The 271,448-nt window shown below is 39.6% G+C and overlaps 4 protein-coding genes and 1 long non-coding RNA gene across 5 annotated transcripts; 3 read left to right on the top strand and 2 right to left on the bottom strand.

Moving 5' to 3' along the window:
• Positions 1 to 4,629: 4,629 nt before the first annotated feature.
• Positions 4,630 to 7,704, bottom strand: ovca2 (OVCA2 serine hydrolase domain containing). Its single transcript, XM_085175597.1, has 2 exons — positions 7,297 to 7,704; positions 4,630 to 5,394 (listed from the first exon to the last, which is right to left on the bottom strand). The coding sequence occupies exons 1-2, from the start codon at positions 7,448 to 7,450 to the stop codon at positions 4,871 to 4,873; spliced, it is 678 nt and encodes a 225-aa protein (XP_085031723.1). The 5' UTR covers positions 7,451 to 7,704; the 3' UTR covers positions 4,630 to 4,870.
• Positions 7,705 to 46,172: 38,468 nt separating this feature from the next.
• Positions 46,173 to 160,967, top strand: rtn4rl1a (reticulon 4 receptor-like 1a). The gene is made up of 3 exons (XM_085174151.1): positions 46,173 to 47,112; positions 148,097 to 148,551; positions 150,705 to 160,967. Exons 1-3 carry the CDS (start codon positions 47,100 to 47,102, stop codon positions 151,602 to 151,604), a joined length of 1,368 nt encoding a protein of 455 aa, XP_085030277.1. The 5' UTR covers positions 46,173 to 47,099; the 3' UTR covers positions 151,605 to 160,967.
• Positions 160,968 to 216,320: 55,353 nt separating this feature from the next.
• LOC146510022 (replication protein A 70 kDa DNA-binding subunit-like) lies at positions 216,321 to 260,633 on the bottom strand. Its single transcript, XM_085174664.1, has 17 exons — positions 260,476 to 260,633; positions 259,951 to 259,998; positions 258,247 to 258,325; positions 257,971 to 258,079; positions 257,786 to 257,877; positions 257,593 to 257,694; positions 250,964 to 251,171; positions 247,105 to 247,207; positions 246,911 to 246,979; positions 241,128 to 241,320; positions 237,130 to 237,266; positions 236,390 to 236,538; positions 233,335 to 233,464; positions 224,868 to 225,044; positions 224,623 to 224,730; positions 224,419 to 224,505; positions 216,321 to 217,083 (listed from the first exon to the last, which is right to left on the bottom strand). Exons 1-17 carry the CDS (start codon positions 260,506 to 260,508, stop codon positions 216,982 to 216,984), a joined length of 1,926 nt encoding a protein of 641 aa, XP_085030790.1. The 5' UTR covers positions 260,509 to 260,633; the 3' UTR covers positions 216,321 to 216,981.
• Positions 229,925 to 252,269, top strand: LOC146510023 (uncharacterized). The gene is made up of 2 exons (XR_014876444.1): positions 229,925 to 232,096; positions 252,240 to 252,269. It is a non-coding gene; the product is annotated as an uncharacterized LOC146510023 (long non-coding RNA).
• smyd4 (SET and MYND domain containing 4) lies at positions 260,042 to 270,396 on the top strand. Its single transcript, XM_085174663.1, is given in 12 exon segments — positions 260,042 to 260,193; positions 261,345 to 261,681; positions 261,883 to 262,027; positions 262,481 to 262,570; positions 264,828 to 265,797; positions 266,378 to 266,644; positions 266,747 to 266,766; positions 266,768 to 266,935; positions 269,287 to 269,434; positions 269,533 to 269,649; positions 269,815 to 269,938; positions 270,206 to 270,396. Coding segments are annotated over 11 exon segments (2,307 nt in total). The 5' UTR covers positions 260,042 to 260,193; positions 261,345 to 261,547; the 3' UTR covers positions 270,330 to 270,396.
• Positions 270,397 to 271,448: the final 1,052 nt, after the last annotated feature.

The following is a 271,448-nucleotide window of genomic DNA, read 5'->3' as shown; positions in this document are numbered from 1 at the left end:
TCCCAGACGTAAACACCTGCTGTGCGTTGTTTGGGCCTCAGAATCACACGACGCAGCTTTCGTCACTGTGCTTTCATGTCGTTAACGGACAACAACTGAGTGGCAGCTTTCTGTTCTTTAAATAGCAATTCAACTGACAACTCTAAATATACTCCCTCTGTTCCCTCTTTAATATGTCAGCACACGTGACAGGCATCAAGCACACCACTTCTCACATCACAAGGGTCCCTATATTGAAATAAAGTATAGTAAGCATGTATGTTTTATATGTATACCAGATCTTTTAAGATTTGCATGTTTCATGCTTTGATTTTCCTATAAAGGTATCACCTTTCACTTTTCTCCTATACAATATGATCTCAAATAAACATTCCCATTAATGAGAAAACTGCAAAAGAATCCACTTTCATGAGTAAATCATAGTATGATGAGTCTTATAGAACTCACATATAAAATATAAATATTTAGTTGCATTCAAAAAAGCTGGAAGTTTTCTTCTATTTCTTGTTCACAACAAACAAGAAAATGGACACACACCATATCTCTGGAACACATCCAGTGTTATATCACCGCGTTCTGCACTAACATACCAATGTAACTGTGCAAACACACATGTAAACACATGCAGACATGCATATATTTATAAGAACTATATTTATAATAATTCAACATCAGATTTGATTTTCACAGAGGAGTGAAAAAGTTAAAAATCCAAACTCTTCACAAATCCCTCTGTCTTCAGCATCTTCTCATTGTCGGGATCAGAGCAACTGAGATTATAAAGATGATGAAAACAAAACAGATGGTGAATGGCTGCCAAAAGAAGGGGAAAAAAGATGTAAATCCAAAAGTTGGAAGCCAGATAATAAAATCTCAAGTCCTCAGCTGAGTGTCTAGTAATCACAGGTTGTTCCACGCAGAGCTGTCAGCGGTGGAGGCTGTAATAACAAGGCAGAGTTGGTCAACTTTGTCAGTCTCTGGATGAGCATGGGCCATGGGATGACCAGGCTCTTTGGAGTTTAAGTACAAGTCTTATATAGGGGCCACTGCTGTCCCGCCCCTTCTTCCGTCTCCCATAACAACAAACGCTCCATAATCAAAATAGAGCCCCATCTGTGCTATGACACACCCCTGTGCCCCCTGCTCCATTCCCCCAGCCTCCGCCGAGGGAAAGAGGGAAAAAGTGATACTTAAGTTGTGGCAACCCCCCCCCCCCCCCCCAAAAAAAAAACAACAACAAAAAAACCCCAAAAAGCCTTGAATGTACCCTCACTCTCCCTTTTTAACCGCAGTGGCCAGAGTAGGGCCGAGTAAGAGAGGGAGATGAGGAGGCAGAGAGTGTGGATGGCTCCACCCTCGTGCGTCTCTGTCTCTCATTCCATTATTTTCCGGTTGTTGTGCAACAGGGGGAACGGATTCCTGAGACGAGAGTCACGGCTCTGTTGTAAAACTTACTGGCAAGAGTGACCCTCTGTGTTTTTCTTTTACTGTTTCCTTTGCTCACTCACTCTCTCCGTTCATCTCTACTTGTTATCAAAACCATGTGTGTGTGTGTGCTGTGAGGTCTTGGAGGGACACAGGGGCCACAGGGGAGCACGGGAGAATGAATATGAGGACTACAGTGGTGAAAGGAGCTGTGTGAGAGGCTGTAAGAGATCATCAGATGCTTGATGGAGGTGGTTTGTTGTAAACACAAGGCTGATTGATTAAGAGAGTCAGAGTGGGGTTTTTCTTTATGAGAAGAAGCCGAGGCTAAAGATAAGTTAAGCAGTTTTAAAGTGGAATTTAATCTCAAAGAGGCAATTCAGCGCTTACACGAGCCCACGTGCCTGGTGTTTTGGGCCGAGAGGAGATTTCCGAGACATCCAGACAAACAAAACTATTTTTGTCCATGTCATAAATGTAACAGACACGGCGATAGGGTATGTTGCACCCAATGCCGATGACATACAGGATGTGTACGGGAGGAGGATGTTGACGAGGTTTCGAAGCGAGGAAGAGTCTGGTGGGAGATGAAAGAAAAGGGAAAGGAAGGGGGCGAGAGAGAGCAAGAGAGGTAGAGAGGAGAGAGCGCACATCTGGAAACAATTGAACGAGCACAGGCTGACATGCACATGCTTCTGCTATAAAAGAACAACATGTCCTTGTCCTACACATTTCCCTGTGCGCATAAACCTGTCTGCACGACACCTTCATGCACCCCGGAAAATCTGAAACAACTAAACCGATCACTGAGCTACATCCTCTGCGGATGATTTCTTGTTAATTCCTTCACAGACGTGTAGCGTTAATTAAAAGTGGGAGTAAAGCATTGTCCAGTTCACCGTGGACCTTTCTTAGCACAAAGGTCTTTTTGTAAGAGGGAGCTTTCATTGTGACACAGCCGCCTCGATGCAACACAAAAGGGAAGAATTTGCGCAAAGCTCTTATGCAAAATATTTCCCAAACATATTAAACTGAGGTTTCTGCTGTCACGCTGATATAAAATTCCTGTCATAACTTTCCAGAGTCATGGCGGAGTGTACCCAGATCCTAAAAATGTCAGCCCTCTTTTGGTGTAGTGTTGGTTTTAAAATAGTTGTAGAAGAGGAAAAAATGTTGCAGAAGTTATTCTTGAATTTACTGGCGTAAAAAAAAAGAAGTATATCAACATTAGTGTATAGTGTGAAATTTATAACGTTCCTTACTTCCCTTTATATGCTCTTAATATAGCCCATTAAATGTTAACATAAAGGCCTTAGTGATCATCAAAGTGACTTTTGTGTCACCTCAGTGTGTGGAACGTCCCTGCTGATTGCAGCATCTGCAGAGGACTGACATCTGAGGGTTTGGTAACTTTCATCAAATTCTATACCTACAGCTTACATATAGTCATGTGCATCAAATCTGCTTCTATAGGAATTAAGGGGGTAAGTTACAGCCAAGGAATGCTGTTTAAATGTATTAACTGAGCACCACTATACAAGCAGATGTTTTGGCAGTTTGCAGGTCTGGAGCAATCAGGTGTGTGTTGCCACAATGCCAAAGAGGAAATACGTCAGCAAAGGGTCTTAGAGAAGCAACTGTTTCTGCTCATCACTCTGGGAAGGGCTATGAGGCCATTTCCAAACAATTTGAAGTTCATCATTTATACAGTGAGGAACATTATTCACAAGTGGAAAACATTCAAGAGTCTCTAAACTTCCCACGAGTGAACGTCCCACCAAATTCACCCTAAGGTCACCCCAGGAGATACATCTCAGACTCGACAGGCCCCAGTTAGCATGTTAAATATTAAAGTTCATGACTGCAAAGTTAGAGAAAGACTGAACAAGTAAGGCCTGTTTGGGAGAGAGCCTCATCTTTCTAAAAAGAACATGGTAGCACAGCTAATGTTTGCAAATTGCACAAACCACAAGACTTCTGGAACAATGTCCTATGGACAGACAAGACCAAACTGAATGTTTGGCTATAATGCAGTTTGGTGGAAAACGAACACAGCATTTCAGCACAAACACTTCATACCAACTGTCAGCACAGTGATGAAGGGATGATGACTTGGGTTTGTTTTACAGCCACAGGACCTGGGCACCTTGCGCTCATTGAGTCGAGCATGATCTCCTCTGAAAACCAAAGTATTCTAGAGTTAAATGTGAGACTGTCTGTCTGACAGCTCGTCTGAAATTGGGTCATGCAACAGGACATTGATCCCAAGAACAGCAGCCAATTTCAGAATGACTGGGGGAAAAAAAAATCAAGGTGATGCAGTGTCCCAGTTAAAGTCCAGCTCTCAACCTGATTGAGATGCTGTGCAGGGACCTTGAGAGCTGTGCATAAATTGATGCCGGCAAACCTCATTGAACTGAAATAACACTGTAAAGAAGGGTGGGCCAAAATTCCTCCACAATGATGTGAGACAGTCATTCAGAAAACTATTATTTCAAATTATTCCTGATAAAGGGGGTCCTACAAACTTTTTTTTCACACACTGGTTTTGCATTTTGACCGGTCTTATTAAATAAATAATGTGCAACTTTAGATGACACCTTGATATGAAAACTGTAGAATTGAAAGAGGGTAAACGTCCTTTTTAATATAATAATAATAGCACATCTCATATCACCTCAGTGTGGAACATACCTGCTGACAGCAGAATTTGTAGAATAGTGTCCAACAGTATAATAACACCAGGGATAGACTCGGCTACTTGTGTTTTTGCGACCCCCATCTCACCTACATCTGTCACTCTAAATAATCTTTAGAGTGCTTTGTAAATAAATTCAAAGTCATTTTAAATGACAAGGAGGCTGCTGTATGAGACTGTTTACGTTTATCTAGCTTTGAAGTTTATCATTTTGGTTTGCATTTATGTATTTCTGTATGCATACTGTGTATTATCAAGTAAACACTGCTCACTGAACTCCTGTGCATCCTGGCTAGGACACTTTCATAAGGAATTGGAGAGTCAGATGTCCCTGGTTTAATAAAGAATAACTACATAAAATTGTACCGACTTTAAGGAGTGACCAGAAACTACAATATTTTAGCTAAAAAGACAAATATAATAACCCTTTACTTGCACAAAGCCATGCTGCTAATCAGATTTAGCTTTTTCAATGCTGGTGAATTAAAGCGCATCTCAAACATATACAAAGACATAATTTCATCTTTATTAAGGCAATAAATTTTCACTGAGGGTTACAATAAGGCTGTTGCTTAGCTCACAAAAAGAAACACAGAGCAGAGTAGTTTAAATAAACAGTGTGCATCTGCAATCAATTATTTTCTCACAAGATGTTTCTGAACATTAAAAAAAAATCAACCAGCCACATTTTAGAGTTTGAGTCGACTTCTGTTAATCTTCACATAGGCTTCCTGTGGCTGTGATATCTCACTGGAACCTCTTGAGGAAGTCCTGGTACGTCTGCCTGTGAGCAGATGCGGCAGGAACAAAATGACCACCAGGATGAATGAGGACCTGAGGGTCTTGGAAGGAGGGGAGGAGCTCCCTGCTCATCTTATCAGGGATCACTCTGTCCTCCAGTCCAAACACATGCAGGGAGGGCACCTGGATGGGACAGTTGTAAAACTTCTGGTGTTGCGTACATGCGCTGTGGAAACCGGCGACGATGATGGCAAAGCGAAAGCCGAACGCCGGCTCCAGTTTTTGCTCCTGAAGTGAGCACAGCATGGCGACAAAAGCGGCCCCCTGGCTGAAGCCCAGGATGCCATCAAATGGACCCTGGTCCTTCACAGCTTCTCTCACAGCTGTCACGCTCTCGTCAAGCCCCAGGCTTTCTTCACACTGCTGCTGAGCGTTGAAACTCCGAGCCTTGATGTCAGAAAACCACCAACCCCTGGGGTCCTCCTCACCTCCAGACTTAGGAGCTGAATCATTCTGTTTATCTGCAACTTCTGAAAGGACAGAAGAGGAAAGTGGCTACTTTCAAAGGAAAGCAACAGAGATTTGAGGTTGATGCAGATGCTGATATTTCTGTGGGTATTTGTTTCTACTTTTATAGTCTCTCAGTTCTTCTTCAAAACATCTTTGAACATTTAGCGAGCACTAAATTGATGTGACATAATAACTCGGGCCACTGCAACAGGCTGACAGCAGACAACAAAACAGTGACTAACAGTGATATCTGGCACATATATTAGATTACATAAAACCAGGAAGGTATATTCAGATTAAAGAAACATAAAAATTTGTTTTCAGCCGACCTGTCCTGAGCTTTCAGAAAATTCCACAGATGACCTGGTCAACAGTGGAATTTGACCTGTAGAATTTAAAATGAGAGCATAGAACAGGTAAAAAACTCTGATCAGATATAGATCAGTTATATATGCACCTATTGTAAAATCCTGTGTGAAAGTCTCAAGCCACCTCTCATTTCTTTATATTTTACTTCCAAGCAGCCAGACTTTCTGCTTTTTGAAGGTCTTGCTGCAACATATTACTAAACGGCCCAGCCCTAAATTTCCTGTTATGCAAAAGTGAGCATCCTGAATATGGATGACAAAACACAACAATATGGTTGTATCTGAAAAATAACAAACTAATATAAATAAATCATTAACACATATCAAAACCAGCATTTAATCTAAAACCAATACTATAATGTTAAGTATTTGAATTATTGCCTGAAAGAATATACATACCCGTGTCAATTACTCATAAAATACATACTGATATAATATTCTGTACTGTGAGTCACCCCTTATTTCTCTGTTTTGCTCTCAAGAAGCCACACATTCTTGTCATTTTTAAAGCGGTCTTGAGCAATAGTTCTCCAGTTCTTATGAATCATTCAAGAATAAAAACAGGCACCTAACTCAAGAGATGAACTAGTGTTGTATACACATATGAAAACAATTTTAAATTGTATCTTTAGGCACTTTGTCAGAAGAAAACATAATTTCTTTAGGTGAATTTTTGAAAAATTGCAAAGACAACAATGTTTGACAGAAATAAAAATTGTATGTTTTCACCGACAAGGTGATTTCTGAAGTGCTATTAATCTAAAAGTTATCATGATGTGCGTCCTTAAAATTTAGAGGAAACTAGACAAGTGGAGAAGAAAAGAAGCACCAGGACTAAATAAAAAAATATCTACAGCAGTAAACAGTACCTAAAAGATCCAACAGAAACTCTTCAGTTGATCAATCTTCCCTCTAGAACCTTGAAGTGACTGTTGTTGTGATTTGGCACTATATAGATAAACCTGAGTTGAACTGAATTATTGGTTACTGTAGCCTTATTAGAAATGTTTTCAGGAGTTCTTAGAGATGGAAACAGGGAGAAACGACTGAGGTATGGCAAATCGCACAAGAACTGGACTGAAAATGAATGGCAACAGGTCTTATAGAGCGATGAATCCAAACTTTGAATTTTTGGTTCAATTAGACATCAGTATATAAAGAAGTGGTCAAGAGAGAGGTGCAATGTGTGTCTTTAGCCATCTCTAAAACATGGTGGAGGCTGTGTCATTGTTTGGGGCTATATTTTAGCTGTCTTGTTAAAACTCAGTAGAGTAGAGTTTTAACCACACCAAATATGGCCATAGCAAACATTGAGTTTGAAGCATGTTAGAACTGAACAAACTCTGCTTTTGCCTCATATACTGTTTTTCCATGTCTCCTTGCACGTTTCAATAAATCACTGCACCCAATATCTCATTTTCGTAGAAATCTTGAATGAGAGATAGCCCAAATATTTACACAATTTACTTTAACTGGGTAATAACAACTATTAATTATTAAGCTCTATTGACACACAGTTAACTATAGGCTCAGCAACAGGTGTTGGTGACCCACCTTCCGTGTTAGCTTGCTGCACACTGAGGGGTGCACTCACGTAAACCAGCTCTACGTGTTTTTTCAGCAGCTTCCGCAGAGCCCCAGTCTTCTCACGGAACGAGGTGGCGTTCTGACGGTATCCATGGATACACAAGACCCGGAGAGGTGCCATGGACAAGTCAGCCGAGCTAACTTGGCTAAAGCTAGCCCGAGAAGTTAGTTTCACTTACGGGGTCTGAGGATATTGACGTGGCTGATGAATATATGACAATAATACGCCACGATCTTATAGCTTAACCACTGTAACTCGTCTGCTGAAATACACAGCCAGGAGAAAACAGTTAATCAGTTGTTGAAATCAATCAAATGTAATAAATAGCTACAGTGTTCACGAGCGTAGTAAGAGCAGGAAGGAATGATTATTACTTCCGTTTAGTCTTTTCAAAATATGACTGTTCATAGTAACCAATGGGATTTTTCTAAGAAATAATAAACAAACAAATAATGATAATACATTAGCAAACAAACAAATAGCTTTTTAAGTTGAAAGTTTAGCAAAAACACACTTACTCTGTCACAAACTACATATATATTATCCACAACTTTATGTTATATCGTCAGATTAGTTATTTTCATAACTTTTCAGAGGTGGTATGGTACCATCTAAAGGTTTTTGAAAATACAATCATGGGGTGAATGCTATAGATAACTGGAATAACAAAAAGAAGAGCTAACCTAGGAAAAAACTGCATATGGAAATTCCTATGAGAATTTGTACTGAAGATTCTGAAAAAAAGAATACTGTTGATGCATAACTAGGTAGTATTTGCCACTTTTTAGAGCATCTGTTTGAAGATAGAAGATCGTGCTGTTAAAGTGATAATAAGTGATGAACAGTGTTCATGGTTTTTTCAAAATTCTCTAAACTAATGCACCTGAAAACAAGGCCTGAAGTGCACAAGCACCTGCAAAAAGCAGGTAGGACAGAGAGGAAAAAGCATCACCTGGAAGTATTTTCCAGTTCAAACGAGTGTTTCGTTATCGTATAATTTTGTTGATCTAATGATGGTAATCATATCTTACTATGTCAATATTAAATATATTATGTTAGGGTCTAAAATGCTTTGTATAGACTGAATATATTACATTATTACAGTGACTGTAGTGACTAATGCTTTCATAGCCCATCAGATCACCCTTTCTCTCCCTCTTACTCCCTGCCTGCTTTGCTCTCCTTTGGTAGGAAATGATTTCTGATGCATACTGATGACACTTCAATTTACCACCAGCTCCCTGGTTTCTGTGTGTTGACTTCTCATGACTTGAAGAGTTAAGTCACATGGTCAGGGATTTAGGGTTTAGGAAAAAAGAATGCTAGGTCACCATTAAATGCTACTTGCATCCCTTTTAAAATAGCACATTAATTAATTGCACATTAATGCAAACGTGTTAACAGTCAACTCTGATAAGTCAAGGCAACAGACGTTGTCTTCTTAGATGCTGTTTTTTCTGTGCTGATCAATGGCCACAATCATTCAGCGCTAGATATTCTCCTTTTGCATGACTGATCAGTTCTTCGGCAAAAAGTTAAATCATAAGACCTTTTATATTAGTTTATGGATCTTAAAAGCAGAGGTGAATTGCAAAAATTCTGAGAGCTGCCTAGAGTAAATTGTGGGAGCCCGACCCCTAAAGACACAATGACAATTTCTTTTGCTGCAATGTCTCGAGCAGCTACTGTAAAAGTCAAGAAATTTGTGAGAACTGCAAAAACACAAAATAACAGCAAAGAATTTCAGCACAGATAAAAGTGAAATTCAAATGTGAGACTGCAGGAAGCTTGCTTATCAGAACATCTTTGAACTCCAGTGGCAGTACCATTCTCCCAGCGGTCTCTGTCAAAAATTCTGGCATTGTCTTTGATCCCGAGTCTCCTTTAACAAAAAATATGAAAGGTAATAATTTAATCCAGTTTTCCCAGTGGAGAGGCATTATTTAATTACCTACTGATTTCTTAAATCCCTAGACAGCCAAAACACAAATACTGTGTCCTTTCTTATTAATTTATCACTGCTACTTTTAATTAGTAAATCTAAAAATAGTTTATGTGGCCCTAGAATATTTACTAGGGTGACTCGTGAAAATTTGAGAAATCTCTGTATTCAGGATTTTTTTCAACTAGGAAGTGATTGTCTGTAGGCACTTCTGATTCAGAGCATGTATTTTCACTCCTTCTGTCTCCTCATAGGGTCTTTATGGGGAGACAGACTGGCAGATTGTGATTGCTCTCTTTGATGATGATGTTGTAGTTTGGTCTTTGTCCTAGTAACGTTTTGTTGTTGTTGTTGTTGCTGAGAAAGTCCATATGTTGCCTTGCTGTGATGCACATGCCACTTAGGAAATGTAAAAAATGCACATTCCCTTTCTCCCTCCCTCTCTCACACACGTGCACACACCCACTCAGGAGACAAGGCTGCTGCTGATGTTCACCAGCACTGGTGAGGAGCCATGTGCTCACTTTGTCCCTTATTGAGACAAAGGGAGGGAGTAAAGGGGAGAGCTTTGCAAACTGATCTGCTGTTTTTCATTTTTTGCTTAACTTTTAATTCATTCCAGAATGGCTGCTGCAACATGTTACTGACTATCCCAGTGCCGCATTTCCTGTTATGCAAAAGTGAGCATCCTAAACGCAACAATATGGCCGTATTTGCAAAAATAACAAAATAATATAAATACATTCAAATAAATTACCACATATCAAAAATCACATTTTATCTAAACTATCAACACTATGTTGTTAAGTATTTCAATTAGCTCATGGAAGAATATGAATATCAACCATAAAACACATTGACGTAATATACTGTCATATTCTGGAGAAGCCCTGTGACAGAGTGGTGACCTATTCAGGGCGTACTTCACCTCTCTAACTATGGTAGCTGGGCGGGAGGGAGGGCTGGATATGCTCCAGCTCTCCCGTGACCCTGATAAGGATAAGTGGAAGAGAATGGATGGATGGATTTTGCAGTTCCTTATAATTTTTTAAAGTAGTCTTAAGCAATAGTTCTTCAAGCTTTGTAAAGGTCTTTTAAAAAAGTTTAAGAAACTGGATAAGTAAAGGACAAAAGAAGAGGTGTCAGGTCTAAAAAACTATCAGAAAGTCATGTCCTTAAGAAACAGGGAAAAAAAATCCAGCAAAGACCTGGCACAGATACAGCTCACCCTTCAGCTGATCCATCTACCGTTCACCAAATGAAATGGTCTCAGTGGAAGAGAGACTGTCAGAAAGTTAAATAAGTGAGAGCACATCTGCAGTCATGACTCCAAATTGGAAAGTTTTATTTATTTATTTATTACAACATTTTGTGCACAGAGGTAGTCAGGAGAGAGGAACAACTGTGAGTGTCTACAGCTATCTGCCACCTACAGACGCTTTGCATTTTAGCCAGTGGAATTCTGACTGCAGAAAGTGACTAACTACTTAATTACGATTTCTCTGGGTGTTTTCTGAGTTGAATTTATTCTATTTTGATACCAGTTTTATGAATTTTGCCTCCCAGAAAATTTAGAATTTTTAAAGGTTTGGAGCAGTTGTCAAATCAACGCAGTCCCTACATCCTTACAAACACATTTTTTAAATCATACCTTTTATTCATATTAACCAGTTTTCAATATGTTACAGATGAAGTGATGAACCCCCCCCCCCCCCCCCCCCCCTAATCTAACCAGGCTAATAAATTTTACCAAATCAAACAATATTCTGCTGGATGTTGACAAACTAGATTTAATAATAATAAAAAAAAATCCTGCACACCATCATGTTTTACTGTTTTCCACAGGGGGGCAGTGGTGCACCATATGTAGAAGATGCAATCGAGAAGCAACGGGGAATCATTAGCATGTGTGTATGAGGAAACAGGCACATAGTTATTGCACAGATACATGATTGATGTGGATTGATTGAATATTTTAAAACAAAATAAAAAAAAAAATCCACCATGATTCAGAATGAAAGCCTTCACAGTAAAATGCCACATCAACCCTACAGATCTAGAATTGTAATACTTGCAATGTGATGATTTTACATTTTTTCTTACTGTACTGCCAACTGCTGCTTCTGATGGCCTGCTACACACCCTGATTAATAGGACATAGAGGTTAAACTTCACAGCCAGAGCCAAGAGCCAAAACAGGGGGAAGCAGTCATGGTCAGAGAGGTCAAAATGGCCTGCAGCTTGTTTCCTACAGCAGAAGAACTGGGATGCTGTCCTCTGCAGCAACATTATTAGAGACGCTGTCATTCTGCCGTGCGATCCTTGAAGTCTGTGGGCACATAAAGGAGGACAGGGAAGAGTATGACGAATGTCCTGTCTGTTCCGGATCCTCACTGGAGCTGGCAATGTAGGCCATACACAATGTACATGTCCTTGCAGGAGAGCAGATGGATTATCCAAAAAAGCATCTTTATGCTTATTCACAGTGTTCATCGTCAAGTGTTTCCCTCCATTCAGGGTCTCGCCACTATGGTTGTTAGCGAGACAAGCATAGTGCAAAACAATGTAATAAAAGGCTGTTTTGTTGTCGGGTTGTTGACAGCTGACAGTTACTATTATGGGGTAGCACAAAGTTGACGGGCGAGATGGCAGAAGTTCTAGACCTGTCATTTCAGGTACTTGAAAATGTCAGTTACTTCAGGTGTGACACTATTATAATTTGTTTGTTAAATAATAGGAAAAAAACAAACAAAAAACAAGACAGCTTTCTTACCGGGCAACGTTTCCAAAGCTTCCCATTCGTCCTGAAACATTTCAGAGCTTTCATCTGTGACGCATTGGATGCAGACTCATGGTTGCTGAAATTGTGTCTCCCCGTGTTTCTTAAAAAAAACCCATAAAAATCCCATGTGCTTTGATTGACATGTTTTCATTCATGAATACATCACATATGAAGTATGAGCGGCAGAATGACATTACGATGCTTTTATTTTGGGAAAATTCAAGTAAACAGGTGCCCCCGTTCAATTAAAGAATAAAGAAGTCACACAAAGTTTTATCACTAAGATCTTACAATTCAAAAAAATCTCTAAAACATTCCTTTAACCTTCAGTGCAGTCTGTGTGAAAGCCTCTTATCAGGTTTAGATGATACGTTCAGTGCTCTGAATGAAAATCCCCACACCTTGTTCATACAAGATGATGCTTGAGTTTACTCACTCACTATTTCTTCTCACCAGCTCTGACATCTAAGTGCTACAGGATCTATTTTAAGCATCAGTCTGATTGTGATTGACTCATACAGGAAAGACTCCTCATGAGCCTAGCTGTTTATGTTTGAATCATGCTGTAAATTTGCTAAGATTTGGACTTCCTTTGTTAATTTTATCAGAAAGCAAATTGACAATAACTGTGCAATTACAAATCTAGAAAAAAAGATGGCATATGTATTTATGTGCCCCCACTTAATGTGGCTCAAATTAAATTACCTTTTTAATGATACTCATCGTACATCCCTGCTGTGAAAATGTTTGTAGTACCTTCAGAGTATTAGTTTTATGCTAATTCACACTTCTGCTCCATTACATTTTAGAGGGAAATAATATACTTGTTTCATAGCAATTATTGTAGTCTATTAAAAAGCCTCCAAATGTTACACAGTCACACAAAGATAAAGGTGATCCATCCATCCAGGCTCTGGCTGTGAAGTTTAACCTGTCCTATTAATCAGGTTGGTAGTAGACCATCAAAATCAGGAGCTGACAATGAACTTGTGAAACCTCAGTGCTTTTGAAATGTTTGCTTCAAAGACAGGGACCAGGTCTGTGACAACTCGCAGTCAGCTGCTATCTTCAAAGCAACTCTGGTGCAATGATAAAGCCACAATAAGACACTCAGTCTTTTTTCAGTTTTCTATTAGTTTTTTAGTTGAATGGGGTCAAGCTACCACTTCCTGCAATCCCTTTCCTATAATTAACTGCAATAACTTGGTGAAAATCTCACATCTTTTACCTTCTGTTGAAAATCTGTTGCCATCTGTTTCAAAACTGTTGCCATAGACATACACAGAAATTCACAGAAATTCACATTAACTACTTAAATTCAGAGTGCAGCCAGAACCTCATAGATCTGATAGAGAAATGACTCCACAAATAGCAACATATTAGCTGCAGCACAGTGATTTTACTACAAAATGACATGGGCAACTTTGCTTTTATATAGTAATATAACCGGAATGCAACCAGTTGGCAATCTGTTGAACTCAACTGCAAAGAGATTATACTGCACACAGGTGCTTATCAGCTCAGACTGATTGCAATATGTCAACCATGCTGATAAATTAGACTGCAGTTAGTTGCAAACCTTTGCCAACCTGTCTAAGAGTGATTGCAGTCAGTCTGAGTCGGACCACAATTGTTTGGAGACACATTTTTGGCAACTGGGCAAACACTATGTGATCAGAAGTGATCTCCCAGAGATTAGAGGTGTTGCATGTTCAACCTCTCGGTGAGTACATTTAAAAATATATTTTTGCTAGGTATTAGACAGGGAGGTTGTCTATTTTTACTCTAGTGTGATGTGATTAATCATTAATATGGTCATCTAAACTCTTTAGCCCTTATGTTTGAATAGCGGCTAATCGGAAGAAAGCTTTGTTTCAGACAATGGATGAAATGTGTGGCTGCCCCAAGGCCCACTATTAGTAAATAGGAATTATGCTGAATTATAAAGTTTTAAAGCTAGTCCAAGTACAAGAATATCACTATCTAGCTAGGAATGAGCACATAGCTTTCTGTCATGTTGCTTTTTTATCTACGTTATGTGATGATGGTGGGTGTTGTTTACACCGGAAACATGTTCACCTGGGCTTTCTTTATAGCAAGTGCAACAATACAAGAAAAGAAAAATCAAAAAAGCAACACATTCTTTGTCTTCAGATTTTCTAACATGTGGGAAGAAGAAAATCTGTGTATCAGCAGGGAAGATGTTTTTCATTGTGGGAAGCTACCCAGCACCGGTCTCTGGTGTATGTTTCAAAATGATGCACTGACGCCTCACTGTTCAAATTCACAGTCCATTAGCTGCTGCCGAGCTAGCAGAAGTTCAATGGATTGCAAGTGGTCCTGATGCTTTTGGCTGCAGGCTTTCATTAAAATATAGATCAAAGAGATCAAATTGATAAAAGTCTAGAAGGGGGGGATAAACCGTGTCGCCACCAGAAATTAAATTTTATGATCAGGCGCACGGGAATCAAACACTGAACATAGGAAATCCCGCTCTTTTACCCTCACGCCATCATCCATTTCACATGCTACTCAGCTATTTAATTTAATGTCACAGACATTTGAAGATCAAGTGACTGAAGTCCAACCACTGCTATCTAAAAAAAACATTAACCCAGTCCCAATTCTCTGCTAGCATAAATCAATGACTTGAGCTGGTTTTGATGATCTCCTCGCAAAAGGTTTGTCTATTGTTTTCTCGACAGAGCCCCGGCATTCAAAGAGACAAATGACTCTGAACCTGCACAGAATCGCATATGAGGGCTTCTGAGCTGCACAGAGAACTTTAACCAGCTTGTAGCAAAGAAAGTTGCAGCAGCATACGTATCCAGGGAGGGAGAAGAGCAGACATAGTGGACACTGAAGATGAAGACTGATGAGAGGAACTGACATGTAATGGAGATAGACGTTCCTGTCGAGCTTTTAGTGAAAGGCCTACTGGCATTTCAATTGCCTTGGGCAAATGGAAAACTTAATGGGGGCTCACAGAAGAGGCCTGGGAAAACGTTACACATTGTGTTTTCTTATATTTTCTCACCCAAAATGAGTTATCTCAATAGCTCTTGGTTGAAAGACAAAAGAAAGCACAAAAAACAATTAAACCGCTTCCCCCCCCCCAGAATTTCAGAAAATGTGAAATGACCAGATGTTCAAGTCCATAAACTAGAAAGTAAAAAAATTTCCAAAGTTCCAGACAGATTTTCTTTCTCTGCTTAAACCATTTAATGTTAAACGTACTAAATATTACCTCTATATTATCAAACTGTTCAGCATTTTTTGGCTACACTGTACATTTTTCCATATTTCTAAGTGAACACAGGTCTATTCCTTTAGTCCTTACTTTTAGATGTACTACTTCAAGCACTGACACATATGATAGTTTTTTTTCACATACACGTGAAATGTACAGTCACTGGTGTCAGAAATGTCCCCTGTCACATAGAACACAGCCTTTTGCGCAATGGAAAGGTTTAGCTGAGGTTTTACTGCCCAAGGCCCACTGGATAGCTACAAATTCACAATAATTAGACTTTGTACTCAGGTATTTGCATACTAAAAGCTTAATCCTGAAATTTCAGTCATGAGTCACAGATTAAAATTGTCACATATAGCCCCTACAGGTAATGTCTAAAAAAAAGTTAATGGCTGTGATCTATGTGTTAAAACACCTTTGGTGATGGCATAAAGTGAATTAACACCTGATTGAACCTGACACCTGTGGTGAACTTAAAAAGAATCTTGTGTTTAAAACATCACTAATGTTGTAACAGAACTGGTGCAATCAAACTTTTATGTGTTGGTAACATTTTCTTTAACTTTAATATTAAGTCAAAGGATTTTAAGACTATTTTGTCTTGTGTGAAACAAGTTTTCTAAGCATGTTGTGCTGAAACCAGTGGAAAGCAGACTTCCTGCTGACACTCTGGCTCATTGTTCCTTCATAAGAAGGTGAAGAGAAAATCATCCACCACATTGCACGTCCTTGTCGCCTTCAATATCTCATCTGTCCATTTTTGACAGGCCACACATTTTTAGGAAGGAGGGCTTGTATGTTTAAAGAAGGACCTAATGTGCCTGACAGCTGTATCCTGCAGGCACCCTGTATCTTGTGAGCATCTGCATGGGTTAATGATTACCCAGCTGGGACCTGGTAGTTACGCAGGGATAGCACCAACTGTTTAATAAGTGTGGTCTCTGGACCTGCTTCAGGGCAAGGCAGCTCCCAAATGAGAATGTGCTTTCGGTGCCTCTGTCCTCTTCCCAGCAGACATGTGATTGTTTTCCTCTTCGAGTTCTTTATTCATAAGTATATGATGCTGGTTTTGGATAGGTGTCACACAAAGGCTATGCTAGTTAGATTTACTAAAGGTCTTCTGTAACTGTAAAAGTGCACACAGGAGAACTGTTGTGTCATGATGCACATGCCAATTAGGGAGAGCTAAAAAACACACTCAGGGGACAACACTGCTGTTGATGTTCTCCCCGCACTGATGAGGAGCCATGTGTCAGTCCTCGAGGGAGTCAGAGAAGAAGCAAGAGAGAGTGAAAATAAGGAGTGTGATAAAAAGGAAGAGTAGAAGAAAGAAAGCGGGGAGTTCCTATACTCAGGTGTAATGTGGCCCTTCCCTGTCACAGTGATTTATGAGGAAAAGAAATATTATAATATTCCTGCTGCAAATCAGAGAAAGGGGAGCAAAGAGGGAGGGAGTACGGAGGCTTAAAGTGTGTGTGTGTGTGTGTCTAAGACAAACAAGTCAGGCAGAGGGGCTAATATACATTAGCCAAAACCAGAGAGAAAACTACGGCAAAACAATATGTGGCACGCTGTTCCTCTGCACCCACACACCACTTCTGTGTGGATTTGATTTGTTGTTATATCCCGGCGTGTGCATACACACTCATGCTACAGCTAAGGTAAGACCACACCACCATGTTTAAATGCATGCAATGTTTGCTTTGCTCTCTATGCAGTAAAGGTGGGACTCCTCCTAATGGATTTTCACAGCAATAATAAAACTCAGTGGCCTTTTGCATTTGAGCATGATCCTCTCTATAAGTCAGAATAAAGACTGAATATTTTTGCTCAAGACTTCCTGGTCTGTGAGTGAGTGCTGCACACGCCCTAATGTGAGGTTTCATCTCCCAGCAGGTTCACAGTTCAGTTTGCATGCACCAGTGGAGTTGCGTAGGTTACATGTATCCATCTCATATTATGTGGCTTTAATTAACCTTATCATAGTGCAACATGAGCCGAGAGAAAAGGACGACAGTATGGAAAGAGTGATAACCCTGACAGCAGGTTTCTGTCTACGTCCTTCTTCCTTCTCAGCAGGTAGAGCAGGCTGTCTACTAAGGCAGGTCGATGGTTTGATCCCTGCCTCATCTAACATGTTCTTGGGTAAGATACTGAACCCTGAGTAAGTGTGCGTGAAGGTTAAAAGTGCAGTAAGGAAGTGCTTTAGAGTCATCAATTTAAGCAGATGAAGCAACACACACACATACAAGTATGTTCTATTGTATACATCCTAGTTTGCTAGAAGGCTTGATACATTAGTTTCATACACATTCCTTATTAGCGTTAAGTACTCTCCAACACGGGAGTGGCTCTTTCGAGAGTTAATTTAATTTTCTGTAATACAGATTATATTTCATAAAGAAATACTGGCACTGGCATACACAGATTGGTTTCCCCTGCCCATATCAATTAATGAGAATACCCAGACCCATAAGCTCAATCAGTAATTCACTCTGGCAGAACATTTACATTTACGTCTATAGTGCTTCATTTTCACTCGCACCTTTGGGGGCTTCTCCCTTTTAACTTTTATTTTCAAAACCTAATTTTCACACCTGTGCCAAAGAAATGTAGGCAATGTGATTTTCGTTGTGCTCCGTGGGCCCACTCGGCTTGTTAGCGGTTGTCCAAAGTGAGATGAAGCGAAAAGAAAGAATCTTTCTTAAGTTTGCAGAAAGGTTAAAATATTCCCACAAAGCAAAATGTCACTTTCAGCTCAGCGGGGGCGGCACACAACGCCGCTTATGGGTCAGCCAGTCTGACTCCCACACAGGTGTGACTCGTGTGCGGTGCACAGAGCGACATTAACATACCTCCCGTCACACACACCTCACAAGTAACTCCACTTCAAGCACAACATTTTCCACTTGTCAGTAGTGATGGATAATAGTTAAGGGGAGGGTAACGGCAGGAGGACGCTCAGGGCCCTCACATCTGATAATAATGGCATGGAAAGTCACAAAGCTAAGAGATGCGTGGAGCGATGCAGGAGGAGGGGAGCGTGATGAAATGAAAGGGGGCAGAGAGGGGATTAGCTACAGCTATTAGCAGCTTCTAAAGTAATCACACTCATTAGCTGCTATCAGATTGGGTTAGATGGTTATAAAACAAAAGAGAGAGAGAGTGAGAGAGAGAGAGAGTGAGACAAACAGAGCATACTCCAACCTACTTTTTTTGTGCTTCTCCTTTTCAGCACATTGCAGTACATGGCGACATAGTTTGTCTGTAAAAATAACACTGCACGGGTCCTAGAATAAAATGCATTTTTACAACAGCAAATGTACTTGAATTAAAAAAGTATTTTGCCCTTTGGGACTTGAGGTTACTCCAATGTGGCGAGGTAAAGCTTAACAATGTGGCGGTCTCTTAGGACTTTATTCTAATAATGTTTATCAAATTTAAGTGTGTAGATTATTCAAAAAAAAATTGTGCTTTGAATTTTTCAGAAAAGGATAAAATTGACTGCAAAGACCAAAACAGTTTCCTATACTAAACATGTTTGTGTGTGTGATTAAATGTGGGGTTTTAATCTGGGAAGCTGCTGTCTACGTTGGCTTTATTTGTTTAGTTGTATTTTTCGCCTCAAACCCAAGTGGTTGTGGCAAATGGCTGCCCCTCCCTCAGCCTTGTTCTGCTGGAGGTATCTTCCTGTTAGAAGGGAGTTTTTCTTTCTCACTGTCTCCAAGCAGTCTGATTGTGTATATGTGGAACTGAACTGAATTGAACCAAAGGTTACTTCTTGATAACCGATTGAACAACAAATGCATTCTAAAGTCTGGCTAAATTATTATTATTATGATGATTATTATTCACAGAGAAAGAAAAGTTTGTCAAAAACAATACCCCAAAGCTCATGCGAACACTGGACAGGTGGTTGGTTGCTGCAGTCTGTCCTCCTGTCAACAGTGGCAGGAAAAGGATCCCTTTTAGCGATGTCATTGTTAGGATGGGTGACAAAATCCACAGTCATGAAAAACATACACTCTATTTCAAGTTTAGCCAAAGTGAATGTCCCCAGTTAGATATCTCACAAGGATGTCTTTCAAACACACAAAGCAAAGCATGAATCCCTGTTGGCCCGTGTTCGTTTGGTCCACGGATTCCTGCTGAGCCACAGCTCGAGGCCAGTAACAAAACCAAAACCAGGGCAAAACCAGGCAGGCTGTGAAAAAGCCAGTAGTTCAGGTATAAAGCTGAAATCCTGATTATCCTTCATTACAGGGGAAAAAATATTTTCACAACTTCTGTAAGAACAGCAGGTTAAAGTTAAATGAGGATCCTGGTGTCTAAATTGTGATGGATGTTTACATCTGACAGAATGGCTGATAATCTTACGTTTGTTCCTTCACTCTCTTTCAGAAGAAGTTTGCCTAATTGCAAGTTTGCTCAAATAGCATATGGACGATTTTCCTTCTCCTTAGCAAACGGGAACATTCACTGTAGTGTTCATTAGTAGTATTTGTTGTGTTTTTGTGTTCTGTGGAGAGGATTGAGAGTCCAGAGCTGCTGCCGCTGTTGCTGCTGTAGAAATTTTGAGTGACCGTGCATTATACAACTGCATAAGGCAGAGAGGTTGATTGTTTTTCATGAATAATTTTTGCTTTTTTTCTTACAGTGCAGACAATAAACTGAAGCAGGCTGAGAAATAAAGCAAAGAAGCTATAGGAGCAACCTATAGGTATATCGAGGAGATATGGGTTTTTCAGGTGCAGCAATTAAACTCCTTTTGTATTTGTTGGCAGGCTACACATTTTTTCACACTGCATCTGACAGGAATTTAGCTGACCTAGCTGTCTTGGTTTAGCTACAAAGTAGGCATTTATAATGACAGGCTGTCTGAATTCATGAAATTCATGCTGTCCAATATTTTCAGTGATTATCACTCATTTGTAAAATAACATTTTATCCAAAGAGGCATGAAGTGAATGAGTATTTCAATGTACCAAAGCAATGGGAAGGGCATATGTATTTGCCAGCAGAGGAACATTGCCTTTGTCAGAGCTAGCTAGCTGCCCAACCCACAGCTGCTGAGTTATTCACATTAGTGTCGAACTGGGATATGTGATTTCAGTCTGGGGAGCTAACATTCCCAGAGCATGCTTTGGAAACTTAACTGAGGTCAGATGTGGCACTCACATCAGTCACCTGCAAGCAGGTGAACCTATTAGAGCTGGTGGTGTCCTGGGAGAAACACATGGAGTGAAAGGAAGAGGTTCAGTCATCAGGAGCTGGTGGAGCGTTGCAGGAGGAGCAGCTGGAAAGCATTCTGTGAGCCCATCGAAGGGGGATGAAGAGGGCGCACTCGTGCAAGGTCTATATGCTGCTTTGCATCACAGGAGCTGCGAAAAGGAGAGCCATCAAATCTACCATGGAGGTGGCAGAAAGGCCCTCAAAATGGCTTTAAATGAGGAAAATCATGGCCCAGTGCTGCTGGGGCACAAACAAAGAAAAAGAAAAACTCATCTGAGTGAGAGTGTATGATAATCCCGAAACACCCAAAACACCCAAGAACATCAGGTAGCTCATTGAGGATCATTGAGGATGTGTTTCCTAGCATCCTAGCATGTGTCTTTTACTATCCTGATAATCCTTATACAACTTCAATATATGATATGTGTGTGTGTGTGTGTGTGTGTGTGTGTGAGTGATAGACATTGTTTGTCATTGTTTAATTCTGCAGCTTCCCTCAGCTCTGTGAGCCACAATGTGTTGTAGCTCATTGTTTTAATGTTATACTTAAAATTCTGATTCGGATAAAGATGGATAACAGAACTGGTAAAATGAGCATTTAGTACCAGATTGTTCCTTGCTACATATTTCCTGTGGAGACTAAAAAAAGAGCAAACATTGGACTTCTCTAACAAGAAACCCAACTTAAATTAAATGTTACTATGGCTTTTATGTGTAAATAATGTGATTCTGAGGTAGTTACCAACACTTTGACTTCACAACAACAATTATCATTTGAACATTTGCTTAACATAATATATTAAATCTCTGTCTGTCTGTCTTTCTGTTTGTTCACCAACTCCTCCTATAAGACATCTTAGGCCTCTGGAGATTATTTTCTGTCAGACATTATGGTATGACATCATCATATAGCAGCCACCTACCAATGGGCTAAAATAGTATACACCTTCAATAACCTATAAAAGCATGATATCACTTTTTTGTCATGACAATAGAGACTAGATAAAAAGTTTACTGTCAGATAAATCTGTATAAATCTGGAATTTGAAGCCATGTAAATTATTCTGGACTCATTTTATGCATGCCATTAACATTTAGATAAACCATAAAGCATGTACATATAGAACCACAATGAAAGTTATGGAATCCTATTGTACTATATTTATGTATGTTTAATCAAACATAATATCGTGTATAGCAACATTTCATTATACACAAACGGTCGACAGTGTCTAGCTGATAAGTATACACTTAGTTTTTAAGCAGTGGACAGTTGATATATTAGAACAGTGGTTCCCAAACTTTGTTTTACAAGAAAAATGTAAAAACACATCCTCCAACACACACACTGCATGGCTCTGCGGGGGCGGGCCCCCCACTTTGGGAACCTCTGTACTAGAAGTACCAGGAGTATAAAAGTGAGTCCACTGCTATTTTCAGGCACAAAGTTATGAGTCAAAAGTCTGAAATTGTGACAAACAATGCTCCCCACAGGCTTGTCCCTGGCCTGAGTGGACTGGTAATAGACAATGCAGCTGTCAAAGACAGAAGTAAGAAAAAGAGCAAGATACCACTGAGTACAGTGAGAACTTGCTCCTTAGTCACCTTCAGTTTCACTGCTGGATGCTTTAAGGTCTCTTCTCCACCATCTTAGGACTCCACTAAGAGTACTTTTATCTGTATGCGTCCCGAGTCTTCTCTAGACAGAAAACACAGTGTTGATTACATTAAATATGATACAGATCTGGAGCCAGTGGCACTCGGTCAATACGACTGACAAATGAGAGGACTGAAGACAGTGCGGTTCTGGCCCCTTCAGCTCTCATCTCTCATTTTCTTGGAGTTTCCAAACACCTCATATGGAGTCTCCGCAGTAAAATTCTTTAAAATGTGGCCATACCTTGATTATATTGATTGATTATATTATATACAGCTTTAATTCAAGGGCTTTAACAATAATGTTTGCACTGTTTGGGAATTACAGATATTTTTATACATATTTCCCCCATTTTCTCAAAGGTAACTGTACAAAACAAACATGATTTCCAGTGAAAGGATTGTTTTCAATACTTTGCAATGAATGACTTCCTAAACTTTAAAATCCATGGGCATCACCAAATGATCTCCTTAGATGCTCTATTAGGCCTTCACTTGTTTTTGCATTTGTCTATGTCTTTAGCTTTGTCATTGATAATTTTGAATTCTTTTTTATTTAATAATTTTAGTAATTTTTCCACAACATTAGGATGGATAGTGAGCATATGAAATGTATGACTTACACCAGAGCTCAGCTTTCCTATCCACAACCGTGTTTGGTTTAAAGCAACAAAAGCACTCTTCAACACATACATGTTGCTATTTGCTCTGATGGAATGGTGTTTATGCTTTATATTTATCTCCTTATTAAGACATGGTTCAGACTGACAGATGAAAAAATAGCATGCTCTCTGTAGCCAAGGATATTTTAGATCAAGACAAATTAAATGGCTGCGGCAGCTCGTTTGCTGAGGGCTAGATGACAAGATCAATACCACTCTGATATGTGTCTGTTAAATATGAAGCTACAGCCAAGATATTGTTTCCACTAGCTTAGCATAAAGATTAAAGGCAGGAGGAAAATGTTACCCAGATAAGTCCTCAACTGACAAAGAAATATATTGCCACAAATTCCTTGAAAAACCACAAATTATCATTTTTCTGCGTTGTTTCTCTTATTGAGTTGTTTACATATTTAGGGCTAAACTAAACTACTCGACTCCTGGCTGTATGTCTAGCATAGACAATTAAGAGTTTTCTTCCAACTCTCAACGAGAAAGCGGATTTTCAAGTTTAGATCTCAGTAATAGAAAGCTATTACATTTCTGGGGATTTCACTTTTATTGAGAAGTGATTAAAGTACTGGGAATGTCAAGAAAAATGTCCTCAAAAATTGCAAGCCATGACTTAAAAGCTGTGCTTTTTGTTGGTTAATGGCACAGAAACACACGAACCAGCCAATAACGCATAAACGGAAAACAGCACACCTGAAATGAAGCAGGATTAAAGCTTAGCGGGGTCATTTCAGGTTTAACCCATCGAAAGTCACCACGGTAACAGCAGACCTCATCTTATGTTTGAAATCGGAGATCAATAAGTACAAAACCACTGAGTACTGACCAAACAGTTCTCGGGAAAATAACAACTCCATTCCTGGGAAATCTCATGTACCCCTGTGCACGGGGTTGTGAAAGGGTCTCTAGTAGACCTTAAAGTTTTTCAATTTCCCCCATGAGCATCTAACACATATAGATTTTTAGGAGCAACTTTATACCTTGCACTTTTTCTCGCTGCATGTGAAGCTATTTCAGTCTATACGACTTCACATACGACAGTACAGCCAGGGCTAATCTAAAGAAGGGCATCAAAAAAGCCAAACACCATTACAAAAAGAAGGTAGAAGAACACTTCTCCAACTCCAACCCCCGACGCATGTGGCAAGGACTCCAGACCATTACAGACTACAGGACCACCAAACCCACCCCCGCATCCTCTGATGTCTCCTTCCTCAACGAGCTCAACAACTTTTATGCTCATTTTGAGCGAGGAAACCCCACAACCACAACCAAAACAGACATGACGCCAGACCACCAACCTCTGACTCTCTCCCCCACCGATGTAGGAGCGGTGCTGAGCAGGATCAATGTCCACAAGGCTGCAGGTCCTGATGGCATCTCCGGGCGTGTTCTCAGAGCGTGTTCTTGGGAGCTTGCAGGAGTGCTCACAGACATATTCAATCTGTCCTTGGCCCACGCTGTGGTACCGGCCTGCTTCAAATCCACCTCCATCGTCCCGATACCCAAAAACTCCAACCCATCTAGCCTCAATGACTACCGCCCAGTAGCACTCACCCCCATCATCACTAAGTGCTTAGAGCAGCTGGTCCTAGCACACTTCAAATCCTGTCTCCCCCCCACCCTGGACCCCCACCAATTCGCATACCGCCAGAACAGGAGCACAGAGGATGCAGTCTCCATCGCACTGCATTCTGTCCTCTCACACCTGGACAACAACAACACCTACGTCAGAATGCTGTTTATAGACTTCAGTTCAGCATTCAATACAATCCACCCCTCACAACTCATCAGGAAACTGACAGACCTGGGCATCAGTTCCCTCATCTGCAAATGGTTACTGGACTTCCTGACCAACCGCCCCCAACATGTCCGGCTGGATAACTGCTGCTCATCTACAATCACAATGAACACCGTACCATCACACAGCCTTGTACCACAAGGCTGTGTGATGAGCCCTTTCCTCTACTCCCTCTTCACCCACGGCTGCAGACCTGCTGATGGTTCCAACACCATCATTAAGTTTGCAGATGACACCACGGTGATTGGCCTCATCAGTGACAACGATGAGGCCGCCTACAGGGAGGAGGTGGATCGTCTGGCTGAGTGGTGTGACACAAACAACCTGCTGCTTAACACTGAGAAGACTAAGGAGCTCATCGTGGACTACAGGAGGAATGCTGATCCACATCCACCCATCCACATTAAGGGGACGGCTGTGGAGCGTGTGAGCAGCTTCAAGTTCCTGGGAGTCCACATCTCCGAGGATCTCATCTGGACGACCAACTGCTCCAAGCTGGTCAAGAAGGCTCACCAGCGCCTCTTCTTCTTGAGGACTCTGAGGAAGAACCACCTGTCCTCAGACATCCTGGTGAACTTCTATCGCTGCACCATCGAGAGCATCCTGACCAACTGTATAACAGTCTGGTACGGGAACTGCTCTGCCTCGGACCGGAAGGCGTTGCGGAGGGTCGTGAAAACTGCCCAGCGCATCGCCGGAGCACCACTTCCTGCCATAAAGGACATCTACAGGAAGCGGTGTCTGAAAAGGGCTGGGAAAATCATCAAAGACCCCAGTCACCCATCACATAGACTCCTCACCCTCCTGCCCTCTGGGAGGCGCTACAGGAGCCTCCGGACTAAGACCACCAGGTACCGGAACAGCTTCTTCCCCACAGCTGTCAGACTCCTGAACTCTGCCTCCTGACATTTGACCCACGTTAAACTCATGGACTGGACATACACATACCCACAACCACCTACACACACACAATGGACAACTGTACCCTCAAACACACAATAATAACATGGATTGAACCACCACTCACAACCACTAGCACTTTATATAGCCTCTGTATAAATTATCCACATATCTCACTTATCTTAACTGCACTACTGTATAGTTCTGTGTAAATAATCATTCTGTACATACGATAATTTTTAACCCTACAACTGTTTATAACTTGCATAGTTCACATTTCTGTATAACTGTATATCTCAGATTCTGTATAGTTTTTTATTTCATATTTATATCCTGTTCATAGCCTGTACATAGCTTGTACTCACTACAGCCTGTACATACTTATAGTTATAGAATACTCATAAAATACTTCATACCGTGTCCATTATAACATACCATAATAGACCCATTTCTGTAATATACTTACATATCTATATTATTGCTAATATATATTGTAATATATCTATATCATGGCTAAAGCACTTCTGGATGGATGCAAACTGCATTTTGTTGCCCTGTACCTGTGCATGTGCAATGACAATAAAGTTGAATTCTATTCTATTCTATTCCTCTTGTTAAAATATCTACTTTTTTTTGAAAAGTGCATAAAATAAAACGTAATTATTGTTTCATCATATTTCGGTGTCTTAAAGATAGAGCAGTGATAAGGAGCATTTTTTATTTTATTTTAGGCGACTTTTCCAACTTTCCATCCTTCCCTTAAATAGACTCTAGGCTATAGCAAACTTTTCAAGTCTTACTCACCACGCAAAGCTCTTAAAGCACACACACACACACACACACACACACACACACACACACACACACACACACACACACGCACACACACACACACACACACGCACACACACTTTCATATAATGCTTTTCCTATAACACACCCACACATGTGCTGCTTTGGCTGCAGCAAGTGTGTTAAGGTTAGCCTGTTTTTAACATCTCTAATATAGTTTGCCTTTTGTTTCTAAATTGGGCTGCCAGTAGACATATGTACATTTGTTATTAGAAATACTGCCAGCAACATGTAATTCTTTCTCTTTACTTTAATTTATTGAAGCTAAAAAAAAACCCACAAAAGCCACCGTTTCACAACTTCCTTACTTTTTACAATAGTACTTGTTTGTTATAAAAATTTAATTAATTAAATTAATTAATTCACATTTTTCCAGACAAGATTAGTCCATATCATTAAAACCTTGTGTCACATTTACTATAACCTCATTTTGCAACTACTACAAATATAACCACACACTGCGAATACAGTGGTTATATTTGCAGTAATGGTAAAAAGAGTACAGTATAGTATCCAGGGATCTCACCAGAAGTCTGAAATTCTCACAGAAAGAGAAGATTCAGCTGAAGTGTTATGAAATCCTGGGTGGAAAAACTAGGAGAGGACATCTTATGTAATGATCTCAAAAAACTAAAGTTGCACAATTTGACTAGAGGAATATTACCATAAATTCTTTTCATGCATGATTTTGCAAGCCTACACACTTGGCTAAAATATTTGGCTTGCATAATAAAGGGATTGTAACTTCATTGATAAAACCTAAATACATCATTTTTTAAAAATTTATAGAAATCTGTGTGAAATCTAAAGCTGAGGGAATCAGCTGTCAGCTTTCAGTTTACACATAGATTACAGACTCAGATTGGTGAGACGGTGACAGCGCTGAAGCTGAGCTTGACTTATGAACTTGAAAACTTGACCCAAATTACACAGCGTCACTTATTCATAAAGCGTTATCTTTATATCCCAAGCAAAAACTTTGTGCATACATGTTTCTACAAAGGTTCTCAAAATAATCAAAAGCTCAAATTTTTCCATCCCAGCCACTATTCGATAATTTGGAAATTTTTGGAACAGGTATAGCAACTTAAACACTTTTTGAAGGAAACTGACTCACAATCACGCAAACACACATAGCCTCCTAATGCTTGCAAACCAAAGATCATTTCCTGTGTATTTTTGTTTGTTTTGTAAGAACAACACGTGATTTCAAATCATTTGCATTGGTTCAAAAAGTTTGGATGTTTGGAAGTTTGGATAAATGTCCGTCTATAATTTATGCACATCCAACTAAGTCCAACAAAGTTTACTTTTACTTTAGAAGTGTCTTTGTTTCCGTGTCCAAACTGTGTCCAAAGGAACCTAATATGGATACGGAGGATTTGTTGGTACTCCGCACTCGAGTCTTCACCAAGATGTTCCAGACAAAACCACTGGATTGTGGAAAACATCTAAAGATAACCTCATCGTCGGAGAATGTGGATACTAAATGAGCGAGTAAATAAGCCAAAGGACCTCTGGATAAAAAACAAAGAAACAAACAACAACAACAAAAACAAAAAACATTAGTCACAAGGAAGAACTTGCAAACTTGAAGAAAGAAATTGATAATCAAAAGCAAGATCTGCAGGAGGACAAAGAAATGGAGAAAAGGTATAAGGAACTATAAGAAAAGAACAGGAGAATGAAAATAGAGGAGGAACTGTATAAACAGCTGGGTGAAGTGAAGGAAAAAATGACAAAGACATTCATAAAACTGAAGAACAGGAAAAAGAACAAAGAGCAGAAGTATAAAGAATTAAAGTAAAAGTATAAATACACAGAAGAATGAGAGAGTGGAGAATGTGTAAAGAACTGCAGCTTTATTAAAAAGCTTTTTTTTAGTTTTGTAAAAAAAAAAAAAGAGAGACAAGCTCAAATTGAAAATCAGTGAGTTGTCCATCTCCTTGATGCTCCACCCACACTCTATTAAAGTCTCTGCCCTCCCCCTCTTCTCTCACCTCTCTTCCCTCTCAGTCCACCCTGACCGAGCATCCCTTCTTCCACACAACCTTCCCCCGGCCTTTCTCCATTAAACCTTTATTAAACCAGAATGTCCCTTAAGATTTAAATCTCTTTTTCAAGGAAGGCCTGACTGAGGAAGCACGGCATCACAAGGCTGCACAAATGATGCAACAGACATACAACCTAATAATAGATAACAGATTTTTACCAGAGGAGTGGGCTGTCAATGGGTGGAGTGGATAGGTTCAGTATTTGCAATGCAAACAATGCAAAGTAAAATCCTTAAACATTAACATTAATGTTCAAATTACCTTAAAAGTGGTGTGCTGCAGAAAGAGGATTACTGCTCAGTAAAGCAAAGATTTGAAATGGCAGATATGCATCATCCTCTCTGCATAAAGAAGAGATTTCAGGCAGCCTTGCCAACAATCTACTCCAAAACACCCGAACACTAAACAGAAATTAGGGATAAAAGCTGATAGGAGGCACGCATCAAAAAGAGCAGGTTAAGAGCAGATTAACAAAAGTTAACATTCACATAGTAACATGCAAATTGCAGATTCTTTTAAAGGTTTTATTATTATGACTATTCTGTCAAAATGTGTACTCTTAAAAAAAGCTATTACTGTAAATGTGTTCATAAGAGCTTCAAGTTCTCCCACTAAAACCTGTACTAAAAATCAGTAGTTCCAAAATAATAAAACAATAGGCCATAAAAAACAGAACCGTTATCAGGGATGTTGTTATGTGTTTTGTTTGGTACTGCTGGCTTCTAATTTCCCCGTGGTATTTAATTAAACATTATTTATATATCTTTGTACTGTTGAATTATTCATGAAGCCTATTATTGCTAAAATGTTTGAGTCAAGACTATTATCTTATTATGTAGGAAGTTTTTACATTAAAATAAAGCTAAACATTAAGATGTTAAGAGACGCGCTGTTTAAAACAATTAGTGAGACAGCACTGCATTCTGGAAATATTAAGTACTTGCAGAGGAGGGAATGGTGGGGGAGGCTAATTACTGGAGGGAGATGGGAGTTATGTGAATTATAGTTGTTTGCTCTGGTCTGTGATATTTAGCTGTTTATGAGTAGAATAAATGTGTGGAGCTGTAAGGGGCCAAATGGTCTCCTGGCAAAGAAGCACTGCGCTCAGTGGTGGGTGATGTACTCGGCTTGCAAATGTTTCCTTGCAGTTTTCATACCAGTAAGATAATTGCGTCGCCCAGCAGTCTTTCTTCAGCTTCCCCTGTAATGGTGACACTGTTGCCCTGCGAACACTGTTTTTACAAGTCTTGCAGAAAAGCCACAACAAATGAAAACAACATGTAGTAACAGAGTAAATGTGGTGACATTACGAGCATGAACTTAAGATTTCTCATCCCCTCTCCTTGAATAAAAATTACAAATGATCATAACTCATCACATCCTAAAGACCTTGTAGTATAACATTATCTCAATAACCTCATCGCCACAGGCTTGCTTGTGGTCCCTACAAAAAGGTCTAATGGGATTCACGGCCTTCAGTTATCAGGCTCCTCTAGTGTGGAACAACAAGGGTTCAGGAGTCAGATACGCTCCCTGTAGATTAGCTTCAAACTTTCCTTTTTGGTAACGTTTATAGTTGGCGTGACTCGGAATCATCATTTAGTTATGCTGCTTTAGGCTCAGGCTGCAGGGGGACCTCCCGTGATGCACTGAGCACTTCTCCTCCACTCCCCTCTTCTCCAGTCCACATGTATTTATACACCACTCTTGCATGTCATTAACTTTTGTTTTCTTGTGTCTGTTGCTTGTGGTCTGTCTGTGCTTCTCTCTCTCCTGCCTTCTCTTTCTGATCATCTCCCAATCAGTCACAGCAGATGGTTTCCCCTTCCTGTGCCTTGTTCTGCCAGAGGTTTCCTGTTTTAAACGAGAGATTGCCAAGTGCTTGCTCACAGGGAATCGTTAGATTATTCGGTTTCTCCCAGTAATATTGGTGGGTTTGTGCCTCAGAATGTGAAGTACATTGAGATGACTGTTGTTGAGAACTGCCATTACATGAGTGGAATTTAACTGTAACTTTGCATAAGCATCCAAAATAGGCTTCCAAACTGGATTAAAATAAATTACTGTAATTACTTTACTTGAGAAACCTATTCTATAAACTTCCCTTGTCCTGCATGTATATGTCACAGTGTAGTACTACGTGATATTCATAATAGATTATGCACCTCGAATTTATTCATGTGAAATGAAATGAAAAGTTCATTACTTGCAACCATGTGAGGAAACATCTTTCGTAGATGGTTTTTGAAGTTGCTGTAATTTAAACAGCTATTTTAACTAATTATAGACTGATATCTGACCTTCCTCTTATTTCAGAAATTCTCAAAAAAGTTTTTATAAATCAGCTGTGTGATCGTTTGGACAGGACTGGTTTGTTTCAACAGTTCATCATAGCAGAAAAACAGCCCTAGTGAAGGTTAGTAATGATCTTCTTATGGCCCCTGACAGTAGACTTGTCTCTGTACTTGTCCCTGGTAGACTCCAATGCAGTATGTGATACAGCATTTAACAAAAGAGAGTATAATCCATCTGCAGGAGAACTGTATGAAAGGCTAGTGTTGCGCTGGATGGAATTGTATTTATTTGATACATTTCAGTTTGTTTATACAAACAAGAAATCTTCTTCACACACAAAGGAGTGCCACAAGGTTCTGTACTGGGACTACATTATATTGTACCTGCTTCTCTCAGGCACTATTATTATAAAACACTGCATATTCTTCCACTGCTGTTATATTTAGCTGTTAAGTCTGTTAGCTTCCTCTCTTCCCATAGTCACCAAGTGTTTCCTCATTGTGATTTGGTTTTTAATATCATATGGTTTGTGACTGAAGGATGGCAGCAAACATGTATATTTTTAATAATCTTTTTTTTTTAATTAATGAGTTATGAAATATCATAATTTTAATAATATAATAATTTTAATAATAACATATTTTTATGACTGCCATTTGTTTTATTACTTCCTAGGTCATACACCATTTTATTGGGGTCATAAATCACTCGTTTGGCATAAGGGGTATAATATCGCTCCTCCTATCCTACAGGACACACATAGGGTTTTTCTTTAAGTATTTAGGTACAAACCCAAAGCTGAAAGCATAAAGTAAATCAGCCCAAAGACACTTCAAAGCAATCACCACAGTGATACTGTAGAAACATGAACAGGTAGAAACAGGCTGCAATCCTGATTGAGAGGCTTACCAGCGAAGGCTATAGGTCTTGTTCTCTCCTCAGCAGCTGGCACCAGGATAAGACAGCACCCAGTCCATCGTCCATCTGTGGAAGTATCAGTAGAAAGGATAAATGGCCTCTCAAAATCAGGATGTGCCAGCACCATGTAGTTCAGGAGTGCACCTTTGAGTTCCTTTAAATGCATTCATTCTAGCAGTCATGAGGGGTCAGCTCACAAAAGGTTCCAGCTTTCCTGCGACTATGGCAGCCCTTATTCTTCCTCTTCTGACCAGCTGTTAGAGCAAAGAGTGGCTTTAAAATGCTGGTAAAATGTTACCATGCCAAGGAAGGATCTCACTCTCCTCTCCTCCGCAACCATAACATTCATGAGGTCAGTCTTCTGAAAACTGGCCATAACGCTCCCTTTATCCTGATCAACCGAAACACCACCAGCATCCAATACATGACCCAGAAACCAAACAGCATGCATGAGAAAATGAATTTTTTTCTGCACCAGTTTCAGATTGCTGGTTCTCAGGCAAGAGAAAACAATTTCCAGTCCTTTTAGGGCTTCCTCCTCTGAAGATGCAAATACCAGTAGGTCATCAAGATAACACAGGAGACTGGAAAAGTCCAAAGATGCTGAGCAGTGAGCAATTAGAGTTATACATTACATTGTAATGTGTTACACCAAAGACTGGTAGTGAGACCTGCTATGATGTATGGTTGGAGGCTGTGGCACTAACTAAAATACAGGAGACACAATTGAAGATGCTCTGATTTTGACTGACCAGATTGACCATTTGACCAGAATGAATAAGATTAGAAAAGAGTACATCAGAGGTAAAGCTCAGAAGGAACAGTCTGGAGACAAAGTTATGAGATATTTTGGACATGTGCAGAAGTCAGGTAGTAGATATAGTGGATTACCTGAATATTGAGTTGCCAGGTAGTGAAGAAGGATTCAGAGGGGTTGGTGTGACGGAGGAAAATGCTAAGGATAGGGTGAGAAGTAGACAGACGCTGCTGTGGCAACCCCTAAAGAAGGCAGCTGTAAGAAGAAGAAGAAGCTCTTTTATGTTTTAAAGCCTTCACCTTAAAATATAAAGCATTTTTAGGCGAGTGTTGTTGTGAATTGGTGCTTTATAAACAAAATTGAGCTGATGTGAGTAGATGGTAAATAGATGGTAAATGCTACTCTCTGTTCACAAGGACATCATTGTTTAGTTCAGTGCAGGTTGTTTACAGTCGACTTTCAAGCTCATTCCTTTCAAAATATTTACAATGAGTCCTGTAAGAGGGAACCTAATCGGTTAAGTGAGGGAAAAGATAACCGAACAATGAGATAAAACTGGAGATTCAGTATAATTATCTGTGGGGCATCCACTTGAAACAGCCTCTTTTAGATTTTCAAATTGTTTTCCATTATTGTTTGATACATCGTTGTTATCGGAATTTTAGGAAGCAATTCCATGTTAACTGAAAAAGAAAAAGACATTTTAAGTCTTTTGAGATTCACGTTTACAGTATCTATAACCCAAACTGTTTTTTAGTGTCCACTAACATCAACTTCAATGTTTGAGCAGGAGCATGTTTATTAGTATGTGCACAAACCAAGGTGGAGGCCAGCAGGCTACCCCACAGGGACCAGCGAGTGCATATTGCTGTGAAGCTTCACAGTAAACATATCACTTTGTCTTCTTCTTACCCTCGCTCTCGCTCTCTTTCTCTGTATCTCATTTCCCCAAATCCCGTAAAACAAGATCGACAGGGATAAAGTACAACAGGGAGAAAAAGATAAACGAGAGGACAAGTGAAAAATATGGATTTAGGAGATAAAATAACTCATTTGGGGGTAGTCTTGGAGGAATAAAGGCAGTGTGTGGGCAGACTTTGCTGACAGTGTACAATCTAGCCAATGGTAACCACTTTATATAATCTATTGAATATTTCCATCTGCAACTGTGCTATTGTTCCCACCTGAAATTGAGTCTAGCCGAACTGTTGATTGACCACACAGGATGAAGTTGCATTGAGAGCTCCGTTGGTGGTCTTTGGATAATGTCTTGCTACCTGTGCTCTGGTTTCTTCCTCACAGTCCAGCTCCCTGCATGTTTGTGGTTTCTTGAGTAACCTGTGAGCTGAAACTGTCACTCTTTGCCGTTTGAAAGTAACAAGAAAAGTGAAAAAAAGAGTGATTGGAATCTTGCAAATGAAAACAGCAGGAGGAAGTGAAGAGTAATTGAAGAACATACTCAGGACAGAGTCCACAGTGAGGACACAGTGAAATGTAGGAGAACGCAGCTACAAATTTTGCTGTGGTTAACAACACGGTGGTCGATAAGTCTCATCATGTTACCCTTCAGAAGCAAAAAGGGGAGATAGAAGATGGGCCTTTGAGATTGAGTGCCGAAGTGTGCGTGCATGTGTGTAGTTGTGCAGTACTGCAAATGAAGGCAGTGTAAAAGACATATGAGTGTATGTAGAGGGAAAGCAGAATAGGGAGCAGACCTTTCAGCTGAAAAGGTCATCCAAATAGCTCCAATTTTCAGGCTAATCAGAGAGGGACGTGGTGGACACTAATCGGCTGGTCAGAAGGTTGTGAAAGGTCACTAAAAGGTTATAAAGGTCACGGTAACCCAGCACAGATCACCTGTCTATCATCCCTGTAGATGACCTATCCTTGCAAGGTGAGTGAGAGAGTGAGACGGAGGAGAGCTGTTAATGCCTCAGTGTCGAACACATTTCTCTTGGGTGAGGCTTGCACAGTATTTACTCAAAATAGGCACAGCTCATCTGGCCAGGATAGAAATTAGCCTCATAAGAGGAGATAACAAGAAAGGAAGAAAGGAATTTATAGCAGCAACGCAGGACTGCAGGAAAGACAGATGGAAGCGAGATGGAAAAAATATGTTTGCAATTAAAGCAACCCAGAAGACTCCCTCTCTGGATAACATGCGGCAATATGTATTTCTCTGAAAAGATTAACAGAAACAATAACAGACTGCCTATTAGAAAAAAACCTCACAAGACATAAGAACCTTATATGATATTAAATATTTAAATATTTTGAATAAAATCCCACATCACCTTTTTACTGATGCAAGCAACTTCTATGAATTATGAGGAAAAGTCACATTTTTCCAACAGAAAATATAAAAAAGCTGTGTTCTAGGTCAGAGTGCCGACTTTGACATTTCCTAGTATTTACTCAAGACTGTGATTGTTTTACCCAGCAGTCGGTTTTAATCATGGAATAAAATCCCCAAACAATGACTGGTCACCTGCCAGACTTACCAGTAAGTAGATACTAAACAACATTTGGCAGATGAGTGAATGGGCAGACAGATGGTGGCTGACCGGTGTTGACATCTAAAGCAGGGAAAAAGACCATATTTGGCTAGGAGATTTCATAGGAGTCAAACCTGATATGGTGATAATTTATTCACTTTTTCATGTTACATAACTACAGATCTTATTTTGATAGCAAATAGCAGTCGACAGGAGATGTGGAAGCCATGAATTATGGATGAGACGCTCTGTTTGTTTTATGTGAGAAGCCCCTTTTTGACTCTCTGACGCTCATATCAGGTACAGAGAAGTGGATGTTTAAAAATCCCCTCTAGACATGTTTTAAGATATTTAAAAATTATTCGGCTGTGAATCACAATTAGTGTCTGACGTGAATTTTAAAAAATGGAATCAACCCATTAAAAAAATCATCAAAGGCAGCAAATTGTTCCTTATGAAAAAATATTCTGAATATTTAGTTTCTTCACTGTTCTAAGTATACACGTTATTGGGCAAGCACTGGTTTTTAATACAGGTTAACTCTCAGGCTTTTCTCCCAACAACAAATCAAAAACACACTTGTGACAACATAATGACCTTCTAATGGCAAACTGCACAAACATCATCTTGCACAGGAAGCTGTTATGAGTGTAGGAGAGGTTAAATAGGATGTGACTTCTCTGATTGATGCTTTTTCACAGTCTCTTTACAAGTTTTTTCTTCATATTGGGGTGGCTGTGGCTCAGGAGGTAGAGCAGGTCGTCTAAGGCTACACGGTCAGTGGATCGATTGCCTGGCTACTTTTCATGTCAAACTATCCTTTGACATCCAGACTGAATAATGCATAAAACAAAATGCTTAGGCACAGATAAAGTTCTCATGTGAATGAGGCTTGTAGTAAAAAGTGCTTTGATCACTCAGTTAATGTAGAAAAGTTCTATATAAGTCCATTTACCATGTTATGTCTGAGATTTCCCACAGCTTCTGTAAGAGGCTGGAGCATGGCACAGCAAAGCATCTTCCACAGAAGAAAGATAGAAATTACACTAAATCACTCTTATTTTAGCTCAGCTGCACTGAATAACTATTAAGTTTGGAAAATATATATTTTTTAAATACTCCATGGATTAGCTTGCAAGGTATTACAGATTTTTTTTTAATGGTGTATTTTGCCTCCAGGTCTCTGAGCTCATCATCACAACTTCTCTTAGTCCATTCTTCTCACCTAAAACCTAAAGGTCACCAGGACTTTGCTCTTATTGCCCCCAGGCTCTGCTATAGTCTGGCCTCCCATGTGAGAACCTGTTTTAACATGTGACAATTTGAAATTGGCTCTGAAGGCCTACCTATTTTCAGTTGCTTCAACTGTAGCTCTCATAGTTTAGTCGAACTCACTGTAAATGTTTTTCTATTGTTCTTTTTATTTGACTGTTTGTCAGATTTTAGTTAGATTTAATTTGTATTTTTTGACATTTTCTTCTTTTTCCTTCCAATTATAAATGCTGTTATATTGTCTGTTTATGGGAGTTTTGTATTTTGTAATTGGGTTTTGGAGACCAGGATTGAAATAGGAGTGTGTTAGGAAATTACCTTGAGTTAACATCTGTTGTTTTAATGGGCTTTATAAATCAAATTTAACTTAATTTACTAGCAACCAGTCCCAACAAAAGTTGCCTCAAGACGCTTTATAGGTAAAAGCCATATGATAATTGACTCCAGCACTTACACGATCCTCTGTGACCAGTACTTGGGGTAAAAAGAACTCCCTTTCATTACGACCATGCTCAGAGAAGTGCAGCCATCTGCAGCAAAAGGTTGTGCTGTTATGGAAAATAGAAGAGAAGAGCATAGAGACATGAGGACAAAACACAAACTTTATTTTATTGACAGGTTGTACTGGAAGAACAGAACAAAAACAGTAGCACAGCTAAGTGCTGGATCAGGGTGACCTGATCCAGCACTAACTATAATTTTGATTAAAAAAAAAAAAAACCCATTTAGGCCAATCTTAAAAGTAATGGGTACTTTGGGTATGAAAAGGAAAAAAAAAAAACACTTGGACACTGCGCAAACATCTTTCTTGTAAAACAAAGGGGGCCTAGCAAAAAAAGTTTGGGAACCACTGGCTTAACTGGTTTATTCTAAATAACCCAAAAGTGTGAATGTGAGTGTATCTATCTCTCCGTGTTAGCCCTACCTCATATTAGCTACCTGTCCAGGGTGTACCCCAATCTTGCCCTATGGTGGCTGGAATAGGCTCCGATTTTTTAAGTATGAAAAATTATACTTATGCGGGTATTGAAAAATATGTATATACTCTGTTATTGTAATGTATAAAACAAAGTCTTGGCAGTAACGTGTATTTAGACACATATAATTCCCTATGTGCCTATATGTTGTCAGTACAAACAATGGTAGTAAGAAACAGTTTTACAATGGTTTTTAAAGCATTATCACCACTTTGACTTTCAGATCAATCTATTGACCTTTAAGGAGAGGTCAGAGGTCAAGTGTGACATAATATCTTTATACGGTACTTTTTACATGTTGGAAATGCATACCACACTTATAAAAATCATAGTTTCTAAGTTATAAGGCCTTTTGTCAATTTTTAAACAACTAATCATTAAGCTGATTTTGAAGACCTTGATGGATGTAAGCCAAATTTGAATGGATTGTTAAGAATGGAGTTATATGCACGCACGCACATGGTACTTGTTAACCGTGTGGTTGCACTGATGCATGTACACAGTTAAAGTTTTAGCTGTGCAGTAGCAGCTTTATTTACTAATTATAACAATAAATATGTAGTTAATATGTAATTATAATTATAATACATAATTTTCTTCCCAAATAAGCATGGTGTTTGTACAGTGCTCAGGTGGGATGTGGTAAAGAAGCTGAATCTGATGGCTTTTTTATACCAATATGAATAATTGCATTAAACTTCTTTTCCAAAATTAGAACCTCTGGGAGAAAAGAAAAAGGTTCTTAGATATTATTTTTAAGCAGTTTTGTATCTGATTTGACTTTTGGCTCCATAAACATTATTTATGTCTTAGTGACACAACCTGATCTAGTTCCCAGAGCCATAAATACTGATGTTTTGTCAAAGTCGCCATATCATGCACAAGGTGAACTCAGCTACTTGTATTCGTACCTCAACTAAGTCCTGACAACACATCACCCCTGGCCCTTATGCACCTCCACTGGCTCCTGGTAAAGTCCCATATTTCCTATAAAATCCCTCTCGTCACCAACAAATCCTTTAATGCCCTTGCTCCACAGTACCTACTGGACCTTCTTCTCCTCTACACCCCATCTCAGACGCGGCGTTCTCCATGGGACAGAGGCTGCTGCTCCCACTCTTGAAACATGCAATTCCCCATCTCTGGACATTTTCAAAAACCAGCTGAAATGTCACCTATTCACTCTAGCCTTTGGGCTTTGACTCTTTCCTTGTGTAGTATATTGGGTTCTTTAAAATATCCTATATAAATACTACTACTATTATTTTTCTTGCTGAAAATGAATCCATTGATGCATGGAGATTTTTGAGAAATACAGAACATATATATTTCTAGGACAACATGCATTCAGATATCTAAGTATAACATAATCAGAATAAATGCATCATGTTGATGCCTTTCCTCCATGTAGTGCTAGACAAAAACTCATATATATATACATCCATATATATATATATATATGTATATATATATATATATATATATATATACTGCCAAGCAAAGACTCACAGCCTTGGCCAGCCGCTTGAGGAGGTACACCAGAGAGATAGAAGGCAGGAGAATAAACCAGCTGTTCTCCACAGAACCAGCAAAGGTGTACTCTCAGTGGCAAGGGAACAATAATAAGAGAACAGCACCACCAAGGCTGGAGACGGAGCAATACTGGAAGAGCATATGGGAGAAGGACGCAACCCATAACGGCAATGCTCAGTGGCTAGTGGATCTGAGGGCAGACCATAGTGACCTCCCTGAACAGGGTCCAGTAACCATCACAGTGGCAGATATCCAAGAAAGGGTCTCCAGTATGAAGAGTTGGACAGCACCAGGGCCCGACATGGTTCATGCCTACTGGCTGAAGAAGCTGACTGCACTCCACGAGCGTCTGGCAGCACAAATGAACCAGCTGCTAGTTAACGAGGGACACCCGGAATGGCTAACCGAAGGTCGGACGGTCCTGATCCCCAAGGACCCCAAGAAGGGACCAGTCCCCTCGAACTACCGACCAATAACCTGCCTCAGTACTACATGGAAGCTCCTGTCAGGCATCATATCGGCTAAGATGAACAGGCACATGGGTCAATACATGAGCGGGACACAGAAAGGAATTGGCAAGAATACCAGAGGTGCAAAACACCAGCTACTGGTAGACAGAACAGTCAGCCGAGACTGCAAGACCAGACTAACCAACCTGTGCACTGCCTGGATTGATTACAAGAAGGCCTATGACTCAATGCCCCACAGCTGGATACTGGAATGCCTAGAATTGTACAAGATCAATGGGACCCTAAGAGCCTTCATCAGGAACTCAATGGGGATGTGGCGTACAACACTAGAGGCCAATTCCAACAACAAAGAGAGGGAAGGTAGTCAGAACTGAGGGGATTGAACTACCAGAAGGCAACATTGCAGACATAGAGGACATTTACAAGTACCTGGGGATCCCGCAGGCGAATGGGAACCATGAAGAGGCCGCTAGGAAAGCTGCAACCACCAAGTACCTGCAGAGGGTCAGGCAAGTCCTGAGGAGTCAGTTGAACGGTAAGAACAAGATCCGGGCCATCAACACGTACGCCCTGCCCGTGATCAGGTACCCTGCTGGGGTAATAGGCTGGCCAAAGGAGGAGATAGAAGCCACTGACATAAAGACAAGAAAGCTCCTTACCATGCATGGAGGGTTTCACCCCAAGTCTAGCACCCTGAGGCTGTACGCTAAGCGGAAGGAAGGGGGTCGGGGACTGGTGAGTGTCAGCACCACAGTCCAGGATGAGACAACAAACATCCAAGAATACATCACGAAGATGGCCCCAACTGACAGCGTGCTCAGTGAATACCTCAGGCAGCAGAAACCCAAGAAAGAGGAGGGAGATGAGGAACCATCATGGAAGGACAGGCCCCTGCACGGTATGTACCACCGGCAGATAGAGGAGGTGGCTGATATCCAGAAATCCTACCAGTGGCTGGACAAAGCTGGACTGAAAGATAGCACAGAGGCACCAATCATGGCAGCATAGCGTAGTGGTTAAACTACACGCCTTTGGAGCAGAGGATCGCAAGTTCGATTCCTGCCTGGGGTGTCTGTATCCAGTAAGGGTCCTAAGGCTAGACCCCCTATGCTAAGCGAGCCTACCGCACACATGAGCAAGACAGATAAATATGAAGGCATGCCGGCTTGGACGTCGCCTGGATCAACAAGGTTGGATCAACAAGGTCCGCGTCAGGTGTTGAGGAACCAGGGCACCCTGACGAGAAGTGTCCTACTGGAACAAGAAGGCATCGGTGGGCAAGAGATGAAAACAGGGCGTTGTTTTCATCGTTACTACGCAAGTAACCCCGGCGGAAGGGGCTACATGAATAGGATGAGGGACCTATGGAGATATATATATATATATATATATATATATATATATTCCCTTTCTTGTGTACTAATAAATACTTGTTTGTGTGATATTTCAAGCTTAAAATAGAATCTTTGACCTGGTCTTGAGATTAATCTTTCTTCAAATTTTCTGGTTGTTTCATAAAGGGCAATCAATTTTTCCATTTCTCATTTTGAATATTAACAAAACAAAACATTGTTATGCTCTTAAAAAGCACATTTATCTGTATTTTATTGCCATGACCGTTTCCATTTCTTCCTTCCTTCCTTTTTTGTGATTGTTGTGTTACTCAATCACTCAGAGTTGATTTGGTTCTGGTCTGGCAATTTAAAAACACTGTAAAAGTTAAATTAACTGAAGTGTTTACTTTCACATCTCGGGGTGAAATTAACACTCATGATTTCCGTCCCATAATATTCCGGTGCCAGTTAGAACAGTGTATATGCTTTAGAGTTGCTTTAAAAAAAAAAAAAAAAAAAAAAAATCATATTGCAATGTAGAAAATCAGTATAAATCAGGCATCTTTTTTTTAAAGTATTGTTGAGAGAAGGAAAAGATGATTAGAAATAAATAGATATTGGAGAACATAACAAAATTATAAAGAAAAAAACAGAGAAATACTGATATTATTTCCATGATGTGATCCTGCTGTATTTACTATATTAAGCAGTAAGACAAACTAAGGCAACAGTCACACAGGCCTTAGCTGAGTCAGTAAGTAGGAAAAATATGGATTTCCTGGCATGTAGGCAAGTGGGAGCTGGATGTTGCTGGGTGAAATTGGTTGAGATTTGTCTGCAAAAACTCACCAACTACTTAGTGGAACATGGAAAAGTGAACTGGACAAGCTCTGCCTTAAAAGTAAAAGTTGTGCCTTAATAAAACAGATTCGATATGATTTAAACAACCATTTCTTCAAACATAGCATCTAAACAAGGAAAAACTGGTGTTTATGATGGACAGTAGAGCAGATAGTGAAAGCAATTACCTTTCAGGCAGTTAAAAGTAGGAAAAGATTTCATATTTTAGTGTTGGCTTTATATTTCTATTAGTTTAGTCACTAGCTTTATGTCTTTGTGTCTGGGATCTTAACACTCACGTAATATCTCTGTGATGGATCCAGGCGTTGCCTTAAAAACTAACCTGCACACCATTCCTTAACTTGGACTAAATATCCTGCCATCAAGTAATCCGCTGGTTCCTTACTTCTTCGGTGAATGAAACTGTTATCACGCTGGCTTTCTCTCATCAAATGGAAAGCCATGTTATATGATACCACAGGAGTCAACTGACAATTTAGAAATTTACGACACAGAAGTGATGCTCCGTGAGAAATCGTTTCTAAAGACCTGACCTTTTCCAAGCTCGGTCCACCTAAGGCCTCAGTCTACAAATCTGATATCAATAATCATTAACACTGAGTTGTTTGTTGTGGAAAATTGATGAAACTGTGAAAAAAGTGGAGGGCTATGTTATTAAGTACTGGAATGCACCAGTAAAGCTCAGGGTTGAGTTGTGAGCTGGGCAGTATCAGACCACAGGTTTTTGTAAACCTGTAAACCAGCTCAGGCTTGGCCTGGCTGCTGGAGTCAGAGCCCAACGGTGAGCAAGATATCCCACATGTGTATAGACTGATTGTACAATATTACAGCTTTGACCATTTGCTTTGCTTTCATAAATGAAATCTATGCACATTGAATTTCAACCAAATTACTCCAAATGTGAATAATCTAATTTCATAAATGGAGAAAAAAAACTGGCAGATAGTCCAGTGCATTGATAAAAGAGATACAAGAGGAGTTCATTTCACATTTCTAGCATGAATTGCTAGCTAAGCTAGAGCACAGAATCACAGTTTAAATACATAAATAAGTGAATTAGTAACTGCCTGATGAATTTAACTGATATTAAGTGAAAATGGTAACATGTTAATACACCCGCATGGAGCTTCTGCTTCCGACAAGTCCTCCACAACTAAACAATCAAACACATTATTTTTCCTGCTAATCTAAAACGACTCACATAAGTCTTCCTGAAAAAACATATTTGAGCGTTTCCATGTTAAACGACCAAAAAACAGTTAACATTTGTAGGTAGGTGTGGTGGCAAAAGCACAAACACATCTGCCTTTAACCAGGAGACTAAAGCATAAGTGGTATTGGGTACCTAGGAATATCTTGTGAAGTATAATTCTTACTAGCTGGTTGCTAGTTAGGCTATGGCACAAAAGTAGTTGGTATGAATTAAAGGCGGGGGAAAATCATGGTTTGTGTAAATAATCACCTATTTACATATACCAACATGTTATAAAGTTTGTAAAGGTCACTGAATATTAAAACATAGGTCCTGACGTGTGGCCGTTTCTGTGCGTGGCAAAGTCTGTTTTGTTCACTGATTAGCTCTCCTCTCCAGATGACTGACATCAGCCTCACTCGCCTCTTAGTTTTGTTGCACCTGTTAGTGTGAGACAACTTAGACTTTTATGCTAGTACAAATCCCCACTGAACTATAATACAGTAATCCTTATTTAATCTTTGAGCTGCACGCAACCTCCACACAACTAAAGGTCTAATCAGCCGGGGTAATTGAAAACACCTGTGTGTGTGTGTGTGTGTGTGTGTGTGTGTGTGTGACCTGTGAAGGTCAGGGATTTGTTTTATGTAAAAAAAATCAACTCATATTCTAGACATTAATTTAACAAAATAATGCCATTTTGATCACTCAAATTCTCTTTTGTCTGAGTGTATGATTTATCTATCATTTTTGATCATGTACATTATTGCCAATTACATAGAAATTTACATCTTGTTTTTTTAATAATCCACGTTAAAAATATGTGAAAATATTCACAAGCAAGATTCAAAAATAGATAATACGATGCTGATCATAATGTTTACCATGCTCACCATGTTAGTTTAGTATTTAATGTAATGAATCTCCCCGTGGCCCTGATGCCCACAGACACAGACCTGTCTGTAATATGTCATTTAACGAGACACCAATAATGAATACAACATAAGTCTGATAAAACATTAACAGAAGCTAAGGTTGTGTATTTGGCTTGCAGCTGTTTGTAGGAGTCTTCTTCTGCGTTCATTAAACAAATGCATTTTCACTAGCTTCCCTTTAGCATCAGGATTTGTGATGAGAGTCTCCAAAGCAAGAGCGTTGCAGACATTTATGCATGTAGCACAACAGGGCTAACAAGTATCCACTACTAGTTTAAATGATTTGTTACACAGTGACATCATTGTCCATCAGAGCAAAAATATTTTTCATGGGATTTTTTCTTCATATTTTTGCTTTAATTGAAGGTCAGTGGGCATATTTACAGGACTAATTATTGCACCATTGTTCTGTGGATGTACGTTTCCAATAATCATACTATAGAGGATGAGGCGACCTCTTTGATCCTACACTTGCCTGGCTGGAACCAGACCCGTGTCAGTTGTCAAATTAGCAAATGAGTCACATTTGTACCAACCACACCTGGAAGCTTATGATCACAATTCAATTAGTGACTAGATAGTGAACACAGTAAACTGTTAAGCATCTAAGGAGCTAGATATTTTTCACTGGAGTTCATAAGGTGAGACCATCACAGTCTTTACAAGAGAGCCGGATAGAGAGCAAGGATAGAAACACTAATCAAAGGAAATGTTTATGTCTGCTGGGTCTGTAACCTGTAAACTTACATGCTAACAGTAACAACCTTTTTCTTTTTTTCAGCTTTTTTTCTATCAAGTGGGGGGGGGGGGGGGAGCAATTTGTAGTCTTCTGTGAATGCCTTCCTGTTTCTAATGCACACAAATAACACTAAGCAATGACAAAACTTGCATTTACTTTTAAAGAGGTTCAGAGAAGGAAATGCAATCTTGCATGTCCAGATAATGGTTGCAACAAAACTGAAGACTACTTTGAATTCATACCTATACATGAACTCTCATACTAATTATTCATGTTAATACTAGCATGGTCAGAATACAGGAAAACTATATAGACTAGTAAATCCTCTGATCAAATCAAAATGCAATGCCTCCTGTGAGAGAAATGCTCCCCAAAGATCAGTCCACACTACAACCAAAGAGAAATATCATTTAAGAAATGCAGGAAAGCTGTAATTACTTTCATCAACGTTTTGTCCATTTGTGTGATTTACATAAATGTAATGATTCTATTATACTGATCTGTTACACATTCAAATAAACATTCGGGGACACTCACCCATACAAGTTATCAACATCATTCATATAAGAGTTAGCTGTGGGTTATTGCTTTGACAGGTTAATAGTAAGGATCATTAAATTTCAAACCAGAGATGAAAACTGGAGAAAATGATTATTATAGTAAGAGCACAGGCCTTGTACAAAGAGGACCAACCAAAGGGTAATGAAAGCAAGTGGATTCTCCTTTTGCACTTATTAACATGTGTGATATAGATGTCAATAACTGATGTACAATGACTAATTTGTTATTGTGCCATTACGTTATTACTATTATTATATAGCTAATTAGTTATTGTACTATTTGTATTATTATGAGTTAACCCATAGTCATTCAAAAGAGAAATCCCTAATACCTGTAAGCATGTGTTTAATTGTTTGCACACAAAAATTCTTGAAATTTTTGGACAAACTTAGTGTATGCTTATGTCTTGAAGTAATAACAAACTGCATCTTTACTATGTTGTGCAGTTCTTGCCAAAGTGGATTTTAATATTAAATGAATTTGCCTTAAAACTGCCTCAACATAACTGATTCTCTCATATAAATATAGAAATTGCTATTACTGCATACCTAGAATATCTGTAAAGAACTTTATAGAAGCATGGGCTCACCTAAATTGAACAAAAGAATATTGGAAAAAACGTTGCCGATGAGTCTCAATTTCTGCTGTGATATTTGGACAGTAGGTTCAGAATTTGTCATACACGACATGAAAGAATGGATCCATCCTGTCTTCTATCTATTGTTCAGGCTTCTGCTGCAGGTTTGGTGTGGTGTGGGGGATGTTTTCTTGTCAGACTTTAGGTCCCTTACTACCAGCTGTGCATCACTCAATCGCCACAGCCTACCTGAGGATTGCTGCTGACCATGTCCATCTCTTTCTGATCAGTGCACTGTTCTTCTATCGCTGTTTTTAAGTATTTCAAGCTAGTTTATTGTACTTGACAATCAGTTCATTGTACTTAAACTGCCTCACTTCAGTAGAGGACCTTTAGGATGTGGTGGAACTGGAGATTCGCAACATGGATGTGCTGCCAATAGCAGCAACTGTATGATGCTATCTAGCAAGGTGGACCTAATAAAAAGTCTTGTAAGAGTATATCTCAAATGTCCATAGCCCTTTGTCTTCTTCATGTGATAATTTCCTTGCAATGTTTTTCTTCTTTTCTAAGTACCAAACTAATTCATGACTTTTTATTTTCCAACCCACTAATTCAGAATGTTCAAATACTCATTTTAAACTACTTACTTGTACCCAATTCCATTATGGTTTGGCCAATAAAGGAATTTAAAATTTGAATTTGAGTGGCAGTGCTACAAAGAGACGAGACTAAAAGGAGAGAAATCAGAAAAGGAGAAAATGAATTGTAAAGGAAGCTTTTGTAATAATGTTTATGCAGCGTGTTGGATTGCTAAAAGGAAATTGAATTGGGGGAGATAAAGAAGCAGTGCAGACATAAGTGAAAGAACGAGAGGGTGACTGATACAAGGAGGATTTTAATATGATAACCCATAACTGTTTCACAAACACACACTCCTCTGTCATGCCAATAAAGCACATCATACAGAGAGAGAGGGAGAGAGGGAGAGAGAGAGAGATGCTCTGGGTTTCATCAGTCACATCTCGCTGTGGGAGGGGGATTGAAGCGGCTGCCTCGGAGCTCTCCGGTAACAGAGACAGTAGACGGCACTGACTCACGCTGACGATCCACGGACAGCACATTTTAGACTTTACCTGACCTGCAGTTGAAGATCCGACAGGAGGGCGATTATGAAGGCATAAGATAACTTTCCTCTGATTTTTTAGGGGGGGAGGCTGTTTCACCATCTTTCCCGTAAATTCGGACATCAAATAAAGTCAGAATGTACATCAGTGATTTATAAACACCAGATGGCGGTGAGCTGAAAAATCACTAAAACACATCTGAGTGTGTTGGGACGGGACACGGTGTTATTCTTCTCCCCTCCTTGTCTTTTATTACACAGAACTTGTTTTCCACTGGTGGCGGACCTTCTAGGCTATTTTTGTCCTTAATTTTGTCAGACATTATCCGACCCCCTTCTTCTCCCTCCTCCACTACCGCCTCGTCCTCCTCCCCCCGTTCCTCCTCCAACCGTCTTCACTTGGTTTAAAAAAAGAAAAAGAAAAGAAAAAGAAAGCCACCAAGGAGACACGACTACACTCTACCCGCCAGCGTTCAAAGGGAATCAAAACAATCTAATCAACATCAGCACAGGACTGGACCCTGACAAGGATGCTACTCCAGCACAGAGGCTACTAGACGGTCCAAACAGCCTTTGCCAATATGTTCAGGCCAGGTAAGGAAAGAGGGCTCCACTTGTTTTTGTTGCTGACGAGGATGTGGAGCGCGCGCAGTCAGTGTGTGCGAGCGATACATTTTTTGTTTGTTCTTTTGAGAAATTAATTTAGTTAAATTTGGGGCAAATTGAGTCACAGACGAGGCTCTCGGTGTTTCTCAAACTTCCCAGTCGTCTCTTATCCGCCGTGGTGGCCGCGACTGGGAAGCAGATTAAATATTTATTCACTTCATGGAAAAATTATTCTTAAAATAGCGAACCGCTGCCGCACTGCAGTTTGTAGAACCTGTCTGCACGAGGGTGGCTGGTGCTGTTGCTACGCGCGAGCGAGAAACGGGTAGAGAGCACGTGAGAGTGAAATTGAAAAAAGTTTACAATTTGACTGGTTTTCTACAAAAGTTTCCCCCGTTTTTTGTGTTAATCCGCGTGACAGAAGGAGGCGCTCAGCCCGTGTATTTCTACTCGTCGCTGAAGGGAGGGAGACGGTGGGTCTCCCCACGGGTTCCGCGGGCCCAGGGAGACTAAAAACAGGTGTAAAAGTGTCTCCCAGAGAATAGCTGTGCGCTGTTTACTCTGACACTCACAGGCTTCCGTGTTACGGTGAGAAAAGGTATTAAGTTTTACCACGATGACCTTGCCTGCTCATGTGTTGATAAAGGAGAGCTCCATTTCCCTCCCGCCACCTCTTTCTCCGTGCGTGCACGAGCATTGACAATTAAAAATCACGACTGACAAATCCAGTGAAAAAAATTTCACAAATTCATATCCGGTATTAAACAACATACCAACCTTTCTGAAATTATTAAATAGTACTGTGATGCAAAGTGTACGGAAAGTACACGCACACTTACACACATTTTAAAAAAGAGTATTTGTGGTGTGGAGTGGTGACTCATCTGCCAATCGCCCCCCCCCCCCCCCCCAAAACATGTATGCATGTTGGGCTCCAGTGAAAGACAGCTTGTCTGAGAACTGTTTGGAAATGAGTGCAGTCCGCGGCTGACTGAACCCCGAGAACATAATGGAAAAACATTCTTTAATAGAGACACTGGATGTTTGTCATTTGTCATTTCCATGCAGCTCAATGCAGAGCGGGGAAACAACACACATGCATCCATGCACATCATAATCTATTAGCTCACTTGGTTGGCCTGAGTCAGGGCACAAGCTGGGCGATCTCCTCATTAAGGGTGAGACCTAATGGGCTTGACAGAGGGCTGATTAGTGCTGTCACTGTGTGTGTGTGTGTGAGAGACAGAGCACAAGAGAGAAAAGAGTTTGCTGGCTAGAGGGAGACAAGCTTTAATTTTAATCTTCCTGTAATTTCAGATGGATAGCATCCACCCACCCACCTACCCGCACACACAGCAAAAAACACACAGTGGTGATGGCTGATGCGCTGCTTTGTATCTCCTCCTACAAATATGTGACTGTCAGTCGCAATAATAAAATCCAGAGTAATTGTGCAGTCTGCCTGAGATACAGTTATCTTTGTCTGTCACCTTTACCCACAGTATCTCTCTGCAGTGGGATAAAACAAGAGCGAGGGAGTGAGGAGAAAGAGGATAAGTGTTTTTGTGTAATGAAAACTCCCTCTCTCTTTCTCTCCGTGTCTGTCTCTCATTCTTTCTCTCTGCTTGGCCAACCAGCTCCTGCTGCCAGCCTCAAACTGAGAACGGCCTGGCAGGCTGATTGGCTACTAGCTTGCTGGTTTGGGTGGCTGCCGAAGCTTTGTTTCCCAGCGTGTTTGAAGCTGGATTTGTCTCCCTTACTTGACTTTGCCTCTGTTACCCAACTTGTCAATTTCCCTATTTATCTACATTTTCTTTCCTGCAGTAAGATGTATACAGGCACTGAACAAACCAAACCAAAACAAACCTTAAAATTAGTCACAAAAAGAATAATGGCCACTTAACAAAAAAGAGAAAAAAAGGCTTTGCTATGTTCTGCAAAAGTGTGGACCGGTTTTTATTGTCAGCTATTTAATGGATGCTCATGGCTTCTGAATAAAACAAACAATCAGGGAATTATTCATATATCAGATCATTGTAATAAAATAAAACCCCACAAACTGAAAGACCCTTTTCTCACACGCAGCTAGGAAATATGTTAAATTCTTACATTTTAGTGGGTACATTAGTTAACAGTTGGTATTTTAACTAAAACCTAAAATGATTGGTCAATTATCAGCTACAGATAATATTTTTTTATCAGCTGATTCATCACATTTTGAAATTTAAACTATTTCAGAACCGGTGCTAATGTTGCTAACCAGTGCAGACTTGTTTGGATAACCATTTAGCAAATTCGAAGACATATTCTTTTTTGTTTTCCCTCTGAGAAAAATTGGATTAAAGCACATCGGATTAACCCTCTCAGGTTTAAGACATCATAGGCGGTAGACCTAACTCTGTATTTCTGGAGAAAGGCAAATTCATTACTCTGGGAGAGTTAGGGCTAGGATACTTGTAGATGATGACTTAGACCCCAAAGGGTTAAGTGTTTGTCCACCTAATAAGCAATTATACCCATAAAGCACAGGTAAGCCCATTCAATGTTTAGCACAGCTAAGCACAAGTAAGTACTTTAGGAAGCAATTTGTATCTCAAGTCCTGAATATCAGGGGGGCAGCCATATAATTTGGCACTAAAATGTTCACCAATTTGAAAACATTCTGTTGAAGAAAGAAACTTTCATGCTGTTTTCTTGAAAAACAAAACAAAAAAACAACCTGCCAAAATTTACAGTCAGTGAGCTGTAGAAGGAAATTCCTGCTGGTGGCTTAACTGGAGTGAGAAATACATATAAATGTTTTGTAGGTGTAGAGTATAGTTTGCCAAACAGTGCAGTGCTGTTTCAAGAATTTAGAAAAATTGTTGTTAGCCCATCAGAAGCTATTATTTTCTGTTAAATGAAACCTCTTTGCTGCACCTTGGTGCTAGCTATGCCATTATACCAGAAATCTTACAGCCCAAATCAATATTAGTAGAATTACACAACTCTCAAAACTGATTTGACATGACAATAAAATAAAAAATCCTTCATTAAAAATTAATTTGAAGTCACTGACCTGGTGTGGGCAGAAGATTTATTTAAAAGGCAGGATTAAACTTTGTTTAAGGGACACAGACTGAAATGGCCTCACGTTAAATACATTATGATGGCTTAGACATTTAAATAATGTTAGCCACTTCTAACGTTCGGTAATGCTAGCTTCCTCAAACAAAATGATACCGTGTAATTCAGGATAACATAAGAAGGAATTGGGAGGATTTCCCTATTGGTGTTGTTTGGGTAACCACTTAGCAAATCCTAAGACATATTATTTTCTTTATCCTTTGAGAAAAAATGGATTAAGCACATCTGATTAACCCTATGAGGGTTAAGACATCACTGGCAGTAGCCCTAACTCTGTATTTCTGGAGAAAGGAAAAATGATATCATTTGCATTATTTGCATTTTGCCTTTTGTGAATCAGTATAATCCATTGGTCATTTCCCTTAAATCCAAAGTACTTCCACATGCTTACTGACCTTCTTAGCAACGAGCTGCTGCAGCTGCACTAGCTGCACTAGCTGCCGTGTCAATCATGTAGTATTTGTGGGCAGTCTTCTTTTTCTAAATATGTGAGCATGGACAAAAACATGCCCACGTTGCCTACAGTACAAAAAACCAAACAAACAATACTGTTGTGTTCCTACTTGGTACCACGAAAGATGAGAGGCTTGCATAAGTAACTATTAAAAGTACTTTCTTGGAAGTACCCAGTGATGTACAGACAACTATCAGTCATAGACAGAAAAAAACTACAAACGTTTCCCAACAAATTTTCATGAGCATCTTCTTTTTATGATTTCTGTGCTGATTTATTCCCATTTTTTCCAAGTGCACATCAAACATAATGATATGATCGGCAAAGCTAAGTCTTCATCTGTGTGTAACATTACTCTGCGTGAGATTTAAATGAGTAATGGTTCAGAGGAGTAAACATGTCGATGCGCTCCTTTCACCTGACGCAATATCTTTGCCTCACGTGCCTTCCTCAGTGGCCTTCTTCCTACGCAACTCTTGAAGACTAAAAGTTGCTGCCTGGATTGGATGGACAAGTTCAATCTATATGGAAGAGAGCGCGGTCGTGCAGCTCCTACTTGAGCTGTGACCTCCTGCCTTTAAAAACACGACACCGCGTCTTCCTTGCTTCTCATCACTTGCAATACGATTTCATCCTCTCACTTTTCGTCATCATTCCTGCCGTTGGATACACCCTGTGATCCAGAAAGAAAAAAAATTGCAGTATTTGAAATACTGAAATGTTCTGTGTTACTACATTCAGCCATGATAATCTATAACGAACGTCAGCTCTGTACTGAATTTCACTGATCAATACCAATATATGATGTTAAAATTGCAAGTCACTGTTCATACAGGCTATAGCCTCAGCCTCGCTCCAGGCTCTCTCTGGGCCCCAGTGTGAATAAAGCCCTCATCTGATTAACAGACTTTTTAGCAGCGTTATGAAATTTAAGTCGTTCCTGATTAAACCTCCAGTTTTTATTTGCATACTATACTACGGATTGCTGACCATCATTTGTCACCTCCGAGCCTGCTTTCTCTTCGGATAAAGCACAGTATCACGAAGTACATCTGATGGCATTGTGACAAAAGACTAATGCCACATCCTTACTTTCTCTGTGAGATGACAGTTGCACTGGCACGCATACATTTTGCCTGCAGGCCACTGTCAAGTCTACAGTCACACAATTAGAAGCTGCTGTTGCCCGTTTGCTTTGTTATGCATGCGTGTGTGTGTGTGTTTTGTAGATGAGTGCTGTGGTAGATGATAATAACATATGGATTGGTGACAAAATGTTTATTCGGGTCGTGAAGCACCAAATGGTGCAGTAATTGAGAGCTGAGATTGATCCAAATTTGCTCTTGCTGCACCGACATCCTGAGGCAGCAGACAGATTTTACAGATTAGGACAATATAGGGAACATTGTGCTTTGTGCGGATTTTGTGGATATATTGTATTAGAGAACTAAATCATCTTGGGATTTGATTACAGGAATGGAAGTCATATCATAATCAATTACATCCCTAATGCAAGCCACAGTGGAGAGCAGGATGAAACGCATCGCCACACACACCGCCACGCAGCGAGTGTCCATGTGATGGCTGTGCATATCAATGACCTTTGCACATCTTTGCACCGCTCCTCCTGCCTGATCTCAAGGTCACTCATCGACTCCTTTCTTTCTTCTGCTTTATCCTGAGCTCAGTGTGGTCCGCCTGCTGAATTCTATTTTATCATTATGTCTCGCCACAATTTTCTGGAACGTGCACGGCATTTACAATCGACGTGCCGCGTAGAAATGCGTAGAAATAATTACACGGGCTGGTGTTTTACAGCTCCGAGCTTCTAAAGTGGCAAACTCTCACAAACACAATGCAAAAAAAAAAAAAAAACAACCCACAAAAAACCTTTAATGAGCAGAAATTGTTTTGATGCTAAATAAACAAACACAGAGTGCTACAAATTATGCAGTACAGAGCATGAAATGGCATTTCACAATGGCCCTGTGATGTTTTATTCCAACTTTCTTGCCAAGTAAAGCTTTATTACACATTTATTTTTATACCAAACATACCCCTTTTTGCATCTTCTGTATTTTTGACTGGGGTAAAGTGCAAGTTAAGACAGCTATAAGAAAGGAGCCATTTTTCTGCCTTAAAAAAACCCATAAGGCTGCCAAGCAGAATGAACAAAGCTGAAGTGGTTTATTCCTCAGTTCCCTCGAATTAGATTCATACTACTTCTTTAATTGGCAGTGCAGTGAAGTGGCTGCTGATTGTTGGTAAATACGGTGCACTAATTTGCTTATGGATCTCCACGGTTTACCTTGAGGGCTGGCGGCACACACAGCAGGAAGGTCCTGTGTGAATTAAGTGTCCAATCAAAGAAGACATTACTCCCTATCAGGAGTCCTGTGAAGGCCTCTGATTGCAGGTTCACTTAGCAACAGCTGGGGCTAGCTCTGCATTTACTGCATGTACTCTCTCTCTCTGTGAATATGTTTGTGTGTGAATGAGCATGCACATGGAGGTGCCTGCATATGTGAGTGTGAGAACGTTTTCGGATGAAAGTGATGCAAATGCCAGTGATCACATAGTCAGAGCATGGTGCTCATACAGATTTTTAAGTGTGTTCGGGCCTCAGGAATCATTATTGTAAATGTCAGAGCTGATGCATGAGAGGGGAGTTATACTGTGCTGATGCGGCAGGGAGAACAGACACCACGTGAAAAGGAGTGGTTATCAGGAAAAAGAATTTACATGGGATACACACAGAGCGAGCCAGTGGCAGGTAAAGGTAGTGGAGCTGATATGAGCTTACTGTGCGGATGTGTGCTACGGGTGTCACCCGTTTTGACGAAGTAACTTTGGTATTTTCTCGTCTTCAGAGGGAGAGACAGTTGGATGAAGCAGCCCTCTCCTTTTCTTACTGAAAGCGAATGAGACGTAGACATTTTGGAAACATTTGTGAGACATTTCTTTCTGAGACTGACATGAAAGGAAGGATGTACATCTCATGTCTGTGCATTAAGTACAGTGAAGGAGAACCTTGGCTTAGCAGTAAAGCTGGAAGCAGGGAGAAACATGAAGCTTGGCTCTGTTCAGAGATAAAGAAAAAAGTACACCAACCAAAATCTCTAAAGCTTACTAAATAACAGGTTGCATCTTGTTTGTTTATCTTGTGCACCAACAGAAATGTAAAAAAAAAAGGGGGGACTGTATGGGGAGTTGTGTGTGTGTGTCTGAGGTATTTCTTAAGAAAAAGCAGCTCATCCACCTGGCTTTAATGCAGGTTGTCAGATTTATGAGGACTGTTTTTGGCCCTATACAGGCGCAGTGATACAAAGTGTTCCAACTTATTCAGGAAGCAAGGCCAACAAACAGATCCATCATTTAACTCCCGCTAAAAAGTTGTTGTTTTTCTACATCTCATCAAGCATTTGTCATGCATTTGCAAACATACACTTGAACACATACAACTCTGAAAATTTAAGCCAACACAGAAGTGCCTTAACCCCAATCCTATCGACATTTTGAAATATATAGACTACCAACTGGGGACCCCAAGAATAATTTACTGCGAGAAGCATCCTAACCCAACCCAAACAAAAAACAATATCATTGTTATTAATTTCGCAAAGTTTTAATTATTTGCACATTTTGTGAGATTCTATACTTTTCTTTGATACAACCTACAACTTTTAAGTTAAGCTAAAGGTTTACTGTATTTACCATACCTTTGCTCTGGTGTCACTTATTTTTCAGTAGTTTTAAACAAACACTATTAGTGTTAAATTTTTATGATGAATCCATTTTGACCCCAATATGAAAAAACTCAAATAGACATAAATTCCTAGTATCATGAGATGTACTCTTTCCAGCTCTGCCCTGGGGCCTCCTCACGTCCTCCTCCTAGGACATGCCCAAAACACCTCACCTAGGAGATGCCCAGGAGGCATCCTGGTCAGATTCCTGAAGCACCTCAGTGGCTTTCCTTTCTATGCAGAGGATTACTCTACTCTGAATCCCTCCCAAATGACCAAACTTTTCTTTCTCACTACCTCTAAGGTAGAGTCCAGACAGCCTTTAGAAGAAGCTAATTTCACCTTGTATCCACAATGTCATTTTTTCAGTCATTACCCAGAGATCGTGACCTATGAACTGACAGATTGAGGGCCAGCTCTCTTGTCACCACAGCCGAGCGTCTGCAGAAGCAGTGTCTCTGTCAATCTCCTGCTCCAATTGAAAAGAGGCCACTCCACTCTTTTTCAGCCGAGAACCATGGCCTCAGACTTAGAGGTGCTGATCCTTATCCCTCGATTAGCTCTCCCCTTAACCCTTGATAAAACTAATGGAATCACATCATCTACAAAAAGCAGATATGAGATGCTGAAACCATAAAACCGTCCACACCTGGGCTGCACCTAGAATTTCTGCCCATAAATGTTATTAAAAGAATGAGTATGAGTGGACCAGAAGCAGCTAAAGATAATTAAAGCTAAACAGACACAATAGCCAGCTATAGCACCCAAATTCTTTCATGCTGTGCTCAGGTCCTGTGACATCAGTGGGAGCTTTGCTCATTCCCAGGAGGGTCATTGCAGCTCAGATCAGGGCTTGTAACACTGCAGCATCATCATCTCTCTCAGGTACATCAGAACCAGCGACCTCTACAACGATATCACACCTTCCAGTCTGGGAAGGTACCCATCAAGCTGATGAAGGCAGGGATGGCAACAGTTTTTCTTCTTTATGGCAAATATTAAGTGACCCAATCGTTGAATTTATTAAAACTACATAAACAATATTGAGTTCCTTTTACTGTGGTCCCCTGAGACTGCAAACGTGTGACATCATTAGGAACAAATTGATAGACAAAGTAAAAAAAAATGGAATGCAGTATCTTTGCTGTTTCCAGGACTGCGGTCTTCTCGACAAAGATCTCGGATCTCATTCCTGGGATCTGAACTTGAATAACATCCCACTCTTAATCCAAATGATGTCGGCCAACCTTTGCAGCTATAACAGCTCTGCTCTAATTCATCCCAAAGGTGCTCTATCAGGTTGAGTTCAGGACTCTATGCACGTCAGTGAAGTTCTTCCATGCCAAACTCGCTCATCCATGTCTTTATGGACCTTTTACTTCAAAATTTCTCATAGTTGTATAGAAATCTATGAGAAATTTGAACCTATGATGCTTTACTGTTACCCACCTAAGTAAACACTTCCCTGAATGTCTTGACGACTAGTTTGAGGACTTTTTGAATGTGGAATGATGGTCATTACATAAATTATGGGTTAGAGGAAAACAGACCATGAAGCAAGGTGTGTTTGGGAAAATGTTATGATTGACAAGTTGTACCACATGAGCACGCAGTGTCCCTCAACCTCTTAGTCAGATCCATCCCTTAATCGTGATATCTGGTTTCAAAACAAAATAAACAAAACACTGGGCAATGTTTCGGTGACTGCATCTGTTTTTTACATATAGTTTATGGAAGCAGGAAGACAAATAGAAAACTTTAGAGGTAAAGCTTCCAGGCTTATCAAAAGTTGAGAAACAAACAATTCTTTAAGCTGAAGCCATAAACTTTCTCACAGTTTCCAACTAAGTGACTTCCTGCATTCGTTCACCGTTACTGATGAATTAGTCAAAAAGTGCAAAATATGACAGCTGCATTATCAATACGAGTACACCACATAGTGTATTTCTGAACACACTGACATAAAATAAAAAATTTAAATCCTTTGTGTCTAACTCCCAGGCTGTATCTCCTCCATCCCTCCTCTCTCCCCTCAAATCTCCTCGCCTCCCATGTCTTCTCCTCTGTAGCTGGTTCACTCTGTACCTGTTGAATAATTGATAGCTGTTTTGGTTTCTGATAAGGCGTTTGGGGTCCACAGCTCTCAGCAGTATGGGCTTGCTGCTTTCCTCACGGTAGATCACACAGTTCAGTCCGTCCTTTTACTCCCTCTCTCTTCCTCTTCTTCACTGCCTCCCTCTTTTTCCCCCCCTCCTTGTCTTCTCTTATTCCCCATCGCAGTTATTCTGATAACATGCTGGCGTGCATGTCGTAGCCAACAGCTCAAGTTCCAGGTTTTATTTTTGATAAGGCCTTGATATTCATCTTCTTCTGATTACAAAGGAGCATGTGAACATAAATAAATGTAATACTCGGGATATTACCATGGAAACAGAAGTAGTAGATCCAAAAAAATAAGTATAGGAAGGATAAGCTATTTAAAATATGCTTGCATGAAGCAGCTCACAGTGCAGCAGCCCTGCCATCATATGCTGGTTGTTGCATAGGATCTAAGGTACACCCTACTGTTTACAGAGGGTAGTCAAATTAACAGAAACACTCTTTGGAAAAGTTTCAACTTAGGTGGCTGATTCATCAAAGCAAGCACGGAAATGCGCGTAAAGCAGGCTTCATGCCCAGTGACAGAATTTAAGGACGTCTCCTATACTGTCAATCCCTCTTAGTTTCAAGATGACACTATAATTAGTAGTGTCCTGAGACTGTCCTTGTGAGTAAACAGTAGGTTTAGTTGTGTATTCATTTCCCTCAGGTCGTGTTCTCTGTTCATTTGAGTGGGGCTGTGCAGTGGGGGTGCAAACGCAGAGGGCTCAGGCAAGAAAACGTTGCTCAGCATTTGCCAGAATACAAAACAATCCAACAAGGCCCAGCATAGGCCACCATTGCATCCACACAGGGAAGCGTTGTGGTGTTGTCGCACAGTCTGGTCACATGGCAAAGAAAAAGATAAGTGCCGAAATGCATTGTTGCTTTTGACAGTGAGAACATTTCACGGCTTCAGCACATATGTCTTTTTCTATTCTCCTCCGTGGGGATGTGTCACCAAGGCGGTGATTCTGTATTTTAACCTAATCCACTGTCTTTATGTAAACCTCACCAAGAAGTTTTTTCTTTCTTTTTTTTTGGTGACCAGTAAAGTGTCAAAACATCCTGGTCCAGGGTACAAAGTAGAGTATCTTGAGTGAATGATAGTAACCTGTGGTGTTACCTCAGCCTTCTACCTCCTAATATGGAGTTTGCTGCTCAGCCAGTATGGAAAAACTGTAATTGATGTCCTTGAGCACAATGAAAAGACAACTTCTCGGTATTTCACAAACTGCTCTCAATTTTAAAGACAAGAGAAAACCTTGTAAAACGGGTCAAGGTCAAGGATGGTCAGCAAAGGATGTTTTCTTTTTTCAGTTTTCATGCAGAACATTTTTATTGTTAAGTCCTGGCAGACAAAAGGTGTTCTTTTTTTAATAAGGTTAGTAAGCACAACCATAATTCAAACATAAGGTGCACTGTCAATTTTTGAGAAAATTAAAGGATTTTAAGTCTGCCTTATAGTGTTGAAAATACGTTTTACAGAAGAAAAGAATATATCGAGATATATGTCGTTGCCGTACGTGCTTCAAATTATACCGTGATATGGATTTTAGGCCCAGCCCTAATGCAAATAGATAAATACTCACTTGTAGCATGTTTTTAAACAATTAAAACTCCACTAGATTTACAGGAACCTGTTGACCAGCCACAACCCATATGACAAGATTGCCACAGGCTAAAGCACCAATATAGGGCTAAATTTTGCTGGCAGAGGCAGTTTTCACATCAGGAGCTGCTCAGTACATCTCATTTCTCAGACATAGTTTTGACAGATATTTGCAAACAGTGACATCAAGATAACAAACACTGGGAGCAGTGGAAATTTACGGTTGTTCTTAATTGTGCCATTGCTTAGTTCTTTTTGTGTTCAGCTGTGATACTCAGCCTGTGTCATACATTAAAAATTGTCATGTTTTGATTTCAAATTGAACAGTCTATTTTTTTTTTTATGGTTAACATATGCTGCACATTGGACCTCATTCTGTATAATCCACTCATGCTGAAGCAAAATCTTTTCCTTAATTTACTTCATAGTTGTTTTTCATAAATTATTTATGTTGTTTTGTCTATACACCTAAAAACAAATCTCAGAGTGCATGCATATCCCAAAACATATTTAACGCATTAATATGCATATACTGAAATTCTCTTGCGATTTTTCTTTCTTTTTACTTTTCCCCTTCTAAGCTCTCTGCTCTGGTCTGTCATCCCTGCTGATACAAGAGTGCAGAAAATGTTAAGTGGCTGTATTGGCTGTTACCCAGAATGTGAGGAATTGCAGAAGATGGGTTAAAGAGGGAGAAAAGTTAATCAAACCCAGGACAACAAGTCAATTCCTCTTGATTTACCACATCAATCTGTCCCACACACACACAGGCACGCACACAAACATGTGTGTGGCGGTAATTGCTCAGACGCTCGCCGACTTATAAGCTCTGTTTTACATCTTCTGCCTCTCTCTTTCTACTGCAGCATAGAAAGAGAGCAGCGGCAGCAGTAGCAAGTCTTACATAACTACATCACTGCATTAACGAGCCCATCTGCCTCTGACTGGTGCTTAGACTTACTGTTAGGGGGCTGTTTAAATGACACATTATGAATATATGTGAACAGACACCAGCGTGACCGCCTTAGCTGTCCTTTTAAGCAGACTGACCAGGTGAAAACAGGCTAAAGATGTCCCGCTTCCTCCACTGATTTTTTTTTAATGTGCACAGTTTATTCTGGAAATGTTTTAACGGTTAGGGATGTAGGTTTCTGTAGTGCCCGACTGCCAGTTTAATGCAAATTTGAAATTATGATAGGAGGCAAAACCCAATCAGTGGTTGAATAGTCAAAAATAGCAACACATTTTACTAAATACCGAATGTTTTTGTTTTGTTTGTTTGAATTGCAGAAACCTGTGTCCTAGATTTGAACTCCATAGCAAAGTCCTCTACTCTCATCATACATATGCATACAAAGTCATTTACCAAGACACCCCCATTGGTTTGTTGTGATCCATATGAGTAATGCTCAGTCCAAGTCTTGAATAAATTAGCCTTTAGGACAACAAGTAGTGAAAAGTCAAACGTGACTTCAGACGAGAAAGCCAGGAGCACACAAAGACACACATTTAATGAGTGAAATTAGACAAAATATTTTGTGGGAGTCTGTGTTTGACATGTACTTCAGAGTGACGGGAGGAAGTAAAGATGGAGTGATGTGAGAGAACAGGAGATGAGGGACGTGTGAGAAAGTGTTGTTTGTCGGCTGCCACAGCTTGTTTGTGTCTTCAGTCTGAGTCTCATTATAAAACTGAAGCATGGTGTTTGTACGTGTGTGTGTGTGTCACACTTAGTCTTACATAACAATCAGTTGCTCAGCTGGGGACACTGTACAGATAAATCCCAGGATGCCTTTTTATTGGACTGAGTGAGGAGGCCGTCTGGAACACAGCTAAAAAAAAAAAAGTAATCAGTAGTCAACTTTTACAGACCCGGAAAAGTCATAAATGTGCACTCACACTAATATTCAAGTAAATCAGCATCACTGCAGACATCGCTGCACGAACCTGCAGTCATTTTCATGACATTGCATTCATATTTTAGGCATCACTGGTGCTATTTTTCCAGAATGAGAATGTCAGATGGGCTTTTATACATTTTTTGTCTAGCAAGTTTTTTTCTTGACATATTGAATTCAGGTGTGAAATTTTCTTTTAGTAGGTGTATATTTATCATTTTTAATTAAATATATCTACTAAAGCACTACATGTCATTTGGACATTTTTAGCACTCCCAACAAATCTGGATTCTATTTGTGGCCCTTTTTTTGGACTCCCAGGCCTTGGACTGCAGCTTGTTGTGTTTGCAGGACAAAAGGACACAAATGCAGCACTCACAAGGAGGGCTTGAAGAACACAAAACTAGCCTTTAATAAGGTTGAGTGGAAAAGTTAAAATGCCAAACAGGCATGAAATGGCACAATCTAAAAGCAAAGTGTGTGGGGATAACACAACAATGCTCAAACCAATCGAGATGACGATACAAGGGAAAGTACAACTAATGACAACAGATGATCAAAATAAAACTGGAGACAAGCAAGACCAGGATAAAGACTCAACAGCAAGATACAAGAAGCCAGAGAGGCTAGACTGAACCAAATATAAGCAACTGTAAACATTGAAGGCTAAACAGAGTGACTTATTATAAAAGTAAGGAAAACCTGGACTATAGCTAAGCTAAAGACTTTAAATGATGAACCTTAAGACCCATAACTGGACAGAGATATTAATAAACGTGAATTCAAAGTCCAAGAATGATAAACTCAGAGTCTATTTCCAATTCCTTGTTCTGCTTTGCAGTGGCACTGGAGTGGAGCATAGCAGCACATAAAGCAGCTCTACACCTGCTGCAGGATCTGGATAGAGCTGCTCTCCAGCTTGTAGTGGATCTAGAGCAGAACAAGGAGTAATATTGCCAGCTGCCGTCCAGAGGACTTTGAATCTGTTTGAGACATAAGCCTCACTGGAGAAGCAGCAAAATGATGGATGGCATTCTCTAAAATAGCATTCACCTGGATGAATAAAAAAAAATTGTTACAATGAGTCTCCAAATCAGAGTCACACTGGTTTGATTAAAGTAGAAGAAATATGTTAGGAACTAATATTTCAGGGGATTCAATTCAAAATGCCAAACTGAACCTGCTGCTGTCGGCTTTATTTCCAGCAAATTAGAAATGATTTGTACATGATGGGCTCAAGGTAGTGGCTGTAATAATCCATAGTGAATATTTTTTTTTATGTAGCGAGCTTTGATTTTATGTCAGTCATCATTCAAATGGTGGATTGTGGCTGAAAATGAAAGATCTAATTTATGATATGTTAACAGTGGTACAGTACATTTGCTTTTTAAATTATAGGGAGATCATTACAGGTTCATATCATCATGCGAATGGACCTGAGTCTTTGCACAGAGCTGCATTACATGCTGAGAGAGAGAGAGACAACATTTAATGTAGTGAGCTTTAAATAAAAGTGCCTGTTGTTGATAGAGCTGGTTCATGGGAGTGCTGCTGTCCTGTGTAAGTGATGCTTATGGGAGACTTATCCCTGCAGCATCTGTGTTCATGAGTATCAGCACAGTTAGCGTTGAGGGTTAGGGTCTGTTAGGGGGTGATTATCACAAAACATACACCAATGTTAGTTTGGCCCACAGGCCCACATAATATTACAGTGGTTAGAGGAAGAATGGGTGAAGACATCGAGAGTACACAATTTGAACTGCCTCCCCTTTAACCAACACTGCATTAATCTTCTTAAGCTGTCAACATGACCTAAAACTCATGATGCACAAACACGCTGAGGAGAGGGGGAAGAAAAATCCTGCCAAATAGACAACAGATTGTGACTAATAGTGAGTTTAGCACAGCTCACCAAGTTCATAACTGAGTTGTAGCACCATCATCTTGGCACAAGTTTGCTTTCAGAAAGGTGCTTGCCTCAGTTGTTTCTGCTCACTCATGAGTGATTCAAGCTCTTCACCTGGAAAGCGTGACCTCTCGGTGCATCGGGGCAGCCAAGAGAATGTCACCTTTTGAGACATTTTTTTTTTCGTCCAGATGTGCAATTTACCAGATGGCTCCACTGCCTAAAAAGTTAATGTCAGCGCGCCCCCGCATGACACCAGGCATCCGTGTGGTTATCATGCAGGTGCGAGCTAATGAAAGGTACGCATGCCAGAGCAGTGTGAAGCAAATGCTGTAACACTGAAAGGAAGTGTGAATGAATAAGGAAGGGAAAATGACACAGAGGATGAAAAGGGTAGCCAGCAACAGAAGCATTTATTCTCGTGATCTTCACAGGAAAGAATTTTTACACCTTGGCTTGCAACCGTTATTTAGCCATATAATGACCCAGGAGATAATCGCAGCACAGCAGATGCCTACATAATAATACAGTGAGTCCCAGAAAGCCTGTATGACCCGTGTTGTTGTTATGATTACTACAGTGCTACTGCCCCAATAAGAATTTGGCAACTACACTGCAGCACAGCTGTCATGAAGATGGGCTGCCTGCCCAACTACACCAGCTGTGCCAGCCCAACCATCACTTAATCACCCTGGGAGGGAAGCAGGAAAGTAGGGACAGAGGGGGAGGGAGGAGAGGAGGAAGCGGTGAAGGTTAGAATGTTGCAGTCAAAAACAAATTGCCAAAGAGAAACTGCAAAAGCTCAAAGGGATAAAGAAGAAGACAAGTTTTGGGTGTTTTTTGTAACGGGGGATAGAGAGGACCGAGCAGGGCTTGCAGATGTAAAAATCAAGCAATTCAAGGAAGGGGGAATGGGTGGCTGAGGAAGACAAAAATTTATGAGACACAAGAGGATGTGGTACCAGAAGTAAACCGAGGCGAAGGCTAGATAGATGAAGATGGGGCGGAAGGTGAGTCTTGTGAAAAGAGTGATGGCAGCAAGAGTGAAGAGGAAAGGTGAGAGAGTGATTTGTAAAAGGAAATAAAGAACTGAGGTGAAGGAAAATGGCCTACACTGTAGAATGACAAAAAGCACGAAGGGCGAAGTGTGAAAGAGATAAACTGGGGAGGAGGGGAAGATGATGTCAAACATATTTTAGGTCGATTTCTCAGCTGACTAGATCAATACAGCTGCAATCAGTCTTGTAATAGCAAGAGCAGTATGCAACCACATTCCACTGTATTTAGCAGACAGAAACTTCTGAGAGGCTCAAGCACTTGCATCGGTACAAACACCAAGGCTGGACTGCAGTGAAATCTCTGTTTGAACAAATCCCAGTAAATATTAAACTGCAACCTTTAATCTGAAGCAAACATAAGTCTCTCTGTCTCTGCTACCTACTGACCCATGTAAGCTATGTGAAAAAATAATTAATCGCATGGAAATGTTTTGGTTTTTTCCATTATCATACACCACCGCAAAGAAAAAACACTTTTTCTATTATTGAAATTGAAACAGTTTGTGTTTCTCTCTTTAGCAAAGTTAACTAGGGCCTATTAGCCCTAATGTTTCAATTTACATTTACTGAACTTTCACTCAAATAACTGACACTTTGCTAAGCCTCAGTTATACAGGCCTAGATGCCAGTCGATGACTTCCAGGGAAAAATGTAGAGCCGATAGTTTACATGGAAGGTGCCGGATCATCTGTGCGTTTTGAAATGTTTTTGTTACAGCAGTAAGACACGTTTGCTTTGAAGTTTCTGTTTCCAATTCGCATAAAACTTTTTCTAATGCTCAGACATTAAATGGCAAGTATTTGCAGACCAGTATTTTTCTTCTGTGCAGACTACTGGTAGCTGCAACCGCCTCGCTGTCACCAATTTTCTTGCAACTATTTGCCAGTCAGTTGTGGATAGATAGAGGTTTTTTGGTTGACTACATAGCTAAAACTAAAACTGAATTCTTGTTGGTGTTTTGCAGATTTTCATCAGTCCCCACTGAATATCAACTCCTTGCACTTTTTCATGGAGAATTCCTGGAGTTTAACAATGTATATCATTTTTTATGCATGAACATGTCAGTGGCTTTACCCAGCTACAGCTTCTCTATTTCTTCTTTTTGAGTCATTGCGTTATGGATATGATAGTGTTCTTATGACCAATTATCCTGTTGAAAGGTTCACTTCTGGTTCAACTTTAGCCTTCTCACAGATGGCCTCACATCATCTTCAAGCACTCTTCGATCTGAAGTATATCATAGCGGAATGAGTGACTGCAATCTGACCAATCCTTGAGATGGTGAAGCGATACCAAACCGTAACATTTCCACCACAATGTTTGTCTGAGACAGTCTGTGCTTTACCTTGACACTGCCTGATTATGAATCTGTGCTAAGGGAAAATAACTAATTCAGGAATATTAAAGTTAAACATAAGCATGTCTTGATGTATGCTCAATCATCCAGGTAAGTAAATCCCAAAAGGTTGATTCTGTTTATCTGGACGTAGCGTTTCCCACTGAAGCATGAATGATAAAGTTAGGTATTAACATAAACATGTTTTTTTTTTGGCAAGATAAGCATGTCTCATCAGTTCAAGGGAGCCTTTTGCCTAACCTAATCAGTCAACAGGCACTGGTCTGATAACACAACTTTGTGTTGAACACAATGGTCTTCCAAAAAAAAAGAAAGAAAGGGAACAAAGACGGTCCTTTCTGCAAAACACATACAACCAAACTATATTAGATTAGTCTGTTCAGGATAGAGACTGATACTAATTTTTGCTGATTTAAAAATCCAATAGTGCAGCACGGTGGCACGGTGATTAGCACTGTTGCCGCACAGCAAGAAGGTCCTGAGTTCAATTCCAACATCAGGCCGGGGTCTTTCTGTGTGGAGTTTGCATGTTCTCCCTGTGTTTGCGTGGGTTCTCTCCGGGTACTCCGGCTTCCTCCCACCGTCCAAAGACATGCAGCTTGTGGGGATAGGTTAATTGGTTAATCCAAATTGCCATTAGGTGTGAATGTGCGAGTGAATGTGAGCGCGAATGGTTGTCTGTCCCTGTGTGTTGGCCCTGTGACAGACTGGCGACCTGTCCAGGGTGTACCCCGCCTCTCGCCCTATGACAGCTGGGATAGGCTCCAGCGCCCCCCGCGACCCTGAAAAGGATAAGTGGAAGCAAATGGATGGAAAATGGATAAAAATCCAATATTAATTTGCTATATATAGTTACTTATTTACTTGTTTATGCTAAGCCCGACTTTGCTCAGATCTGCTGGCTGTTGTTTGTGGAGTCCAAACCGGAGAAGTGTGACATCTGGTGGAGAAACTATGCAACACTAACACTCATAACATGTTTGAATGGTGTTTCTCCCTTCTCTTCTTTACTATTTGATCTTTATATATCATCATTTGTCATTTATCATGTATAAGCAGATAGTTTACAAATAGTTAATATCAGCTGATAATATCGACAAATTGGTAAATCAGTCAGGCTTTAGTCCAGGGCAAGTTATTCCAAATGGTCTGGTCTGATAATTGGAAAACTGTAGTTTTAATTTAATGTTCCCTTTGGACAGCAAAAGCTCAGCCATCATTTAAAATCTGCTTTAGCTTGTAGATAATTGTTCTTACAGTGAAATTATTCAAGTAATTTTTTTCCATGTGACTGAGCTCGCTATCCTTTTTCTCATTGGCTTTTACTATAACAAATAATAAGGAAATGTCAGTTACATGTGTCATTTGTTTGACATTACACTTTTTGTCAACCAGCGGTATTTCAGAAAGGATCAAATGATTTTATTTGTCCAGATATGTCAGAAAACAATTTTCATGGGATGTACTTTTTTTCCATATGACTGTATCTAACAATCTATCATATTCCTCTTATGCCTTCCTCCTTCTCTCCTCGCTCTGTGAATATGTGTGACTAACACCATGTCAGGCAACGACTCTCAGAGCAAATCATTCATCCCCAGGGCAGATTTGTGCCGCACTGCTCAAGATTTAGGGCAACCGAGATGAGTACGTTTGTCTATATTGTAAAAAGACAGGTTATCCTTTATGTTCACATTGCGTGACTATGAATCTTTGCTAAAGGGGGATCACTGATGCATGAATATTAAAGTTACATATTAACATAAACATGCTTTATTGGCAAGATAAGCATGTCTCATCAGTTAAATGAAGTCTTATGGCTAAGCTAATCAGTCAGCAGGCATTGATCTGACAACATTCAGTCCTGCAAAACTCTTTGTTTGTATTGAACACAGCCAGTGACTCTTGCATTCATTGACTCAGAACTCACAAGATTTAATAGATATGGGCAACTCCAAGGAACTAATGTTGTGCTGCAAAATTTAGTTTTATTTATTTACTCGCTGCATGAAATACAACAAATAATATTGCTGTCTTTGCTTATAATGAGAATGAAAATAAGTACAAAGCAATTTTTTGTATTGGAAAACAAAAGACTAATCTGTTTTTAGTCACTATTATGAAACGCAGGAGTGGGGAAAAAAAGCAGAGAACAGAACAAATGAACAGTGAAATAACACGAAGCATGAAAAATGTAATGAAAGTTAATAACAGATTTCTGTAGTCAATCACAGGTGTAAAATATATCAAACCTTTATGAATATGACTTTAATGCAGAGTGCCAGTGTCCCTGCCTACCTCTCAGAATGTGTTTTGGTCTGCATTTCCCTCTGCCTACCCCTACCTGCCCCGTCTCTTCCCATCTGTCTCCTTTGCTAGTGTGGGGGACCTTACAGGCTCGTCTCAGCAACAGATCGAGACAGCTACATCATCTCCAAATGTCATTTCACAGGCATTTCCCTTGACACGTTTATGGAAGAGGTTTTTCATGTAGTCACATGTGCATGTGTGCGTCTGGTTGTACACCGAGTGGGAGTTGAGTCTGCTTCCAGAGATGTCACATTTTTGTCTGGATCAGCTGGGGTATTAACCAATTAAGTCTCGTGTGTATGTCATCAGCGTGCCTAATAGATTACATGTGTTTTCATGCCGAGAAGGGAAGTGGGATGTGGGGTAAATAAAGTATTGTGTTGTTTAAATGGTGGAGTCAGAGATGGATGGACTTAATTCCTCCTTAATCATCCTGAGATGTCACCAGAAAAGAGGGTAATAACATGTAATCCACTCTTTCAATCCCCTCCTACTACTGCTGCTTGTTTGGTGTTTTAATAATATAAAGGGCACCTCAGGAAAGGTAGATAAATTGGATTAAATGTGCACTATGGATACTAAAATACACAATGTGTGCACAAACTCTGTGTTTGGTTCGTTATATTTTCCCACTTAGGCTTGTTTGTACATCCAAAACACCATTTACAGACGGGTTTCTCTTTCCGACTTCAATTTCTGCGCGTTAACCCAGAAGCCCCCTGTGGTCCAGAGGCGATGGAGCACGGACTCACCTTAAAGAGTTGGCATGGTAATACCTCCTGGAATCGGAGTCAGTCAGCCAGGCCAGAGTAGAGTTAAGCCCTTGCTCTATACTCACTTCAAAGGGGATGGCCCATCCACAGCAGCCTCAGAGAGAGAGAGAGGGGATAGAGGGGGGGAGGTAGAAAGGAGGGAGGCTGTCATATATTCCCTTTATCACGGGGAATTTTACGGTTCAGACTTGTGATTCTGAGGGGAATTTTATGGGCTGACCAAAGATGGGCAGCTTCAATTCAAAAGCAGAGCTGTCTCATCTGTTCCACAGGAGTGTGTGTAGCATCTGTGTGTGTGCGCGCGCGCAGTTGTGTTTTTTGAGTTTGTGCCAGACTCACCTTTCTTTACTTTAAATGCATATTTTATCATCCTGACAGCTTATTGTTTATCAATCCCACTTTGTTACGAGCTGATTCATGCACTGCTGTTGCCTTCCACTCAGACCTGCATTTTTAATTGAATGCTTCTCCAGGAGGGCAGGGAAAAAATGATCAATTAATCAATTCATTCTGGGGGACAAAGTCGTGTTTCGGGTTGTTTCTCTTTTCGTGGATATATGCTGTGTCACTTTAATAGGCGCACCTTTGGCAAAGGTATTGCTTTCACAATGAATTTGTGAGCTTTGTGTTGAATCAGACTGTGTGCTCAGGAGACTGACACATATATCATATCAGCATGACACAGATGTCATTATGTGACCAAAAAACACACTGCATTAATAACAAAAAGTGTTCTCTAGAGATTATTCAAACATTGTTTTAATTACTAGATGGCCTCACAACACGATAAGCTCCTTATCTGATCTGTGTGCATCAGTTTATTTCCAAATGAGCCACTGATATCCGCGTTATGTGTGTGTCCACAGATATCGGCTCCTAAAAGCAGACCCAAATGGACTGGGTGCACACAGAGCACCTAATGCAACGGAATCTCTTGAGAAACACAATTATTTTTAAATACTTTGGCAACCCTGAAAACCTATTTTCTCTTTCAGCTTCATGCAATGAGTAAGTTCTTATCTCATGGGCAGATTTCTCTATTTGTGTTTTTGTCCTCATGTCTCTAATTTGTTTACTGACTGTAGGGCACAGTTTAACAGTGTTACGTATTTCTGAACACCCATCAGATTGTGGTTAGATTTTAGTTTGCTCATGTTGCCAGCCGCTGTCAGTCAAATCTGATCAAACTCCAGACTCGCAACCCTGATGGAGCTTAAGCGCTTAATAAATAATAACCATTTGTTTTAATTGAAGTTTAGCTTTGATTCTTGCTCATTTAGTCGTGTATTTAATGTTGTACAGAAATGCCCTCTGAGAAGATTTGAAGATGTATTGTTTTTTCTCATTTCCAGGAAAGAAACATGGCAGCAGATTGATTTTAATATCTTAACAAAAAATATGCAAAACACATTCTTTTTGTGTACATAAAAAAAGATAAAAAAAAAATCTTTAACACCACTTCCAGAAATTCTGCATAAATGTTCATGCAGACTCAATGCGAAGAGACAAGGAGATGAGTGGCTGGGAGAAGGGACTGCCCGATAGACAGTTAGTCACACGGGAACACAATGTGCTCGCTGAAATGTTTGCAGTCATAAACACAACATTGTTTTGAGTCCTTATAGCGCTGTTATGTCTTTCCCCTCATGATAAACAATATTTCACTAGCTGGGACCACATCCTCATTTAGATTTGATTTCTAGGAGGTAATGGCAGATGGAGTAAGCATAAATTGAGGTTGTGATTTTGGGAAGGTCCTCAGAGGGGACTGGCGGCAGCTCTGGGCCAGGCAGATCCCTATGTACTAATGAGAGGTGAATGAATTGAAAAGTGGGTTGGGGGTGCAGCTTGTATTGCAGGAGGTATATATAGACAGAGAACTGGAAGGGGAGTGCATGAGGTGTGGCTCCACTCCTGAAATTCAGTACTACAATTCAAAGTGTAGGCTAGCATTAGCTCGGCTCTGAATGTATCCCATTAAGAATTCTGGTTGGTTTGTCTTTAAAATTGTGTCTGCTTCACATATGAGACTGAGAGATTGTCTATTTATGCCATATTTGGGAAAAATCTTTTGTTACATCAGTTGAAGTGATGATTAATATAAACAAAATAATAATAATAACATCATTCAAATACCCACCATATAGACAGCTATGTGGTGCATGTGATATGAAAGATGCTCTTATACTTGTCCTGCAAGTGGCCCTGATGGATAATAATTTGTTCAGGGACCTTCTTTCCACCACAGTTTCAAAAGCACCCAGTCTGAAGCTGCCAATCACATTGTTGGCCTTCCTGATCAGTTCATCCAGTCTCTTGGTGTCACCAGCTGCACAACACAACAATGTACAATGTACAATCACCCCTGAGTGATGGAAAATCTCCATCGTTTTTCTGCACACATTGAAGGATCTCAGCTTCTTTAGGAGATATAGCCTGCTCATCCCATCTTGTACACAACCTTGTGTTGATCTCCCAGTTCAGTCTGTTTTTGATGTGTTTGCTCAGGTCCTTGAACTCATCCACCACATCAACATCCAGTCCCAGGATAAACATCCTCTTCTTACTGAAAAACACAATACTATGTAAACTGATTTATAATATAATGAATTTAAACTTGTTCGATAAAAGCAAAGGATTTGCAGACAACTACATTATATTCCTCTAATATTTCATAAATGCAAATTCACGTGTCTCTGTTTTTTTTTTACCACATGTGATTGACATTTGATTGGTACGTAAAATTGTGGTGATCAGACCACCAAACAACATCCACTTCACGCATGCAGACTAATGTTAGCAGTCGGTAATTTGTTAGTATGTGTGTATCAATTTTATATATGTAAATTATGTTTTTCCGCAGGTTATGTCTCATTGCGTGTTGCGTGGTGAGCCCATCATTGAGGGCCTCTGCACAATCAAAGCCCATTGTTCCCACACGCTAGGGCGGCACAGTAGTTTGTGTTGCTGTCTCACAGCAAGAAGAGTTGCTTGTTGTTTGAGCAGTATGCAGAGGTACTGAAGTGGAAGAGTGTCTTTTCACTTTTTATACCAAATTTAAAAAAGAAGAAATAAAAGAAGTCTTTTCAATGAATTGAAAGAAAGCTTTTCACTTTTCACTCATTCATGCAAAAGGCAAAGTCATCTTAAAAGTCTTTGCAACATCTTTTTCAATTTTGTCCTGTGTAAAGGCTAATAAGCTTAATTACTGTCAGACAACACTTCACAGCTATTTAGTGCAGTTTGTGCTCTTCATATGGACTGCAAACTTTCATGCTACTAAAGCCGCTCAATTGTGATTGTTAAGTAGTGTCAGACTACAACCAGAAAGCTGCCTGTTTACAAAGATTATCCTGTAAATAAGCTATTATATATCTTAATTTCATGAAGTTTGCAAAAAACATTGTGAAAGTTGTGTAGTGAGAGTAGCGAGCAGATGGAAGAGAGTCTGGAGAGGTGGAGGTATGCTTTGGAGAGAAGGTCAGTAGAAGCAACACGTGTGTGAATGAGAGGGAAGCAGGGGGAAATGTAGTGCAGACAGGGTGGAGTGGGTGCAGACGAGTGTAAGGAGTGACAGAGGGAAAGCAACAAGAGTGAAAGGGAAGATTTACAAGGCGGTAGTGAGACCTGAATGGCTGGAAATGGTAGCAGTCACAAAAACACAGACAAAAAACAGGAATATATGAGAGAAAAAGCTCAGTTTCAGTGGACTGGAGATAGATGCAGAGGAAGAATCGTGGGTATACTGGACAAAGATAGAGCTGCAAGGGAGGAGGAAGAGAGGACGACCACAGAGAGGATTCATGGATGTAGTGAAGGAGGATATGTAGAGGGCTGGTGTGACAGAGAAAGATGAGATAGAGTGAGATGGAGGCAGATGATCCGCTCTGGCAACCCCTAAAGAAAGCAGCTGAAAAGAGAAAAGAAGACTGTCAGTTGTCTGCTAGTCTTCATAAAATACTGTGATGGAAAACCAATTTTTAAATTGTTTATAGGCTATATAAAGCATTCCATTCCTTAATTACACTAAATATCAGTAGGATTTCATTTTATAGCGGTTTTTTAACTTCCTCTCTATGCTAGCGTAGCAGTTACATTTACATTATGCAAATGTATGACACGTTTAGCATCATAAAACTGAGAAGATATGAGGCAGTGCAATTGCACAGTTAGAACTGAATGACAGGGGCTGAAGAGGATTTCTAATGAGCTTATAGGTTCTGACATAACTGACTGTCCTGATGGTCATTTGATCACCAGAGAGTTAAAAGGCAAAATAGATCACAGTGAACGGAGCGAAAACAGGTCACGTCACTCCAATGTTTGACAACCCACATGTGCTTATGACAGCAAAGTGCCATTGAGGAGTCCAGTCAACCATAGTGCTAATTGCTAAGTGCGAGGACTTAGTAAATATAAAATGTGCTGAAGTATTCTCAGGAAAGAGCAGTTCACTGTGCTACTTTCTATTATAGAACAGGCAGAACCCAAAAAAGTACAGCGTTATTTTTAGTCTCCCAAACTGTCTGAGAGTCTGCGTCAGCTTCTCTCTCTCTCTCTCTCTCTCTCTCTCTCTCTCTCTCTCTCTCTCACACACACACACACACACACACACACACACACACACACACACACACACAACAGAACCATAGCTATACTTAATGAAGTTCATTCCACTAAGTATGTTCATTGACTGTGTCACCATGGTATCTGGAATAAACCAATCAATTCTCCTTCATCTGAAAGGAAGCTGGAGAGGCTCTAAGCCTGTCTATGGCATTATGCATTATGGACAGACCAATTAAGAGTCGGAGACAGAGCCCCGGATGGGAACGAGACACTGAAGCAAAAGACTGAAATATGGGCAAGCGTCTGCACAGAGACTACGCATAAAGTCAGACTGATGGCACTGAACAAAGTAGAAATGGAAAAAGAATGATTTGAATAGATGAAAAAGAGGGCAACCTATCAAGCAAACTGAAAGAGATCGATGCAAATGAACAACTTTCAAGTCAAGAGCGTATTGAAGCAGAGAGTGGGTTTTTGCAGTGATATAAGCTTGGTCCAATAACCATAACTCTTCCAGTAGGTGGGAGGTGGTGGAGTGAAGGGGGATGCTGCTGTTTTAGAATCTATAAGCACAGCTGTCGCCGACAGCTAAAGCAGAACGATTACAGCTTAACTCCATAACATCTGCCGCTCCCTGGCCAGGGAAAGCTGGTCGCCAGAAAATACCTTAGAGAGAGGAATTAAAAACAAGGGTAGGTGCAGGGCAGGGGTTCTTTACGCTGTGTCACCGTGTCCATCCTATCTGTGTCACCTAAACTTGTGATCTGTGTCGTCCCACTTTCCTAAGGCTTTAAATCTCAACAGGGACTTCTTTGCTGGTATCCCCAGAGAGTGGTGGAGATGAGGGAGTAGGAGAGAGAGTAAAATACAGACAGATGGAAAGGAGATTTTGAACCTAAGCCAATAAGGGGCCTGCAACACCACCCTAAAAATGCATGTGAATGTCTGACTGTGAAAATGAAGGTTTGGCCTCATTAGGAGCTTGTTTGGGTAGGACTGGGCGATGCTACTGTGAAAGGGAGGATCAAGAGGGAGCTAAAAGGAAGCTTGAAGTTGGGGGAAGGGGGGGATTGAAGTCAGATTGAAGGCTAGTTTCTAAAAAACACTGCAAGAGAAGGACATCAAAGAAATACAAAGTTAATGGGCTCACTTATATGTGCACGGCCATTCACGTAGCCTTGGCTGTACAAAATCTTTTAAGCAGGTGGAAAAGCAAAAGGGATTCAGAGGAAATTATTTTGTTGATAATGATGTTTTCCCAGGATAAATGCATATTAAAAGAAAAGATTAATTATTTCAGTCATTGCACATTTGTTATTAAATGCCACAATTAGAAAAGAAAAACAACGTTTGCGAAATCCAAGTAATTAAATATCAAAATGCAGAAATACTTGGCATACTGAAGATTTCATGTTTCAGAGGAACCAAGGACTTTCTGTTAAACTGTGTATATCAGTACCAGAAGGAAGGAACAGTGGGCGAACAGGTTTCTACAGCAGTTCGTTTTAGAACTGGTTCAGAGACAGTTCATGATCCTCTTCCATTTGTCTCATGCCTTTGAACTTACACACAAGAACACTTAGGTAGGCTTTCATATACCCACTCACCACAAGGTTATGCGATTGCCTGTAAGTACTTTTCAGAGGGTCAAAGGTAAAGTGTTGCAGAATGTCGACACTATCATTAAATATCTAACATCACTACTGCACATGTTCTGAAATGGACACTTCTGTTTATAATTATACCCACCTTACAACTTTATGTATGTTTTGAAAGCAGTAGTTTGTGAACTGAAAGAATGAGTAAGAATCATAAAAAATGTGATTTTAAAAGGGCATTAAAAATATTTTCAGCCAATATTTCTTTCTTTTTTCTTTCTTTTTTTTTTTTTAGCACATGTATGATTATATATGCTGATTGTATTGTGTTCATGTCACATTTAAGCTATTATCCATTGTGCACATAATGCTTGTACTTTTAAGTGCAGCGATATTTGAGTCTAGTAGTGTCTGTCACTGAGGCTAAGTGGAGGGTGAATTAAAAAACGCTGCAAGAAAGAGTGAAAAGAGGAATTTGGAGCAGAATTGATGAGGTGTAAAAAGAAAATGGGGCTGCAGTAGCTTTGATGTTTTTCGCACAGCATCCCTGACAGCCATGCTGCTATGGGACTCAGAAATGTTCCCTTTATTTAAGCTATAAATGTCTATGAAAGTAGAGACTCTACCTAGTTAACATGGAAGGAACCAGAAAATAACCATGTAAAAGTGAGCAGAATTCAGTGTGGAGCTTAGTTTTTTTGTCTATTTTTAAAACAATTAATGTTCATTTTGAGAGTATCACATCTGCTTTATTAAATCTGTGTACACCTTAGAGTGTTTTGAGTACGGTTGCACTAGCATTGCATTATATTTGTTTAATTAATTTTAACCAGTGGCTCAACAAACATTTCCTTTTCCACAACAGTAAGAAGTAACATGTCAAACAAGTCATGCTGCACTCAAAGCTGTTATGGAACGGCTGTGTGCAGGCAGGAAAAGGACCCAAAGTGCAGATTCCGGAGACAGATGTGAACTCAAAACAGCTTTAATGCTGAACTCAAAAGGTAACAAAACTGAGACTCCAAAAAACAAACGCAGGCAAACAGACAGAACACACAGCATAGTAAACGGTAGATCACAACACGGACAAACTGAAACACAGGGCTTAAATACACAGAGGGAGCAATCAGGGAATGGGTAACAGGAGGGAAACACAGCTGGGACAAATCAGGCCTAACGAGACAAAGGAAGCACAACCAGACGCAGTTACATGAGACACGGACTTTCAAAGTAAAACAGGAAACATAACACAGACTGAACTTACAGACACAGACTCACAGGCAGGCACTGCAACAGAGGGAACAGAGACGTGGGACCAGGGCAGACACAGAGACATAAACCATAAGATAGAACTCTAACAAAGAAACCAAAGACTAGAAATGATAAATAATATAATAAACTCAAAACCCGGGTCAACGACCCAGGCATCCTAACAAAAGCAGGGAGAACAGAGTGAAGTGAGGAGATTTTATATCTATTTAACAACATGCTGCTGTGTAAACAGATTAAAAGGTAATAACACAGTGGCACTAAAATAAATGCCACCAGAAAACTTAAAAATGTCACGCGTGTGGTTATTATACAGCTGATCTAGAAACTTTAAATAACTTGGCAGCTTGATAGTTTAAACTATATAACTATATATAACTATATAGTTTATACTATATTGCAAAGCTTGATTATAATACAGTTTAAACACCTGGCAAATGGCTTTTAAGGAATTCTCTAACCATGTTTAGCATATCTTAATCTTAAATTTATGACATTTTTCTGATATGATAATGAGCCAGAAAACCTATGTTTGGTATGACCACATTTATTCTTCAAAACAGCCTGAACTTTCTTTAACCGGTCTTCAGGAATAGTTCTCCAGGCTTCTTGAAAGAGATTCAAAGCTCTTCTTTGGATGTTGGCTGCCGTTTGTTCTGTTCTCTTGTGAAGATGATCCCACGCTACTTCAATAATTTGAGGTCCAGGCCCCGGGGGAGGTCAATCCATGATTTACTGTGTTCATTTGTGTTTTTCTATCCATGTAAGCTTTAATGCATTGGTAGTGTGTTTGGGACCATTGTCATGCTGTTTCCAATCAGATGCTTGCTACATGCATGGTACTGCATGGCGGATTAAAATCTAATGGTACTTTTCTGGGTTCATAATTCGATACTTCTTGACAGGACAAACAATGCTTTGGAAAATACTGAAGGGACTGAAAATAAAATGAGGGAGAAAGCAGCCAGTGTCCAGAAACACTGAGAGCTCTTCACAGAGCCTGGAGAACTATTTCCCAAGACCACTTAAGCAATAGTTACAAGAAAGTCAGGCTCGTTGGAGACAATATATAATTAAATGAGGGGTGGCTAAAACTTTTGCACAGTACTGAAGCTGTAACTTCATTATACTGTATATATAACAGATAGTATACATGAATAGGTGGGAAAAGCTGAATAGCCCTTTGTCGTGATCAAAAAGGAAGAACAAAAACCCACAAAAGTGTGCAATGTCATTATCAGTATAACCTTAGTTTTTAGTTACATGATTAAATTTGTAAAAAATTAAATTTGGTCAAATACATTGTTTCACAATGCTAAAGGGCAGCTGACTGCTTTATTTAATTACTAATTATCATATTGTTTTTGTGCTGGTACTAGATGACCACGATTCTTGCGTGCCTGTGAGCTTAAAGGCATCGTGGAGATTTTAACCAGTAATGAATGTACTCATTTTTACATGAAAGATATTTTAATGAATCATTTCGCAGGCCCTGTGCACACACATGCACATGGCGTGATGAACATTACTGCCAACAGTTTCACATGCTCCAGTAATGAACAGGTGGTGGTAACGTCACAGCAGCACAGTGATAGATGCAGGTAAGAAGAAGGCAAGAGGGATTTTTCAAATAGTGAATTTTTAAATTTGTCTAAGTGTATATTCATAGTTGAATTTCCAGGAACTTATGTATATATATGACAATGTAGATTCATGCCTAAATATGAAATTATAGAAGACAGATTGCACATTTTAGCCATCCTGGCCACCCTTTGGTTAGATAACGAATTTCTTTGAGTGATAACAAAATAATTGGAGCTCCACAAAAACCCTGCTGATGGTGCATTTACCCTAAAATCCTGTCCTGCCATTGAGATGCCAGCCAGTATTTTGGGAATATAAACTTGACAATTGCCTTCTTTCTGCTCAGCTTATGCAGTTGGAGATAATTTGGGAAAATAGGAAATTTTAATAATCAGCCTTTTGTTCACAACATTTCTTGGAAAAAGACTGGTGGTTGCTGTGCCACTGAAAGGCGTACTTCATTGGCTGACAGCATATTCTTTATAGTGCTTGAATGTGTATTTGTGTGGATGCGGGAGCATGTTTTCTTGTACACAGATGCTTAACAGAGCTCAGCTTTCTGCAGCTGACTGAATCCTCCTTATGTAACCCCGTTTCATATTTCATAGTCTTCTATTTCAGCTCTGTGCGCTTGACATTAGATGCTTCGGAGATAGAGGATGAAGAAATGCCAGAGCTGTGACAGACATGTTGAGCGGGAAGAAGGGGGAGGAAGGGGGAGGAAGAAGCAGTCGGCAGACATGGGAGTGGGCTGAAGTGACTAAATGCAATACTCAGGCGTACACACAAACCTGGGTCAAACCGCATTTACAGAAACTTTTCATAGTTTGCTGTGACTTTCTGAGATGCCAAATTTAGGGTTTTTTTCCACTCAGAGGAAAGCATTTGAAAGCCATTTCACTATGACTGACTACTCACCTGATCTGACCCGACATTTTAAACCCCAAACAGTTGGTGAGGTTAAAGCGAATGCTGGTATTACCATGCAGAAGGCTGATTTGTCCCAGGTCTTCAGGCATTTTAAGTGCCAAAGTTTTCTATATGATGTGACATCTTGCCTGTAATCCTATAAAGACACAAGCAGGAAGAGGCGTAACATTCAAACCCTCAGTGAATATTGTTCAGCTGTCATATTTGTCAGAATGTGATCCCATTTGCGAGGATCAACACCCCAGGAACATAATCTCACAATAATCTCTCTCTGTTTATAAACACAAGTATCCCAGCGTTCATAAATAGTTTTTTTTTTTTTTTTGTAATACAACAGAAGGGCCTTACATTTTATTTCACATGTTAGTGTCCATTCCCTAATCACAATAGCACTTCTCAAATACTGTAATATTGGCTATTTAATGCCTTTTGTGTGAGATGCTTTCTCATCATCTTTTAAGGTCTATCGCCTGGAGCTTCACATTAAATCGTTTTCCCATATGCCTTAGACAACAGCCAGCACACACACATACACACAAAATCAGACACAATCTAATCCTCCTTTATTGTCCCAATCCACATCTCCTTTTGGAGGGGCCGCAGGAGGAAGGCATTTATGCAAAGCAGGCTCAGCGCACCAACATGGAGACATGGAGACAAATGCATTAAAGTCTGTGCTTGCAAACTTTTTCTCCCCCATTGTGTTTCAGATAGTAAGGTGTCAATTATTAAAGCAGTTTTACATGTATGTATGCAAATTCCAAATGTAACCCCTAACGCCTAGTGGTAGTGTATCATATGTAATGCTGTAATAGTTAATGTAATATGTAATAGTTCTGGGTGCTTCTTCAACATTAGTGTTATCTCTTAAAAATGTTCACAATAATGTTTTAAGTAATAAATAGCAAAAAACAAAAAACAAAAACAAAAACAGATGTAGCAAATATGATACAGACCAAAACTCATGCAACATGCAAATTAATGTAGAATTATTTTTGTGAAAATTGTCAGGTTTAATAAACAAACCTGACAAAAATAAACAATTTTCAAAAATTTTGATTTTTCTGGCAATTATTTCAGGGCTTTACAGGGCTATGTGCCTTTCCCATCATAAAATTATTTGCTTACCTACCCTACCTCTCTCCTTATTTTGTCACACGCACTGGGCTCCACAATCAGAAAACCTCAAGCATGCAAGTGCGTCAGCAGTGACAAATGATGAGAGGTAGCAGCAGTAAAAAACAACTGTCTAAACTAAAAAATGATAAGACAGCTGTGGCAGCACATCACAGCACTGCAGCACACTCAAGTAGCCTGCAGAGACACTCAAAAATGTGTGGGATCAGCGTGGACATAGAATATGCATGCACACAGGTGTGTTTTGGGGCTTGATAGGAGACAAATGTTCATGGTTGAAATTTATTGCAACAGGCAGAAATGGTCACAAACACAAAACACTTTTCAAGGGTTGGAAACAAGGCAATTAATGAGGAAATGACAGTGTGCAATCAGATACAATCAAATGTAATTTTAGCATCAGAAATTCTTTTTACAATTTTCTCACTATTAAAATTTCCCTCCACAGATGAATAACAAATCTAAAAGTACGAAAGAGCAGGGAAATCTCTAAATTCAGAGCTGTAGAGCCATAATAATTATTGAGGTCGTTTCTGTCACTCTGCTTCTGTTCATCAAGTGTTTGCATGTTTTTTTTTTTTTTGTTTTTTTTTAACTCTGTGACTGCCAGTTAGTTAATTATAACCTAACACTGTCCCTGAAAGGTGTTGGGCAGCTTGAGATCAAAATGTTCCATGACATCTGTTAAAAACAATGTTTCATCAAGGGTACGTTTTGCCTGGTTTTTGGGAAGTCCAAGGTCTGAATCCCGGATAAGCCCCCAAGTAATGAATTGAACAAATGAGAAAGCTGCCACACAAATGACAGATGCTTATTAAACTATAAATAACAACTGATTAAGAAATGTACCTTTACATTCATTGGTGGTGAAAGGGCGAGAGGATGAGAATGGTTGAGAGAATAAGAAAATACCAGCCATATGCAACAATCACAGAGACAGAAGGTTTTTTGCATCTCCCTAATTTGTGCCTCCTAGTCTCTAGTGTCCTCTGTGCTCCTGTCTGTGAAAATCACTCTCAGTACATCATTTTGAAGGATGTTTCAATTCCTAAAACACATCTGGAGCACAGCGGAGGGAGGAGACAAGAGGCTCGAAGATGGAGCTATAATAATGGATACACAGGTGTATGCTTTACATAGGTATTTTTACCTTTAGTGCATACAAGAGGCGTGATACATAACTGGAATATATAAATCATGGCAAAAAAGAAAAGTACTTATAATGCAGTTGAGCCAAATGTCATCTTTAACTTCAGTTATGTTAAAATGAGACTCCAAGGTAAGAATGTCCCATGTTGTTACCTCAGCTCTTGTCTTCTTCTCGATCTCTGCTTGCATCATTTTGGAACGGACTGATGGGTGATTTAGACTTCTGTGGTGAATCTTTATAGAGCCTACACGAGTGACTGACTCCATTATCAGCATTCATGCTTTTCAATGTTTTTTTATGTGTTATTTACCTTATAGCTGTATCTCTGTGTTTGACATGTGGTGCCAGCCATGATAGAAAAAAATAAAATAAAATGCTGGGACTTTATCTCTCCTGGGTCCCTTCTCTTTGTTGTGGTCAGTTTAGATTTTCTTTTTAAATTTTGAAAGCAAACATATTTCTGCCTCACATTTTTCCCTTGCTTTGTAAATTCCCTCACATTAATTGCAGTCAGTTTTGTCAGTCTCCCTCCAGGTATTTGCTAAAATCTATAAATCCTTATATTGAGGATTTGATTGGTATTTTCTTATTGATAAATTCACAGGAATGCACAAATGTTGCGAGCTGCGTTATTGTGACATGTAGTTACATTTCCAGGAAGTTGTGCATCGGGTTAAATTGTAGGGTTTCAGAGGGCAAATTTTGCCCACTGGCTTTTTGTCTTTATTCATCTGTTCGTTTTATGTCGCTGACAGACCTCTCCTTTTCTCAAATCTGTGAGAGTTCACCCACTGACCAGGATACACTGGCTGCAGTGAATGTGAGGAATGTGTGAAATACAGTTGTGCCCTTAACCACATGAGTCACATATCTACTACCAGCACCTCTGAAAAGAAAGAGCAAAGAAATTGAAAATTCAACCTTGAAGTGACTGGCCAAGTCCCTCAATTCAGCTTCTGCTGTCTGTCACGCATCTGTGCCCCCAGTAAACAGTGACCCATTTCCAAAATGGTTGACTACATCAACCACCACTTACTTAGAGATTGAGTTCCTCTTTGAACACGGGTTAAACACACAAGACAACAGAACCTTGCTTTTTTTCACCATGTTCACTGGCTCTCCTGGGATTTAAATCGCTTGGAGAAAAAGTCAGATATACAACAACAATAATAACATTAGTAATATTAGAATACTTTGTGTGCTGGGGAGGAAAAATGACAGCTGCTGCACAAACAATAGTGCAGCAGCTGTGTTTGGCAGTGGCCGCCTGAAGTGTGGGAGGTGTTAAGTAGCTGATTAAACTTTTTTCACACTTAAGAAAGCTAGAAAACTAAACATTTAGAGCTAATAAATATCTTACTTCCCTACAATGGCTCCAAAAAGACTTAACTGAGGTGACCGACAACCTCAAATTCAGCTGTACAAAGCTGTCCATTGAAATGCTGCTGTTTACCTCTGCTATCCATCTACCTGGATCCCTGATCCTTTTGGGTTGGGGTTCTGTTACAGAGCAAGAGGAGGACCCTGTAGAATCCGTCTATTATAGGGCTGCTAAAAATGTAAGACACATACTAATTGGATATTTCACTTTGACTGTGTCTGAAAAATAGTTCAAATAAAGGAACAATGAGTTAACATTAAGAATATGGATGGATGAGCCTTCGGGTTACAAAAGCGCATATTGCAAACAGTGGAAAAACCTCTTTGATGATGATAATCAAGATGATACATCTTTCAGCATTCAAGGGTTATGCACAAGGCTAAACCCATCTTGGGTCTCAGACTACTTCAAAATGACCTTTACATCACACAAGGAGAGTTTCATCTGTTGGGAAAATTGAAAGCCAATGAAGCACGAAGTCTAAAGTAGACAATGTAAAATAGTCAACTGTAGATCAGTGGTGCTCAATACATGACACCCTTGGTGTAAACAAAAGGGGATAATTACCACAATTTGTTTGCAACACAAACGAAAGTAGTATTGACTCGGCGCGAAGGTGCAGCTGCTATACAGCACTCGTTTCGTGCATTCAGATCATCAGCTTCCTATTCAGCTCATGCTCAGCCTTGTCTGGCATTCGGGTGCAAATGTTTCCAGACGCTGGACTTGCAAAGTTTTATTCATGTTGCGGAACAAAAACAGCTTCCCTTTCATGTTTTGGTCTGTCATCTTATTTTAGAGGACAGCGACTCAGCTATACAAAGTTGTCAAGCGTGATGTCATATCATTTGAAAAAGGCTTAAGCAAAGTGACACCGTCTGAAAAGATGGTTTTGCAGCACCTCAGTGTTAAAAAAACGAAAGGTTGTGTCCTGGATTCAGAGCTTGTAAATTTGCAGTAAAGTTTACCTTCAAAATGTTCCTATAACAAGAAGTTTTTTTTTCTTTTCTCAACACACAGAAGTCCTGAAGACTCAGACATGTTAGAGCTGATCAGGTGTGGTAGCCAAGAATAGATGCTGGACGATACAATATCAAAATATTCTCAAGCTGTTGCAGCAATTAATCTGCATTTAGTCAAATCTGGACAAAGGATTCACATGACACAATAATGCATATATTTCAAACTGTTTATATGCATATATTTATATCAATAACAGGCTCCATCATTGATTAGCAATAATACAGCTAATTAGTGCTAATCCGAATGGAACATTCCCTGCAGCCATTGCATTACAATTACAAACACTCACCTAGTTATTGTGTCTGGTCACTGCAGTAAGTTCTGACCTTAACTGTTTATCAAAAATTTCCTACAAGACAAAAGGAATTTCATGCATTTTATCTGAGCAGACACATTTTTTAAATATTGCAGGATGTAATGGATGAATAAGATGCCCACTGCAAATAGCTGTTAGATGAGTAGTTGCAGGTGCACAACTCCAACTCCTCAGCATGGAAACAAACTCTATAGTAACAAAACAACAGGGCATTCTGTTTGGCTGCACTGTAATTAGATATCATAGCAGGTCTTTTTTTTATATTTGTGACAAAACCTGCATTTGTTTTATTATTAATTTGTGGGTGAGGGGAGATAGCTTAAAGGCTGTCTTTTCTATAGGCTGTATATGAAAGATGATTGTAGCCACAACAATATCATCCGTTGGTTGGCAAAGTTCTTTATGGATTTGATAAGTGGGTAATCTTACTGAGAAACTATTGTCTGTTCATGTGGTAGCAACTTGTCAATCATTAGGAAGACCTTAACCTTTTTGACTCTTAATGGCCTTCATAATTACAAAACAAACTTCCTGTTGTATTCATTGGTGCTTGAAGGTAGAAAAAGTGATAAAAATTACCAAAACAAATTACTGATAATTAAGGGTCAGATTCACTAAGTATTACATATGAATGTAATCCCCAAATAGTGGTGACAGGTGTGGTTAGTTTTTTCAAGTGATTTACAAAAGTTGTACTGTTTTTTGAACAAAGAGTCTCTTCATTTCAGTATAACATGTCTAATCTTCCAAGAGACAAACTAGAGATGATATTTGGCTACTTTAACTAACAGGATAGGTACAGTTTGTTAATTGTAATAAAAAAAAGTGTATAACTGTAGGTCATATTTGGTAAAATGTAGGCCTAAGATGGCAGTCTGGCATAGAGATGTGTTATAATGGAAAGAAGCTCCAGTAAATGATAGGCTTCAATGAAAGGACTGTAAGCTGTGTGACAATATTTAGGCATTATGTTCTCGTATGAGGACAGGTTACATCCCTGAAAGCAATAAAACAAGCCCAATATGTCTGACTGTATATTTTTATACTGCAACTGGCGGCTTTAACAGTATCACCACAATTCTTCTATTGTTTTGAGAAAAAAAATGTAAAAAGATTAGCAGATTTTTGGGGGAAATCATATGTGTGTGTGTGTGTGTGTGTGTGTGTGTGTGTGTGTGTGTGTGTGTGTGCAAGGTACTAACTTTGTGGGAAAACAGTTTTGTGTTAGAGCAAAGCTAATGAGATCACAGTGAAAACCACTTACGCTATCCATGGTGCTGAAATTGCAACAATATTTCATCTTATTTAATTTTATTTAAGGAAAAATGTGTTTTTAAAATGCATTAATGTAAATGATTACAACAACAAAAACAAGCGGCAACTTCAAATTATCAAACCAATTCAAATCAAACATGCCATCGAAGGATAGTTTCCAAAGTCAGCGTCGTCATCCCTCTGTTCTCTCTGTTCTTTGGAGAGATTCGTTCAAATCATTTCGCTTTGAACCCCATTGCACAAGCTGTGAAATTCCTGCCACAGAACACGAAGCCTTAAAAACTACCCGATGCCAAAATTTGAAGACTTGCAACAAGTTTTGCTCCTAGTACCACTTGACTCTTTTTGGTTTGAGTTTTGAGAATATCTCTTGAGTGCAGTGGGAAAATTAGTGAGTTAGGTGGCTTGGTAACCTACATATTCATATTGCATCTTGTTCTAGCATTTCAAATAAATTGACACTAAATTTTTCCATTTGCCAAATAACTTAAACAATGGAGAAATTATTTTAGTACCTGCTCTGAAATTTCTGTGATGCCTCCTCTGCACACCAACAGCCATATCAAGTGCAATAAATATTGGCTTAATAAAATAAAGCACATTCGGCAAACGTTAATGAATGAGTTTGCCCACTTCATTTAAATATTCTCATCCCTATATTTGGGGACTTGAGAAAGGAACTAAGTGAGCTAAAGGTACCTTTACCACTGACTTGCCTATGCATTATTTCAAAGTTGCCATTCAGATGTCTTATTTTAAAAGGTTCCCTTGTATGTAATAAATATATACAGTATGATCTGCTTCAAAGAAACCAACAAAACATACTCATCGACTCAAAACTACCTTAACTACTAATGATTAAAAGCAGCAAGTCATACCTAAATATATGATTCAGATTTAAGATTAAAGATTTCATATTTAATACAAGATTTTTAAAAAATGTTTTGGGTCTTAAATCTCTTTATCTTTAATGCCTTTATGTCTAGTCTAGTCGATTTTTCATGCATTTTTAAAGTAAGCCGAGACTGATAAGAGACTAGTTGAAGTTGTAAATTACCATTTTTACTCAATGTTGGTTTCGGGTTTTTTTTCTTGTCCATCTTATAGGATGAAACATAAATTATAACACACTTAACAGACTACTAACATAACATACTAAGAGACTGGGTAAATTCTACATGTAATGAGGTCAAGTTACCACCACTACTGTCAACAAATCAAAGAACACTGAAAGTAAACTTGAAGACACAGTTTATTATCAGGTCACACTACCAGATTTTTTTTTACTGTTAAATTGAAATTCAGTCTGTGCATGCCACTGCACAGTGGGACTTAAATTAGAACTCAAGATGTAAGGCAGATCAGATGGATGAGGGAAACACTTTAAGACCGTTCAAAGAAGCAGAGACAGTGAGAGCCACTTGGCAACTTTTTCCACTAGCTGTTTTTGCACATTGCTTTTTCTTTCAGATTTCCTTCAAAGTTCTCTGTCAATGCATGGTTGAAAAATTGAACAGCCGAGGAGCATGCAGGTCTACATTCACAGCAAGGGAGAGAAAAAAAGACTTACAAAGCAAAGGATGTCAAAGGCCCCTCATCTATCTCATCAGCATCCTACAATACTTTGGAAAAGGCCACCGCTGCTTATGCACATGAGTGGCATGGCAGCAGGCAGCCCTTTTTCACACCCCTTTTGAGGCAGAGCCACAGTTCGGTACTTTATTGCAGTGCAGCTAAAACAGTTCTGGATTTGAAAATTGATATCCAGTGTTAGCTGTTAGTGAAAAGAACTGGAACGCTTAGAGTGGAAACCAATTCTAAATCTTGAAGTTAGGCCACATTGACACAACACTGCAATAAAATTGCTTTGTTTGCATAAAAAAGCTACAGAGAGAGCATCATGCAACAAACTGGAAAACCAGCAGAGTTTAAAGCAGATGAACACGGGGTGCTTCTCTTCCACTGCCACCATCACTGAAAAGTTGATTGAGAGGCCCTCTGATGTGTGTGGCTGTCAGATGCATGAGCTCCCTTGATCCTGTGGTCATGGTGCAGCATGCCAAACAGTTGGAGAACACCCTATGGATTCTACTTAACCCTAAAGTATTGACTTGGTTCCCAGCATGGAAAAACCTTGCTGAATACAAACCCTCTGTGGCAGAAATTATTACAAACTACAAAACAGTGTTCTGTTATGTTTGCAGCTTTCCCCGCTGTGGTGGATGATTGAACGGTGAAAAAGCGGTGTGTATGTTTTAATGGCCTTTTGAAATCGTACATAGTGTTTAATTTTAAAAGCAGAGATTCTTGGCTACTTGCATGGACAACATGTAGATATGTTCTGTGATATGATTAAAAAGAAAGGATTTGTTATTTCTCACCTGATATATCTGAATTCATTTTTATTTCTATACATTATTCAGCTGCCGTTACTTCAGTTTCAGTTGGCCTTCGTTTTTTTGATAAATCTGGTGCAAAATAACATCCACAAGCCATACAATAAAAACGTGATCCCTTAAATTTGTGGCTTGAAAAGTCTTAAACGTCTTCATTTGGGTTGTACGTGCTTATTTCACATTGTGTTTTGGCACAACGGGAACCGCATGCACTAAAATAATCCAGAATTCATTATGCATATTCGACTTATGAAAGCAGAACCACCATTACTCATCAACATGGCAGCAGAATGTTGCTTATGAATCACATGTGTTTTGTAACTTGCTCTTTTTGTTGAGCCAGTCATTAACATATATCGTGACCACTTTTTTTCCCCCAACAAATGTGAGGCAACATGTTCTTTTTCCAAATATCCTGGTGTCATACATTCCCACAGGCCTCTTCATACATTCAGTTCAGGGATAAGTGTGGTCTAACTCTGCTGTGCTTTTCTTGCCCTCTGTGTTTTTAGGTGAGGGTGAATTTTTAAAGCCTCTTTCCTTTCAACCCCCCTGCATAATTATATAATGTATATTTGTAACACATTGCAATTTATTCTCAAAATTCTTTCTCCATTCCAAAATGTGTTTTGTTCATTGTTACTTCAGTGGCTTGGTTGACCTTCACTGTGCAGAGTGATGTATGTGAGTAAATTTGATAGCGGAAGGCTGTTTTTACATTCACCTTCTGAGGGGGAATGTGTCTCCAGGCTCACCTTAAATCTCAATTTAACTTGTGCATACAAGCAGGTTTTTGACAACACAACTCTCTGGAAACCAATCTTAATCCAATATGCAATTTACACGAGCGTGATGTGGAAACTTGAAGCTCCCAGTGCTCAAACACAACACATGAAATCAACAGAATTTGCATATTCATAGATTATGGATTTCTCAACAAGGGAGTAGAAGCAGAGGTAATTTGAAGCATTAACATGGCAATTATTTGTGGAAAAAAAGAAAACAAACATAAGGCATGAATTATTATAGTTTAGAGCAAAATGTCAATGCTAAAATGTGTACGGGCAGTCTTATAAAGAGGCCACTTGCCATCAGGCAAGGCAGAGAACTGCTTGGGGCTCCTAGGCCACTGGGAGGCTCCCAATGGCTGATGAACTTTAAACTACAGCAGAAGCAATATACCAGTGTGGGAAGTTTGAAGTGACAGTATAGAAAAAAACTCCCTGAAGGAGCCCCACTTGACTCACTCTCCTTTCAACTGATGTTCACGTGTGCTTAAATCAACCGAAAGCCACCTGATGAAAATGAAGAGGAGTGGTCCTACTGGATGTTGAGAAAAGTGAAGCAAGACAATAACAGAGAAGAATAGTTAAATAATTAAATGCTGCTAGTCTAGCCTTGATTTTGGTGGACACTAGATTATTGTACAATCCATCTGCACCACATTAAAATAAGTTAAATTAGCTAGCAAAGCAGCCTCATATGTTCAGCTCTACTAGGATTACTGAACAAGTGCACATAGTCAGGAATCAGCCGGGACAACAGCGGTTGACTTGTTAGCACTACTTTCCAGCTGAAATTTAGTAGTTACAGTTTTAAAACTTCATAACCTGTTAAACTTATCCTGAGCTTAGTTATCAAAATGGACCCTAACATTTTGCCTGTAGTTTTATAACACTGCTGTTCTTGTTGGTGTCAACATGATCCTGCAGTGCATGTTTGCTCACTAATAAAATGCTTATTGTTTTTTTTTTGTACATTTAAACATATGCAGTTGCTTTGCTTGTCTGATTATAATCAGGGTGCACATAAGTGGTCTGCAGGTGCACATGCGCTGTCAAAATAAAAGACGCGCACCGGATAAGAAGTTGTCCGCTAAAGTGGGATTTTCACGGCATATTCTGTACCACATCTCTGTGCGTTCATCATTTGTTTGAAGCCAGCTGCAACCACTTTTCCGAGAATATGCGCTTCTTTTGCGGTTCGGACTCCTTCTGACATTTCTTTGGAGGTGGAGGAACACCAAAGTAATTGCTTAAAGGAGCTTGCTTCTTCGACATCTTTAAGAGTCCTAAACAAATGTCTGTCCTCCTCCAGAAAATCGTATGTACGCAAACGCGCATTGCAACTTTTTATCTGCTGTGCGTTTTTTATTTTGACAGCGCATGCGCACCTGCGGACCACTTTTGCGCACCCCTGAGTATAATGTAAAGTAACTGTCCTCCCTGTGATATGTAAAGTAAATTACAGAGAAAATGTACTGTATGCAACATCTTTGTTTTTCTTCCATTGTAAAAACTGTCACACATTTAGTCCTCAGGGCATTCTGGTGGCTCACTTGGCTCAGCAGCTATGATGTAATAGTCATGTCCGTATCTCATGTCTGGTCTGTGACATTTGTTTTATGTCAAGAGTCATCCCATTTGGTTCTCTTGCTCTACTGTAGAGGATCATGAAAGAAAAAAAAGGAAGAAAAGTCAAAAATTATTTTTGTGTGGTCAATAAATATGTTGTTCATTTACATACTTCGCTGCAATGTCAGTGTTAATACTCACAACTTCCTAAACTTCAAACCTGTGCTTCCAACAAGGTACTACAGTCTTTTTTGTTTCCCTCTCTGTTGCTGTCATGCTCCTCAAGGACACTGCATTTAGCATTGCCAATGCTGCTGTAAGCGCTGACCTTTTTAAGTCTATTTCCATCCACTGAATCTGTATGTTCAGTGGTTAGTGTGCACGCCCCGTGGAGCAGAAACTGTTTTCCCCAATAAAGCAGAGAAATGACACAACAGTCACCTCATGCTTATGTCTGCTGTTCACTTTATAATCTGTTGTTGCAAACAGTTGGACACTTCACATGATGCATGATCACTTTGGTGCGCTCTAAATTTTTCCACAAAGTGCCTGGTCACATCTGTAAAACATTTCTGAATATATAATAAACTGAAAGAGAGCGCAATAAGTAGAATAACCCGGTGCATTTATTTAATCGATATACTTGTACATTTAGTAGATTTGATTTCAGACTCATCCTTTGATTTTCAAGAAATTTTTTAGACATTCAGACATTTATGATCCTAAGAGGAGGAATTCTATTCATGATTTTTCCACCCTGAGGTGGACATTTATAGTACAGAACAACATATCTCCATATTTACTGAAGTTAATTTGTAACACTTTTTAACACCATTTCACTGAGAATTGAAAGCGAGAGTTCTAACTTTATTTATCCACTGGCATTTCTTCTCACATGAGGCTTTTTATGGCATTTAGCTAAAACATGATATAACTATAACCTGCGTGCAGGCATGTCATTATAAGCAACATTTAGCTCAGAGTATTAAGGATAGGTGCAGCACTGCTCTTTATTACTACCTATTACCAAAATCTGAAATTGTAACAGTACGTATGAGGTTGTCAAAAACTCAAACACTCGGATACTAATTGACACTTTTATGCTAAAAGAAATTACTCTATTAGATACTAATTGGCTGCAATATTAATACCAACAGTGCCATTTTAATAATGAAACTCAGCACTGCTGCAAACTGGCAGACACACAGTCCCTCCTTCACTAGCAGCTGAACACACCAACGGTAGCAGCTGAACACATCAATGGTAAGCAGCTGAACACATCAACAGTAGCAGTTGAACACATCAACGCTAGCAGCTGAACACATGAGCGGTAGCAGCTGAACACATGAGCGGTAGCAGCTGAACACATCAATGGTAGCAGCTGAACACATCAATGGTAACAGCTGAACACATCAACAGTAGCAGTTGAACACATCAACGCTAGCAGCTGAACACATGAGCGGTAGCAGCTGAACACATGAGCGGTAGCAGCTGAACACATCAATGGTAGCAGCTGAACACATGAGCGGTAGCAGCTGAACACATCAATGGTAGCAGCTGAACACATCAGCAGTAGCACAAGAAACTTTGTGAAACATTTTAAAGACTTACACTCTGGCGATTATAAAGCATTTTGTCAGTAAAGCTCCTATTGCAACAACACCCAAGTATTAAACAATTATCACAAATGTTAACATGGCCAGATTAAAGCTGAGAAAAGTCCACCAGAAACTAGTCAGAAACAGTAGCAGCCTAGCTTACCAACTGATCAGAAGCCTAAGACAAAAAGAGGGCTATAGCTGAATACATTTGGATGAGCCACAACTGTAAATCTAAAAGAAAAATATGTATTTTAGTTTTTAACTCCCCCTCATGATATCTAAAATGGTATTGAGTATCGAATAGTTACCTGGGTATTGGTTTCAAGTATCATGGCAGCCCTGATAAAGACATCCATAATTAGGTCCACTTTGAGTTTTGCTAAACTTGATTAGTTTTTCCCACTGACTGCCTTCCTCAATCTGTCTCAGATCTGTCTTCCTCGTTCTAACGGTGTGTGTTCAGCAGTCACATACACAGTTTTAACCTTTCCCGCTTTTGTTTCTGTGACAGTCACTGTGTTTACATGAACACAGTACCTCATTGACCCCTCCTTGTTCCCTCTTTGTTTTTCATCATTCTCTCCTATCATATCTTTTCTCTCTGCTTTTATCCTATTATATCTGTCACTATGGCCCCTCAGCTCTTAGCACTCAGGTAGACTCATTATATCACAAGGCCAGCTGGTAATTAGTGGTATTTTAACAAGCTTGTGAATTGCTCCCAGTCCCACCCCTCTTCACCTCTCTTTTTCTCTCACAGTCTCACACCTATCTCCTCTTCAGCTATTGTCTTTCTCTTGTCCCAGCCTCTCTGCCTTCCTACTGTCCCAATTTTGTGTTACAAGTGAAATCAGATCTCAGATATATATCACAGATGGAGTAGCTGTAGTGGCTGAGCCTCAGTGCCCCGCGTCCTCTTCTGATTGTTCAATTATCAAGCTACTTTTGTGCATCTGCAATTAAAAACAGTGGAGGGAATTTTCATCGCAACCACGCTATCACATTGCGTCGCTTTCTTGTTTGTCTCATCAGAGCCACTCAGCACTGTTTATTTGATGCCCTGACACTTTTCTTTTTCAATCTTATTCTAAGCACCTTGCAACGCTCTGGTATTTGGCTTCATCATGTCTTCCTTGACTAATTTCCCCCCACACCTCCCTGTGGCTCCTCTATCATTCTGCTTGCTATGCGCCTCACACAGACCTGTCTAATTACAGTGGAATGGGGAAAAAAGAAGAAGAGATGGAACAAGAAAGAACAAGACACAGCTCTCTCTCCACCCCTCCAAGCCGCCCTTCCCTTGTTCTCTCAGAGAGCTTCCTTTATACTCTTGTTACCTCTCATCTTTAACACACACACACCTAAACACAGATATGACACCTAAATGAGTGATGCTCTCATCACCTCTTTTCCTTTCTTTTTTTTTCCATGCGCAGTTACTCAAATCTGCTGATGACAACAGCTCACATTATCGGCTCCTTCGCCCATCTGGACAATGTGTGCACAGCGCACAACTCAAAGTGGGCCTGTATTAGACTGTGTGTGTGTGTGTGTGTGTGCGTGTGTGTGTGTATATGTGTCTGTGTGTGAGTGAGAGAGAGAGTCTGGCACACTGATCACCTACCTTTTTTACACTTGAAGCAAACTTGTAAAATAAAGCAAAATCATCTTAAACATTTATAGAGATAAATGTTCTCTTCTTCTCTCACACACACAAATATACACTTCTTTTGAAGTGTCCTGGAGCAGTACACCATATCTCTATCAGCTCCAGGGATCCTCTGCTGTTCTGAGATCTCCACTTTGACCTTCCTTTGCAGAGGAGAACTACTGGGCTTCCCTGCAGGAATGAAGAAAACTCACACACTTAAATTTAAACACCAACCAAGTTACTCCAGAGCTTTTTGTGTTTGATGACACGTCCAGATGTGTGTCCAACCTGCCCTTATTACCTTTTGAGCTTTTGAGCAGACTGGCCCCGAACAGCTCGATTAGCTTGGCCTTTGTTTCACATGGCAGACCCCAATTAATTTAGGCTGCTTGGCCAGGGCTGGTTGCCATGCCAATTGGTGATCAAATCACACCGTGGCTTTTATAACCTCTGTTCTTCTCATTCCCGCCGATACGCTACATTTAGTCCAATGGACGGCTGTTATTGTTTTTCTCAGCCTCCATTTGCCACGAAGAGGTAACATGTTCTTGCAGTAACGCTGCTCATTTATTTTAACCAGGCAGGATGAATACTGTAAGTGAAACCAGCCACCTGCTAGGAAGGAAGAGGCAAGATGGAAACAAATCATTTTTCCCCCTTAAACCATTGCTGTAATCACTGATGAACATACGGTGCATTTAAAAAAAGTGTGTTCTTTAATTTACAAGAAGAAAAAAAATTGGACAGAAGTTTAAGTGTTTAACAAAACAACAGAAATTGCAACATTTCAATTCAGTTTCATTTATATAGCACATAATCACACAACAGTGATGTCAAGGTGCTTTATACTGCAAGGTACAGATCCTATTTATTTCAAAGAAAATAGTATTTTCAAGTAAACACTTCAGAAAAAAACAATACAGCTGATCAAACCTAAAATATCAAGGTCAAAATCTTAAGTTGAGAAAAATGAACAAATATGAATGTTTACAAGGCTTGGGAGTAGCAACATTGTGTACCATGGCTTAGGGTTAGGGAGCACTACACTGCTTGAAATCATTAGAAGCATGGAAACTTGCACTTGGAGGTATATAATTAATGCTAAAATTAGCCCTTCAATAAATTCTATCTTCAGGATGATTGCAGTCTATTGCAGGACTCGTGTTATACTGCATTAGTTCTAGTGAGGTGTTTTTTATAAAAAGGCAACTGATTGAATTCTGGCGACATATAGTTTAAACATCTGTTTGGGCATCTTAGAAAGAGGACCTAGCTACTTGTCATAGATGTGAAAGGAATTTGTGCAAATTTGTGTCGGATCTTTGTCTTCATTACATCTGAATGACAAAATGTTGTTTTGTTGTCAAACAAAAAAAATTGGTACACTTCTACAAACCTGGCAACACCTCAGTGACATTTAACCTTCTTTGTGCTTACATAATAAGCAAATAAGAATATAATAAACCCCTATTTTTTAACTCAACCTTCCACAGATTTTTAAAAAAGCTGAATACTTTTCTCCTTAGATACATCCATTACTCATGTGCACATCATAATATGTGCGTGACAGATATTTGAATTTATATGTAGATAGTTATGTTGCCATCACATTGTTTGTCCAGCTCTGTCTCCACACTTTCACTCTACAGCACATGAAAGCGTTTTTTGGCATTTTACATTTTATTAGATTCGACAGCTGAGAAAGATTAGACAGGAAATCAAGAATAGTGGGGGAATGACACAGAAAAATGCTTGTACAGACTTGTAAGACTTGTACATAGGTCAGCTCACCCCTACAGTGGCACCCATTGTATTTCATGGCTGAGCAGGTGTGGGTTAGGATAAAGGTCAAGTTGAGTCCTAACTGTAAGCTGTTGATTAACCGTAGATAAAAAAATGTTATAAATTAAAAAAAAAAAATGATACAACTACTGGGCGGGGAGGGATGATGGGCAGGAGGTCGGGCACCGTAAACACACTAGTGTGGGATAACTCGACAGTGAGACGATGTACGGGCTTCAAATAGGTGTATCGACTAAAAATCTCAGAAGAGTTTGAATCTAGGTGACCTCAATCTGAAGGTCAAGGTCAAATTTTCTGAAAATCTTGTGAATGTGATAACTTGAGAACAAGGCGATTCCAAATGATCCGACAGGTCTGTCTACTAGGAGTTTGAAGGGTAGTACTGGAAGTTGCTGACATTTTTCAATACAACAATGTATTTAAATCTATATGTACACACAAAAAGTCAGTGACTATACACTCCAGTAACAAGTATACCCACTATTGGTCAGGGACCAATTTTATATCCGTAATGCTTTTAAAGCATTTTATTTATTCTTTGTGAATGTCTATGGTTGTACTATCATTACTGGTTGTGGGAGGCACTGGTACCAATATGTGCGCACATGTGTTTGTGTGTGTATTTGTGTGTATATCTGTGCATGTTGTTCTTTGTGTTTTTCGCATTTTGCCAGGATGGCAGAAGCGCTGAAGATGAAGGTTAGGGTTGAGCTAATGGTTGTTAAAGGCCCCTGTGTTTATCTTGTCCTTGTCAACATGAAATATAACCTCTCCCCCCTCTCCCTGTCCCCCTCCCTCTCTCTCTGTCTGTAGCAGTAGCCGTGTGTTATTGCTGTGGGTCTCGGTCGTCCGCTCACCTCTGAAAGCCGGATTCGTGTGTAGCCACCGCAGCGGATCATTGGGAAATTTAATTACCCGTCTGAAAGCTCTTTCAATCAGATAGATTACCCGTTCTGTGTGTGCCTCTGTGTTTATGAGAGCGCGGAGCAGAGTGTGTATGTGTGTTTTACGGCGTACACGGTCAATGCGTATGTATGTGTTAGCACAGGCTGCCCACTGAGCACCACTCCGAGGAGCCAAGAGAGGCAGAAAGTGAAGAGAAGCAGTTTTTTTTAAAAAACATAATTTTTCTCACACAGCTGAGAGTAAGATTAATGGAGAGTGTATTTGATCAATTTCCATCACACGGAGACAGATTTCTCACAAAGAAAATCAAACGAAAACCGAACCTTTGATATTCCAACCCCAGTTTTATTTAATAATAGCTCACAATACTAAGCAGCTCACAAAAGCAACAGATTCCATACCTCAGGCAAATAAAATGCGTGGATGTCTTTGAAATGCATAGCTAGATTCAAAATCAAGCAAAAATCTATTTAATGTTGAGGTCGTAGCATTCAGTTTTTTATGTGAGCAATTTGCTACTTCTTGGTGGCTTCCTTTATGCTTTTTGTCAAAGAAGTGTCGTGTGGATAGACTGTATGATGTGTTTTTGTTTTTCTGCCCCACTGATAGAAAAAAAATCCTGTAAACCATCGAAAGACAAGTGCAGGAAAATTGTGCAAGCAGTGCAGCCAAGACCGAAGATGAGGGATTTAGTGTTTTGTTGGAACTGGCAACAAGTAGTGGGCCATTTAGTAATGATGACTGAATGATAACTACTACCAAGAATTTGTGATGAAATCCATATATAGTGCAAGACATAGGGACTAAAAAAAAGCTGCAGACATTGCTGCTGACATCTGCAGTTTGTAGAATCTCGCTGATGCAACTTGACTGATGCCAGACAAAGGTTTCAGTATGCAGACAGACGTGCAAGTATTGATTTATGGCTTCTTGATAGTGGAAATCAGGCTTGTCCTTCAGTGAATGAGATTTACAAAACTAGATATTCAGATAAATGAGTATTTTATTATATTTACTTATAGCTATGCTTTTGTGTTGATATATGTTTAAACTCTGTATAGTTGTGACTCTGCAGAGAACTTTATGCTTCCGGCTGCAAATCCCACTATCGACTGGTTTGCCGAGCCTCATTTTGAGACTTCAAAGTCAGCACTTTGGCCAAAACCATATTTTTGGGCTTTTTTTTCAGAGCTTGAAGAGACCATATTTGGTCAAGATTGTGAAATCAGATAACAGTTACAAATCTTGGCTAGAAAGGTGTCCATTGCACAGATACATATAGCTGTTAATTAGTGTTGCATAACATAGAAATACAATAGCAGAATTCTATCAAACTGGAGAACAGACCTCTTGGATGATTTGTTAGTAGGACTGACACACGGTGACCATGTTATTTGTCACACAGGACCATTAAAACTATCGCATTTGGACATCTCCCTCAACCACATAAGCCACTGTTGGTTTAGTGGCTCTTCCTAAGTAGGAAGAGAAGCATTATCAGCAGTGTCACTTTTGTTGGTCTAAACAAAGGGACTAGGTAGAAAACTTTTAATTAGACTTCCATTAACCTTGGTGGACTAATAAACCTTGAGTGGACGAAACTGTTGATTAAATTTGCGATCTGGAAATAATGCACCGCTTAAAAAGACTTAATCTTCACAGCTTTGCCGAATTCTCTATATAAACATCTTGTGAGTATTCATGTTTTTTTTTCTCCCGGCATTTTTATTTGAAGCTGGCTCCATCCCAGTGTTCTGGAATTTGTCCAGACGCTGACAATAATCCAAGTGAAGACACAGCCAGATATTTCCAGTGATGCAGTTCAGATGTGGTTTCCTGACTTAGTGAAATTTCTTGACTTGAAGTGATTCACAGCTCGGTTTAGCTGATTCTTTCTGCTCAACTTCACTTTCATCTCCATTAGTTTTTAGTGAAAGAGCTTGAATGAGCTTTCTCTGCGGCGCTTTTTCTTTTCTTCACGGTACACGCTTGTTTTGTGATGACCTGGCAGTTGCGGGAGTTTTCGCTGCGAAGTCCAAGTTACTCAGTCCAACCTGGAATACATTAAGCTCCTGAGAACAGATAGAAAAGACAAGCTGCATAACAATATGGAAGCATCTCTATGTCATTGCAGGCTAGATTACTAGCAGATGAAATTCAGGAATATCAAATCTCTTGCGTGTGCCTGACTGATATACTGTTAGCACATTAGGTTGCTCTTTGATCTGCACTGTTTCTGTGTGTGCCCAAGGCAACAGAAGGATGCAGAGCAGCAGGCAATGTTGCAACAAGATTTTAAACAAGATTCTTCACGACTTCTCATTTGATGAAATACCATCATCTTATGACAGAAGGAGAACCAAAAATAGAGGCGAACAATAAGCCTGAGCAGACTGCTATACTGTGAGAAAGTTGGAAATGTGACTGACATGGTAGGTCCAGGACTAAAATAGAAGAGACATGAAAATAAAGTGAAACAGGTTTGGAATCTATCCTTTTTAGATGTAAGAGCTGCTTAGATCTTAGAACCTGCTGTTCAAAATTTTTCCATATTAATTGTCTCACCATAAAAAAAAGAATTGATTCCTCCACTATCTGTTTGACACATTGCTTCTAAGGAACAAGCATTGTCATGGTAGCGCTGTGTGGCAGGCAGAGGTAGGGCCCAAACGCAGGACTGGGAAGCAAAGGGGTAACTAAAGGGGGCAGCTTTATTTGCTGTAACTATTAGACTCAAAAGAAATACAAAAGCACGACTCGGAAAATGAGAAACTGGAAACTAGGAACTTAGAACAAGGAAAAAATGATGGAAACTGAATTGAACACTTGGAAATGCACAGCAACAAGGACAAGGGACTATCAAAATAAAACAGGAAACTAACACAGACTGAGACTAAACACATAAACTTGAAAGACCAAAGCGAACACAACCTAACTTAAGAAAAGGTAATATTTGGGTACAAAACCCAGGATCATGACAAGCATTGGAGTGGAAAATACAGATTCATCTGGAAAGGGCTTGAACAGGATGTTTATTTTATGTCAAAAGGCCCAAAATACAGGTTAAAGGAAAGAAAACACAAAGTTGTGCTCAGTATTTTCAACTTTTTCATTATTAACAAAACATATTTTAAAGATTCTAGTAACAAGAGCTCAATTAAAAGGAGGCCATTATAAGCAGAAGCCTCTCAAAGTTAATGAGGTTCATCGTTAATAATTTGATGCCAAATTTAGCCTTGCCTCATATACCCCTCTGGAGAGCTCCAAAACTCTCCTGGAGGTACACTTACCCCAGTTTGGGAATAGTGGTACTTGATACAATATGCTCTTCAGTGTAAAAAAAAAAAAACTCAATACATCCAGAGGCTTCATTTCAGATTCATATACATTTTTTTTTTTTTTTTGCTTCCCAACATCTTAAGTTAAAAAAAGAAGAAAATAGTGATTCATGCAGCTTACCATTGCATTGCAAAAGTCTCCAATTTTCTGACTTTATTCTCTCAAAATATCAAAAGTTCTCCCTACAAATAGCTGCCTGCTGAGCTCCTGCTGCTGCATTTTTAATTCCCAGAAGGTCCTCTGGAAGAGGCATAGAATAGTAGCTATAGGCTCATATTGCATACTTATGTGCTGCTACAATATAGCCAAAACAGCTTTCTGCAGGATGGGAGAATTAAAGGGGAGGCTACTCATTTATGAAAATTACTCATTCACTTTCACAGACAAGATATTCTCAGTGAGGGGAATTGAACCAAAAGGCCACCCCACAAACCAGACAGAATCAGTTTCTGCAGTAATCAGAGTGGTGCAGATACAAGTGTGCTCCACTCTGTGGATTGAAAGAAAATTAATAAATAGAAGAAAAAATACAGAGATGATGAATTGAAAGAAACACAGCCAAATTGAAAAAAATTCTCTAGCAAGATTTCTTTTTAAAAGAATTGGACTTGCCTAGGTGGTGGAGATGATGTGTTAATGTGTAGATGGCTATGAATCAAAGTTTCTACAACAAATAAGTTTAGTGGTGCATGATCATGACTTTTGAGCATGAGAAAATTGCTGACTTGATTAATTATATAATATTATTCAGAAATTAAAATTTGGATAAGATGATAAACATGCGCAGGAGATGATGGGCATATTTAAAAGTGATGGAGTTTTGAGATAATTGTTACTAACAGACCTCAAACAGTTTAAAATGTGTTAGCTATTAATTTTGGTAATTAAAAGCACAATATTACACAGTGTGGTGACATGAATGCCTACACCCTAAATGAAAACATGACATAGAATTAATGTGCCATTAAAGAAAAATTCAACTGATGTGCTAATTACAGGATGTGTGAAAGCTTTGCGTATTGTTTTGGAAATGTGGCGATGATACAAATAGCAGCAAAACAACTCCACATGATAATAGCTTAAAGTGGCAGGGTCATCATTTGCTTTTAATAATGTTAGAAACTTCTGTGTACTAGTTTGATTATTTGCTTTCTTGTAAGGATTGCTGAAGAACTTTTGTTGAAGAAACTCACCGGCAGATCATCAAGCAATGGATCACGCCACAGTTACAAACACTTGAACAAAAAAGATAGAAATAAATGGTTTTATAGGGAAATACAAAGCTGTACAAGGTAAATAAACTGTTGTGGAACTTCAACAACATGAGTCTGCACTTGCCCAAGGTCCCCAGTGGATAGACGCCGTTAGATCTGCAACTATTTTATTTGAGAGTAATGAAATATAGAGAGCAATAGTATTTGAATTACCTTTATAATTATTGGAAGATACACCAAAAGTTATTCATAAACAGATGGTTTTCTGAACATTTTCCCTCATTTGTTCTGGGTATTCTCATACTCTGATTTAGCAATAAGCTCGGGCATTTTAGAACCCTTACGTCCGTTTCATCTTGCTAGTGCAATGATTGGGCTTTCTTAACTTCGGCCATCGTTGTGTGGTACAGCTGAAAATCTCTTTATTAAGTAATTGTTCAGTTTACAAAGTATGCGAGAGCACGCTGTGTCACCTCGCCCCAAAACAAACCCAGATAACGAACGAAGTAAATAGCATCACGAATCCTATTGTGCGACATGTGAGCGCTTTTCTTCAGCATTTCTCGGGCTTTTGTGATGCCAGTGTTTTGTTATTGTGCCAGGATTTGTTTGCGCTTCATAATATGTGATCATGGTCCTGAGTAAATGAAATGATTCGGTGCACTTCCAGATGAAATGAAAATATTTCATGAGGAATGAGCCTGTGATCTGACTGTGTGACAGTAAAGTGACATTAGCAGAATAAAGCCTCAGTATGTGCATTTGAAGCGAGGGCTGTAGGAGAGAAGAGACAGAGCAGGGAATTGTTAAGAAAGGGATATTATAGAATTATTATTGTTCAGAACATGCGCTGTTGCATAATGCAAGAGTCAGTGCTTTGATTCTTCTAACTGCCTTCATGCCTTAACTTCCAGCTGTACTGCTGCTGTCTCTCAGCTTAAACCGGAATGCAAATGTTCTTCTGGGAATTAAGTGCTTTTTCCTGCATAAAAAAAACATGCTTATTCTGGTCCAAGACTGCCTTCATTTTGTGCTTGTACATGAATTAATTTCCCCCCTACAACCTGTCTCCAGCCTGAGCGCAGCCATTCTTCAACTTTTACTGTGACATGTTTGCGTTGTTTTCCACGATTATTTCCATATTCATATCAGCCATTTTATTTTCACATTTCTACAATTATGAAAATACAGAAGCATTTTCCCTTGTCAATATTCATGCCATTGTCATCTGCCTCCAGCCTTGCAGTAGGCTCTTTAAGTATCCTAAGCGGACACTTGTATCCCCCAACAGGATGTGTATATTTGTGTTTGCGTGCAGTTTTTATGGGTGCGTAGTGTAATTAGGCACATGCTCCACTGCACTATTCCATATGTATCACACGTCGTGCAGAGCCAGTGTGAATATATATCCAGATTGGTTTGTGCTGTACATTTCTATGATGTACGTTCAGGAGAGATTATTGTTCAGGAAGTTTGATGCCTGGTGTAAATGAGTCACATCACTGCCGCTCCATGTCTGTCGCCTTTAGCATCTTCACCTCAGCTTTTGCACGAATGAGTTGTGCTATAAAGTCGTGGCTCAGAAAATATTTATTTTTCTCTGCTTTTCTTTTGGTATGTTGAAGTTTCAGGTTTCAGATTTCGTTATTTTGGGAATTCAAGTTGGGAATCACACTTCTAATGTTTTTTAGATGTTGCTTAGGCACATTTCCCCCAGGTTTTCCTCTATCATCTCGATGATTATGATGTGGTTTTGAGTGAAATGCTTTGCAGCGAATGCCGAGTCAACTTTCGGAAAAGCTTGTTGCAGGCCTTTAAGTTCCTCACTGGATAAACTGTAATAATTTCAGCAGGTTCTCGATTTTCTAGTTGGCAAAATGTCAGCAATGTTAGCAGCACAACATGACATATGAACCATTTTTGAAAGCGTCTGTAAAACAAGAAGTAAGACTGTAACAATGTTACTGTACACCTGAAATGAGAAAATTTCATTGAAAGTCTTGTTTATTTTTGTAACAATGCCAAAAACAAAAATGTAGCCAGTAGTAATACTACGTGGCTTTCCTTATATGCCTAGAAAACTGCGGTGTGTTTAATATTTGTATTTGAGCCAATATTTTTCTTTTTAATCATCTTTAATGAACCCCATTTCTTATGATCACCAGATCGTTGCTAATTAAATGTCATAGCTTGACAAAAGAGGCGAGCCCGTGCATGGATCGAGTGATCAATGCTAGTTTAGATTGGCTGCACGATGCATTTGGATGTTCTCTGATGCATTGACATAGATGTCCCTGGTGTGATCGTGGGAAAGGTGGAGAGGGTTTCAGCATCAGAACCCTTCACCCAGGTTACCCAGCCAGAGTTGATGAAGTCCTGGCTTGCATCCCAGCAGCAGTGAGTCACTGGCCTGTCCTCTTATCCAAAGCCACCTGTTTGTTTTCTCTGTGGTGAACGTCTGGTCTCCCCATTTGTTGCAGGTACTGTAACAGGAGGAAGGGCAGAATAGAATGCTCTAGTTTTCTTTAAGTAAAAATTACACCTAAAAACTTAAATTTAAATTTCAAGAGAGAATTGCTAACTTCATGGATTTGGATTATACAGCTGGTAAAGTTTCATGGGTGCCAAATTTATTTATTGTCAGCAAAAGTAAGCTCTTGGCTTTTTAAAGTTTCTCAGAGTGGATACCAAGTTGTTTTAGAATATATAACCAATTTAACACGCTTTTTCTTCCAGGAAAAGAAAGAAAGAGGCAGTGTGAGATTTCAGTGAAGTGCGCAGGCTAGGCTGGACATTACGTCATGACTTTGGATTTATATTAATGCTCCGTTAGTAGCTTCAAAGACCTGCCAGTGCTTAGATGGATGAATAATGCAGTTACTATTAATTCTTAGCATATGTAACATAAAAATGTCCGGCACGTGGATGCAGTTTATCTAGAGCAACCTGAACATGTGAGGCCTGTGGTGTAAAGATGAACTTTAAGTTAAGGGGTGCCACTATAAAACACATGGTCCTTAAACCCCTACAGCGCAGCACAATTATCATCATCTCTTTTCATGTCACTGGATGTAAACTGAAACTTATAATTATGCTGGTACTGTATATGCATTTTGCAGCTCACTGCATCATGTGTAATTACTTGCATGCTCATTGCAGCACATTTTTTCTTAAGGCAATAAGAAGCACCAGCTCCCTCTAAGCCCTTGCGTGTACAAATGTTGATTTCTTGTGGAGACTATGCAAATATGCGATTACATATTTGCAACACAATACAGCATGTATGAAGTTTATTTAATGTTCGCAAATGTGCTATGACACATGGAGATAAAATACTTTGCAAGATGTTTCATTTGCAATACTGTGCAAAAGTGTAGATACATGCAGTTTTTAGATTTTTGTCCATCATGCAGTAGGCTACCATTAGACGGGCACCTGATTACAACAACACCATAAAGAACTGTCCTCATCTTCATCACTTAGTTGTTTGCTGCACTTTCCATGACATCAGTTGTTAAGTAAGAAACATGTTACTAAATTTTACTCTCCAGAGTGAATAGAATTCTACGTCTCACCCTCCATATCACATTTATCTACATTTTTCTGGTTTTCCTTTTCTTTTGCTCCACCATTAGGTCATTACTCTGACCTCAGTTCCTCCCTCCTCCTTACAGCGATACCATTTTTCACTCTCAGCCTTCCCGTGTCTCGCTTCACCTCTCATTTTTTCCTGTACGACCATCCAATAACAAATGTCGCACTTCATTAGGTAATTGTTTGAGTGTGTGCAGAAACATCTCTGATTCTTCTAGGCAAGCCTTGGTTGTCACCTCTGCTACAGCTAAGAGATTCAATCCCATGAGGTTTCTAAGAACACATTTTTCACAGATACACGATTCTGTTATGTTTTCAAAGACTTTCTAACTCTCTGAACGTCCAGAGATTTAGGGATAAACTGCTGATGTCTAATGTATGCTTTCAAGGAACACACTGGTAGTATTTTTAATCTCTGAAACAGAACATGATGTGATTTAGCTGCTCTGTTCTGTGCTGTCATAATGGGAACTTTCCACGTTGGCAGGCAGGCCTCTTTATTATCTAATATTTTTTATCACACTAGCTAATCTTACTCCACTAATGCCCACATGCATCATCTATTATATCCTACTGTATTTAAGGCTTATGGCTTTATCAAAGCCTTTTTTCCCTCTCCTTTCTATTCTCGGTTTACAAACACCAGTACTGAATTAGCCTTTGATTGCATGAAGTAGGTATTTAAATGCTTCTCTGTGCTGAGTACTCAGTTTGTACAGTTTAAAGTTCAGGTAACACACTGCACTCTCATGATGCGGCAAGGCTGTGAATCAAACTGCTCACAGTTAGATGAGCTAGCTGTTATTAGATTAGAGGGGAGCAGATAAGATGTATTTTGGAGCAGTGTTTGAAAGTAGGAATAATTTTGTGAATGTCTGCATATGTAGCATTGAAGGAACACGAAATTAGCTACTTTCCTGATGGCTCTGTTTAGTTTTGTTTCACTTTGTGTTATAATCTGCACTTCTGAGGATTCCTCTCACCGCCTTCTCTATTTTTATCCTGCTCTAATTTCTGTCTCTACCTGGCTGAAGGTAGAATAACATCCAGTACTAAATCCTATTTTTCTTTATCCACGATAACCTCTCACCTTGGCTAAGCCTGAGGAAAAAACCCTCTGGGAAATGAAACGCGAAGCCAGTTATTTGACGTTTTTTTTACAGATCTCTGCACACTAACATTCATAGGGTCCCGACGACACACTTACAAAGATGCACACGGTCTGATAAGCACTGACCTCTACACCTGAGTGACTGTGGAACTGACCATTTAACATAAAGATGATCCCATAACCCTGAAGTATCACAGCCAGTCTTTGGCACCACCGGTCAGTTGTACGTATTGATGTCGGCCTTTATCTGATGACTTTGATAATGGAAGGTCTGTGTGAAGAAGACTTAGTGGGAGAGACCTCATCCCTGAGGTGCTAGGAGGAATGGATGGTGTGTCACATTGTGCTGTGTTGGGCAGAAATACAACAGTTTCAGTAATGGAATGCCACTGACCTTTCCACTAATGCTTGACCCCCCTGTTCCTGTTCCAACATCCAACATGTGTACTTTTTAAATGAGTGCGGATTTCCACTGGTTACTGCAGCTGAATTTCTTTTGCTGTCAGTATCTCATATAACAGGACTGGTCAGAACATGCACAGGTTTTTTTTTTATTTTTATACACATCCAGGCTCTGTTCTGCTCCTGTGCACTAATGTTTTGTGTACCTACGTCTAAATCCTGTGTAGATTTGATGTCAGGCAGATAAGCATGCGAACTGCTGCTGGTTCATGTAGTGTTGGCTGCTGGCTCACAAAATTGTTGCCAGATAAGAACGAAGAACGGCCATCTCCTATCACAGCCCTCCCTCAGCACTCACAAAATGCTGAGCAGTATTCGATTTTTCACAACATTTGGTGCAGGGCAGTGATACTGGCTTTCCCCCCTATTTTAGGAGCAGTCCATGATTTTCACGCGTGGTTATTAATGAAACCCACTTGAAAGTTTAATTTTACACTTTAATTTAAACATTAGAGAAACAGGTGGACTCCAGGTTTTTGCTTCTGGAATTACTGAAAGTTTGTGTGACAGTATAGGAAATAGAAATAGAAATGTGAAATAAAAGTTGGGTTATCTAAAGTTGACAAAGTTTTGTAAGCAAAGTCAAACCATACCAGGTAATATTTCATCGCGCCATATCTATTTGCTACCTGACATTGGCCAAAGTGACAAAACAGCTGTAGTTGCAAATGCTGTGACAGTAAAATACATGGTGATTGAATAGGAGCTTTACCCTTCCAGCTAGATGTGAAAATATCTCTCATGTTGTTGTTAAGCAATAAAATATCTTCGAACTCAGGGACACCAATCAGCAACCCCCTGCCATCAAAAAAGCTCTAAACTGTCAGGACACAGACACAGGACCTCTGGGGCTCTCCTGTGTTGTCTGGCATTAGGACATTGGCTGTGGATCTTATGGGCCCTGTGGGTTGTGGTACGAGACTTAGTGTTATGCAAATGTCTTGAGTCACTATTAATTCCTTCATATTTTGCTTGCAAAACAGAAACTGCTGTAGGTGTAGAGATTAATTGAAACATGTGCAAACATACATGGAAGTATGTCTGTGAAGGTTCTCAGTCATCCAGGTCATCGTAGTCAAAGGAGCTTGCAAAGAAAAGCGTCTGGACTTCTTTAAGTTACTTGAAGACGTTTCACCTCTCATCCGAGAGGCTTCTTCAGTTCTAAGGTCAAATGGTGGAGAGTCCCAGATATAAACCTGGTGAGAGTGTCCCCCATCTAATCGCCTGAGCCAAGGTGTGGAACTGGGTGTGGGTCCCAATCAGCCAGAGTTTCGGGTGAGTTCATTGTGAAACCTGGCCCCACCTTATCATGCGAATTCCTGAGGTCAGATGGCCCAGGGTGTGAGTGGGCGTTAAGGCGTCTGGGAAGGGATCTCAAAACTGGATTATAGATGGCAGAGAGTTGGTGTCGTAAACCACCGCCTCTGTTCAAAGATGGTCGCTCACAGTGGACATAGATGGCTTCTTTCACTCCTCTTTCAAACCATCTGTCCTCTCTGTCCAAAATGTGAACATTGGCATCCTCGAAAGAGTGTCATTTATCCTTAAGATGCAGATGGATAGCTGAATCTTGTCCTGTGGAGGTGGCTCTTCTGTGTTGTGCCATGCGCTTGTGAAGTGGCTGTTTGGTCTCTCCAATGTCTGGGCATTCCTCGCTGCACTGTACGGCTTACACCACATTGTTAAGTCTGTGTTTTGGCGTTTTGTCTTTCGGGTGAACCAGTTTTTGTCTGAGTGTGTTGCTGGGTCTGAAGTACACTGGGATGTCATGCTTGGAGAAAACCCTCCTGAGTTTCTCTGATACACCGGCTACATAGGGGATGACAATGTTGTTGCGTCTGTCCTTCTTATCCTCCCTCGCTGGTGTCTGATCTTCTTTTCTGTTAGACCTCTGCCTCACCACTACATATTTCAAATACAACGAAGGCTATTACAGACAAAAACATGGCTGTGCCATGGGCTCCCCCGTGTCACCTATTGTAGCCAACCTTTACATGGAGGAAGTGGAAAGGAAGGCTCTTGGCTCTTTCAAAGGAAGAGTACCCAGCCACTGGTACAGATATGTAGACGACACCTGGGTCAAAATCAAGACACAAGAAGTGGAATCCTTCACTGCGCACATCAACGCTGTGGATAAAAACATCAAGTTCACCAGGGAAGACACAAAGGACGACTGTTTGCCTTTCCTGGACTGCGCTGTGCACATTGAAGAGAATGGCAACCTCAACATCGAAGTTTACCGGAAGCCCACACACATGGACCAGTACCTCCTGTTTGACTCCCATCACCCTCTGGAACACAAACTTGGAGTAATTAGGACCCTACACCACCGGGCAGAACATGTTCCCTCTAAGCCTGAAGGGAAAAAGAAGGAACACACACATGTAAAGGAAGCACTCAAAACGTGCGGCTATCCTAAATGGGCATTCTTAAAGTCAGCAAAGAGGCACAGAAAAGAAGATCAGACACCAGCGAGGGAGGATAGGAAGGACAGACGCAACAACATTGTCATCCCCTATGTAGCCGGTGTATCAGAGAAACTCAGGAGGGTTTTCTCCAAGCATGACATCCCGGTGTACTTCAGACCCAGCAACACACTCAGACAAAAACTGGTTCACCCGAAAGACAAAACGCCAAAACACAGACTTAACAATGTGGTGTATGCTGTACAGTGCAGCGAGGAATGCCCACACCTCTACATTGGAGAGACCAAACAGCCACTTCACAAGCGCATGGCACAACACAGAAGAGCCACCTCCACAGGACAAGATTCAGCTGTCCATCTGCATCTTAAGGATAAAGGACACTCTTTCGAGGATGCCAATGTTCACATTTTGGACAGAGAGGACAGATGGTTTGAAAGAGGAGTGAAAGAAGCCATCTATGTCCACTGTGAGCGACCATCTTTGAACAGAGGCGGTGGTTTACGACACCAACTCTCTGCCATCTATAATCCAGTTTTGAGATCCCTTCCCAGACGCCTTAACGCCCACTCACACCCTGGGCCATCTGACCTCAGGAATTCGCATGATAAGGTGGGGCCAGGTTTCACAATGAACTCACCCGAAACTCTGGCTGATTGGGACCCACACCCAGTTCCACACCTTAGCTCAGGCGATTAGAGGATCATCAGGGGGTCCTTTTGTCCCTCTGTGGGGGGACACTCCCACCAGGTTTATATCTGGGACTCTCCACCATTTGACCTTAGAACTGAAGAAGCCTCTCGGATGAGAGGTGAAACGTCTTCAAGTAACTTAAAGAAGTCCAGACGCTTTTCTTTGCAAGCTCCCTTGAATACATGGAAGTACAGTATATAAGACAAAAACCGAGTTTATACAATTCTAATGAGCTTGAAAGTCAATATTTGGTATGATCACCTTCATTCCACGACACAGTATGAACTGTCTTAGGCCGCTTTGTTGTCATTTCTTTAATAACTCTTCAGGAATAGTTCTGCAGGCTTCTTAGAGGACATCAAATGCTCCTCTTTGGATGTTGGCTGCCTTTTGTTCTGTTCTCTGTCAAGATCTCATACTTCCTATCCAGGTATGCTTTTACATGCATTGGGATGTATGATTGGGAAGTGTCATGTTCCCAATCACACTATCCAATCATGTTCTTAATGCCAGTTAGATGATTTCTACATAGTACTGGTGAATCAAAATCTTTTCTGCATTCCAAATTCCACCAGCTGTGACAAGATCACCAACACCTCTGAATGAAATGCAGCCCTGCACCATGACAGAGCCTCCACTGTGTTTACAGCTCTGGACATTCACTGCTGTACCTTTCTCCTGACCTTCTTTGATGACATTTTGAACTATCAAATTTGGATTCATCACTCCATAACAAGTGTTGTCACTGACTTTCAGTCCGGTTCTTCTGTAATTTGCATCTCTTAGGTCTTTGTTTTGCCAATCTATTCTATTTGTAAAATGCTATTTATTTTATGCCTGTCAAACTGTGGTGACTTTGGCATTTTCACAGATTCAGCTAAAGACATGGAAACATATTGGCTGCTAATAACAAAGTGCTTAAGATACAGTTTAAAACTGCAAAATTGATTCTTTGCTAAGTCATCTGTTATGTGAAGACACAGCATTGATTTATACCTTGAGTTATGTTCCTTTAGATGTTTGAATGATTCATAGGTCAGTGTTAAGTGGCTTAAGAAGCAAAAGATCATTCCTCATAAAAATAGGAGGACTGGACTGAACATCAGTGTAAAAGCAGCCAATGTCCAAAGGAAAACTTTGACAGACCTTCAGAAGCCCAGAGAAGAGAAGAGAAAGTTACAAGAAAGTCTGGCTCAAAAGCAAATCCCAAAGAAATTAGAGCTGGCTCCAGACTTTTTCACAGTACTATAAATGTATCACACTTGCACTCAGTCGCATTGCAGTGTGGGGAAACTGAAAGCTGGGCTACCTTTGGCTCTTTGTTGCAACCCTCAAATAGTTCCTGAGATGTTATGTGGAGTTGTTGCAGTTGTTTTGGTGTACCATTGTCTGTACGGGTCCTTGGCTACCAGGCTCCAATGTTTCCCAGCAGAATATCACACCGTAATGAGGAGGGAATGTTATTTGCTTTGCTGGTTTCAGTTATGTGGCTGAAGGGTGTATCTCACATGAACAGATATGCATCACCTCAGCTTCCACTGTCAGAAAAACACGTGACATTACAAAATCCTCGTCCACCATTCACCGCAACCTCATTCCTACTTATGTTTCTCCTTCATTTATTCAGTGTTTTGCTGGTAAAATCAAATTCTCTCACCTCTCAGTCACATGTTGAAAGTGTCATGTATGGCAGACTGTGGCAGAGGTGTCAGCTGGATGTCGACACGTTTTTAAATGAACTTCATCACAGTTTTCAGAGCCGACAGCCTTGATTCTGAACTGATTATTAAGACGCATCTTTAATCAATCGAATATGTATTTCAAATAATCACAAATCCTCAAATTTACTCCTTGATTAACTGTGAACCGTGCAGCACCAGGGTGGGAATCAGCATAACAGACTAAAGTCTTGATTTTCTGGTTTCCAGCTGTGGGAGAAAGATACTCATACAAATAACAACTCATGCTAATGTCCTACTTAAGAATAACATAAAAAAAAAAAAAAAATCCACCCTGACTGAATGAGTATTGGTAGCTTTGAAATGACATTTGTTTGATCATTATAGTTATTTTGTAGATTTAGATTTGTTGCAGAGCCTTTTTTGTTGTTATTGTTCTTACATCCACACTGAGGATGGCTTTGATCATTACCCTGTTATTGAACTGCCTTGATTTCTGCCTTGAGTATCCAGCAACATGAACGATGCAGTATTAATAATCAATGCTGGGCAAGAACTGTGTCTGTGAGTCCTTTCTGAAGGTAACAGCATTTGCTGAAAGTTGATGAAAAAAATGCCTAAGAGTCAAATCTTTGCTTCTGCTTTAAAATTTCACCAGGCGCCTTTTTATTTAGCATCATCAGTGACTGAGGAATTCACAGAGGGACCAAAGGTTACACAGAGGTGCACTCTTACACGCCAAGGGTCGTTATGTTTGACACCAAAGCCTGAGTCTAGAGTCACTCTAAGATGACTCACAGAATGGATAATTAACCAGAATTTATATTGATAATTGATTTGTGTTTTGGGACTGTTAGTCTGATACGAATTCCAAATTAAAAGACAAATAACAGCAACCAAACAAACTGCTTAGTGTTTGAAATGTTTGTAATTGATCCGTTTGATGAGTTACCATGTGGCAATGCGAAATTACTTCGGTGCCGCCTTGTGCAATTACGAGGCTCCTCGTGTGGTACCAATTCAAAATAATACATATAAAAATTACAGATCTGCAATTTCCTTCTTTCACTGCTCGTCACGCTTCACAATCCTTTTAAACACCACCTTGGTTTTATAACCGTCGAGGAAGGTACAAATCTAGTTTCAATAAAGGTAAACTCATCTTCAAAATCATCATTACAAAAAAGAAGGAAATTACAGTAATCTGTCAAGTGCTTTCATTTTTCATGTCTGATTTTCTTAAACACAATCACTGATAGTGCATACCTGATTTATCAGCCTGACCCCCTCCCTCCTGGCTTCAGCAGCATGTCAAATACATAATCAATAGCCTCTCGTGGCTTTGTTCCCCTGCACGCTAGATAATGGTTAGAGATGCCAGTGTGCTGAACACACCTCATTAACCACTGGTTGCAGCAGTTTGGCTTTTTCCAGTGCAGCTCGAGCCCCTGGTCAACAGCAAGACTAATGCACCTGACAGTTACGGCAATGACACACATATTTCAGCCCTGCTGCCAATGCAAGGGTGAAGATATTCTGCTCCATGAGTCCTGCTTGGATTCATGAAAAACAGATGACCTTTGCTAATTTTGTACTGTGCGCGTATGTTGGTCTTTTATGCTTTTCTCTCATAATGTACCCTCGTGCACGCATAAGATGTAGAGGCTGAATTGGGAGGGGGGGGGGGGAGGGGGGAGACAAGAAAACCACAAAAGGAGGAATGGACAGAGAGAGGGGTGATGGTTGTGTGAATAGTAAAGAAGGATGGAGAAGCTCAGAGATAATCCAGAGACTGTTGTCAGCAGTTCTGCCTCAATGTGTGTGTGTCTGAGAGAGAGAGAGTGGGAGGGACAGAGAGAGAAAGATGTACATGTTTAATTTAAAGACATACATGTAAGTTATTTCTATTAGGGAGACACACATCACATCACGTGGGACACAGGGAGATTGTGAGCTCTGCTGAGGGGCTGGAAAACTGACATCCTGTTAAAAAAATAGAAGTCAATACATTTATTCATCAGGGAAAAAAAGTGGACTATCTGATGTTCTCCACTTTGAAAGTGAATTGGAAAAGTTTCAGTTCACGGTGGTGCTAATGGTTTATTTACACATCATATTGCACACTCGCATATCTGAAACTTCTGCCGCATGAGCAGGCAGCAAAATAAGTCAGACAGTAGAGTACAAACAATGCAATCAGCAAGAAAACAGCCAATTACAATACAGAGTTAGTGGCTGGGAACAACTAATAAACAACTGGAGATTATAATTATTATCCGCAGATATTAGGGTTGAAATATGGGTGCATTTCTTTTGGTTTTTCAAATGTCTCAGTGCTTTAATGAGAAGAGATTATTTTAACAGAAAATATGTAAGCATTTAGCCTCATGGCGTCCTCTCTTTCCTTTGCCTCCTCTCATTGCATCTCAACTTGCTTTTCTCTCTACCTCCTACCCTCGTTGGACCACCTCCCTTACTGGAGATTTTGATTGGCTGAGACGCTCAGAGTGCATCGTTATGCAGTTTCTGTGTCATACGGAGACAAAAGCTGTGGAGTCTGTTTCATGCAGTCGATGAGATGAACAATGGTGGACACACTTAAGTACATTCAGGAGTACAATGCATGCATGCAGGCTCATTTTCCTACTCATTCTGCCCACGCACTCCACTGTTATGATATCGAATCTAAATAACTGAAATGGAGTCACTCCGTTCCCCAAACTAATTATGTGAAGCAGAGATGTGCATCAGGTCCATCATGTCATCATGGCAGTCATCTTGTTCATCTCATTTGATTTTCTGCAAGCAATAAAATGGTACATGTGATGCAATCCCTCAGCAAGGCAAATATCCAAGTGAAGACACTATTTAGTCTCTTGGATCATTTCACAATTATGGTGAGATACTTTTGGAATTCATTTACTAGGGAAAAAAATAATACACGGGGAGGCATGAAATTTCTTTGTGGAAGAATTATTTGAATTTGTTTGGCTGCAAAAAAAAAAAAAAAAATCCCAGTTGGAATACAGTCAATCTGTGCCATTGTTATTGTTCATAATTTAACAGTGTCTGTAGCTGTGTTGAGTGCAGAATGGAGGGTTTGTATGGCCACACTCTGGTTATGATTTTCTCCTCTGAAAGAGCAGATTTATTATTGCTTAGAGTTGAGAGTGGTATCAAGATTCTCATTTAATTTATAAAAATAGACACCTCGCTAGCTTCTCCCCAGTGTACCAAAGTGAAGCCAAAATATCTTGGAAATGAGCATTGTCATCTTGAGCTGGTGATGTCATTTGAAACCAGAGTCTGTTCAGTAGTGACTGAAGGATCGAAACATTGCATTAATGTTTCACTCCTGATCACCACAGTGCAACCTCAGCCTCTTTTCATTCTTCGGGTGTCCAATACTGCTGTTCTGTCAAGGCAGCTGGAGTCTCAGCAATATGGTGCTGTGCAAAAGTCTTTAGTCACCCATCATTTCTATACATTTTGCTTGGAAAATGGGAAACATGCGCAAAGATACATGGATATAATATCATCCAGTATATAAGCGACAGGGAGAGTTTGTATAATTCGAATGAGCTTGAAAGTCAATATTTGGCATGTTCACCTTAATCTTAAACACAGTCTGGACTCACTTGGGCAACCTTCTTGTAATTTTTTTAAGTAGTCTTCAGAAATAATTCTCTAGGCTCCTTGAAGGAGATTCAGACCTCTTCTTTGGATTTTTACTACCTTTTGTTCTGTTCTCTGTCAAGATGATCCCACACTGCTTCAGTAATTGGCCAATCCTTGATTGATTGTGTCCCATTATATGCTTGTTTATTTTACATAAGCTGTGTGTTTGTGTTTATTGTAATGCTGTAAAATGAAGCCATTGTCAATCAGAGGCTTTCCAAATGGTATTGCATGGTGATCACAATCTGTCTGTGTCATGTATTGGCTGTGTGGCAGGAAGGATGTGGACCAAAATCCAAAAGTCAAAATGCAGCTGTAAAAGAACAAACCAATAACTGGGTGGGAAGGAGCAAAGGAATCCAAAAACTAGACATTTTCAGGGAAGCATAAAACAGGGGGACACACAACCATGAGGGATGACATCACAAAGGACAAGGCGAGACTCAGACAATATATACTCACAGAAGGGTAACTGGAGAAGTGGAGACAGCAGAAATTCAAAAACAGTGGGTCAAATGAGTCGAGACTATTACAGGCCATTTTTTCCTGTGTTTAGGTAGATTAATAAACTGAAGGTCTGCTTCTTTTGTTTTCCACTGGTCCATTTTCTTCAATTTTTTAATGACACATTGCTCAGCATGTTGAGATATACCAAGTTTTCAACATGGTGCAAAAATACTGTTTAATTTATGTTTGTCAAAATGACTGAAAATGTGCTTTTTAAAATAACTTTTACATGAAAGTCTGGCTCCTTGGAAGCAAAATGTAAAGATAAAATGGTGAAGATAAAGAGTGGTGGCTCAAGACCTTTGCACAGTAGTATACACTCAAGGTGTTCTTTGGCATACGTGCTGTGACACACTGCTGACTTTCACTGGCAGATCATCACATCGATGAAGACCCATGACATTTCACTACACTGTGTAAGCATCATTTTTCACTATGGAGGGTTAATATTCTGGAGAGGAACTTAAACTACAATCATTTCCTAAACCTAACCAAACCACAAGTGAAAATAAACATATAAATTGAGTGAAAACTAAACAAAACTTAAATAAAAACACAATGTTTCCAAACAACACATCCATAACTGTCTCCTAGATAAGAATTTTGTGATTTCTGCCACCACTATACTTCCTACCTTCTTCTGTGGACTTGCCCTTTAAAGTGTAACTATTAGCTCTCTATGTTCAGCATTGCTGTAGCAGATGTCAAGGCACAAACTCAGAAGGACACCTTGTAATTATCTCTGTAAAACCTGCAGCTTCTGACAGAATGGTAACATTTGACAAGCTGGGATAAGAAGCTGTTCGCAGACTCCGGCTGCAGTGACATTACCTGCACAAGATGGCGGTGGCCATTTCCAAGACAAGTTTATATGCAGTCTGGAACTCAGCAAGAAATCCAATCAAATTATTTAAGAAACTATTAACTCTTCTTTACCGGGTGATTAGATTTTTAATTAGCTCATAAACTCCTTTTCTTTCCTTGTTATATGTCCCTTAATGTTATTTTTTTTATTTTTTTTTTATTTTTTTTTTACATTTGCTGCTTTTTAAACACCCTCAGGTGATTGTATGGTGCTGGCAGGGAAATGCAGTGCCTTTTTAAGGTTTTACAATATTTGATGCTGGTTTAGCACCATTTAACCAAAAGTTACAGATGCAGCATGCTGGAAAATGAGCAGGAGCCTAGGCAAACAGAATTCAGTTGTATAAGATCAGGAGCACACATCCCAAAACATAATACAATGTGACCTTGATATGTCAAATGAAATGATGAGATGCATGTGCCTCATTTCAGCTGACTCGTGGCTTACACATGTTAAGCACAAAGAGTGTGTACAGTGGGTCAGCAGCTTGGAAACAGAATATATGAAGTGTGAAATGATAAATTATTTCTAACCCCTGATAAGTTGCTGTATTGAATTTTTCTCCTTATCTATCAACAGAGTGCCGCGAGGCTTAGCAGAGCATGTTTCACTCCACTGTATATCAGATATCACTAACAAAGCTCCTAAGAGCTGTTCTGTTACTGTACGTCACATTAACTCTTTACATTAAACACTTCCAGTACAGCCACCCCACAGAGCAAATCCACACATTATTTTAGCATCGCTAAATAAAAAAGGGGAAGATTTTAGTTGTACATCAGCGAGAGGCAGGAACGGATGGAAAGAGGGGGCACAGATGGGTTCGGGAGGAGGAAAGCGAAAAACAATTTGGATTTTCATGACAGATGAGGCAGTGGCAAAGAGGTGGAGGGAAGGGAGGCAAAGAGAGCAGGACTACGTAAGGAAAACATGAATATTTAATCAAACTTGTGAAATCCTGGAACAGCGAGACAGAGAGCGAGAGAGGTAAGGTGGAGAGAGTGTGGAGAAAAAAAAAAGTCAGCTGTTGATGGGTTCTCACTTAAGCTTATGTATAGCGTGATTTATAGCCTCGACTTCTAGATTATACATTAAGTGGGGACTTTTGCAACAATTAAATGAAACAAAAAAGCTGATGCACAAACCAGTTTTATCCAAACAAGCCTGAAATAAACTAACAGCAGAGATGGTCAGAGTTTGATTTCTCAAGGTAAACGATGCTAAGGCTGAGGAAAGATTCTGGAGAGGGTTACATGAGTTCAGAAAAGGGCAATTTCTCCTCACTATAACATTTCATCCAGGGGATCTGTGTGGTGGACTTTCCTGCTTTTATAAATAGACTAAGAGAGTGACCTCCCACACTATGCTGTAAAAGCGAGGGAGAAAGCAGAGCTCCTTAAAGGGTTTCATAAAAATGTCTTTTATTTGTGTTATTTGCCTAATTAAGGTCCACCTGTTTCATTTATGCTTAGCATGTGTCTGTCTTTTTTGCAGCTCTCCTCCACTAGTTTCCCCGAAATGTGTTTGTATGCATGTGTGTGTGCACTTGATTAAACATCTTTGGTGCATCACTGTACTTTTGGGGACAAAATGCTTGTCCTCACAAATTTGATGGTTAGCGTAAGGGGCTAGGAAAAGCATTGTGTCAATTCGATATCCTTACTAAGACATTTGAACAAGTGTGTGTGTGTGTGTGTGTGTCCATCTCCTGCTCAGCTGCGTGCCTGTGTCATTGTGACACATGCACTCCAGAGCAGAGAAGCAGCTTGAAGATGTGTTCTTAAAATTGAGGACAACTTGTCCCATTGATGAAAGGGCAATAAATGTTGTTGAGCAACTGTTGACCTAAGATGTCAGGAACCAAAATCTATAGGCCAGACCAAATTATAGAAAATCCCTGTTACTGGCAAGTAGCCCTTCTGTGGCATCATATGATCATTCACTGTGTTTTCTTTTGCTGTGGGAATATAATTGTTCCTCTTTTTTATATATATAAATATTCTCTCCGAGTGAAAACGAACTGAAAAGTGGAGGTGTTGCTTTGTACCAGTTTGAACCCTAGTCAGACATATAGTGGTTCTGAATGTCATATATGACACTATTAACTAGATTTATTATGATCCTACAAAAATGTTAAAATATGAAGAAAAAACCCTTAAACCTCTGATATTATTAGGAACCAATAACAACTGCGTCTGACATTTCTCTATCCACATTTTGGTTTTCAAATTATTCTTTAGTGGCTAAAATCTCCACATCCTTGAATACGGATAGAATAACAGAAGATAGAGGGTAGAATAAAGATTGTTTATCAGAGCTGTTTCACTGAAAAAAGCCTGAAGCTGCATGATTTTAGAAATAGCTGGTACAACCCAAATCGGCATACTTCCCCTGTCTTTCCCTCCCTCTCTCTCAGTATATCTTCGTCTTCTTGTTTTTCCACCACACCAACTTTCACAGTCACTCTATTCGAACAATTTTTCCTTCCCCCAGTTGCTCTCTCTCTTCACCTCCTTTCCCATCTTCCCATCCCCGTTCTCTATTAAAAATGGTTGCGTCTTCTCACCTCTGCTCAGTCATACAGGTTTATTTTAGTCCTTTGCCTGTTAGCACAGCAGCATAAGATGGTTGTCACTGCTTTGCAGACAGCCCCTCACTATTTCCCTCCCTTCTCTTTGCACTCGCTCACATTATTTCTCCATTTTGATCACTTTTTCACCCCCTCCTGGTTGGCCAGTTCAGCCGTAGCCGGTGCTGGTGTGTTTCCTTTATTTATCTTCCTTCTCCGCCTGGTTCTCCTTCCTCAGCTACTTAGCAGGTATGTTTTCAGCTGAGGAAGCATACGTTGTGGCATTAGCCTCTGTGCCGGGGTTCATCAGTGCTTGAGTGCAAGGACTCAGCCTGAGAGGTTGCACGGGGGTTACTGCCACTGTGGAACTATAATTACCTCAGCTGTCAGTCAAACAGGAGTGTGTCCACACATCCACACATGCACACACTCTTGTGAACTCACTGCTTCTTCGGATCGTCTGCATAACGTAAAAAATTACTTCTGTTGCTACTTTTGCCCGGAACACCCCCATGTGTGATTTTACGTGCCAAGAAAAGCTGCAAATCTGAAAATGAATGTTAATATTAGCATTCTTGTTTATCTGTGTGCATTTGTCTGCACAGTATCTCTGTGGGGAAGTTTTGTCTGAGCGGACTTGTACAATCTTTTTACATTCACGTCCTGCACGTGACGATGTCGCTTGACGAAAACCGCCAGACGTCAGAAAAATGCTGCACTAATTAAGGGTTTGGATGACATTTTTGAAGAAATTCTTCCACGAGGTTGTACAAGCACAGCAGTGGGCGCCAAATCTATATAAAAATATCTGTAGGCCAAAGATTTGGTATTAACTTAATGGAGTACATGATTTTACACAGACAGACATCTTTGGGGTAAATGGGAAAACATGCATTGAAGTAAAAACCCGACAGTCCCATTTATAAACAGATTGTGAAAATATCCCATCAGTCATCAGAAACATCCATCACACTAAGTGCTGAATTGTTAAAATGTCATTTCCGTGTTGTTTGCCATATAAATAAAAACGCGCAATTTTCATTGTCACTGCACACGAGTGCAAAGCAAAACAATAAGCAATTATTTTTCTCATCCAGCAACACTCTCCAGCTGTGACAAGTGCCTCAATTTTTTTGTTTTTTGCTCCCCCCCCCCAAAAAAAACCCAGAACAAAACAAAACAAAAAAAGAATGCATTGAATGTATTAAGCCTGAATGTGTCTCATGTGTCAAATGGGTATTATACTTGCGGGTCTCAGCTTATCCATTCGCAGTGCAATAATTATAAGTAAATAATAATAAAAACAAAGTCAGATTTGTTTTTAAAATCAGGTTTTGGCCTTGTAAACCTGGAAGGATGCCAATTAGCGCTGAGCACTGAGCTCGGTACAGTGGAGACAACAACAAATTTGTTTGGAGCAGGGTTAATGTTGCTCGCATACAGCCGCTCGTATGCTGACTGTGGAGTCAGGGAGAGCCATGTTAAATATTTCAGCTCATGTCCTCGCAGGCGTTTGTCTTACTGAGAAAGCGAGAGACTATTGATGTGGTTAACGGCTAAAAGATGGATGAGGATAGATCAAACTAAACCAAAATAGCAATAAAAATGAGGCAACAACCGTTTCTAATCTCTGTTTTTCACAGTGTCGTGTGAAACGGAAAGGCTCAACTGTTTTGGACTCAAAACAGAGGGCATGGAAAAAATGAGCAGGTCCCAGGGAGCTGAGTGCTGTGGGTCCCAGCTGACTACTGCACAAGAGTCAATGCAGGAATCACCTCGGCAGTTGTTTGTTTTCAACTCTCCTTTTTTCCGTGTTTTCTTCTTATCGTTGCTGTTATCTAATCCTTTTGTCACTTAATGCTGCTTGCTCTCCCTTTCACCTGCAACAAACATGCTTATTCAATTCTAGGATTTAAATCCAATAACAAGCACAAATCTGATCTACGAAGAAAGAGGCTTTTCCACCTCTGCCTACCTCTTTCCTGTCTCTGTTTCAACAACAAAGTGGATTCAGCCTAAAATACCATCACATAAAGCAGAGAGAAGCTATAGATGGCCGGGCTATTATTTCCACCTCACTCCATGTCGTAATACGCTCAGTGCTCTGTTTTGATATGTATAATAAACTTACCAGAGGAAAACCACGGGAGGTCTTAGCAACACAGGGAGTGGCGCAGTAGGGAAGGGAGCTTAGGAGCTTATGGACAAGCAACACAGCTGCTGTAGACAAAACATCACGGAGCCTCGCGACTCTGCTACCTGCATGCTGCCAAGGATAGAAAACCATGCCGCGCCGCTTTCTCATAACAGGTGCAAATATGTATTAGTGACAGTGTGACTGAAGGAAGAAATAAAGAAACTGAAGATGAACATCGCTGACACACTTGACTCTTTCTCTCTTATTGTGCCTCATTCACTGATGAATGTCAAGAAACTGTCCCACCTGGGGCAAAACACATGCAATATTGCTAAAGGTATTCGCATATGAACTTGAGTGCCATTCCATTCTTCATGCTGGGTTTAAAATAATGTCAGCCCACTCCATTGCAGCTATAACGGCTTTAACTGTTCTGGGAAGACTTTTTGCAAGGGTTAGGAATGTGTTTATGGGAATTTTTGACCATTCTTCCAGTAGCACATTTGTGAGGTCAAACGCTGATGCTGGACAAGAAGGCCTGGCTCACAGTGTCCACTGTAATTCATCCCAAAGATGTTCTATGGGGTTAAGGTCAGGACTCTGTGCAGGCCAGTCAAGTTCTTCCACACGAAATGTGCACATCCATGTGCACATCCAGATTACTGCACTGGTGTGCATTAAGAGTTCCTTTCACTTTCACTCCTTTCACTGGGCCAAGCCCAACTCCTCAAACGCAACCTCAGACCATAATTCCCCCTACAACAAACTTTACACTTAGCAAACCCAGACGTCTCCACTGCTCTAGAGTCCAGTGGTGTGCTTTACATCCAAGGCGTTTCATTGTGTTGGGTGATGTAAGGCCTGGGTGCAGCTGTTCAGCTATGGAAACACATTCTGTGAAGCTCTATAAACACTGTTCGTGAGCTAATCTGAAGGCCACATGAAGTTTCAAAGTCTGTAGCGACTGGGTCTGCAGAAAGTTGGTGACCTCTGCTCACTATTTGCCTCAGCATCCACTGACTGAATCCACTCTATGATTTTACACAGCCTAACACTTCATGGCCGAGTTGCTGTTCCCAGTCACTTGCACTTTGTTATTATACCACTAACAGTTGACTGTGGAATATTTAGTAGTGAGGAAATTTCATGACTGCAGAAGTGTCATCCTACCAAGGTACCACGCTAGAGTTAACTGAGCTCCTGAGAGTGACCCATTCTTTCACAAATCTTTGTAGACGCAGTCTGCATGCATAGGGGCTTGAATTTGTACACCTGTGACCATGGAAGAGACTGGAACACCTGAATTCACCGATTTTAAACGGCTGAGTGAATTCTCTTGGCAATACGGTGTAAGTGCACATGCAAAATTGCCATTGGGAGTCATGGAATGGGGGCACTGGCCAAATTTCTTTTTAATGACATGCATATAGGGTCAGAATTATACCTTGATAGGTGGATGCTTGCTATCTGCAATCTCCAAATAGAATTCTGTCCTTTTTCTCTACAACTCATTAACCTTGAGGCAGATCATGAAGAAAGCTGTAAAGTTGTTGCAAAAAGAAAGACTCTGAAGCAAAAACAGGAAGCAGTATGAACAAATTCAAACAAATCCAAGATTTGTGTGTGCAACGTTTATGAGCACACAGATTTATGTGTACACACTGTTTGTCTATGAGAGTCACGTCTGTTCCTGCGGTAATATTAAACATACCAAGAGTGGAGGCAAATACAATAATATGATTTTGATGTGCAAATTACATAGCAGAAAGAGCAAAAGATCAAGAAACTGGTGGCAAATGTTTGAATTATGAGTGTCTGTCCCTATTTACACAGTTCCCCATTTTATATCCTTGTTAAAAGAGTATACAGTTTTTTTTACAGTTTTCTCCTTTCTCACCCCGCCCTTCCTTTCCTCTCTCTCTGTTTTACATTGCCTGTCCTCTAATCGGACTTTTCTGAGAAGCAGAGAGAAGAGAGAACGTCTCCAGGAGATTTGAGAAGCCCATAAAGTAAAGCGTCTCTCTTCCAAAGGCAGCTAAGAGGCTCAAGGGAGGATGGCAGTCACCGTCTTCTTCCAGAACATGTGCCTCAAAGCAGTGACATGGTGTCACAGTGAGAGAAGAGCACAGAGAAAGAGGAGAAAAGATTAAAAAAAAAGCAAAGGGAGGGAGAATACAGTAAAAAGTGAATATAAGAAATATAAGAGAAAGACAGAGAGAGCGAGGCAGAGAGGGGGAACTTGGTCAACTTGTCATCCATTATAGATTGCCTATTATTCATTCAGGCCCATCCCGCCTTGTGCTGTTCTCCCTCTTTCATCTTTAGTCGGTTACTCAATCTTTCTGTGTGACTGTATCTGTCTCTAGGCAGAAAACTCACTGTGCAGTATTTTGGGAGCTCCATAAGAGCAGCTCCACCATGTAGAGTTAAAGTTTAGTGTGTTTCCTACAATACTCACATTGACAGTGCATTAGACAACAAAACACAAGAACAGAAGAAACAACATAACAACTGGGCATGGAAAAAAGCTCCCATTATAAATTTAGCTAAACATGTCTTTTCATTATTTGTAATTTAAGTGTACATGTTGGATGAGGAGGAACATGGAGGTGGTACACAAAAGCAAAAAATAATTAAAAAAATTTGATTTTGGGAGCAGTAGAGTTATGTCATGGTCATATCATCTGCACACTAGAACAACTTAAATGTAATATTTTTAGAGCAGACCCTTAGCGTGACATGGAATTTTTGGGGAATCTTCATATCTTGGCTTGACTTAACGTAGCTAACGTAAATGAAATAATAAGTGGGTTCTGATGACTGACTGACTACACTTGGGGGCTCCAAGCACACAGTATGTGCGCCGCATCAGTACAGACACAAACAAACAAATAAAAAATGAGGATCTTCAGTTTAGAAATAGACTTTGTGTTTTAAGTGTAATCTTTACTCTATACAGAAAATATACATTAGGCATCTTATTATTCATTTCATTGTACTTTGAAGATGCTCATTACACCATCTGCTGCTGTGTAGAAACCAGAAAAACGGCTGCAGGAGGTCAGAACATAGAGCTGGTAATAATGTTAAAAACTTAAACAACTGCTGAGAGAAAGAAAGCGCAACAGATTTATTCTCTTTCTTCTCCTTTGTGTGCTCAAAGTGTAAATGTCACATTTACTCACATCTGCGTTTCTGGTGTGAAAATGACTGAGTGTCGTCTTCCTGTTCATTTTCACATATGCGCTCATGCACTCTACATTTGCATTGCTATTTATATAAATATAAACCAACAGTGATATGTTTTTTTATTCCTCCAAAACATATTTCCAAATCTTTTAGAAGTATTGTTAAGATTTGTTAGGTTTTTATAAATGGATTAAAAGAAAAATCACAGTTTGAAGTTTGAAGATGTACCATTTACAGGAGGCTTTTTCCTATTGTCCTAAAGGCAATAAATGTACAATCCCACATACTGTAATGACACAGATCTATAACGTTATTTAAAAGATTGAAGAGAGGCTTATTATGAGCCTGTTTATATACAAATACACAGTAAAAGTTAAAGCAGCATATATTATCAGCTCATGTTGCAACAATTAACATCACATGACAACCCTAAAGTGCAGATATAGACAGTTGTATTCACAATAGCAGAAACAAACTTGCTAGTATTAGTACCAGTAGCTTTTAGACAGTAGATATGAAGTTTCTGTATATAGTATAGGATAGATAGTGGAATATAACATACATCATTATGAGATGAGAGTGTAAAAATCTACGGTTACCAGTGTGTCCAAATGTAAACATCCTGCAGTAAGTTAGTCTGTACAGTGCAGACATACCATGCTGTCTCTTGATCCGGCGGATGAGGCCTGAAGGTGCGGCCTGGAGAAAGGAGCCATTGCAGTTTCTGGCAGTGGTGGTTTGAATGCTCTGAAAGCATATCTACCCTTTAGCAAAGAGTGATACTCACGAATGTGGTGATAAAGATCTGAAAAAGAGAAGAAAACAAACAAAAAACATGCACACAATTTTGGATTTCTTTATTTCCATAGGAAATAACGCAGGGGTGTTGGGTGGGTCAGGGAAAGAATAGCAACAACAAAAGAAAGGCGGCGTTGGCTGAACTATTAACTCAAAACTGACCCTGAATTTTCACAACTGGTTAATTCCCCGACTGAGTATTTAACCTTATGAGAAACATTACCATCCTACAGATGAATAACTTTATATACAAGAACACATGGCCTCACATATAAAGACATATGCAGCGTGGGTTTAATGGAGTACATAGTACTTAGGTGTAAAATAACACTACATTGGCCAAAAATGTAAATGAAGTCTGCATCTCACCTACCTACATTGCACTACATTTGTTTTCTAAACCTTTTATGTTAATGCAGTCAAAGCGGTGCGAGATTAAAAGCTTCTTTTCCAATATACAAAAAGTAAACACGGGTATGTCCAGGAATGAGCTTCAAAGACGCCAACTGTTAGCATGACTGTTTGAGACAGATATTTAACATTTAGCCGTTGTACCTTAAAATGAGAAGAGAAAATCCAATACAACCTGAGCAAAGCTTAAATACATTGATGATTACTGGCTTTTGCTACCTTTTATATCTGTAATTGAAATGATCGGTCTTACTATAATTATTATTGGGACCCTGAGTTGGATAAGCAGAAGAAATGGATGGATAATTATAATTATAATTATAATTATAAACAGATTAGTATAACAACAAAACAGACCAAGTGCAAAAACTAGACACAGACACAAATAGATCCTGACATAAATATAATTTGAACCAGTGTGAAAAAGATTAATTAAGTGTCAATTTAAAAGTTTGCATAAGGAGAACCAGAGCACAGTATACTCTTAGAGGAAAAATCTCTACTATTGTTACAGTTTTTGCAGTAATTACACCAATTAAGCGCTTGTAAACCACTACTTGACAAAACTGGCATCTCACAGCTATCCAGTTCCTTATGTACACGTATGTGTTGTCACTGAAGAGAAGCCAATCTTGTCTGCTAACTGTGCATGACTCATTGCTCTGTTGTGTCAGTTTGAACATATGCACCACAATTCCCCCAAATCCTCTCATTCAGGATTCCTATTCTGTCAGGTCGCCTTCATAGTAGCAGTCTCATTAGGGTCAGATTTACACCTGAGCCGAGAGGTGACGACAGTTAATTACACAGAAGGACAGAAAACACAACTGGATTTGAGGCCTGCTGACACGTGTAGCCCACGCAGACACAAGCCTGCATATACTGAGTCGCAACACACACATGCATAAAGACACACCTTGGCCATACATGCTCAAAGAATTTCCCACCGCCCTCTTCTCACCTCTTTGTCACTCTTGCAGTCATTATGCCGTGACCGAGATGCGACTGAAGGCCAACAAATTGTTTAACCCCAGGAGGCTGAGGAAGAAACAAGAGAAAACACTCTCTCTGTCCTAAACGTGCTGTCACGCTTTATCACAGGGGAAGAGTTGTTTTTAAATTCAGAAATGTCATCCAGGTTTCTTTTTACCAATGTAAAAGGTTTGGTTGTTGCACTTCAGACTAACAGTTTCAGATTTGTTCAAAGTCATAGAGCAGCAGGTCTGGTTCATTAACATAATTTCTGTAATTCTGTACTGCTGGCCACAATTTTACTGATTAAATGTAATAGATCAAAGAAAGAAAGAATACCAAGAATCTATGATTTCCAGAAGAATGTGCATGCTATTAGCTATTTGCTGTATTTATATTGTGAAGGTATAGCTTCTGTAGTATTATACCTCACTGGAACAAGTTAAACATATTATTTACAGCAATCCTTTGTCTAACATGACATATATTTGGGAACCTTTATATCTTGGCTTAACTTAATACTTAACACTTTGCTCAGTTTAAGATACAGGATGTGTGCTACGTCAGCCCAGACACAAACAAATTTTACTGATTGTAATAGATCATAGAAACAAAGAAAGAAAGGTAGAATAATAGACATCGGTTATTTGCGTCACTTCCCATCAAATTCTTTCTTGGGCTCAAGTAAAGCATTGAGTTTGAAAGTATAAATATTCAACGTCAACCTACCCGCTGCAGCGGCCCTTCAGAATATTCAAGGGTTATTTTTTTATATAGTGCATTACTGTAGAATTATGGTGCTAATTAGCTCCAACCTACAATACAAGAACAATGCATGTCTTTTGTGTGGATGATTAGCTTGTCATCTATAGTGCAAGTCTGCCATACACGAATCACAAGCTGGCTGACTTTTTGCCATTATGGAAAAGTATCTTTAACTATGAAGACGTTACTTCCCTGCTAGGAAGTACCTTTGCAAGATTATGTTTTTGAAACTACTCTTTATCAGAAAGTGTGCATTACTATAACATTAAACAGGCATTTCTCTGTATCTACCTGTCTATACATACCTCAGGGTTATCAAGAATTGGTCAGTATTCCTTTTTTTTCCTATTCAAGTGGTAGTTCAGTAATTACAACTAATAATACCCAAACTTTAAACTGAACCTGAACCATATGATTAACTTAACCCAGTAAAATTACATGTTTTACTTGTTTTTTGATTGTACATGACGCAAAAAACAAGCCTGTTTATCCTTATCAGGGTTGGAGGGGGGGGGGGGGGGGGGGGGGGGCAGGGTCCACACTGGATCGGTCTATGGCAGGTCTATCGCAGAGACAGACAACAATTCATATTCATTTGGGCAGAATAATAATAATAATAATAATAATAATAATAATAATAATAATAATCTATAACCTAACCTAACAGCCCCACAGGGAGAGCATGCAAACTCCACATTTGCTGCTCAGTTTTGACCATAATAATCACATTTTTATAGTGTAGTAAGTAAAAGACAAATTATGGTATTTTGATTAGTTAAGCTTGTGACAGCTGTCATTTCAGACAATTAAAACTTATTGACTCATATATTTTGTTTATTTTTTTCTCTACTTTATGCTTGTGTTTATTTGTGGATTGTGTTCCAGTCCCTACTGAGAATGACTTGTTAATTGCTGTTGAGCTTCGTGAGAACAATCCTAAGGCCATATGGGATGAAATGTAAATACCGGCTGAACACAGCAGGAAGTGTATGTGCACGTGTGAGTCGTATGTGCGTGTGCACACGCAAGTGTGTTCATATGCAAAGGCAGAGAGTAATCGCTGTATATGTTTTGTAAAAAGGAACAGGTAATATGCTACACTACAGGTGACAAATTCCCTGTGCAGAGAATGCACTGACCAGAGTTTAAACATGAGAACAAAATGGCTTCAAAATCCAATTTTCCAAACCTGCTTTACATTCAGGAGGGAATAATTTCAATCCAACATAACTTGGATGCAGGCTTCCCTTTTCTCTCTTTCCACCCATCTCTCAGCACATGCCTCATATCGTACATTTATGAAACAGGCAGAGGTCACATGGAATATTGAAAATACGGTGACTCTGCATGTGCGTATTTATGCAGATTTATTCCGGTCTCATCTGAGATCTGGATGTTTCTGCACATGTGTGTGATACTGTAAGTCTATGCATGCTAATAAATGCATTCTGGGAATTTGTGTGTGTGTGTGTGTGCTCCCCCCATTCACAGCTCTGCAAGTGCTCATTTAGGGTTTTTCGAAACGTTTGTTTTTTAAATCTACTTCACTTCAAAGGGGCACATGGAGAGCTGGGGGCCTTCTAGCATATGGGCTCTAATTGAAGGAAAGACAGAAAGAGAGATAAAGAGAGAGAGAAATTCAGGAGTGCGAGAGTTCGGGTGTGTGGGGGTTGAGGGTGTGTGCTGGCATATAGTTTTCCTCAGTGTGAGACATTTTACCACCAGAACTCTGCAGCTGAGAACGATTGTTGTGTGTTTGTCTTCAGGGCTGCCATAAGCTGGCAGTACAAAGTGGCATTTATAAAAACGCACATGCACACAAAAACACACACACACACACACACACACACACACACACACACACACACACACACACACACACACACACATATATATTACTGGCATTGCCCAACAGCCCTAAGCTGGAGTAAAAACAAGGGAAAAGCCAGGACCAGCTCTCTCTAGGATCAAAAGAATTCAGAGTCAAACTGCGTGGGTCAACTCTAATTCAGACACAGGGAGGAGGAAGAGAAGGAATAGAGGAGTAGAAACTGAGCGAAGTGACGGGGTCATGGGAAGGTGGTACAAAGCCGGTGAGAAATTGAGGATTATGTAGCCAAGGTGAAGGATTGGGTTGAGCGAACGGTGAGTAAGTTGGGAAGGAGGACTGAGCTGGAGACATGCATTCATAATTCATCTCCAGCTGGCGTGTGCATTTGTGTTTGTGTGTGAGTTTCTGGCACAGTATGTACAATGTGTGTGTGAGTGGGATGGAACTTGCATAGTGCTTAAGACTATGCAAGTAGTGCGCGTTTGCTTTTTTAGCTTGTACGTATGCGTGCACGTGCCGCAGCAATTGCACTCATTCATCTCAACCATAATCTGGCTGTGTTGACACACACCCTTGACTGCATGTTTTTGTGTTTCTGCATTAAAAAAAAAAATTGTTTAGTGTGTGCTCACATGTGTGTGCATTTGGAGGTGTTTGTGTACAATGAGTGTGGCCTTCAGGAAGAAAAATCAGAACATTTATGAAGTCGTGATGAGTGGTTTGGCCCTCGTGCTGAAAAAGATCAGGGACACACTGCACTGTGGGTGTGCTTCTCTTTCCTTTTCTCACCTCAGGTGAAGAAGAGTGGAGTCGTACGGCCTGAAATAATATGTTTCAGTTTAATTCACAGTCCTGAATTGCAAAGGTGTGTTTTGTTGAAGAACCCTTGTCTTTGTGTGTGTGTATGTGTGTGCGTGTCTGTGAGAGTGGGAGAGTATGTAAAAAGATATTCAATTGAAATTTCTGCCCTGAGTTCAGCGTCTCAGACAGCACATGCTTTCAGTATGTTAAATAAATTAAATGTGGAGTATAGTCAAACCCTGGTGTGCCTCGACACACACCAGGGTTTGAATAAGGCTACGTCCACAGGTACACGGGTATTTTTGAAAACTGAGATTTTCTGTTTTCGTTTTAAAAAATAATCCCGTCCACACTTAAACGCAGAAATGAAGGAAAACGCTGCTAGGAACATGCCAAAGCAACAGGTAGCGATATATTCCTAACCGTGTAGAAATGTTGGCCAATCAGAAGTCTAGAAGCCTCGGTGGGAAATAGTAAACAAGGATTGGGCATAGAAGCAGAACAGTATGTGTGGAGGGACAGTAACTGTGTGTGTATATGTAAGCATTTAAACACTGCAGAGAGTACAATTAACAGTAATAGTATTGTAGAAATTCATTTTACCGAAACAATAATGTGGCGCACAGTGTGACGTCAAAAAAGGCGCACACCTTTGATGCTGCGTTTTCTCCATTTTCTCCGTTTTTCAAAAATATCCACCCTGGCCGGAGTTTTTAAAAATCTCAGTTTTCAGTGACCAAAAACGCCGTTTACGTGTGAACGAAAGGTGCAAATGCATAGAAAAATCTGCGTTTTCAAAAATACCCGGGTACGTGTGGACGTAGCCTAAGACAACATATTTTCTCCTATCAGCCACAATATTGGTGGTGTATATCCCACCATTGTAGCTCTGACCTGTGAAGGTATGGACACAATTCCTCTGACCGTGTCCTGTGTTGCCACCATGACTTTGGGAGCAGATCCTTTGATGCCTTGTTTTGGTATATGTGGAATTGGAGACTGGAGGTCTGGGTTCTGTCCTTATGTGCAGTTTCTGGAGTGTGGCGGATCAAGTTATCGTACTAGAGGAGACCATACTATTGCCATAAGGAGGGGTGTGATTGTTCTACAACAACATATAGGTAGGTAATATGCATCAACGTAGGAAATCGTAGGTCTGGAGGTTTCCCATTAGAAGATTGTATTGCAATATGATTCTTATTCACATCACCTGTCAGTGGCACTCCATCAGGACAAGCAAGGCAGGCAGTGCTTACTTTGACAATTCCAAAACAGAAATAATTTAAAATGTACCAAAACAAAGCCATCTCTCTGCTTTTATCTCAGAAAGCTCTTTGCCTGTCAATTAATATGTGTATCCACCCTTTACATAAGCCAGTTTATGGTTGCTGAAAGCTTTTTTCAATCTCATAGCAAGGGCGCTTCTGCCTCCGCATTGTAGCAACGTAGCAGATGAGTTTCCTCTTGATAACCAACTTGGCCAGCATGTGATGTAGAGAAGATGGAGCATGAAAAAGGTGTTAATAATTACTTTAGTACATTAACAAGATGTAGGTCTGTGTTTCTGTGCTAATGATCGCGTGATTATATATAGAATATCATGCTGAGCATTGAATGGAAATAAAGTGTCTAAAATGAGCTTAGTCTTAAAGACATGCAGTAGTAATAATATTTCTATTTAACACTGGTAGAGGACGTTTTTCTGAAAAATAATCATTTTTACTCTTTATACTTTATGCACAGTTTTCCAGTAATAGTTTTATGTGTTCTGGTGTGTTTTCATGGTGCTGTATTGCTTCTTTTTCTAAAGGAATGGTTTGAAAAAATTCCTCCACACCTTGTAATTTTCAGCTAATTATAAATCATTTTGGTGATAATGTAGATATGTGTTTAAAGTAGAAGCAATGTTTGTATAATTCTACAGCCAGAATTGTAGTGCAGAAAGGTGCTGCAGACAGCACAAATGGTATGTTTTACTCTCATCCAAATTATCCTGTTAAATTGGTAAATTGTAGAGCGAGATGTTTTTCTTTGTGTGTATATTACATTCCTCTCTGCTTGCCTTTGTCTAAAAGTCACCACACGCCACTGGTTTTAATGTTGTGGCTGATCCATCTCTAAATCCTCTGCTGCCACCCCAATACAGTGGAGGTGAATCAAATTTAGTTTTGTGATGTTCAGAGAGCTTAAAATTACATCTGAAAAACAGTCACATGCTTTTTTTTTTCCAGAAACAGTGTCCCGGTTATCCTGGATAATCCGTACACCTCTCTGTGAACCCTTTTTAAAAGTTTTTACCAAAATAAACAGTGGCAATAAACTAAGAGTCACTGCAATCAATGAAAGGGGAATAAAAATGGTAGAGTAACAGTAAATAAAAAGAAAACTAAGTCAGAAAAAGTGCAAAGAGTGAAAAGAAAACTGAAGGTAAATGAAAAGAATTATATTGAGCACTGGCATTTAAATGTGAAAAATGGAAAAACCCAGTGATTATATAACGTATGGACAAGATTATTAGGCCATACCGCTTAATCTGAGAATTCACATTTTCAGTCTCACTGCTGCAGGTGCAGTCTGCCTTTACATACGTGAAAGAACAGGTCATTCGAAAGAGCACAGGCAATTCAGTTCAATTTTATTTAGCACCAAATCACAATAACAGTTGCCATGCAACTTTCTTTCTTCCCTCCTTTATACTCCACAATCAGCTCTAAATGGTACTATTATAAACCTGAAGTGTTTAGAAAGCAACCGCATAAACTTACAGAGTGGTTCACCAGGAGTTTCATGGCATAGGTTTCCATGGTTAAGCATCATCTATAGGTGTGATATGTAGGAGTATCTTTGTCCATATAGTGTATGTGAGATGACTGTGAGAATATTTAGTCTTAAAATTCTCAAGCATAATAATAATGGATTGCATTTATATAGCACTTTTCAAGGCACCCAAAGCGCTTTACAATTCAGCTATTGATTCACTCTCACATTCACACACTGGTGGAAGCAAGCTACAGTTGTAGCCACAGCTGCCCTGGGGCAGACTGACAGAGGCGAGGCTGCCATATCGCGCCATCACCTGGCCAACAAAGAGTCTTGTTGTAAAGAGTCTTGGCCAAGGACACAATGACCAGGACAGAGAGCCCGGGGATCGAACCGGCAACCTTACGGTTACAGATGAGCTTCCCAACCCCCTGAGCCACGGTCGCCGCTGCGTAACCTGAATTATGCAAACTGAAGCCCCAACATACTGTTTCTGGTGTGAACTGTATTTAGCCAGAGCTTTCTGCTGCACTTTCGTCCAATTAAGACAAGGAGAATAAAGCAAACAAAATAAAAACAAATAAGAATATTGTAATTCATTTTTTGGAGGAACAGGTTTTTATTTTTTTAGTCATACAATAACAATCCAAGTTTAGACCATTTTCTTTTGGAAAAGTTTAAACCTACTCATCCTGCTAATCACAGCTTGGAATGTCAGATTGTACAATGCACAAAAAAAACCCAAATTTGGAGATTTACTGGAAAGAATGTGTGGAGAATATAAGTTCCACACAGTGTTTGTGTCTACAATCTTAACAAGGTCAAACAGACAAGCAAAGAAAAAAAAACATTTTTTAAATCAGTACATACAAGAAGTATGAAAAACTGATTATAAGTTATAGTAATTTTTTTTTAGCATGTTCTTTCTTTCAGTATATGAATAACCTGAAAAGTCAAACAAAAAGTCATGTTTAACCACATCAGAAATGATATTTTCCCCTGTCAGTCATCAAAACCACCTGCACAGTGCTGTGTCTGTACACACTGAGCTGTAATAAGACCTCAGAGCATAGACACAGAACCAGGTCTAAGCATTTTCAGTGCACTGAATCTCAGTTCCTGTGTTTTTTATAATACTGTAGGTTTGAATCCTTCATTACAATGCCACTGAAGAGGAATGCTCATAACTCATAACATTGCTAATAGTCATACTCCTTCTCATACTTACCACATGGTGAAGTGATATATTGACACTGATGCACAGCCAGCATAAAGCTAAGCAACAAAGAAAAACTGTTGCATTGCAGGAATTTCAAAGGTTTCTGTTAATACTTGGTATGTTTAGAGACATTTTTGATGTTGTGACTGAGTCATCACTGGAATACAGCTCCTCTGAATCCTGCATACTTACCCTCACCCTGAATGAATGGGTTTCAGGCTTTTTAAAGCCATCTTTACAGATGGTGAGTATTTTATACTCTAGGTAGATTTCCAGTGCATCACATTTTTAAAAAAGAAAAAGCCCCTAAAATGGGAAACACGATCAGGATCACCAGATAGCTGTTATAAGCAGAGCACAGCCCTTATACTAATAACAGAAGGGATCATTATAAGAAAGCGCAGAAGACGAGCATGATGAGACATTTCTAGATTATTCTAACCTTCACAGCAGCCAAACTCTGTGACTAATGGCAGAGTTTAACCGGCAACCTTCAGATTAGCTACATCCAATGACTGATTAGGGAAGTTTAACTGACATCCTCTTCTCGCTTCATCCATCTCCCTTTAGCTGATGGAGAAAATCTGTGACACCTCTCCCTGTTTCCCCCTCATACATCCTTCCTTTCCCTTCCACTTCCCGTCCCATATTTCCTGACTGATGTCTCCTCTATGCCATTTCTCTGTCATTCCACCTGAATGCATTTTTCCACAAGCACCATGGTGTGAAAAATGTCAACATGAAAAGCAGGCCGAAGGGAAAATGTAGCCCTTTGCAACTCTAATATCATGCTAATAGTGTTGTGAGAGCAGTTATATTGTGATCAGTTGAAAACTATTAGAAACAGTGTGACATTCTGGGTTTACATTGAGATGGTTGATCCATCAGTTTCAGTCCAGCGCAGTAATACAGTATATGTAGCTGTGCTTTCAAGTCATTAATCATTTTGCTGCTCTAGGTCTCACTTGTCAGCTCCTGCATAAGCCATTTGGAACAAAACTGTTTACATCAATGCGACTTAAAGTCGTGCTCCACGGGGAGCTTATTTGATGAGAGGCTTGATGCCGATTTCCCCCTCTTGTTTCGTCCAATCAGGCTGAAAAATGGTCAGCGCCTGCCTGTGATTGGCTCTGTCAACAGCAAATGTGCAATAGCAGCGTGCTAGCGCATAAAACAGCCCGTCGACAGATGATCCCTCAGACATGTCACTGCACTAAAATCGCACACTTCACTTGTCATTCTGGATATTTGGATTTGTAACCCTTCATCTCGCTCGCCTTCTGTCGCCTTCCTCTTTTTCTTCTGTCTTTTCTTGAGTCTGCACGTGGCTGATTTACAAGTGTAATCCCAGAGCTCGACAGAAATTTCTCTCCGGGAGCCTCAAAAACAAATACTTTGGAAATAAGGTGCAAGAGCACAGACACTCATTGCTAGAATATATGCAATAATAAGTCCTGATGTACTTTTAACAGTCTTTGTAATAGAGACAGATGGGAAACTAAAGGAACAAGAGGGAGGAAAGCGGAGGAGGGTGACAAAGGGTGATTCATACCGGCAGTGTAGAGAGGGGAGCAGGGAATGATTTAGTCACAAGAGGAAGAGAGATTTTCCTTGTGCTGGGAGAATTGGACAAACAGCTATTAAGAGAAGAACCACCTCGCCCCCATGCTGCACTTTCTCATCCTCTTCTCTTTGGGCTGTTGGACAAGCTCATTTCTTGCCACTTTCCACTGAGGATATCTGCCAAAGAGACGTCCGGATCCAGTGATGGGGCGACACGGGGCAGGGGGGCACCAGCACCTTAACACACAATTCATGTGAAGTGTGCATCAATGGGCACACACACAGACACACAAAGATGTTAAAACTGTTCATGCACACCATCTCAGCAGACACAGATGCCTGGTGCCAGATCAGGGTCAGTCAGCTGTGAAATTCCTGTGATTGGTGTGTATTTGCTCCACTGTGGGTATACGTCGCTGTTTGTATGTGTCACTTTGCATCTGCATTTATGCCTGTAAGCCTGTGTTTTATCATTTGAAAGAGCGAAGTGTGTCAAATCTAAATTAAAACAGAACTATTTGCAAATTATTAAGACTTTAAATTGAATTGAAATAACAGGCAGCGTATTGAAGGTTGATAATTTTGTTTTTTAAATAATTTTGAGTAGTAAGATGAGCTTTAGTGTGTTATGTCTGTGAAGGTTCTCAGTTATCCAGGTCATCGTAGTCTAAGAAGCTTGGAAAGAATCTGGACTTCTTTAAGTTGCTTGAAGACGTTTCACCTCTCATCCGATAAGCTTCTTCAGTTCTAAGGGTCAAACCCAGTGGGAGTATCCCCTCAAATAGGGACAAAAGGACCCCCTCTACCTAATCACATGAGCCAAGGTGTGAAGATGGGTGTGGGTCCCATTCAGTCAGGGTTTCGGGTGAGCTCATTGTGAATTTTCACTTGTCATTTTCACAGTGAGCTCACCCGAAACCCTGACTGATTGGGACCCACACCCGTCTTCACACCTTGGCTCATGTGATTAGGTAGGTTTCCAAGCTTCTTAGACTTTAGTGTGTTATGATGGCACAAAGCATTCACAAGGTACTGGTGTCTAAACACAGATAGAAAAATCCGATCCAGCTAGATTTCACCATGTGCGCTTCACTGTAACTACCGTAACGCTCAACCACTTTGGGGTAGAGAGAAAATTAAAATGGTTTCTGAAAAATTATTATTTTCTAATTTTACAGCCAAAATTACAAGATAAGTCCAGGCGGGCTGATACTTGGGTGATAAAGGATTAAAGAATACTGAAAAATGCAGTTGAACTGAAAGTGTGGCTATTGATATTACATTCAGTACTTTAAGATGGCCTTGTTGTTCCATTTTTAATCTATTTGTTGAGAAGCATTCATTGTGCTAACAAGTGCATGGCCTTCCTGTGTCCTTAATTAATTTGTTTTGGGTGCCTGGGGAGCAAGGGCCACACCTCCTCTTTGAAATCTGAACATACCCCTGTTTCCCATTGACACACGTCACCCTGTCGCTCTGTGTTATCGTTGCGGTTTTGAGTGAGACAGGACAAGATGAAGAGCAGCAGCAGAAGCAGGGCCGTGAGCTCGCTCACATCTTACCGCTAATAGGCATGATTTAAATAGGGAAAGCTGTGACCTGCATCATCTGATTATGCATCTGAAGACTGTGGGTGTGTGCATATATGGGAGGGAGGGAGGGGTGAGCAAAGTTTTTCGGAGTATAATTAGAGTCTGATTAGTGTTGAGATAAGCTTAGCCTTTCAAATGACCCAATTACTGCATGCAAAGAGGGGTAGAGGTTATATTTGCGTTTGGTCTCTCTATGTCTGCCGTTGTCCATGCACGCACCCTCACCGATCGGAGAAGAGCGCGTGTATTTTTAATGGGCCAGTATGTTGTGTGCTGAACAGATGTCACAACACCAGGCCAGTGGCCATGGGGGCCACAGCAGAGAATCAGACTGCCGAGACTGTCAGGCAGTGGAAAATAGACCTCATAGGACCAGCACTAATTATAAGATACCTAGATACCTTGAAAATAGCTTTCAAGCAGGCCTTTGTGAATTTGTTATACAAGCAAGGAGCCAGTGAACTTCTTTCATGCTAATGAACATCGATTTTTTATTTCAGCTTTAAACATTTTGCTTTCCTGCTGGACAAAGGCGCACAGCATTGCTGTTCTGATTAAAGAGTCTAGTTTTTAGTCTAATGTGATTACAAAATGGATATGCATGTTTTGGTGCATTAACAGTCGCTACACGTCATACAACACAATTCTGTAATCTTTCCCTTCCAGGCAGTCTTGATGTGGAAAATTCTGTGTGAACACCAAAGGAGTAGTTTATCAACGTGAGCACTTTATGTGTCAAATACACTGGGAGTAATCACATATTCACAAGCAAGGACTCTTCTGAAAGGTGTCATTGGTGGTGTGTTCAAGGACACTTTATTATCAAAAACTTGAGAGTCACCTGTAGAAAAACTCCACATTTAATTATTATGTTTTCGCTGAACAGAATGGAGATGGCAGCCATGTCACTTTGGTTGTTAGTTGTTACACAGGACTCAGATTGATGGAGACGGACGGATAGATGGATGGCCCGGTTCAAACAAAAAGAAAAAAAAGTCTGATTTATCGCTTGTAATGATTGATCAGTACAATAAGAGCGCTTAACTTGTCTGGCCTTCAAACAAAAACATTCTTTCGGTGGTTTTATTTGTCTTTTTTGTTTTCAAAAGTAAACTTGCCTCAAACTGTGTAAGAAATGAAAAGTATTCTGATGTCTAAAATGTTTTAAGATCTGCAGCACTTTTCTTGTTACGTCATGTCCCAAAGGCACTTCTACCTTTCCTCATAAGATTCTCTTTAAACAGTTAGACAGCGCATCAAGGATCAAAACAAGGGTGCAGCTACTGCTGCATCTGTTTCAAGAAATCAATTGCTACTCCTACTAAGGCTCGGATAGCCAGTTATTTGCTTTTAAGTATTATTTGAATTTTTTTGTTTGGGGTCACAAGAGTGGGACTTTGAATGAACAAAACTTTCAAAACTACAAAAGAATAATTCCTAGGCCACAGGGAATCAGTGGTGCAGAGCCGGCAGTATTGACCTGATTTGTCTGCAATATGAAGATGGATGTTATGTACTATATTACATGAGAGGAAAGGATTATATAGTGCAGAGATATTTCAGCTGTGTCTTTGAGGCAATGACGCCATTTAAATCTCCTATTAACTCTGCCAGAGATTTATCACCATTTGAATGAGCAACGCTAAATGATCTTCGGGATTATGCTAAGCTAAATCAACCACTAACAAGAGGGGAGCAGCATCTATATCGAGTGTCTGAGCTAGCCATCTTTCCTCCTGCACCCCTCCTCGCCCCCTGCATTTCTGCATTTTTGTAAACTGGACTTTTGTTCTGCGTGATCATTCCTGTTTCTTTTCTGTTTGTCAGTACAATCAACTCAGCCAAATGTCAAATTTCTTTAAAAGTGAAAACCAGGGCATTGGCCTTGTTTGCCCTGCCTTTGCCCTTATGTTTTAGTATGTGTTTTGCTCTCTGCTTTTCTTGTGCTATTTTCCTGTTCAAATCCAACTGTTGCTGCCTAATTGGAGTTGATTTTGCTTGTCTGTATGTGAACGTGGTTCACCTGTGCATTGCGCACATGTGGTTCATTGTGACTAAATTATTTTTTTGCAGTTTTTAGGCCAGTGACTATACAAGTGTGGCATGTATAATTTATTGGTAAGTGTTTATCTGACTCATCACGCAGAAGGTCATTGAATCGGGTGGCAATTCAGGAAGTCACAATTGTGCTCTGTGCTGAGCAGACAGACATTTACACTCCTACCTATATAATGGTTTACACTTCGAAGTAGATCCCTGTCATCCCCATCATCCTTTTTTTAGCTACAGTCTCACTTGCTATGCTCTCTTTCCCTCCCACACCACCACGCTGTGCCTCTCTCCTCCTGCCTCTGCTTTCATGTTATAAGAGCTCCACATTCCCTTTGAGCATGACATTGCCCATTCCTCCCCTCTCCGGATCCCTTCCTCTCCTTTTCCCTCCCGCTCTTACATTCCACATTCTGTTACCTTCTCCTTGTGTTTGCCAAAATGAGTGGCAGGTGTCTCTTCCAGATGCCAAGTTGTTGTTGGGAGGCAGTTTTGACGACGACCTGACAAGCAGCATGTGTGTTTTTTTTCCCTCCTTCTTCTTCTTTCTCTGTGTGTTGTACTATTACTGGTATGGAGGAATGAGAATGAGAGAGAAAAGGAAGACAGATCTTGTAATTGAACCCTGGCTGTGCTTGATGAAGCTTTCAGCAAATATCTAACCAGGGAAGCTAAGATGAGAATTTAGACAAACAACCAGCGGGAAATGGATGCAGACACAGAGAGTGAAAAGAATGAGAGAGAAAGAGTTTTGATTAAAAAGGCATCACTTGCCGAACCAGACAATTACTGGTGTAAAGTGAACACCACATTGTGTACGCTACACCAGAGGACAAAAGGACATCGTCACCTGTGTGTTAATGAGGCAGTCAAGCTGGAATTTGAACAGCAAACCACTGGAGACAAAACTTTACCACTTCAGAAAGGCACGAATTACAGTATGAAATTACCAAAAGTGTATTGACACCCAACCCAGATTTCTAAAACTGCAGGACCATGGCATTATGAAAAATAATAAAATAAAAAGAACAACAGGGTTAAAGCTACCGGACGGGACAGGGAGGAGAAAACAAAAATCAAAAATGTAGCTCCCTAAATAGTCCGTCCCCAAAATGTTTTTCTTTTTTTTTGTTGTTGTTGCCTTGATAGGCAATTTTCCTCTTTTGACAGCCGCATCGGGCAAATGTTTATATAACTTCAATCATCTATCCAATATTCCTATCCCAGCTGTCATAGGGTGAGAGGCAGACTGTCTATAGGCCTGTCTATAGGACTGGGGCTTTAGCAATAATTTTCACTAGCTTCCAGCAGCCACCCATAATCAATGGGGGAATGCTCATTTTTTTCCCTCACAGCCAGTGATTGCCAGATGGTTGCAGATCAGTCTCTAGGCCTGGTAACAAAGGCCTAGAGTCTAGGCCTTTGTTACCGGGGCTTTACTTTAACATCACATGATTAGTGGTCACCTGTCTGCAAATTCTCAGTAACTGATTAAAGCAGCCACTACCTGACTTTGTTTTTCATACATACTATTTAAACACAGGCTTAGTCATTGGAAGCTCTCACATACTGCACTGTCCTGGAAAAGAGAAACGTGGAGAACACTTTAGCATGAGCTGTCTTTTGAGGATCCCACTGTGAAAACTACAAATAATAAGTCTGAAATCTAAGTCTGTGGTTTGGTCCCTCTATAAGACATCCTTGGACTCCAATTATAACGGAGTCCCTACTGTGCATAGTTCAGCTGGGCTAAGTGTTTACCCACTGCTGGCTAACTATCAGTGTTGAAGCCGGCAGAATAGTGAGCAAACAAATTACAATAGTCAGTGGAGAATAGTTATGTCAGGGGCTTATAAATACAAAAAAGAAAAGCAATACATTTTGGTTAAAACAAATAAACAGGAATGCTAAATATGCAGACTTTGAACTTTCAACTTGATGATATGACACACAAAGAGATTAATTAGTAAATTAGTTTTTTATCCATTTGGTGTAGATATATGTAAACCTGAACACAGCTTTCCATCCCAACCTTAACACCATCCAGCACCTTCTGGGTGAAATGGGAACATGACAGGGACCCAGATCTGATCACCCAACAACAGCATCCATCCTCACTAATACAAATCCCTGCAGCCAGGCTCTAAATTCTTATCAAAGGCTTTCTCAGAAGAGTGGAGGCTATTATGGCAGCAGATTATTTTTCAGTATCATGGGGCATTTTAAGCCTTTATTACAGACAGTGGAGAGACGACAGGCAGAGAAACATGCAAGAAAGGTCTTTGGATGGACACAGCAGAACCTGTGGTTCATTGTAAGTGGTGAGCTGAACAGTTACTCATCACTCAAGTTAATTTGTACATGTGATGTCTTGGTGTCAAAGCTACTGTAATTTGTGCATCTAATGACTGTGTCGTTCATTTTACTGCCTTACTTGCAAGATGCTTCCTGGTTCAACATACTGTAAATCTCAATAGAAGACATTTTTCTTTGACAAAAATCTATTTGGGGCAACAAAAACTCCCCTGAAGCTCTCTTTACATTGTTTTTTGCACTTCCAGTGGAAGGTAAGTGATTAGGGGTCAAGGGCAAGCAAACATGTGCTGTTGTCCAACTACTGCTCTATATAGCTCTAAAAATGTCTTAAGGCAGCAGGTATCAAATCAAATAAGCTTTAAAATATTTAATCAAGAAAGAGTTTTTTTGTTTCCTGTTCTCGTGCTGTCCTACCATGGAAGCACAGCATGATTGGAGGTCTCTTTTTTTCCTCTTGTACCTTCCCGTTGTGTGTACATTTCAGTGTTTTTCTGTAACGCTACCGATCTCCGACTTGTAACCCCATGTAATGTTTGTCTTATGTGTGTAAGGTCGGGGGGGGGGGGGGGGGGGGGCATTTCACTGCAGGGCAACCTGTATGTGACAAATAAAGCTTTCATTCATTCATTCATTCATTCAAGCCAGGTATGAATCACTTTAATGAAAGTACCCATAATTCATTTTCTTATTTAACTGCAGCACACGGGGGAAATGCATCATAAACAGTTACCAGTGAAAAAGACTTTTGTTTTTTTTACTTTGAAGCTCCATACTGGGAGCTTTTAGGGGTTTCAGATTTGGCCCAATTCCAGTTTGATACCTCGGCTACTTGCTGATTTGCAATCATGTTTATGTATTTCAGCACTAGTACTGTGAAGCTAAAGGCAGTGGCGAGTCCAAAGAACTGCTGACTTCAAATTACGATGTTTTGAAACATGCTTGGAAACAAGGTCCTGTTGTTGATGCAGGATTGGAGATTTTCCCTCAAAGGTGCTGAGAACAGTAGCGTACATTTTGAGAAATGTCAACAGCTTATGCATCATTAAAAATGCCTATGTGGCTCAATCCTTGACTCACAGGCCCTTTTTTTCTCTGTTTCTATCTTACTCTTAAAAGCTGTCTAACATCATAAGTGAACAGAGAATATTTTGTGTTTTACAAGGCAAATGATGAATAAATAAAGCGTCTGGATGGATGGATGCTGGTGGGAGTTATACTGCCCCCGGTGTCAAAGCCATATGGCAGTCAGCAATCTTTTTATCTAATATCATCAGCTTCATCTCTCAATCTGTAAACTTTGAACACCCACAGTTAATCTGCAAGCAAAGATGAGCATAAATCAGCAGACATTGCCCTCAAATGGGAAACACATACACACACTATATTGAACAATGAAAAGCAGAAAGATGGAAGATATAATTGGAAAGACTGAAGGGGGTAAAGGGTAAAGAGAAGGGTGTCAGATATAAAGAAATGATGAAAATACCAAAAGGAAAAAAAGAAATGAAAGACTGCAGGGGTAAACAAAAGGCAACGAGGGAGGAAAAGCAATTTGAAATGCAAACTTAAACGCTAACAGCATTATCACAAGTGTGTGTCAAGGAGTCTTGAACCAAAGACAATTTGGATGAAAAAATACACATAATGGGACCAGTGGGAACACGCTACTGGTGAGTTTACCAATGCAAATTTAAAATATACTAACAGCTGAGAAATCATAATTGTGATTTGGGATGCAACTGAGGTTGGAGACGTTCCCAGTAGAATGTTGAGTGTACTTTACCAAGATATGAAGACCTTAAGTTATGCAATGAGGAGCTGAATGTCACTGCCACGTCAGCTTTAACAACAAATTCATCAGCTGAAAGCATCTCGAGGCAAAAGATTAAGATGAGCTTCTATTCAAGCAAAGACAATAGAGTTCAGTCAAGTCCCGTCAAGCGATGCTGTTCAGTAAGAACTACAAAGAGACAAGGACGCAAACGCAGAAAGACGTACATGCACAGTATTTATTTCCCATGCTCACGCACACAAAGTAACAAACAGCAGCTTTATCCCTAATTAACAGAAACAGCAGGTGGGGCAGAGCAGCACATGAAGATAAGCTGGGGAGGAAGGCATGTGTAAATGTTCGGTAGAAAGAAGGCAGAAAACCATGAAGAAAACGGGCAACACAGATGGACCGATAAAGCAAAGGAGTAGAGAAAAGTTAAGATAAAATCATTTCTATACCCCGCAACACTGAATATCCACTATATGTGTTACCGTTTATAGCAATAACGAATGACCAGTCAAGCCTATACACAGACTGGGGGGAAGAAAATGTGTGGAACAGATAAAAAAAAGAAAAGGAAAAGAGGACAGGGAAAAACAAGACAGACAAGGACAACTAGGGAAGCTAGGGGCTGCACATGTGAAGGGAACTCTAACATTAATATCTAATAACAACAGTTTTTATATTTATTATTCAACCCTAGAGTGGATCTGTCAGTGCAATGTATATATTCAAATTTAGATACATTAGAACAGCTCACAAACCAAGCTATGATCTTATTTGTTGGTGCTGCAAAAAGCACCACAACACAGTAACAAACAGCAACGGCTAGTGTACGATGGCTTACTTATTTGCTGTATAACAACACATTTTAAAATGAGTTGCTTCTTTTACTGCATTACTATTATACCTTACCTCAGAGGCAAAAAATCCTTTCATATCTGCTTAATCTCACTTTAGCACATTTCCACTGCCAGTGTTTTGCAGTCATTGGCAGTTGCACATATTTGATCTGAAAAAAATACCATGTAAGTTGGATATTGATTTAAGTTTGGGAACAATGCTATATGGCTATATAGTGATCACAGAAGAAGAGAAGTTTTGCTTGTGCTGTGATTCATTAGTTGTATAGATACTTGACTGACAGTGACTGACAAGAAAAACTGCTAGTAAGTTAGTTATGATTCTCAATATGAAAATTTATAAAACATAAACATAAAACTGTTAAATGACATTGAAGTCTACCTGATGTTGCACGAGGCCAGAGACCATCTCAAACTGAAACAAATTGAAACATTTCCCTTTTATTCTGCAGTGAGAAAATCCAAACTCTTGGATTGCACTGAATGGCTGCGCTGCGCTTTAAGGCAACTTGTGTCGGGGCCACCGCTGTGATAAAGATCTCTACTGCTGTTTTGTTGCTCTTTGTCAGATTCTTTTTCTCCGTGTGTCTTCCTCTGCTCTGCGCTCCCCTCTCGTGTGTTGAACGTGGTCAGTCACGATGCAGAGCAGCAAAACAGCAATAAAAATTCTCACACTGAGCTGGTAATAAATAAACAATAAAATAACATAAATATACATAAAATAACATGAATGAAATACTCTAAAAATGTTTTCCTTTCATTCTTACTTTCCTTCCTTCTTGGAGAGAGCCAACAGTCACATGCACGAACCAGCACATACAGGTGGACTCACTACCTGGGGTTGGGGTCTGGGGTGCTACTTTAATTTCTGCTAAAGGTTGCAATGCATCTAATGACTTAGAAAACATGTTTAACTTTTCAAACCACACATCATAATTTTCTTTCAATTCTTAATAAATTATGTATTTTTTTCTCCAGATAAATAGTAAAAACATGGACAAATCCGCAAATAATTAAGTAGTTGTTGCTTAACCATCCATATTTATTAATATTCATCATATCATACAATATTAAAGTACACAGCATTGATTTGTTGTTGTTATGAGAGAAGACAGAAGATGGGCTGCTGTGATAACGGAGGCTGTGTGCCTCTGGTTTTTGTTTGTTTTTTTTGACAAAAAGGTCAGACTTGTCCAACAGAGCAGACAGCGCTCTCAATATATCCTTCAGAAGAAATGTTACATACTTCTGCAAGAAAAAGTTTGTGAAGCCTTGGAGTTTCAGGTTTTTATAAAAGTGAACTAATGTGATCTGATCTTTATCTAAAAAACAAGCTGATTAAACTTAAAGGAAACAAGCTGCTGTGCTTTCCATGCCTTTTTTTGTGAACACACTAAGCAATCGATCACAGTTAAGGCAGGAAAAAAATAAATGAACCACTGTGTTCCTGGGGAGATGAGATTGGATGTGTGGGTTGTAGAGATTTCCTTCCCTATAAATAAAGGCATAAAAAGTCTGGACCGGCATAGTCTGCACTTTCTTACTGGTTGGTGGGAAACACAACTTTTTACTTAGTGTGTGCAATAAAGACATTAAAAGTGTGCGTGTCTGTATACAATTGGTTTAGCCAGATTGTGTGAAATATCTGATTACTTTTATAAGTAATCAATCCAGAAATCCAGGATTTTGTCATGTGCAATCTCAAATGTGCTTAACATAAAAGATTAAAACACAAAAACACAAATATCTGCTATAAGTAAGACTAAAAGATTTTTGCAAGAAACATCGAAATAATTACACTGTTAGACCGCAAGTACCCTGTAATTACGTGTAATTTCATGTAACAAGTACACTACAAGTACCCTGTACTTGGATGCAATTTGCGGGCAACAAGTCAGGTTTTTGCAGGACACAATGAAACAAGTACACTGTAAGTATACTTTCTGGGGTGCGTGTAGTGTTATGGAGTGACTAAGGTGCAAGTACCCTGTACTTACGTGCAATTTGCAGGCAGCACGTGTGGTTTATGCAAGAAACAATTAATCAAGTATACTGTACAACCTTAAATACACTTAAGTACATACCTTGTACTTAAGTGCAATTTGCAGGAAAGTACAGGGTACATAAGATGTAAGATGGGGAAATATTGCTTGTTTTTCTAGAAATTTACCATGAAATATCCCCTTAAAATTACTTAATTTAATTTTATGTTAGTATTTCATTGTTTCCTGTACAAAGCAGGGTTGGGCGATTGGATGGATATATCGACTATCCCCTATCGGCGATCGTTTTTACAAGGTCGATTTATTTATTTATTTGCCCATGAGTAAGTTTGCTAATAATGATGGAGCTAATAGAAGCAGGCAATCGAAAAAAATATTTTTTTACATATCACCCAACCCTAGTACAAAACTTGTTACATGAAATTACATGTAATTACAGGGTACTTGCGGTCTAACAGTGAAATTATTTTATTGTTTCCTGCAAAAAACTGACTAGTTGCCCGCAGAATGCATGTAAGGGTGCTTGCCTCTCATTCGCAGGTCATGTTATAAAGTGTTACCAAAAACAGGGCAAAAAACCCTTCACAAATAGATAATATACAGCCATAAAATAGCCACATTAGCCATGTGTTAGCATTAACATACTTTAGCGTTGGACTATAGAGTTGTGGCAGATTGGAACCCAGACACTAGTCCATACCTGTACAAAAAAGCAAGGGAGCAATATCTGAACTGAGTAGAGAGTCCAGTGTGGAGAATTTATCCGAACAAATAACGAGTGAAACCCAGAGCAGAGCAGCAGAATGATATGAGTTTCAGACCATAAGACAAGAGCTGAAGATGTAAAGAGCTGCAGACTGAGCTGGAAAGGTATGAATGGTAAATGACAGAGAGAGGCTGCAAGATAACCTTTAACTTTTCTATTTTTACAGAATTGTATTCAAATGTGTTTCTTATTTAGTTGTTGCCAGCTGTGAGGTCAGTTTAAAAATGCAGGTAGCGGCTGGTTCAATCTTTTAGATTGTGTTGTTTGTCGTAGTCTTTGTTTATTAGCATATTTGTAGGTTCCACGTAATTTACCTGTAAGATATGAACTGAAATTATCTAAATAATTTGTAAAATTAATAAAACCTCTAAACTTAATCCTAAATACTTTTGTTAACTATAATGTATATTAATGAAAATGAGTTAAAAATCAACAGGGTAGCTTGTAGCGCATAGCCACCCCTCCCTGAGCCTGGTTCTGGTGGAGGTTTCTTCCTGTTAAAAGGAATATTTTCCTTTCCACTGTTGCCAAAGCTTTTTTGGGTTTTTTTCTCTGTTTTCTTTGTTTTATTATAGGGTCTATAACTTAAAACATAAAGGGCTTTGAGGCAACTACTGTTTGCATCTGACGACCTCATTGCATTCACTGGGTTACAGACAGTGAGCAAGTAAGAGATGTAATTAGGAAGTAAAAACCACTGAGAGCTTTATGAACTATTACAAGGAATTTAGATATACTGACAAACACACATTATGTTACAGCGGGACAGAATGCTGCAGTCCCGCTTAGAGTAATACAGAATCGTGCAGTGTGTGGATAAAACTATGCTATCCTCTGCTTACATTTTAGAACATGTTGTTCTTTACAGAGCAGCGATGTCCTGGTCAGGATGACATCTGTCCATCACATCTGTCCATATCACTCACACATGCCAGTTAATAGCTATTAGATCACTGAGTACTGATCCTGAAACTCTTTTCAAAGTAAGACAGTAAAAATTGGCACGAATCAATGTGTGACACTCTAGATGGCTTTTACTTTGAAAAGACAGGAATTCTAATTTCCCTGTCATTGGTTTGTATTTAGGGGGTTTAGGTGGAAGCATGACTTGTGTGGTTTAAATATAGGATATATTCAGTCATTCAGTCATATTCAGGTATATAAAGAAAGCTGTAAAAACAAAATCTTAGCGAGTTTCTGGTTGTATATTAACACATCAGGGGTGGCTGTAGCTTCAGAGGTAGAGTCGGTGGTTGGTGATTCATTCCCTGGTTGCATCCCAAATATTCCTGGGCAAGATACTAACCCTAAATTGCCTTTTGATGCATCCATTGGAGAGTGAATGTGTGTGACTGATAGAAAGCACCTAAGTATAAAAATAAATGGGATAAGTGAATGGGTGAATGTGGCATACTGCATAAATTGCATAAATTGTAGAGTAAAAAGGTGCTTTATAAGAAACAGGACAGGACCTCATTAATCTCTAAATCCTGGTTATGGGCCCGCTAACACAAAAACATGTTTCTATTTTGGAGTGATTGTCTTTGTGTTATTTTCTTTCTATTCCATTCTTAATATGCTCCCCCTCTATATTGTTAAATATTGTTCATTGTTTTTTTTTAATTGTTTTTATTGTCACATATACAAAAACTTAACAAGATGCATTAGACAAGGAAACACAAACAGGCCTAAATTTGGAAAAAGAAGAGATGAGGCAGAAACACAGGAAAGATGATTATTACAACTTGTACAACTAATACTAGAAATAATATACAAGTTATGAACCGAAATGCAATAAATCACAAAACAAAGAGAGCACAGTATTGCAAACCATCAGTTAGAAAGACATGAAGTAAAAACAGATTTCAAAAACTCAGAACCGCAAGAAATTAAATTCACTATAGCAGGTATACCGTCACCTCGATGTTGATGTGTTGTCTTTGCATCGCATACAAATGACGTCACCGAACTTTTGGCCACGTTGTTATAACGACCACATGCAAATTAGATGATACTCAATTGTAATGGGAAAAAAACAAAACCGAGTAGATTCTGGTTGGCTGATGGCTGCTCCTCCCTGAGCCCTTTCCTGTCTGAGGTTTCTTCCTGTTAAAAAAAAAGTGTGTTTACTTCCCATTGTCACCACATGCTTGCTATTAAGTGGTCATGTGACTGTTGGAGTTTCTTTCGGATATTATAGGAACCATTCATTTAACTATTTAATCTATTTATTATTAATTTTTCTTTCTTTCTTTCTTTCTTTCTTTCCTTCTTTCTTTCTTTCCTTCTTTCTTTCTTTATTTCTTTCTTTCTTCCTTCTTTCTTTCTTTCTTCCTTTCTTTCTTTCTTTCTTTCTTTCTTTCTTTCTTTCTTTCTTTCTTTCTTTCTTTATTGGTTTCATTTTCAATACCCCTCTTAGCTCTCCCTTCTAATCATACAATCTGAGACTTAAGCTGGTGCAAAAACACAAGTTATGCACACACACACATTTCATTTCAAATAAAAGGAATCTTACTTGCTTGTGTCATCTTTGTCTGTATTGTATATGACTTGTCTAAATCAAATTTAAATGAATAATAATTATAATATTGTAGGGTCTTCAATCTGAAGTGCCTTAAACAGACTGTGGTTCTAAAGTTATGCTATATAAATAAAATTGACATTGAAAGGCAGACATATACACCGACACACCAAAAGTTACACACAGGTCAGCACCCGATGTTCGTGTTGTATCGTTCTCTTCATTTAGCAGTTATTCCCAAGATCTGCACCCTCATCTCTTCCTGCTTGACTTCATTTTTGTCTCCCCAGCCCTACAAACACATCAAACACTAGAATGATCCAGAGCAGGGAAAAAAGTCAAATAAATGTGAGTGAGATGAAGGGAATCTGAAAACAAAAAGTAATATCCACTTCACAGCCACACTGCAGATGATTCCCCTATTCATCCTCCACCTCCTCCCTCTCCCAATATCCTCCTTTCTTGGTTTCCTTTATTGTGGGAACGTATTACAGGTGTGGTGTGTGTTCACTTGTAAGCAGCAGAAACATCGATTTTCTGTCGCCTTTAGAGGATAACCAAAGGATATAACACTGCATGATGGGATGCTGTGTCTGTGTGTGTGTGCCATATTGTCAAGATTAGTGGAAGGAAGAGAAAAATATATATGTATTTACCTCACTGACAGCAATACTAGCGCACGATAAAAAACACCACACACTCTCCCCTCTTAACAAAATGCTTGCACACCTGAGCAGTATTTTTCCATGTTTTGCACATTGTATACAGAGCCTTTCTGAGGCTTCGGTAGAAAATGATCCTATGACTTTAAAATTGGGGGTTTGAACTAGTTTATTGTGTTTATTGTGAAGGTAGCAGTGGGTGTAGAAAAGGTTTGAGAGCAAACGGTTGAAAAATATGTAGGAAGAATGAGCTCACACAACCATACACAAGTATGTGTGTGTGTGTGTGTGTGTGTGTGTGCGCGAGAGAGAGAGAGAGATTTGTGTCAGCGTTGTAATTCGTCTGCACTGAACCATGCCTATTGTTGTCCTTGTAAACTGAGAGCAATGAGTGTTTCATTCAAGATGCGTCTGATAACAGAATCTCTGCCGTATGAATTCAATTAATAAAGCTTCTCTCTCTTTCTCTCTTTCCATCCTTCTCTTTTTTTCATCCCCATCCTCCTCTCCTCCTCCCCTCTCAGGTTACGGTGGGGTGGAGCTACTGTTGGTGTTGTGGGGCCTGGATCTCTCTTCACCCTGCCCTCGCCACTGTATCTGCTACACTTCACCAAGCACTGTCTCCTGCCAGGCCCACAACTTCCATGCTGTGCCTGAGGGCATCCCCGCTCAGAGCGAGCGCGTTTTCTTGCAAAACAACAAGATCCAGCGGCTACTTCGAGGGCATTTCTCGCCCACTACCACTATGCTGTGGCTTTACTCCAACAACATCTCCTATATACAACCATCCACCTTCCATGGCTTTGACCGCCTAGAGGAGCTTGATCTTGGGGACAACCGGCACCTGAAGGCCATTGCCTCGGACACCTTCCTGGGCCTTGGTCGGCTACATGCCCTTCATCTATACCACTGTGGCCTGATCACCCTCCCTCCTGGGATCTTTTCAGGCTTACATAATCTCCAGTATCTCTACCTACAGGTACACGGATAACAGCTGCCTTTTATCTCTATTGTGTACTGCATCTGCCACCACAATCGCATTATGGTTTAATCTGTCAATCAAGTTGGTTCAGCACTTACGCCCCATGAATTGGTCCCTGATCAAATAACTGAGTGTAATGAAAATACCACAAGCTTTCCCGAAACAACAATACACCTATAGTACAACTTCTGTGGCTAACCCCTGCAAGAGAACTATGTAATCTGAATCCATGCCTGAATATATGATTTCATTAATTACATAGTAGGTTTATGAAGAGAGAAGGATGATCTATTTATATCACGATGGAAAAATTGTTAAGATTGGCAGTGAATGATAGTGGTGCATTTACTGCAAAGTATCTTTGAGCAAGATGCTGAACCCTCAGTGGCCCGCGATGCAGAGTGTGAGTATGTGAACAGTAAAGGTTAAAAGTGGTTTGGGATAGAAAAAGAGGAGTTCAGTGTCGTGTGGATGATTGAATGAAGCTTGTAGTAAGAAAGTTCTTTGAGTGCTTGAATTGAGTACAAAAGCGCTATGTAAGTGCCAGCCCATTTATCAAATATCTTTGGGTCTGTTAAGTGCAAATGTCAGATGTCTAGTAGTTTTGACTTGCTTGCTAGATGTTGTCAGTGAGCTATAGCAGTCTGATTTAGACATGAAAGAGACTGGTTTTTACCTATTTGGCCTGCATTTGTATAGCGCTTTTCTAGTCCCTAAGGACCCCAAAACGCTTTACACACTTTAAGCGTCATTCACCCATTCACACACGCATTCACACACTGGCGATGGCAAGCTACATTGTAGCCACAGCTGCCCTGGGGCACACTGACAGAGGCGAGGCTGCCGGACACAGGCGCCACCGGGCCACCACCACTAGGCAAATATGGGGTTAGTATCTTGCCCATGGATATTTGGCATGCAGCCAGGAGGCAGCCTGGGATCGAACCACCGACCTTCTGATTAGTGGTTGACCTGCTCTGCCACCTGAGCTACAGCCACCCTATAATATTATATTATTTGTGTTCAAATAAAGAGTCTGTTTAGATTTTTACACTGCTCTGGAGAAAACCTATGTACTATAATACTATACTATAATTCATAACTTTATATGAAGGGGTTAGAAAATTCTGTTTTCAAATCATATTTTTGAAAGGACAGTTTATCGGCACTAAAAGTGCTCCTACAACACGCTTTACTTTCACAAAGGGGATAAATTCATGATAAAAGCCTCATCAGATCATGAGCTGCATTCCCAATGTTGACAGAGAGAAAATTGTTGTTACTATGGGCAATTTTTTTGAAGCTGAAATTACACAGCTGACTGTGTGACAGCTGACTGTGCGTGTGAGTGTTTTTCTCCTTAATGGATATGTTTTATTTGATTTATGTTTTTGTTATATTGAGAGTTAACAGCTCATAGCCTTTTTTCTTACTTTCTTACAGTACTTACTGTTTGTAGCTTTTAAGTGCTGTAACTGTTGCAATTTGAATTATGGCTAATTGGGTATTTATCCAAAAATTTTTTCCTTTCTTTTTTCACTGAACTGAAAATTTAAGGAACCATGAGTGAGTTAAAACTGTCCAAAGGTTCATTATGAGTAAATGTTTTTTTCATTGTTTCAACCCTACTTAGTAGCTGAGGCAACAGCTACAGACTGACATGTTTGGAAGCATTTTTACGTCAAATGTTTGTTTGTTTGCTTTCAAAGAAACCCCAAAGGGAAAAAAATAGAGAGAAATCAGTTGGTAGAATGAGAGTAGATTACTCCTTATTATTTATTTGATATAGTAATCTCCAGTCAAAAACTCAAAACATAGTTTTTAATTCAAAGGGTCCACTTTTGAGCCCCTTAATCCACTTTATTTAGCCAGTGCAAATTAGACATCCGGCCAACCACCCAGTTCAGTTAGTTTATGCATGTGTTCTCTATAACACACACACACACACACACACACACAACAAACACACATGTATAGTTCATTTAATGATTAAAATTAACATATTATCTGTATCTTGTATGATTCTAAAACAAACAGAAAAATGCAAATGCAATGGATTACTCATACTCAAGTAATAAAAACTATGCTTGATGTCTTGCAACCCATTTTAAGCTTCTCTTTTTATCTTTCCTTTTTATTCCCACTGGCAGGATAACCAGTTAGAATTCCTAGAGGATGATTTATTCATCGACCTTCTGAACCTCAGTCATCTCTTCCTACATGGCAATCGTCTATGGAGTCTTCGCCAGAACACTTTTCGAGGTCTAGGAGTCTTAGACCGGCTCCTTCTCCACCAGAATCGAATCCAGTGGGTTGATCGTCAGGCCTTCCATGACCTTCGGCGTCTCACTACTTTGTACCTGTTTAATAACTCCCTCACTGAGCTGTCTGGTGCCACCCTGACTCTTCTGCCGGCCCTGGAGTACCTGCGACTCAACGACAACCCCTGGGAGTGTGACTGCAAGGCCCTGTCACTTTGGGATTGGCTGCGGAGGTTCAGAGGCTCCACCTCCTCTCTGATGTGTGTTTCGCCGCCTGAGCTGGCGGGGAGGGACCTGAAAACGCTCAAGAAAGAGGAGCTGCCCAGTTGCATATCAGGCGAGAGTCATGCGCATGGCGCCCCAGGTAGAGAGATTGAGCACGGGGAGTCTTTAAACCACCTGAATCGTCACAGAAACCATCACAACCACCATCAGCGGCCATACCTGCCCCACGGGGACCAGTACAGCTTGCCTTCACCCTCACCCCTACCACGGCCACCTAAAGGAGGCCGCCGAAACTGTACTCGCCGTGGCCGCAAGGCAAAAGGTGGGCTCAATGAGGTGCAGGTACTTCAGGAGGGGGGTGAAAAAGACTACACTCCAGATGGTGATAAATATGACCTGTCTGCCACAACAAGGAGGAAGAACAAGTGCATCCCCAGAACTTCCGTTGGCCCACCAATTGGGGTCCAGAGAGCTAATAACAAAGCAGGGTCACATCATGCAGGTTTAGTTTCGTGTTTGTCATCAGCTCTGCTGCTGTCACTCTACTTTGTGATCCTACGTTGAGACAGGAAACGGACACTGTTGTGCTGGTGATGCAACCATATGATTCATTCTCCTGAACCACCTTGTTCTGGCTCTTTAAATGAGGCATGTGCACATAAATGTGTGTGTAAATGACTGTGTACAAAGGACATCACTGAAAATCCCTGTGGTATTAATGCAGGGGTCATTCTGAGTCATAATCAATACATGTTAGTCAGGGAAAACTATTTTGCCCATTTGCTTTGATGATGTCACCAAGGGAAACAACAGGAAAACTTTTGTGTCTCTGGCATCAACTGCTTCACTGAATTTATGTACAGCCACATAAAATAACAAGCCAATAATTCAACAACAGGAACACACAGTAAGTATCAAAACAGTTCATGGCTCGGTTCTCTGCGTTTAGCCCCTGTGACACGATAGCGCTCTCAACCGCAACCTCCATCTGTCAGTCAAGCCGAGAGGAAGACATACTCATTTGTAGCTGTCACCGTACTCACTCAGCAACACCTTAAGATCAAGAAAGAAAATACCGCTTACCCAAGTGGCAGGAAAATGAGTCATTGTGAAACGTTTTAGCAGTAATAGCTATAACCATTATATACCTGCAAATAAAGTGGTTTTCTTTCACGTATCAGGACAAGTTTAATGTAAATCTGTATGCTTAACTTTTAACTTTTTAGTCTAAATTCTGAAAGTACCACAGAAATTGTCACTCAACTATTCGCCATTCAGGTCTTCAAACTGTTGAAAACTATAATCTGTCCGTGCCCTCACATCGAAACTTCAAAAAGCCATTCAGAACTAACCAATCGTTCGAGGAGCCAGCTGGTCACAGTCAGTGTAAATGAATGGGAACGAGTGACTGAAAAAAATTATGATTTTTTGTATTAATGTTTGTATGTATATGTGTGTGTGTATGTGTGTGTGTGTGTGTGTGTGTCCTCTAAAAAAATAAATTAAAAAACGCTAAAGCCATGCGGGTAGAATGAAGTTAGAAAGCAAGAGTGCCTATTGAGAGCCAGTTTCAAATATGGGCAAAACTTTGGAATTTCATTCAGCCTTTGACCTCTGTGGCTACAAAACAGAGGCTCAGCTCATGCAGGTCAAGGAAAAGCTGAGGCCTGAGCCAGACTCACAATTCCAAGAAACAGATATGCACTTTCCTCTTTCATACCACAGAGGCTATAAATACATCTTCTAAAGAGAGATGATCCAATCCAAATATTCTTCGGAAGCTTTCAATCAGATGATGATCACCACAAGTCACGAAATCTTCTGCAAAGATCCAATCTCTCAAAATCTGTGATGATCACCGGACGACTGACAAACTCCTGGTTTACTTTCTTTGTTTAGTGTGCTCCAAAACAGACGGACTCATCAATGTGCAAGCCCTGACTGGAGACTTGGATTTTAATGCTGCTACGTTTGAGGAGAGAGAATCCCATTGGCCTTTTGTTGGCTCGGGACTCCTCTTCAAGAAATTAAAAAAAGCACAGAAAGAACTGTGTGACATGGCGCCCTTTGAGAGGTTCAAGCACACACCCTCTAACCCTCCCAAAATAGCCCAATCTATCACCTTCACAGCCTTCCTGTCCCACTATAAACTCCCCATGAGTCCAGGGTTTTTGAATCACAAACAGAGCACCACAGATAATGCCGAGACTTTGACTCAGTCATTCAGCCAAAGTGCTCAATGACAAAACCTGTACAGATACTCATGGGCCACCCGGGTACCTTGGCAAGCCAGTAATGCTAAAGATCTCTTTGTTTCTTTTACAATTACAAAGTTATGAATCTTATTTTGAAAAAGAAAAATACCCTTTTATGCAAAAGATGAACTATAAGCTTTCAAAAAAAACAAGCTAAATAATTGACACGCTAACAAAAAGCACAAAGAATAATGAGTTTAGTTTTGCTGGCATCCTAAAAATACCTGGTTTTGATGGGAATTCATGAGCAGGGCCCGCATTTGTACCCTGCTTGGGTGTGTTTCCCGCTGAGCCCCGCCTTTTCATGTCTCTCTATCTAGATGTCGGGAAGCCTGTCACTTGAGTCATTCTCCTGACATGTAGGATTTAGAAATCCCTACTGGTGAACTTGTTTGTGCTGCTGTTAACCCAGAGGTGATGTAAATTGTGTCTGTTTATTCCTGTGAGGATGACTTTTATATATATATTAAAAAAGAGAGAAAAAAAAGTGGATAAACCGATTCTCTGATGTGTCTCAGTAGTTCCCTCAAAAAAAAAGAGAGAGACTAAAAACAGGGAGCTTGAGGCTGGAACTTTTATTATTATTTTTTAAATATGATTTTTATCATTATATCATTTTTCCTTTCGGTCTTTTTTTTTTTTCTTGTTTTGTTTTCGCTGACTCACTGAAGATAAACGGTACACTGCACTGCTCCACCCCCCAACCCCTCCCCTTACCGCTCCTCCTGCTTTCTTATTCATCCCCTTTTCTCCCTCCCCTCCCTTCCCCTTCTCCTCACCCCTCCAGAACTTGCATCCTTTCTCTCTCCTTGTCTGTCTGTCTATTCTCTTTTCCTTCTCCTCCTTCTCTGCTCCTTTCCTTGCTACTCCCAACACACACACACACACACACACACACACACACACACACACACACAGCTCTATCTCTAAACTCTTTTCCTTTACTCTCTTCCTTTGTGCAACCCAAATGTTTTGTATGTGGTTATCAAACAATGCCAGACTCAAAAGCTGTTTATAAATAACATTAAACAGAAAGTGTCCTCAAATGGCTGAGGTGGTCTTGTGTTTGTTTGCCTCCCTTTTGTCAGCGCATATGCGCATCTGTCCGTGTGTGGCTAATAGACATACGTCTAAAATGAGCCCTGGGGCTGAATGATAAGCGAGTGAAAGGAGAGGAAAATGGTTAAAAAGTTTTTTTTAAAAAAGAAAAAAGAAAGCTAATGAATAAGTATGCACATCATCTACTGCTCGGAGAGAAACACTCACATTTAGCCAGGATATATTTTGGCCTCCTTCATGTCCTAGTTTCACTCACTACGCTGCAGCCTCATATTAAATATGTATCAGAGTGAGTGTAAGCACATGCGCGCGCACAAACTGTCAAATACACTTACCTGTCGAGCTCTATTAGCTGCGAGGGTGCCAGTGAGTTGTCTTGCGTCGGGTCAAGGCGAGGTCAGCTAGAGCGTTGGCATGTGCTGTGCCTGCTTTAAATGTGTTCATGTTCATGTTCATGCGTGTGTCCACATGTGAATTGCTGTATTGATGCAGGCGTGTGTGTTTGTGCACTAAATATGCATGCTCACCGCTGTACCTTGTATGCACACTGGCTCAGATCTAGCCTGACAGCCGGCTAGGGCAGAGAGAGGTGTGCCTCTGAGAGACAATATCACTGCTCCGTTTGTAAAACAAAGCTGACAATTGGGAGAGAGAGAGAGTGAATTAGACACAAGGATTTAAGGCAGAAGGGTGGATGTCCATGAAGTACTTATCAGCGCCAGACAGACCAGCGGCCAGGGGACAGGAAGTCAGCATAACACAGGTGGCTCCAGCATCAGCGGCTGCTGGTGTACAGTCGGTCGCTGCGTGAGTCCCAAATGAAGCCTGGGTTGCAGCTTACATGTGTTCATTCATGTAGAGGCACTACTCAAAACCACTAGAAGCTAGTATTTAAATTAAGCAGAAAGGTTCTGCATCAGTGAGTTCGGGGAGATTTATGAAATATGAATCTGTTTCTAAAATTGAAGTCACATGGTTCAAAGGGTATTAATTATAAAGGTAGTTGAAGTAAAAGGTTTATGAGCACAATAAAGAATGGCCAGTGAAACTGCAGGAGGTGAGACGTATGGAAGATGTGAGGGAAAGAAGACTGAATACTAATTTCAGATGATGAAAAAAGATATTAGACTAAGATAAGGTGAGAAAATATAAAGTGCGTTTTTTCTAATGACGTAAATTTTAAAAAGTTAGTCCCATCACAACTTACACCTGATTACGTCAAAGCCTATTGAATTAAGAAATCCCTCAACACATCATCCAAATGATCTAAAATAACTCAGGAACAGCTGAGAAACAACATCATTAGTCTAGAAAGGGTTACAAAGCCATTTCTAAGGCCTTGAGTGAACCCAGCCTGGTGAACCACAGTGAGAGTAATTATCCACAAATGGAGAAAACTTGGGACAGTGGTGAACCTTCCCAGGAGAGGCCGGTCGACCAAAACTATTCCAGAAGAGCATCAGTTGAGGTCAGAGTCCATGATTCAACAGTAAGAGAATGAGCAGAAATGAGGAAAAATGGCATCCATGGGAGAGGGGCATTTTCACATTAGATAAAAAATTTCTTGATGATTGGTACTCGGATTATTCAGCAAAGGAATGATGGGAAACACCAGCAAGTCTACCTCTGAATACCTCAAAAAAGAAATTCACCTGAGATGTTTTGGCTTGACCTTAAACAGGCCATTCATACGTGAAAATCCTCCACTGTGGCTGAATTAAAACAATTCTGCAAAGAACAGTGAGCCAAAATTCCTCCACAGTGATGTGAAAGACTCCTCCAGTCAATGCAAATGCTGGTATTGTAGTTCTTACTGCCAGTTATTAGATTTAGGAAGGAAATCACTTTTTCACACAGGTCCAGGCAGGTTCAGATTATGTCTTTTTCTCCGTTGAATGACTGAAATAATTGAATGAATTAAAAACGGCGCTTTGTATTTATTCAGCTTATCTTTGACTAATATTAAAATTTGTTTAATGATCTGAAATACGTCATTGTGACATATATGCAAAATAATTTCTCAGCACTACATAACAAATAAGAACATGATGAATTAATAAAAATGACAAAGTTGGCAAATGTCAAAGTTAGGAATCTCTGAACAAACAGGAAAATTTGGGTAGAAATTAGAGATTTTAATAAGTACATATGGAAAAATAAAACAAGAAAGGTAAAAGTGAGGAAGAGAAGCGTGATAAATAATAGGAAGGAAAGTGTAGGAAGAGTTTGGAGAAGAGAGAGAAGAAAAAAAGCAATCAACAGACATAACAGATGCTGTTAAAGTCAATCAGAGGAATGGAAGGAGGAAATTAAAGAAGAGAAGGAAGCATGGGGGAAAAAGAGAAAACGTTCAGAGACAGATGTATGCAAGCTTCATGATCAAACAGTAGAACAGCTCATCCACTAGTTCAGTCCCTAAGCTGAGGATCTAAAATAGCCGCATGTGAATATTTATATATATTCCATCGGCAAAGAGGCCAGGCAAAATTGATTTCTCTGTGTGAATCCCCAAAGAGTTGAGACTCAGCAAAAGAAAAGCAGCAAAGAGCAAGGGAGAGTAAAGCGAAAGAAATAAAGCTATTCTAGAAAGAAAAGAGGCAGATTTTTGTGAAATGAGTCAAAAACGAAGAAATGAGAGACACCTTTGGCTAAACGCAAGTGTACAACTGCACCGCACTGATGCAAATGTTCGTCTCGCATACAATCTATACCAGTAAGACTGCAAGAATATAATTCACACTATCTTACTTGATTTTCATTCCCATCACCATCCGAGTGCATTGCATCTCTCGCGCACCAGCTCACATGCCTTACAGTTGCTGGCTGTAAGCACCATTTAACACCAGCCATCTTTCCATGGCCATAACCATCAAGCTACATTACTCTCATTATCGGCAAATATATGGTTCTAATTAGAGAGAAGGTCAAAGTATTGAACCGTGACTGAGCTAGTGGAAACTGTGAGCTTGTACATTTCTAGATGTGAAACTTTTTCAAAAGTTTCAAGTTTGAAGTTAACACTTGCATGGCACTTACTTGCTGATGGCCAGTGTAATCCTCCTGTACTGGGTTGCTTCTTTATGAAGTGCGTCTACATATTATTGCCACTTGACAAGCCTTATTGTCATAAAAAGGCAATAAAAGTTCATGTGCATATGAAAAATCAGCAAGACTCACACACAGTTTGAGGCGTTTTCAGCCTTTTAGCAGCAGAGACTTACACAAGGAAACGTGAGAAATGACATTTGAAAATGCAGCTGAAGTTTTCATTACCTCTTGTAAATGTGTTATAAATCAAACATATGTCAGAGTGATTTCCTAAATTTTAGAGTCTTGCTGCAGTTTTATTAAATGTTTCATCATCCTGGATTTATGTTATAAATAAGTAAAATCTGTATCTGTGCCATAACGTGGCAGCATATGCACTCGCAGAAACAATATTAGTGTTAGCTCCATTTTTAATGCACTGTTCTTTTTTTTTACTAAGCAATCTGGAAACTGAGGTCAAAATTAATTGAAACACATCGGAAAGGAAGTGACAATAGGCAGGCGTTTTTGTCACCATGCTAGTTCCCATCTGAGAAATTAATTTCACTGACAAAGCATGGCTGCACAAGAGTATAGCTTAGAAATTATTTGTGGGTATGAATAATAAATGCTGTGGAGAGCAAAACAATCCAAGAGTTGGGCAAAATGTGTTTTGGATACCTTAACTAGAGCCTATAGCTATACAGCCTGGTGAGACCCACTTCGGCACATTGTATGTATGTAGGTATCCTAATATGCTGTCACTTAAAGTTCGCCACAATTGGTATCTCAGTGTGCAACAGTGTGAAAGAATATCTGAGAACTTGTAATATGTAACATAATACAAGTTCTCAGATATTTTTAAGCGAAGCTTATGCATTCCTTGGTGTTTAGCCTGCTGGTCAAACTTAAATCTGTCATCATCACTCTGGCCCAATCAGCTTTCTTGCTCGCCTTCAGCCTCTGTCTCACCTGCTTTAAATTGCACTGCTTTTCTGTCATTTTGCCTTTCAGACTTTCATTTATGTGAAACACCTCCACCTCATCTCCACTTCCTTCTGTGCCACCACTATTTTTCCTACATTATAGGCTCCAATCAGAGTCTAATCGTAAAAATAGTTAAATGTTTAGTTCTTTTCAATGATCTCTCATTATTAAAAGGTTATTTTTGTTAAGGAGAGGCTGTGTTGTGTTGGCAGACAAAGAATAAACTTAAAAGCAGCTTTATAGTTGAACACTCATTGAATACAAAACAAAACAAGACCTAATATTTCACAATAAGAATCTTCCAGGAAAAAAAAAACACACTATGAAGAAGGCAGAACGAAGACAGAGACCAAAGGGAGACGGACAATAAATACAAACCCATGATAATAAGCAGATTTGAAACAGGTGGGAATGCAGCCATGAAACACAAGAGACTAAAGACTACCAAAGTAAAACAGTAAGTGAGATAAGACAGACTAACAGCATACAAATTTTCACATAAGTAAAAACCAGAAGAAAAGGCCAAGTGAACAGAACAGGAACACAAGAGGAGATCAACCTAAGGATGTCAGAGACAAAGAAAAAATAATGAACAAGAAATAGGAGTTAAAACTAACCAATACACACAACAGAAGTATAAAACAAAAATAATCAAAGATTCAAAATCAGAAAAACTCCAAAGATCCCAAAACTCAAAACGACCATGAAAGCTCGACTAATTATTTAAATATTTCAGTGTGGACCAAAGCAGTTGGATGAGTGACAAAGTGACAGACTGACATTGCCATCCGCCAGCAATGCCACTACTCTAAGTAAACATGTGGCTGAATGTCAGTCTTTCTCAATGTCCTAATGTCAAAGTTCTGTGTTGTTTGGATCATTAAATGCTAGTTTGTCAGGTGCTTTCTATTTGATTCTGTTTGCTAATAGTGTACACTTTTTCATCCTCATCTGTGTTCTTTAGCATTTTGAACCTTTTGCTATTAGTTACAGTTTTGTTTGTATTAAAGCTAAAATGTTCCCTCGGGGTCTCCTGTGTTAAGTTTATTCCTGTGTCTGTGCTTCCGCGTTTAGTTATTAACTGTCGTTTCCTGTTTTGTTTTGGTAGTTATTTGTCTCCTGTGTTTTGCGTTTAATTTTACTTCCCCTCCCAGCTCATTGTCTTTGATTACATTACCTGCGTCTCCTTACTTTCCTCTGTCCAATTCCCTGATTACCCTTTGGTGTATAAATAGTGCTGTCTTCCCCTCAGTCTTAATTTTGGTCTTTACCCTTACTTATGTGTTCCCTGCCTGGATACGGTTTTGTGCTGTCATTTGGGTTTTTGTGTTGGCTTTTCCACTGGTTGAATTAAAGGTGTATTTTCAGTTCGTCCAGTTTGCCTCAGGAGCCTGCATTTGGATCCCTTAGCTGGCAATTTATGGCACTTATATTGTTTGGGTAAATATTTGTGTTCAATATATGTAAACAGGGTCAGCCAGAGCATAAGAACTGGATGGGAGCCAACTTGAATGCAATGGAGAGGTGGGTGTCCACGAAACAGAAATTATTACACAGTGGGAAACCGGGCAATTTAGATGTAAAATGTAGAGACACTCATAATTAACAGATTTATGCAGTTGGCATATTTACAGGCTACACAACAAATTCCAGGATGAACAAAATGTACATTAAACCTTGTTAAGAACCAGTGTGTATAATTGTGCACATACAGCATACTGAGAAATGTGGACACATTTACAAAAGTGTACGTAATACATCGCTAAGACAACATAGTAAGCAATGCAGGAGAAATGTTTTTATCAAGGTGCACAAGCTGTGTAGTGCACCCACAATGCATTAGGACAGCTAGAGCTGGCCACTGTGACTGCACAATCTTCTCAAAGTTTTTGTTTTGCAATTTTCAGATCACATCGTTCTTAAAAGACAGCTGCGTAGGTTCAATGGCCTGTTTTTAGTTCCACAGAGATGTGATTGGTACTTCTGTCCATCCTCTCCAGAAAAGCTGGGTTGGCTCAGTGTTCTTCACTTCTTAACCTCTATTGCTCCAGATGTTGTGTGGCTATTAAAGACATTTAGTTATTGCAAATGTGGGAAGTTGACTCTTTATTACTGTTTCATTTTTGCACTGATCATCACCTGCACACATGTATATATTAATCTGCTTAGCACTTTTAATTCTTATTTTTATGTTTATTTAATTTTTGTCTTACAGTATGTTTTGCACTAAGTACTGCAGCAATTTCCTATGTTGTAAACCTGCTCAACATTTGGCAATAAAACTCTTTCTGATTCTGGTTCTGATTCTAATCTATATGGCTCGATTTTACTTATAGTTGCAAATGTATGTCAGGGCCCATAGCCCTAACATGCGCTCATCTCCTACCCATGGAAAGTACTTTTCAATGTGAAGCCATGTCACTTTCTTAGTTTTTCCTGGAAGTTAGGGAAAATTCTTCAGCTCTATTTTTTCCAACAAAAAAAAAAGTCACCAAGACCTCCGTTACTAATGTGGCCCTATGTATTATTTCTGAGGGCTCTGCTGTACTGGGTGGTTTGAAACCACTTCTGGTGGAGACAGCATGTCACTTTTAGTCCTCTACCTTCCTATTAATTCCTATGCCACAAGTCCTTCTAAATGATTAATTATTTGCCTTTCTTTGGCAGTGAGCCATTCTCTTTTTAGTCCCAGACACTTGGGATTACCCCCTACATTGATAAAAGCTTGTCTTGGGTTTTGATCTCATCACAGTGTCCTGGCTTCTGAATTCACATCCCTTTCAAACCACCACACTTGGCTTTTGCAGTTTGGGGACATTTTACCATCGAGAGTATTTCTTATATTCTCTCGGTAAGCCAGAAGGTGAAAGGCTCGACTATCTCAACTGCTTGTGGTTACCAGAATTCTTTTAAGAGTTGTTACTTATCAATTTATGAACCTGTAAATCTAACCATTTGTGTGAACTATGCGACTCACTCTGGGTGAGTCTGAACTAAGAATTTGAGTTTTCACAATCATTTTGTTTTTCAAGGTCACCCATGTATCGAGCTAAATGCTCGCAGTTAGTTTACTTACTTCGAAAGATTCTATTTTAGACATACTTTCTTACTTTTGATCAGTAAAAGACCTTTTCTTTTTAAGCTGTGGCATTTCAAATGTACAATACACATGAAGATCTACAGAGCTGAGACTTTGCAAGACTTTATCTTTTTCAGTAACCTCACAGTCTCAGCAGCGATGATAAACTTCCTCCAAAATTAGTTACAGAGCCCAACACAAGCTATATACATGTGTCTATCCACCAACACGGAAACTCCAAGCAGTGGACTGATGAAACTGATGTTTAGTGAACTGATACAGATAAGGCATAACCCAGCAAGTCACCTGAAATAAAGCATCAGTCTAAGCCACCTTTGATGCACATAAATGTATCCTTCACTTCATATGAGAACACTATCACTGTCACTCTGATAATTTGATCAGACAGGGATAACAACCAGATGTCCGGATATACTGTAATGTTAGGCATAGAATCATACATAATGCTCACAATGAGCATTAAGATCTAATTATACAAGAAATACATTTTGTTCAAATCGTTTACATGAATAAAAAAAAACACATAGTATTCCCATATAGTTTGGGAGCATCTGTGTCATCTCCAACACCAGTTCCAGTTTCTAGCCTTTAAAGTTTATCAATCATTTTTCATTTCAGCAAAGGGGTGAGTGACCCCTCTGTAACTCAATAGTCACTTTGTGCAACCTCAGTTTTGAGAGACTGCAGAGAGAGACAATCTGCAGATTTGCACCATGTGCACGCCACCGTTACTGACACACCTGCAAGAACGGCACTTCCGCTTGTATTTCGGGTTAAAAGGTGTTGCTTTGACTTTGTGTAATAAACGGAAAAGGTGTTTATTTCAATTCCTATCAAACAAGCTAATTCACTGACAGTGAACTTCTCAAAACTCAAAGCTGAGACTTTACTGCGGCACCACAGATCAATACAGGGCCACATGGCACAGTGACAGGGGTCAGCAACACCAATACATGAGGCGGATAAAGACAAATAAAAATGAAAGTTCTGCTTTATATGTCTAAATAGGGGGATTTATTTTGACAGGCATGAACCAATAATCACCTAAACTGGCCGCAGACACTGTCTCTGACCCTAAGAGATACAGATTTTGATTTTAAAGCTGTTCACACATTCACCTAACAAATCTCTTTGGCGAGGCAATCCTTCTCAATGCATAGAAATCTACCAAATCAGACTACCCGCTAGTAGTTTGATTTGATAGGGGTTGCCACAGCTAGGCAACCCCTTGTGAATGAGGGAGCAGCCAAAAGTAGTTTATTTTTGGATTAGTGAAGACTTCCTAGATCCAGACTTAAAAGCAGAGGTGATAGAGCCTTTTTAGTGGTGGCTCCTAATCTTTGGAATAACCTAATTTTTTGTGAAAAAAAAAAATTGCATCTCTTTTGTGAAATAATTTTCACAAAAGAGATGCAGATTATCTAAATCATTTTAAAACACTGTTAAACACCTATTCATTTTCACTTGCTTTTAGTTTTAGTTGAGCAGGGTACCCTGCTCTTTGTTATTCAAACATAGTGTTATTCATTTTTCTTTCATTAGATGATTTATAATGTATGTTTATTGTTGATTTAGTGATTGCTATGTATAGTCTATCTTTTGTGTAACATATGACTTTGGTCATCTTAGGTTGTTTAAGATTTGCTATAGAAATACATTTTGACTTGACTTGACTTACACTGGCAAATGTAATTCTGGAGGTGATTCTGAACGACCTCAAACACAATTTGTGGCTTTTCTGTAACAGTAGTTTTTTGTAACTTAAAGGCCAGCATGCAGTTTTGTTAAATAAACTGACAAATATTCTCTGTGCCCTGCTTCCAGCCAAAGCACTTTACAATTGACCCTTCACTCACCTCTACTCACACAAAACACCCCTTGGAGGTAAGCTACCACACAATGCACTAACTAGTCATCAAGAGCTATTAGGTTTCAGTGTGTTGGTCATGAATATCTGGGGCAAGGAATCCATCTGCCAAACCTTCGATTAGTCCATGATGAATGTATAGAGCTGTACAATGCAATTTTGGGCAATGAAACACAGTTTCAAAAGCAGAGGATTCTTGTCACTGTACAGTGAATGAATTATTACATGCCTAGTGCCTGATAACAGCAGTGCAGAACAGTGGACCCACAGACTGAGAAAAGTTAACATGACCAAGATGAGGTATAGCACTTACAACGACATGATTGCATTACTAGTGGGATAGCTCCCATGCTATATAGAGCAGAGTTTGGCACCAACAACAGAGAAAGACTAAATAGTAGACAGTGTCCATTTTCTGGTCTCTGTTTTCTCATTTCAAAATCCACCTGCTGCAAAAAAAAATAAATACTCCAATACCACTAGAACAGAAACAACCATAGTGACAGTTTCTGTGTAAAAAGGAAAAAAAAAGAAATCCTGGCAAAAAGTTAACTGGTTAAAAAAAAATTTTCACATCCCAAAAATCGAACTCTCGATCATGGACCTCAGTTTATCATCACTGTCATTAGGTTGACAAATACAATATATTGTATTATATGCTTTCAATTACATGCCTTAAAATGAATAATGTGATTAACATTGAAAACACATGGTCTTAGTCATTGAGCATGAGTAAAAATCTTTTACAGGCACGGGTTTGTTAATGTTTTTCGAGTTTTCTGTTTCTCTCCTCACTTTGCATCAGTAGAACCACTGACATTATTATATTTTCAAGTTGACATAGTAAACCTGATCACAAGCAGTTTCTTGGCTATTTACTTAGACAAATGTTTTGAAAAGTATTATCATTGATTTGGAGTTGTGTTTTTGACCATCTGGTGGGCATAACCTAAGCCCTGTACTCACTCTCCTTTACTTCTATTTTTGGTCTCTACATCTTAGTTACTCTGCTGTGTGTTGTTCATCAGGTAAAAGTGGGAATTTTTAAGCTAAAATATTTGATGCCTATAAAAATAGTTCAGTGAGAGCCAAGAGAGTGACTCAAAACAATAAAAAGACAGATAGACAGCTAAACAATGAAGTGAGACTCGTTATCAAGCCCCATAATTCATTCCTTTAACACTATCACATTTGACACTTTTATTTGTTATAGTATTATTACAAATGTACTATAGCTGGCTTAAGTGAAAGCGGGAGCATCATTAAGTAAAAAATGGACATTAGGAAATATGTAACATTTTACCCAAGTAATTGTGCACAAGAGCTATTATTATTAAAAGTGTCAGTACATTAAAATGCATTCAAACATTACTGCATATTGCTCTGTAATGCAGGGAAATATATTTTCAAGATTTTATTGATTTAAATGCCATTAGGAAGTCTGCCTATAGGTCTGGTTCTTTATTAATTCACCTATTGCCAATCCATCCAAATGTTCATCAACACATAAAAAACAATGACATTTTATAGTTGGTGGTGATGGAGCAGGTTGTAACAGCTGTACATGTTGCTGGTGATTATAGTTTTTCTTTTCAGTTTTTAAAATAATAATAATAAACTATAGTTGAGACATAAAGATAGTGGAGCAAAAAGAACAGTATAGGCTATCGCTCTGAACTAGGTTTTTTTTAACAACAACAACAAAAAAAAGTCTTCATTTTGTGCTCTGAAACCTAAACGCGTGAAAAAGCCTTATGTTCAATGATGAGTCCAGAATCTGCCTGTAGCAGCTGGATCATGTGTTGAAAAAATGGAGCACACTGATTGCTGCATCAGTAGGGTAACAACTTTTGGTGGAGGCAGTATGATGAAGTGGGCCGGCATCTCCCTTACTGGAAAAACAAGGCTTGTCATCACTGAAAGCAATCTCAATGGAGAGAGACATCAAGATGAGATTCTGCAATCCCTGTCTGCAGACCTGACCTGAATCCCATTGAACACTTGTGGGATGAGCTTGGGCGTGCTGTTTATGCCAGTGTGACCGACACAACCACATTGATTGACTTGTGACATATCCTGGTTAATGAATGGGATGCCATCTCACAGTAGTGTGTGACCAAACTGGCGACCAGCATGATGAAGAGGTGCAAGGGTATTGTAGTTATATATGGTTCTTCCGGCTCTACGTGGACGGACAGCTCTACCGCGACCCCGGCACCACACCGTGGTTATATTGACTGCACTCCAGATAAGAACCCACTACACTCTTTTCTTATTCATTCACACTTTCTCCTTTAACATGGGTTTAACCTAGTAATATCAGTATGATGTCATAGCAGATATAACACCGTCACCCTCCGTCATTACTTTAATTGGAATGTTTCCGTTTCTTTTCTTTTTTTTGTTGTCGCTCACAGTTTATGTGGTTTCTTTCTTTCTCTTGTCTTTCACTGCTGTGATCACCTACTTCCCCACTCACCTACAAACAACACCCTCTATTTCTCCATATTTTCACACCACGATCACGCAAACACATGCACTCAACGGCAGCACATTTACAACAGCCTCACAGCAAGCACAGACTTGCAGGACATACGCAAGCCACGCTTGTTCATATTAGTGAATATTCACACACATAGTCAGACTTATGGAGCCTATCACCACACTTTTTTCTCTTTCTATTTACAAACAAGTGATGTTTCCACATTCTCTCCACCCGTCTAAACGAAACACCCAGCGTACATCATTAGACATACACACACAATAATGGGCACGCTGAGATTTGTCACATGGAATATAAATGGGGCTGGCACCAGAGGAAAGAGGTTAAAAATATTTAACCAGCTTAAAAAACTACAGGCAGATGTTGTTTTATTACAAGAAACTCACAGACCTGTTACAGGTTTAAACGAACTTAAAACACCTGAGTTTCCTAATGTGTTTGCAGCCTGTTATAATTCTAGACAAAGAGGAGTAGCAATTTTAATACATAAAAATGTTAATTTTACAGTACTCGATACAGTTATAGATCCAGAGGGTAGATTTCTAATTATTAAACTATCAATATTGAACAAAAAACTATGTATTGTAAGGATATATGGTCCAAATGGTCGATCACAAAGGTCGATCAAATGGACCAATACGGCAATGCCACGATGCTCCATTTGGCAAAATAAATCCATTGGGTATCCTTGTTGGTCTTCAGACAACAATTCTGACGGCTAAAGAACCAAATGGGACAGGCAAAAAAAAAATTGATAAAAATTATATATATATATATATATATATATATATATATATATAAACACCCAGCACGCCCCTGCGGGCGGTTTATCCTTCAAGCTTGGGTCCTCTACCAGAGGCCTGGGAGCTTGAGGGTCCTGCGCAGTATCTTAGCTGTTCCCAGGACTGCGCTCTTCTGGACAGAGATCTCCGATGTTATTCCCGGGATCTGCTGGAGCCACTCGCCTAGCTTGGGAGTCACCGCACCTAGTGCTCCGATTACCACGGGGACCACCGATACCTTCACCCTCCACATCCTCTCGAGCTCTTCTCTGAGCCCTTGGTATTTCTCCAGCTTCTCGTGTTCCTTCTTCCTGATATTGCTGTCATTCGGAACCGCTACATCGATCACTACGGCCGTCTTCTTCTGTTTGTCTACTACCACTATGTCCGGTTGGTTAGCCACCACCATTTTGTCCGTCTGTATCTGGAAGTCCCACAGGATCTTAGCTCGGTCATTCTCCACCACCCTTGGGGGCATTTCCCATTTTGACCTCGGGACTTCCAGGTTATACTCGGCACAGATGTTCCTGTACACTATGCCGGCCACTTGGTTATGGCGTTCCATGTATGCCTTGCCTGCTAGCATCTTGCACCCTGCTGTTATGTGCTGGATTGTCTCTGGGGCATCTTTACACAGCCTGCACCTGGGGTCTTGCCTGGTGTGATAGACCCCAGCCTCTATGGATCTTGTACTCAGAGCTTGTTCTTGTGCTGCCATGATTAGTGCCTCTGTGCTATCTTTCAGTCCAGCTTTGTCCAGCCACTGGTAGGATTTCTGGATATCAGCCACCTCCTCTATCTGCCGGTGGTACATACCGTGCAGGGGCCTGTCCTTCCATGATGGTTCCTCGTCTCCCTCCTCTTTCTTGGGTTTCTGCTGCCTGAGGTATTCACTGAGCACGCTGTCAGTTGGGGCCATCTTCGTGATGTATTCTTGGATGTTCGTTGTCTCATCCTGGACTGTGGTGCTGACACTCACCAGTCCCCGACCCCCTTCCTTCCGCTTAGCGTACAGCCTCAGGGTGCTGGACTTGGGGTGAAACCCTCCATGCATGGTAAGGAGCTTTCTTGTCTTTATGTCAGTGGCTTCTATCTCCTCCTTTGGCCAGCCTATTACCCCAGCAGGGTACCTGATCACGGGCAGGGCGTACGTGTTGATGGCCCGGATCTTGTTCTTACCATTCAACTGACTCCTCAGGACTTGCCTGACCCTCTGCAGGTACTTGGTGGTTGCAGCTTTCGTAGCGGCCTCTTCATGGTTCCCATTCGCCTGCGGGATCCCCAGGTACTTGTAACTGTTCTCTATGTCTGCAATGTTGCCTTCTGGTAGTTCAATCCCCTCAGTTCTGACTACCTTCCCTCTCTTTGTTACCATCCGACTACACTTCTCCAGCCCGAACGACATTCCAATGTCATTGCTGTATAGCCTGGTAGTGTGGATCAGTGAATCGATGTCTCGTTCACTCTTGGCATACAGCTTGATGTCATCCATGTACAGGAGGTGGCTGACAACTGCTAGTCGGTATCCGTAGCCAGTCTTGTTAATGATCTCACTGAGGGGGTTGAGGCCTATGCAGAACAGCAGTGGGGACAGAGCATCTCCCTGGTAGATCCCGCACTTGATGGTGACTTGTGCTATGGGCTTGGAGTTGGCCTCTAGTGTTGTACGCCACATCCCCATTGAGTTCCTGATGAAGGCTCTTAGGGTCCCATTGATCTTGTACAATTCTAGGCATTGCAGTATCCAGCTGTGGGGCATTGAGGCATAGGCCTTCTTGTAATCAATCCAGGCAGTGCACAGGTTGGTTAGTCTGGTCTTGCAGTCTCGGCTGACTGTTCTGTCTACCAGTAGCTGGTGTTTGCGCCTCTGGTATTCTTGCCAATTCCTTTCTGTGTGCCGCTCATGTATTGACCCATGTGCCTGTTCATCTTAGCCGATATGATGCCTGACAGGAGCTTCCATGTAGTACTGAGGCAGGTTATTGGTCGGTAGTTGGAGGGGACTGGTCCCTTCTTGGGGTCCTTGGGGATCAGGACCGTCCGACCTTCGGTTAGCCATTCCGGGTGTCTCTCATCAACTAGCAGCTGGTTCATTTGTGCTGCCAGACGCTCGTGGAGTGCAGTCAGCTTCTTCAGCCAGTAGGCGTGAACCATGTCGGGCCCTGGTGCTATCCAACTCTTCATACTGGAGACCCTTTCTTGGATATCTGCCACTGTGATGGTTACTGGACCCTGTTCAGGGAGGTTGCTATGGTCTGCCCTCAGATCCACTAGCCACTGAGCATTGCCGTTATGGGTTGCGTCCTTCTTATTATTGTATATATATCAGGGTGTATATATATATATACACCCTGATTTACGAATAAATTCTTTACAAATCCTACCATGTGAATTCATGGATTTTTTTTTCACATTCTGTCTCTCACAGTTGAAGTGTACCTCTGGTGCAAATTACTGACCTCTGTCATCATTTTAAGTGGGGGAACTTGCACAATCGGTGGCTGACTAAATACTTTTTTGCCCCACTGTATATGTATATATATATATATATATATATATATATATATATATATATATATATATATATATATATATATATATTTAAGTCTGTTGCTCGACCCACGATTGATTTTCCTTTAAAATGTGATATAGAATTATTGACAAGGAGCACAGCTGAAACAGAGAAATAATCAACCAAGCAGAATTTTTCTTAGAAGCATGAGTGTAGGTAGAAACAGCAGCTATGATCCTACAGGTGTCTGTTCGTCACTGTTTTGCTACCTGTTTATGATCAAGCTCTGACTGCTTGGCTGGAGTCGGCATAGGGATGGCATGCCAACAAAAGTGATCATCTGCCAAAAATTGATTTCTACTATTTGCCCCTACTACTACTATTTGATTTCTACTAATGTTTAAATATTTTTTAATATTTAAACATTCGAACAGTTTAAATATTAAAAAATATTTAAACTGTTCGAATGCCTTGCTGACCTATAACCTCGCAAATACATCTCTCATGTATGCTATAAAGCCATTTTGTACCCAAAAATGTCAGCACACACTGGGCTCTTCATTAGCTTTGTGTTAGCATGCTATCTGTGCAGATGGTTGCAAAGAGTTGACATTGCGTTAGAGCACGTGTTGTCCCCTGACCCCCAACCGGTCGTGGCAGATGGCTGCCGCCCCTGGCTACCTGAGCCTGGTTCTGTCTGAGACGTCTTCCTGTTAAAAGGGAGTTTGTCCTTCCCACTGTCGCCAAGTGCTCAAAAGGGGGTTGTTTTGATTGTTGGGGTTTTCTTTCTATTATTGTACAGTAGGATCTTTACTGTAAAATATAAAGTGCCTTGAGGTGACTGTTGTTGTGAGTTGGTGCTATAGAAATGACTGAATTAAACTGCACTGTTAACAGTATAATGCAGTTGTTACTTTCCTAGATAAGATTTGCACTTTATCGTCACACGTCTTTCATTTAAAAAATATTATACATAATGTTCTTTTCAGGATGAAAACTATATGTTTAATTTTAAATTCTTTCTTTCTTCCCATTAGCAACTGAAGAACGTTTGTAACCCAAAGAATTGACTTTAGTACTGTGACAATCCATCTTGTGTCATATTATAAAGCAAAGCAAAATGTAATAGCATAACAAATTACTTTCTGCAGGGACCGATTTAACAACACAATGCATCTTTAAGTTACGAGTAATGTGTAACACACTGACAAATCCAATAATATTAATTTCTGCACGTGTAGTACAAGTTCTACTACAAGTTACAGATAAAGCCATGTAAGCCATCGGCTACTGGTTTTGAGGAAGTATTGCAGATTCATCAAAGTGCTTATCAGGTAAAAGGGAAAATAAAAACTTCTTAAAACCAAGTTCACCTAAATCAGACTTCATTCACACAGCAGCTTCACAGCAAGGAGAACAGCAGAGAGTGGAGTAACTGTAGAAGCCCAGTTGTCGTGCACTAAGTGGCCAACGTGACCACATCCTCCTCCAAAAAATACGATTATGAACATTAGTCAGCTGACCCCAGGCAGACACCAGTTTTTCCTTAATCACGATGGCAAGTGTCGAACTGCTTCCATAACAATATTACAGAGAAAATGACTACATTATAGTGGAACAAACACAGTGACAACAAAGATTTTTAGTCCAGCTAATGCAGGATCTGATCTTTGGCACATCTGTTACTGTAACAGTAGTGAGCCGTGTGCATTTCAAAGTGAATTAGGCTAATGCACAATAGGTCCAATCAAGCTCTCAGAGCACACCATACTGAGACTGTCCTTCTTAAGGTCAAAAATGACTTTCGTCTGGCCGTGGACAGCAGATGATGCTCAGCTGTAATCCTCTTAGCCTGGAGTGCAGGTTTTAACTCTGTGCTGCTTCATTTTGATCAGTTGCCTCAGAAACTGCCTCTGACAATGCTTACACAGCTTCTCTCAGCAACGTATTGTGTTAAGGAAATCAATGATTGAGGCATTTTATTTTCATTGTGACATAAATTTTGTAGTTTGTAATGTATGACTGACCACTGGCAAGACTTTTATATAATTATCTTTTGATGAGTAAAGTCAGAGCAGTTTAGAGAGAGGTAATCTGCTTCTACAACTACAGCCCTCTCTAACATGAGTGACATTTTTAATATCAGTGCCTGAGCAGATTCAGGATCTGAGTGAGTATTCATGATGAAAGAATTCACTGGCACGAGCGTGAGGCTTTGGTTGGGCATTATGCTGTTGAGAGGGATAAATTGGGGCAGTCCTCCGGAGTAGTAGTTGGTATTCTCAGGAATGCTTTCAATTAAAGGCTTCTCTGTTTTCCTTATTAATTAAAGCCCAAGTATTTGGAAAATTAAAACCGCACAGAGAGAGAGAGAGCAAGGAAGAAAGAACAATGACTTAAGTGTAGGTGGCTTGTGCCTTGAGCTGTGTGTGTGTGTGTCTGTCAGTGTGTATGCACGCATTTTTGTTCACATTATGGCTGGCAAAACTGTCAGGATGAGGAAGAAAACAGGCCACGTGGGGGAAAAAATTAAAGGGGAAACACAAGAGCTTCTTGCCATTCTTGTCCTTATCTTCTTCTCCTTTTCATAACCTCACTGTGTTTATCTGACTTCTGCTGCTGATTCCCTGATCCATCATGGTTTAATGTGTTTTTATGAGTCTGCCTAAGCCTTGTGTGTGTGTGTGTGTGTGTGTGTGTGTGTGTGTGTGTGTGAGTGTGTGTGTGTGTGTGTGTGTGTGTGTGTGTGTGTGTGTGTGTGTGTGTGTGTGTGTGTAGCAGGTGGCTGGTTACAACAAAGAATGCTGTGTATTTGGGTATCATCGATTCCGAGTCACAAGAATATTCACTATATCCTTAGAGAGCGGGGCTGATGCAGCGCTAATGTAAATCTTTGAGGCAGGAATTCAACTGACAACATGTTGCCATGGTATTTATTGACAAATCTTTCGCAGGGAGGATCTCCGCAGTATTTATCATCATTACAGATACGAATTTTGTCCAGTGGGCAGCTTGTAGGCCAGAAGAAAAAGCTTCAGAGACTACTGGATGTAAGAAATCAGAGAGATCATGACCGGCTCCAGCATTTACTCTATATGGATTACATCTGTAAAGAAAAACAACTTTTCATGTGTTGCAGAGCAAAGCTGATTGGGCACACAACACAGATAGGTCCACAGGTTTTTGGAAAGTGAGCTTTTGTATATATTTAATCTCTCCACCACAATTTTAAATTCAGCTGTGACTGAAATGCAGATTTTTAGCTTTATCTCATGAGGATTAAAAAGTGTTATTACATAAAGTATTTATGATTTACATTTGTTTTAAATTTTCATAAATCTAAATATAAAGAATGTTTTTAACACTTTAATGAAAATATTTTGCATTTAATAACTACCTGAAGTATGAAACACATGGATGACTCTTCCAGGCCTTCAGTGGTTGCTTGTTTGTCGGTCTCCCTACCTACAATTTGTCTTCAGTAAGTCAAGAGCATGCTCTGTTGGGTTGAGATCAGATAACTAATTTGGCTGATATTGAAAAATATCCAATTTCTTTGCTTTGAGAACTGTTGCAGTTTGCTTTCGGTCATTATTACGGTGGCCCTGAGAGGCCAAACGGACTGCAACTTCAGAAAACACTTGCAAAAAGAAAAATGCTGCAAAAAGAAAAACGCTGCAAAAAGAAAAATGCTGCAAAAAGAAAAACGCTGCAAAAAGAAAAACGCTGCAAAAGAAAAACGCAGCAAAAGCACACAAAGCACAATGAAAATAGGAAAAAAGACAACGGAAACCATTTCCATTCATTATAATGTCTCTTGACTCGAGACCTTTACAGTGATACTTCTGTTGCTTACAGAGTGTTTTGACTTGGTTAGATAAAACCCACATTTTAAACACAAATTCAGTGCTTAATGCCAGATTGGCTTAAATTGGCCACAAAACTGTTCATCTGTTAATTGTCCAAAAACTTTTAATCCTCTGAAAATGTTCATTGTAGTGACTAACAGAGGCAAAAAAGTATGGGTCATTGTCCAAAAGCTGCAGTTCACACAAAACTTTATGGTTATATAATCTTTCAGGCAATTAAATTGAGACTCAGTCGCTTTTGGTGGAGACATTTAGAGAAGAAAGTAATTCTTAAAAAGTGATCGACTCTAAGAATATTAGGGTCTTGTGTACTTTTCCAGGTCAAGGGAACAGTGTATTTATCCACTTTAATCTAACTATACACATAGTTCACACCTCATAAAGCAGAGCATTTATTTTTTAATATAACCAATATTATAGATTATAGTGATAATCAAGGAGAAAACTAATCAGTGAGTGAAAACAAAGTAAAAAACAAATAAAGAAACTATTAACTCACACAATATTACATTTAATTTTAACCAGTGTTTACAATCAGTTTCCCACCAGTAATTAATGTTGTGCATTTTTAAACTATGCAGAGTATTTAATTTAGGTTAACACAAATAGTTTCTATTATTTAACACAATCCTTTTACTCCATAACTGGGTTTTTTTTTTGTTTGTTTGTTTGTTTTGTTTGTTGGTGTGTATGTGTGAAATGTGGTGGTAGTTATGCAACACTCACAGGATTCACACTCATCAACTGTTTCTCCCAGCCGTTAGTGTTTGTTCATAAATGACAAAAAGAGTAAAATATAAATTACACAAGAACAACAATAAGAAGAATTGCAATAATATTATAGAAACAATATTTAAATAGACTGAAATGTAATTCTATTTATATAAATCATATAAATACGTATAAAATATTTATATAAAATAACTTATATGCATGCGTTGTCCTTTTGAGTGAATATCTATTTTTAATTAAAATTTATTTATTTAAACAGGACAATGCGGTTTAACATATTTCCAATACAGAGCATGAAACTTACATGCTACACATTGAGATTATAGCTGTTACTCATTTCCATCCCTTTCGCTTTCTTTGCTTTTACATTCACACTGGACAAACAAACTTTACAACATTCGATCACATAAAATCATAATACACTACAAATACAAAACTACAACATGTACACTCGGTGTAAAATATATTGTAAGGATGACAGAGAAAAACTCAGATAGAGAAATTAAAACCAAATTAAAATTCTTTCTGTCTGTGATGGAAGACTGTGAGTGAGGTTGCTGCTTCCTGCACTGAAGACCAAGCTTTCAAGGAGCTGAGGAGGAAATAAAAGCATAACAAGTTTGAACTTTGCCTTTAGTGGAACATAAACCAAATATAGCACATAAAGCCCCAGAAGTGATGAACAGTGACTGAATCTTAAGCATACAGAGTTCAGTCTTGACCTTGGTATCGGCACGTGACTAATCTCAACCTTTGGTCTTATTTTGTGTTTTCATTATTTCCCCAGCTAGTAAGTGCATTGTGAGTCGGGATTATTTTGTCACACAGCCAACTGATTAGTTGTTGTGAGAGTGATTTATGACGGCTTGGAAGACAGCTAAAAGGGAGATGACATCTGGAAATGCTCCAACGAAGCATTTTCAGAACAGTGACAAATTATCCATTTTGTCAGTTGACATCTGCACACTGAAAAGCACAGGGTCAAAACCAACCGGGTGTTTGGTTCGATAGAGCAATTCAGACACAAAAATGGGTTAACTTGTTTCCAGCCTTGACAGCTCATCGTCTGAGTCTGCGTGTGTGTGTTTTTTCACGGCAAAATTTGGTCTACTGGCATGTGAAGTACCACAAAGGTGGTTTATAGGAGTCTGGCAGGTGTTTAAATGACTGTGAACAGATTTTGTCAGCTGCTGGTGGCACAACTGTGCAAGATGCTGTGACAGAAATTCAGGTGTGCAGCTAACATCCAAATGAAAGCTGAGCTCAAATCTGGGAGTAGTCCAACAACTCACTGGCATCTCAGATGCTGTGATCTCGTCACAAGGCAGTCTAGTTTGATCTTTTGGTAAAACAGGATTATTCTGTCTTGTTTTCTGCAAATGATAAACATTATAACAGCAGGAACCATGGAAAATTACACTGCATCATACAGTCCATTGCAATGGTTTGTTTCTCTCTTGGTAAATATGCCCTGTAATATTAAGACAAATATTATGCATGACCAAACTAGTACTTAAAATCTGTATGAACTCATATTAGTTAATGGTCATTATGTTAACAAAACATTAAGTTCTAAATGAAGCTGAACTTGAGTTCAACCTTCATTCAAACAGTTACGCTCCCAGCAACAGCACATTCAAGGGGAACCTCACAGTTTAAGCTCCCCCGTGCTCCTTCTGTATGAATATAAATGTGAGTCATGCACAATTACATTCTTCCTGTACTGTGAGCAAAAGACTGACTTAATCACAGAGAAAGATTTTTTTCCAAAAATAGCAGGAATTGCTCCATAACTTTCTTGTATATCATCAGAAACAAATGGAAGCTGTAAAGTGCTCTTAAAAACTCCCCCCTCCAAAAAAAGGCATCCAGTGTTGATTGTAACTGTTTCTTTCTAAAAACTGCTTCCAGCCCTTGAATATCTGAGGAGGGGAATAGAAATCAATTTTTTTCCCTTTTTTTTTTCCTCCACTGGACAGTGAAGCTGTCAGGAAATTATGTGGGAGGACAGCGAGTTGACAAGATTTGTCAGTTTTCACTCTTTTTCTCCCTCCCCCTCCTCTTGCTCGCTTTCTGTCTCTCACACACACACAAACACATACGCACGCTCGCTCCCACACAAGCAAGGGAAGCCTACTTCACTTAGAAGCACTAACCAAATGCATAAAAAAGCCATGAAGGAAGACATAAGGATAAACATCCGTATTTGCATGTATTACACTCTATTTGCTCCTCGGTCCTTCCCCATCATCCCCACTCAATTGTGGTTTTTTGCTCTCTCCATCAAAGTGTCTCTGCTTCTCAGTTTCTCCATCATTCTGTCTACTTTTGTCTTACTCATCCACTCTCCAACTCTGTCACATCTCCTTATGTCTCACATCTCAGTCTCCACCTCACTCTCCTTTTCTGCCAGATGCCTATGATTCACATTCGAAGTGTTTATACCTCCTGCTGCTCCTCTTTTTCCTCCCACCTTCACACTTGTACCTCATTCTCATGGTTTTTCCTTCTCTTTCAGTCACTTATGTCTTCTTCTTCTTCTTCTCCCACTGTTTTTCTGCCTCCCCCTGTGCCTCTTAGATAACTGTCTTTGCTGTTGACACTTTCATCACTCTGAGACCAATAGAAATGGAGGAGGGTGCAACACCCATCCATGTCACCCTGTCAGTCCTTCTTCATCCCTCCTTGTGGATTCCCCCCATATTTTCTCCCACAGAGCAGCTTTCTGAGATCCATCACTTCCCCCATCCTTGTCAAGTTAATCACCTCCTCCCCTCCCTGTTACTTTGTGAGACTTTTTCTTTGTTCTGCTGGGACAAAGTCACTATAAACTAGTCTCAAGTTGCTAGGTACCAATGTGATTGCGTATAAATAGCATGCTACTTCAGGCACATGCCATGTCTAAACATTTAAAATCTTTGTGTGTCATTTTATGGAGTTAAAAGTCTTGAGACACCCCTCATTTTTTATATTTTGCTTCAGAGGAGCCAAACTTGTACATTTTTGAAGTCCTTTTGAGCAAACATTTTTCAGGTGTTCTGAAGCTCTTTCAAAGTTTTTCTTTGGACATTGGCTGCTTTTTCTCTCATTTCAGTTCAGCGCATGTACCTGACCATTTTCAGTAGAATAAAATTCACTGTCATGAATTATTCAAGCATTTTCATGTATTTGCAGGTAAAAGTTAACTTGGCAAAGAACCCATTTTAAATTGTTTCTTCAGGCACTTTTTGCTAGTTTGCTGTGGCAAAAGCATATAATTTAGTATTTAATATAGTTTAAAAAAAATTCTACAACAAATAACAAAACTAATGCTAATAGTATTTTAGCACTTGACTTGAAAACGTGGTATAGCTTGACATGGTGCCCTGCAAAAAAGAAGTGGCAGGACTAAAAAACTGCCTACAGCAGATGAAGAGGAAATAACCGAGCAAAGATCTGACAGAGGCCTGCAGCTGGCCCTAAAGTTGATCCATTTAGCGTTCACTGAAGCCTCACCAGAAAGGGTCTCAGTGGAAGGATGGCTAAGAGGACATCAGCAGAGAGGTACAACAGTGAGTGTCTGCAGCCAACTGTGAAACACAGTGGAGGCTCTGTCATGATTTGGGACTGCATTTCAGTCAGTGGTTTTGGAAATATTGTTAAAACTGAGTTTATCTAGACAAACCTTTCCACAAACATGATCACACATACACCATCAATTAACATCAATATTTTTTAAAACTAAAACTCACAATTTTTTATATTTTCATATTCATCATCATCCCCTTGCAAATTCAGTGTTACATTCTCCATTTGGGTATGTTTCACATGTCACGTCATATATAAGTGACACCAAAATTTGTATGTAGAATGGATCATTTAAAACATGCCCTATGGTCGGATTTTGCTAGTATAAAGAAATGAAGAGTGGCTCAAGACTTTTGCACATACATTGTATTCGATATGAAATGATTCGATTTGAAAGGTTAGGCAGCCAACTCTTCAACTTTTATTTTACAACATGTCTTCCTTTTGAATTATCAACCCACAGTTGGAGCTTCTCTTCTTTTGCACTTCTGTTCAAGATTTGACGAAAAGAAATCAAGAAACCTTTTCCTAAAAGAAAAAAAATAACTTTCATGTTTGAGGTTTTATTCAAAGTACAATTTCCAGCTGCTAATAGTATGACTTTCCCATGGATATTTTAGATTAAAATTGAGGCTCATATAATCAGTCTACCAGTATTGTGAAGTAAGGAAACACAAGGAGCTTTTAGGTAACATGGGTCCATAATGACTACAAGAGAAAGCCACTTTCTGTGATTTGTGCTCTACTTTTTCTCCCATCCTCTGAAACCTCCCCTGATTTATTACCTTCATGGTTATGAACAGATGCTGAGTACGACGCTGAGGTCTGTGTATTTGTCACTGATTTATATTTTTTTAAAAGAAGGTATCTTTAATTTTATGATTTTTTGATACCAGTTGTTGCCTCGTATCATGTCATGGACTAACGGTAATTTATTTTGTATTGTTTACATTGAGTACTAAGGGTTATCAGCCATTTTTTCCCCACCCTAAAATTCAAACCAACCAAATACCGTCTTTTAACACAATCTCTTCTCTTTCGAATGATTCTTTTCAGAGTAAAAATAGTTGTTCTCGCTAACAGTCTTTGTTTTTAAGCTCTTCAGTCTGATGTAATGTTTGGCCTCACAGCAGGCAACGTATTACAGCATCCAACAGCCGCATTCAGAGTCTCCACAATCGCTTCATGCTATGCGACTGTGGTGTGGCTTTAGCTCACATTTTACAGAGAGCTTGCTTTTCATACAATTTCCTGCAATTCACAGTGAGTTCAGGCTTAAGTCACACAAACGAGCACACACAAGCGCACATACACACACTTGGGTGACTCAGACAATGTGCTCTGGTGATACCAGATTGGAGGGTTTACAGCAGACAAATACAGCTGGCCATGCTTGCACACTCCACTAAACCATTTGTTTTGCAAGCACACACGTCAGTACTGCAGACACAAAAACAAAGGCGCACATCCACACACGCCCACATGCACGTGAAGATGCTCACATAGGACCAAGTTTTCTCAAAAACAAAAAAATACAGCCGGGTCACAATCAGTTACATAACATCTTTCAAAGGTATTAGAATGTTTCGGGGCTTTTTTTTAAAGTTCATATTAGATGAGAGCTAAAATAAAGTAGAGTCAAGGTCAGACAGGTATTTGAATCGACAGCCATTTGTTAGTCTTTTTTCTTTTCTTTTTTTTCTTTTTTTTTAAACTTTTTTTCTGTCAAGAGTGATAAAACTGCCAAAATGACCAGGTGCAAAGCTGTCCCTTTGTGCTGGCTGCTAAACCATCCCTTTGCAAAGATATTCTGTTGTTCCAGATCAGCATTTTTAGCACTAATGAAAGTCCTCTATTTTGGGCATAAGGGACAACTGAGGGAAAACTGACCCAAAGCCCTCAGTTTTTTTCTTTCACATTACAAAAAGCTGTCTATTAGAAAGTCGACCAGAATCATGCTGTGTGAAGTGAAGCTCCATCTGGCTCCATCTTCAGTCCTCATTATTTTTGCCTGCCCACTGGCCCAGTACCACACAGGCAGCTATTTACTGATGACAACTAACTTACTGCACAGGCTGGCAAACTTTGGCTTGTGTTTTCTCTTCTGGGTAGCAGGGCCACACACATACATCCACATATATGCCTCAGAGAGACTACTCTTTAGGTTATGCACACACACAAATAGAAATACACACAAATGCAGACATTGTCTCTGGTGAGTTGTTCGAGACAGATAGTCCTGCTGCCTCATAAATGCTAACCTACATTATTTGTGCGCCCTACTTCTTCATGATAGTCTGTATAACTCCCTGCTACCACCACCCACCTAAATAACACACAGAAAATAATACTGTACTTCTAACTTTTGGATATAAAACATGTAACTTTGCAAATCCCTGGTGCCAGTAACCTATTTTTAACTTTCAATTTTATTTATATATCACAAAGACAAAGTATTTGTGCACTCAGTTTAAATTCATTACAGATAAAACATCACAGCTAAGTTAAACTGGACCTATCATGCTTTTTCTTATTTTTTGTCATATATATGCTGTTATAGAGGGTGCTGCTCTTATTAACCATGGCCAAAGATTCAAATACGGAGGTCAGCATATCTGCAGATAGTCTTAGTGCGTTTTCACACCTATAGTGCATTTACTCTGATCCAAATCAGTCGATAAGTTTGATAACTTGTTCCCTGTGTTTTGGTTTGTTTTCACCAAAGAAAACAAGTGAGGTCTAATCGAATCAAGACACATCACTACAAACTACATATGACTAGTCAGTGTGCAGACTGACCAAATGTGTCTGGGGTGCAAGTAACCAAAGTAAATACAGGTAGAGGGTGCTGTTATCTGGTCTTTTTGAGAAAGCATTTATGCTCATTTCACATCTAGGTGCTAGCTCTTACAGACCTTTGTACATCTATAATACCTTACTTCACTCTAGAATACAAAGCATACATTGCTACAGGACGTTTTTTGGGTGTTTTTGTTTAGCTCAAACTAACAAGCATACCTGGTGTTTGGGTGGGATTGAGGTTGGTTCACATTCACACCACAGACGAGCCGCTCTGTAGTTTTGTTCCACATCCGGGTGGGTTTGCTGTGTTCTCATCTGCATAAACAAACCGCACCAAACAGGAAATCAAACTAGAGTTTGATTTAAATGCACTAAAGTCAGCAGGTGTGAAAACACCCGTAGTCACGTGAAAAAGAAAGTTTCAAGCTGCGTGCAGTTTGTGAAAAACTACTCTCGTGCTGGTTCCATAGGAATCAAGAAAATAGGTGCCAAGTGCTGCTAATCAAATGCATTTGATTAAATGATCTTCAGTCTGCGAAGATGTTTAAAGATGTTTTGAGCATTCTGGCGTGTGTTAACACAATGCAGCAAGTATCAGTAAGAAACAATTATTATTGCTCATTAATCTGTAAAAGTTGTAAGGACATTTCCAAACTATTTGAAGTCCATCATTCTGCAGTTTCACAAATGGAAAACAGTCAAGGCAATCTTTCCAGAATGGTCTTCCTGCAAATCCACTGAAAGGTCGGACTGTGCAATGCTCAGAGAAACTGTGAAATGCCCAAAAGATATGTCTCAGAGTCTACAGGCATCAGTTAGCATGTTAAATGTTAAAGTTCATGACAGTACGTTTAGAAAAAAAACGGAACAAGTACGCCTCTGTTGGAAGAGTTGTCAAAAGAAATCCTTGTTTCTCTAAAAACACAGACAGACAGCATAGCTTAAGTTTGGAAAGTTCCAACTGGACAAACTACAAGACTTCTGGAACAAATTTCTTTGCACAGATGAGACCAGAGTGGAGATATTTAGCCATAGTTCACAGTGCTGAATTTGGAGAAACCCAGACAAACCCCCCATAGCGAATGTCAACATGGAATAGTTCTTATATGGCACTTTAATCCTCTACTCAAGCATTTACATGACTTTTTTTACCATATTCACCCGAGCACTCTTCTAGCTAACACACTATTTAATTCATACGCCAGTGAACGCATTGGAGAGGGTTCAGTTGCCCGAGGATATTTGGCACACAAACTGGAGCAGCCAGTGATCGGACCACCAGCCTTCCGATTAGCTGACTTTACCCCTACTTTACCCCCTGAGCTACAGCCACTCCATAAATAGTGATTTAGGCATGTTTTGCAGCCATAGGACCTGGGCACTTTGTAGTCATTGGTAAACGATAAATGGACTGGTTCTTCTATAGTGCTTTTAAAATCTACTTAAGCACTCAAAATACTTTATACAACATGCCTCATTCACCCATTCATACAAGCACTTTTTTCTCCTAACAGACACACACTCTATCAGAAAGCAACTTAGGATTCAGTATCTTGCCCAAAGATACTCTGGTGTGCAAACTGGGGCAGGGATTGAACCACTGGTCTTCAACTCATCAACTCAAGTTGACTATGAACTGACTATTTTAGCCCTCGTGTGGCATTTGGGTTTTCAGTGTTTACCAAAAGGAAAACTTCTGGGATTTATTATTATTTCAACTGAAGCCTTCTTGCCTATGGCCCATTTTCTTTGAAGAACATAAGAAACACACATTTACACATTTGTTGTTTGTGTCCTGTGTGTCATAAAAGTGTGAACGTGCTATGTCCCTCACCTCCATCCTCTTCCAATGTAGCCTGCTGTCAGTGTGTTTCTGTGCTCCTGTATATATATGTGTCAGCCGGAGTGTGTTTTGTCTTTTTACACTTGTTTTTTCCCACACAAGGTTCAGACATCATTACACTTCAAGCACCTACACCTGGCTGTTCCCTCATTAGTTCACATTATAACCACTGACTTTCAGGAACTACTCTGTATTTTCTCATACTTTAGCCTAGCTGAAAATCAGGGGTGGAACACAACAAGTAAATAGCTTTGCCTTTCTCGCTCCTTCTCGATCAATATGGTGAAATTCTCTGCTCAGAGAACCTTAGTGCTTTTTGAAGAGAGACAAGACATGGGAGATGATGAATAGGAATAGTTTTCAGAAAATTAGGGCTTTCCCCTTCCTTGGATAGGAGGGCAGGGGAAGAGTGAGGAGGAATGACACACAGCAAACTGTCTGGGTCATACTCAGACCCTCGCAGCGTGCACTCTGGCCTTCAACACATGGGTCACCTGCTCAGCCAGGTGAACTATAGCACCATCATCAATTCAGACTCTGACAGTGAGTTTGAAGATCAGGCAGCTCCAAAACAAGCTCATCAGCAGCCAGCAAGAGCCAAAATATGGATGTGAAAAAATTATGAAATTCTTGCCCAAAGAACAAGTCACCCCACATGGCTGTCAGCGTGGCACTTCTTCATATCAGGAGAAGTTCCCTGATCTAGTAGCAACAAAAAGAAAAGCTGCAATATGTGGTTATCCAAGATGGCCAAGAAGACACAAAATACATGCCTAGGTTGTAGTTCTTGTAACAGGTGCAAGAAATTCATATGCAACACAGCAAAAATGCCCCTAGTATATTGAATAGACAGGCATGAATGGGCTTTTTGTTCAGTGGGACTGCTGTGTAGCATATGTTCAACTTCTAATTAAATTCAAAGAAGTAAATATTAGCAGTGATCAAAAACTTTATTTATATTCTGTGATAGATTTATCTGATTTTGTAACAAAAAAAGTAATATGGACTTTTATTTATACGTAAATAGCTTCTAACAGAGGTAAAATATTATCCAAATATTAACCATATATGTGCTCCGTATTACTTTGAACTGTTATGTACTTAGCAGCTGGTAAGTATTTTTTACATAACTTGTGGGTGTATTGATTTAATGAGCACATAATGCAGTGGGTTCACAAGACCCACCAGCATTGGCAGAGTAACAAAAATATGAACACCACACAAAGGCTAAATGTGTATCTGACACTGACCATAATAGATCCCCTTTAATTCACAGATAAAAGGTAGACTACAATAAATTCTGTGTTGGACTCCACATGAAGCAAAACACATCAAGATTGATATTTATTTCATATTTATGGAGAATATAACTGTGAACATAATTCCCATCAATCCATCAGGTCACCAGGTTTGTGTTCTCTTCCCAGAAGCGAACCTGAACATTTCTGGAGCCAATAGTACAGAAAAGAGAATATAGGCTTTACTTTGTTACCACATTTATTAAAGTCAGTGTGGGAATATTATTAATACATTATTAATGTCTTGGGTGTCTTGCTACAGCACTTCAATTTCATTTATTCTTCTGTTTAATCTGTCTCAATCAAATTTGGTGTTTGTTTGTTTTTTGTTCTGCTTTTTTAATAAACCCAATTGATTTGTGATTGTTTTATTTTTAAAAATAATAATAAGAAAAAATAATACATTTCTTTGAAGAAAATGGATAGATGGCATAAAAACCCCAATCAATTTGTTTTTTAAAGGAAGACGGAAAAATGATTGAAATCATGTTTGACTTCTGTGTGGTAGATATAAACATGTTGATCTTAAAGCAGGACTTGAACTTCACATTCATACATGTTTAATTAGTGTCTTGCAGAAATAAGGCATATAGTTTTAAACCCCGCATTTTTTGGAGTATTTATTTTTCATTGTAAATGTACAGTAAGAAGGAGCTACTTCCAGCTGCACCCTTATTCACAGAAGGTAGCTAAAGATGTGATGTCCTTCCTGGTGCAAACCCAAAGATTCATGTCTCTTCCCAGGATCAAATTGGGGATGTTGATGTACAGTATTATTTTCTGTCTTAAGAGTGGGCTCAAACGCTGGTGACACTGCAGAGCAGATTTACATGCTAACAACCTTTAGTCAATCAAAACATTGCCTCAGATTTTTTAACGAAGCGCTCGCACTTATTCAAACAGCCCACTCAACGTTAAGATCAATTGTAAACCAGAAACTGCATATCTCTACTGTTTTGTGCGTAACCTGGCACTCAGTGAACTCTTCATAATCACTTGATGTTAAGTAGTATCAGCGTCTGACTCTCCACAAATTTCCAAATGTGTTGCATACTCCACAAATGATTCACATTTAGCTGATGGCTCCTATTGAGATGATGAGTTGATTCACTTAAGACTGAAGCTACCGCTCCAATGCTGTGCAAGACATTTTAAAAAAAGGGGGGCATACTTTAGCAAAATAGATGATCAGTAAACGCTGCATGTTGACCTTATTTTTGAGTTTCTTGTTTATAAATAAAGAATTAGGGTAGAGAGTACATCTTCCTCTGTCTGCTACATTGAATAAACATCTCGTTCTTATTCATTACCTTTCTGTATTTTACAAACCCACATTTAGGAAAGGGATTTTGTGCCCCGGAAAATCATATTCGTAACATGTTGCCCCCGGAGTCAATGTATTTGGAAACCCAACAGAGTCATAAAGTAGCCCATCATTTGACCTCCTGAATGCAGTACATAAAATGCATTATGTATGGTATGACCTCCACTTGCGCTCTCTGGGTCTCTTTTCCTCAGGAATGTGGTTGAAGGGATGGAGGGAAGAAACGATATCATTTGTGAACAATGTCCACCCGTAGTCTTAAGACAACACAATAAGTCGCTATTCCCTTGAACATCCTCACTGCAAGACTTTCTGTAATGAAATATGTTATTCTACTGTGTAACACCTCTTTCAGCTTGCCATCCACAGCATGATAACCTTCCATCCAATTATGTCCAGAAACATGCTGGGAACAGAGAGTTCTTTGTGTTGAGGTAATACACTACGACTCTTGAACAGGCACAGAGACAGCTGTACTTTTTTTTAAGAGAAAGAGGGAGATGCAGAGTGAGAATTATTTTCTTAAAATGAAAACTCCTTGTGAATGATCTCAACATTTCATTAGTTTCTAAGTGAAATGGAATGCCTGATTAGGTTGAACTCATTAGCAGAAGGTGCAGGATAAATGGGAAGGCATAGAACTGAGGAGAGAGTGATTCTAATTAGACTGAAGACAAAACGACCAGAGAGAATCTCTGTTATGTTATTACAAAGAAGGCTAAATTTAAAAAGGAGAAAAAAGAAAAAAGATGCTCACTTGCAGAAAATTAAGAACGCCGGTAGAGTTAGAGGGTAAATCCTCCCATTGAAGCAAATCCAAAGCTACTTTTACCTTTTAGAATAAGTGTTGACATCTAATTTTGTGGTAGACATTTTATGGCAAAAATAATTTTGCCACTTTTGGCACGAGTTTTGATTAAATTGGTTTTGTAAGGTTTTTAAAGCAAAAAATGTCTAGGATAACAAGAAAAGTTTTTTTTTTGTTTGTTTTTTCAATTTTTATAGCATTAAATCACAACTGTTGCCTCAAAGTGCTTTGTAAAGTAAAGACTCAAAAATATTAGAAAGAAGCACCAACAATCAAGCAACTCCCTATGAGAAAGAACTTGGTGACTGTGGGAAGGAAAAACCTCCTTTTAACAGGACCATATGGCACCAGGGGTAGCCATATAGGGGCCACTAAAAATATTGGGGTGGCAACCCAAAAACAGAATTTCCAGTTTTATTATGCTGTTGTCAAATGTGGGTTACTTGAAAGAGAGTGCTAAGAAGAGAGAAAGAAAAGAATAACATGCCTAGTTAATTTGCAGCTATTAAAGTTTATATCACTGTAATTTCATTACATATGAAAACCAAATAAGATTTTGAAATCCATAATAATCTGTTTTAAATAACAAGTTCACGTTTCAGCTCATTGAAGGGTGTCTTCCTCTCTCTTGTGCTCATATTTATTAAAATTATTACCAACACAGGAAAATTTTTTATTTATTTATCTTTTTTTAATTTAGTTATCCCTTGGTGGTGCCCCTGTCAGGAAGAACCCATTGACAGCCAATGGCAGAACCAGACTCAGGGAGGGGCACCTACTTTAATAGGAAACAAGTGTACTGTAGCCAATGTTCCCTCTAAGCTGCGCGCATGCGCAATTGCGCACTGCTGGCATGGTCTCTGCACACAGAAAATATGTGTTGCGCACAAAAAAAAAAAAAAAAATCTGAATTGAAATAAAAATAAATACGTTAACGATTCATTCTGTTTTGCAGTGTGAGTCAGTAAGTGACCGGTGACTGGCTGCTCCAGTCAATGATGCGATTTACATTCGTATGTACGCAACTAATCAACGTCAGGCGTTGACAGGCCATGACAGCGTCCTTATGTGCCGACACCGGTGTTAGCTAGCAAAGCGGCATGGCTGATATGGAGTGAAGCCACATTAATGGCAACGTGTACAACCATTGGAGATGTGAGCAGGACAGACGGAACAAAAGTGTGGACTTTATACCAGTTTTTATACCATTGTGTTGATAGGCCACGTAAAACCAGAGTTATGTTAAAAAATATATGCAATGTTTGTTTGTTTTCCTGAATACTATCGTTGTTTATATTTACTGCGGGAAGAAATGGTGTTTTATAAGGAAAACGCTCGAAAGCACTCTCTGCCTGTGAGCAAAACCAAAACCTAAAAATCCCCCACCCTTTCCTATAGGTGGAAAAATGTACACAGCAAATCCAGCATGTCCAAATTAACACTGTCAGATTTGATTTCAACAATTTTAAAGTGTCTATATGGGTCCACACCAGAGAGTGTTAATTTAACTCTTTTTGGAGAGTTGGTATGTTAACTCTGATTTAGTGTTAAACACCAAATCTCTCTGGAGTTGATAATTTAACACTTGGTGTTAAGAGTTTATATATTAACTCTCAAAGAGTATTTTAGTTTAACTACGTAAGAGTTATCTTCTAATTAATTCTAAAAAGCGGGAATTTTACTGTTCTGAACTTCTAGAAATTTCTTTTGGAAATAAACATTTACTAAAAAGACGCAATGGTTTTTGAAAAACATTTATTCTGAACTGTGCACCACAATTTCAAAACATTTTCTGAAAGATGTAACAGTGTACATGTTCTCACTTTCATTAGAATTTCGTTTATCAAAAGGTCTGACATAGGTGAGCTGGTAAATGCAAATAACAGCATTCTCATCACTTATTTCAATAAATACAAAATACAATATGCATGTCCTTCATTCATCACTTTGTGGAACTTCAACGCACTTCTGCTCTCCCCCATATTCCATCTTCACAAGCATATCCTATGTGGAGATTGAATAAAAATTAGTTGACACTAATTAATGGCACAAATCAATTGCAGCACAGGGAAAAAAAGGAATCCTTTTTGAGCCATTACTTGTGTAAAGTATTTTCCCAAAAGACAAGGACACAGACAACAGGTAATACTGAACTAAATGTAAAACCTCAACCTTTTTCATTTTTACCTAAACCGTGTGCACAAAACTCTGGAGGGATCTAAATGCTAACGTAGAACTCAGTCGGGACTCGGGACGTCTGCTACTGCTGTTTGCTCGTTTTTTATGGGAGATCGTTTTCAGGCTTCAAGTAGCACCATTATATCAACATTTCACATTCTAGACATTGTTTTAAGTGTATTTGACCAAGAAATTTGACTAAAAATTCACATGCAAGCTTTTTTTCAAGGCTGTGGTATTTGCCCGCAATCAATACCTTTCAGCTAGCTAAAACAGAATATTATGCTATCACCGAGCAACATGGCTAATGCCTTTCACACAGCTTTGTCTCAACTCCAAAGAGCCACAGAAGTAAAAACTATTAACAATAATTGAAACAATCTTTGAAAACATGACTTACCAAGCATGGCAAACAACTCAAATATGTAGAGCAAAATGTTCTGAAACGGCTTCACTTCAGCTTCGATTGGAGCCGTGCTGGGGGCGGAGTCTGTGAATCTACTCTATTGGTGTCATAGCCCCTGTAGGAGTTCAGAGTTAAGAGGTCAAGAGTTAATGTTTCCATTGTAACACCTCCAGATTTGAAATAGAAACACTCATTTTTAACACTCGATTTTAACTACTATCATTTTACACCTCAGAGTTACATTAAAAGAATGTGACTCTACTTAGAGTAAAATTAACTCTAAGACTACTAACACCAAAACATTTAACACTTTTGAATTTGCTGTGTACCATGTCGACCAATGTCGACCAATCAAAAAATGATATGGCAACATGGCATTTAGTTGTTTAGGAAGGGGGATGTTTTTGGAGTGATGGCGGTGTTTTGAGATGCGAGAGATTTGCGACATTTAGCAATTAGTCAATAGTTTTGTTGTGTGTGTCAGAACAATGAGGCGACTGCTGAATGTTACAGGTGTTACAGCAGTGATACATCTCCTGCTGTCAGGCCTGCAGGTATCAGGCAAATTTGATGCAGAACAGCTGATTGTTCTGTAAATAGTTTGAAATGTTTATCTAAAAAAACGCCTTGGCTGCATTTTTAGGTAAACAGCTGCAAAAAACTTTGTTGTTTGCAAAACTCAGTAACTTTTTTTTGAAGAAGTAACTATATAATTAACCTCCCAACATTGGTCACTACATACTGTATTTTGCTGACACTCTATCCCAGACCACAGACTCATACTCATAATACAAGTCAGAGCTTTATATAAAAAAAAAAAAGAAAAAGAAAAAAAAGTTTTGTTTTCAAAATTGGAGTTCAAGTTATTTTTACTTCCAATAGTGTTAACATACTATACAGGTCATGAACAAGATTTTTTTTTTTTAATTTTCACTGTAAGTGGGCTAAAGCACTTAATTAAAAGTAGTTTAACATAAATGCAAATGCTGTAATTTGATTATTTTAATAAACCATGTAACGTGGATGGATTCGATGCTGCCGTGACCACAGTGCACATGTCTACTGTTGCTCACAGTGGTCCAAGGGATCGCTCAGGGAGTTTGTGTGTTTGCTCAGACACATGAAAAATTAGAGGAAACATTGACTGTAGCTGAGCTAGCAGTTACTCTTTACCTAGTGGAAGTGCTCTGAGTGGTCTTAATAGTTTCTGTCATAATTTCTGACTTTCACATTTTGTATAAAAAAAATATAGTCACTCTCAGTGTTCAGGGACATTTACCTTGTTGTAGAAAATCTGCTTCTCTGCGTTATGGAACCATTTTGTACAGTTTTCTGTCTGAGATTAAAATGCGAAAAAATGTGTGTGTGTAATACACAATACAGAAAAAAAATCACAATCACAACCTGCAACATGCAAGTGGTAACGCTGCCACTAAACCACCAAGGGTGAAGGGAGGCTGGCTCTCCATTCAAAGTTTAATGGAATTAATCACAAAAAGTAGAATTTTTCAGAAATGGTATGAAACTGAAAATTTGAATAGAAGCACACAGTGCACAGTTGTTTTCAGAAATGAATGGTCTGTCTACAGTTTTAAATTTGATTCTGGATTTAACAGGGAGCCAGTGAAGAGAAGCCTATATAGTTCCTATCAGTACTCACTGCATTTTGGATCACCTGAAGGCTTTCAGGGTTTTTTAGGACAACCCGACAACAATGAATTGCAATAGTCCAACCTAGAAGTAATAAATGCGTGAACTAGTATTTCAGCATTACTCTGAGACAGTGATGATTATATACAGTGTCACTGGAGGCCAAGGTAATGCCATTCAGAGTAAGTATCTGGTCAGATGCCATATGTCTAAGATTTTTAGGGCTGAGTAAAATTTGATCTGTTTAGTAATTTATAAATAAATTCAGACAAAACTGAACCATTTAATGCCTATTTTAGTTTGACATTTTCACTCTGCAAATTTGCCATTAACTTTCACTGAGCTCACACTGGGATACACAACATCTGATGACTATCACTACATATTAAAAGTCATTAATATGTAAAACTTACGCTGAAAATCTCCTTCAGGAAGGACCATGTTATTTGTGAGCAGCCAGAGCTCAGCATTGTTGTGTGTTTATAGAGATCGCCTACTGAGAGAGACAGATTTAGGATGCAGAGCATATGACATAAGGATGTTGGGAACATGCGCTTATAAAATGACTTAAGCGCTGGTCTGAACCACAGTAGGGCTCCACTGATAATGCTGCATGTAACACTTGACTTGCAATAAAAAAAAGTATTTTTTCCATAATGAAGGGTGCAGATAAACGGCCCAGGAAGGAAAATGCATTTTTCTTAGAGGGGATATCACAGTCCTACAGCTTGTGTATACACAACAGATTGTTCAGCCAAATGTTCATGCATATCATTACGTGTGTGCCATAAATAGCACTACATATGAATTTTTGGATTTTAAAAACTGCAAGTTGTGTTAAATAGACTCATTTTAAAGCAACAGATATGGTTCTTTCTAAAATCCTTGAGCCATTCCTTACAACCATTATGCACAACATCTTTCTAATTTGTACCTTCTTCAGAAGGATCATGCCTTGCTGCATTTAATTACAAGAAATACAAACAGAAAAGATTCAAGTCTTCAGCAGTACAGGTTGCAAAACTAGAGTTGATACATAAAATACTTTTTCATTGCTGTATTCTTTATTAATACTGCCAGGATATCATGAAAAAAAACAGTTATATAGGTCCATATTATATAGGTCTGGTTTATATATAACATCTACCTGTGGGAAGAGGGAAAGAGCAGAAAGACAGTCACAGTCTAATGGAGCTGAAGTTGTTAAGCCGAGGAAATTACTGTTAATATGCAGCTTCATACAGAAAAGTGAGATTCCAGACCTTGTCAGTACAAACACCTGTGCTCCAGCCTATGAGTTTGGAAGAGGAGGAGGTGACAAGAAGATAGATGAACGTCCATTTGTCATTTACAGGGCTTAATCATATACCGGTTTACTTTATTGGGAGTTTAGCAATAAAGCTAAGCTAAAGCTTTATTTATACAGCTTGAGGTATGGCATCTGGAGGCACCTACAGGATAGATAGCTAGCTAGCTTGCTAGCTAGGTAGATAGATAGATAGATAGATAGATAGATAGATAGATAGACTGACACGTTTCTCTCCTTTATGTCATACTTGTCACACATGTGACATACACTTGTTGTCTGTGTGAGTGTTTGCAAGTATTTCCCTCTTCACAACACAGAGTTTGTCCTCTGTGCCAACTGTGGATCAGCTGTGGATCATGCCACCACATGACATATGGACGCATTTCAGTATGCTCATATGGCCTCTTGTATGTGCGCGCATGTGTTTGTGCGTGTTGTGTGAATAGCTAAGTGTTCCTTAACTATTCAACACTGATGGTGGTGATTTATGGCCTCACAGTGCCTTAGTTTTAACCTTTAAAGTAGCTGCAGCTGCCAAAATACTGTACTTGAGGAAGGAAACTTTAAGAAAGGAGACTCGATGTGTCCTTCAGTAAAGGTGACACTTTTTTTCCCCTCTTCTTACAATATTGGGACGGTCAGCAGGATGGAGGGGCAGACTTAAGGATGTAGGGGACAAAGAAAAGAGAGTAGTACTGTGACATGACACACCCATCTGTCTTTTTCCTTCTCTCTCTGTTGCATTGGTTTGAGCAACACGTTGCTGTAACCTATTTTCGCATGAGCACTGTAATTGTTTTTCTATGACACAGACCAAATTTCCCCACAGAGACAATTGCTCTCCTCACCTCTTTAACGTGAGCTGAAAGGTTCGGCTCGAGCACTCTCAAACACAAAGAAGCGATTTTACACTTTACGTGCGGTGATGGCGGCATTTTAATCTGAGCTAACAGGTTTAATTCTAATTCGATCACTCACTGTTGTTCCAGTTTCTATTTCTGTTGTCACTTATGTTTGTGTTTTTTGTGAAATTCATGAATGCCTCAGCACACACAAGACTTATAAATAATAATAATAGTTGCGCTGTTGAATAATAGATGGCTACATGTGTGAGCAAATACATATGTTGGCAAAATTCATATCGATATAACAGAAGACAAGCATAAGATCATTTTTACATATTAACTCCACTCTGACAGCCTTTACTCTCCAACCCCCTATTTAATAACAGCTTTCTGCTTTTTTCCCCTTTAAAATCTAATTTAATAGAAGGTTGCAAAATCTTTCAGCTATCACCACCTCCTGAGGATGTGTGTTTAGGAACTGGGTCTGCAGCACTGTTTCTGGCTACCTCCTGCACTGATAATCGGGCTAAATAACTGAGCTTCAGACATGTGGTGCATCTGTGATTAGCTATTTCCTTCTGGGAGGGAGATTTATGAGCTTCAAGCTGCATTGTTTTATTCTAAGTCAGATACGAAGAATTAGAAGCTCACTAGAAAGGCAGCTATGTTGTGTTATTTTGGCCCTTTCAAAAGTCTCTTTTCTTTTTTTAATAATCCTGTTTTAAAGGGTATTTGACTGCTTAATTAAATATTAAACTGGGCAGAAAGCTTTAAGAGGATCCTCCCAACAACAATCCACTGATGTACCTGTGACGAATCCACAGATACGCACACACACTCACACACATGCATAGAGTACAGAGCTTCCACCCCACTTCCTTGAGTTTAGTGTGCACCACATACTCAACGTGTAACTTCTCATAGGGGTATAATTATGTTTGTGGTGTAAACTGGGTAATTAGCGGCATCACCACTTAGAGCAAGAAAAGCAGAAACATCACATCTGCTGACTCTGATTCTGCAGCAAGTTAATGCAGTTCCTAAACAAATCATTCACAACCACATGCCAGTGCAATGAAAATTATTCATATGTTTTCGTGTTTTGAAACATCCTCTGAGAAACCCTGTGTTGTCTACTGAACAGTGACTGTATAAAAAGGGGTGTTAAATTCACTTTACATAGCGGGCCACATATAGTACAGCCCAGTTTAGTCTTCAGTTTGCCAGGCCAGTGAAACTTTTCTTTCAGTGTCAAGACATTTAAGTATACTTATGCGTCATAAGAGTCTAAAGAGGAAGAAGTGCAGTTTCAGAAATACTCTACATGTTTTTCTCCGTTATAAAGAAATGCTGTAAGTTGTAGAAAATCGAAGAACATTGCCAGCATTGCTCTCTGGGCTTACTTTTATGCAATTTTCTTTACGTTAAATAGGGAAAAAACATCCAACAAACTGATGCATCCTCATATAAACGCGTAATTCATGTATTAAATACATAGGAGTGAGTTTGCGGTTTATGGAAGCCGCAATGTTCTTTAAGCATATTTGAACATCTCAATACATCTCATTACTGCAGAGGCAGTAATGGTGTACTACGTATGTAGCAAGAGACTCCATATGTACTATGTCAGAGATGTCAAAGAGAACTGACGGGTGTTTGCCTGCTGTGGAGATCATCACTATTTTTTATCATCAGACAAGGGGTCCCATTCACCAAAGAAATTAAAACATGAAGGGAAAGAGACAGCACCACTGGCATCTTAATAAAATATCTTCTTCCTCCTTGAGCCTCATCTCCTGAGTAAAGTCGGGGTTCTAACACATGAAAGCGGGCATAAAGGTGTTCATTTATTCACGATAGTGTCGCAATTATTATTGCAATCAGATTGGGCATGTGACCCTCCTGTCTCCAGAGAGCCAGCTAAACAACAGCAATGGCTGCTTAGAAGCTACCATTATGCCAGCTCCTCTGATAAACAGTTTTATTACATTGTCAAATCATATGTGAGTTTATTAAGTTTGAGGCACACAACAAAACTAACAAAGTTAAATCAACTTCAAAGATAGTTTCACTAATCCCTGCAAATAGCAGCTAACAGAGGTTAACAGTAGATAACAGCTAACTCAACTCAGTACCTGGAGTAGCTGTCATTGGTCAGAAGTGTGCTTCTCTGACTCATTGACCTGTATCGAAGACCTTTCACAAAGTTTTACAGCCTCTTCCAGAGTAAATAAAAGTGGATGTTTCTCACCTGGCATTGACAGCTGCGGTAAACTGGGGACTGACAGCCGCACAGATAGAGGAAAACTCGGGATCTGGATCTGTTCCAGTGAGTAGTAGAAAAACACAATGTGGCTGCAGCCATTATGGGGTAGAGTCTAAATGTCATGGTTTTAACCTCTCTCCTGATGAATACATATTTGTCACATAGCAGACACTATAGCTAGGATTATGCACTTGCATTAGGAGGGGTAAGAAAATAAACCTCAGTTGACTGCAGTCTGCAATGTACTCATATCTAGTGGTGACAAAATTTACACACTGTAACTTTAAGAAATAAATATGTTTCACTGCAGAAAATTCAGCTCTTTCTGTGGACTTTTATAACATTACATTGTTTTGTTAATTCACATAGCATGTCTTATTTATTTATTTTACTGGGAAACAACCGAAATTCATATAATAAATAGTGAGAAACAGAAATGTTTCCACTATAGTGCCATTTTTTTAATCACTTATTTACTTTGATGATGTCTTTCTATGTAATAAGGCTATAAAATTGAGAGAAATACAATTAAAAGTCTAAATTTGTAAACTCTAAATTTCACATTTTCTAAAGCCATCCTGTGGACCTTATTGGACCCTTTGGAGGACCTGTTTAACAAATCTAGTCTAAACTATTTACATATGAGGCAAGTACCTTGTATTTCACTTCTGTATCTTGTAATATTGTTAAGATTCAGGACAATTTTGAGTGTTAACTGATATAAACAGTTAACACTATGCACTAGTAGGCAGACAACATTTGAAAAGCATTTTCAGCAGCGGTAGTGCTCATGGGCTGTTTAGAATGGTAACAGCAGAGGGCACAAGGGATTCAAGGAGTTGTAGTTATGGTTATGCACTCATCTTATAGGTCCTGGAGGTGCAGCTGGTTGTTTCCAAAGGTCTTGCTGACATTCTTGATCACATAGGTCAGCTTATTTTTGTGCTTACATACGAGAAAACAGTGTTAAGAAAACTGAAAACACATCCTGAACATCATTTTTGGTTGTGTTGAAGCTTCTACTTTTCCCAAGGAGAAAGAAAAGATGGCCAGGTTTTCTTTTAAATTCAGTGCAGTCTGCATTGATCTTAAAGGTGTGTTTATTGTCAAGGATGTTTCCCAAATACTTAAATTGAGTGATCGGGCTGACTTGCTGCTCTTTTAGTATAACTGGTTCGCAGACAGCTCCTTTGCTGCTTGCTCCTATCCTCCCTCCCAGCCTCAGCTCGTTGCTACCTGCTGACACTAAGTTCAAGGAAGCTGCTGTCAAACCAGGTGACAAGGTGGTTGATGTGCTAGGAGTAGGAAGGGCGGGTGACACTCACAGACTGGCAGCTAGGACCATTTCTTCCACATACTTTATGAGAAGGTAGTCTTGGTGTTACATTTTATCTTATCTGTATATATATGGAGTACAAACGGGGAGATGAAACACAGCCCTGTGGATCACCGGTGTTCAGGCCAAGGCAGCTGGAAGTATTATTGATACACGCCTGTGTGATTCTCTCTCTTAGCAAATTTGTGGTCTACTAATGACGTTCATGTCACAGGCACCTTGGAAAAAGATGGGGCTCGAAGAAAATTAAAAGCAGGGAAGAACATAATAAAAAAAAGTGCAAAGTCATATATATTGGCCTTGTCCAAATATGCATAATCCCCAAGGAGCAATTAATGTTCTCCATATGTGTGGTAGGCAAACTGCATGAAATCATTTGTTTAACTTTGAACCTTTTATGCATTTTTTGAGAAGACTTGTGTGAGTGATGGGTCTATAATCATTATTTTTAAATTTTATAATTTTTGATTTTCTAGCCCTGGAGGACAATACTGGTGTTGGAAACCATCTGGAACAGCTGGGGAAAGGCATACACTTTCCAGACGCATCCTTGAGAACATGTCAGCAGGGAGCTCTGTGGAGCTGACTTGCTGCAAGAACAAAACAACTTCCTTTTCCTTTAAGGACAGGTGCCACTCCTGCAGAGACTTGCATATGTCACAGAAATCAATCGTATCTAGAGCTAAATCTTCAGTAAAGAAAAGGTTGTTGCATTTGGGCACTGTTGTATTATTTTCCCCAGTGGGTTAAGCATTGTTAGCTGTTTGACAAGCATGCAGTATTCTCATGACTCTTGCTCCACATATGTTTTACTATCAGATGAAGGCTATTTGAGCCGTGGAAAACATGCTGCTCATTTATGAATTTATTATAAGATAAATGACAGCCATTTGTTGAGATATCGCTAAAAAGGCTCTCTCTTTTCTTCTTCTCTCCACCTAGTAATGGAAAAGTAGAGCTTCCCCAGTAGGTGGATTTAATCCTCTAGATAAGCAAAACAAACAAGTGGGAGTTATCCATATCGTATCTCAGTGATCAGATTTGAGGGTATGAAGATAGAGGCTTAAGACAGTTATCTACTGGCTTATCCAGCAGCACTACAGGCACACGTGGATGGCAGCCCCACCTGATGGGTGACTCAGCAGAGAAGAATAGAGAATAAATGTAAATTTGAAAAACATTAAATGAAAATCTTCATCTTGTACCATTGTCTCCTACATTGTTGAACAGAGTGGGGTATTAAATTTTTTGGTGTGGTTTGTTTTCCTAGCAGGACTCACAGAATAAAGAACAATCCAATGGAAACCTGACACCAGGAACCTTCATATAGAATACAAATCAGATGGTAGGTTGTAGTGGATGGGCAAACATGGACAAGTCAGGGTGGACAATAAAAAATACCAGCAACTGATATATATATATATATATATATATATATATATATATATATATATATACACACAACCAAGTTTTTTATAAGTAATAGAGAGGGAGAGACAGAGAGAGAGAGAGAGCTATAGAGCCTATACATATATACAGGGAGAGTGAGAGATACACATAAAATGAAGTGCAAAAGGTGAGACAGGCTGCAGGTCACATGCACTGAGGCTCTTTAAACAGGGCTGCAGAGGCAGAACCACAAAGGAAGAGCCTGGTGGACAGGTGAGGAATCACATGTGAGAATAATACGGCAAAGGCTTATCCAGATTATTAAAATAAATGAAATATATTCTCATATAGTACCTACCTAGATTATTTGTATAAACCTAAAGGCTATGGTTCCACACACCAACATAAAACCATATCCTCATGAGGACATACATAGGATCTATCATTTAGGTTACACATATAAACACATAGCTGACAACACAATGTTTAAAACAAACCTAAACAGACTTAAAAGCAATCACCAGAGTGATTCTACTGTAGAAACATAAGCAGGTAGAAACCTACGGTGGCCCCTAGAGACAAAGCATGTACAAACTCCAAAACACTTACAAATGCCAAATAGCACGCATAAACTCCAAAACACGTACAAAATCCAAAACACATGCAAACTCCAAAACACGTACAAAATACAAAACACATACAAAATCCAAAACACGTACAAAATACAAAACACATGCAAAATCCAAAACACATGCAAACTCCAAATCACAACGGAAGTGCTCCAGGAAGCTAGGGGCAGTGTTGAGCTCGATATGCAAAATAAACGGCAAGTTTGTTGCAAATACATGGGCTGTATGGGACGGTCTAGTCTCCGCCCAGGTTGCCTAGCAACCATGATACTAACCGCTGGAAACGTGTCATACAACTTTGTTTGACAGAAATGAAGGAGAACATATTTTGTTCATTTGTTTGTTTGTTTCTACAAGAACTTTGTGTGATTTGATAAGTATCTGAGGCTGAGACCACAGGACTGTAAAACATGATTTTTGGGCTTCATTTCTGTACTGAACGGTCATTTTAAGATTAGCCAGTAAATAACAATTAGCTAATGTTGTTCATGAGACTAAAGTCATATCACTTTGGTAATGTAAATATAATATGGCCAATATTATAGTTATTATATTAATCATTATTAGCTATTACAGCAGTGAACATGAACTCTGTGTCAAATACTGAGCTTCAGCACAGATTCAAGTTGCAGTTATTTATATGTTTTATCACCTTAAATCTTCACTCAAAGACAAGTGTCTTTGACAGTGTATATACAGTATAGGTGTATCATATATAAGAGACAGAAAGAAAATGTTGTTCCTTCAGTATGTTGGTATTACTAAATTTGGCTCATTGCTTACATGTATTTCTAAAAAGAAAATGTACAAGCTGTGATAACTGTTTCTGATAGAATGAAGAGTAGACTGATATATTAAATATTCCTTTATTGGGTGAGAAAATCAGACCATGTCATAACTGCTTTAAGTCATACAGAATAGATATCAGAGCCTTAAACAGGCTGACTTCTGCTAAATGGGTCAAACTGGGCAGAAAGTATACAAACACATAACATCCTTATAGAATATGATGTAACACTATAGATCAACTTACCTCAGAATATATAAAGCATATAAACAATTACAGCAATATGATGGAACAAACACAGCAGTACTACTAATCCAAAATACTCAAAGCTTCATAGAACTGAAACAAACATTTATTTTTAGGTCCATTCTGCTGCTGATACACAGTTAAGATTTCTGAATATTAAACTTGTTGTTGCCTTTCACAGTGTGTAACTTGAAGGCCCTGAGTACTTTCTCCCACACTGAAAACATTGGAGTGATAAAATGATTTGAACATTACCTAATAAGACTGATTCAGGACAGACAATTAGTTATGTTAAACTTTTCTAGCAGTCCTTCACAAACAGGGAACAGTCTGTCTATTCTCTCTATCTGTCAGCTGCTGCTGGCTCTTCCTCCTCCTCTTCCTCACACACTGCTGAGTTTGTCCTGGTGGATCATCAGGGGTGCAAAGCCTCACAGATGATGTGCAGCAGTGGGTCCCTCAGTCTGTCCTCACTCTGGACACTTGCAGTTGTCACACATGGAAATCAAATGTGTGATAAGCTGCAGAATTCAAACACAAGTGTAACTTATAAATACATGTTCATACTTTTATTACACAATCAGAGAGAAAGAAAGAGAGTGCAGGACAGACAGACAGGTGACTGTCTCAGGTGTATACACTGCTACAAAACAGCACAAGAGAAGGAGGATTTAGTGTTTGTGTTATTACGAGTGCTAAACAAGAAGAGTTCCCAGATAGTATAGTGGACACATGTGTGACTCCTGTGATTAAAGCATCTTTCTTTCAGCTTAACGAGTGAACCGTCAGCTCGTTCAAACACACGTTAAAGTCCGTTTGGCTCTACACCACCGAACAGAGGCAGCAATATATAGCTAACATTAACAGTGCAGTGAATCCTGCTTGTGCCGTGATATTCAGGACTGCAAACCGAGCAGCATTCACTGACTTTCAGCTTGTTGTGTTTGTGGATATATGACTGACTTTAATTATCCATAAAATCATCACATTGAACGGCGTATATTTTGAAGTAAAGGCTTTAAAACCAAGTTAGTACAAACATCGCTAATGTCACAAAACTTTCCTGACATGTGGCCAACAGTAATGTTTTAATGTTCTTCATTATTAAACATTTGCACATAAATAAGGAACATAATATTCAGTACTTACTTTTGAAAGTTTACTCTTCGGCCGCTCCGCTTCTGCCTTTTTTTTCAGCAAAATTATCCACACCCACTGCCACGCTATGAAGTCTGGGATATGTCGGGCCATCAAGGCTACACCGACCCATCCTTAAAATTCAGGGAAATAAGGGACGCATTTGAGGGCCGCATTTCGAGCAGCCTTTGAATTGGGCCTTTAAGGCTGCAGACCCTGAATTGGGATACAGCCCAAATCCGGTCATTGGTACTTCCTGGCTACTAGGTAACTAAAGCTCAACACTGCCCCTAGTGTCCTGGAGCACTTCTGTTGTGTTTTTGAGTTTGCATGTGTTTTGGGGTTTGTACGTGTTTTGGAGTTTGCATGTGTTTTGGATTTTTTAAGTGTTTTGGATTTTGTACATGTTTTGGAGTTTGCAAGTGTTTTGGATTTTGCATGTGTTTTGGATTTTGTATGTTTTGGATTTTGTATGTGTTTTGGAGTTTGTAAGTGTTTTGGATTTTGTACGTGTTTTGGATTTTGTACATGCTTTGGAGTTTGCATGTGTTTTGGATTTTTTAAGTGTTTTGGAGTTTGTAAGTGTTTTGGAGTTTGTAAGTGTTTTGGATTTTGTACGTGTTTTGGATTTTGTACATGTTTTGGAGTTTGCTCGTGTCTTGGATTTTGCATGTGTTTTGGATTTTGTAAGTGTTTTGGAGTTTGTAAGTGTTTTGGATTTTGTACGTGTTTTGGATTTTGTACATGTTTTGGAGTTTGCTCGTGTCTTGGATTTTGCATGTGTTTTGGATTTTGTAAGTGTTTTGGAGTTTGTAAGTGTTTTGGATTTTGTATGTTTTGGATTTTGTATGTGTTTTGGATTTTGTACGTGTTTTGGAGTTTGCATGTGTTTTGGATTTTTTAAGTCTTTTGGAGTTTGCATGTGTTTTGGAGTTTGTAAGCGTTTTGGAGTTTGTAAGTGTTTTGGATTTTGTACGTGTTTTGGATTTTGTACGTGTTTTGGAGTTTGCTCGTGTTTTGGATTTTGCATGTGTTTTGGATTTTGTAAGTGTTTTGGATTTTGTAAGTGTTTTGGAGTTTGCATGTTTTGGATTTTGTATGTTTTGGATTTTGTATGTGTTTTGGAGTTTGTAAGTGTTTTGGATTTTGTACGCGTTTTGGAGTTTGCATGTGTTTTGGATTTTGTATGTGTTTTGGATTTTGTACGTGTTTTGGATTTTGTACGTGTTTTGGATTTTGTAAGTGTTTTGGATTTTGTACGTGTTTTGTATTTTGCATGTGTTTTGGATTTTGTAAGTGTTTTGGATTTTGTAAGTGTTTTGGAGTTTGTAAGTGTTTTGGAGTTTGTAAGTGTCTTGTATTTTGCATGTGTTTTGGATTTTGGATTCTGTAAGTGTTTTGGATTTTGTAAGTGTTTTGGAGTTTGTAAGTGTTTTGGAGTTTGTACGCGTTTTGGAGTTTGCATGTATTTTGGATTTTGCATGTGTTTTGGATTTTGTAAGTGTTTTGGAGTTTGCATGTGTTTTGGATTTTGTACATGTTTTGGATTTTGTACGTGTTTTGGAGTTTGCATGTGTTTTGGAATTTGTAAGTGTTTTGGAGTTTACATGTGTTTTGGAGTTTGTAAGTGTTTTGGAGTTTGTACACGTTTTGGAGTTTGCATGTGTTTTGGATTTTGCATGTGTTTTGGATTTTGTAAGTGTTTTGGAATTTGTAAGTGTTTTGGATTTTGTAAGTGTTTTGGAGTTTGCATGTGTTTTGGAGGTTGTACGTGCTTTGTCTCTAGGGGCCACCGTAGGAAACCGAGGCTATAATGCTGCAAGCCTGACTGGTCATCACTGCCTTTGTTACCGGTTGAAGTTCATGCTCTGGCTGTGGACACCCAGCTTTACCATCACTCTTGGTTCTTCAGTAGCTCTCTGTTAGCATGCTGTCTGTGCAAATGGTGGCAGAAAGTGTTAGCAGCATTATGGAATAAAAATAAAAGTAATGTCCATATTGCCTCTCCACAAACGCTGTAGACTGCCTGCACACAAACTGATATCAGCTGATTGAGTGCGGGGGAAGAAGAAGGTATGTTTGTTTGAATTTTTTTTGTATCTTCCCAGCCTCCAGATAACCAAAGAATCGCTGTGATGCAAGTAAGGACGTATATAATTATAAAGTAATTACTGAATTTAGTACAATAGCATTTTTAAAAAGTGCAACGTGATTACAGTAACATGGAACACAGTAGCCACAATGCTAGCCTAAAAGCATTTTTTTGTACCAGGCATTAAACATGTCTGTTTTTTCTGAAGAGTTGGACAAGTTGTTAGTATTGACTTGTTTTTAGAGTCAACCTGAAGTTTAGAAATTGCAGTTCTTGGCACATCCATGTTTTATTTGGGGGGATTTATCTAATTAAATAATTTTATTCAGTATTGTTATTAATATCATTATTATTTATGTAGTAACTTGAACAAAAGTAAGATGTTACTGATTAGCCCAATTAGCAGGTTTCCCAATGGAGCATTATTGAATGGCCATATACATCCCGCATGTACAGTATATGTTCAACAAGTAGGAGGAAGCAGCTTTTGTAGTAAGACAGTCTGTATTTGATGCCAGTAAAGTGACATTTTCTTTAGCTGTACACAGTTTCTTTTCCCACCCACTGATATTTTGCAGAATTACTTTGAACTTGGCTGCAGTTTAAGCGAGAAGAGGTGGCTGAATAGCTGTGGCGGTGGCAATCATGAGAAGCAGCGCAATTTGGATGCCATGCATCACAAGTATTAGTGCTCATGCCACCCACCTTTCACACAGTAGCACAGCATGCGGTTTTGTTTTGATCTTTTTTTTTGTGAGGGGGGGGGGGGGGGAGCGGTTCACGGACATGCTTCAGTGGAACTTAGCACTCTTACAGGCCCCGAAGTGGAGGGAACATCTGCATTAGTGTTTCCAGGATGAAGGGCACATCCTGTCAAACATCTCCTGGAGGTATTTGTCTGAATTCAGGCGTGGTGATAAAAGTCATAGGTCATAAAGGTCATAGGAGTCACCTAATTTTCATACCCATATATTATTATTTAGTAAGATAACACAGTGTTCACTCCTTGGTGCACTGGTATTCTGCACTGCTTAATGGTAGGTGTAAATCAGCAGAGTACATTTCTGATCAAATGCATTCTGTGTCAAAATGTAGTCAAAATTGAAACTGAAACTCTGAACTCTGAAACCTTTCAATTTAATTATTAGGACTATTTAAGCCTTAATCCAACAAAGAACAAACAAACAAATCTTGTGTTTCTTAGTTTGTTTGTCAGTCAGAATGTTTAAGCTTAACTGACTGAATGATGCCTGTGCCCACATATCCATATTCACTCTCGAGGATTGTAATGGTCCAATGTCTAACAGCTCCAGACCATATATACTAATGACTGACTTTTCATAAAAATAATTAGTGAAAAGAAATGTGCATTTTACGTTTTATATCATACACTTTTAAAAGCATTAGCTGTTGAATAAATATATGAACCAATGTGTTATTCAAAAGAAGAATATTTTACTGTGTCTTCAAAAAAAACCTCGAGGGGATGTTTAATTTTTCAGGACTGAAAAGCAAAATGGCACACAAATTTTTCCAGAGAGATTGCTTATTTGTTTTGCATCTAAACTAAATGGCTCTTTAATAAATAACTAGCAGTTTGTTGGTACATTAACCCTATAAGGTAAAAACTGGCTTTTCTTTTATTATTTTTTCTTCTGTAACACTTCATAATAATTCATAATTTATAAAGCATTCCTCCTCCTTAGTATAAAATTTATATTTAATTCTTGATTAATAAGCTCATTTATAACATGTTCATGGTATCATTTATAAAGTTTAAGTAGGTAATTAAAACAGTATTTAGTTGCATATTTATTTATGTAATGAGCTTATTGATCGTGAGTGTGTTAATAGATATTTTATAATTACTTATTTCATAGCAAATTCTAATTCGATAATACTTACAGGTGCACACTGCTGTCTTTCTCTCATGGCCTCTGCACTACTTATTTTTCCTTATTTGCACCACATCACTCCTATGTTGTTTTGCTATTTTCAGATTCCCTCATGATCATTCAAAGACCAGCATGTGCCTGTCCTTGCAGGAACCTGGCCAAATGTGGCAGGAGCACAGACAGGTCTCATGACAGTGTCAAAGTCCCTCTTGAACTCTGTCACCACTGTCCCATAAAAAATACACACAGACCTGTCATGTATAGCTTCACAGTTTCAAGATTCCTCAAAACCCCACTTTTTCTTGGTTTGATGGATCTAAAATCCATCAGTCAACAGATGCGGGTCTAATTTGACCCAGAACAACCTACTGTATAAAAAGTTGTAGCATCTGTACAATAGTGTAAAACTTTAAGATATTTGAATTTTTGTGTATTTTGGGTCACTTTACAAAAATAATCAAATTTCAGCCCAAAAGAATGCCATTTAGGGTATTTATACTGCCATCAAGTTTCACAACAGATCAAAAATGGACAAAAAACAGTATGAGAGGGTTTAATCATGCACCCCACTGAAGCTTGCTCTGTGGGCGCAACGCACTCAACTCCACCACAGTAACTCAGGGAACTTATTTGTAATGGACATCCATCTGCCATAAGTGCTCTGTCCTGTGGTTCTAGCACATTGCTAAGTGAAAAGGTTATCTGCAAACAGTGCTGGTGTAAGAATTAACCTACCTGACACTACTCCCTGAATGGCTGCCCCACCTCTCCACCTGCACTGTGCACTGTTAAAAAACTGGGCTAGGGTAAAGGAACACTTTTTAATCAGAGTACAGCATCAAGTCAGTTAAATTTCTGGTATATTGATCTGGTCAGTTAAGTAGCAGAGATGGTTGTTAATCACTTTCAACTCTTTTGGTTATAATGAAATTAAAAACAGGTGCACTGGGGTAGGGTCAGTGTCACTACTGGCAGCATGAGGCGATACCTGGACCCCACAGAGCTTGCACAGACAGTCCAACTCCTTCTGAATGGTACATCATTATGTGCCATTACTGGAAGGCATCCAGGCGCAATAATTCTTCCAATTGTTGCCAATCACATATGCAATGTTGACAACATCATGAGTTAACCATTGGAGCGTGTTTTTGATCTTCCAAAAATCTCAAATATCATGAGACATCTTTTTAAAAGAGATATTCAGGAATAGAACATTTTTATATTTTCTAAGCTAATTAAATTTAATGCGTATGTGCATATTCACTCACAGCAGTTCTGCACCTCCCACACAAGCACATCAGTCTCCTCTTGAGAGAAACTTTTGCTGTGAATCCACTCCTGACTGTTGTCTGTGCCACAGACTTGAGCTCCATGAAGCAGAGACCAATCCTCTAGAAATGAAAGGCAAAAGGCAAATCTGATTGACTGAAGTGAGTCTCTACCACATCCTGATAATCACGCCCTGTTTCCAACTGCACTTCAATGGTACCACATGCCTCCAGCAATAAAATATCAAAAAAGTCCACCACCACAGCATGAATGCAGCACTCTGCACCACTGACTCTTTAGAACAGAGCCCAGAGACACCAATTTGTCCGTCAACAGCAGTCACAACAGACCAAACTACAAAGCAGTGTTTTGAGTAATGTGTACCATTCACACATTTTTCTTATTCTGCTACACATAAATTTCTAATTCTTCTGCTCTCCCTCTCCCTCTCTTTCTCTCTCTCCTGCTGTCATTGCTCTTTTTCTACATAAAAAAGTGCAACAGCTTGTCAAGTCTGAAGGGTTCTGAAATGTATTCATTACACTGTTAACCAAAAAGGAAGCGGTCTACACTCAGTTATATAAACTATAACTCTATAACACTCTATAACAGTACTGCTGAGCAGGTTGTTGGCAATAATTTCAGTAAGAAAGATTGTATTTTGTCATGTTCTACTGTCACTGCGCTGCTATGTAAAATGTGTGTAAAAAGCACAAAAAGTCCTTCAGACTAAATTTGATTGGCTCATTCAATCCACAACATGTAAGCATTTCTAATAAAAGAAATACGTATCGTTGCTTTAGTTAGCCCTCATCACAAAACAATTAATGCTAGTTTTGGGGATTCTTTTGCCTTATTTTTGCAGTAGTAAAAGTCTTGCCTTCTGTTAACTAAGTAAACTGAGGTTATTTTATTTGGCCCTAAGAATGTTAGAAACGTGGTGGCTAACCAGATATTAACATGGTATTAACTTGGCCTCCAGTGATGTGAGAAAAATCTTGGAGTCATTTCTTCCTTCAGTTTTGATATTAAGTAAATATGTAGGACTTTTCTTGCATTTGCGCAATATCTTTTAAATTAGAAACATCCTGTTTTAGAGTGATGCTGATAAGATAGTTCATGCATTTATTACTTCTAGGCTGGACTGTGTAATTCATTATTATCAGGTTGTTCCTAAACCTCCTTGTAAAGTCTTTAGTTGACCCAGAACGCTGCAGCAACCATATTTCTCCAAAATTAGCTTCCCTTCATTGTTTCGACGTTAAATTTAAAACTAAATTTAAAATCCTGCTCACATAAAAGGTCTTGACATATCAGTAATGTTTTTGGTCTTACAAAACAAATGGGAAAGTAAATTGCTCTCCCATTTGAACATATGTCCCATATACGTTATGTACTGCTCACAAAAAGTTAGGCAAGACTGGGATAACACATCAGATCTGAATGAATAAAATATTCAACTTCTTTGAATTAAATGTTGTAATTTATTGAAAATAAAGTCACATAACAATGAGAAATGTAAACTAAAATTATCAACCCTCTGAGGCCTGGATGGTAGTTTACACAGAGGCTACAATTCACAGATGATGATCATTGTTAATATACATTGCCTGGTCTGATGAGTCTCGCTGTCTGCAGCAACATTCAGAGGCAGAATCTGGTGTAAAACATGGATCCAGCCTGCTTTGAGTCGACAGTTCAGGTTGGACCATTTTCTTGGAACGGTTTGGACCCCTTAGTACCAACTGAGCACTGTTTAGACACCACAGGCTACATCCCTTTATGACAAAACTGTACCCATCTTCTGATGGTTGCTTCCAGCATGGTAAAGCACCATGTCACAAAGCTCAGATCCTCTCAAAATGGTTTCTTGAACATAACAATGAGTTTACTGTTGCCTCCACAGTCACCAGATCTCAGTCCAACAGAGCACCTTTGGAATGGGGTGGAACAGGAGAGTCACATCATGGATATGACGCTGCATCAATTGTGTGATGCTGTCCTTTCAACATGGACCATCATCTCTGAGGAATGTTTCCAACATCTTGTTGAATCCATGCCACAAAAAATGAAGGCAGTTCTAGCAAGTTGTACTTAATACTGTGTCCAGTGGGTGTGTACACTGAGATGAATGTGCAATGAAACAAATTTATTTCCAAAACAGATCAGAAAGATGAGTCATATGAAGAAAGACATTCTCTAAATCAAAACCAGAATACACCTGATACAGTCATACATGTATATTTGCCCTACTCAATTTTCGAAATGCTGTATAAATGCATTATAATTGGATAACAGGTCTCAATGTAACAAGTGCTTGATTTAAAGTCTGTGTCACTTCATCTGATGTTATCTTATAAATTCCTCAACTGATCAGGTATGCACACCATATAAACATGTCAGTGTCGTTTCAGTTTTTCCTTACCTACTGGGATTAACCAACGATAGGCACCTAAAACTTCATATCATCACTGCACCCAGTGATTTAAGTTATGATCCATCAAATTCCTTGATTAATGTTGTTCACAGAGTCGTAAACATGCTCATGCTGGCAATTTAAAATCTTTCCATCTCTGAAGAGTTACCATGCATAAGTACGGACACACAGTGCTTGCTGGCCTTGGTGTTGATATGGCCTCTGGCTCCTCAAGAGGAGCAGAAAAAAAACATAGATGCCCTCAGGCCAAATCTGTTTATGATAGTGAGAGAGGGCAATAGGCAAGGTTTATTTAAGTGGTGGTGGGTAGGAGAGAAACAAAGACGGGAGAAGATGAGAGGCAGCGCAGAGTGAAAAAAAGAAATCGATGAGGAGCTCAGAGAGAAATGATGATGGTTCTGTAGAAATTGTATAAAAAACAACGGATACTGTAGGTGGACAGGAAGGCAGAAGAAAAGACTGATGAGGAGAATAATGGAATGAGTAGGGAGCTGAAGGGGGATTGAGTAATTTATGTAAAGAGTGGAAGGAGGCATGAAGGGAAGACTGAATAAAACAAAGAATGGCCTCCTACAATAGAAAAAAGTTGACACTGTTAATGAGAAATCTGGACCTACAGCTCCCTTAAACGAACATATAGCATGAATGGTGAGACAGTAGAGCAGAATACCTGTGCCGCTGCCTCTGGAGCTCCATTTGACTGGAAAAACTGAGATCATGCATTCATGCTTCAACACACACACACACACACACACACACACACACACACACACACACACACAGAGCAGAGCCTATAAATACCCTCGCGAGCATGAAGTGTCCTTGATAACACTGTGAAATCCTTGAACAGAAACAGGCAGTCAAACTGTCTATTAAAATGTTCTGTAAGCTCTGCAAAGAATTAGTTGGCAAACCAAAGGGGAACGTTCGCAGAGCTTCGGAGGGGGAAAAAAATCTTCTTCCTGCCAGCGGATGCATGTTGTGGATTAATCAAAGAAATTTTAAGTTATTCACATCAAAGCACAACATGTAGATAGTTGATGGGGTTCTGTGTGCAGGCTGCTTTTATATTCTTTATTTTTTTTTAAATCACATAATCAATCAAACATCCATAAACATTCTATGAACCAAGTATGTGAAATTAAAAGTTCATTCTTCTTTTGGCAGAGACAAAGAAATGCCTGGTTCACTCTTATTGTGTCACCACAGCTTTCAGGTACAGACTGTCCAGCCGATTTAAACATAAAGACTTTCATTCTAGAGATAAAAGTGTTCTGATTGTTGACTCGGACACATATTTTACCTGGCATGCTCTGACATTTTGGTTCTGTGTTTTGTAAATACTCTTCATAGAGTGTATATTTTTGTCTTTGCAAATGGTAATAAGATATTCACTCAGTTTCAAAGAGACAATGGTACTGCCAGTTACGGGTTAGGAAAGTTATTATTAACCTAACTGGAGACTGGAGGAATCCAGCCATATGCAACTACCATACTAAGCCTCCTAGGTGTACTAGTAATCAGTATGTGGTAGCAGCATATATGCCCACAGCAGCACACCATCATTGAAACCAGTGATGGACTGTAACTAAGGTTACTCAAATAAACTGCTGGTCAACTAGAAATACTTGCATACATGCTTTGAGTTTTTCAGTTTTATACCCTAGAGCAGGAGTCCCCAATCCCAGTCCACGAGTGCTGGTGTCCCGGCAGGTTTTAGATGTGTCCTTGATCCATCAAAGCTGATTTAAATGGATAAATTACCTCCTCAACATGTCTTGAAGTTCTTCAGAGGCCTGGTAATGAACTAATCATGTGATTCAGGTGTGTTGACCCAGGGTGAGATCTAAAAAAACCTGCAGGGACACCAGCCCTCGCGGACTGGGATTGGGGACCCCTGCCCTAGAGGAATATGCAGTTAGACCAATTACTTTAGATTGTTCATGCATAATTCACAAATGTCCAAATTTAATTGATCTGAAGTTTTTGATAAACAGGAAGACTGAGCTCTTGAGGTAGATGTAAAATCCATTGTCAGAGAACAGAAACCAGGGCTGTTATGGAGAGACTTGGTTTTCAAAGAGTAACAATGATACAAATATACACAGATGTTGTATGAGTATAAAATATAATACAACACTGAGGATTAAACTATCCAATGCTTTAGTAGTTAAACATAGATCAATATATACAGCAGAAACTTCAATATGCATTTTTTGTTTTTTCCTAATGTTGCCTCTGTACACCATTACAATGAATTTTAAACCAAACAGTCAAGATGTGATTGATGTGCAGCGTTTCCGCTTTCATTCAAGGAGATTAATAAAGTTGTTGCATTAACTGTTTGGCCAACGCCCCATTTTTAGGGGCAAAATATGGCTACAAAGACTCCTATAGAGAGATCTGACCCTTCAGGTGCTCCAGCTACTCTTCACTGGGGCCTCATAATAAATGACCTCAGTTTAAGGGTGACTTTGAACAAGAAATTCTTAAGGAAGGGTAACAATGAGGGCATCTGAGGTATACCAAATTACTCAAGAACTGTAAAGAAGTCAGGAGAGAGGTACAGCAGTGACTATCTACAGCCACAGTGCTGGAGACACAGTGTCAAAACTGATGGAGTGATGAACACATAAAAGTACTAACAGGTTTTGAAACATCACGCAGTACCATCTGAAAAGCATCTGATTGGCAGCAGCTTCTTTTTTCATCATGACAATGATCCCAGACACACAAGCAATGCAATGCAAATGTACCTAGGTAGAAAAAGACAGTCAAACACTGTGAGTCATGGACTGGCTTCCCCAGAGCCCAGACATCAACACTGAAGCATGCTTGGATCATCAGGACAGAGAACAAAACAAAAAACAGCCAATATCCAAAGAAGAGCTTTGAAACTTCATTCGTGAAGCATGGAGAATTATTCCTGAAGTCTATATTACAATGGAGCTCAGGCTGAGTTGAAGAATAAAGATGGTCATAAAAACCTTGACTCTTTTTCCTTTTTTCCTAGCAAAAGTATTTTTAAAAATGAGAGGTGTCTCAGGACTTTTGATCAGTATTTACTTTACCAGGACTTTCCTGCAGCAGGTCAGGAGACTTCCTCAAACATTTAAGAACAGTCCATTATTTGCCTTAATAAGTTCTTAGGTTACTTTCCTGGAATGTTTTGCATCACCGTCTGTCTGCAATGCAACATTTGTCCTTGACTGAAGCAAAAAATATCTCCGTACACAACAGAATTCATCCCTGCTACTTTAGTCAGCCCTCACACTGTCAAAAAACACCAGTGACACATTCGACTGGTCCCAGTTAATTAGCTGATTTTAAAGGTTGTTCTTTTGTTTTAGTAATTATGCAAGTTTCTGATGTACTTCACTGTAAAGGGTTACTCATACAATATTTGTTATTCAGCCCAGTAATAAAAAAAATAATTTGTTAAACACTTGTTCTGCAACTTAGACAAATAGGTAAACATGTCTCTCTACAGAAAAGGGAAACAAAGGAGGAGGAGGCTGGAGCAAACACAGTTAGAGGTGCATTATTGAATGATGGGTTGTAAGCAAATTAAAGCACAATATACTTGAACTGATCAGATTAGAGGGCTTCATTCCAGTTCCTGTTTTTATATTGCAAGATAGACTGCTGTACAATGAATGACATTGTCATTCCATTCAAAACCATGACAATTGTGTTGCATGATCTATTAAGCCTTTACTACTGTGAATTTCATGAATCCAACGATATTTGACAATCTTGTCACACAAGTCCCAATGAGTTTTCCTTTAGGCATCAGATGAACCCGAAGAAGCCAGGGGGAATTCTGAGTTTTCTTTAAGGATGTCGGACTAACAAACATGTTGTGTCACTTCACATTTACTGTATCAAATTGTGGCTAATTGACAGCAAATTCCAGGGCTGCTTTTGTTGTTGTTGTTGTTGTTGTTGTTGTTTTGTTTTTCCAAATTGGAGTCCTGTCTATCTCTGCATGTGTCTATGTGTGTATACACGCACACTCAGATTCATAAGGAGAGAACTAAGCCAACATGCTTTCATTTACTGCGGCTGGTAATTGCTGCTGTCATTCTGTCTGTCTTATTAAAATGACAAGAAACTGTGCCTTGAGTTTAACACATACACTCGTGCAGACTGCACACAGAGCTGTGGCTGACTTGTTTTTACAAGACATGATAACGTAGCTGGTATTTTTTCACCTTGTGTGTGTGTGTGTGTGTGTGTGTGTGTGTGTGTGTGTGTGTGTGTGTGTGTGTGTGTGTGTGTGTGTGTGTGTGTGTGTGTTTTGGAAAAATTGTCATCTAGGAGATGCCTACAGCATGCCAACACAAAGGAGGCTTTGAGTACTGTGGACTGTTCCTTTCAGCAGGTATCTACAGTGGGGCAAAAAAGTATTTAGTCAGCCACCGATTGTGCAAGTTCCCCCACTTAAAATGATGACAGAGGTCAGTAATTTGCACCAGAGGTACACTTCAACTGTGAGAGACAGAATGTGAAAAAAAAAATCCATGAATTCACATGGTAGGATTTGTAAAGAATTTATTCGTAAATCAGGGTGGAAAATAAGTATTTGGTCAATAACAAAAATACAACTCAATACTTTGTAACATAACCTTTGTTGGCAATAACAGAGGTCAAACGTTTACTATAGGTCTTTACCAGGTTTGCACACACAGTAGCTGGTATTTTGGCCCATTCCTCCATGCAGATCTTCTCAAGAGCAGTGATGTTTTGGGGCTGTCGCCGAGCAACACGGACTTTCAACTCCCGCCACAGATTTTCTATGGGGTTGAGGTCTGGAGACTGGCTAGGCCACTCCAGGACTTTCAAATGCTTCTTACGGAGCCACTCCTTTGTTGCCCGGGCGGTGTGTTTTGGATCATTGTCATGTTGGAAGACCCAGCCTCGTTTCATCTTCAAAGTTCTCACTGATGGAAGGAGGTTTTGGCTCAAAATCTCACAATACTTGGCCCCATTCATTCTGTCCTTAACACGGATCAGTCGTCCTGTCCCCTTGGCAGAAAAACAGCCCCATAGCATGATGTTTCCACCCCCATGCTTCACAGTAGGTATGGTGTTCTTGGGATGCAACTCAGTATTCTTCTTCCTTCAAACACGACGAGTTGAGTTTATACCAAAAAGTTCTACTTTGGTTTCATCTGACCACATGACATTCTCCCAATCCTCTGCTGTATCATCCATGTGCTCTCTGGCAAACTTCAGACGGGCCTGGACATGCACTGGCTTCAGCAGCGGAACACGTCTGGCACTGCGGGATTTGATTCCCTGCCGTTGTAGTGTGTTACTGATGGTGACCTTTGTTACTTTGGTCCCAGCTCTCTGCAGGTCATTCACCAGGTCCCCCCGTGTGGTTCTGGGATCTTTGCTCACCGTTCTCATGATCATTTTGACCCCACGGGATGAGATCTTGCGTGGAGCCCCAGATCGAGGGAGATTATCAGTGGTCTTGTATGTCTTCCATTTTCTGATGATTGCTCCCACAGTTGATTTTTTCACACCAAGCTGCTTGCCTATTGTAGATTCACTCTTCCCAGTCTGGTGCAGGTCTACAATTCTTTTCCTGGTGTCCTTCGAAAGCTCTTTGGTCTTGGCCATGGCGGAGTTTGGAGTCTGACTGGTTGAGGCTGTGGACAGGTGTCTTTTATACAGATGATGAGGTCAAACAGGTGCCATTCATACAGGTAACGAGTGGGGGACAGAAAAGCTTCTTACAGAAGACGTTACAGGTCTGTGAGAGCCAGGGATTTTCCTTGTTTGAGGTGACCAAATACTTATTTTCCACCCTGATTTACAAATAAATTCTTTACAAATCCTACCATGTGAATTCATGGATTTTTTTTTCACATTCTGTCTCTCACAGTTGAAGTGTACCTCTGGTGCAAATTACTGACCTCTGTCATCATTTTAAGTGGGGGAACTTGCACAATCGGTGGCTGACTAAATACTTTTTTGCCCCACTGTATATCTCAAGAGCTGTCCACTTCCAATTTCAGCCCCACGAGCCTGCTCAGTGTTTGTTGTCGTGCTTAATGCCCATTATTTTTATTATCAGTAGTCCATGCTACCGTATTGTTTGGCCAGTTTATGCTGTTGGCAAATTGTTCGTAATCATACTGAGAAAAGTAAAAACAAATAAAAAACAAAAATAGGAGTGGTGGATGTTTATATGCTTAAAATGGGTCATTTCAGCCTGTTGCTAGGTAGTTGCTAGGCATGTGAAATTAAACTTTAATGGATATAAATGAGGTATTATTGTTGTGAAATTAAAATGGCAGGAAGACTTCATGAGGTGGTAGAGGTGCATAAAGGCTAAAACCAAGTCATTTTATCTTGTTGCCAGGCAACGTGATAGTGTCATAATACATCATGTGTAATACTAATTTTGTGGATATAAATGAGATGTTGTTGGGATAGGATTTTTATAAGGTGTTACAGGTGCCTAAATGCTAAATATTGTCATTTTAGCCCATTGCTATTTGGTTGCAAGGCAACATGGTGACATCATATTATCTCATTTAGTGGAGGATTTTCAAGGGTCTAAGTTGTACCAAAACCATTGAATGGAAGAGTTGCGTCTTTTTCACAGCAATGGCTGCTCATGGAGCCTCACAACAGATCCCAAAGGAAGTGTCATAAACTAAGTGCATAGAGATATAGCAGCACAGTCTGAGAATCATTTTTAAAATATAGGAAGTTCAAAAACAAGTCTGTATGTTCTCAGCACACATTTCAAATGCCCTTTAAGCAGTTGGAAGAACTATTTGAAGGCTACATGACCCACATTATGACCCCAAATTGGGAACCCCCACTGATAGGACTCCGACTTATTCAAGGACTCTGAATTGTACATGTGTGCTCAGCTCCTGGTGGTTCAGAAGGAGTTGGAGGACAAAGACACAAACAAACACGCAGATGGAGATTGTAAGATTACTGCTATTAAACCAATAAGTATATTTGTTATTATGGTCGTCATCATCAGTATGGCAACCAGTTTGACACCTTTTGAATTGAAAGCTGTTCCAGGTGTCTCCCAGATCCTAATATATTCTCTCTTTGCTATTCTTTTCCATCCAGCCATTCAAGGCAGACAGCTGCTTATCCTGGATCTGGTTGTCTTGGAGGTTTCCTTTCAGTACAAAGAGAGCTTTACTCCTCAAGGATGAACTGCCGGCTTTCTCTCTTGGTACTGTAAGGTGTTGACCTCTGTTTGTAAAGTGTATTGAGATGAAAAACTGCATGTCAGGATTTGAAGAAAAACTAAAGTGAACAAGCTGCAGAAATAAGGAATTGCTTTTCAATGACATCTGTGGCTCATACCAAAGGTCTTCATGTCGTAACAACAAACACTAATAATGAGAAAAGTTTAGCCCACAACCGCTGAATGAATATCTTTTTTCAAATGCCACAAGTACAGTATTATAGACAAGCATGTGATGTAGAATATGTAGATGCACATGAAATATTCATGTGCAAATATTCCCCATTCTAACACCTCACCTTCCCTCCCCACTTCACACACATATCCACAGAGACAGGATGGCCTGCGGACAGATTGACTGTGATCAGGACTTTGACCTCCGTGATAACCGCAGCTCATTTCCATTTGCTGTCCTTGTTGCCTCACACACCTCGCGCAGATAGAGAGACAGACTGTGTATTCACCGGACTGAAACTCCCACATTCCCAAAAAGAAGATATGCCAGCCTCACTGGCAATTCAGTTCACTACTTCTTCGCACGTCACATTCAGATAAAGTTCTCAAAGGATAATAAAAATTCTCCTAATCTCTTTGCTGTGTCCTCCTCTGTCCCACAATGCCTTGGGGCTGGCTAAGGCTGCAGATTGACATGTCTCCATCTTAAGTCTCAATCATCAGCAAGGCTTTAAGTTGGAAATGACTTTCTGATCTCATGGACTCCTTTTTAGATTTACTGAGCAGAACAGAGGGTTACACTTACTCTACCGACTTAATCTAGCAAATAATAAAATACTTTAAAAAAAAAAGAGTCTTGATTTGATTTGACCTGGAAGAGTTTGGGAGTAAAGTGAACCTCAAAAGCTGGAGTCACTTCTGCTGTAAGTGGTTTGGCCAGCATGGGACTATTTATGTTTGTTAAAAAAGTAGTATGACTCAAAGTCAACCTTTAATCACTCATGTAAATCCCTTCACACTTTGGCTTTAAAATGCTTTCTGTGTTAGTAAATGTTAGTAAATGTCACTACATTCAATGTACGCTGTCTAACTTTTATGTCTTTAGGAAGTGATTATTAGAGAGTGACGCATCAGAGCACCGAACAAAAACAACAAAAAACTCATACAGAGAAAATGGAATAAGTTGGGCAAGAGTTGACACATGGATAAAAAGATTACTGTGTGCATTTTAATCTCCCAAATCTCCACACATGGCAGGCAGCAGGCAGGAGATGTTACTGCTGGTGCTTGGGAGAGGAGGGAGCAGGCAGCTTGCTGCCAACATAAATCAGTGTCATGGCCTTGAGCCACACCTTACTGGAGGAATGCCACTGAAGCACTTCCCTTGCTTTCTAGTGTCTTAATGCATACTCAGTGAGCAAAAAGGACCCTCTAATATTGATAGAGACATTTAATTTGAAAGTAATTTCAAACTGAAATGCCTGATTTATCAGTGAACCGAGTGTGACTTTTAATCACTGCATTCACCCACCTGTCTCATGGCCACGCCAGTCACAGTATGAGAGTATTTTTCCTAAACTGTGAGGCAAAATATTGTATATATATATAATATTTCCAGTGCTCTTTTTGGTTCTTGAGATAAAACGCCACAGAAAAATGTCCGTCTCCTTCCTAGAACTTTTAGCTTTCAATTTGATTATTTACAAAGCACGCCAGCTGCCTCAGGTCACCTTATCCTGTGAGGTGAAAACCTTACAATATTTCAGAAAGAAATCCAGGTGTTTAATATCTCTAAAAAATATAATATTTTCTGATCTCCCAGCAAATGCAATTTTCTGTTTTGTAAGCCTACCTGTTTAGACAACACAGATAAAGACAAAGACACTTTCTATTTTAATGTCCTTTTAATGCCTGTTTTTTTCTTGTCTGACATTTCTTGGAAGCACAAAAGGAAACCAAACACAAACGCGCGCACACGCACACACACCCAAGTTATCTTTTAAGAACAAGGCGCACGCTGTGAATGCAGCTTAAACACGTGCATCCCCCACGCATTTTTTCCAAGACTCTGTTTGAAGAAAAAAAACAAAAAACAAAGATTAAATAAATGTGACTCATCTACGTCTTACTCAACTAACACTGAGCATCACCAGTACAAAACCGAAGAAATAAGTAATGTTGATGAAGAAAAAAGAAAACACTACGATCATAGTATTTACATGATGCGTAAGACGTGAAAATGTAAGCAGGACACGGTAAAAATTCTTTAAACTGAAAACACAAAGTTAAATTGCCATTAAAATAAAGCTGGAAGTCACTTCCATCAGATCTTTTTGCCTTTTTTCCCTCCGCTCTGTGAAGGAAGTCATCTGCTAAATATCAGTCTTTTGTTTGGCTGCCATTTAGATGAATCACTGGCCGCCCCCTCTCCTGTCTCAGCCTGGTATGCTGTTATCTCGCACGTGGGAAAAAGTCGGACACTGGTCGCAGAATGGTGAAAGATGCGTTTAATGACCAGACAGACATTTGAATGGGTGGGACTAAGTTCATCTAGCCAATTTGTAGATGTTTTGCAGGAGTCTCCGGCTGTATTCTCTGTGGTCGACCGGCTGGACTTCCATTACAGTTACCTTCACTCGACTCTCATCCTGTGGAGGAAACAGAGAGTCTGAGTTCAGTGCACAGCATCGGGTAAGGAAACAACAACTTTAACCTCTGTGATCAGCACGATTCAAGACTGCACATAATCATTAATCTACTGAACCAATTAAGACCCAAGCGGTGGAAAGTCTGCTTTAGGACTGAAACTTCCTGCTACTGAAAGAGCTTTGCTGTCAGCTCAGACTTGTACCAACAACCTTCTTCTCAAAATCTATGCAAAAAGCCGCAAGGCCAGTAGATTTTATTCTATGGTCTAATTTCAGATCCTTTGGCAAGTGTGAGCCATGATGTCGTTAGTCATCTCGAGCTGAGCTGCATAATTTACATGGTATTTAATATGTTGATTTTAATTTGCATTGCCTGCTTCTTCTGTTTTGATACGTTGGAAAATCTCATAAATGTAAGAAAACGAGAGCGGCTTTTTTCCCCCCATGATGTAAGCGAATCTTGTCATCAAAGCGCTCTCTTTGGGAACCAGACACCTCTGATGATGAATTTAAGCATTTCACCTCAAATGGTGAAAATTCAGCAAGTCAGACTGAGTCCTGACTGTCGCAAGACTAAAAAGATAAAAAATAAAAGGCTTCCAACATAAACAAGAACACAAACACTGGCTACTGCACGATCACAGACTTCAGCAATATTTAGCAAAAACTCGTGTGATTACTCAAACCCAATGTACTGTGTGATTATAAAGTGACCCTATGTGGCCCCAAGGCGGGAAGCAGAGCAGGAAAGGTGACACTTTCCATGTCATTTACAAAAGTAAGCAAAAAGAAGGATGTTCCACCTGTTACCTTCATATTAGTAAAAATGATATCAATAAAAACATATTCTAATCTGCCATATTATACAGAGCTACAGTGTTTAGTGCCGCGTAGCTTGAGGCTTCCTGGATCCACAGGCCAGCTTCTGTGTGAAGTTTGCATGTTCTCGGTGTGCCTGCGTGGGTTTCCTCCTCCCACAGATCAAAGACATGCTGGTTAGGTTAACTGGAGATTCTAAATTACCCATCGGTGTGAATGCGTGTTTGTACTTTCACAAACACAACAACAATTGAGATCGATAATTGTGTACGCAGATGTAAGTTGTCTCAACTGTTTGCAGTAAGAGTCACCATCAGTAAGTCAGATTCTGTACCATCAAACAATGGCATGATTTCCAGTGAAAGCATAAAGTCAAAAGCTCTTTTCTATCATAATCAGTGACAATTATTAAAGGGATTAATCTAGAGACAATTAGCAATTCACTTAGGATAACCAGCATCAAGGATAGAACATTTGTTCACACGTTGATTCCACACTTCTACTCGTATTTTCAATTTGCATCTACCTCAGGCAAATTAAACAATACGTGGGGGGAGGGGGGGTTTGAATCGGAGGTTCCACTTGACAAAAGGTGACAACTTATTTAAAAATAATGATTTTCCAAATGGTAGGATACTGAGAGGAAGAAGGCTTGGTAATTTAATATGCGCAGACTAATACTGCAATCGCATCTGGAGAAAACAATTACTTCGTAGCCAAACATTCACCCTTGTTCTCTAACTCAATTTCAGGCGGTGCGCTGAAGTGGGGTTCTTCCCTGAAGGAATAAATACCAGCACTTCTGGATGTGTAGACAAAAAGAAAAAAAACAGAACACACACACATGCAAAAGTACAGTGCACAACTAGCCAATAAACACTTACTGATGCCACATCTTCAAAGAGAATAATTAAGATGCTGTACTGGACTGAGCAAAAAAACAACCCAAAACTACCTGCAGAGAAATATCATTCATTAACAATCCAGCACTTAGGTCAAGACTGAAATATCTTAACACATTCACACAATAGGTTTTATGGAACTGAAATGAATAGGATAAATCCTACTACCATTTTTTCCCATATATCCAGTAAAATGTATATGCAAGGCAACCTTGATAAAGGATTCTTAAAACTTGTCTGAAAGTGAATTAAGCCTCTGACAAGGTCACCAACCACCTTCTGTTAAATTCTACTGTAGGACTTTTGGGTCAAAAGGACTATTTTGGCCTATTTGCGAGAAAACACTGGAAAACTATTGCCCAGGAACACAAGTGTCTAGAAAGTCTGGCTCCTTGGAAACAATCTCTCTCTCTCTCTCTTTCAGAATTTTCTGAAACCTTTTTCCACACTCAAGGACAGGAAAAGGGTCTGAGTGTAATGTGGTGTGAATGCTGTGTTAAGAGTGTACTTGGCTCTGAATGGCCTGTCTGTTAAAACAGGGAAAGAAAAACCGATCTCCAATGACACTAATAGATTCAATGAGACACAATCAATGTATTCACTTCAGACTGATGCACTTGGACTCTGACACAAGCACAGATATATGTGCACTAATACAGCAACACATATTTAAGATGAATAATCAGCCAGCCTGGAACAGATTCAAAGACTAAGACTTGAACTTAATTATCACATCTGAGTACTGGTTTGAAATCAGAAACACATTTCTTTGGATTGTCTTTTAAACAAATGCAAATTAAAAGATTATGTGTAAACAGCTCTCTTTAGTGCTCCATAAATCCAATTCACCATGTTGTGAATTGTGTGTGTGTAGGAGAGGAAGATGAGCCTCTACTGCACTTAGTTCTGGAGCACTAGTTTCTGATTCACTGCACATGCTCCTGCCTTTGTAAGGCACCACCTTAATGAAACTCGGCAGACAGTTAAGACAGAACTTTATTTAAATACAGCATTTACATTTTTATTTACGTCTGTTGCCAGCTGAGTTGGACTTTTTCATCGTGTGAAGGATTTGTAAATTTGTTTACCTGCTTGTGAATATAGACCAGATGTTGTGATGATAAATGCACATTTATCATCACAACATCTGTATAAGAGTCTCCCACTTTTATACCTGTCGTAAAGTATAAAAGCAGGCCAATTTTATCAGTTACTGCTTTGCTTCTTGTACTTTCTGTTTTTCACTTGAGCAAAGTAATCTATTCTTAATATAATATTTGTTAAATGCCAAATGTGAAAAACCTGGCAAACTCCAAAGCTTTCAGAGACTACACCCCCCAACAGAGGGGTATGTCAAGTTGCCTTAAGCAATTTCTGCAATTTTCAAAAAACAAAACAAAATGTCAATCACGTCTTCCTCATGTAGAGATTAGCCAGGTAAGAAGGGGGACAGAGGGAGTCTGACCTTCATTCTTAAACTCTCAATTATCATTCTTCACACAGCTGTCACCTTTAAAGCAGGGCTAAAAGAGACTGATGCTCTTCAGCACCATCATCACCATATTTAAACAATTATTGTGGCTTCTCTGTAACTCTCATTAATCACAAAAAAACTTACATATACATAAGTTAGCAATTGGAATGTTTATGTGCGGATAATATTTGTTTATTTACAAAAACATATACATTACGGTCCTGGGATTAAGGAGTCAGTTTGCTGGATTTGAAAATCAGAGCACTTTGGCCACATCGTGACGGCTGCCACAGCCCTAAAACTAACCTTACCCATCGTCACGCAACAAAAGAAGCCTTAAACAAACTGAAAGGAGGTCATCTGGTCTGATGAGTCCTGTTTTCCTTTAAATCCCTCGTGTGCTATTTACTTTGGGAAATAACGTCAGTGCTGGTGTTTGCTTTTGGTGAGTGTGTTGCTCTGGTGAATGCTCTGAGCATCCCACATGGGTCCATAACACTGCTATAGACCAGGTACAACTCAGTGATTTCCCCCATCAGGAAAAACGGGCTATGCCACACTGCCCGTTGTTCAAGAACTGATTGAAGAACACAATGCACTCAAGGTTCTTTGAAACGTTACCTTCAATTTCCTCAAATCTCTAGAAAAAGTAGACACAACTACACAAATTATAGGCCTTCAGAGGTTGATAATGTTAGGGTGACTTATATGCTTAAGAAATCTGATATTAAAACATATCAAACATTTTTTTCTTCCACATGAAATAAACAGATTTAGCTAAGATCTCTTATGTGTAGCTTTTTATTTACATGCTTACATTCTTCAGGACTGCCCCCTGGTGGTCAAACTAAGTACTGCCAAGACTCATGAGACGGTTTTAAGGGTCTCCTTTTTACTTCTAGATCTCATTTCTTGGCCAATATATATGCTTTTACTGGCCGGGACCTTTTTTAAAATAGTATTTTCCTAAAATAGGCGATTATATAATATGAATTACCTTTGTGAGAGAAAGAAAAGAATTTATTATAACCTTGTCTAAACAGGATAATGGTCTAAATAGGAAGAGTGACTGATAGATAGGTAGTACACTGGTAGAGTTGATGACTGAACAAAAACATGTGAGCACATTGTGCTTGTTAAGTCAAAAACCTGGTAGTTTGTCATCTCGCTTCTGTTCCTAAAAATAAGACAAACCTTAAAATATGATCCTAAGCCAGGTCGTTCTCTCTCTGCGTGTCTCTGTTATGACAAGTGACAAAGCACATTTTACAACTTCATTAATCTTATTAGGTTCTGACATTTCATTGCGTTGTTCTATTTTTGTGAAAACAATGCGGTAGGACTTTTTGCCTTGTGTCACACAAGTGTGTAAGAATGAAGGCTTCGGTAGAAAGACAAAGTGAACAGCTCGTGTTTTGAATCACAGGCTGTGCCAACTGCAGACAGAAAAAATGTCTGAATACAGTGATAAGCCTTATGTAGAACACGTTTCTATTCTGAGCTCATTATATCTACTTTGTTGAAAACTGAAACGATCAAAAAAGTGCTCCTATTTGTCTTGAACTCTTCCTGACACATCCTGCAATAGAAAAATAAGTATTTACCTAAAAAGTAAAAAAAAATGCATTTGTGGTCTTGAAAAAACATGTTGTGAAAATGCTCTATGTCTCTCCACAGACCTTTGATGCATAATTAACAGGCGATCAATGATTTTCTTTTTATTAAGTGCAAACTGCAATTCATTTATTTTTAATATTGTTGAATTAACTGAATAACCAGAGCACTGAATTACATGAATAAATCTGTATCAGTCTCTGCCTCAAACACAGACATGCATGGCAAAATAGTGCCTGTAATGACAAGCGCTTACTGTGCCTGCATTTGCGTTCAGGGTGGAAAAAAAACCCTGATTGCTCAGTTAGCTGTTCTGAAAGCTGCTTAGTTGTTCAGTAGATCATTTAAACTGTGTCTAAAACACTGTTGACATGTTTTCAATTTTTCATTTCCATTTGCTGCCAGCCAGGGCCCTCTGAACTGCGATGACTCCCCTTTTCTCTGTCTCACAATTTGAGCCCAGATTACCTTGAAATTTCCTTTGGACATTGATGGTTCTCAGTGGATAATTTACACAAAATGTTCATACTCCCAAGGTGAAGTAGTGTTTGTTTTGAAAAACTATGACTCCTTCTGTAATGTAGCCCTGAGGATGGCATTTTAAGCCCCACCGGTGGTAGGGCTGTAAGAAAAGCAAAATCATCAAAATGCCATTTGTTCTGACCAAAGCGTCTGCATTGTTCAATATAATGGAAACTGCAGCCTCCAGCATTTGCTCCTCTAACTTCCGGCTGGCAAGTAGACGTGATATGCTGACATTTAGCATAAACAGTTGCCTCCGCTTTCTACATAAAGATCACTCTTTACTGAAATAAACATTATTGTTGGTGAAGTTAGACTTTCCTCACTTTATGGTTTATGGTTTATGAACTCTGCATAGTTTTCCTTGTAGATTTTCTCGAGGTCAGGACACAGACCATTCAGAGCTCATCCTACATCTCAATCATTCCACTCAGACTCTCGGTATGTGCCCCCAGCAGCAAATTAGACTCTGAATAATTACGCTAATTAGGCTTAGAAAGACAATAGCTACATGCTAATTAGCGACTAATTAAGAGAAATGAATTCACAGCTGTATTTGTTTTCTGTTATCCAAAGTGCACTGGCTATAAAACAACTCCCCTGTCACTCTTATACTAATTGAAATGAGTTCGGATTCATGTTACGTGACTGACAGCATGTTGTGATTATACTGCTGTGGTGGGGCGTGGTCTGCGGTGCCGTGCAGGGAGGGCGGACGCACCTGCACGGCATTCTTAATCACGCCCGCCTAGTTAAAAACGCGGGGACTCAGGGGTTGGCGGGTGTTGTGGTGTGACAAATTTTGAATAAAATGGCTCAAACCTATGATCCCTGGACCCGCCGTGTCTCATTCACACCACAACTGCATATGTAGCCTTACATGCTTGGGTCTGCAGTGCAACCGACTGGAAGACAATATCTGATGATGAGTGCTTTAACAAACTCATGAATGGCATGCAGATCATTCATTAATGCACTGCAATAGGTTATTATTGACAAAAGTAATGCATGTTCCCTCAATCTAAGAAGAAATATTTTTTTCTGTTATATGTCTTTACATTAATGAGAATTTGAAAATTTGTTCATTTCTACGTGACTTCATAAAGAAAAGTGCCAATTATGCTTGGGTAAATGAAGCCTCTGTTAACACAGCTGGTTAAATTGTGGTTTATGTCAGCACTAACACTTCATATCGCCTCTTTTAATTTCATCCTTAAGGATCCTGCTGATCAGTAAATACCTTCCATTGCTAAAACTACAAGCTTTTCCTTATATCATTTTTTAACAATTAGGCTTTATACAAGTATCGAAACACCAAAGACACTTCGACATGCGGACTGGAGGGGTTTGGATTCAAACCAAAGGCCTCCTGATTAGTATGAGACCTGTAAGGGAGCGCTGGGATCTAACAAAGAGACTCAGCTGTGGCTACAACTGTAGCTTTCCTCCACCAGTGTGTGAATGTGAGAGTGAATGAATAGTGGAATTGTACAGCGCTTTGAGGTTCTCGAAAAGCGCTATATAAATGCAATCCATTATTATTATTATTATTATCATGTGTGGCTGTGGAGTTGATAAGCAGCAAATGTTGTAATTTCCCAAAACAATTATGTAATTGTAATTGGTCGCTGTCATATAAAAGAAACAGCTCGCACAAACACATCTGTGTATTGTAGCTGCTTTTTATTGTGAAACTGACCTGGAATTAAACCATTTACTGACTTCTACAACAATGTGACTTGTGTGCAAACCTTTTGTGTATTTTGAAAGCCTATTATTGCCGTATTGGGGAAATAAGATGCTTGCTGGTGTATTTGTTGAATATAGCGATAATACGGCTGTTTGTGACACTAGCCAATCAGGGTTGAATATTTCTCCAGGATCACTGAAAGAATGCTTATAGGACAATGATGAGCACTAGTGTGTACCAGTATATTCTGCTCTGCTGCTAAATTGTATTGCACTGTACCACTTTATATTGCACAGGAGTTTTTAGCCACTTACGTTGTAGGTCTCTAGCTTGACTCTGTTTTTAAAGATGTGAGTTGTGAAGTTGGCTTTCTGGAAGACTTCATCGAAGGCAGCTTCATCCTTAGAAACAAAAAACAAGGGAAATACAACATCAGGAAGCACAGGAAGAAGTCTTTTACAGTTAGACCTTCTGGTAAAATTGCAAAGGCAATTTTCTTGTCTGCCTATGTGTCTTACTGTGTCTCTGAGATGTCCGAGAGTTTCTGCGCTGTGACCCAACAGGGCCTCAGCTGTCTCCTGGAAGCACGTCACCCACTGGTTATCCCCGAAGTCAGCTAAGTTGGCCTGAGAGAGGAACAGGCCGAGATGATGAGTGGGCGACAGATTATTTATATGTGTATGTGTGGTCATGCATATTCACGTAGGTTACAATAATTCTCATCACAGTATGTATAACAACCACTATTGATGTGCACACTTACAGAAAGTAAGAGTCTGTATTTAAAGTTGGGGAACTCTTTGTTACACTTTTCGCAGCGGTACAGCCCGTTCTGCTGGTCGATGACCTTCTTGTTGCAGTCTGCAGATGGACAAGCTTGGTACAGACAATTCTCCTTACGAATGTACAGCACTGTCGCCACGCAGCTGAAATACTGTGCCTGAAAATGGAACACAAAAACATATTTATCTTATTACAGGGGTTGAGCTCGATTGCTATAAACACCAAATCATATTGCTGCAATCGGATTGTCTCGGAAGCTGCGGTTAATCTGAAGGTGCTGTGCTAACCAGCAGCAGTTTAATTGCATTTTGTCTATTATATTTTTCAGTCTATTACTCTTCCATATTAAATGTGAATGTGGCAAATCAACCAAATCACCCGAGACTTGTTTTAAGAACTTTGCATTTAATGTGCAATTTTTGCAACAGTCAAACTATTCCTGCTGGAACCGGGAGACAATCTAGCATTGTTTCACCAGCTAATTAACACCAGTCCTCAAAAGCATAATTTAAGTCGGTGTCAGTAAAAATATGGCAAATTGACAGCATACAGCTGGAGGAGAAAGGAACTCATGGCAGAATAATAGTCAGTGCCAGTGTTATGGATCATTTAGTTTTCCTGTTTAACTGGCAGCGTTCTCCTTTGAATGTTTGCAGAGCTGGCAGATGTTAAAACAAGAAATTAACTGTAGCCGTCCTTGTAGCTGGCTCATATTTGCCTCCTTTCATTCAAGCTTTCAGAGCAAAGCCATCTGATTGCTTTTTTTTTTTTTTTTTGGAGTTCTAGACTTGAATAAAACCGTTACATCATCTTGTAGACTCTTGAGCCAAGATTAAAGTTAAAGGTATGCGTATGAACACTGAAAAAAAAAAAAAACAGATCTGTACAAAAGTTTGAAACAAAAGTCTAAACAAATAATTGTAAATATAAATGCACTGTTCTTTCATAAAGTTATAAGAATAGTCCTGACTCAACAGGACTTATAAGACAGGTCAACAGTAATCATTACAAACTGACAGCTGATGACATTTCCAGTGCTTTGTCATTCTATAATTCCTTACATTTTGTGGTAGCAATTAACAACTGCAGGCTGCTTTAAGGCAGCTGACAAAAGATCTAAAACTGAAGCTAACCACAAAAGACAAACAAACCTCCCATATCACTACAAAAGAGCTTGAGGAAGGTTTAGCTGACAGAGAAGAGGTGGTGCACCTTTCCCTTGTGCAGTGTTGATGCGTAAACAAGACTTACACAAAACAAGTTATCAGTAGGAAACATGGACTGCTACGTCATTCGGGAACTGAACATGTAATCTTTCAAAAAAAAGGAGGCGCATTTAAAAAAAAAAAAAAAACGACAAACAAACAAAAAACAACAGAACACAGGAGTGGAATAATTCAACAAATACCAAAATCTGTATGCAAATATCACGCAGTCAATCAAGAGAGTGAAGCTAAAAATAAGTTAGCTTCTATAAAGCAGCACTGATGCACAATCACTTTTACTGTTTGTGATTTTTAAATTGATAAAGAAAAAAGGAGTGCACTAATATTAGCGTATAAATTTGAAGTTTGCTGCAGGAGCTCTGTTTACTTCTTTTCACTTCAAAATATGTGATGTGTCCAAACCCGTGCACAGAAAAGTGACACAGCAAAATGAAGGTTTGACTTCTCAATTCATTCACTTGCAACAGATAACCGAGGAGCTCTTAGCTTAGGAAGCTGCATTAATATATTTACAAAGACAGACAACCTTTACTGTAGACATTACAACTTTTCTATTGAATGAGGCTGCTTAGAACTTTGGAATGTTTTAAAACTTTTCTTTTATACTGAGCGGCACATTAAAAGAAACATTCATCAGCGCTCCAGGTGAATAACCCTCAGTGGATGTGTTGTTTTCATCTAAATATTGTAAGTATTCTTTTGTGTTCAAGTGATGAAATTAAACGATAAAATCCAAAAGAAATGTGAGATCGAGAGGAATAAAAGTGGACCTTTCAGAGCGGACAGTTGTAAAGAGGGTGAAAGAGAAATACTAAATAAAATAAAAATACTCAGATCAAATTTGGCATCAACTGTAAAACTGTTGCCAACAAGTTGGTCCAGCTGGTAGATGCACGCTGTTTACACATCTCTATTTGACTTCCAAACAATCTCGGAACTGTTTAAAAAGAGAGCAGAGGGAGTTTGAGAATTCTTTGCATAATAAATGCAAGATGAGACGGATCTCTTTCTCTCTTCCTCTCTAGTTTTGAAATAGTGCTAATGTGCTAATGTATGCGCGTGCACAAGCACGCTGACATATACACACGGCTGCGGTGCAAGGTTATATGCAAAGACCCAAACTTGTGCATTTGCAATACACATACAATGAGCCGAACTTCCTTCTGTTAGGAATTTAAATTAAAGTGTACACAGTCAAACAGCATCAAATTAAAATGCAGCGATATTGCTGTAATTTAAACAGATATTAGCTCCTTAGGCAGCAGAACTCACACTGGTAAAATCAACAGCTAAAAAGGAAAGAAATGCTAATTCTATGGGGGGAAAAGGCTATTCTCTCATCCTGTGGAGACGCTCGGCATTTGATTTCCATAAATATAAATATAAAGAATGCACACAGCACAGGAACTGCATCTCGTTGGGAAAAGGCACGCACGTGGACGTGCCTGCATGCAAACATACGCGCGGTTAAGCACGGGGTGATGAATGTGATATACCTGCACATGCTTGGAAAAACCACAGAAAATTTTTTTTTCCTCGATTCACCAGAGGGTATTTCTTCTATCAGGAGAACAGGTCTTAAACAAGATGTTGGAATTGAAGCCAGAATTTAAAATGAAATGCTTTAAAATGCATTCTAAACAACAACTACAAGCTAGAGCTGGGCCAGACTCATTACTAATGTTGGCCTAAATGAGTCTATCAAAGACTCTTTCTAGGATGCTGGCCAAATTCGCGCAAGCACACACACACACACACACACACACACACACACACACACACACACAAACACACACACACGCTGACAGAGCAATGCTGTTCCTTCGTTATACAGCCCACACTCGCTGTAAAGTGTTTAGTAAGAGCATGGAATGTGAAAAGGCCGTTGTGTTCACAGCGTCGCTCATGAGAGGGTTGATGATGTCCTCTGTCCTCATGACCTCTACAGATACTGCCAGTCAGACTTAGAGCTCTTTGACACTTTTTCCCCCTCTAGCTAACACTGACTCACAGCATCATAATCTGTCCACCCATCCATCTACCCAGTACACATGCCACACGGCAAGAACCCCTCTTGAACACTTAGTAAGGCTTTTTTTTTTTTTTTTTAATTAGGAGAATTCCTCCCGTTAGCAACACCGCTCTCCCCCTCAACACTCCACTCCCATTTTCCGCCTGCCTCATCACGTTTTGCAGACTTGGGCAGATTGGAGCGCTGGAAGGCTGGAGAGGTGGGAAGGCGATGAGTGGGGAAGGTGGTAGAAGGGTGGACGTAACAAGAGAAGAGAAAACAGGATGCTTTTTGAGAGCACGGGGTTGTTGAGGACTCCTAATGTTGGCAGATGCTACAGACAATGAGCGGACAGAGGTCATCGCGATCTGAACCATAGTGATTCCCACAAAACTAGACCACTCTAAATAAATCCCACTGCATTTGTCATCATCTTTCCGGTTCTCCCTTTGTGTTTTATTCTCTCCCTCAGTATTCCAGTGCATACACAAAAGCCTTGGGGCAAAGTCTTAACCTTAAGCACACTGAGGAGCGCCTGGAAGAGTAGCATGACTAACGCTGCACATAAAAACAGACACACTACAACGCAAAAATATGTGTGCACACTTACCTAAAGATTCAGAAACATTAACACACACACACACACACATAGCTCTGAAAATAGTTTTCATTCTTATCACACCAAATCCCTGTGTCACCTTCTGGCACCTAAATGCAATTAAAATTTGTATGTGGAAGGGCAACCAAGTGAAAATCTACTTCACATAATTGACGTGGCTGCACATGCCAACTTTAATGCTTGTCCCCAAACCCCAACACACACATTGCTACATTAATTAGAAATAGCTTGTATGCTTGCATCCGTGCGTGCGCGCACACACACACACACACACACACACACACACACACACACACACACACTTACATGGAGGAAAACAGGTAGAATGTCAAATTAGATTCCTTCAAACTATAAGCTAATGATTTGAATTCCATTATTATAACCAAAGCCGCAGCCTCAGAGTGCGCGAGAGACAAGCTTCTTAAAGCCTTTCAATTACAGAAACGGTAGGTGGTACGCAGGGCAGACAGCTAAGAAGACAGAAAAGAGGACAGGACAGAGGATAAGAAGAGGGGAAAAAAATAAGAAAAACAAGAAAAAGACGGATTTCTCACCTTTCAACCCTCATCCTGACTTTACCTTTTCTTACTAACCCTTGTCACTTCTATCCAGTCCACTCTTCACTACTTTCTTTACACCTTCTTCTGTGGCCTTGGTCCCCGCCCTCCCCCGAGAAAAAAACATCCCTCAGTGCAGCTTTGTAAGTGACATGTAGCTTGAGTGGCTCTGCCTGCCTTTTTCTACTCATCAGCTCTCAGTCTCCCACATTTTCTATCTGCGCCACTTCCCTTCTGGTAATGTTATGCCCTATAGGCTTCCCACACCTCCAAAAGCATAATTAGAAATTTTTATTAGAAGCGACATTGATCTTGAAGCTACCCGTAAGTGGCTTCCAATTAAATGCGAGGAATGAGGCAGACTAGTCTGAACTAAATCTCATTAATTAGAAATTTTAGGAGTGGCGCATCACATTTAGATGCACCCTGCTTTTGGTCAAAAGGTTGATAATTCTGTGCAATGACACTTCTTAAAATGGCACACATTCAATTTGAAGGTTTTTGCGTGCTCATCCAATGGCGTTTGGCTTTACTGCTAATACGTAAGCATCGCTATCTCCCTCCCACAGCTAAAACAAGAGAAGCATGACTCTAATCCATGAAGTCATAGCAAGGCACAGCCTACAGCTGCTCTGTTTACAATGAATGGAAGACTGACTGTGGATTTGTGTTTGTCTAAATGCTTACATTTAAATGAGGCTGAGCAGCAGTCAGGTCTAAAAATCACTGGAACCATGTCTGATTACAGAAAATCTTCTTTGATAGTTTTTAATAAGAAGCCTTCAATCACATTATGATCCTGTGATGTTTAGCAGTAAGGATTGCTTTCATCGTGCATTTTGTGGGTTCAGTTCAGTGATAATAGCTTTATTGGCATGACCATATTCAGACTCGGCCGTGCTGTGTATGAATTCTGACATGAATTTAAAAGAAATTCTGGTTATTTTCTTACAGGACAGGGAAAAAAATATAGCATTTTTGTTTTCAGAATTAAATTTAACTTTTCTTTTCTAACTCCCTGTCAGTTATTTGCACTTTGTGAGTTCCTGATTTTTCAGCAATTTCCCTTTCATATAGTGTATTACATTGCATATTAATTACATACAAAGTGAAATATTTCAAGCCTTTTTTTAATTTAATTTTGAAGATGATGGCTTGCAGCTCTTAATGCTCAGAAATCCAGTATCTCAAATTATTATTCCACGATTAGATAAAAAAAATGTTGGGGCTCCTTTTACTGCATCGGAGTGGCGCTTGTGGCAAAGCTGAGGTGTTACTAAAGTCCAGATTGCTTGCTGCCTTCAGCTCATCTGGATTTTGGGATTTTCCTCATCTTCCTCTTGAAAATACCCCATAGATTCTCTGTGTGGTTCAGGTCAGGCGAGTTGGCTGGTCAGTGAAGCACAGTAATAACATGGTCAGCAAAGCTTTTGGCAAAGTATGACGTACTTCAAAATCTCCTGTTTTACGCCCGCATTGACTTTGGACTTTGATTAAACACACCTGACCAACCTCCACCAAAACCAGCAGATGACACGGCACCCAAATCATCACAGACTGTGGAAACTTCACACTGGACTTCAAACACCTTGGACTCTGTGCCTCCTTACTCTTCAAGTAGACTATTTGACCTTGATTTACAAATGAAATGCAAAACGTACTTTCATCTAAAAAGAGGACTTTGGACCACTCCAGTTCCTTTTCCTTAGTACAGTAAGACCCTTCTGACGCCATCTCTGGTTTAGTAGTGGCTTTACATCACTGATATTAGCAATGCAACAGTTGTACCTCCTTTCCTGAAGACATCTGCGTGATGAGTAGGGCTGCCACAAACGATTATTTTGATAGTCGACTAGTCACCGATTATTTTTGCGATTAGTCGACTAATCAGATTATGCATCCATTGGACGTAAAACGTACAGCTTATTGCACCAGCATGCATCTGCTCTTATATAACTATGATTAGCTTACAGCTTTAAGTGTTTAAGGTATGTGCTAACTAAAAATAAAGTTTCAGTGAAGTTTAATAAGTTAGGGAAAGTTTAATAAACTCCTTGCTATCTAAAATACAACGGGACACCGGAGTATATTCTCGAGCATCTCACACTTCTGATAATCAGTGGTCTGCTTGACGTTTATTCAGCTGTGTAAAAACTATAACTTTAATCTCAGCCAAACCGATTTACTCAGGAACAAATAAAATACTAAAAAAAGCCAAACAATAACATTTTGAAGTTATCTAAATGACTTGTATATATTTAACCTGAGTAGCGAAAGACAGTGGTGGGTTTGAAAACGATTTGCCGGGAGTCCGGTGTTCTCACGGGTTCTAGTGAGCCTTGCCCCCGGCTAGTTATCGAGCTAGTGGGTAACAGACGTCTCCGAAAACATAGGAGTGCTTTTGAAAATATGTGGTGTCTTGATAAACTGAGCAGATATTTGAGGTATACGCAGCTACATTCTCGCCTAAAAATATGTTAAACGTTTATTTTGTGACCCAGAAAGAATAATAAGAGTAATATTAAAACTAACTAGCTGCCGCCATTGTTGTAAACTGAGCTGGGCTGCGCTATGAATTCTGGGACACAGCTTCTTCGTCTTCGGGGTTTAACAGCAGCTGGCATCCTTGTACATGCAGTGCTGCCATCTTCTGTTTCAGTCCGTTATTACACTCTTAAATCCTGCTACTTATTCCTGCGTCTTTTGGGATCTTACAAAGCTTCAAACGACGCGTCGACTATTAAATCAGTCGTCGACGTAATTGTGACTGGTCGACTAATCGTGGCAGCCCTAGTGGTGAGATTGACACCAGCCTGAGACTACTCTTTGTGACTATTCATGAAGGCTATGGTCATCCCATTCCAGTGAACTTTTCACTAATACGGTTTGGTACACCACTCTGCAAACAGCTAGCTTTTTCAGCAATAACCTTATGTAGCTTACTCTCTTTGTGGAGGGTCAAGCATTGTCATCTGGAAAACTGCTAAGTCAGCAGTCTTCCAAGTGACTGCAGTTGAATGTACTGCACTACACCAAAGGATACACTTTCTGTAATGCTGCAGTTTGGATTTTCGTGACCTAAAAACTGTAATCGCCTAAATAAACATATCACTATATTTATTTCAATTCATGTGTAATGAATACAGAATATATGAAACAAAACCCAATCTTTTTTTGCAATATTCTAATTTCTCCAGACGCAGCTGTATACGTAATTCAAGAAAGCCCAATCCACACTGTGAAGGTAACAAGAGCAAGCAAGTTAAAGTTAAGAAATAAAAAATGTAAAAACAGCATTACACTCCTGACATCAAAGTCCGTCAACATGATGGATTTGTCCCCGTGTGACTGGAAACTTTCAAAGCATTAAAGCTTTAACTCTTTGATTTTGGGGGGCTGGTGCCAAAACTCAATGTTTACAGTGCTTGTCTTACAACGCTGGAATGATTTTCTGTTATCAACCTTGGCTGTACTGTAGCTATGCTGATGTTACATCATCTGCACAGGGTCTCTTTCATTCCTCTTCAAACAGTAGCCAGCTGCCTGAGTGAGAGAAGGATTTTCTGACTCACATTTCAATCTGCTTCCTACCAAGATTTTCATAAAGAACTGACTCAGAAATCAAACTAAAACTGCAACACAAACAACAAGATTTACCCTTTTGCTGTTTAACACCTTGTGGTTTAATTTTGATCAGATTCACTGCAGATCTCACACTGTGCATTCAATGTAGCAAGCACTATAGCTGCTTGTGGTTCATAAAACAATTAATAAAACATAAAACAATCAAAGACTGTAAAACAAAGTCACCTAATCCTAACTGCAAAGAACATTTTAATGGCGTCCATGGATCTTACTTTAGTCTCGTCCACCCCATTCCTGAAATTTATTCTGATATTGGCTGCTATTTGGGTAAAGTAAACCTTCAGTGATCTTTATTTTATTTCCCTTTTAAATCTAAATGCATGTAATGATAATTTGGAAATAAGGTAATGCAATGTGTATGTAAGTATGTTTGCATGTGTTGACGTCACCTTCTCTCCATGGCCCATGTCTTCATTCTTAATGTCGCTCAGTGTTTTCCAGTTCATGTTTAATCCTGTGCCTGCTGACCTGGTCTCTGTCAGCGACTGGCTGTTGACTGCAAAGCCTTCCCGGTCATACCTATAGAGATGACACATACATGAATAAATATGCGTCGATTAGGAATAGCATTATAAGCACTGACAGGTGAAGTGAATAATACTGATTCTCTCTTCATCATGGCGTCTGTTAGTGGGCTGGATATATTAGGGACCGACTGAATATTTTATCCTCAAAGTTGATGCGTTAGAAGCAGGATAAATGGACATGTTTAAGGATTTGAGTGAGTTTGACAAGGGCCAAATTATGATGGCTAGATGACTGGGTCAGCGGGGTGTTCACAGTCACAATCTATTAATAGCAGCCCAAGGAAGGAACACTGGTGAACCAGTGACAGGGTCATTATCAGCCAAGTTTCACTAATGCATGTGGAGAGCGAACGGATGAGCTACTGTAGCCCAAATTGCCGAAAACGTTTATGCGAATTTCTGATTAAAAAGTGTCCAAATACACAGTGCATCACAGTTTCTTGTGTACGGGGCTGTATAGCTGCAAAACAGTCAGGGTGATTATGGCCCCTGTTTACCACTGAAAGTGAGGATCAGAACTGGAGCAGAGAGCAATGGAAGAAGGTGGCCTGGTCTGATGAGTCACATTTTCTTTCACAACATGTGGATGGCCAACTTTGTGTGCATTGATTACCCACAAAACACCTGGCACCAGGATGCACTATGAGAATAAGGCGAGTTGGCAGTGGCAGGGTGATGCTTTGGGCAATGTTCTGCTGGGAAACCTTGGATCCATCCATGTGGATGTTACTTTTACATGTAGCAGCTACCTAGACACTGTTGCAGACCATGTACACCCTTTCAGTGAAATGGCATTCCTTGAGCTCACACACTGAGGTTAATCCGCAGGACATTGCACCCTGCCACAAAGCAAAAATGGTTCAGGAATGGTGCATGAGGTATTTACTTGGTCTCCAAATTTCAAAGCCCTCAATCCAATCAAGCATTTGTGGGATGTGCTGGACAAACAAGCCTGATCCATGGAGGCTAATATCTTGGTCCAGATACCACAGCATACCTTCAGGGATCTAGTGGAATCCATGACAAGTCAGGGCTACATGGCAGCAAAAAGGGTACCAACACAATATTAAACAGGTGGTCATAATGTTATGCCTGATGGGTGTATGTCCAGGCATGCCTATGAACCAAAACACATTGGTATATTCTTTTTAAATTGTCATGCACATTATACAGAGAGCCGGGAAAAGAAATACAGATTTGATAAGTCAAAAGAAAGCACACCGTATGCTTGAGGACACAAGTAAAGATCCCTGGATACTGAAAATATTAAACTGCACTATATGTTCCATAAACACTGGACCTGAATATGTTCAGCAGTGTATCTATTTGTGAAAAAGAAACTGTCAAAGCAAATGTGTGTATATATTTTTACATGTTTGTTCTATGGCATTTTCTTGAGGAGTAACTAAACTCAATCACTAACTGCACTGTATCAATTATAATCCAAATAAGCATCTTCAGACATGTCTGAATCGCTCTTGTAACTGATTTCCAGACACAACATCCTGCAGTATATCTGATCTGACATATGGCTGCCAAATGCATTAACAGACCATTTATCATTTTTTCTCTGCATACATTAGCATCCACATACACAGTTCATTCACCAAGTGAAAAATACAAATAAATAAAACCTCTCGAGTATTGTCTATGCATGCCTTTTATTAATTTATCTACCTTTTTAATATACCATCTAAAATCTTCATGGATCAGTGTGACTCCTGCTTAGCAGTCTAACTAAGCAGTGCACTCTAATCAACTCATCATCCAAATTCATCAGCTTCCTTGAATTATGCAAAGAAGTCTGGTCCAAACAATCCCACATAGCACCGCATCGCCACAGGAAGTAGAGTCAGACAGACCTCCTTTGTCTTTCTAAAGCACAGACCTAAATATAAAAAAGAAGTGGATAACTGTCTAGTACTTGACTAACTTCATTGTCATTCATTGACTGCTGCCAGCATGTAAACTTGAATAAGCACCAAACAGCAGCTGAGATCGAGAGGAAAAGCTGCGGATTAGAGGAGAATGGAAGGAGTGATGAAAGGAAGGAGGGTGCTGTTCTTTTACTTATTTAGCCCTTTAAATATCAACACCAGAGACCAATAAGACCAAGATTAAAGCTAGAGCAATGCAGCCTACCCCTTCACTTTCTCCTGCACACATAAGTAACTGGCATAACTAATATAACGTAAAAGTGGCCAAAATGATCAATCATGGAACAATTAGCAGAATTAATAATTGCAGTCATTAACAATTTAAAAGTGTGAACAGAACCATGCCTTCAGGAACACGCCTGAAATTACTGTATTTACACTTTGAAGGTATGAGTGCTGTTTGACGCAATTTAGTGCCTACGAATAGATTTCAAGAGTAGCACACAGGCAATCATATGCACACAGAAGGATTGTTATGTACACACAAACACACACACATAGAGTGAGGAAAAAGGAAAAAGCGTTTTTGTTTCAACAGCGTCCAGACTTGGGAACAGCCTTAATGAGTGAATGAGTCATAATTCAAAATCCCTCCACAGGAGCTGCTAATAAGAATCCAGTTTGATGCTGCTCACCACGTTCCCATCTTTGTGAGCAAGTACAAAAGCAGTTAGGAGCTGGAAAACACAAATACTTGTGCTTTGTTTCTGTGGTGCTCCCTCCTTCCGCCCTTCTGTCTACATCCTGTCTCGAGTCCTGCTGGGACTGAGGGGGCACATGCCACCAGTCTCCAGCCAAGTAATCACTGGGGCTTTGCATTTATATTCATGTGTGAGACGCCTGGTGGAATTTACCATACTTCATTTCATTTGTATGAGCAATGCAGTAGGGTATATTTTTTTCTACAAAGAACTTCTTGATGTGATTATCAGTGCAAGTGTATAATTGTTGGTGTATGGCTGCACATCAGAGTGACTCACCAGGCTCTCAGTCTAAAGGCCTGTGGTATATCTGGGTTGACCATGACTGTTGAACTGAACAATGCAGAGAGAGATCTTCCCCCAAAATCAGACAATCGGGCTCCTTTGATGGCAACCACTGGCTGTGTAGAGCCATCAAAATTTTCTGCCTGGAGAAAGAAAAAAAAAGAAGAAAAAAAAGAGAGTGTCTAAGAAAGTAATTCAGGAGACAGAATGCGAGGCTGCAAAAGCAGTTGTATTATTGTCTCTTACTTGTTTAGTCTGTGTCTGCAGCTTGAAGACACCAGAAAGTAATATTTGGTATGGTGTGCTTTCATAATTGGACAACCTACAAGTTAATTTGAAAGTCATTTTTGGATTTCTGCAAAGAGGAGGGGATTAGCTCTTGCAGATCGAATGAGCTTAGAGAAGAATAGTGCTATTTCATGCACATTCGAGAGTTATTTAGCCTTCTGTCTCAAATAGGAGACTCTCGTTCAAAACATCCCTGAAGGTCACAGGAATGATTTGACCGATCCAAATTTTACAGCCCAGAAAACCTAATCAGAGTGTTTTTGTACTCGAGAGCACCCAAAGAGAGATGTGTGACTACACATGCATGGCTGTATGCACACATACATACATGGGCACCTACATAAACACGTTCAATTAAAGAGTGCTCAACACTTTTTAATGTCAAATTGGAAATCAATCCATGGATACAAAAAGACAGAGATTGAGAGAGAGATTACAGTTATTACCTCTTCGCCCCACAGTGTGACTGTCACGACTTTGCCTGTTTCGTCGATTATGCTGAGAGCCCTCTTGGAGACTTCTCTGCTGTTCTTAGTGGTGATACGTGATACATCCTCAGCACTCTTACATATTCCAATCACATCTAGAGGTAGAGAAAATCATTTTACAACTCCATCTCTTGATAACAGGAAGACAATATCCTTACAGTTGGGTATGAAAAAGGGTGTTATGTGAAGAGTACCTCCTGAGATGTCTCTACACAGTGTAGAATTTAAAAATGCCCCCTGGATATACTCTACATAATGTGAAGTGTTATCACATCATAAGCAGTAAAGGCCCAACAGAGCACAGAGCTGACACCCCTCTGATATTGCCAAGTTACAGCAGAGTGACATAAATGTCATACCAGGCTGGCTAACACCCAGCACCACTTTCCAAATGACAACAAACACACTCATCCCTCTTTCAAGTTTCTTGTCATGTTCAAGGCCTAAACACTTCATTCAGGATTACTGCACCGAGGAGCAATGAGGAGCTCTAAGATAATAAAGAAAAAACGATAAAAACAAAATATTCAAATACAGATTTCAGTTCGACTTGAGTCAACAATTGCGATGTTCCTTTACAAGGTGGAATCAAAATGGTATGACTCCACCCATAAAAAGCATAAAGAAAACATGACTGAATATGGCAGATTTCTCCATCTAGGTAGTCTTCTTAAGAAGCTCATCACAATTTCCTCCTGCTATAACTGGATCACTCCCTGTAAGCTGTCTGTTTCAAAGTGCTGTAAACAGCCACATGATGGCATTCACCGTGGCATTCAGATCATTTGTTCCCTCAGATACATCAGAAAATGACAGAATTGTGCACAGATAGTCTAACCATGGAGGACAAACTGGTAGTGCACAAACATACTCCTGCTAATACACCTGAAGTTAAATCTGAAGTACCTGTACCTGAAGTGTACCATTTTCTGGTTGTGGCTAATGAAGCTGTTTGGCTTCTGGGTCAAAACTCAGCTCTCATCAACATGTAAATCAGGTACTATTTTGTGTTTTGCGGTCATTGTCTCCAGCAGTGTATTTCATAAAGTAATTATCGTCTCACTGTGAAGAAACTGCTTGGTACCAGCATCTGCTGAGGTGTGTAGTCTGCTACATGTGCTGCAAACAGTACTGTAGTATTATAAAAATGCTGTCAAATATCTTTTCCATGCATTAAATTCTGTAAAAACAACAAGCTGTCATATTAACAAGATCAGACATTTACATCATATCTCTGATGGGTGATTATAGGTATCAGACAGGCGTTGACTACCTGTCATAAGAAAACACAAATATTTATTTATTAAGCAAATAACAAACTAAATAAAAATGTACGTGAAATAAAAAACACACAAAAATCCACGGGGGGGGGGGGGGGGGGGGGATCTGTAGCACGTTTCATGGTGTCCTGAGGATTTACACATTTGTGTTCATGTATTTGACAAAATAACTAGACTGAATAACAACACCTTTTTTTCAGATCACTCATCTGGCCTTTCTGCCTTCTCTGCTAGCCTTTTTCTAAACTCTCCCCTTCCTCCCCATCCTCCCGGTATTTCTGTCAGTGCTCTCTCAGACCTCCTTAATTCCATTATGATTGAGACGTCATCCACCTCTGAACTCCATTATCACCACAGGAACAGCCTGACAGTTCTCATTACCATGTTATAATCCCCTATTTAACAAAGGAGTAGAGTGAGAGGCAGTCGAGGGAGAGAGCGAATAGAGAGTCAACAGATGACACACAGGACATGTAACACTGCCCCTCTGTGACCAACGCAAACTCACTCCTACAGCGAAACTGCTCAGTGCATCTCTAAACTATTTAGTGTGGTGCTGTGCTGGTAGTTTGCAATAAATAATGTAACCATGTAATATAACTGTTCAGGATGTAAACCTACATGGAGCTTTCAATTGGTAGGGTACAACCAGTTGCTTATATTTCTTTCTGACCATTAATTTCTTTTATTGTGTGTCCAGCACTTAAAAGATTCAACATGCCTGTTTCTGTGCTATAAGTTTTCTTACTTGCTCGTTTAGCCCATGACGCTACAACACTGGATTACTGTGCAATGCAAAAATCAAATCTCACACAGTGCACAGCTCTAGCATAAGACAAACGCAACAGACCTGAACTTTTCAACCCACAGAGGGCAGCAGAAAAGGTTTCATCCAAACAGGATTTAGTGTAAAATTCCTCTTTAATCTTGTTTTAAAAAGCTGTTTGTTTTTAGCTTGCACAAAAAATGTATTGGAATAAATAAAGAACAACTAAGCAACAAAAACAACATATTCCTGTGAGAATTACATCAACAATCACAAACTAAAGTGAAGTCAGGCCAATAAAAATCAAAAGAGAATTTAAATTTGACAAATCTCCCCTTCAAGGTAGTGTCCTTGCACGTTTCTGGACTCCTTCCAGTCTGACTGCTATTTTGTTTTATTGTTAACTGAAGGCCCTTGTTTGTACTTGTGCAGACTATAAACATCAACTTCTGTGATGCTTTCACATTCAGAGCTCAGTCTCGGGGTACAAGTCGCAGATTAAACAAATGTTATGCATTGGTTTTTTTTATAGTTATTAGTCTAGAGGGCATTCAGAGAAAATAAAGCCTGGAAAACAGTATATTTGTGTATATATATATATATATATATATATATATATATATATATATATATATTTTCTTTTTTTTCTTCCTTTATGGGTGGAGATGCAGATCTCTAAAACTGCAGGATGTAACGTGCATACCGCCTAGGAAAAGTTTTTTTTTTAATCTCTATTACCCTAACTATAAAAATGTCACTCATACCTGTACATCGTCTCACTAATAAAAAGGAAAACACTACCAAATTAATGTCTCTCAAACCTAATCTTCATTTGGATCATCCCAATTTATCTGCCATGAAGATAAAACTTACCTGTCACGCACACTGTATCCAGGAGCCATAACAAAACTTAATAAAAACAGCAGAATAAACGTAATCGTCTTCCTATGACTTCTCTTACAGTATGCGTGAATTAACCTTGATTTTGATCCTGCCATAACAAATTTTCCCAGAAAATCTGGCTTACAACTGACACGACCGTGCCTGTCAAATAGATTTGTTTTTTGTAGCATCTACACCTATGGCCTAATTGCCTAAACAGTAGAAGCAGAAAATCATGTCTTGTCATGTCAACAACAGCCCATTTCTAAAAACCATAAACCATTCTAATTTCACAAGTAATTTAAATTCACTTGTGACATACAGCAATTTCTCTTTCAAATTAAAAGTATAAACAAAATGGGTGGGCCAGACCAGTTTAAATTGCAATCAGATAGTATGATACTCCATGGGCAAAATATTCATAAGGTTTTCCTGTTAATGGAGTCAATCTAATGTGGTCTACAAGATAACATCACAGAGAAAAAAAAGGTAACAGATATTTTGTTTTAGGTAAAAATATATAAAAATATTCTTTCATGGTTGAGAAATGTGTTGTATTCTTTGCGTGGATTGACTCACACAACAGTCACTGGTATGTTTTTTGTTTTGGCTTCTGATTTGTAAAACATACACACGCACAACACAGTTGCTGAATCACACTAAAGTTTCTATCTTTAACGCTCTGTTTAAGCAGTTGTTCCACAAAGTTTGAAGAGGCTGTGAGTCAAGTCGTCATCAGAACACTCACTGCAGTCTGCCGATTGGTGTGACAAATTCCCATCTGGATGAGTTCATTAGTAATGTTTCTGAGCTGTGATTGCAAAAACTGAGCTTGTCAGATGCAGTTTGGTTTTGTGAGGCTTAAAAAAAAAGAGAAAAAGAAGCAAGTAGTCACGTCTCCTGCTTTTGCCTTTTTTCTAACCATCCTTGAAACTGAAGCTCTACCTGCTCACTCACTGTTAAGTTTTTCTTTTATCTGTTAAATTGGAGAAATGTATAAATAAAGTGTGATGAATGTTGTCTCCTACCTATGATAGCATCTTTGTCTCGATTTTCCAGCTCTGCGATGGGCACAAAGTCACAGTGCACTGTGGGGATGCTCTGATTGTCATCACATGGCACGATGGAGGAGTGAGCGTGGAGGGTCATCTCGTAGTCGTTCTTCAGCGTGGTGTACTGTTTGTTGGCCGGCTTGAGTGTAGCCTTGGAGATGTAGTACACCTACCGAGAACATTAGATCAAAGTTGTTGACATCATAAAAATTTGACTTGAAAATCTGCAGTTTCCTGTACATTTAATGCGATTGATTGAGTGGGTCACCAATTTATTGATCGTGCAAAAGGAATATAATTATTAAAAGGCTGCTTGTGTTCAACCAAAACCTAATAAGAGTTGAAAACCTTCAGGTCCAACTAAAATGTGGTGTCATATCAGCCCCATCAGTCCTCTAATTCACCAGAAAATGAGAAGCAGCTGAGAGCGAGGCTGCTAAACAGCATAATTTAAACTCAATCTGCGAGGCTCACTTCTTCATTTACTCTCCCAAGTCTCCAATATCCCCCCTCTCTTTCCGCCTCCCAGTTTGTCTCTGTGACTCTCTTCTTTTTCCTTCATTCTTCCCTCTCTGATTTGCCCCACACAGAGATGGGAGCATGAAACCAATGTGATAAGCATTCTGGCTGCTCAGAGCCAGTCACACCCACTCACTGCTCTGTCAATACCCAGATCACGAAGAGACGATGGATTTGTTCCTTTATCTTTGGAGGGCAGAGGACACAAATTGGATATGAGCCTGTGTTGGGAGTCACTGCCAGTGGCTGATACCTGAGCCAATGTGACTACCAAAATGATAGCGAGGGTTAATTGAGTTATTAAGCTCTGTGGGCGGGACTAAAATACGCAAGCGCTTTACCATGTGTTCTACCTGTCAGGTAGTCGGACACGTAGATAAGACAGGAACAGGTGGCTGAGATGATTTCGACTGGTGTTTACTTAATCTTTCTAGAAAATAAATATTGTCAGTGATTATAGAAAGAAGGAATCTATGTGCAGCAGATTTATTTTTACTTGATTAAAAATGTACTCAGTTCTTTGAGGTTTCTTCTAAAAAACAAAAAATTTAATTATATTTATATTACTTGCCAAAATGATTTGTATTCTTGAGACAGAATGAATGTCTTCAATTATTTTTTTTACCCACAAAACATTTACAGGGCTGACATTTTTCTTTTTTGAAAGCGCAAAAATGTTTCCTTCTGTCTTAAGTAGTGGGTTAAACAGAATTTTGTTGCAGATAAAATTCTTGGTGACTCCTTTGTTCTGTAACGTACACTGAATGTAATAAATCAAACACACGCAAACGGAGGAGGTAACATCACATTTGCAGGGTGGTGATACAATGAATATAATATATACATGGAAATCAAAAGAATTAGGATTTATAATATGCTACGATCATTATAGAAAGATTTATCATTACAATGCAGCAGACACGTTTAACAGGACAAGGAAATCATTCACAGGTGGAGATAAACATCAAAATATCCAAAAATTGGTACACAGATTCCTATAAGTGCTTTTTTGATAAAGCCCATTGGTTATTTGAAAACTCAAGATGGTAGACAATTTCATGTTAGCTGTCAAAAAAGGCAAGAAAATATAATAATTTTCCAAAGTAAACTAGAAATCCAAGAACGTGTCACGGTTCTGGGTCATGTTGACCCAGCTTTCTGTTTCTCATGTTTTGCTGTTTTTTTAGATTATGATTTATGATTTGATTAATCAGTGATACTGTTTTGATTATGATTATTATTTAGTAGGTTTTGGTCAGTGTCAAGTCTGTCTCTCTCTGTCTAGTCCGTGTCTTAGTAAAGTGTGTTTTGCTTCCTGTTTTACTTTGAAGGTTCTTGTTCCTGTCTGATGTCAGTGTTCCAGCTTTGCTCTCCCTGTCTCGTTAGGCCTTATTCCTCCCAGCTGTGTTCCCCTTCTGTCTCTAATTCCTTGATGACTCCCTCAGTGTATTTAAGCCCAGTGTGTCTTTGTGTCAGTGTCGCGTCGTTAACGTCGTCTACTCTCATGTTAACTGTGTGTTCTGCCTGCTCGCCTGCCTGCCTAGCTAGTTCGGTTTTTGTATTCCCAGTTTAGTGAGGTTCCTGTTCTGTTGCTATCAGCAATAAAGCTGAGTCTTTTGAGTTTATGTCTGCCTCCGAGTCCTGCATTTTGGGTCCCTTCTCTCCGTCTGCCTGCACACGGCCATGACAGAATGATCTTGATGTCAAATCATACACGACTGAACACATAAAAGTCAACTATAGAAGGCTGAAATTACTCAGAATTGTTTGTTTTTTTTTGTTTGTTTGTTTGTTTTTTTTAATTTGCAAATATGGGTGTAGCAATAAACATCTCCTGCATGGACCTTTACACTCCTCACTGGTTACTCAATTCTCACCTACTACTAGGGCTGTTCGATATAACGATATATATATATATATATCAGATGACGATATAAAAACGTCTATCGTTTCATTTTACGCTATTGTTTGTTTTGTGGTGTCGCAAAATAAACTGTTTACGGCAATATTTTTTTCATCGTTTTGATGGTCACTGTAGTGGCTATATTAATTTCTTAAAGTTCTCTCTTTCTCTTATATTTTATATAACCACACTACGGACGGAGAAGCGCCTGTTTTTATGCGTTGTGGTTAGCAAAAACGACGGTAACAGCATCGCGTGTCCACTTGTTTATGTTCCACATAAACCTTTCACAATAAAGCTCAAGATCCTGTTGAGACTTTTCAAAATAAACGGAATCACGTGAAAGAGCAGATTATTTACGGATGAGAAGTAAAAAAGATCCGCCAGGTGCTAAAAAATCAACCTTAGACTCAAACGTTAGAACAGGCTTTTCCCCGCAGCACGCCGTGTAATAAATACTCACAAAGAAAATGGCGGCCGTTACAACTTATGTCTAAAAATGTATAGTTTCATGCATCGGTTAAAACACTCGACTCCAGGTATGTGATGCGCAGCTGGAAACACTTCCCGCAAGACGAGCTGCCCGAGATTCACAGAATTTACAGAAAATGTCACATTTTTGTGATTTATATCGTTATCGGGACGATAGAGGTTTTATATCGGGATATGAGATTTTGGTCATATCGCACAGCCCTACCTACTACCACCAAAAATCATGTTGTTTATAGTGCCTCGGGATTGAATAAGATAGAGAATGGATTGGTATATCCTTACCCATCCATTCTGGATTGCATGTGAGTGTTAAAAATGTGTCTGTAGGTGCATATTTAAAAGTGCTTGGGTGCTAGGTGAGTGTAATCTACAGTCATTCCCCATGAACTAAACTAGGAGACATTAGAAGATGAACTAACATTAAATCTTGACAGTGTATTTTAACTACTTACATTAGTTAACCAAAGAAACAAACAGCTAGGCAGCACAGTGTTACATTAGTTGCCTCACAGTAAGGTTTTAGGTTTGAATCTATCCAAAGAGCTGTACTTCACTGAAAGTGGCTTTTGGTGTGATGGTAAAAGGTTATCTCTGTGTTAGCATGTTACAAAATAAATTATTAAGAAAATTGACGGCAGGGTGTGTGAGCATGAGAGCTGAGCAAAGGGTAAAGAAGCCTTCATGCATTGAACACATGAAATTCATTGAATCATAAATTAAAAATAAATCAAGAATAAATTGGCACCGGATGACTGTTAAATGTCTGAACCTAGTCGTAAGCATGCTATCAAAGAGGTAAAAGAGTAATCCCTCTGCTTGCGCAGCACAGTACAATTTTTATTGGCCCACTGGAGCTTCACTGTCAATGTCTCATTGCAATTATTTTGTTTAACATTTGACAAAAAAAGGCCTGAAGAAGTTTTTTAAGTATAGTGAAGTACAGAGCTTATAAATCAAGACTAAAACCTCAGAAATGTATTGGCTGAAATTGTGTAGTAATAGTAATAGAAATAATAGCCCAACTGGAAATTTTAAAATTCGTAAATTGAAGTGGCTAATGGGATTTCTCAGATTAATGGCTGCATAGAGACAAACATGCAAATTTTGGCATTTGTATCCACTTTTGAAAGATTGTTTTACTTATCTGCAGCACTATTACATGAATCTGTCTCACTGATTGTGTTTTTATGAATGTAGCCACTTGAAAGCAAGATGCAATGATTTAATAAAATTCTTATAATTAATAAATAATTATTCCTTACTATCATTTAGAATTTTTATAACCATACTTAAATTTGATCAAATATCTTGTTTGATTTGCAGCCCTGCAGTAAGCCCAAGGATCAGTGTCTTTGTCAGTTATGTGAGTGCAGCTGGAGCTTGTAGGCGTAGCATTTATTTCTAATATGGATACTTTCTGACACGGGGTTTGAACCAGGGCCCTCTGGTCAAAAGATGATCCTATTACCACACGATATTTCCAAGATTCTTTAAGACCATCTGGTTTGGCAGAGACACGCATAAGCATCAGTGCTCGACTTTCTAGTATTCAATCATACATGCCCATTTGCACATTGAGGGGGGTTACTGGTCATTTTAATCATGCTCACCCTCTAAACTTGAAGCGAAAAGAGACATTGCTTGTAGTGCAATGAAACTCGGTGTGACGAAAGCCTCTTTTATACCTAAATTACCACAGGATTTATCCACTAGACTGAATCTTTAAATAAAGGGTAAACCTTTGGGTATGTATTTGAGTAACTGTAGCCAAGTCCGTTTTTCAGAAGCATGGATGAATAAGACAAAAGACTACACAAATCGTAAGCAACATGGGAACAAATAGATAAAGAAACATCTAGCAATCTAGCAACATCTAGATTATTCATCTGCAGGTAAATGTACACAAATATTTAGCAGCCCATAAGATTTTCTTGAAATATGTCAGCTTCATGGGTATCTTTCATATATTTATAGTATTCATGGGAGACAGACAACTATATCTGATTATTAGAAAAAAAGATACAGTGATAAATTGAAGAATGCTGATCAATCATATTAGCTTTTCACCAAAATAAATCCTGTTTTACTCCCAGTGTCGTACAGTCGTACTCTCTTTATAAGAAGAGAAATAATGATTATGGTCACCAACAAAATTCCTGTACTAATACAGGCATTTAGGTACTGTATAAAGATGGATAAAAATTCATACCAGTCCTTTAATAATTTACAAGAACACACTTAAATCTGTAATGCCTGTATCAATTCCTTAAGCTCTGAGTGACAGACACTGATGTCAGCCTTAAGGCCTCTGGCTAAGAACATCAACAGCCAGGCTAACAGTTATTTCTGACACAATAATGGTAATAAGACACCCGAACCACAGCCAAACAATATCACAATGTCGCATTTTAAATTTTCTTACAAACATTTCCAGCCTTACATATCCACATTGCTCAATATCTCTCAAACACACAGGTATATATTTTAGTAAAAATGACTTAATGAGTCTCCCCTATAAAATCGAAAAGTCCTCCAGACATGAGAAGATTTTACAGAAGGATTTTATTAGGCAGTATTTCACCGATGTTGTTTGAGGAGCTGTGTGTGCATACAAAATAAATACCTGAGACTTAAGCCGCAAGCAGTGTGTTAATTTTTACAGCCTCTAAGATCATCTTTCTTTTGTCAAAATGAGTATTCAGTCAGATTTATTGGCTCGAATGCAAGCGCCAAACTTTCTTTACACTCTTGAGTCATAAAACACATGTAATTTTTGCCTGAAATTTCCAAGGAAGCACTTATCGCTTCAAGTGTGGATGGATACAGATGACTGGGATTTGCTCACCTTGCCTTGCTCCACTAGAGAGAAAAACTTGTCCACTTCCTTGTTGAAAGCAGTGATCCTGATTTCACCCTGTTGACAAGCACGTTTCCATTTAACACCATTTCATTGCACATAGAAGGCAAAAATCAGCCACGTGTGACCATATTAAGATGCAACAGTCAGATTTAATAAGACCTCTCTACTCCTCTACTTACACTCTCATCCACTATCTCAAAGGAGAAGAGCTTGCCCTCTCCTTTGGAGTTACTCCACGTGCGAATGCTCGACTTGTTGGTGACTCTGGCTCTGATAGTCCACCTATGGAAAAAAAATAAAAATGAATCTGTATTACTCAGTGACTGATAAATCACTAATCATTCAAGACCTCCTAGAGCAATTTTGTTCTGTGACTATAAAACACAATTAACATTATTGTATATTATAAAAAGACTGATTGCTAGATAATTTTGTCTTTAGCAGTGATTGTATTAAAGCCCATTTGTCCATCCATCCAATTTTGAGTCACTGGGGGGCTGGAGCCTGTCATAGCTCACATAGAGCGAGCGGCAGGGTACACCCTGGACAGGATGCCAGTCGTATGTCAAAAATATATCCTCTTAACAATACATCAAAGTTATTTTAGATGACAAACCATAGAAAAACTGACTTGTTGAGAACTCACTGGCCTTGGCACACTAACTACTTACCAAAGTATTGTCAATTGTTTGGTCAATATGCTCTCATCTGGCCCGATAATTGGTCACTAAATCACCGGTGCTACTTTCATAAGGCAAAAAAGCATCTATACCATACAGAGCTGATCCATTTAAGTTAAGCTACTGTAACTAGCCTGCATTATGATGTTCCACCAACTTTAATCTTTGATGCTTTAGGCTACAGCTACAGCTTCACTGGCTCCAGTGTCTGCTGGTAGCAGTAGGTTCACCTAGACCAAGCTCGATGTGAAACTTCCTCTTTTGTATGAATGGAAAAATTGCTCAGTCTGCTGGTATGATTTCACTTTAAAAAAAAGAAGCACTCTTGTTTTAAGCACACAAACCTCCACCAAGGTAGCTCAGTTTCTGGGCAGTATTTACTTTTAAGCTACTGTTGTAGGTTGCTCCTAATGCACTCATTAGACTGTGAATGTTAGATAGAAAGCACTTGTATAAAAAGTGCTTGTATGAATGAATGAGACGTTATAAGTGGAGAATTTTTGTCAAATAAAAATCCTTGGTTCATTAAAGCCCTGCACCTTGTAAATACACGAATCCCTTCCACAGTGTTCCATCATCAGATATTCATTATGCAAATGCAAACAGGACATTTAATATAAATACTTTGTTAAAAATAACAAATTACTGCAAATAAGTTGTCTTTAACAGCACAGCTGTGTGAAACTTAACTAAAGGAATAAGTCTAAAGGTCAAACAGTAAATAATACTGCAGACTAGGGCTGTGCGATATGACCAAAATCTTATATCCTGATATAAAACCTCTATCGTCCCAATAACGATATAAATCACAAAAAAAATAATATTTTCTGTAAATTCTGTGAATCTCGGGTAGGTGAAGTGTTTCCAGCTGGGCGTTGTGTACCTGGAGTCGAGTGTTTTAACCGATGCATGAAACTACACATTTTTAGACATAAGTTGTAACGGCTGCCGTTTTCTTTGTGAGTATTTATTACACGGCGTGCTGCGGGGATAAGCCTGTTCTAACGTTTGAGTCTAAGGTTGATTTTTTTAGCACCTGACGGCTCTTTTTTTGCTTCTCATCCGTCAGTACTCTGCATACTTTTTCATGTGATTCCGTTTATTTTGAAAAGTCTCAACAGGATCTTGAGCTTTATTGTGAAAGGTTTATGTGGAAAATAAACAAGCGGACATGCGATGGTTTTACCGCCGTTGTTGCTAACGACAACCCATAAAAACAGGCGCTTGTCCGTCCGTAGTGTGGTTATATTAAATATATGAGAAAGAGAGAACTTTAAGAAATTAATATAGCCACTACAGTGACCATCAAAACAATGAAAAAACATATTGCCGTAAACAGTTTATTTTGCGACACCACGAAACAAACGATAGCGTAAAATGAAACGATAGACATTTTTATATCGTCCTCCGATATATATCGTTATATCGAACAGCCCTACTGCAGACACTTTAAAAAGCCTCCTTTTTTGTTAATGAGCATTCCAGCTCAGCACACATCAGTCACCAATGTGTAACACAACTGCACAAAAAGAACAATTTCCTAGGAAATTGAATGAGTGTCTAACAGTCTTTTTAAAGTTCAGTGAAAGGGAAAAATAAAGCATATCACAACTTTCTTTTCAAAGAGTGAACTGGTTGTTGTACATCTGCCAAGTCCTGGATGTGCTTCTTGTTCTGTTTTTAACAACAGCCAGCCATGCTCTGCGCTTTATGAAGCAGGATTCTTTTTGACTGCATTGATAATTTTGCAGTTGAGGATATTCTTACTATAACTTTGCCTGCAATTAAATCCCCTATCATAAGAGCAGCTGCTGGCCTCGAGTGAACCCTATTTCCTGCTCAGTATGGATAAGACTGCTACACCAAGGTTTATGACAGTCAAAAGCCAATTATAGTCTGCTCTAGATGCTTTTACTTAACAACACCAGAATGGGATGGGGAAAGCCATGCGAACAGCCATAAAAGACCTTGCACACATAGAAAGCATCACTATATAATCCACTGCATGTAACACTGTGTCACACAACGACAACAAACCTCCACTTTTAATCTTACCCAAATGTTCATAGAAGGACTACATCTGCTGAAGTCATCTGTTTTACTCACTGTAGGTACTCCCCAACTTCAAAGTAGGAACAGTCATCAGTTTATTACAACACCTAGAGGCACAGTTATCTTTACAGCCTGCAATTTCAAACAGTGCTACGTTATCAGTGCCCAAACACAGAGAGAGTTGACAGGGTGCCTTCACTACAACTAGAGCTTGTTATGCTGTGCTCTTGTCTTTTTGTAGCTAACTTTAAGGTCAGAGACAGAGACTTATGCCTAATGAAACGATAAGAAACATGAGGGTGGGGGGGAGGGTGCAGTAAAAGGGAACCCTGGAGGTGAAACTGTAAGAGGGAAGGAAAAGGGAAAAAACGTGGTTAGCCAAATCCCCACCGGGCCAAATAACAAAATCAAAACCTCAGCAGCAGACCATAAAGACCCAGCAGTACCTGCTGCAAAAGTGTCCGCTTTTCAAGGCAATATCGGTCATTTCATTTCATTTCCATGCAAATGGGTTGTATAACATATGCACACTCAAGTTCACACAGCCACACACATTGTGAGCAAAAAAAAAAAGAATGCTCATACATGCATGCGTCAACACATGCCCCAAAGTGCTACCAAGAAATGGTAGCAAGCGGGGAAGCAGAGTCGCAGCGTGAGAGAAAGTAGTTTAGCTGATGAGCAGAAAAGCAACAAAATCAAAGTGAAATCATAAACATATACAGCTTAAAGTTTGTTTGGATATTAGGAAGAAATATGGGTCAGATTCAACTTCACAACTTTACAATGATCTGCTACAGAACTTAACTCACACACAGTACATGCATGTGAAGGGTGTCTAATGTAAGGTACAAGTGGCCACTAAAAGGTCCAATCCTGCCCACAGCAAAATGTCCAAATTGTTCTTCTTTTTTTTTTTACCGAGATGTTTGATTTATCTGTTTTATATTCTTCTGAGATACGACAACACTATCTACCGCCCGCCATAATACACCAAAGTAAGATGGTTAAGCTACAGAGACATGTCAGCACGTCTCTTCGTTCCAACAGTTCTGTTTCTTTGTAATGACACACGACTGAATGTGGAAATAAATACTGGACAGTTAAAATTGAATGCCTCACAATCTAAGTGTTCGTCTTTACACTAAAATAATTAGAAAACATTTGGTTGTCTTTATTTTTTTATAGTCACTGTCTCCTAGGTCTGACCAACTTAAAATACATTTGAGCTGCATGCTAAAATCAGTCTTAGACCCCTGATGTATATAAAAGTGAGCAAATTTAGACCAAGAGCACTTGCACTTACTTGCTTTGGTAGGGGTTGAGGCTTGCAATAGGATTCACTTTTGCTGAAGAACCTGGAGAAGCACTGTTGGCCTTCATGGGCGAAGCTTTCATGGGTGAAACCTTCATAGTTAAGCCCTTACTGGGTGATGCTTTCATAGCTGAGGCCTTCATGGGAGAAGCTTTCATGGGTGTTTTTCCCGTAAAACTTCCTCCTCTGCCTCTGGGAGCTGAAACACAAAGAAGATACTTAAAAGAGTGTTGCACATTAACAACATGGTAATTTAATATTGCTGAAAGAGATCATCAACAATCTTGAAAATGGATTCACCACAAAAGCCATTTTCAAACTGAAATGCCAAACATTGGCTGGTTCAAACTTCTGAAATGAGAAGACTTGCTGATTTTCTCAGTGTTATTTTACTGTCGATTTATAGGTTTGAGACTTGGACTATTAACGTATGTAGCACGATCCCACATCCGGTGAGACTACCAAACATTAGTTTCCATTCTATTTAATACCTGCATAAGTTATGTCTCTTATGTTGCAAAAGTAGCTTGTTAATAGTTTTTCATTAACTCTATCGAAGCTCCCTGAAACACGCTGCCAAAAATTTCAGCTGGTATTAAACATTAGTGGTAGTATTATCATCTGATCTGTGAGCAGCTGCCAAAATAAGAAAACGCCTGAAAAAGTTAAATTCTCCCAACAGAGATGCATGCTCAGAGTTACTTAATTCCCTGTTAACATCAGTTTGTGCCAATTAATAAAAATGTTTTTCTTCTTCGGGTAAGGCTGCCAATCAATTATTCATTTCATAATTACTATATCTGTACGTGCCTTTCAGTCATAGGAGAAAGAATAATTTGAATTAGTTATCAGACTATCGGTCTCATGGCCAAGAAAGCGAACATACTTGCCTTAATTATGTTCATGCGCCATAACTATTTTTTAACTTAGACTGAGTCAAAGACAGAGCAGTTATTCTAGATCAGTAGGAGAGAATATGGGAGGTTAATAATCAATGATTGCATATTTCTCGTCCTGTGTAATGCTCAACAGAACATAAAATGTATCTACTTCAACCACTAAATGCTAAAATTGTCAGAAAATATCAATATGAAGGCTAATGTGTAATTACTCAAGCTGAGAGTGATTCAATAGCATAATATGTAATTTATGGAATTTAATTTTGCAGTGTTGATCTTATTTCTGTCTTTGTTAGGTGCATACTCAACTCAGGACTAATTTAACTACTTCACATAGAAATAAATCAACACAACTGTATTTTTTTAAGTTAAGACAAAGTTTTCTTTGTATAAAATTTTTTTTTAAAAAAACTCCACAAGTTTTGTGTTCTTCTTTGCAAGATACAACAGTTTGGACCAACCCACAGACTCATAAAGTGCTATCTCACCTCCCACAATGAAGTAGCATCAGCCCCATCAGTATGATTCAACCCAAACACTTATCTGCTGACACAATATTTTTTATGCAATTGCTTCTTTTGGCAGGAATAACATGCCATATTGAGCAGCAGTATTTTTTGGAAAGAAGGGTGTGCGGGGATTTTAAGGGATAAAGCGAATCAGGTCCACCGAGACCACTCCCTCTGATTTAAGCTCCGGTTGTAAAGCACAACAAATATGCACCTCGATGATACCCTCCTTTCTGTGTGTGTGTGCACCTCATGATCAAATTCCTTGGGGAAATTCACAGATTGAACAGCTATTTTCAGCCGAGGGGTAATTAACATCAATATTCATACACACGCTATCTGGATGGAGAGTTAGGAAGAGGGAACTGGTGGCAAAAGAGAAGATCAGGAGATGATAGGTGGTGGGAATCGGGAATGGACTGAAAAACAGCAAAGAGGGGGCAGAGCTTTATCAAGGATGCTCGTTTTCTGTGGCTTAGATCAATGCAGGCTTCTAATATGTATGCCAATACCATATTCGACAGTTCCTGTTGTTAAAGAGCGGACTGTGATGAGTATACACTAAGAGGGGAATATACAGTATGGATGAAAAGGAAATAATAATAACAAAAAAAGAGAACGTGAATGAGAAAGAATGAAAACATGTGTGTGTGTGTGTGTGTGTTCATCAGAGTGAGGGCAAAAGGGAAAGAGTTGTGTGGGGGGAAAAAGAAACCTACAGAGAATGGTTAGTGATGAATTATGGATATTATTTTAACCGCACTTTAGTGAGTGCAGATATCTTTTTGGAATTTAAATATCATCTACGAAGCAGTTTGAGAAGACTGCTGCTGATGAATATTTAAATGGGAGCACAGAACTACCTGTGACAACTGTGTCGTGGCCTCTGACTTCACACCTACTGCTGTTTTTTTTTTGTTTTTTTTCTGTTCTGTTCTGTTCTGTTTAAGTGAGAGAGGACTGCGAACCTAAGAGGTGCTCTCAAACAACTAGACGCTCAAAACACTTAAAATAAATGCCACAAAATCTTCAACAGGAAAAGTCTTTCCAACAGCATCCTCCTACTCCCAAGGTGTCAAAGGTCAGGAGTCTCTACAGAGCACAATGCCTACAGCAGCTTTCCATTCAGCCAATTACTGTACACTTCCTCCACTTTCTCACTCCTCTGTCCTCTCTGTCCTCTGGTCTGTGATTTTAGAACTGATCTTAGGTTTGCATCATCAAATATGTTCCAGTTCTTAAATGGATAACATGTATGTTAAGTTTTTGTATTTGGGCTCATTCAGGAGAAATGTATGTCGTATAAAGCTGCACAGTGAATTATTGTTTGGCCCAACCATTAATAAACTTCACTGTGACATCCTTTTCTATTGTTTTAGTAATGGGTTTTGTTTCATTATGCACTAATGCAGTGGTGTCAAATGTAACATGAAAGGTGTCCTCTATCAACTAAAGAAATTTCCTTTTTTTTTTGTGGGTCCACAGTAAAGACATTGTCTGAGAATTAAGAAAACCAGTCTAGGCATGGAGCTACTAGAACTTTTTCTGTAATTTTAACAATTTATCATGTCGTTTCACTGGTTAAGTGTTCAAAGTGTAGTGTATGTGGCCCATAATGTAAAGAGAGTCTGACATCCCTGCTCTAATGTATGAATATATCTACATATATATCTACATAAAGCACCGGAGCAGCAGTCGTAGAGTTTCAGTTAATACCTCTAAAATGTTTATTTTAATATTTCTTAACCTTACTTCTACATGGGAGATAGCCATCTCGTGAAAATGGTGTATGTAAATACATATCCTACATCTTTGTGTCTCTTCCCTGCATCTTAGGCTTCTCTGCCAATAGGATCCCTGCTGCACGGAGCTACAGTACAAGAAAGAGACATAATTGAAAGTAGTAATGAGCCAAGTTAGCCAAATGGAGGCACCCAGGGAGTCAGTATGTTGCTCAAAGACTGGGACGTCTGCACAGAGGTTTGAATCAAAACCCTCAAATACAACAACAGCCCCCTGAGCCATTACATAACCCAAAGCTCAATGGAAATGCTTGATTTGTGGCATTTAGCAGTCTTGGAAAAGCTCAAAAATGCATCGACTTAGCAAGAATGCAATTTAGAAAAATAATGAAACAATCAATCACTAAGTCGCATTCAAAAGGAGAAAAGGCTTGAGACTTTATGCACAAGACCCCTTCATCAACAGAACAATTAAATAGAGGAGCAGTTTTCATCTATCAGGTTGAATCTCTGAAGCAACGCAGATCAAAGGATGTAATGAGGAAAGGAGTCTGATGAACTAGTTAATGCGGAGCCTCGTCTTTGCTGAGTCAAATTAGTTGACTTCTCTCTCAACCCCCCCCACGCCGATTCTCCGTGAGCACTGCTACAACAGAATTCAGTCCACCACACAATATTCATGAAGCCATGAACTGGAGGAGCCACCGGCCCACACAAGCTCCCTCAGTCACAACACGAGCACACAGACACACACCTACACATGCACAAACACGCGCAATATACTAAGCACTCATTATCCACCCACATGCCTACACCCTCCACCGGGGAGGACTATCGGGTATGTTTCTGCCACATAACAAAATCAATGTCAATGCTAAGCGTAGTTGGTGGTGGTATAAAACAACTGAGTGAAACAAAGGCTAAGCTAATAAAAGCAGATCCAATAAAACGCAGACTACTTTAGGCATGATACATGGCAACAGCTACTGTGGCAGGAAAGCGAATATCATTTGGGGCTCCTAAAATGTTAGAAAACTCTGGTTGGTGGTAAAATAGAGGGAGAAGTGAGTTATGGACTCCCCCAGTGGCCAGTGGGCAACAAGATAGTTTGCCGCTCTGATGGCTGAGCTGTAAATATGATTTAAGTACCCAACGTGTTATGAAAAAAGGTACTTAGACTAAAGCGACTTCAGTCTACCATTCATTTAGCATTTCCTGTGGCTACCACAGTGTGCTTTATGATCCTGCTTTATCTAGTTCTTAACCCACCCCCAGACTACAGCCTTTGAACACCGAACTGCTATGAATATCAAAGGGATGGACATCAGGATGTACTGTTTGGTTAGCAATGTCTTTCCAAGTCTGTTCTCCACCAAATTATAGCTGCAGTTTGGGGTGAAAACAGTGAGAAGACTGCAAATCAACTGTCAGCAGCATTTGCTTAAAGGGTGCTTGGCTCCCTCTGTTGGCAAGATTAGGTTTTATTAAGAAATAATATTCTAATTGTCCCTGAAATAACTGGACCAAATACTGTATGTTTAAGCTAAAACAAAACCCTCCTTTGTTCCATGTTAATATTATACACACATGATTAGGTGCTCTATACCACTACAATATATGAATTGTAGATGACAAAAATGATTTGTAGCTCATTAAAGACCTTGTGGTAAGTACGGCTAAATGAGGACTTGTTTTAAATCAGTGAGGTAATTAAATACTGTAATCTGCAAAGCAAGTAATGATATCCATAAGCCAAGAGCAGGAAAACCTCAGGCCTTGGCACACTTTGACACCACCTACATATATAATGTTAGAGACCAAGCACAATCCCTCTTATGGCAGTGGCCTCCTCCAGCCAGACAATGCACCCCACTGCTCGGTACTGACACCAGGAACACTGAAAAGGGCCTAAGGCATTAACCAATCATGTTGAGCAATTGCTGGATTCACCAGAACAAGCCCAAACCACAAAGGCCCCAAACCACAACCCAGTGGTGTCCTGCCAAACACCACATGATGCCACCAGAGCTTTTTACACAACATGACGGGATCATACACTATACATAGCAGGCCGTCTTAATGTTGCAGCTTGTTGGATCATGTTTTTGGCCTTACTATTAATAGCTTCATCCTGATCATTCTGAAAGCAAAGCTTTTACTGCTGTTGTTTCCAGAATGTGTGAGCAGTACACACACACACAGCAGATCGAGTCACTTTGAGGGAAGAAATAGATAGCAAATAGCGATAAAGTTAAACATGGCTGTACAGTACTGTGCAAAAGTCTTGAGTCACTCCTCATTTCTTTATATTCTGCTAGAAAAATGGGACATAGCTGCAGTAAATTTTTTGAAAGATGTGCAAACTCACTTAATTCTGTTTTTTCGAGAGTTAACAGACAGAGTTCTCACATCTTTTAAAACATGTTAAATCTTTGGCAAGTTTTCTCATAATTCCTTCAAGAAGTCTTCAGGAATAGTTCTTCAGGCTTCTTAAAGGAATATTCAAAGGACTCATTTGGATGATAGAGCCTCCATTGTGTTTTACAGATGGCTGTAGACACTCTCTGTTGTACCTTTCTTCTGACCTCTTCCATAAATATTGATGACTTAACCAAAAATGTCCCATTTGTATTCCATAAGATCTGTTGGCATATATTTTCAGTCCAGTTCTTATTTAATTTAGCACACCTCAGCCTATTCTCCCTGTTTACCTTCCTTAAGAATGGCTTCTTGACAGCCACCCTTCCACTGAGACCATTTCTGATGAGGCTTCAGTGAATAGTAGATGGCTCAAATGAAGGGCCAGATGCAACTTTTGGATCCTGCGTCTACTGATGCAAAACTACCACTTTATGCATCTCAAATTTTGGCTTGTTTTTTGGGGGGATTCAACTACAAATACTAATTAAAATTATTTCTTTGCTAAGTTGCCTGTCATGTGCAGATGCAAAACTGGTTCATATATTGAGCTAAGTTGCTGTTTTATGCATGAATGATCGATATGTCTGTGTAAGTGGCTCAAAAAAAAAAACATTCCTCTGAAAATGCTCAGCTACAAGGACTGACTGAAAAAATATAGAAAATGCAGACAACACCCAAAGGAAAAAAAACACGAGAACTATTGCTCAAGACCACTTTAAAAACCTAAAAGAAAATCTGGCTGCTTGGAGGCAAAATATGAGGAGATGAGGGGTTCCTCAAAGTATCTGCACAGTGCTGCATATTATATAATTAATGGCACATATTGTAAATGAATAAGTACACTCACTTTTTCTTCAGGTTCTCAAAAGACATTGTTTTGCACTATAAGCGATTTATTCTGATACAGTGAGATATAAAGTAGTGCTGATGTCAACACAATGAAAAGGTGCTTCTGCCACGCAAGTGACTAAATAACAAGCAGGAAATGGCAGCAGTATTATCTTATATTACCATGATTCATATACAAAGTGTTTGACAAAAAAACTCACAGCTGTAGTTCCTATAAGAGGGTCCAGGCACGGCAGCAGACGGAGGGGACTCTGGAACATAGTAGGTACTTGATGACACCTTCTGTGGAGATGAAGTCTTACCTAAAAGTGGAACAAACAGCATGAGGGGCTTCCAGAGGCTGTTTATTACAGTTTCTTACCTTCATCCATGCACACTTTAAAAGTACTATACCATCTGTATTATAAGGAGTGGGATTTCCAATCTTCCCCCCAGTTTCCTTTGCTGACTTTAATATATCCATGTCCATAACAACAACCACACGCCTGGAACAATAAAAAGGAGCAAAGTGAAAATCATACCAAATGGGAAAACATGAGTAAACAAAAGAAGAAAGGAAATAAAGAGTCAACACATACCTGCCATCAGCCAAAGTGTTGTTGATGGTCCTTTTCAACAAACACACACAGTTTGGTACCAGGAGGTTCTCTTCAGATAAATAGTTTAACTGGGTAGCAAGCAGGCAAGCTAGACACAAAAATACACAGAAACTTTCATATATAATTTATAGAAAAAGAAATATCACAGTTTAACTGGCTATATCTCAGTATTTAAGACCTGCATATTATCTTTGACTTTTATTTCTGGTGTCACTTCCGAATTGAAAAGTTGTTGTACTACTGGAGGACACTCACAAGTCAGAGAGTGCTGGCCATCACTCATCATAAGTCGGAACCTGGGTGGGCTTGAGGCATTACTGATCTGACGGATGTTCTGACAAACAGAGAGGGAGAGGAAAGATGTCAAATCAAAACAACAAAAGGTCCTAAGATATATTATTAGAAATCATTAAACCGCTCTGTTTATACATGACAGCAAAGAAGCAATAAAATCAATTATAACAAGCAGGCATTTATTTACACAGCCCTTTGCCTCGAACATCTCTACAGAGATAGCAGATGAGTCAGGACCTAAGGGCGCCGCTGCCTCATCTGTAAGCTCTGAGTGGTAAAGAAGGGAAATGTTTTAACTAGCTAGCCTAGCTGAGAAGTTATCAAACGTTCTAATCACAAAACAGGTACAGTGGATACCTGTGTGAGATGAGATGCTAAACGATCTACTGTAGAGGTGATGAAGAAGAGATTATCACATGAGACAGAGTTAACACTCTTTGCCTCAGCTCAAAATGAGCCCGCCATACAATGAAATCAGAAGATGAGATGCGAGCTCATTCATTTTACAAATTTAACAAAGAATTGAAAAAATACAGAGCGTAACAAAAAGAATCATCTGATTTTTAATCAGGTAATGAAAATAGAAGCTTGCAGTAACAAAAAAAACCCATGGCTGTACATAAAATTTTACATACAAAACTTTCACTGTTGACAAGTTCTCAATGTGTCCCCCTCTATATGTAACATGTCCTACAAGATATTCCTTGCCGAGTTAAACTTGTCTCATACTTTGTGAGCATGTCTGTAGTCACTCACAAATCTCCTCTTTCTAACAGTATGTGGCTGTGGAATTAAAGCATTTTGAAATCAGATGGTTCTTGTTGATACATCGTGTACAATCTCTATTATGTCTCCATCTGCAATAGCAAAGGTGTTTCAAGTTCACAATGACATCACTGGATCATTCCATCTCCAAACACCGTCAGCCTTCTGCTTGACTATGTCAGATTTGCATAAAGATTTTATGATCTGACATTTGGAAATTTATAATGATTACAGAGATATTTTACCTTCAAATACTTTTCAAGATAATGAAAATGGTCTGTCGATCCATTTGCAGCATGCATTTTGGCAACTGAGTAAATGTTTAAACATGAAGATCTCAACAACTATTAAAGATAAAACCACAAAATTTTCACTGGCATAACTTGCCATAAAACTGGATCAGACTAATCTTGTAATTTGGTGCTATATAAATTACATTTAATTGAACTGAATAAATCATGAAATGTCTCACTATTGGCTTGTTAATATAAAAAAGAAATTAAAAAAAATCCCACACACTAACAAGAAATGTTTGCATTGAAAAGACAACTAGTGACAATTTCTGAATGTAGTTGTATTTAGTTGTATTGTATAGTTGTATTTAAACATAATGCAAAATAATACACGTAGAATACTTAACATTAAACCTTTACTCAAAAAATTGAAAAAAATGCTGTCTTTATTCTGTGTTTGTGCTTGAATGTTAAGTCAAGTTGCACTGCAAAAAAATAAATAAATAAATAAGTAGTCTAAAACTAGAACTAAATTCTTTAGTTTCCAGATGGTATTGTAATTATAACTCATATATACTCACATATACTCTGTACTTATGCTATAATAGAGCGTTCTATGCATATCATGTAATCTGAAATACAAGTGGGTTTCCACAGAGCCACTCACCAGCAGCTGCAGCACGGGCTTGTCCACATCTAAGCCTTTGCAGAGGGCCTGGACATCAATAATAACACACATGGTCGTCGTTAGTTACAACTGCCTGTTTGTCCTCATTACATATTACAGTGTTGCTAAGGCAAAGTTACAGTGTAACAACCATTGAACAAACTGCCATCTATTCTGTTTCTCGTGTGGATGCTGACAAACACTTTCTCTAGACGTCAAATATGATCGAAAAACTGTCGAGAGGTAAAATGTCATTATAGCCCAAAAATAGATTGTTCTCTTGATTGTTTTTGCTCTTCATCACAAATATTGCTCTTAGAGCTTTTTTTTTTTTTTTTAATCAACCGGTAACAAAGTTTATTTTTTAACTGATCTGGTAATGCTACCGCTGATGAACCATTAGGACCAAAGGTAAACATTAGCGCACAGTGCTAGCAGCCTGAAGTTACACCACATCACAATCAAGCTTGAGACACGGAGTCAAAGAGAATACAGCAACTCAGTCAGTTTAAGGTTTATGCTTACTTCAACCGCCCCTTTTGTAAGAGGTACGTTCATGTCTCTCGTGTGAAGCTTATCTGAAAGCTTGCAGAGTTTAGCTTTTCTGGTACGTAGCTCCAAAAAAAGCCATGACACTTATCGCGATAGGAGAGAGGCAAACGATACTTTGCCGAGACGTTAAAAGACCGGAAATGTCACATTTACGCCTTCAAAATAAACGATATGCTAGGCTACTGCACGACATTGACTATTTTGCCAATCTGTTACATTATATTAATTTGACAGTTTCAGTCTGCAGCTACTGCACTGGTCTAAAAACTAAACATACTACATACATACTACTACATCTGCAGCATTTACCTAAATTGCATTTAAATAATATTGCATAATAACAACGCAACACCCCTTTTACTAAAAATACTTAAATAAAAGCTATTATTTGTATTTATACAACAAACAGATTCAACAAAGCTGTGACCACCACTATGTGTGTATTTGTATAATAGCCAGAAATGAATAAAACAAAGCTTCAAAGGCGAGGTGCAACAACACTGAATAACATCAAAGGCAATCCAACTTGTATGGAGAGTTATGTTACTACTTTTAAACAGATGTTTCCAAAACTTACTTATTTAAATATGCCCTCACACAGAATTACTACAAATATCAAAAGCATTTGAATATTGTTACATATGGCACATCGGATTCCGGTGCAAAATGTGAAAAGCGCCTTGAAAATAGTCACGAAAAGCAATTTTATAACCTCTAAAATGAAACCTAGTTTCAGAATTATTTTTGGATACTACAGAAAAATATTGTTTTACGACAATGTGATTAGTTTGAATTGTGTCATTAACCTAATAAGGAGAATATTTTTCAATTTTCACATACAGGATGGTCTTTGAACAGCCACGGGTTTGCAGTTTTGATTTTATTGTGAAAGATATTGCCGGGAACTGTAGTTTGGTCCACTCTAACGTGACAGCTGTGCTGAGAGCGCTGAGAGCTCATGTGAAACTGATTCAAAACAAACCCAAACTACTCTCCGGTCCTGCGGTCCTGTCAGCAGGGTGACGCGGTTCTGTTGTAATCCATAATGGATCTGTCGTGCGTTCAATGGCAAGATCACGTGGCACAGAAGTGGCGCGCTCTCGAGCCCAAACTAAAGGAACAGTTTACGTCCCTGCTTGAAATAGATGACGTTTTCAGATGTGGTCTAAGTCTCGTGAGGTAAGCACCCAGTTCAGCTCATGTAGTACCAATGAATTACGAACCAATTTTATTAACCTTACACTGACTGGTAGTTCTGCGGCGGCTGCAACAGCTTGGACCACTTGAACAGGACTTTAGTCCAGGAAAAGTTTTTGAACAGTGCTCTGCACCTATTTTGTGTTTCTGTGTATTATTAAAGGGTTCTTTTTGTTTTTGCAGACAAGATGATCTGGACTTCTTGCAGCAAGTATCTGCACTATATTCAGTACAGAAGGATGCAGAGCTAGCAGCCAAATGCAGGGTGAGGGGAAACTCCAGCTTCAAGACTAAAAACTACACTGCAGCTGCTCTGCACTATTCAAAGGTAAATTTGAAACAATATTATATCTTACTCTGGGACTGTAGTCACTCAAGATACTTTAATTCAGTTAAAAAAAAACCTTTCTTTTAGCAGGAAGAAACATCCAGCAGAACCAAGCATAGTAAGAGAGTGGCTATATGCTACAATGGGTTGGAGTGATTGGGGGGAAGACAGGACAAAAGACACACTGTGGAATAAAGCCAGAGATTAATAATAACCAATGATTAAATGCAGAGTGGTATGTAAACACTGAGAGAGTGAAACAATGTGAAATACTAGCTCTGATGTAAGTTAAGTAAGAAATACTACGCTGGTGACTATCGCTGTTACATCTGAGTTGTATCTCGATTTTATTTTGACTCTAAAAGTGTAAGCATGCCTTTGATATTAAGCACCTTAAACATGAAAACACTGCCCACCATAAACCCCTACCTCCACTGTCTCCTGTTATTACAGGGCATCTGTTTTGCTCCCAGTACTTCGGAGCAGCTGTCTCTGTGCTACGCCAACCGCTCTGCTTCGCTCTACCATCTGCAGCACTACCAGGTGAGTCTGTGCCACCTTCACCATTAAAACCAGCTGTGCTCAGTGGTTGGCTAGTGTTGTCATGGTTTGAGCTACAATTGCCTGTAGGAAGCTTGCAGAGAAAAACGTGCTGGTTCAAATCCTCATGCAAATGGTTGATGATCTGCACACAAGACTGCATAAGTGTTCTTTTTTTAACAATGCTGAAGACTTTCTTGCTGTGGCCAACGGGAAGGATACCCATGTTCCTCACATCACACCTGTTTCCATCACAGAAGCTTTACCTGGAACCATTTATAAGTCACTGTACCTCTGCGGGTGCTTTGCAACCAGGAGCTCATCTTCTATAATGATTTTTTTATGATTCATTAAATAAAAAAATATCGGGCATTATAATATTTTTTAATACCCTATTTCTCAAACTTGTGCCAGGCACTAGGATTAAATCAAAACTGTACAGGGCATTCATTCATCCTACTTACTTTTGAAGCTGTTATAAAACACCTTTGACTGCTAATTCCACACTGTTCTCCCCTCACAAGTCAGGTAAGAGTTTTGAAGCACCAGCTGAGTCCACAGTAACAACCCTGGTCTCCATTACTTGATGTATAATAAGCCTGTATGGTTAGGAAGTGTCTGTGGGAGGACATTAATCTGCCAAAAAACAGGAATAAAAAGATTTTTAAAAAGTTAAACTGAGCAAAGTTAAAAAGCAGTAATTCCTGCAGTTTCTCATGTTTAAGCCTAACATGTCAAATAAGTTATTATCAGTTTATTAAATTTTTAACACCTTCAAATGGGAAGCGTGAATTAGATATTCTAGTTTATGAAGTTGTGCATGTTTGGCAAAATCTTGATAACTGTCTAAACCTAACCCCATCTGGTTTGGCTTTAACTCTTTTCTCTAATAAAGATGACATTTAACAACCTCCCCGGTATTCTTAATGAGGAGTTTTGACACCTCTGTATATGTCAATAAAGATGTGGTTTGGCGACTATTAGAATAGTTTTCAGGTTTTTCCAAGCGTAGCTCTATAAGCAGAGACCACCCTCACTAATATCTAGTGCAAACACGGTCATTTCGTTCTATAAGCAGACCTGACATATGAGAGCAACCACTCAGTTCAAAAAGGGTCCTCCTAATGGATTAAGAAAGAGTTAAAACAAAACTAGTTAATTATCCTAACCATAATCACTGGGATTATAGGTCTAAACCCGCCGTGGTTTTTAACGTTTGTGCCATGAGTCAACAGTAAACCTATCCAACAAGGAAAGAATGCACTACTGCATATTTCATTCATCCAAGGTTCAGATCGCAGAACAAAATGAACTCTTTTGTTTTTTTTCTTTAACTTCTCTTCTTGGAATCATAGCAGAGTCTTTTTCTTCTCCTTCCTCTGCTTCTACTCCTCCTTCCTTTAGGGGTTGCTGCAGCAGATCATCTGTCTCCATCTCAGCCTTCCCTGACATCCTTTTTCTGTCATACCAACCCTCTAAACATCCTTCTTCAGTGCAGTCCATGAATCTTCACTGTGGTCTTCCACCTTTTTCCTTCTGCGTGCACCATCTTAAACATCCTTATTCCAGTATATGTACACTATCTCTCCAATATATACTCGGTCCCTTGACGAAACAAACTATTTTTGAATCACATTGACTGTCAATCTCGGGTTTAAGTGTGTGGTACAAACTCTCAACATCAGACTTAAGCAAATCTAATCACAACCACCACACCAACTCAGATGCTGTCCTCACACTAAAATTCTCTCAAATTCATGTTGGCCTAAATCTAAACTGCTCTTTTCCGAGTCCTCTACATAGACAACAGCAGGTTTGATGAGAACAGAGAGCTGTGAATGTGTGTCAGTGCATTGACTAGACCTTCTTTGACCCCCCTAATTCAGCTGCCTATTCGACAGACAGTGCACAGACCATCATTATGATGGCTAGGCTACCTAACCATAGCCAGAGCTGTAACTGGCAGAATCATACTTCATATGTAAAACCTTGCAACAGCTTAGCAGGCGTGTGAAATGGGTCAGAATGATAAAAGTGCTTATTGTGTACAATCTGTATGTAGCATTCACAGCACTGCTTACTGTCCTTAAAAATGCCTCCAGTATTCCTTTTCTCAGTCTTCTTATGACAGGTTTCTAAGCCTTACCCCTCCGGTTCAGTGCAGAATGCATGAGTTAGTAAAAAGTCTGTCATCTCTATGTTTTGCTCACAGTCTTTGATTTTGTGATTGTTTACGCTCCAGCTTTTCTGTTTTCCTCAGGAATGCCTTGATGACATTGACAGAGCCGTGAAGAATGGCTATCCCTCTCATCTTTTACACAAGCTGGAGGACCGCCGCACTCTGTGCTTTAAACATCACTCTGTACATGAAAAGGGAAGGGAGGATGATCAAAACCCTGCCTCAAACGATTGTAAAGGTTCAGACACAGCAAATTCACCATCTGTTGGGCCTCTCACAGTTGGGATTTGTCCTCAAGTTGTTGTTGACTCCACTGTGGAGAAAGGTCGACACCTGGTGGCTGTAAATAGAATAGCAGCCGGGGAGGTGATTCTCACTGACAGGCCGTACAGCTGTGTCCTCCTACCAGGAATGGAGGAGGTGAAAGGGAAGGTGGGACGGTACAGCAGAGAGAGAGAAGTGTTGTTTGGAGTGGAGGACAGGCGTTGCCATAGGTGTTTGACTGAAACGCTGATTCTTGTACCATGTGACAGGTGTAGCTACAGCCGATACTGTTCAACTGGTTGTCAGCAGGAAGCCTGGGAAGAACATCATCGCTGGGAGTGTGCGCTGGGAGCAGATCTGATGGCGATGGGCGTTATGTCACAGCTCGCCCTGAGGGTAGCTCTCAAGGCAGGGTTAAAAAACTTTCTACTAGCAAGGGAGCCAATCAGAGACAAGCACGAAGGGTGTTTTAATAATCACTCGAGTGATCCTTCTACGTCATCCTGCGGGGGCTCTTACCTGAATGTGTATAACTTGCTGCACCACCTGAATCACCACAGCCCTGCTCTGCGTTTCATGTGTGCGGTCACCGCAGCAACACTCTACCTGAAGCTCAGCAAGGCAGGACCACCACCTATATCATGGAGCCATACCCCACAGGGACCAAACAAGGAGGGAGGAGACGCTGATTGGAATGCAGAGCTATGGATGCTGGGAAGTGCAGTTCTACAGCACATCCTACAGCTGAGGTGTAACGCCCAGGCAATAGTCATGCTGCAAGACACAGGTGACTGCAGGTGCAAAATGTGTTGTTAAGTTGGCTCAGATTGAGTGTAGTTAGAATAAACAGCTGCAGCTGCGTGTCAGAGGCATAAAAATGAGAAAGAAAATCGTGTTCCCTCTTTGATGAAATTGATGGATGACACAACTAAAAACGGTTCCACTGGCATAAAAGTAGTTTTTTAGCTGCTTCAGGTGTGACGGCACAGCAGACGTTTTCAGAGGAAGATTTACAGTGCGCTCACTTTGCTTTTTTTTCTAACTCAGTGGAACGAAGACAGTAATAAAAAATGTGGGTGAGAATGAAGTTAAAGATGAACTCAATTTAAACATGCTTGGATGATGGGACATGTTTACACTGCTCGTTGGGTCAAAAATTCAGTTTCAGGTTATCATAGAAGACCACAGATGTTTACTTTTAGGATGTCACAACCAGAAAATTTAGGAGATTTTTGCTTCAAAAGGATTTTAAGGATATATAAAACTTTTCTTATTGATTTTTGCAACTGTGAATACTCTGTAGTGTCGACTACGCACAAGGTCCCTTTTTATAATTGCATTTTGTTTTGGCTTTTTGCATCTCACAGGAGCAACAAACTCACCGGTGCAGTCCAACAGGGAAATTCGCATTGCTACTGCAGTATTCCCGACTCTTAGTCTTCTCAATCACTCTTGCTGCCCCAACACCAGCCTGGTGTTCAGCACTGGAGGCATTATTGAGCCTTCTGGTTCAGCTCTGTCTGCAGACTTCAGTGGGGATAAAGCTGAATGGAGGCACAAGGCGCAGGGAGTCACTGTAACAGTCAGAGCAGCCAAACTCATCACTCCTGGACAAGAGATCCTGCACTGCTATGGTATGATGTACGATGGAACATTTAGATAGATTAGAATCAATATGGTATCATAACCTTGTGTATAAAAGCAATTTTTCACCATTCATTTTATTTTCCCTTCAGGTCCTCATAGCAGTAGGATGGGTGACCCAGGAACGCTGTCGTCTTCTGCAAGAGCAGTACTACTTCTTGTGTCAGTGTGAGGCCTGTAGCCAACAGCAGCAGGACGTGGAGGAGCCCAGACAGCAGGAGCCAGGCGCTGAGGGCAGAGATCTTGGACTCCTGTGCATCAAGTGCAAAGGATCTCTCAAAGTATGAGATCATTATTTACTTTTTTCAGGATTAATGGGGGGCACAGTGTTTCAATTGAAAACATGCTGGTTAGTTAATTGTTAATTCTAATTCTCGACGTACAGTGGGGCAAAAAAGTATTTAGTCAGCCACCGATTGTGCAAGTTCCCCCACTTAAAATGATGACAGAGGTCAGTAATTTGCACCAGAGGTACACTTCAACTGTGAGAGACAGAATGTGAAAAAAAAATCCATGAATTCACATGGTAGGATTTGTAAAGAATTTATTCGTAAATCAGGGTGGAAAATAAGTATTTGGTCACCTCAAACAAGGAAAATCCCTGGCTCTCACAGACCTGTAACGTCTTCTGTAAGAAGCTTTTCTGTCTGGGTGTTCTGGGGGCTGTTCTTTTCTGTGTCCCTGGTGTTCTGTTCTGGCTGTCTGTCTGTTCTGTTCTGTTTGCTGTCCCCCACACTCGTTACCTGTATGAATGGCACCTGTTTGACCTCATCATCTGTATAAAAGACACCTGTCCACAGCCTCAACCAGTCAGACTCCAAACTCCGCCATGGCCAAGACCAAAGAGCTTTCGAAGGACACCAGGAAAAGAATTGTAGACCTGCACCAGACTGGGAAGAGTGAATCTACAATAGGCAAGCAGCTTGGTGTGAAAAAATCAACTGTGGGAGCAATCATCAGAAAATGGAAGACATACAAGACCACTGATAATCTCCCTCGATCTGGGGCTCCACGCAAGATCTCATCCCGTGGGGTCAAAATATCATGAGAACGGTGAGCAAAGATCCCAGAACCACACGGGGGGACCTGGTGAATGACCTGCAGAGAGCTGGGACCAAAGTAACAAAGGTCACCATCAGTAACACACTACAACGGCAGGGAATCAAATCCCGCAGTGCCAGACGTGTTCCGCTGCTGAAGCCAGTGCATGTCCAGGCCCGTCTGAAGTTTGCCAGAGAGCACATGGATGATACAGCAGAGGATTGGGAGAATGTCATGTGGTCAGATGAAACCAAAGTAGAACTTTTTGGTATAAACTCAACTCGTCGTGTTTGGAGGAAGAAGAATACTGAGTTGCATCCCAAGAACACCATACCTACAGTGAAGCATGGGGGTGGAAACATCATGCTATGGGGCTGTTTTTCTGCCAAGGGACAGGACGACTGATCCGTGTTAAGGACAGAATGAATGGGGCCAAGTATCGTGAGATTTTGAGCCAAAACCTCCTTCCATCAGTGAGAACTTTGAAGATGAAACGAGGCTGGGTCTTCCAACATGACAATGATCCAAAACACACCGCCCCGGGCAACAAAAGGAGTGGCTCCGTAAGAAGCATTTGAAAGTCCTGGAGTGGCCTAGCCAGGTCTCCAGACCTCAACCCCATAGAAAATCTGTGGCGGGAGTTGAAAAGTCCGTGTTGCTCGGCGACAGCCCCAAAACATCACTGCTCTTGAGAAGATCTGCATGGAGGAATGAGGCCAAAATACCAGCTACTGTGTGTGCAAACCTGGTAAAGACCTATAGTAACGTTTGACCTCTGTTATTGCCAACAAAGGTTATGTTACAAAGTATTGAGTTGTATTTTGTTATTGACCAAATACTTTATTTTCCACCCTGATTTACGAATTAAATTCTTTACAAATCCTACATGTGAATTCATGGATTTTTCTTTTCACATTCTGTCTCTCACAGTTGAAGTGTACCTCTGGTGCAAATTACTGACCTCTGTCATCATTTTAAGTGGGGGAACTTGCACAATCAGTGGCTGACTAAATACTTTTTTGCCCCACTGTACGTTTAAATGTCAGATTGTGTGGTTGTGTGTCTCTCTGTGTTAGCCCTGTGATATACTGGCAACCTGTCTAGGGTGCACCCCTTCTTTCATCCTATGAAAGCTTGAATAGACTCCAGCCCCCTCTGTGACCCTAAATTCAATAAGTGCACTGGTTTGCCTCACAGCTCACAGGGGTTTGAATCCACTTGCCGACTGGAGGCTTTTTGTGTGGCATGTTCTTGTGGGTCTTCTCTGGGCACTCTGAATTGCTCCCACAGTCCAAAAACATGTACAGGGTTATTTTGATTTGTGATGTTAAATTGACCATAGGTGTGAATGTGAGTGTGAATTGTTGTCTATTTCTCCCCTGTGAACAAATGACGACTTGTCCACCGTATGCCAAGCCTCTTGCCCTACGACTGCTGATATCCAGCCCTCCATGAGCCTGAATTAGATACGAGGGGGGGAAAAATGAAAGAATTTTAAAGGAAACCGATCCGTCAATTCTTCTGGCCATTTGCCCAATGTCTGTTGACATTTCCATGTTAATCATTTAAAAATACTGTAAATACTTTTCAGAAAAGGAGTGAGGACAGAGAAGCCGGATTTGTATGTTCACGCTCGTCCTGCAGTCATTGTATGTCCTCATCTGACGTGAACAACAGTCTGCAGGAGATCAGGGTTAACCTGGAGAAGGCTGTGGAACTCATGGAGACAGACAGGCCAGGTGCTTGTAAAAAAATAAATAAAAAATAAACATCCAAATCTAGTCAAATATAGAAATACATCACTATCATGTGATTCTTTTCTTCTACCCTCCCCCAGGTGAGGCCCTAAGACTGCTAAAAAAGACTCTGTGTCAGTCTGGTCTCATCCTTGCAGAGGCACACCCACTACAGGGGGAGCTAGCTGATGCCACAGCCAGAGCTTATGCTTCTATGGGTACGCATAATAATGATGTGGAGTATTTGCATATGAGCTGTGTGGTTAATGGTGTTTGTGTTTTTAACACCCTGAGGAGTTAAAAAAAAAAAAACTCCAAAAAGCATCTGTGCATATTCTTTGCAGTCTTCTTACTGCTTTGTTTGTGTTCTGCTGTTTCTGTAGGTGACTGGAATAGTGCAGCATCCCATCTGGAGCGAAGCGCTGTAGCCATTGCCTCCCAGTTTGGAAAAGAAAGCGTCGAACTGGGTCGACAACTCTTCAAATTAGCACAGCTACACTTCAATGGGTGAGAAAAGTTATGCAGAGAGTGGGCAGAAAAAAATTTCAGGTTTCGTTCCTTCTTTTTTAGTGTCTAGTGCTAAATGTGCAGTCACACTGCAGCTGTCAGAGTAATTGCTTAAACTTAGAATACTTGGTTTAATAAGACGACAAACCGTACCTGAGCCAAGTGCCTAAAGCTTCACAGTCTCATAACTTCTACTACGTTCTGTTTTTGACTGTCTTTATTTGTAGAAATAACAACCTTTGCATCATTTTCCTCTCCTTCTCCCAGTGGTTCCCAAGGGGCAGCTCTCTCCGTCATCCCCAAGGTCAGGCGACTTCTCTGCCTTCACTGCGGTCCACACTGCCATGAATTACAGGAGCTGAAGGCCATGGAGGACTGCTTACAAGGGTAGTTTTCAAAAAAGCAAACTATAATTAATTTTGTACTTTGTGAAGCTCATTAAAATATGAGAAATTTCATGATTGCAGGCATTGTTTGTTTTGTGTCTTTAAAAAGCTGTTACATTACAGGTAACATATAGTCTTTTTATAAGTTCTTGTTTTTACAAGAAGAAATTATATTATAGCACTGTAGTGCTGTACATACCCTCAGCTATGCTATAAATATAGGTAACCGTCTGACCTTTAGATGGCAGCAATTGTCCAGTGACTAATTCAATTTCATGCTTGAATGACTGGAAAGTAAGATGTAGCTTCTACTCCTGAACCTACAGTACATGGCCCATGTCCTCCAAGACCTTCGGCTTAAAAGTCTTTATAGGACCATTAAGGCGTGATGTTCAGGTGTTGGAGCATTTTTCCTCTTTCAGTCAGTAATCGATTAAAAGCCTTGCATGTAAGTGATGAAATACAAAGACTAGTGTACCACAACAGTGAAGAAATAAGGGTTCAGGTCACAGTAAGCTTTGATGTAAAGGTTCATTAGCTTTTAGAAAGGAGTGGAAGCTCATGTTGGGCAAAGACAATAAAATCACGATCACAGCTGGAAGTCCCGAGGCATGTGCCAGTTAAAACCTTGCAAGTGTCTGGAGGGCAGCCAATCTGACAGATGTGAAGATGTGCGTACAAGTCAAGGTCAAGACAAAACTTTGGTGAGGCAGCTGGTGAAAGAAGCTGAGGAGCAGTGACTCCTCAGTGAACTCAGAATGGTCCATGGGGCAGATTGCTGCTGATGATTGTGGGAAGAAGGTTGAAAGTTAAGTCTGAATAACGTCTTCATTCAGGTCAACTTTTAATTCTCTCTAAAAACTGTAGAAAACTGAGACTGTAGATGAAATTCTTTTCAACATCTATTAATGTGCTGATTTAAAAAAAAAATCTGATCTGTATTCTATAACACATTAGAAAGTGGTTAGAAATTCCTTATCACAATATTCCAGAATGAAAAATGTCCATCAGGATATCACAGAGCACAAAGTAACATTAATAATATTGAGCTGTCCAAATCCACTAGATGTTTAATTTACTGGAAAGTAAACCAAAAAGTCAGTGACTTAAGCTTGTGACTTCCT

The sequence above is a fragment of the Neolamprologus multifasciatus genome, chromosome 10, assembly GCF_963576455.1.
Source record: "Neolamprologus multifasciatus chromosome 10, fNeoMul1.2, whole genome shotgun sequence".
NCBI classification, from domain to species: domain Eukaryota; kingdom Metazoa; phylum Chordata; class Actinopteri; order Cichliformes; family Cichlidae; genus Neolamprologus; species Neolamprologus multifasciatus.
This window is presented reverse-complemented; position numbering and strand designations above follow the sequence as displayed.

Coding starts and splice junctions, on each gene's coding strand:
- rtn4rl1a (XM_085174151.1), top strand. Junction 148,552..150,704: donor TCCAGTATCTCTACCTACAG/GTACACGGATAA, acceptor TCCCACTGGCAG/GATAACCAGTTAGAATTCCT.
- LOC146510022 (XM_085174664.1), bottom strand. CDS start 260,508: ATGAACGTACCTCTTACAAAAGGGGCGGTTGAA. Junction 251,172..257,592: donor CTCTTATAGGAACTACAGCT/GTGAGTTTTTTT, acceptor TTTGTGTTTCAG/CTCCCAGAGGCAGAGGAGGA. Junction 224,731..224,867: donor AATACAGACTCTTACTTTCT/GTAAGTGTGCAC, acceptor TTCCTCTCTCAG/GCCAACTTAGCTGACTTCGG.
- ovca2 (XM_085175597.1), bottom strand. CDS start 7,450: ATGGCACCTCTCCGGGTCTTGTGTATCCATGGATACCGTCAGAACGCC. Junction 5,395..7,296: donor GCAGCAAGCTAACACGGAAG/GTGGGTCACCAA, acceptor CTGTCCTTTCAG/AAGTTGCAGATAAACAGAAT.